The following is a 288358-nucleotide window of genomic DNA, read 5'->3' as shown; positions in this document are numbered from 1 at the left end:
AGTATTCCCTTATGTATATACCACATCTTCTTTTCAATTCACCTGTTGATAGATACTTAGGTTGCTACCATATTTTGACAACTGCAGATAATGTTGCTATGAACATTGAGGTGTGTGTATCTTTTTTAATACAACAAACTAGCAAATATAATGAAAAAGAAACTGACTCACAGAGAACAAACTGGAGTTTGCCAGTGGGGAGAAAGAGGAGAGGAGAGGAAATATAGGGGTAGGGGTCTCAGAAGTACAAACTATTTGGTATAAAATGAACTACAGAGATATATTGTACAACTTGGGGGATATAGCCAATACTTTATAATAACTGTAAATGGAATTTATAACTTTTAAAGATTGTTCATCAGTAATCAAATCAGTCAATCCTAACTGAAATCAATCCTGAATATTCATTGGAAAGACTGATGCTGAAACTGAAGCTCCAATACTTTGGCCACCTGATGTGAAAAGCTGACTTATTAGAAAAGACCCTGATGCTGGGAAAGATTGAAGACAGGAGGAGAAGGGAATGACAGAAGATGAGATGGTTGGATGGCATCACTGACTCAGTGGACATGAGTTTGAGCTAACTTGGAGAAGATGGTGAAGGACAGGGAAGCCTGGTACGCTGAAGTCCGTGGAATCAGAAAGAGTCGGCCACAACTGACTGACTGAACAAGAACAAATATGTATAACTGTTTTACTTTGGGACTGATTTACTCTGAAAGTATCACAACATTATAAATCAACTATACTCCACTAAAAATTTTCTAAAAAATAAAAAAATTAAAATTGTGAATCACTATATTGTATACCTTTAACTTAAATAATATTGTATAGCAATTCCAACTTCAATAAAAGTGCAAAAAAACCCATAGTATTTATTACTGTTGTTCTCTGTGACGTCTTCAGCTATAACATATTCACATCAAGTTTGCATGTCACAGACGTCACCCAATCACGGGTGCAGGAGAAGCTTGTCCACCATGCATAACCTGGACGCCTTGAGCTGGCGAGCATCAGGCAGGAACATCAGTGTTCTTTGCCACCCACATTTTTCCCACCAGAACTTTTAATAAATACAAAATACATTGACTTGCATTTCATCTGCCTTCATTTTTCTTCATTTGCATGTTTCAACCAGAAGCAGGCAGCAGGAAAATTGAAATGTTTGGGCCATTTAGAGACTGGATAATCAGTTCTTAAATGTGCAACCTACTTGCTTTTCACAGAATTTTTAAGTGGTGATGGAGCCGGTGTTTCCGAGGGAAAATAATATAAAGAAATTAGAAGTGTAATATATTGATCTATTATAGTCAAAGAATTCTGAACCAGCCAATCGGAACCTAGCGCACTTTGGCAAATTCCAAGGGACAAAGGCAAACAGCTTTCATGTGGACTTTCAATAGGGTTTTGCAATCTACAATTTATTGCTGTGCTCTGGCTTTTAATACTTTTTTTTTTATTAACGTCCCATTTTTCTCCTGGTACAGGAGCTTCACTCATCATTCTTAATGTTTCTGCATTACTTGGAACTGTCAGAAGTCATTTCCTTGTGGTTAGAGGCACAAATAGCTTCAGCCTTCCTCAGGGGGTGGCCAGGTCCTACCTCAGCCCTCTCTTGGGGAAACGGCCGAGTGAAGAACCACGGGGGAGATGGCGAGAGGCTGAGCGCCCAGCAGCAGCTAAGAATGGCAGCGTCTGGGGAAGAAATGAGCTCAAAGCCATCCAAGTGGTAGCTATCACCGAGATGTTTGCAGCCTGGGCCCTGGCTGACTGTTTCTGGTTAAATGACTCCGCTGCCTTCAGATGCTGCTGCTTTGGAAATATTGAGCAGAATATTCAAGCAATTTATTTTTATTCACGTTTACCCAACAAATGTATTTATTGAGCACCCACTCTCGGCTGGAGACTTTTATGTTCACGACTTCCTATGATTTCTCCTGGAGACTGTAAGGAAACGGGCAGGGTGGGAACTGGCACGTGGAGAGACGGGGTGAGGAGCAGGGGCCGACGGGATGAGAGCGGCTGCTGCTGCTGCTAAGTCGCTTCAGTCGTATCCAACTCTGTGCGACCCCATGGACTGCAGCCTACCAGGCCCCTCCGTCCATGGGATTTTCCAGGCAAGAGTACTGGAGTGGGGTGCCATTGCCTTCTCGGATGAGAGTGGATGATTCCTGTAAAGTCAGCGTGAGCGCGGGCAGCGCCTTGAACCGGCAGTCACAGAGCGCATGCGTGGGTGGGGGGCGTATCCTTCTGTGTTACCTTGAGGTCAAGGCTGATTTTCGGTGGATGAGGTCACAGCTCTGTCAGCTGTCCAGAAGACACAGCTCACACAGGCTCTAGAGGAGCCTCAGGCCCGCATTATCTGAGCCAAATCATTCCTGTCTCATCCTCTCCAGAAGGATCCCAGGCACCCCCCTCATTCCTATTCTCCAAACCTATGAAACCACCTAAGCCAGCTGGTCCAAATTTAAACCCCAAAACTTCAAGCAAGGGATGGAGGGGAGCAGCGGCCTACGGTCAAGCGGGCCCAGCGCCTGGCAGCGTCAGCGGCTCCGAGGAGCTTGTTCGAGAGAAGGTCAGCGCCCACCGCGGGGCTTCTGCATCAGAATCTGCATTCTAACGAACTCCCCAGTGAGTCCTGTGCAGTCAAGGATTCAGAACCTTGACCTGGGGCACCTCTGTGAGTGGGGAGGGCTTCCCCACTGGCTCAGCAGGAAAGAATCTGGCTGCCACGCAGGAGATGCGGCTTCAGTCTCTGGGTCGGGCAGATCCCCTGGAGGAGGAAATGGCAACCACTCCAGTATTCTTGCCTGGAGAATCCCCATGGACAGAGGAGCCTGGCGGGCTACAGTCCACGGGGCCACAAAGAATCAGACACGACTGAAGCGATTGCACAGGCACGCGTGTGGGTGGGGAACAGAGTGCCCATCTTCCCCCCAGCTCCACCCTACCCCGCCCCAGGCTTCTCCGCACACCTCCCCAAGCACTCTTCCCTAATACTGACTGCCTTAGGCAGGGAGGGATGTTGTGGGATCGCTCCAAGGACGAGGTGGGTGAAGAAGGCCCTTCTCCAGGAAAGGTGTTTGGCCCACGGTAAAGCCCAGGTGGGAAGGTCGGTTTCTTGGCATTCTGGCAGCTGAGAGAGCTGGGGTACAGGGATCTCTTGCCCTAGAAATATCCCTCCTAAGAGGAATTCCTGACCTACCTCATGGACACCCTTTGTCCCACGCAGGAGGCAGCCAGTCTTAAGTCATCGAGGCCCGGCTGCCCACTGGGGTCACCTGGGCGCTTTCAAAGTGCGCCATCAAGTCCCACCTGCAAGGGCTCGCTTTCAAATGGCGGGGGACGGGACCCTGGTTATTAACTGAAACCCTGAGTATTCAAAGTGCCCATGTTGTTCTTATGGGTGGCTAGGGCTGAAACCCACTGCGGAAGGCAAACTTAGAAAGTTAAATATAGAAACCGAAGTTAGGAATGCAGGGGCTTTCCTGGGGGTCCAGTAGCTGAGACTCCACGCTCCCCACGCAGGGGCCTGGGTTCGATGCTTGGTCAGGGAGCCAATCCCACACACAACAGTGAAGGTCCCGAGTGCCACCACTGAGACCCAGCGCAGCCAAGTAAATAAATACTTAAAAAGCAAAGTTAGAAACTCAAAACCCTTGGCCTGCTCTAACTGCTTCCCACCACTGCGGCCCTCTTCCTCCTCCCCCCCTAACTCCCCATTTGGCCAAAGCTGGAGACAAAGAAGGAGGCTCCAAACGTGACGGAGGCTCCCAGAGTTCAGGTCCTGCGGGCAGATATCCTGTCACACCTGCCGTGGCCGGAGAGCTGGGTGCAAGTGGCAGGCCTTTGTGATGGGAAAACCAACCGGCCCTGGAGGGAGCCAGGTCTGGCTCACCCAGCCCCTGGCCCAGGGCGCCCCACTCGGAGAGAGCCAGGGAGAACTCCGGCAGCTGTGTGGCACCCCACGCCCATGGTTCTTTTTAATCTTCGGCTATTTGTTTTTCAAATTTCCTCTTAAACCCCTTAATCTCCCTTCTACATCTTAGCTGTCAAGAGTCTCCTCTGGGATTCTCATTTTGCAAGTTACCATCCCCTGCCTGAATGATACAAATTTGTTATTTTGACTTTTTTTTTTAATTTAACCGATTTTACACTGAAATTTTGAACTAGCTAAGACCATCCCCATGGAAAAGAAATGCAAAAAAGCAAAATGGCTGTCTGGGGAGGCTTTATAAATAACTGTGAAAAGAAGAGACATGAAAAGCAAAGGAGAAAAGGAAAGATATAAGCATCTGAATGCAGAGTTCCAAAGAATAACAAGGAGAGATAAGAAAGCCTTCCTCAGTGATCAATGCAAAGAAATAGAGGAAAACAACAGAATGGGAAAGACTAGAGATCTCTTCAAGAAAATTAGAGATACCAAGGGAACATTTCATGCAAAGATGGGCTCGATAAAGGACAGAAATGGTATGGACCTAACAGAAGCAGAAGATATTAAGAAGAGGTGACAAGAATACACAGAAGAACTGTACAAAAAAGAGCTTCACAACCAAGATAATCATGATGGTGTGATCACTCACCCATAGCCAGACATCCTGGAATGTGAAGTCAAGTGGGCCTTAGAAAGCATCACTGCAAACAAAACTAGTGGAGGTGATGGAATTCCAGTTGAGCTACTTCAAATCCTGAAAGATGATGCTGTGAAAGTGCTGCACTCGATATGCCAGCAAATTTGGAAAACTCAGCAGTGGCCACAGGACTGGAAAAGGTCAGTTTTCATTCCAATCCCAAAGAAAGGCAATGCCAAAGAATGCTCGAACTACGGCACAATTGCACTCATCTCACATGCTAGTAAAGTCATGCTCAAAATTCTCCAAGCCAGGCTTCAGCAATATGTGAACCATGAACTTCCAGATGTTCAAGCTGGGTTTAGAAAAGGCAGAGGAACCAGAGATCAAATTGCCAACATCCGCTGGATCATGGAAAAAGCAAGAGAGTTCCAGAAAAACATCTACTTCTGCTTTCTTGACTATGCCAAAGCCTTTGACTGTGTGGATCACAATCAACTGTGGAAAATTCTGAAAGAGATGGGAATACCAGACCACCTGACCTGCCTCTTGAGAAACCTATATGCAGGTCAGGAAGCAACAGTTAGAACTGGACATGGAACAACAGACTGGTTCCAAATAGGAAAAGGAGTACGTCAAGGCTCCTGCTTATTTAACTTTTATGCAGAGTCCATCATGAGAAACGCTGGGCTGAAAGAAGCACAAGCTGGAATCAAGATTGCCGGGAGAAATATCAATAACCTCAGATATGCAGATGACACCCCTTTATGGCAGAAAGTGAAGAGGAACTCAAAAGCCTCTGATGAAAGTGAAAGAGGAGAGTGAAAAAGTTGGCTTAAAGCTCAACATTCAGAAAACGAAGATCATGGCATCTGGTCCCATCACTTCGTGGGAAATAGATGGGGAAACAGTGGAAACAGTGTCAGATTTTATTTTTTTGGGCTCCAAAATCACTGCAGATGGTGATTGCAGCCATGAAATTAAAAGATGCTTACTCCTTGAAAGGAAAGTTATGACCAACCTAGATAGCATATTGAAAAGCAGAGACATTACTTTGTCAACAAAGGTCTGACTAGTCAAGGCTATGGTTTTTCCAGTGGTCATGTATGGATGGGAGAGTTGGACTGTGAAGAAAGCTGATCGCGGAAGAACTGATGCTTTTGAACTGTGATGTTGTGGAAGGCTCTTGAGAGTCCCTTGCACTGCAAGGAGACCCAACCAGTCCATCCTAAGGGAGATCAGTCCTGGGCGTTCTTTGGAAGGACTGATGCTAAAGCTGAAACTCCAATACTTTGGCTACTTCATGCAAAGAGTTGACTCATTGGAAAAGACTCTGATGCTGGGAGGGATTGGGGGCAGGAGGAGAAGGGGACGACAGAGGATGAGATGGCTGGATGGCATCACTGACTGGATGGACGTGAGTCTGAGTGAACTCCGGGAGTTGGTGATGGACAGGGATGCCTGGCGAGCTGTGATTCATGGGGTCGCAAAGAGTCAGACACAACTGAGCGACTGAACTGAACTGAACTGAATCCATCAGAAACCACTTACCTGGACACTCATGGGTGTGTGCGTGGTAATAGGGTGGGTGGCTGGCGTCCTGAATACGTCTGTTTTCCAGTGGGCTGTGGGAAGAGGCTGTGGGCATGCCCAGCAGTGCCAGGCCCTGAGTCAGCCCAGACTGAATCCTGCCGTGTAACCAAGGCAGATGTGGGAACCCAAGCAGCTGATTCTTCGACCTCAGCTATCAGGGCATCTGGAATGACCCCAGTTGTAAGGCCTTGAGCTTTTCTACAAATTCACCTATCTACAAAGTGTAAATACTCCTGAGAAAAGAGATGGTAAGCCCCTGAGAGTTACTGGTTTTGCATATTTGCCTACAAGCTATGTCCTCAAGGCAGGAGACCCCAGAAAGACCACCTGGGCCCCAGGAAACCTGGGAGACCCTCCACGTAAGAGCACTGAGGAGTGGCAGAGAGAGGGTGCCCAGAGCGTTTTCTTTTTGTTTTGTTTTGTTCGCTCGTTTCGCATTCTGTAAAATGCAGAACTTCCTAGACAGGACCAAGATCGATTGTTGCTAGAGGCAGGGGAAGTGATGGATAAATAGGGAGAGGATTTTTAGAGCAGTAAAACTATTCTGTATGATACTACCATGGTCAATACACATGTCATTATACATTTATCAAAACTCATATGTACAACGCCAAGAGTGAACCCTGCTGTAAACTGTGGACTTCGGGCGATAACTTTGTGTAATGTAGAGTCATAAACTGTGACAAGTATACAGCTATGTGGGCTTCCCTGGTGGCTCAGATGGTAAAGAACCTGCCTGCAATTCAGGAGATCTGGGTTTGATCCCTGGATTGGAAAGATCCCCTGGATGGCAACCCACTCCAACATTCCTTCCTGGAGAATCCCCATGGACAGAGGAACCTGGTGGGCTGCAGTCCATGGGGTCACAAAGAGTCGGACACGACTGAGTGACTAAGCAAACCTTACAACATACGACTCTGCAAGAGATGTGGGTGGCGCAGGGGTCAAGAATCCACCTGCCAATGCAGGAGACGTGGGTTTGATCCCTGGTTTGGAAAGATCCCCTGGAGAAGGAAATGGCAAAACACTCCAGTATTCTTGCCAGAGTAATTCCACGGGCAGAGGAGCCTGTTGTGCTATCGTCCATGGGGTCGAGTCGGACAGAACTCAGTGACTAAACAGCAACAAAATGCTGCTATGCTTCAGGGAGGCGGGGGCTTTGATAATAGGGGAGGTTGTGTGTTTGTGAGGGCAGGGAGAAATGTCTAGCACTCTCTGCTCGATTTCACTGTGAACCTAAAACCAGCTTCAGTTTGGTGTGGGAAATGGAGGGGAGAGGGGGCACATAGATAGGGTGCATTTCTAGTTTGTTTGCCCCCCACCCCTGGCCATGCAATGAGTAAATGACTTCATGAAGATGAAATGGAAGATGTGAACATCGAGCATCCTAATCACATTTCCGCCCGACTAATCCATGCGTGTGTTTCTCAGTGGTCCTCCACTCTGGCCACAGGAGCTTTCAACAGCACAGCTGCCTGGGCTTGCTGCCGTTTATTTAGGGATTCTTCTACCTGACTTACTTAAAATGGTCAGACTTCCTCCACTTCGCAAGGCATCTTCATCTGCCCAGCCTTGCTTGCTGGAGACAGTGGCAGGTCCAAAATTTTTAAAGAGTTTAGAGCCCACAGTCTGGTTGTTGGGGTGTGTGTGTCTGCATAGAAGTGACACATTCATTGTCAAAGGGGAAAAGGCAAGACCTGTGGGTTGGGAAATCAGAGGTTCTACCATTTTATCTTTTTAAAAACTTGAAGCTTACCTCCATAGTAGAAAATTTCATTTTTCATGGAAACCTAAATCAAACTTAAAACATAGTATTGTAAACACCATTTAGCTTCTGTCTAAGTGTCCCCGTGTATCACTGGGACATGGGCTGTCTGTCCCTCCACTGGGTGGCGTCTTGAAATCCTTCCACTGTTATTATACTCAGTCTTCTTCCCTCTTGGGGCTTAACTGGTGGTTCAGTTGGTAAAGAATCTGGCTGCAATGCAGGAGACCCAGGTTTGATCCCTGGATCGGAAAGATACCCTGGAGAAGGAAATGACAACCCACTCCACTGTTCTTGCCCAGAGAATTCCATGGACAGAGGAGCCTGGAGGGCTACAGTCCATGGGGAGGTGGGACAGTTGGACATGACTGAGCAACTAACACACACTCCCCTCTTAGTAGGTATGACTTGCTTGGCCAGTATCCACCAGACACCTTCACCTTGAGGCTTCCAAGCTGCCATGAAGTGTAAAAGCAGTTGCCCAACCACTTGAGAAATGTGTGTCCCCGAAACACATGGAAGCTCCCAGCAAGGGGTTCTACCCGGCGAACCCACTGCCGTGTTGCAGGGCTGGTTTGTCTCTCCAGGTACAGGCCTGGCTCTCATTGTAGACACTGGGGCTGCAGCTGAGGCCATCCAGAATGAACCCCCATCACTTCTATTCGATCAAGACCAATAACCTCTAAGGGGCTTCCTAGGTGGCGCTAGTGGTCAAGAATCCGCCTGCCAGTGCAGGAGACGCAAGAGACACAGATTTGATCCCTGGGTCAGGAAGATGCCCTGGAGAAGAAAATGACAACCGACTCCAGTATTCTTGCCTGGAGAATCCCATGGACAGAGGAGCCTGGTGGGCTACATTCCATGGGGCTGCCAAGAGTCAGACACGACTGAGCGACTGAACACACACAACACAATAGCCTCAAAAAGGCCAAACAAGACCAGGCTTTCTAATGAGCCACAGCAGTGTTTTTAGCACTGGCTGAGCCACATTCGAGTCTTGGATGTCTTTGAGAAGTTTATTTCAGAGTATCACCATGTTCAAAGGACTGCCAAAAATCTTGGCCACATTAAGGAGCTTTTTATTTTTAAAAACATTTATTTGGCTGCCCCGAGTCTTACTTGCAGCATGTGGGATCTAATTCCCTGAGCAGGGACCGAACCCTGGCCCCCTGCACTGGGAGCGTGTGGTCTTAGCCACTGGACCACCAGGGAAGTCCCTGAAGAGCTTCTTATAGTTTGTATTAACCAGCTATAGAACTTCTGGAAGATGCTAAAATAATAAAGTTTTGACCTAACATTTTAAAATTCTTTTAGTTCGGCGTGGGGGCGGGGGGATCTATTTTTCTTCAAAAACAGTTTATTAAAGGGCACAAGAGAAAATTTTCCTTAGGAAGTATCCTGTAAATTTTTTTTCTATCACTTTGCTGATTTCAACAGGAAGAGCCCATTACTGTCGCAATAACCTACTTTAGCAAAGATAAAGGACTAAAGTGCAGGCTGCCCCCGCCCCCGACAGACCACTCCTGCTGGTCGTCACCGACTCGGAGCTCAGTCACGGCACGGGAGCACAGAGGGAAGCACAGGTGACCGTGGGTGACGATTACAGAGTGCAAACGGATACTCGGGCAGCATCAGGCTGAGGACTCATCTGCCGATTTCTGGGCACACGCAGGGTGCTGAGGGCTGTTCGCATCCTCCGCTGGAGGCTGAGGGAGGGTGCGCGCAAGCCCCCGGTGCTTAAGTGACCCGGTGGGGGTGGGGGTTAATGCCGTCGTGCCCGACTCTTGCAACCGCATGGACTGCCGCCTGCCAGGCTCCTCTGTCCATGCAATGTCCAGGCAAGAATACTGAAGCGGGTTGCCATTTCCATCTCCATAAGTGACCTGTAGGGATTCCAAATCCTTAGATCCGAACTGGACAAACCTGAAAGAATGAGGCAGATTTGTAAGTTCTGACCGAGTAGGATGTCAACATCGTATCATTCGGCAAAAAGGGAACATTTTGGCAAAACTGAAGGGTACCTGGAAACCCCACTGGCACCCTCGTCCTTTCCAGTCCCCTGACGCTTTGCAGTGTGGTCCAGGCACCAGCAACACCCGTGTCCCCTGGGAGCGCTGTCTCAGTGCCCCTTCCCCCAGACCTCCCGAGTCAGAGTCCTTGTCTACCGGGGCCAGGGCTCTGCACTTGCAGGACAGCTCTTCCCCAAGACGTCCGTGCCTCAGTGCCTCGCCTTTCTTTAAAGTCTGCTCACCGTGCCCCCCTCGGAGGTCTCCCCAACCATGTGGAAATCACCATCTACCCATACCCCTGCTTCACCTTCCCACAGAAGCTGGCCCTCCCGAAGTTGGTTTATCACCTGATCCTCCCACTGGACTGTAACCTTCTTCCAGGCCGGCTCTGAGCAGCCCCAGGACCTAAGGCAGCGGCCGGGATATTGGTTCTGATCAATATTTTAACGAAGGACTATTGTATACACAGGACTAAAGTATAACCCTGGGAAATGGAAAAGGGAGGCTGAAGGGAAGAGGGACACGGCCCTTCTACCCGTCTGTGCCTTCTGCAGTTTATCAGGGGAGTACACATTGTTGCAAACTCTTATTAAATAATTTATCCAACTATCTCAAGATACACCAAACCACAAGAACAAAGCAGATTACATCTTTCCTTCCAAAAAGATTTTATAGGCTTTATTCATTTATCAGACTATACTTCTATAAATAAGAAATTATTTCCTCTTAAGGGCCTGTTTGTTTTCCCCAGAAAAAGTAAGTGAAGAATTTTATTTTTAAAAATTTTTTTAAAAATGATTAATTTTTATTGCAGTATAATTGCTTTACAATGTTGTGTTAGCTTCTAGTGTAAACAAAATGAATCAGCTATACACACACATGCATCCCCTCCCTTTTGGGTTTCTCTCCTATTAGGACACTACAGTAAAGGAGAATTGTCTTTTTAAAACCCAGATGTGACCACTGTACCGTGTTTGGACTATGCTCTGTCCTCCCAGCCGGCCAGGCCCAGAGATGGCCTGCCCGGTTCCTGAAGCGCTGCAGACCCTCAAGCTCGGTTCAGCCCGATTATCGTGAGTGGCAGAGAGGTTGAACACATGCGAATCAGAGTCCACAAAAGAAAGCAATTTTTACTGATGAATCATTTATTCAAACACGACAAGACATCTCCACACCGTTTCCTTTTATATAGAAAGTGGAACATTTCAAATATATTAACTTTTCTCTTCAACAAAATTTCTTTCAGTCTGGTCCCAGGAACTGCCTTTCACTTCAGGATTCACGTTTCAGTAACACATATGCACCCATTACAGCCAAAAGAGCATACTGTAGGGAAAACACAGAGGAAAATGTGTGAACACACGTCTACAAATGAACCTGGTCTGTGAGTGTGTTCAGATCCAGTCTGGTCAGTGCTGGGCCAGGCAGAGCCAAAGGACGGCCTTCTCCCCGCGCTTGGTCTCCAAGTGAGCTGCCAGCAACACACGGCAATGCACACCCGTAACACACTGGCGGCCCAAGGACCACATGCCCAGCAAACACAGCTAACGTGCTGCTCATTCCTGCATGGGCTTCCTACTGTGTTTCAAGAGATCAAAAAAACCAAATATGGATACTATTCTTGTTGAAGTTGGGAAACAAGCATTACTAGGCTTATTGTACTACTTTTTTCCTACGTTTAAAGATGTGCATAATAAAAAGCAAAAAATATATAGCTGCCATTTTGGAAAACACTATATAAACATAAAAGGTAGAAGTAGCTGCTTTCAATGATTTAAAATTTACAATTTAAATGATTATTGTAGTTAACAGCACATACTCTGCAGAAGAATTAGCCAGCAAAACATTTTAAACAGACCACATCTCTACAGTTGCACATGTAAAAGCGCCAATTTTTTTTTTTTAATACAGACATACAAATAAATTCCTACCTTAAATTTTGGATAGTCGTTCATTATTATGGTGACCATACCGACATATGGTAAAAACCTAAATTGTGGGATAAACAGCCAGAAATGTAAACAGTGTTTGTAATACGATAGTAATACTTAAAGACACTATGAATTAGCATTAGGGCAAAGCCTTCCTCGGGAACACCACTGACTGGGGCCATAAAAGCAACATGCACCGCTGTCTCAAAAGGCTTTATTAGTAAAAAGCAGCAGAGCTAACAGCCAGGACGATTTTTTAAGAAGGCAAGTCAGCAGAAGGAGATGCTACGTGTCTTGTCTTGCTGCATTCGCTGTAGCAGCATGAAAACAGGTGAGCCCCTTGTACAACAGAATCGGCAACTTTCACAAAGCGAGTTCTTGATTTTTCTTAGTAGAGAAGTGGGTAAACTCCGGGAGTTGGTGATGGACAGGGAGGCCTGGTGTGCTGCAGTCCATTGGATCGCAAAGAGTCGGACACGACTGAGCAACTGAACTGAACTGAAGATTCATACAACCTATATGTAAACTGCTGTGAGAGAGACCTTTGACAGCACAAGAATAAGTGGTTTGTAACTGAAGGAATCCTCATCATTTTCATTGTTTGTGCTTATTTGCTCAGTCGTGTCTGACTCTGCGACCCCATGGACTGTAGCCCGCCAGGCTCCTCTGTCCTTGGGGATTCTCCAGGCCAGAATACTGGAGTGGGTGGCCTTTCCCTTCTCCAGGGGATCTTCCCAACCCAGGGATCGGACCCAGCTCTCCCGCACTGCAGGTGGATTCTTTACCACCTGAGCCACCAGGGAAGCCCCATCATTTTCACTGCACAGCACTTTTCAGATGCAACAAACAAGCTGGTTGGCCAGTGAATGCAAATGTGGACTGCATCATTTATACCCAGACATGATTATGATCCGAGAGACAATAAGCCAGCAGAAACCAGCCAATGAATGACATCGCTGACAAAATCCAGAGAAGGCCATGGCACCCCACTCCAGTACTCTTGCCTGGAGAATCCCAGGGATGGGGGAACCTGGTGGGCTGCCATCTATGGGGTCGCACAGAGTCGGACACGACTGAAGTGACTTAGCAGCAGCTGACAAAATCAATGTCAATACAGAATCAGTTTGACCCAAGACTCCATCATGTCACTGATGATAAACAAGGTAACACCTCCTGGTACCCTCCAGTCTGCTTAATGCAAAAGCTCCAACCTCTCACTTCTACAGTCTCTCACCAGAGTGTCTAAAAACACAGGGCTGGCCAGCCACAGGCCCCCCTCACATTCCTGCAGATGTTCAGGTGGAAACGCGATACAGTGAAAGTGATTAGAACGTGAGCAGAGGGGGAGAAGGGGCTGGAGGAGGCCTCCAACCATATGCTGATGAGTGAAGCTGCATCTTAGAAAAAGGTCACCCGTGTTCTCCAGCCTTACACAGCCGGCGGGGTTTCGATGGAAGGGGATATTTCTAGCAAGGGTTAATCAGAAAAAGGGCCACTGAGAGAGGGGAAGAATCACCTTTTTGGGTATTTAATAAGAGGAGAGGCTCTGCTGTGTCAATCAGAAGCAGAACTCATGGCTAGAACAATGACGCAAAGATGGGTATGAAAAAAAAATATGATCACAGAACTTTTCTTAGTAGTGAAAAATCAGGGGAACAATCTAAATATCCATCAGAAGAGGACTAGTGAGACAAGTTAAAATTCTCAGAGGAGCAGCATGCAGCTGTGTAGTGAGACAAGTTACAATTCTCAGAGGGACAGCATGCAGCTGTTTAAAAGGACACAGGGGTAGATTTGGCACAGAAAGTGATTTCCAACTTCCTGCTGGGTGAAAAAATAAAACTCCTTACGTAAAATTATATATTATGTATGCACACACACATCTATATAGGTACAAGCAACATCTAGAACATTCGCCACAGTGTTAAACAGTAGTTATTTCTGAAAGGATTACTTCTAATTATTTAAAATGTATAAGTAACTAATCTCCAGGTGAGGATTTATTTCCAAAATAGAATTGAATCCATGATATAGATAGAATACTGGCATTCAGCTGTAGATTTCAGGTCCTTGGGCAGTTCTGAGCTTCGCTTACTCCTCACAAGATAAAGTAGAACTGCTTATAACTCTCCTGACATATCATCTTTGGAATGAACAATTCCATTAACCTCTACATTTGACTTCTTTGTTTCTAGATATTTTTCTGGTTTCTGCATATTCTATGGAACTTAAAAGAAAAGTTAATCCTCACTCACCCTCGGGCTCGCCCTACCACGTCCTTCTTTTCGAGCCAGTTCTGGCCTTCTTTGTACAAGCCTCTATCATCAACTTCATTATTATCTCCTTTAGTCAGAAATTTGATGTCTCCATTGTCTCTGGAAAGCAAAACAAGGTCCTTTCAAAGATTATTTTCAGTGCAGCATCATCAGAACAATGTCAGTTTGGCCTACCCTTTACAGGCAAGGGTGGGCATGGAGAAAAGCAGTCAAACATGACTTGGTCTTTTTCGCCTTAAGATGTCTGCTGGCAGACAACCATTCAACTCAAGCACAGATCTAATGACAATTTTGTAGACTTAAATTCAAAAACAATGAAGCTCCCCTGTTGACCAAAACGCATGGCATAGCACAGGGTGCCAGGAAGGCCATGATTAGCTCCGGAGTCTATTTCCATCTATTCTTTGTCCTCAGGGACCAACAGGTTAACATGGATTATATTCCTCTTGACTCTAGATGTGAATTGAGTACTAGATTACACAGATCTGAACATAAGGTAATTCAAACACAAGTGTTCTCTTAGCTCTTCTCATACTTTTTTTTTCCTTACCAAACGTGGGATGTGTGAACACCTTATTTCCCTCACCACTGAGCCAAGTGGCATACAATCCAGTTTGCAAACAAACAGGAATTATGAACGGCATAAAACTGCTGTGTTAGAGACAGGTGGGAATTGTTTTAAACATTGTAAACTGGGGCTTACATAGCCCTGACACTAGAAACACAATATTACAGCCTTATAGAACTATTAAAAGGATCTATTTTTCAATAAGACAAATGACAACATGTGTTAAATAATTTGATAAAATACTAAAAGCCTACAAAGATTTGAAACCATGCCAAAGGGAGCTAGCTGATTTGCAGCCATGGTTATACAAGAAATTAAGAGGGAAAAAAATCTGGGCTGTTGCTCACAATTCATGTAAATTACAGAAAAATATCATTATTTTTCAGTTTTGAGCAACTTCTCATCTTTGGATATTGTTTTAAAATCAGGTGCAAGTTCTGTCACAATCATGACAGAGCCTATTTCTCCACCCGTAAGTTATCAAGTACTACGAACAAGGTACTGCCAGTTGTAGTCCCAGTGTATTAACATAAACTGAAACGGGGTCATGCTAACGTTTACAGTCGAATGAAGTGGGTATTTTAAGTATCAAATATCTCTGGGGAACACCTGGAAATACTGAATGGAATGAGAATCTCTTATCAGAAACAGACTCACACACACACACACACACACACACACACACACACACAAACAATAACGGAGCAATGCTCCATTGTTTAAAATATACTAATACACATACCTAATTTTAATTCTACAATGCATGCAAGTAAAAGGCTGCACTAAGATGCATAAAGGTAAATGAATAACCAAATAAAATGTAACATTTCCACTAATCACTTGACTGTACTCTCTCAGGGAAAAAATACATTTGAGCTAGAAACAATTGCTTCTGGTCCCCAAGAAGTGTCCTATTAAGTCATCACTGACGTTTAAGGGAAAGGCAAAGCTGTTTTGAGAGGAGGGGTGGAATTAATGCAGGATATGCAGTAATCAAATCATGGGATGGGCTGGGGAAAGGAATTTTTATTCATCCAAGGCTAATATTACTGCTGAGAATGCCAGTTAGTCCATAGTGACAAAGAGAAACAGGTAGCTTTCTGCATTTCAGGAGATAATTCTCTCATCAAAATGATCCTCGGTGACCATGAGATTTGATTTTCTTTTGAGATTCCTTCAAATAAGTAATATTACGCAAGAATACATTCCACCTTACCTTGTACAGCAAGTTCGTCAAGTGCTTTAGTAAATATCAGTTCGTTTCATTCTCACACTCGCCCTGGGGGTTACTGTGGGTGAAACACTGACATTCACATCTCACCACCTGAGTTAAGTCGCAGGTCCAAAGTCACCCCAATCACTAAATGGCAAAACTAGGAATGTAATCCAGTGTTTTTGCTACTTTCTAATCAACCACTAAAGCTGTCCACAGTCTTGTCTACAGAATAAAATCAAAGAGAAGTAAAGGCTCTTTACTTTTCGTGAACTTTGATTACTCTGTGAACTATTGGGATGTCGCGTCCTTCGACTTTGAAAACAACGATTTCTCCAGCTCTAATCGGGTCTTCCCGGAAATTCGTTAGGAACAGAAGGTCGCCCCTGTGAAAGGCTGGCTCCATGCTGCCGCTGGAAAGAAACACAAAGTCACGTCAGAAGTGCCCTGGGCTCACCAGCCAAACGTTTCAAATCACAAAGGATATTAACAAACATACTACTTATGTCAACTTTTACCAACCGTCAAGCAGATCTATGAGCAATGAAACAAGCTCCAGAGATTCCCATCTGACTGCTCAAGGTGACAGCGGTGAGAAAGGGGACGATTTCTTCTCGGATTTGAGCATGAAAAGGGCACTAGTGGCCCCTCGATGATTTGTTTAGGTGGAAAAGAACCAAGAGTAAGCTGGACCCCTTGAAGTAAAAATCCATTTTTAGCCTTATAAGGACTATTTTTCATTCAGAACTAGAGATTCTGAAAGCTGGTTAATACTCTAGGGTCATTCTTGCATTCTGTCGTGTGTATGTAATTTAGTGGAAGCTGAAATCATCGAAACAGAGCTCATTTCACATGTGCTTCTGCTTTGTTTTAATGCATGAGAAAATAAATAAGACCTAAATACAGGGGTCTGACAGCCAATGATGAGTTAGTTTGCCGAGGGCAGGAAGGGCGAGAAAGAACCAGCCTAATGAAGAGATGGGGAGCTTTACAGGAAGACGTGGGTTCACAACAGGAGCCATTCCAGATGCTGGTCCTCCCGTCCCACCAGGGCTGCTGACCTCCCACTTGTCAGCACCCGAGGCAGGTGGCCAGGGGCAGGCAGCCGAGCCTGGCCTGCAGCTACTAAGAGGTGTATGTTACTGTCTTGCCATGAGGCCTGTGGGACCTTAGTTCCCCGGTCGGGGACTGAACCTGCGCCCTTGGCAATGAAAGCTTGCAGTCCTAACCACTGAACCGCCAGGGAATTGCCAAGAGGTTTATTTTTAAGTGAAACCATTGCCACTAAGTCTGGTAATAGATTCAGCAATCAAAAATAGAAAATGTGAATTAAAAAGGTACAAACAGCTAGAAATAGAAAAGACTAAGAGGAAACGAAAAAGAAGATATCTAAGTAAAAACAATTTTTTTCTTCCCCCAACATAGACCACTGAATGGACATGAGTTTGAGCAAGCTCCAGAAGTTGGTGCGGGGGAGGCCTGGAGTGCTGCGGTCCATGGGGTCGCAGAGAGTCAGACACGACTGAGAGACTGAACTGATGGCCTGACTGACAACAAAGAAAGTTATTTGTCCCCCCAACACAGAAATTCATCTCGTCATCTTCTGAAAATACAACATAATTGCTTCAGGGTTTCATTTTCTTTTAAAGAATGACAGTTAAAATGTTAGGATAATTTCTTAATCTACTGCTTCATCTTTACTTCATCAAAATTCCTGAAGACACGCAGCAGGAAGAGAACCATCTCAGTCTGTGATAACAAGGACCTCGTTGTTTTGTTTGTTTAAAAAACAACTCCCTGAACAAGTCTGAGAGGTAGGAAGTGTGCACTGCAGTTTGGCATAGAGTCATTATCGTGCCCCATTAGGACCGCAGTTCTTTGAAATGTTTAATTTACATTTAAACAACTAATAACTACTTACACTTGCTTTCCTTAAGGACCCAGGGAGTTCCCCAAGGTCACACATCCCTTGTGATGTCAACAGCTTATGCTGACCAACCAAACTGCTTTAGAATTATAAAGGTTGCTTTAAAAGAAGAAAAAGTCCCCACATGCTGCAATTTCACAATAATCTCTGCATGCATGTCTGTGGATTGAAGAAGAGCCAGAACACCTCGGACAGAGTTCTGGCTCTGCAGAAATAACTGTGAGATGGAAGCAACGTGGCCTCACTAGACCTCAGCTACCTTACTTGTTGAATGACAGGGCCCATCTGAATTTGAGGGGTTTAATTTCTTCTTTTTTTCCCCAAAAGCCTTAAAATCCTTCTTTCAAATGAAATCTTACCAGGTAAAGTGTAATCACATAAGATGCATAGAAGTGGAGCTCTCACGACTGAAGCAAGGCTAAGGGGGCCCAACAGCTTGGTTCCCTTCTCTCTCCCAACTCATCCACCTGGCCCTTCGGCACTCCTGGAGCACGGTGTGAACACCAGTGAGTTAGAGCCCCCCTCAGCTCTGTGTGTGAGTTATGCCATCCTCAGGCTCCTAAGTTTATGAAATGCTGTATCTCTAGAAGTGGATCCCTTGGCCAGTCACAGAAGGGTGGCCCAGTGAAGCCAGGGCCGGGACTGTCCCCATCACGTGGCTGCAGGGCCCAGAGGAGGGACAGGAAGCCAGGGGCCCTGCTGCTTCTCCGGCCCTGGTTGGCTCTGACCTTGCCCACAGCACTGCCACAGCCTGCCTCTCCCCTAGAGAGCAAAGGGGCTCCATGCCCACCTCAGGGAGAGTCAACTATCTCAGGCATATTAGCATCTTCAGGCACTTGAAAGTGAAGCTGATAGTCGCTCAGTCACGTCTGACTCTTCGCAAGTCCACGGGCTGTAGTCCGCCAGGCTCCTCTGTCCATGGAATTCTCCAGGATTTGAGTGGGTTTGCCATTCCCCTCTCCTAGGGGTCTTCCCGACCCAGAGATCCAACTTGGGTCTCCGCATTGCAGGCAGGTTCTTTACCCTCTGAGCCACCAGGGAAGCACAAAACATTAAAAGATGGAAGTAAGCCATATTACTCCGGAGCATGAGGTCAACATGATGAAATGCCTCAATGTCTATTGATAAAGAAGAGTTTTCAACAAAATCCAGAAAAAAAAAAAAAGAAACCTGAAATTTTCAAAACAAGTATCAATAAAGAACACTCTAAAGCTTATCCAACTAAGACACTGAGTTTGGGTTGTCCATGCTGCTCCTGGGTCGCCAACAGCAGCTGGACGGCCGGCGGGACCCACCTCAGCACCACCACGATGGGGCTCTCGCTGCCGGTGAGGACAATCAGGCCTTTCCAGATCATGAGCGCAGAGGACACAATCATGGCGAAGTTTAAGACCTGGTAGTAGAGCTGGAAGAAAACAGGGCAAACCAGAAGTGAGGACCACGGCAGAACACCCACTCGCCCTAAGTCGGAGAGGTGCTTGTTTAAAACAAAACAAAAAAAGCTTTAGGACTTTTTTTTTTTTTTTTTTGCCTAAAGTGACTTTAGGAATTGAAACGCATTCACACAAACTACAAGATCAGGTAGAATTTCAATTTTTGACCATGGAAAGTGAAAGTGTGTACTTTGAGGTGACTGTGAAGGTTACAAAAGTGGGGACAAAAGGTGAATTAAAATAACTAAGATATTTTGATGTAGTCAGTGAAAACAGGAAAACAAAATTAAAGTTACATACCATTTTTTAAAACTCTTTGGCAAAAGTGTCAATAGCACATCATGAAACTAAATTCCCAGGTGAACAAAAAAGGAACCTGGAGTGCTGAATGGATATTAAGTGTTGGGCTACAAGATATTAAACCATTGCTTCTAAAGTAAAATCAACTTTCTGAGTCACATCAGTCTAAAGCAGAAGTTATTCACTGGAGTTCACATTCAAAAACTTGGCCACCTGCTCCACTTGACTTACCGGATTTAATAAACAACCATTGTTTCATTATGAATTGCCGCTCTGATTAGGAAAGGCCCAAGTCATGGTTTTCTACAGAGATCTCCAATTTTATACAGGTTTTCAAACTATTGAGCTCCACTCTAATAAAACAAATTATACAATCTTGCCACTTACCTAATAAAGACTATGTACCAAGAATGTATTTTCCAGTATGACTGTCTATGCTTGAAAAATTCATTGAGGGGAAGTAAAACCAATTCCTCAAAAAAAAAAAAAATTTCCTTTGAGCAAGACATCTATTTGCTAAAGATAGTCAATTATATAGAAGTCTAACAAACTAATTAATCTAATCAAGTTAGCTTCAAAACCACAGATCACCTAACAACCTACCTTTAAGTGATCTACTATCTAAGCCTAGAATTGAAATCCTGGCGTCTAGAAACAAGTCATTTTGATGGAACTACTGACAAGCTGATTGGAAATACACGCCCCACATTACACTGGCGCCTTTTCTTGTTCATCTTTGCCTACCAACTCTGTATGCTTGGCACTTAATCCCCCCAGCAGAGTTTAGAAGCAAGCCCAGCCCACACTCAGTCTTTGGCAAGCAAAGATGAAATAACCAACGTCTCAGCGTTTTAAACAAACATTTCAGACCAGATATTGTGACTGGCGGGGCAGCAGAAATGCCAATGGCTGTTTTTCTTCCTCTCTTCCTCACTGCAGAAACAGAGAGTCCTTGTTTTTGCATGTGGCTCTTTCCTTAATTAACAGTAAGCAAGGGCAGCAGAAAAAGGAGGTCGCGCCTCCAAGTCTGGTGGAGCGAGCATGCCTGAAAGGGTGTCATAGGATGCTATTTTGGAGGGAAAAAGAAAAAAGACAAAACTTAAAAAAAAAAAAAAAGTACAAGGAGGCATCAGATTTGAGCTTTTGAATCTTAATTAGAACACAAGCAAAATGTAGGCAATTGCAGACTAATGGGGCTTATCTCTGAGAGTGGGAACACACAGAACTTTTCAAAGGCAAACCGACTTAGGGTTTGACACACTCCTCAGAAGACCTTCACTGACAGTCTGCAGTTGATAATTGGTACCAGTTTTAGAGACATTTAAAAGGCCTACCCAATTAAATTTAGATTTTTAATTAAGTCTCTGCTTGGGGTTGGGGGTTGGGGGGGAGGTGAGCTGGCTTCCCTGGTGGCTCAGGGGTAAAGAATCCACCTGCCAGTGCAGGAGATGCAGGTTCGATCCCTGGGTCGGGAAGATTCCCTGGAGAAGAAACTGGCAACCCACTGCAGTATTCTTGCTGGGGCAGTTCCATGGAACCTGGCAGGTGGCAGCCCATGGGGTACCAAAGAGTCGGACATGACTGAGCGACTCAACAACAACTGCTTCCTGGAGGATTTTCTTGTAACAGCATCAACGCTCAGGGCATTAGCTGTTGGCTTTTCAAGCTAGTGATAATCTCTTGCAGCAACCCATCTTCATCACAAAAGCTTCCAGGAATTCATCTGACACGCACCCCTACAGACAACCAGGTTTCTCAACCCCGTTCACAGGATGCAAGTCCCCGAACCCCGCAACACTACTGCGCTCGTCTGAAATTCTACTTGGAAGAAAGAGAGAGGGAGACGGAGGCTGGCTAAGAGTAGGGCAAGCAGGAAGTCTTCCTCGGAGGTCCTCTCAGGAGGGGTGAGAGATGAAGCCCAGGTGCCCGAAGACCCCGCAGCGAGCCGTCTCCGAGATTCAAGGCGCTGCCAGAGCAGGGAGTCTGAAGGAGGCTAGGGAGGACCCCTGGAAGCCCTTCCGGAACACGGGTTCGGTCCACAGTGAAGGAGAAGGACCGGCGCGCTCTCCCGCACGAGGCGCCTCATTTGGTCCTGAGTCCCCGGGAAGGGGAGACGCTGTGCTGGGGGTGGGGAGGATCAGGGGACAGCTCCCCTCTCTCAGCTCCCCCCCGAGCCTGCCGCTCCCACCCGCGGGCAGCCTACCTCACGCCCGGCCTCGAGAGCCCCGCAGAGACTCCCGGCCCCGGGCCCACCGGGCGGCCCCTCGGGGTCTCTCGCGGGAGAGCCCGCTCCCCCTGCCCCGCTTCCTCAATCACACCTGACGTCCACAGGTCAGGACTCCCCTTCCCTCCCCTCCCGCCCCCCGCTCCGCTAACCGCGCCACCTTCAGGGCGAGAGCGCGCACTCGGGGTCCCCTTCGCTCCCTCCCGGCCACCCCCCGCTCCGCTAACCGCGCCCTCGGGGCGAGAGCGCGCCGGCCCGCGGCTCTGTGAGGATTCGAACCCCGGGCCTCCGGGACCCCGGCTCCGCGGCGCGACCCCCACGCGTGCCGTTCTCACCTGGCGCTTGTTCATCTTCCTCAGGTCCCCGAAGATGTCCAAGCCGGACGCGGGGAGATGCGCCCCCACAGTGCTGGCGCGCACCATGCTGGGGTCTCCGATGGGGTCGGGGAGACACACCGAGGCAGCCGGCGGGCTCCGGGAGTCGCTGACAGCTGCGGAGCGCCGGCCCGGCCCCGCCCACCGGCCTCGCCGGCCGCCCGAGCGGAGGCGCCCTTGGGCGTCTGGGAGTTGTAGTCCGGCGAGTCTCGGCCGCCTATACAGCCAGAGGAAGCCAGCAGGACGAGAACTATCACTCCCAGAGTCCCGCGCGGCGGGCGCCGCGTCCGGGGTCGACCCGGGGCTCCGCGGGCGGGGGGCGAGCGGGCTCAGAGGCCTCGTCTGCCCCTTGCGAGGGAACCTCGTGGGGAGCTTGCGTGTCGCTCGGGCAGCTCGGGGACGGGACTGCTTAAGAGCAACCGAGTTCCCCAAGACTCTCGTCAGGCGCCAGGCGGACACCTAAAGCCTGGGCATTCACCGAGCCGTGTATCTAGGCCATTGGATGACTGCTACCACAGAAGGCGGGGCTTTTACCCCGCGGCAGGCAGGGAAGGGGTGGGGCCTGGTGGTGGGCGGGGCCTGGGAGAGGCGGGCCTTTTGAAGCTCTTCAGTCCCGCGCTCTGCATGACTTGTTCAGTTGAGTTCAGTAGCTCAGTTGTGTCCGACTCTTTGGGACCCTATGGACTGCAGCACACCAGGCCTCCCTGTCCATCACCAACTCCTGGAGTTTACCCAAATTCATGTCCATCAAGCCGTTGATGCTATCCAACCATTTCATCCTCTGTCATCCCCTTCTCCCACCTTCAATCTTTCCCAGCATCAGGGTCTTTTCAAATGAGTCAGTTCTTTGCATCAGGTGGCCAAAGTATTGGAGCTTCAGCATCCGTCCTTGCAATGAATATTCAGGACTGATTTCCTTTAGGTTGGACTGGTTGGATCTCCTTGCAGTCCAGGGGACTCTCAAGAGTCTTCTCCAACACTACAGTTCAAAAGCGTCAATTCTTTGGCGCTCAGCTTTCTTTGTAGTCCAACTCTCATGGATTAATGTCAACTAAATCAAGTGGTGACCCCAACTGTAGCTGCTATTGCAGATCTTTACCTGAGCAAATCAACAGAGCCCCGGCACTTGGCACGTAGCTGTTGGCCGAAATAAGTCTGTTTTCTGTACCAATTTGTAAGGACCACCAGAAGCAATTTGCTTTTACCTGGAAAAGCCATCAGTATACCCTCACAGTCTTGCCTTGGAATTATGTCAGTTTGGGGGCTTCCCTGATGGCTCACATGGTAAAGAATCTGCCTGCAATGCAGGAGACCTGCATTCAGTCCCTGGGTTGGGAAGATCCCCTGGAGAAGGGCATGGCAACCCACTCCAGTATTCTTGCCTGGAGAATCCCATGGGCAGAAGAGCCTGGGGGGCTACAGTCCACGGGGTCAAGAAGCGTCAGACAGACTGAGTGACTCACCCGTACACACATCCTACAGTCTGCCATAATGTTGTTTCCAGAGATCTTGATTGTTAGGACACTCTGAAAAAATATCACATTGTTAAAATTATACTGGCTGGAGCTGATGAATATGGAGAAGTAAATACTTTTTTTTTTTTTTTGGCTGTACCACACAGCTTATGGGAACACCATTCCCTGACCAGGGATTGAACCTGGGCCCCAGGTCACTGCAGTGAAAGCCCAGAATCTTAACCCCTAGGCCACCAGGGAACTCCCAGGAAGTAGTAAGTAGTTTTGATGCTTCAGTCAGAAATGTACAAACTAGAGGGAGTGAGAAAAAAGCAAAAATTTCACTTTTGCCATCTTAGTTGTGTTTCTGAAAGTTCAGTAGTCTGGATCGTGTGGAGTGATCCCTTTCCAGGTGAAAGACCACTTGTGGCACCTCTAAACAACCACCTTGAATAAAGAGAACAACACTTGAGTACTTTCAGAATTTGGAGGCCACTTTGAGTGTGTTACACCAACCCACCTACTAAGTGACTGTAAGCCTGCCAGTTTTAAAGGGAACCATAACAAGGGAAGATTCCGCAGCCAATCCAGATCCCTACCACTTAGATTGTGTGAGCCAACAGATACAATAATAACGTGGAATAATACAACATCAGAGTGTTGACGGCGAATAAGAATGTTTTTGCAAACTCTAGCAAGCACCAAAACAGCATCACCGGGCAGGCCTTGAGGATTTCAGAGTTAATGTGTACCCTCCTTGGCAGACACCTACTCTCCTTTTTTTTTTTTGCCATGCCATGTGGCATGCATGTTCTCCAACCAGGGCTTGAAGCCATGCCTGCATGGTAAAAGTGCCAAGTCCTAACTGATGGACTGCCAGGGATCTCCCATGGATACCTACTCTCCTTTTGAGAAACAACTTCTGTATTGGTCCTCAGAAAATCCTTAAAGCCCAACTGTGGTACATTAGTCAACCATGCAGCCCAAATTTTCCATCAGGTAACAGGCATTTTAGGACCCATCTGGCTACGAGGACAGGTATGTGCAGGCACAACAGATCCTCGGGTGGAATGGAAACTAACAAGACCAGAGACCTTTTCCCACCTGGAGCTTGGTGTGCGGTCTTCCCCCAGTCTCTTCTCTCATGCTAATTTGTTTCCAGTGTATGCTGCAATGAGTGTGTGTGTGTGTGTGTGTGTGTGTGTGTGTGTCTTGGTAGGTCTATAAGATAAAATGCCAAGAAACTGAATTATTGAGCCAAAGAAGTATGAACCCTTAAACTTTTAAATTCACAGACACTGTTGCCACAGTTCTACCTTTCAAACACAATACTCTGTGCGCTTCAGGTCTGGGTAATTTCAGAGCCTGAATCACCCGCTATTGACCAGTTGCTCCATTTAGAATCACAACTTCTAATACTTAAAAGGGACTGAGAATCCATCTGGGTCAACTTTCAACCCCCAGCAGGCAGCTCCTCTGAAACGCTGGACAACCATCAAGGCTCTAGTGAAGCATTGTGCTCAGGCCCTCAGTTGTGTCCGGCTCTCTGCAACCCCATAGACTGTAGCCCACCAGGCTCCTTTGTCCGTGGAATTCTCCCAGCAAGGATCCTGGAGCAGGTTGCCATTTCCCCCTCTAGTGGATCTTCCCGACCCAGGGACTGAACGCTTGTCTCCTGCCTCTCCTGCACTGCAGGTGGATTCGCTACCACTGAACCACATGGGAAGCCCCTATATACTCTTAAGTTTTCCAAATCCAAGCACATGCCCTGGGTGGTGCAGCCTCTCCTCTGCTCTTGTCTTCCCTCTGAAACCCCTTGCCCCCATCTTGGGACTGCAGGAGCAGACACGGTTCCAGGTGGGAGTTCAACTCTCAGTTTCTAAGTTCAAGTTGCCTCCTACAGACTGATGGTGTTGCAAACCAACATCATCCCTGCTTCACCTGGGCTTCGTGGAGAGAGATAGGACTGATGCTTAAATGAGCACAAACAGGAAGCCTTGGAATCTGCTCAGCCCTGGCAGGAATGCTGGAGGCTGGCGGGATAGGAATGAGTCCCACGGTCTCAGACCTGGGTTAGGGTTAGGGTTAGGGTTAGGGTTAGGGTTAGTGCAGTTAGGTCAGCTGCACCTAGCGCATGTACCAGACATCAGCTTTCTGAGTCGCTCCCTGCCTTCTCTGGCTTCTTCATCTGTGGAAGGATGTGTCTCAGAAGGACTGCACTGTGGTCCAGGGGTGTTATTATCAGAAGGTGGAAGTTTGGGCTTCCTCTCTATCCTCCTCAGTCTCTCTCCCACTCTGATGCCTAAGCATGCTTGTCACAACAAGCCACTTCTCAAACTGCCACGCTCTTCTCTCTGAGCTCACTCTTCTGAATGCCTCCCTGTGCTTTCCAGTTGTTACAATGAGCCGTGAGGAATGTGTGCTGAGAAATGTGTCAGGAATAGTCAGGGGAGGAGGGTGGGGAGGAGGAGAGAGAGAAAGAGAGGAATGAGAAAAGAAGGAGTCAGGTGGGGAGGAAAATGACATTCATTAACCAAAGGTGCTGTTTCAATTTGTGTCCCCTGTCATTTGACTGTTGTGAGAAAGTGCAATTTGGCTTCTAAGTTTAAGTGTGCATGTATGCGTGCTCAGTTGCTTCAGTCGTGTCTGACTCTTTGCAACTCTGTGGACTGTAGCCTGCCAGGCTCCTCTGTCCATGGGACTCTCCAGGCAGGAATACTGGAGTGGGTTGCCATGCCCTCTTCCAGGGGATCTTCCCGACTCAGGGATCAAACCTGTGCCTTCTGCCTCTCCTGCATTGCAGGCAGATTCTTTATCCACTGACCCACTGGGGAAGCCCAAGTTGACCTATATACTCTACTTTTTTAAAAAAGCTGTGAAGCTCAATACGTTCTGCGAGAGTTCGACAGACATGGGAAGCAAGCTGCTGTGATGCTGGGGACCCTGGAACAAGACTCGGGACTTCTGGGCTGCCCTCCTGGCTGTGCCCACACTTAGCAGCGTCACCATGAACCACCCATCTTTCTCCTTGGGACACAGTATCCTCATCTATACAAACATCGTTGTGACCTCTGAGGTCCTGTGGCAAGTATAAGCCTCACAGTCATGGCCACCAGGGAACAAATGCAAAAATCTACTTTCCCATAACTTAGAAAAGTTATACTAAAGCCCCTTCCTGCCTGCTTTGCAGAAACTGAATGTAATGACTTTCGGTTTTAAAACTGGGTCAACTTTTGAGATTTTTGAGAAACTCTCTCGCGCCCCTCCCTTTCCTCTCCAGATGGCAGCTGAGGTTTGGGCGGTGCACCCTGAGTCTCAGGGGCTGCTGTCTGCCTCTGCCTCTCTCTCCTGATCCGTCTCACGCCTGTTCTAGCATCTTTGGGAACGCCGTCTGTCTCATCGCATCCTTAGACGCGGCCTCTTCCACTGCTGAGTCGTCGGTTTCTGTCTTCCCCGCCCCCACTGAAGCGCCCGAGGTCCCGTCACAGCCTCCGGCCTTCAGATGCAGCGTGGATCACCTCAGGCCCCAGACGTTGGGGCTTTGGGTCCACCAGCCCTCTGTCTTTTGGTCTTTCTTGACCAACTTCCCAAGTGCTTCTGACTCCCACGTGGGTTTTGGTGGTGGTGTTACTCAGTGTCTTCTGGCCCTAAAGCCCCACCTCGTCTCTGTGCCATTATCCCTACACCACAGTGGCCTAGGGACTCCAGCACGCCCTCAGAGGTCCAGGCAACGCACTTCTGCTATGGAACTCTCCATCTTAGAAGAGCCTGCCTCTCACCTTGCTCCGCCTTCAGGACTCGCCTGGAAGGGACGCGAAGAGGGCCCTTGATAATCCCTCCTGCTTCCCCTCTGCACTTTCCTCCCGTTTCCCTACCGCAGGACTCTGAAGAGGAGGCAAGGAAAGAAATTACTCCTGCACAACTTTTTGGTTTCATATCTAAATGGTAACTTTGATCTTAGGAGTCAAGAATTCAGCACCTGAATCTCACATTTTGAAATGACCTCTAATCCCTCAAAGTGGAAACTCAATCTTGACCATCTATGATGCAACAAGTAACCTTGGAGAACAAAGGAGGAGATGAAAAAGCAGGACATGGAGAGGAGAGCAAAGCTACTCACAGTACCTAGGACAGTTCTGTGACTTGACTTTCTAAGGATGATGTATCGGTTTAAATTTAAGGATTTGTTGTTCTTAAAGAAACTCGTTAAAATGCATATATTTAGTGAATACTTACCACTTGAGTTGTTCTGGAACTTGGGAATTCAACAGTGCCTGAAGCAGATATGGTTCTTGCTTGCATGGCATTTTTGCCTAGTGGAGAGAGAGAACGAGCAAGTAAAAAAAATGAAGAATTAAGATAATTTAGATTTTAATTTTTAAAACGTATTTTACTAAAGCATGGTTGATTTACAATGTTGTGTTAATTTCTGCTATACAGAGAAGTAATTCAGTCATACTTTCATATTCTTTTCCATTATGTTTATAACAGGATATTGAATATAGCTCCCTGTGCTATAGCGTAGGAGCTTGTTAGGATAATTTTAGACTTTTATAATGTCATGGGTGATGAGGAGCCAGCCGTGCCATCTAAATCTTGGGAACGTTTGGAATCTGAGTTCATGGCGACCCTCCGGGGCAAGAGAGCCCTGGGGTCTTCAGAGCTCGCAGCAGGACCTGGGAGACGGGACCGGGCACTGTCCACATGGCCCCCACATGGCGGGAGAAACTGCTGTCACGCATGAGCCCTCAGGCTGGGGACATGCAGGGCCGGGGATGGACCAGGTAGGAGAGCAGAGCAGAGCCAGGCCTGGCCGGCTGGCCACCCACAGGGGCAGCCTGTGTTCCGGTGGGACCCTGACTGCAGCTCCAGGGCCTGGTGCAGCTGCCACGGACAGCGGCCACCCCCATGACCATCCACCCCAGGCCAGGGGTGGACCCCGACAGAGCTCCCGCAGTGAGTTTCTGCCTGCACTTTCGGCTTTGGGCGTCCTTCCCTCAATGCCTGCAGTGGCGTGCAGCCATGTCTCTTCCACGAGCCAGTAGAGACCTTGTGTTTCTAGAAAGAGGGAAGGAGAGCCTGGGGTGATGCACAGGGCAGACAGAGATGAGGGACGGAGTGGGAGCCCTGACCCCGTTTGAGTTCCATCTTCCAGAAGTTCCAGGCATGGCTCGTTTCTGTCCTGGGTTCCCTGAGACCCGTGATATCTTTATAATAAAGTCCCCTTTAGGGTTCTTTTTGGTTTCAACTGGATAAAACTTCCTAGGCGGTGACTCTGTGGTTCAAAAAAAAGCAAAAACCTGCCTGCCAATGCCAGAGACTCTGGTTCAATCCCTGAATCAGGAAGATTCCCCTGGAGAAGGAAATGGCAACCCACTCCAGTATTCTTGCCTGGGAAATCCCATAGACAGGGGAGCCTGGTGGGCTGCAGTCCATGGGGTCCCAAGGAGTTAGACACGACTGAGTGCACAGGGAAAGGATAAAACTAGGTTTCCGTCACTGGTTTAATCAATTGTAAAGTCTTAATCAATAGAGAACTTGTCAAACTGTACAGGTGGACTTGGACGGAAGACCATGCTGGAAAGGAGGGGCTGGCTTCGATAGGGAACTGCCAGGGTCCAGCCCCGGTGGATCCAGGGAGTTCGAAGGGGAGACGGCTTCGGAGATCAGGATACGATAGCTTTAATTAAATATTAATTAGAGATATAAAGAGTAATAGAATGAGGATAGCTCAGTAGGAAAATTCAGTGGAGAAAAGAGGCTGAATAACTTGGTTTACATGGAAAGCTAATAAAATTCCAAGGCAAGGAATTTACATCACCTACGTAGGCCGCAGGCGTCCTCCCATTCTCCCGAAGGAGAGGAGACACTAAGGCCTCCCCAGTCAGATCTTAGAAGCCCAGGCATAATTAGTAGGCTTGACGAGCCTCCACATTCCAGATGGGGATTCAGCCAGAAGGTGAGAGAAAGAACGACATGGGGAGATCAGTCTTTCGAGGAACTGATCCCATTTTTTATTTGTCCAGGGTCTGTTTTTATACACTGAGATGTTATACAAAAGTCACGCGGGGTCAGCAGTCCTGACTTTTATTAAAGTCAGGTGCTTCATACAAATGTATACAGAGGTCTTAGGGGTGTTACATCATCTTCTGGCCAGGGGGCCTGCTGACAATTTATGACCCTCTCCTTGTGACAGCGGTCAGTCAACCAGAACACTTATTTCTCCAGGGGTGATTATTCTTAAAACAGACGCCACCTTCCGAAGGTACCAGATAAAGTTACATTCCTATAGGGTGGGGGTGTAGTGGGTTTTAATTAAGGAAAGATTTTGCTTAGCCTAAGGTCTAACGTGATTAATATCAAAGGTTAATACTTATTTCTTCTATATATTCATTAATGTGTATAAGGGCAGGGGATGTGGAGATTTAGCAGTAAACATTGGCTCAACAAATGAAAAACCCTTCACCAATACAATTTCTAATCAGCCCACTATACTTAAACTAGTAGTTTTCTAACTTCTCTAAAGAACCTGTTTTTAGAGGGTTTAAAGCATCTCGTGCTTCTCACGGTTGGGAGGCTGTGAGCAATCACATGTGGCTGGACAGGCCTGTCAGGCAGGCCAGAGAACCTTTAGAGGAGTTTGTAGGTTTGGAACACTCCTGTCACGCCCAGGAATTATTATTAACTGGAGCTCTAGGTTAACTCCTTCTCCGAAAGAGGTGGTGGGGGACAGCCCCCCGTAAAGTCAGAGGTGTAGGTGAGAGCACAAAGTAGTAAAGCAGGCAGGCTCTGGTTATGGGGGTAGATGCTCGAGGATTTCCAGGGGGACTCCTGAGGCTTGATCCCGCCTTTGCGTATGCCGAGCCTCCTTCCTCATGACCTTTGCCACGGGCAGAGCACCTCATGCTGGCCCCCAGCAGGGAACATTCTTCCTTTCCTGTCTACAGACCCCTCCTCCCCCAGGGTCTCTCTGCAGCCCCCCTAAGGAGAAGCAGCGCAGTCTGCTGCCTGAGGATACGCTCATGAGCCTGTCTGCACACAAGCTGCCACACTGGTCAGGGAACAGATGGTACGTGGGGAGTTACTTAATTTCATTAGCGATTTTGCACTTGCCAAAATATGTTTTTGCCAGGAGTGCCCACATCACAGTTGCTTATTTGTTAAAACTGAATGAGATCCCAGGGAGCTCTGGAGCGGGTTGCAGCCACCCGGCAGATGGTCCCCCAGTCCCTGCAGCAGGAAGGAAACACAGGGGCCCCACAAAGCCGGGGCTCCCTGCCCACCCCACCCCGCGCAGGGTCAGCCACCCCGCAGGCTCAGTAAGCCTCCCCAACACCCCACTCCCAGACCCCATGCTGCCCCCTTGCACCCCTCCCGGCAGGGGAAGGCAGAAGCACACTTTTATTTGCTTTTATTCAGTTCTCTGATGATCCTGTCTTTCCTTCTTCACGACACTTTCAATGGTACTTTGGCCACCACTCTCTCCCCTTAAACATGTGGCAGAAACTAATACTCATTCCATGAGGTTTGAGTTAACTTCTAAGGGCTCTTCTTTGAAGCAATTTCACTTCTTCAGGAAACTTTGTTGTATATAATAATGGGTTTAAATTTGCCAAAAGGAACCTCTCAGTGATGCGGAAAATGCATTTGAGGCAGAACTCCGTCTCCATCGTCAGCTTCACTCACCAGGAGGAGCTGCATCCTGAGTTCAGGGCGGGGTCCTCCAGCCAGGGCCCAGCACAGGCAGGCAGCCGTTTTATTGCCGATGTGGTTCTTTATCCATGAACGGATTCAGCCACACTGAAGTTCCAAGTGTCACTCTGGGGAGGTGGAGCCCCGTTCCAAGGTCACAGGTGTAAAGCCTTGTATCAAGGCCGCAGATACGGAGTCCTGTACCACGGTCATCTCTGGAACCGACTGAGCTCCGTAGCAACTGTTGCTATGAGCCTCCCCGACTTAACCCTGCCAGCTTCCTGACTCCATATTAGGTGCAGTACCCACCCTATAGCACCCTAACCAATCACCTAATGCCACCCTTCCCACAGGAGTTTTCTCTGTCTTGAGGCTATGTAAATTGGCTACAAGCCCATGAAGGGGGTGGGCTCTCCTCGTGCCTGCCTGCTGTTCTAACAGCGTCTCCCACTCTAATAAACTCGATTCTGCTCTCATCCTGCCTTGTGTTGGAAATTCTTTTCCAGCCCGCACACTGACCGCCACAGGGCAGACCTTGGTGTGGGTATGAGGACCCTGCCTCCTGAGGCTCCTCCTTCCTTCCTTGGTGTCCGCCCCCATTTGCGAGCTAGAATTCAGCCTCTGGGCTGCCCTGTGGCTGCCCAAACTCTCCTCCTCCCTGCCCCAGCCCCACTCCCATCCACTGGGGCCCTGGGTAAACTATCAGCATGGATGATGGAAACCCGCAGAGGTGCTTTCCTCCAACAGGAAGGCCCAGTTGGCAAAAATATATTTCTTGTATCTTCTCTCAGTGAGCATCTCAGTGCTTAAAAAGTCAATTGGATGGACTTCCATTTTGATCAAGATGACAGACTAGAGATTCAGAGACCTCTTTCCACACAGCGTGCTGAACTTTTTTTTTTTTTTAGATTTAATGCACAGTTGAACTGTCAGGAAAGTAAAGGAATCCCTCAGAGAGCAGAAATGATAATAAAGCTTGAACTCAGAGGACCAACAACACTATTGCTGATACATTTTGATCCCTGGTGGCCGAGGGCTTGGATGTTAAGGGATCACGTGCACTGAAGATAGGAATATCTAAGTATATGTTCCAAAATGTTTAAAAAATACAGTCTCATTCAAATACATAGTAAGTGCATGTCAAAGTTTTCTGTAACTCGTTAATGACAGAACCAGCCGACTGACAAAGCCACTTTAAGAGAAGATACAAGAAATTTGGGTAAGTAAATGGATAGATAGGTAATAGAAAGAATGTTGGGTTGTGATTGCTAATTTGTATATATTTTAAACATTTAATTATTTATGGCCACGTGGGGTGCCATGCCGGACCTCCGCTTTGCTGGGTCATGAGCAATTTTTCGCTGCAGGCAGGCCTCTCTCTGCTTGTGGCACAAGGGCTTAGCTGCCTGTAGGATCTTAGCCCTCTGACCAGGGATCGAACCCGGGTCCCCTGCGTTCATTGGAAGGCAGATTCTTAACCATTGGACCACCAGGAAAGTTCCTAAATTATATTTTTTTTAATGTCTTAATATTCTATAGGACACAAAAAACTCATAACTTTTGGATTTATGTCCTTTACCAATAAAAATCATTTGCATCTCATCAGCAATTATTTTCTACAGACTACCATCTAACTTTCCTCTTTTCATTTTTAAAATCGGAGTATAGGTGTTTTACAATGTTGAATCAGCTGTGAGTGCACATATAATCCCTCCCTCTTGAGCCTCCCAACATCTAACTTTACAGATAGAAGGTTCTGGGCCCTGATCAATGGAAAATAGTAACAGGGACAAAGTTGCATCCTCCTATCCAGAGCACCAGACAATCTTTGGGAAGCTTGTAAGACACTTCCCCAAAATGACAAGAAATTAGGCCTTTCACTGTTGGGCTTGTGAAAAGAGATTGATTCTCAAATATGACATTCCTCTGCTAAGTTGCTTCAGTCCTTTCTGACTCTTTGCAATGCCATGGGCTGTAAGCCACCAGGCTCGTCTGTCCATGGGATTTTCCAGGTAAGAATTTTGGACAAGGTTGCCATTTCCTCCTCCAAGGGGATCTTCCTGACCCAGGGATTGAACCCCTGTCTCTTAACGTCTTGTGCATTGGCAGGCAGATTCTTCACACTAGCGCCACCTGGGAAGCATCTTAGGTTGTGCGTCCTCCCTTTGACAGGGATGGTGCAGAAGTCATTAGAAAACTCTTTCCTTCTCTTCTAACACAGTAACCTGGCCTGAGACTCTCCCTGCATCTTCTGACTGTCTTAGGGCGTCTTCCTCTGAGGATTAAAGATAATCTGCCCTTGGAACAGGCTTCCCAGGTGGCACCAGTGGTAAAGAACCTGCCTGCCAACACAGGAGACATCAGAGAGGCAGGTTTGATCCCTGGGTCAGGAAGATCCCCTGGAGGAGGGCATGGCAACCCACTCCAGTACTCTCGCCTGGAGAATCCCCATGGACAGAGGAGCCTGGTGGGCTATAGTCCATAGGGTCACACAGAGTCAGACACAACTGAAGCAACTTACTGCACACTCGGAATAAGCATCTCTACACACACATGCTCCCAGTATTTGGTGAGCAGACCTTCCTCAGCTCCTCCAATCAGTTGAACTGACTTTCAATTTGCAAAACAATGTATTTCCCATCTTTGTTTGCGTTGCTGGTTAGAGGCCTTTGTACTAATACAAGATTCCGGTTATTCAGCTGGCGGAGAAAGCAACAATATTCTAAGGTTGTTTGTCTCCATGAAGTCAGCTGAAGTGCTATTAGCCTGAAGTGTGTTCCTGAATTGAAGCATGGCGGTTAAGAAAGACCAGCCTCTGCAAACAGCAAACAAGGTCCAGGTGGTGAAAATCAGGGACGAAGCTGTGTTGCGATCACCTGTTTGTCTGGAGACCAGGTGGCTGTGTCTGGGGAGCCCTTTACCCTCCCCTAAGCCTGCTGCACTTGGCGCCGATCACCGAGCTTGGCAGCAGCTGGTTTTCACCCTGCCTCTTCTCATCCCCTGTGCCAGGAATGCAGAAGGTGCAGAAAACAGAGTCTCGGGGGTCAGTTCGCCCACTGCCACCTCCGCGTTCCCAGCGGGTCTTCTGTTGAAGAACAGGATTGTTTAACATGTTCCAGACTCAATCTTTCCCGCCCAGCCGGCTGCCTTGGCCTCACAGTCTGCAGCAGGGACACCAGAGTCTGGCGTGGATTTGCTGCCCTTGCTCTGTTCCAGGACAGGTGTATTCATTCTAGGGCTGGTGTGCCAAGGGCTTCCCAGGGGGTTCTAGGGGTAGGGAACCCGCCTGCCAACACAGGAGATTGAAGAGCTGAGGGTTCCATCCCTGGGTCGGGAAGCTCCCCTGGAGGAGGGCATGGCAACCCACTCCAGTACTCTTGCCTGGAGAATCCCACGGACAGAGGAGCCTGGTGGGCTACGGTCCATAGGGCTGGAAAGAGTTGGACATGACTGAAGCGATTTAGCATGCAGTGAGGACCAAAGTGAGTCAGGACCTGTGAGAGCCTTGGGAGAAAGAAGCTGAGGCAGATCAGTCTTCAGGTGCTTGCTGAATGGTCTGGAATGAGGCGCTTGTTTGTACCAGAGGTCAGCAGGCTGACCAGAAGCCTTTTCTTTGGCTGTTCTGCATCTTAGTTGCAACACAAGGCATCTTTGATCTTCGTTGAGAACTCTCAATTGCGACATCAGGGGTCTCGTTCCCTTAGGAACGAGATAATACCACCTTAGGCCTTCCGAATCCACCCAACTTCAGCAGCTGTCCCTCCTCATTTTATCCAGATTCAACACATGTGCTTTCTCACTTGCATCCACACCAGCCCCAGCTGGCTCCTGTCTCGGAGTTTTCTCAGGCTGAGGATTTTGCCGGGTTTTTTTAGCACAGGTTTTTAGCACTGACTCTTGACATTTCCTTCCTAACCAAGGACCTTCCACACCCAAGCTTGACTCTTTCCTTCAACCACTCTATACGTCTGACCCTAGCAAGGGTGCCAGTCCCTGGTTTGATACCCCTGTTCAGTCTACAGATTCTAGAAAGACTCTTTAATGAGCAATGGGATGCTAGAAATCAGACTAACACCCAGGAATCCATGAGAAAGAAGGGGGTTGAGGCAAGCAAGGCAGAAAGTTAAGACAGAGCCTGAAAAGAACAGGGACTTTGGGGAGGAAGGCAGGACGGTCAGGGGCTGAAAGACAAGAGGAATCCTGGCCAAGCAGGGGGCCCTGGGAGAGGCAGGTCAGGAACCCAGGGACAAGCCTGGCCACTGTCCCAGCACCATATCGGGGGCGCTGCTGTGGAACAGACAAAAGACCCCGGAAGTGAAAAACAAGAAGGCCATGACCCTAAGGCAAACATTTAGCCCATCAGAAGAACTTCTCAAGAACTCTTCTTGTGGACTTCCCTCATGGCCCAGTGGTTAAGAATCCAACTTGCCATGCAGGGGCTGTGGGTTTGATTCCCGGTCAGGGAACCAAGATACCACATGCCTTGGAACATCTAAGCCTGCGAGCTGTAACTAGAGAGAAAGTCCTTGAGCCACACCAAAGATCCCCATGCTGCAGCTAAGACCCAACACAGCGAAAAAGAAGAAGAACCCTTTCTCAAGGAAGGGCCAAAGCTATGGAGAGGGGAGGTGGGTAAAGGCACCTGCCTGGGCATGGAGAAAGGGCAGAGTCTGGGATGAAGGAAGCGCGTGGACACCAGTCTCCACTTGGTCCCCTCCCCGCCTTAGCCCTCAGCCAGGCCATGCAGGGGTGTTGGGAGCAGTCCCGTGTGCCCGAGTGAGCCACCGGCCTTATTCCAAATCAGGCCCCAGTCCCGGTGAGGGGGTGTCCCTGGGGCCAAGGGGCAGGAATTAGGGGGAATGCGGCTTTCTAATGGGCCACAGCCTCCATCTGCATATGACCAGCTTTGTTCTCAGGGCCTGAAATCTAGCGGGCTAAGGACTGCCTTCTATACTTTGTTTGAATTCAGATTAGGAGCAATGGCCCCAGGAATCAGCTAACCCTTGTTCAAACCCGTCTCTGTCAGTTACCAGCTGTGTAATCTTGAGCAAGTTACTTCCGCTCTCTGAGTCTCAGTCTCTTCATTGGAATTATGGAAATTATAGCAGTGATTCTGGGTTGAGTTTTAAATCAAAGAGTCCATCTGAAAGGGATTAGCACGTCTTCAGGTGGACGGCGGGCCTTCCATCCTTGGACCACCTTGATGGGCTCACCTCCACGCCTGATAAAGATATCACCCTCCTCCGCTCCCCTCTGGAAAGCAGCCCTCATCTTGCGTACCACGCCCACTCTCTCGCTCCCAGCAGCAAGTGAAAGTTCTCTCCCTGTGGCAGTGGATCAACGCAGACCCCATTAGACACTGGTTGTGAGATGCTGGGGAGACTCACTTCTGTGGGTGGGTGAAAGGAGACCGCGTTGCCCCCTCCCCCGATCTCAGGTACCTCAGCAGCTCCCTGCCCGTCCACGGGCCAGAGAATTAAGCAGCTTGTTCTATGTCCTTTTATGGTTTAACAGGACACGGCATAGAACCACTGTAATGCAAGTAAGCTGGCTGACCAAAGAAACACCGGGAATTGCATCCTTTCAGAGCTGGTCTGCCTCTGAATTCAAGAGGAGCAGGTAACTACGAGCAGATGAAATGGGTGTTACTGAATTCATAAACACCAGCCGCCAGGCAGACTCTGCCTGGATTATATGGAGCAAACATGTCTGTCTCTAACTGTTGAGTCAGGAAGTGCTAAGTACTTCTATTGGCACGTGTGTTAAAGAAATAGACATGGTTTCTGGTAAGCTACATTAAAGGATTTTTTTAAATTATTTTATTGAAATATAGTTGATTTACAATGTGCTAATATCTGTTGTACAGCAAAGTGATTCAGTTGTACATATATACATTCTTCTTCATATTCTTTTCCATTATGGTTTATCACTGGATATTGAATATAGTTCCCTGTGGTACCAGGCGGAGAAGGCAATGGCACCCCACTCCAGTACTCTTGCCTGGAAAATCCCATGGATGGAGGAGCCTGGTGGGCTATAGTCCATGGGGTCGCTGAGAGTCGGACACGACTGAGCGACTTCACTTTCACTTTTCACCAGGAGGACCTGCTGTTTATCTATTCCCTATATAACGGTTTGCATCTGCTTCCCTCAAAACTGATGCTTATTGATTTATTTTTGGCTGGGTGTGGTTTTCGTTGCTGTGTGGTCTTTCCTCTTTGGCGAGCGGGGGCTACTCTCTGGTTGTGGTGTGTGGCTTCTCATTGCAGTGCCCTCTCGTTGCAGAGCACAAGATCTAGGGCACGTGGGCTTTACATGCCCCGTGGGCTCACTATTTGTGGCTCCGGGCTCTACGCACAGGCTCAACAGTCATGGGGCACGGGCTTAGTTGCTCTGCAGCATGTGGGATCTTCCCAGATCGGGGATCGAACCTGTGTTTCTGGCATTGACAGGCAGGTTCTTTACCACTGAGCCACCAGGGAAGCCCCTGGAGAAGACTCTTGAGAGTCCCTTGGATTACAAGGAGATCCAACCAGTCCATCCTAAAGGAAATCAACCCTGAATATTCATTAGAAAGATTGATGCTGAAGCTGAAACTCCAATACTTTGTCCACCTGATGCAAAGAACTGACTCATTGGAAAAGACCCTGATGCTGGGAAAGATTGAAGGCAGGAGGAGAAGGGGACGACAGAGGATGAGATGGTTGGATGGCATCACCAACTCAGTGGATATGAGTTTGAGCAAGCTCCAGGAGACAGTGATGGACAGGGAGACCTGGTGCCTGGTGTACTGCGGTTCATGGGGTCTCAGAGAGTCAAACACGACTGAGCGACTGAACACCAACAACCCTCCCAATCCATCCCTTCCCCACCACCTCCTCCTGGTTGGCAGTTACAAGTCTATTAAAGAACTTTTTTAGATAACAACTTTACTTTTCTTATATGCCTGCTATTATTGAGGGGTTTTTCCTCTTTTGTGGAGCCACAGACACTTTCTTTTAAATACCAAAGAGTTTTCCTGCCACATACTGTCAGAGCTAGCGTTCATTTTGCAGCGTCAAGACCAACAACTAAACGTGAATATAGGACACGCAGTGATGAAACTGCTCTGGAAGCAACTTTAAACACATTTAAATTTGTTTAGGGGGGAAATGAATATCTATACAGAAAAAAGTCCTAGAAGTACACACACCAAAATGTTAAAGTCATCTCTCCACCACTTTGGGGAATAGAATTGTGAGTGACTTTATTTTCTTTGGTTTCATCAATCTTTCCAAGTTTTCTAAATTGAGAATGCATGTTCCTTCTTCTTAAGGACTTTGGGAGGAGTTTTAGATTCACAGCAATCTTAAGCCAAGATACATGGATTCCCCATATATTCTCTGCCCCCAACACAAGCATAGCCTCCCCCATTACTAACATCCCCACCTTGATATTAAGTATCTGCTATTATGCGTCTGTTATTATGAATGAAAGAGAACATGGATGTCGGTGGATGAATAGCAGACTTTCTCACAAAGAGGGAAAAGGTGAGCAGAGGGAGGCGGGAATTAGAGAGAAAGACAAGAAGGGGGCAGAAGAGGGAGTTTCGAGTGGAAGTAAAAGAGCCCCCCTTTCCGAGGGGAGCCTGGGGCTGTCCCCCAGTCCCTGCAGCCTCGCAGCTGGCTCTGCCGTTTTTCAGGGTGCAGGGGCCGGGTGGTCTGGGACTGCAGTGGAGAAGGAGGGCCTCTTTCATCGCTCTGTCTGTACCTGCCTACACGCAGGTTCGTCTGGCAGCTTCTGAGTCTGAGCTTCAGCCTCTAAACATGGTCCTCCTCTTGACCCCTCTGATCTGACTGGACCACTCCGAGAGGAACAGTACCGGACAGAGGTGGAGAAGGGTGGGGCGGGGGTCTGGCTGGCTAGGAGAAGTCCAGCGCATTTCCCTCCCTTCAGTTGGGGCTTTAACTTCAAGTTTCCTACACCTGCTGTTTCATCTTCTTGCAGCTTGACTTCAAGTACCAAGAGCGGGGGTGTCGAGGGCGTAGCCCCTGGGGGCAGCAGACTGGCCCAAATCCCAGCTCCGCCACTGACCAGCTATGTGATCTTGGGAAACTCACTCAACTCCTCTGAACTTCAGTTCCCTCCATATACACTGGGGATGTTAACAGCATCCACTTCGAATGTTGCTCAGTACCTATTTGGAAAGATTAGAAGAGGTGGTCCCATCTGGTACATGGTAACTTTACCAATGGGGACACTGAGGCTAACCAGGTGGGTCACTCCACAACCAAGCTCTTCCAGCTTCCCATTCTACTCATCCTCACAGCGGACTTTCTCTGGGGCTCAAACAAGACAGGGAAGTGGCTCTCTGGATGAAATGAAAATTAAGATTACACAACAGCACTGAATGTGTGGATCTGAGAGAGAAATTCGAGGCGCAGACAGCGCTGTTGAACCCGAAAGAGCCAGCAGAGTAATGAGAGGAGAAAAGGAATAGAAATGAACAGGAGGGCACAACGAGTGTCTCAAGTACGCACGCCCTTCAGTTACCCCTTTCCAGAAAGCCAAACTGAGGCCCGAGACAGCCACACGCCGCTCCGGCCGCGAGAGCTCCGGACACCCAGAAGCGGCAATCACACGTCGCCCTGGGAACGCTCTCGTTTCCAGGGGAGCCGCTGATCAGCCGTCCGCTTCAGCTGCAGCCTCCCGGGCTCCGGGCGACATTTTCGGGAAGGACTTCAGAATCGTCCCCTGGGCTCCGCAGCGGCGGTCAGCCAGGCGTAGCCAGCGGACAGAGGAAAGCACACGGCACGCACCAGTGTGTTCTCCTCGCTTTCGCTGTGTTTTAATTCCTCTGGGAACAGGAAATAGATAACCTTTCCATAATCTGAAATCCCAATAAAGAGAAACTCACTTGGAAAAGTACACAGTGTTGGGGAAGGCTTTGGTGTTTAGTAGACTTTAAAGATTTTCATCCGTTCTCCAATTTCTCTATGTGCTTTGAAGGCCGTGAGAGGAGTGATATTAGCTGAACAAAAGGTCACTACCCCAGGAGCTGTTTTTAGCCAAATAAATTTGCCACGCATGCCTGCTAAGTCACTTTAGTTGTGTCCGATTCTTTGCAACCCTTGGACTGTGGCCCTCTGTCCCTGGGATTCTCCAGGCAAGAACACTGGAGTGGGTTGCCATGGCCTGCTTCAGGGGATCTTCCCAGCCTGGGGATCGAACACATGTCTCTTCTGTCTCCTCCGTTGGCAGGCGGGTCCTTTACCACTAGAGCCGCCTGGGAAGCCCAGACGGACACTCAGTTGTCTAATACTCTAGAGCAGATGCAGTTTACCGTTTCTCACACACACCCCGGCCGCAGAGGGGAAGCTCTATGCTTGCTTGACTTTTTTTCTCCTCTCCATTTTTACTCTCTTTTTTTATATCCTCTCTCATTTTCCCTGTCATTTCCTTCCAGCCTCATCTGGCTTTGCAACCACAAACATTCCCACATAAATATCCCTTTGCTAGGTCTTAAACTTAAGCGTGCGTGAGAATTATGCGGAGGGCCTGTGCAAACACTGATTGCTGGGCTCCAGCCCCAGAGTTTCTGACGCAGCTGGTCTGGGATTGAAACTGAGAATTTCCATTTCTAGCACGTTCCTGGGTGCCACTGCTGCGGGGACCAAGCTGGAGAGAAGGACCTGCTCAGACAAGGCTCTGCCTTAGCCAGCACCCCAGATCACGCTGCATTTCTGTCTCCCTGCGGTACCAAGGACAGCTTCATCGTCAAGGTTGCAGGACTCCATTCAAGACCCAAAGAGGCACCAGCGAAGCTTTCAAGAGGGACTGTGGAAGTCAGTCTGAGGGCTGGTCCGTGCCCGAGGGCACCAAGTCTTGAGCGTCTGATCCCAAATGGTCCCAGAGGCACTTGAACCTTTTCTCCCTCCCCTAAGTGGCTGCGGGTCTCATGTTTCCCTGGCTCTGTGATGTCCCTGGGCTGGTCCTCACAGTCAGCTTTGATCAGAGGTCCTAGAGCTCCCAGATGAGCCTGGATCTGAGCGGTTCCCCCAGCCATCCTCGAACCGGGAACACCAGCACCCTCCACGAGGTCTCCATCACCAAGGATGGAGGTCTAGCCTCTTCCCTCGGCTTGAGTGAGGGGGGAAGCAGGGAGGAGGGCACATCCAGGCAGTTTCTGATGCAATTAGTATTAAAAGATGCAAGGACAGTGAGGTCAAACCTGACAGGCAGTGCTCATATCAACGCCCGAAAAAAAGTGAAACATTAGCTTCATTTCAACTTTCTCAGGAAGAAGGCAGTGGAGATCAGTTGTTTACAGTTGAAAAATATAAGCTATATTAGATTAGTAATAATAGATACATCTCCAAAAGGACTAAGTGGAAACCTTAATTTGGTCCTCTGATACTGCTGCTAAGTCGCTTAAGTCGTGTCCGACTCTGTGCGACCCCATAGACGGCAGCCCACCAGGCTCCCCCATCCCTGGGATTCTCCAGGCAAGAACACTGGAGTGGGTTGCCCTTTCCTTCTCCAACATGCATGAAAGTGAAAAGTGAAAGTGAAGTCACTCAGTCGTGTCCGACCCTCAGCGACCCTGCCATTGCCTTCTCTGATGATCTAAATTTCCTAGTAGGCTGGAAACCATGAATACTCTGAGCTTCTAATTCACAGTTCACGTCTTCAGTTTTCCTAGGAAGCTTCTGATGCGTTCCAATACTACTCGGCTATAAAAAGGAATGCATTTGAGTCAGTTCTAATGAGGTGGATGAACCTAGAGCCTATTATACAGACTGAAGTAAGTCAGGAGGAGAAAAACAAATATTGTATATTAACACAGATAAGAAAGACTTCCTCAGCAATCAATGCAAAGAAATAGAGGAAAACAACAGAATAGGAAAGACTAGAGATCTCTTCAAGAAAATTCAAGATACCAAGGGAACATTTCATGCAAAGATGGGCTCGATAAAGGACAGAAATGGTATGGATCTAACAGAAGCAGAAGATATTAAGAAGAGGTGACAAGAAGAATTGTACAAAAAAGGTGAATTGTACAAAAAAGATCTTCACGACCAAGATAATCATTATGGTGTGATCACTCAGCTAGAGCCTGACATCCTGGAATGTGAAGTCAAGTGGGCCTTAGAAAGAATCACTACGAACAAAGCTAATGGAGGTGATGGAATTCCAGTTGAGCTCTTTCAAATCCTGGAAGATGATGCTGTGAAAGTGCTGCACTCAATATGCCAGCAAATTTGGAAAACTTAGCAGTGGCCACAGGACTGGAAAAGGTCAGTTTTCATTCCAATCCCAAAGAAAGGCAATGCCAAAGAATGTTCAAACTACCACACAATTGCACTCATCTCACATGCTAGTAAAGTAATGCTCAAAATTCTCCAAGCCAGGCTTCAGCAGTATGTGAACCATGAACTTCCAGATGTTCAAGCTGGGTTTAGAAAAGGCAGAGGAACCAGAGATCAAATTGCCAACATCCGCTGGATCATGGAAAAAGCAAGAGAGTTCCAGAGAAACATCTACTTCTGCTTTATTGACTATGCCAAAGCCTTTGACTGTGTGGATCACAATCAACTGTGGAAAATTCTGAAAGAGATGGGAATACCAGACCACCTGACCTGCCTCTTGAGAAACCTGTATGCAGGTCAGGAAGCAACAGTTAGAACTGGACATGAAACAGACTGGTTCCAAATAGGAAAAGGAGTACATCAAGGCTGTATATTGTCAGCCTGCTTATTTAACTTGTATGCAGAGTACATCATGAGAAATGCTGGGCTGGAAGAAGCACAAGCTGGAATCAAGATTGCTGGGAGAAATATCAAGAACCTCAGATATGCAGATGACACCACCCCTTATGGCAGAAAGTGAAGAGGAACTCAAAAGCCTCTTGATGAAGGTGAAAGTGGAGAGTGAAAAAGCTGGCTTAAAGCTCAACATTCAGAAAACGAAGATCATGGCATCCAGTCCCATCACTTCATGGGAAATAGATGGGGAAACAGTGGAAACCGTGTCAGACTTTATTTCTTTGGGCTCCAAAACCACTGCAGATGGTGATTGCAGCCATGAAATTAAAAGATGCTTACTCCTTGGAAGGAAAGTTATGACCAACCTAGATAGCATATTAAAAAGCAGAGACATAACTTTGCCAACAAAGGTCCATCTAGTCAAGGCTATGGTTTTTCCAGTGGTCATGTATGGGTGTGAGAGTTGGACTTTGAAGAAAGCTGAGTGCCAAAGAATTGATGCTTTTGAACTGTGGTGTTGGAAAAGACTCTTGAGCCCCTTGGACTCCAAGGAGATCCAACCAGTCCATTCTAAAGGAGATCAGTCCTGGGTGTTCATTGGAAGGACTGATGCTGAAGCTGAAACTCCAGTACTTTGGCCACCTCATGCGAAGAGTTGACTCATTGGAAAAGACTCTGATGCTGGGAGGGTTTGGGGGCAGGAGGAGAAGGGGACGACAGAGGATGAGATGGCTGGATGGCATCACCGACTCGATGGACGTGAGTTTGAGTGAACTCTGGGAGTCGGTGATGGACAGGAAGGCCTGGCGTGCTGCAATTCTTCGGGTTGCAAAGAGTCAGACACGACTGAGCGACTGAACTGAGCTGAACACATATGTATGGGATCTAGAAAGATGGTACTGATGAACCTATTTGCAGGGCAGCCATGGAGACGCAGACATAGGGAACAGACTTGCAGACACAGGGGAAGCAGAGGGTGGGACGGACTGAGAGAGAAGCAATGAAACATATACATCACTTATGTAAACCAGCCCATGGGAGTTTGGTGTATGGGACCCATAGAGCTCAAACCAGTGTCCTTGACATCCTGGAGGAGTGGGATGGGGCAGGAGGTGGGAGGGAGTTTCCAGAAGGAGGGGGACATATATTTACTTATTCTGATTCATGCTCATGTATGGCAGAAACCAAGGCAATATTGTAAAGTAATTATCCCCCAATTAAAAACAAATTGTGCCACAGAAGGTTAAAAATAAAACGCAAGGGGGCCCTGCCCTGGTCTCTCAGGTGCTGCCCTCTTGTGGCCACTTGAATACTTGCAACTAAAACTTGCTCTGAATTCTGCACAACTATTTCTTTAAATCAAAGGAAGCAGACAGAGCCCAGGAATGGACTTTTCCCCCCAAAAGGAGGAAAGATGATGAAAGTCTGCCATGACATGGGTGCACAGGGATGACGCTGTTGCTGTGGTGGTTGTTTCATAATGTTTTATGAACAGAGGAAGTAAGAGAAAGCATCAAAGCAGGTAACAGTGATCTTTCTGGACTTAAGAGAAAATTTGGAAAGAAAGAAAACATGTTTACATATATGAATATATATGTATATTGTGTCATGTATATACATATATATGATTGCATATGTATACTGCTGTATGTATATGATTATATACACATGTCTTACCATGTCCTTCATTTTTGCAAATTATAAATTCCTGCTCAGTAGGTGTTGTGTTAGGCTTTATCACAGAGATCCTCTGTTAAGCAGGATATATGTGTCTCAGACAGTAAAGAATCCCCCTTCTATGTAGGAGACCTGGGTTCAATCTCTGGGTTGGGAAGATCCACTGGAGGAGGGCATGGCAACCCACTCCAGTATTCTTGCCTGGAGAATCCCATGGACAGAGGAGTCTGGTGGGCTACAGTCCATGGGGTTGCTGAGAGTAGGACATGACTGAGTGAGTAAGCATGTTTATGACCAGAGTCATTTATGGCTTTAATTTGTATATTATTTTGGAGCAGTATTTCTCAAAATATGATCTTGGTGCCCACCTGTCCCCCCACAACCTGGAGTCCCTAACAGCCTTCCAGGGGATCCACAAGATCAAAACTTTTTGCATAATAATACTAGGATATTATTTCTTTTTTTATCACCCCATTCCCTCATGAGTATACACTGGAATTTTCCAGAATCTACATTATGTGTGATACTGCAACTGAAAGCAGTAGAAGCAGATGTGTCTTCTGTTAAACTGGAAATGACCGAGATTTGTAAAACTGACACAGTGGCATTCTCATTAATTCTGGTCTTGAAAATATAGGTACCTTTTCATAAAAACATGTTAGCATGTAATAAATTTTTCGTTGTATTTAAATCAATACTATTTGTTTTTCAGTTTCAATCTCTAAAGCAATAATATCAGTAGGTATAACCCTCATCATAAACAAAGGCTCTATGGGTCCAAAATAATTTTGAAGGTGTTAAGAGATCATGAGATCAAAAGTTTAAGGATCACTGATATGGAGGCACCGTGGGACTACAGGGTTATTCTCGAAGCTCAGTGTAGACATGTGTCCTGGGCACTGATTTGATATTCGAGGAGAGATTTGGAAGGCAGAGGTGAGATAAACACAAAAATTCTGCTGGGAGACTTCCCTGGTGGTCGGGGGCTGGGAGTCCGCACTCCCAGCGCAGGCGGCCTGGGTTCAGGCCCTGGTCGGGGAACTGGGTCCCACAGCAAAGACTGAAGATCCCACGTGCCGCCACCAAGACCCAGCATGTCAAATAAATACATATCTTTTTAAAATTCCGCTGCTCCTCTTGTATTTGCCAGAAAATCTCTTGGACCTGCTTGATTCTCCATGTTCCCAGCCATGGCTGTTCACAGGTGCTGCCCTGGGACCAGAGGACTAAGAAGGACAGGATGATCCTGAAACCAGGCAGAGGACCGATACGGTGCGATGGCCCCACGCAGGACGCAGAGGACCGATACGGTGCGATGGCCCCACGCAGGACGCAGAGGACCGATACGGTGCGATGGCCCCACGCAGGACGCAGAGGACCGATATGGTGCGATGGCCCCACGCAGGACAGAGAAATCCTTGCAGTGAGCGGAACTTTGCGTTCCTGAAAGGAGAGATCCTCAGGGACTGGGTTCTTTGGTAATTCCTACGCAGCAACTAACCGTTTGGCTGGATGATTGAACACTCGGAAGGAGCGAGAGCGCCGGAAGAGTTGGGCGGCCTGGGGCAAGGTTACCTGTAAAATCCTCTCGAAGGGAGCTCCAAGTGCAACAATGCTTGTACCCCTGTGACTGTCACCGAAGACCACCACTGTGTACGAGGCCCTTACCAACCAGGTGAGCAAGATGGCTGGTGCTCTGCATGTCAGCCAGTCTCCCCCTCTGCAGCCAACGGGTCACCTTGTTGATGACCTTGCTATGCGCGTGCACTGAGTTTCTGGAGAAAGAAGTGGAAGCAAGGCAGGCCTCTAGCGTTGGCTGCTGTTGCTATGGTAACGGGTACGGTTGGCAGAGGCACCCGTGGGTGGCAGCCTCCTCCTCATCCCTCTCCCTGTGGCGAGCATTCCTCTAACGTCCTGAACTCCTGGTAGCGTTTTTTGGAACATCCTCCCCCTCCATGTCAATATCAGTGTTTCTTCAAGTGTGGTCATCGGAATCTCCTGCTTCTGTTGTGAACAAGCAGGAATCAGGAACCTGACTTTTATCAAAACGTCCAGGTAACGCTTACCTTCACTAAACTTTGTGACAATACAGCCTTGAACATTGGAGAGTATTCGAGGTCTCCCTCAACCATACTCTCACCTCCTGGTTCGATTCTCCAGTCTTAGGACTTCCTCTTCCCTAGTACCTGGCCCCAGGAATAACCTCTTCTGAGGAGCAGAAGCCCTCCAGCAACAAGGTAGAGCTTTACACTTCAGGAGACCCATCTGCCAGGTTAGCACAGCCCCGATGTTCCGGTGGGCAATAATCCCTCCAAGAACACTGTGGGTTGAGCCCTAAGGCACCCTCTTTGCCATCCCGGGAGACAGCATCATGACAGAGGATGAGAGGGTTGCATGGTCTCACCCACTCAATGGACACAAGTCTGAGCAAACTCAGGGAGGTGGTGAAGGACGGGAAGCCTGGCACTCGGCAGTCCATGGGGTTGCAGAGGTTGGGACAGTACTCAGCCACTGGACGACAAGAGCTGATTTACAAGGTCATGTTAGTTTCTGCTGTACAGCAAAGTGATTCAGTTATATATTTATATACATTCTTTTAAAATTATTTTCCTTTATGGTTTATCACAGGATGTTGAATATGGTTCCTTGTGCTACACAGTAGGACCTTGTTGTTTAATCATCGTATATATAAATACAATAGTTTGCATCTGCTAATCCCAAACTCCCAATCCACCCCTCCCCCAGCCCCCTGCTTGGCAGCATCCCATGCCTTCTGCCCACTAAAAAACAACAAAAATGTCTGCAGGCGTTACCAAATCTTTTCCTGGAGAGGCAAAATCACCCCCTCCCCTGCTCTAACCTTACAAATGCAGCTTACAAAGAACTCAAAGGATTCACAGCATGAGGTTAGGAACTTACATGGGAGCTTTTCTCCCCCCATGGAGAAAATGCAAAAGAACGTTGCTATGGATTTTATGAACAAGATGCGAAAAGGGCAACCCAAAAGGGAAGGACTGATATTGTTGTCTGTGTTAAAAAGTAAAGCATTCATATCATAGATGAAGTTTCCACAGCCTGGAGCAGGACACAGAAACCCACACCAGTGTTCTTGCCTGGAGAACCCCACGGACAGAGGAGCCTGGCAGGCTACGGTCCATAGGGTTGCAAAGAGTTGGATGCAACCGAAGCGACGTAGCACGGGAAGATATATTTGCAACACAATCGAAAAGGATTAGTGTTCAGATTACATAAAGGACCCCTTAGAAGCAATAATAAAAAGACACATCCCATAGAAGAATGAGCAGATGACAGGCAATCAGCCCAGAAAAGAGAAACTCTCAATGGCCAAAACACACACTGAGAATACTCACCCCCATTGGTACACGGGATATGCAAAGTGAATTGATGAGATGCTACCATACTCTTGTCCAGGATTTAATAGTAAATGATTAATAACAAGTCAATAGTACCAAGGGGAGGATCTGGAATAATAGTATCTATCCCGTTACCACTAGGAGGTGTATATTTGGAAAATCACTTTAGGAAATTGTGTGTCATTATCAAGAAAGGTTGAATATTAAAGTGAAAGTGTTACTTGCTCAGTCATGTCTGATTCTTTGCAACCCCACAGACTGTAGCCCGCCAGGCTCCTCTGTCCGTGGAGATTCTCCAGGCCAGACTACTAGAGTGGGTTGCCATTCCCTTCTGCAGGGGATCTTCCCAACCCAGAGACTGAACCCGTGTCTCCTGCATTGCAGGCGGATTCTTTGCCCTGTGAGCCACCAGGGAAGCTCAGGTTGAATATACATACATCCTGTAACCCTGCGACGCCTCTCCTGACTATATACTCTGGAGACGGCATGCATTTCCGTGAGGAAGCACGCACAAGGAGTAGGATACAACCATGTGTGCCACAAGGGAACGCTGAAAACAAACCAAATACCTGCCCACCAGCTGGCGAACAGAGAAACGTTCGAGGCGCGGATGCACACGGCAGAGCAGCGTTAGCTAAAAGGAATGAGCTGGCTGGGGGACGACGTCTAAAGTGTGAAGTCCGTCCAAAACCTTTGGACCAACCATCAGCACACAGGTGGATGAAACCGTCTTATACACGTCTTCCCCTCTGTCCGGGCACATTGATACTGGAAAAACTCAGAGCTTGCTTAGCAAAAGAGGAAGGGACACAAATGTTGGGTGGTTTCTCAAAAGTGGGTGCTTCTCAGCCTATATCCGCACAGGGTTGATTTAAATTCCACTTGGGGGTGAGGGATTAAAGTTCTAAAGGCTTCTGGACCCTTCAGATGCCCTGGGGCTTCTCAACTTTGAACTTCACTGGAAGGGGTCTGGTTCAGTCATTTGAGGGGAAGATTCTTAGAAAATTCAACATATCTGAAACCTAGCTGACAAAGCCTGGCTCTCTGTACCAGAAGCCTCCTGAGAAACAGAACACAACCTCACCTAAATGAGAAAGGGTTAATTCTCTCCGTGTGTCAGCTGACATTTATTTACCACCAACTGTGTGGCGGTCACGGTGGTGAGGAGGGACGCACCGGTGAACAAGACAGATGGGGAGAGGAAGCCATGCCACGCAGGGCGCCCCGCACCAGCGCCCCTGGACTCAGGGCATCCACAGGAGACAGACTTCTCTTAGAAAGAGGAAAACCCGCGAGAGATTTCCATGAACGCACGACGAGCGCCCGGCGTCGACGGCTGAGGGAGAAAGCACGGGTGGCCCGAGTGGGGGTGAGGGGGTCAGGGGGCACCGTTCTTGCTCGGAATGGACCCAGCGGCCGGAGCCCTGAGCCCGCCCTGCGCGCACGCTGTGCAGATGAGCCACGGGGAAGGCGGGCTGCTGGGGGCGGAGGCGTGGGCATCAGCAGGCACGGGAGGCCAGGCCCTGGCGAGCTGCCCTCAGGAGCACTGACCACGGTGGGGTCGGGGGCACAGGAGAGCCAGCTCATTAGCAAAGGCAATGCAGAGCCCCAGCTTTCTCCAGATGCTCCTGGACTCCCCTGAAGCTGGCCAGGAGGCACTTGGGGCAGAATTCCTGTAGAGTCATTGGCGGGGACCCTAGATTGCTGACGTGACCTATTTTTTTAAAGATGAATGCTGTTGTGGTGTTACTAAGCATTCCTATTCCTCAGCTACATGGCTTTCTCCTTGGTTGCATACAACTTAGAGATTTATCAACGACACAGCACAGCAGGTGTAAAGAGAAACTGAAATATAACCCACAGGCATTTTCAGGAATAGAAATGTTTTGACTGTGGCATCTTCAGGAATAATGTGGGAGTTGTTTTGTGTTTTTTTTTTAACTTTTTGTATTATATTGGTGCATAGCTTATTAATCAACCCTGAATATTCATTGGAAGGACTGATGGTAAAGCTAAAGCTCCAGTACTTTGGCCACCTGATGCGAAGAGCTGACTCATTGGAAAAGACCCTGACGCTGGGAAAGACCAAAGGCTAAAGCAGAAGGGGGCGGCAGGCAGGTATGTGGGGATGAAACACGGATTCCAGGAACTAGAGGAGACACCTATCAATCGACACTTACTCTATACTGATCCTTCTGCCTCTGTAAATGTGTTTGCTATTACACACACTTCAGACATACACAAAAATAGTATAATGAGGTCCCACATACCTGTCACCAGCTTCAAAAACTGTTACTAAATGGCCAATCTTGTTTCATCTTTCCACTTCCTCGTGATATTATTTTGAGATAAATACTACCTTTATATCATTTTGTCCATAAATATTTCAGTTCGCTCCAACAGATAAGAACTCTAAAAATGCATAACCTCTATACCATTATCAGATTAAAAAATAATAAGTCCTTGTTATCATCAAATACCCAGACAGGGCTCGAGTTTCCAATGGTCTCATAAACGTTATGTGCTTTCCTACAATTTATTTTGTTGTTGTTGTTCAGTCGCCCTCCCAAGGACATAAAGGACAGAATCCGAATAATGTCCACGCATTCCATAAATCGTAAAATTCCAGGGAATTGTGGGTTGGAACAATAGCCAGAACAGAATTGGACTTCTTTATCCCTACTTTATGTTGCGTGAAATTGCGATTGTAGGGGGAGTAATTTTTTCTTATTAAAAAAAAAAAAATTCGAAGTCTCTGTTGGTAATTGGAAAGCTGTTTCCAAGGGCGCCTGGTTTTTGGCCTCATAAAGAAGCACTTGGCAATCAGACTGCCAAACAGTCGTCCCCACTGGGGTCTGCGGGGGGACGGCCGTGTTCCTTCCGTCTTTACGGCTGCCGCCCGCAGGATCTCCCGCGAGGCCCAATTAAGTCAGGGCGTAGGGGCCGAGCCGGCCACCAGGGGGCACCCGAGGAACCCAGTGACCTTCGCAGACAGCCAGGAAGCCACCTTGGGGCCTGTTTCAGGCCAGACCGAACACACCGGGGTGGGTCAGGCTCCTCTCTCGGGTCAGATCCTGCCAGCAGAGCAGACCTCCGGAGCCGGGGCTGGGAGGGCCTCCTGGGGACAAACAAGGCCAGCCGTCGGTTGTCACAGGACGCCGGTTTGCAGCCCGCCCCACGCCGCGGTGCTCTTCCTTGCAGACCTGCTTGAAGGACAGATAAGGGCATGCTGTGCCAAGAAGCTCCTGGTCACCCCGTGGGTGTTAATGAATCCTTCAATTGTTAAGTACACAGAAGGCGCTGTTACAAGTAATGTTAGACACATGTAAGTAGGGATGAAAGTGAAAAAAGTGTCAGTCCCTCGGTCTGTCCAACTCTTTGCCGCCCTGTGGACTGCACCCCGCTAGGCTCCTCTGTCCATGGGCTTTGTGGCAGCTCGTGACTCTCAGTTACAGGAGCCCTAGCCGACAGACACCGTCCCCCAACACAGCGTCTAACATAGAAGGAGGAGACCCCGTATGTGGCTTCTATCCCCACCCCCTCGGTTCAGAACGACAGGCATCATCCCATTGTCCTGGAGGCGGGACGTCTGGAATCAAGGTGTGGGCAGGGCCCTGCTCCCTCTGAGGCGCCAGGGAGAGGCCTTCCCACCTCGCCCAGTCTCTGCGTTGCCGGCAGCCCCTGGTGTTCCTGGGCTTGCCGACAGCCATCGCCCCCTTGTATCTTCAATCGTCTGTCTCTGTGACCAGACTTCCCCTTTGCGTAAGGACTCCAGTCACACTGGGTGAGGGCCAGCCACTCCCCGACCCCCGTGATCCCAGTTTTTACAATGATGCATTTAAGGTGCCTGTGTGCCTGCTAAGTTGCTTCAGTCGTGTCCAGTTCTTTGCAAACCTATGGACTGTAGCCCGGCAGGCTCCACTGTAAAGGGGATTCTCCAGGCATGAATACTAGGGTGGGTTGCCATGCCCTCCTCCAGGGGATCTTCCCGACGTAGGGATCAAACCCGTGTCTCGTGCATTGGCAGGTGGATTAACACTGGAGCCACCTGGGAAGTGCCACCTGGGAAGCCTCATACTTAAGGTAGTTAATTTTATTTTATTATTATTATTTTAAAATTTTTGGCCGTACCCTGCAGCATGTGGGACTGTTGTTCCCAACCAGGGCTGGAACCCGCACCCCCTGCATTGGAAGGTGGGGTCTTACCCACTGGACCACCGGGGAAGTCCCCCTCATGATCTCACTTTAACTCGATTACCAGATCTGTAAATAAGGTCACTTGCTAAGGCACGGGGGTATTGGGACTTCCTTTATCTTTTCCAGGGGCCACAATTCAACTCATAGCATATGCCCTCTTATAAAATGAATCATGCTTGAAACGCCTATAATGACAAACCCATGAATTGTGTACACAGTGGATCATTACCATCCAGAATAAACTTACAAGTCTATGAAGGCATCATAGTAACACAAAAACAATTACGATGTGCAAAGGACAAACTGTGATTTTACCAAGAAAAGCAAGCATTTTAACCTAAAGGTATATTCAATTCACTACATTAGATGCTTTTTAACGATCAGTGATAAAGAAAATACATGTAGACCCAAGAAACCCAAAAAAAAATCTAGATTTTTTTTTTTTTTTTGCTAAAAAGTTGCATTGGGGCCAGTTATCATGCTATAAATACTAAACAGATTATCACAGAACACTTTTATATAATAAACACAGAGAATGTGTCTACCTTAGATATTCACAAAATCTGATTCACACCCTGTTTAAGAAATATAAGCGTTTGTGACGTAAAGGGAGTCACCCTTGGCTTTGCTCGTCGCCTCCCACAAAGGGTCATCCAGTCTCCAGGGTTGCTCTGGAAGCTCTTGGCCCTGCGGGCACTGCTCTCAGCAGGCACCACTTCATGTCCTGACACGGCTTCTCAATGCACAGCGTCAGGACCAGCCCAGCGATGAAGGTCAGCAAGCAGTGTCCCGAGAAGAGATAGAACTAGAGAGAGAGAGGGACGGAGTGGACACGGTCTTACTACGAGATTCCGGTTGTGTTTGGACCCTAAAGGGCCCCATCCTGGCTGTATGAAATAGATCTGTAAGACAAACAGCCGCAAACATTAAAAATAAAGAGAAGGAAAGAACGATACTACCCTGTACTGAAGTCCCACCTCCAATAAAACAAAGGACAATAGGCTTTTGAGAAATAAACAGAGCAGAAGCTTCTAGTGAAGCCAATAGTCTGCACTGTTCCAGGAGAGCACAAAGGGTGACGCAGCGTCCAGCTGGGGGCGGGGCAGCCTCGCCACGCTGACGTCCAGCTGGGGGCGGGGCAGCTCACCATGTTGATGTCTGTGTAGTGAATCAGCGTCTCCTGAAGCCCGTTGTAGAGGATGATGAGGGTGGGATGTACCAGGTAGCAAGCGTAGCTGATGCTGGCCAGGTGAGTCCAGACGCCGCAGGAGAGCAGCCGGTTCACCAGACCTGGAGGGACAGGCACCGATCCCGGAGCGGTGAGCCCCTCCTGCGCCTGGGAATGCAGGGGTCACTGCAGCTCCCTCTGGGTCCCGCCCCTGAGTCTGTGAACCTTCTTCTAAGAAGGTCTTTATTCATTATATATTTTCTGGGTTTTTTTTTGGCTGTGCCATGCAGCCTATAGGATCTTAGTTCCTTGACGATGTATCAAACTCTCACCGCCTGCATTGGAAGGCCTGAGTCTTAACCCTCAGACCACCAAGGAAGTCCATATTCTTTTTAAGTGTGTGCTAATGGCACCCCACTCCAGTATTCTTGCCTGGAAAATCCCATGGATGGAGGAGCCTGGTAGGCTACAGTCCATGGGGTCACTAAGAGTTGGGCACGACTGAGCAACTTCACTTTTACTTTTCGCTTTCATGCATTGGAGAAGGAAATGGCAACCCACTCCAGTGTTCTTGCCTGGAGAATCCCAGGGACAGAGGAGCCTAGTGGGCTGCCGTCTATGGGGTCACACAGAGTCAGACACGACTGAAGTGACTTAGCAGTAACAATAAGCTGCCTCATTCGTGTCTGACTCTTTGCGACCCCATGGACTGTAGCCCACCAGGCTCCTCTGTCCATGGAATTCTCCAGGCAAGAACACTGGAGTGGGTTGCCACTTCCTTCTCCAGGGGATCTTCCCGACCCAGAGATTGAACTCTTGCATCTCCTGCATGGGCAGGGAGTTTCTTTACCACTATGGCCACCTGGAAAATGTACTAAAACAGATAAGCCAAAGCCAAAAACAAAACAAACTTCAACTCCCCATTGTAGACATATAATAAGAGATGCTCAATATTGAGTGTACAGCCAGTTTATTTCCTTAGTGTGGTTTCAACCTCTGAGCACGAAACATTCCATGTATAGAACAAGGTGCAAAGTCCCTTGGCTGGCCTGGGTTCTGATTCAAGGCACACACACACGCTGCTGGACCTTAGGACAAGGGCGGTAACACCGTGTGGCCCCAGAGCCTTCACCTTCTGCAACCTGGTGTATCTTCTACAACTGGACCATCCCATATGATAGCTATGACCCCTTGTGGCTACTGAATTTAAAGGAATTAAAATCAAAACAGAAATTCCCTCGCTGAATAAGACCAATGGCTCTCTGCTGTGGGGTAAATGGTGATGTTCTCCCCAAAGCTGTGTCCACCTGGAACCTCAGAATTGGGAATAAGGGTCTTTGCAGATGTCATTGGGCTTCCTTGGGGGTTCAGACGGTAAAGAATCTGCCTGCAATGCAGGAGACCTGGGTTTGATCCCTGGGTTGGGAAGATGCCCTGGAGAAGGAAATGATGTAATTAAGGTAAGGAATGAGAGGTGAGGTCATCTTAGATCAGGGTGGGCCCTGCATCCAAAATGTGCTTGAAACAGACAGAAAAGGAGACAGACACAGAGGAGAGACGTGGGGAGATGACCATGTGAAGATGGGGACAGCGACGTGCCAAGGCTGTTGAGGACCCAGGAGAAGATGGGACGGGTTCCCCTCAGAGCTCCCGGAAGGACCTTGCCCACGCCTTGCTCTTGAATTTCTAGCCTCCAGAACTGAGTGCTCAAGCTCAGTCGCTCAGTCGTGTCTGACTCTGTGACCCTATGGACTGTAGCCCGCCAGGCTCCTCTGTCCATGGGATTCTCCAGACAAGAATACTGGAGTGGGTTGCTTTGCCCTCCTCCAGGGGATCTTCCCGACCCAGGATAGAACCCGAGTCTCCTGTGTCTCATGTATCGCAGGCAGATTTTTTTTACTTACTGAGCCATCTCCAAAACCAGAAAATCAATTTCTGTTGTTTCAAGCCACACACACACACACACACAACAGAGAAAAGAAAACATCTAGACTAATCTGTTAAAATCACAAACCAGATCATGTCACGTGGCATTTAGAATAAAATCCAAGTTCTTCCCGAGGCCCTGATGGTCCGGCATGACCCAAGCCCTGCCTGCATCTCTGTCTTCACTCCTGTCTCTCTCCTGCCTGGATCCTTGACCCCTGACTCACTGGTCTTCTTACTGTTCTCCTCACCCACTCAGCATGTTCCAGACTGGAGAACTCTGCCTTAGGATTCCATCTGCCTGGAGTGCTTTGGTGCCACGTATTTGCAAACGCACCCCCTAATCCAGTTACCCTCCCACCCCTGATTTTGTTTTTTTAATTTTTGGTCTTGATGCAAGGCTTGCAGGATCTTAGTTCCCTGACCAGGGATTAAACCCGTATCCTTGGCAATGAAAGAATGGAGTTCTAACCACTGGGCGGCCAGGGAACTCCCCTGGCTTGTGTTTACTCACCATTTTTATCTGCATCTGAAATAAATTACGAGTATATTTACTTCATGTGGCTCTGGGTTCATTTCCTATGGCTGCTGTAACAACCTACATAAACATGGTGGCTTAAAACAACAGAAATTTGTTCTCCCATCATTCTGGGGACCAGAGACCCAAAATCAACATCACTGGCCAAGATCAGGGCGTTGATAGGATCACATTCCCTTGGAGGCTCTGCAGGAGAATCCATGCCTCATCTCTTCCAGCTTTGGTGCCTGGACATTCCGTGGCTTCTGGTCACAGCACTCCGATCAACACCAGCATTTTCAAGTCTCTCTCTGCCAGATCTTCATGTCACCAGCTCCTCTGTGTGTGTGTGAAACCTCCCTCTGCTCCCTCTATAGGGAAACGTGTGATTGCTTTCAGGACCCACCCAAATAATCGAAAATAATCTCCCCTTCTCAAGATCCTTGACCACAGCTGCAAGTTGCCAAGGAATTCGGACCTAATGATGGAGACCATTATTCAGGCTGCTCGAGTCTCCTGGTCTCTTGCTTCCCCTACCCCACAGCAATCTCCTACAGAGAGGGCTTTTTCTTATTTATTGTGATATCCTCAGCATCTAGAGCAGTGCATGGCATAAAGCGAGCTTTCAATTAAGTATTTTATGCAATCAAGTGAATAAATAGAAATCATAGTCAAAAGGTGCATTTGCCCCCACGTGAATCCCAAATGATGAACCAAGTTATTCCTGTGAAACAAAATAGTTGTAGAATTAAGCCAGTAAAAAAAAAAAATCCATGCCAAGATATGAAAGTAACGTCAGTGCCTATCAACAGATAAATGGAGGGAATTCCCTGGCGGTCCCAGTGGTTAGGACTCTGTGCCAAAGGTGTAGGTTTGATCCCTGGGCAGGGAACTAAGATCTCAGAAGCAAACAAACAAAAATAGATGAATGGATAAGAAGATGTAGCTTATATATATACAACAAAACACTTGTTATTTAGTCGCTAAGTCGTTCCCAACTCTTAGCGACCCCTTGCACTGTAGCCCGCCAGGCTCCTCCGTCCATGGGGTGACCCGGGCAAGAACACTGGAGTGAATTTCCTTCTCCCAGGGATTTTCCTGACCCAGGGACTGAACCTGCGTCTCTTACGTCCTCTGCATTGGCAGGTGGATTCTTCTTTACCAGCAAGCCACCTGAGAAATCTAGCCAATTATTCTTGACCCACAGGGCTGTCACATTAGACAGGAATCCTGGATGTTTTCCAGCACATTAGAGCTGGCCTGGGCCAGGCCAGGGGGAGTAGCTGTTTATGTTCTGAAACTCTGCCAACAATTCATTGTCGACAGGTCATTGTCATCAATAGAGGTCATGCGATCCAAACCCGTAAATGCAAATACATCAGTCAGAACACAGCCTGATTCCCCTGTAACATCGTTCTCCATAGAAGGGAAAGCTTTTAACACTGAAATATTAAAGGACAGATGTCTCGGCATTCTGCATGCATGAAAGTGCAGGAACAATTTGAACAAACACCTTGAGTGGGGAGAGGGCCTGGCATGCAGAAATGAAGAGGGGGCTTCAGGCTGTGTGCTGGGGCCCAGACTCGCTTTCCAGCTGTGTGACCTTCACAGCCGGCTTCATCTCCAGGCTCCATTTTCCTCACTGAGAAACAGGGCTGTTTATAGCCCTACCTGTAGCCATGTGGCCAGTGCCGCCCGGGGCCACGGGTGAACTTCTCTGCAAAACCTGACACAAGCTTGCATTCAGTGAGCAGGACTCATGTTCACTTCATCAGGTTGTTCCAACCACATTGGAGGCTAACGGGTTTGGGTTCATGGGCCAAATTTTAAACTCATCCTGATTACTTCCCAGGGGGCCCAAATGTGTGGTGTCTCCACATGGCTCTAATTCCATCATCTCAGGGTGTCCAGGCAGCTGGGGAGCTCAGAGCCTGAGCTGGGAGATCCCTGCCAGCCTTTCTTGGTCATTTGCTGACACCTCAAGCACCTTGTGGGCTTCCCTGGTGGCTCAGACAGTGAAGAATCTGCCTGCAATGCCAGAGACCCAGGTTTGATCCCAGGGTCGGGAAAATCCCCTGGAGAAGGGAGCAGAAACCCACTCCAGTCTTCTGGCCTAGAGAATTCCAGGGACAGAGGAGCCTGGCGGGCCGCAGTCCATGGGGTCGAAGAGTCGGACACGGCTGAGCAGCTAACAGTAGCTCACTGGCAAGTACCTTGTGCCCAACAGAGAGGAAAGGAGGAAAAAGTCAGGTGACCTGAACAGACATTTCTAATCTAGAGAAGATCCTTTCTTTCCATTTAAGCTCTCTTTCTGTTCCACTCTGAAAGGCTGGCTCAACAGAAAGAGTGTCCCCGTTATCAAAGGGCTGAGGGGGTGTTGGTAACTCTTTAGTTCACATGATCAGAGGAGGAGATGAGGGTAGGGGTGGCCAGTACTCTCGTCCCAGCACTGGGATTTTCTTCCTCATGACATTACCTTACCTGCTCACTTTCAATTTCTTTCTTTTTTTTTTTTTTAAACAAAGCATTTTCTTTTTTAAAAAAATGTATGTATTTGATTTTCTGCACTAAGTCTTACTTGGAGCACTCAGGATCTTTCGGCTGTGGCATATGAGCTCATAGTTTTAGCACATGGGATCTAGTTCCCCCACCAGGGGTCGAATCCCCGCACTGTGAGTGTGGAATCTTAGCCACAGGACCACCAGGAAGTCCCTGTTTTAGTTTCTAAACTAGCTTCATTGGAGAGGCTGTCGATTTTTCTTTTAGAACCTGCATGTAATATATAAACCGGTATAAACATCTTAAACAGAATATACGGGTAAGTAAGTAAGTGTTAGTCGCTCAGTCATGTCTGACTCTTTGCAACCCCACGGACTACAGCCCACCAGCCTCCTCCTGGGATTTGAGGGATGGAAAATCGTCCATGAGGTTTTCCAGACAAGGATACTGGAACGAGTTGCCACCTCCCTCTCCAGAATATACGGGTGGGTTTCCCCAAATATGTAGACAAAGGGCGTTTTTGAGTCCCTGTCAGTCACTCATCGGTCAGCACTCGTCTGTGTACACATGTTCTCACACCGTCGCCCTTAACAGACCAGCGTGTGAGCCCCGCGCAAGCACCACGCTGCATCCTACCTCCGTAGCCTTCCTGGCACGCGAACAGGACCCAGCCCACGGCCGCTGCCCACAGGGTCCGGTGGAGGCCTTGGTAGACGGCCGCAGCGCCGGACGAGGTGGCGGAGACGTCATCCACCGTGTAGGCCAGGGCGACCACTAGCAGGAGGGTCGACAGGGCGCACCCCCAGCCCAGCAGAGCCTGCCCCTGGGGGAGAGGAGAGGCACGGCTCACAGCCCACCCTGGCCCCGCTGCGTGTCATGCCTGCTACCCTGATATTCTGTGTCATCAGTCACTTTCAGGCTCTATTGGTAAACCTCGATCAGGGCCCAGACTGGACTGGAACAGAAAGTTCAGCTCAGTGGCTACGAAGGGTTAGGGTGGGGGCGGGGTGGGGGCCAGTGGGGTGTGTGACCACATACACGAGGGTGACCTTTGTGGTGGCAGGGAGCTCTGCACCTTGACGGTGGTGGTTGTGGTTACATAAACCCACAGACATGATAAACTGGTGGATGTGCGGCTGATGGATTGTATCAGCGTCAGTGTCTCAGTTGGGATCGTACTGGCAGAGAAACAAGGGTCGAGGATTCACAAGGTCTCTACTACTTTTGCAACTTATAGTGAATTTTGAATCATTTTTACAGTTAAAAAGAAAAGGTAATGCTCTAGTCGCGCCCCCCACCACTCTGAACCTCCCACTCTGTTCCTCAACTAAATAGGGCTCCTCGATTGGTTCTGCCCCCATAAATGTGAGAGCCCCCCACACACAGCCCATACCTGGGCCACACCCGTCCCTGCGGACACAGCATGGCGGAAGGAATGGGAGAATGGAGACGTTTCCAGTTCACAGAATAGCCCTGTGAGTTAAATTCTATCAGTATTACTGGGCTCAGTTCAAGACCTTAGATTTCTCCTTACCTGACCTTTTCAGGGGTTTAAGACTCTTGAGAGTCCCTTGGACAGAAAGGAGATCCAACCAGTCCATCCTAAAGGAAATCAGTCCTGACTATTCATTGGAAGGACTGATGCTGAAGCTGAAACTCCAATACTTTGGCCACCTGATGCGAAGAACTGACTCATTGGAAAAGACCCTGATGCTGGGAAAGGTTGAAGGCGGGAGGAGAAGGAGATGTCAGAGGATGAGATAGTTGGATGGCATCACCGAGTGGATGGATATGAGTTTGAGTGAGCTCTGGGAGTTGGTGATGGACAGGGAGGCCTCGTGTGCTGCCGTCCATGGGGTCGCAGAGAGTTGGACCTGACTGAGAGACTGAACTGAACTGAACTGATCTTTTTAGACCCAGACCTGTCTTCCAAGGGTCTCTCTTGCTTCTCTGTTCCAGTTCTCTAGGTGCTATGGGGACATCTACATCGACCTGAGCCAGCTTCTTACTTTACTGTCTTGTCTCTAAAGAGAAGCTCTCCCTCGGGTCTCAGGCTCCTGCCCTTGGTTCTGGCGACAGGGAACGAAGTAACTTCCTCGAGAGCTCTCCGCGAGCCTTTTCTTTGAGCCTAGGGTCCCTTCCGCTCTTAGAATGCATGCTGCCTGATCTCACCCCTACTACATGGAACACGCCTCAGCAGCCTCGGGCAGGGACTCTGTGTTCTTTTCTGGCTTACAGTTTGCCCTTGGCCTACTCATTCTTCTAAGCCATTCCTCCAGCTGAGCCTGACTTGTGTTCCAACGCTATACTCCCTGGTCCTGACCTGGTCCTTGCAGCGTCTCCCAAATGCCCCGTCTCATCGTAGGGTTTCCCTTCTGTCCACACCCATTTCCTCCTTGGGCGTTATGAACCTGGACTACACTAAAGCACCTCGTGTGTGTGTGTGTGTGTGCACACACACGCATGTGTGTCGGATCTTCATTCTTGCACGAGGGCTTTCTCTGGTTGCGTTGAGCAGCAGCTGCTCCTGTGTGTGGGCTTCTCCTTGCGGGGACTTCTCCTGTGGAGCCATGCTCAAGGCACACCGGCTTCGGTAGTCTTGGTGCCCAGGCTTAGTTTCGCTGAGACATGTGGAATCTTCCCGCACCAGGGATCGAACCCATGTCCCCTGCATTGCAAGGTGGATTCTTAACCACCGGACCACAGAGAAGTCCCAAAGCACCTCTGAATGGCCTTCTGTTAGAATGTACAACCTGATCGTGCATTTTCAAGGGAGCATCATAACTCCAGCCTATAGGAAAAGTCACGTAGCCCCTGTGGATCCATTGCTTCCCATGACGCCCTAGCTCCTGTTCCTGCTATGAGCAACACACGGCTTTCCAAGGCCCAGGGCCTCATCTCTTAGATGAGGCATCCACAAGACCTCGACAAACCAAAGGAGGGCCTAGCAGAGGGGATCTGGGGTCAGCACAGCCCCCAAATAGTGCAAGGGAATTCTTGACCCTTCTTTCACTGAGAAGCAAATAATCCTCCATTCATTTATTGAGTGATTGCAGAACCAGATGCTAGAAATTCAGAGGTGTGTAGGAACATGTTCTGCCCTCAAGGTCTTGTGGATCAACAAAAGTCATACCAATAGGTTTTTCATGAGGCAATGCCAAAGAATGCTCAAACTACCACACAATTGCACTCATCTCACACGCTAGTAAAGTAATGCTCAAAATTCTCCAAGCCAGGCTTCATCAATACATGAACCATGAACTTCCAGATGTTCAAGCTAGGTTTAGAAAAGGCAGAGGAACCAGAGATCAAATTGCGAACATCCGTTGGATCATCAAAAAAGCAAGAGAGTTCCAGAAAAACATCTACTTCTGCTTTATTGACTATGCCAAAGCCTTTGACTGTGTGGATCACCACAAACTGTGGAAAATTCTGAAAGAGATGGGAATACCAGACCACCTGACCTGCCTCTTGAGAAACCTATATGCAGGTCAGGAAGCAACAGTTAGAACAGGACATGGAACAACAGACTGGTTCCAAATAGGAAAAGGAGTACGCCAAGGCTGTATATTGTCACCCTGCTTATTTAACTTCTATGCAGAGTACATCATGAGAAATGCTGAGCTGGATGAAGCACAAGCTGGAATCAAGATTGCTGGGAGAAATATGAAGAACTTCAGATCTGCAGATGACACCACCCTTATGCAGAAAGTGAAGAAGAACTAAAAAGCCTCTTGATGAAAGTGAAAGAGGAGAGTGAAGAAGTTGGCTTAAAGCTCAACATTCAGAAAACTAAGATCATGGCATCCAGTCCCATCACTTCATGGCAAATAGATAGGGAAACAGTGGAAACAGTGTCAGACTTTCTTTTTGGGGGCTCCAAAGTCACTGCAGATGGTGATTGCAGCCATGAAATTACTTACTTACTCCTTGGAAGAAAAGTTATGACCAACCTAGATAGCATATTAAAAAGCAGAGACATCACTTTGCCAACAAAGGTCCATCTAGTCAGAGCTATGGTTTTTCCAGTAGTCATGTATGAATGTGAGAGTTGGATTATAAAGAAAGTTGAATGCCGAAGAATTGATGCTTTTGAACTGTGGTGTTGGAGAAGACTCTTGAGAGTCCCTTGGACTGTAAGGAGATCCAACCAGTTCATCCTAAAGGAAATCAGTTCTGAATATTCATTGGAAGGACTGATGTTGAAGCTGAAACTCCAATACTTTGGCCACCTGATATGAAGAACTGACGCATGTGAAAAGACCCTGATGCTGGGAAAGGTTGAAGGCAGGAGGAGAAGGGGACGACAGAGGATGAGATGGTTGGATGGCATCACTGACTCGATGGACATGAGTTTGGGTAAACTCTGGGAGTTGGTGATGGACAGGGAGGCCTGGCGTGCTGCGGTCCATGGGGTTCCAAAGGTCAGACACGACTGAGTGGCTGAACTGAACTGAGGCTAAGGTAGTACTTTAGATAGATTGCCCTGAGGGTGGATTTGAGATCAGACTGAGGCAAGAAAACTAGTGAAGTCCAGCCAAGAGATGAGACGGGCTTGAACAAGGTGAGAGGCAAAGGCCACGAGAGGACAGTAGGAGAAACAGCCCCGGGGGTGGGTGACCGGACGGGGAGGGCGGGCGACAGGCAGGAGGCATCCAAGAGGAACCCAGGTTTCTGGCTTGACCTCTGACCTTGGATGGTGAACCAGAATGATTACCCACAGGGAAGTAAACCCATCTGGAAGGTAAAGCGACAGCTTTCTAAATACCGCACGACCTGATTCCCAGACGGAACCATCAAATCTGACCAAGAATCTTATTTCTAGAAGCCAAAGAGCTTTTGCTATTAAAGAAAATCCAAGCCTACGTCACCATGACCTTCCAGAAGAGGGGCTTGCCATTGCCACCTCACCGGGTGTGTTTTCCCACGTCAGAGGTTTCTCTGGGCCTGTACCAAGGCTCCAAGGGGTGGGACCCGGCTGGGTGCTGAATCTGGAGCTTTCTAAGGGGAGCTCAGTGAGGAAAGCGGAGAATCAGGGAAGAAGACAAGGTTCTTCTTATTCTCTGGCATCAAGAGCCGTTCCTACAGTGCGGCATGGGGAAGCCACGTACCTTGGTTCTGAGAACGTTTGCCTGGTGGTTTGGGTGCAGGAAAATGCTCAGTAAGAGGCCCACGAGGAATGGCCCGTATCGACAGTAGGGCTTCGTGTAGTACTCCAGGAAGTACAGTCTGGCTGCCTCTTCACTGAAAAACACAAGGACATGAGGCCAAAGGCTACATTTGATCTGGACATGGATAAAGGAATCTCTCAGACGTTCACTGGGGCAATCAGCAAAGCCAAAGACACCGGGAGCACAGGAGTTCACTTCTTCAGTGATGGTCCGCAGACAGTACCCTCACGATCCTGCCTTGGGCCACGGCTGGTTTCTGAAATTCCAAACTCCCTTGGGCCCCTCCAACCTGGGACCCAAGGAAATGTGATGACAGCTTTCTTTTAAAATAGCTGTTTCCAGTGGCTGGCGTGTCAGGATAGCTCTAAAAACGTGGTTCCCAGAAATGAACCTCTTCGCGGAAGCTCTCACAAAATTGGGTGGCTTGGACCCTAGCCCTGGAGATTCGCATTCAGTTGGCCCAGGGCGGTGCTTGCTGGAAGCATCGGTGAGATGCCAATGCCCGCCCCCACCCCACCGCCCCCAACCCACAGGTGACTCTCATTTGTGTCTGGGGTTGAGAACCACAGGCAAAGCAGGAGCCAGCCTCCTCCTCGGCCACCCAGCTGTGCACACAGAAGCTGATGCCGTGATCGGAAGGGCATGGCGCCTCTCTGGTCTAAACGCCTGGGGTGTGCTCAGTCACTCATCCACTCATCTGTTCCACTCGCAATGTATTTTGGGCACTTTTTTTTTTTTCTTTTTGGCCATGCTGTGTGGCATGTGGGATCTGAGTTCCCCGACCAGGGATCGAACCCTTGTCCCCTGCAATGGAAGCATGGAGTCCCAACCACTGGACTTCCAGGGAAGTCAGTCCCTTGAGCACTTCTGTGCCATGCACGGTTCTGGGCTAGTTCACCCTGGGAGGTCAGTGAAGGCTGCTCTGAGAAGGTGACATACGTACAGACACCTGTAGGGAGTGAAGGAGCTCGCATTGCCCAGATCTGGATTCTAGAAGAACAGCGTTTTCGTGTGAGGGAACAGCAAGGTCGCGGGCCCTGAGGAGGGAGCCTGTTGGGTGTGTGGAGGGAAGGAGGCTGCTGAGACCTGTCCAGAGTCAGCGGGTGGGGGAGAGACAGATGACGCCAGGCAGGGATTCTGCCCTGAGAACAATGGAAGGATTGAGCGGATGACTGCCAGCATCCAGTTTCCATCTGCATCCGCCTGACTGCTGCACGGAGAACAGATGAGCAGGAAATCACACCGGTTTTTCCTGCAGAAGACTCAGCTGGTACCGAGAAAGAACTGCTACACATACCCCGTTGGAAAGGCAAACTCGCGCAGTGGGTAAGGTCCTAGGTTCAGCTCACACCTATGCCACTCACTAGGCATGTGACCTTGAAGGGGCAACCCCAACTTCGTTAAATTTCTGTCTCTCCATCCCACAATAGAGCTTCCAAGCAGCAGTTTGCCACTGGAGGAGAAACGCCATACAGCCACGTGGGGGCACCCCTTTCCTCCCAGAAGCATTTCAGTGGGCAAGAGTGAGCTCCCTGTGTTCAGAGCAGATCCCCAGCACCAGCTGAAAGAGTCAGAGGTTTGGAAACAAACACGCAATGAACTTTCCTATCCAGGCCGAACAGTTCCCGCCCATATTTCCGCAGGAGCCGACGTGCACAGGGCTAAGAACCTGGCATCTGTTCAGCAGCCCTGCCTGGGAGGTCCTGGCCATCCTGAGGGGAGGCGAGGGACAGAGCCAGTGGGCTGGGAAGTGCGGCGGTTACCTGGCTTCTGACGGAGCTACCACGGGAAGGTTGTAAGCCAGTGTGAGCAGAGCAGAGGCGGTGCAAGATGCCAGGAGCAGCGTGGCCCCGAGCATGATGAGGGCAGGCTGACTTCTGCAAAGAAGAGAGCACGTTCATGTTCCTTCTCACTCTGGGGCTACCGAAGGCTGGCAGACTTGGCAACCAGAGGTGCTTCCTGCCAGCCTGCCTTTGAGAGAGGCTGGCATGGGGCCAAGTGTGTCCAGAGCTGGAGTTAAAAAGCTTGAGTTAGACTTCAGTCTTGAGCACTTATTAGCAGCCCAACCCTGGGCAGTGAAATCCTTGCCTTAGAATAGCTTCATCTTCCTGCTGAAATTTACTGTGATGAGACTGTGCTTGGGAAAGTCCCTTGCCACCCATGAAGCACTAAAGGGACTGAAGAGGAGGGACTTCCCTGGGGGTCCACTGGTTAAGACTCCGTGCTTCCACTGCAGCGGGCACAGGTTCCATCCCTGGTCGGGGAACTAAGATCCCACATGCCGCTAGGTGTGACAAAAAGAAAACTAAAAAGTAATAATAATAATAAAAATTAAGAAGTGGTGATTAAAAAAAAAAAAAAAAAAAAAGAAGTGGTGATTGATTCAGGAGCGAGATGATTGGCATGCACAGGTGAGACACAGCAGAGGGGGACAGAGTAACAGGGGGACCCGGGGATCCTTCCCCCATCCCAAATGCAAATCTGACCAGTGTCAGGGTTCAGGTGGTTCGTGTGGAGGCAAGAATGAGGGCAGGGGTGGAACAGGGGAATAAGGAAGGCCAATGCAAGGCACTATCATGGTGGTCAATGCTCAGTTCTTCCAGAACGTTCTGTGGAGCCTTCTGAAATGCACCTCAAAACTGTCCTAAGGGGGTGAAAGAAAGAAGCATTTTCCTACCATCTTCTAGCCCCCTTGGGTCAAAGGTGGCCCCACAAAAATTAATTCCTCCAAAATTTGGGACTCTGTATGTAGGCCGAGAGGGTTCGGTTCTGAGGCAGGAAATGAGGTGTAGGGACAGAGGCTCAGAGTGAGACAGTATCTGATTGCATCTACTGGAAATCAGGAGGGTTAGGACCAGGAGGGTCTGCAGTGGAAGAAATGCTCAACACGGATGCCAGACCAACTGGGCACAGCCCTGCCTTTGGCGGTCCTAGTCCAGTGCTGAAGTTGCCATGGTTCTTCGTGAGGAAGAGAGGAGATGCCATTGGCTTCACACCATAGTGATTTAGGGAGTAAATCATCATTTAGAGTGCCAGTTCTAGTTCAGTTTGTGCTCAGGAGTGGAAGAGGCATCTTAGCTCGGTGGTGCAGTAATTGACTAGTAATGCCTGCCATGCATGGCTGTGGGCAGTGCAGGAATGGTAACCATGCTATATATTTACCATGTCTTATTTTTTTTTGCTGAACCATGGCTCGGTGGTAAAGAACCCGTCTGTCAATGCAGGAGATGTGAGTTTGATCTCTGAGAGGGAAGATCCCCTGGAGAAGGAAATGGCAACCCACACCACTACTCTTGCCTGGGAAATCCCATGGACAGAGGAGCCTGGTGGGGCTACAGTCTATGGGGTCACCAAAGGACACGACTTTGTGACTAAACCACCACCACCACCCCCAGGAAGCATGCAGGATCTCAGTTCCCTGACCGGGGATCGAACCCACACTGCCTGGCCACCAGGAAGTCCCAATTCATCATGCCTTTTGCAGACCCTCCAGTTCCATCCTCCTTGAATTACTAGAATTCTACACGAGTGTGTTCTCCGAGGGGAAAAAGCCTTACCTTTTATATCTCCTTCCATTTAGAGGCTAAACGAAGTAGCACAGTCACAGGCTTGGGCGCCGCCGGTTTCCAGGTGAGGAACTGAGACCCTCCTCCCATGACGGCCCCTCAGAAAGATGCTGACCCTGGGCCAGGCTGTCTCAGTCACAGGGACACTCAAGCAGGTTCCCAGCAGGCCTAGAGGGCAGAGGTGCTGAGAACTCATCGTCCTCGGTGGGTGGGTGGCTGGCAAACCATCCGGTCAGGCCATCCAATAAAAACCCACATGCACTCGAGTAAATATTGTCTCACTCCCTGGGGAACTGGAGCCCAAGCCGTGCTGCCTCTACTCAGGAGTCAGACACATCTCCGCTGGCCATCACAGCTGCAAAGACTACTAAACGCTTCTACTAAACGCTTCCTAGGACAGACTGCTGTGGGCTGGATCGTGTCCCCCAGCCCTGCCAATTCTAACCTCCACGACCTCAGAGTGTGGCTCCGTTTGGAGATGGAGTCATTAGAGATAATTAAGGTGAAATGAGGTCAGTCATTGGGGTGCATCTTAATCCAGTGGGACTCATGTCTTTATATGAAGAAGAGATTAGGACACAGAGAGCCCAGAGGGAAGACCACGTGAGGAGGCATGGCTGTCTATAAGCCAAGGAGAGAGGCCTTGGAAGAAACCAGCGCTTCCTTCACTAAACACCCTAAATGCCAGCAGTCAGGGCATCCTGCTGCCAGGGCGCCTCGGAGGGAGCCGGTAGAGGCTTGCCCGTCCTCCTTGGCCAAGGCCCCAGGGCTGGCCGAGCCGCCCACCTGCCCTCCAGGTGCCTGCAGCGGCCCTTCACAGAGGGCAGGTGCTGGTTCCCGCGGGCACGATCCCACTGTCTGTTCCAGCCCGAGGTGAAGTGCGTCGTCTCCATCTCACAGGTGTGAAAAATGACGAGAGTCCAGCGACTTACGCTGAGTCCCCAGCTTTGAACCCACATCTTCTGACTCAAACTCTATACCAGCAATCCACCTCTGTGCCTAGCGGAAGGGTGGGACATATTTTTTAAAGTAGTCAGCCAAAATCTCTTACATTTGCAGTTAGAAAACTTAATGTGCTTCAGATATGCATGTAAAAAAAATAGATCTGCCTTTTAAAAAAGTTTTCCATTCTTAGATTAAATTAAAATGAGGATGCATTTTCCTTGCCTAAGATGCTTGACTGTTTGCATAGCACTGGAGTGGGCAACATCACAGGTCAGCCTGTGATTTACATGTCCCCTTGCAAAGAGCATTAACAGGTAACCACAAAACAGAGATGCTGCTGCTGCTGCTGCTAAGTCTCTTCAGTCGTGTCCAACTCTGTGCTGTCCCATAGACAGCAGCCCACCAGGCCCCGCCATTCCTGGGATTCTCCAGGCAAGAACACTGGAGTGGGTTGCCATTTCCTCCTCCAATGCATGAAAGTGAAAAGTGAAAGTGAAGTCGCTCAGTCATGTCTGACTCTTAACAGAGCTAGTCAACACATATTTGGAATTTAGCTCCATGCCCAGTAATCAAAGACTTACAAATTAGATGTGAAAAATGAATGTGTTCTTATATATCTTAAAATAATAATTTTTAAAAAGCAAGATATAGATCTTGTTAATAGTCCATATTGGCAATAGTATAATTAGATGACCAGAGGACTGAATATTGCTACAACCTTTAAGGCAAGCCTTCTGTCATTATACTTCAAGATCTCCAAAGACACTCATGCCCTTTGACTTTGAAACTCTTAAGAACCTGCATTCTAGAAATATCAGAGTTGGAGACAAATGATAACTACAAAGATGTTTCTGAGACTGTTATTGATAAAAGCACAAAATTGGAAATAATCTATTTAACACTAGAGGAAGGTATAGGTAAACTATAGTTCATTCACAAATATGAAATACTATACAGACATTGAAAGTCTGTTTACTTAAGGGACTTCCCTGGTGATCCAGGGGTTAAGAATCCACCTGCCAATGCAGGGGCATGGGTTTGATCCTTGGTCCGAGAAGATCCCACATGCCTCGGGACAGCTAAGTCTGCCAGCCAGCTGCTTGGCCTGTGTGGGCAGCTACTGATGTTTGTGCCTAGAGCCCTTGCTCTGAGACAAGAGAAGTCACCAAAATGAGAAGCCTGAGCTCTGCAACTAGAGAAAGCCCAGGAAGCAACAAACACCCAGAACAGCCAAAAATAAACAAAAATAATTTTTTTTTAAAGTACATTCACTTGAAAAATAAAATAATATAGGAAAATGATTACATCATTAAACTATTAGAACAAATGTCTAACGTATATATGCAGAATTCTTTCATGTATAAAAAACTGTGCACAATAAAAGAAGCGAAGAATAAACATAAAAATACTGACAGTGAAATCACTCTCCTTAAGTGAGGAAACAGGCCTAAGGTGATTGTTTTTTTTTCCCTTTCTTTAGCATAATGTTTTCCAGTGTTTCTTAAATAGAACATGTATTTGAGCAAAAAAGAATAAAAAATCTTTTAAAATAGGCGTGGATAATCCACAACTTTTAAGGTTTCCTGTGAATTATTGAGGCCTTAGAGCTTTTCCAAAACTAACAAAATTAAGGTGATAAACACCCAAGGTGGAGAAGCAGGCACACTGGGGGCGCTGTAAATTATCTCACTCTTTCTGAAGAGTCATTTCACGATGCGTAACAAGCACTGCAAAATCATTCTTAGCCTTTGACCTAATAATTCCACCAGGAAACAGGTCCCCAAGGAAATAAATACAGAAGAGGAGAAAGGGGCGTGTTCAAAGGCATGTGCTGAGGAGCCATTTGTAATCATGAAACACTGGAAACAATCTAAGCGCCCACCACAGAAGACGGCATATAGATCCTAAACCTGACAAGCAGCAGGCCACACCCTCACGAGGAAATGTTTATGAGAACACTGAAGTGAAAAAAAAAAACAAAACACAAAGACTAGAGGAGAACGTGAAGAAGTAAACAGTGGTGGAGTCAGGGTCTACACGCTTCTGAAAAGTGAGTTTCTCAATTCTAAATTGTAAGAGCTGCTTTGCCCAGAACTGGGGGCTCTCTAAGAGTTTTAAGAAAGGTGAGGAGAAACACTTGTTTCAGTTAGACTCACTTTCCGTGGATGAAGACGATCACGGGGGTGGTGAGATGGAATTGAAAGTCATTGGCAAGATACCACGTCCAGCCGTTGCACTGGAAAGAGACAGCAAAGGTCACTCCTCTCCTCCACTTAGCCAGTGGCTCACCTCCCGGGACCAGAAGGAGGAACTCAGGGGCTGGTAAGGCGATTTCCACAGGAAGAGAAAGGACTTGAGTTAAAGATATTTCACATACCTCATCTCAACTCTGGAGAAGGAAATGGCAACCCACTCCAGTATTCTTGCCTAGAGAATCCTGTGGACAGAGGAGCCTGGTGGGCTGCTGTCCATAGGGTCGCACAGAGTCAGACACGACTGAAGCGACTTAGCATGCATGCATGCATTGGAGAAGGAAATGGCAACCGACTCCAGTATTCTTGCCTGGAGAATCCCAGGGACAGAGGAGTCCACTGGGCTGCTGTCTATGGGGTTGCACAGAGCTGGACATGACTGAAGCAACTTAGCAGCAGCAGCAGCATCTCAACTCACCCTCCTAACAATCCCAGGGGAGTAGGTATTATTATTGCCATTTTACACCCTGGAAATTCAGACACGCTTTCTCTCTTGTTTAAGACAACAATCACAGCTAATCTCCCAGGGCAGCGGTGGGGACTGAATTCCACCACTGTGTCATGGGTGTGAGGAGTAATTACCCTCACAGCGCGGTTGGGGTCGGAGGGCCCCTGTTGTTGTCTCTTCCTTGCCCTCCCCCAAACTCCAGGTGGAGAGAATGTGTTCATTTATTTTATTCTATTTTTGATTTGATAGACCGTGCTCATTGAGAACGGAGGTCTGGCTGCAGGCGCGCATTTGCGGGAAACTCCGGAGTTTCCACGCGTGACTGACGTGAGAGCAGCTGGCCAGAGCGACCTTGTCCCGGGCTGTCTGTGCCTGTGGGGCGCGAGGTGGCCCCTGTGTCTCTAATTAAGGGTGAGACGACTTCTGGGGGCAAGTCTCCCCAGGGCTTCAGAGATGAGAGGTGCCTCGGTCTCCCCTCCCACCCCATCACTCCTGAGGAGACCAGGCTAATCAGAAGTGACAGCTTCACTCATCCCACTTGTGACCCCAGCAGTCTGCCCCCAGGAAGGTGGCCGGGCCTCTGCTCCAGGGCCCCCTGTCACGGAGGGTGATGGAGGGGTCCGCCTGAAGGCAGTTAAGACAGTGACGGAAGCCCTGTTGGAGCTGCCGGGCCCTTGTGAACCAAAGGCAGCCGTCTGGTTGGTCAGCGGTCATGCAGTCACACTTTCGTGATTCTCCTTTCAGCAGTGCTTTCTGCTGCTGCTGCTAAGTTGCTTCAGTCGTGTCCAACTCTGTGCAACCCCATAGACGGCAGCCCACCAGGCTCTGCCGTCCCTGGGATTCTCCAGGCAAGAATACTGGAGTCGGTTGTCATTTCCTTCTCCAACAGATGCGTGCATGCTAAGCTGCTTCAGTTGTGTCCGACTCTGTGCGACCCTATGGACAGCAGCCCACCAGGCTCCTCTGTCCACGGGATTCTCTAGGCAAGAATGCTGGAGTGGGTTGCCATTTCCTTCTCCGCAGTGCTTTCGAGGCAGGTGCAAAATCATTGACGCGGTTTAATTACAACTAGTTCACTTCCATTTGCTCCAAGCTTATCAGGAGGAAGCTAGGGCTTCGAGGAAACATGACCCATATACACAGACGTTGTGAGATCTGGCTGGACATGGGGCAGAATTCATTACGGGGAGGGTGTGGTGACTCCTTTCGTCCCAATCTCGGTTCTCTGGGTGGAGGTGAAGAAGGAGTCCTTCCTGCTGGGGTGGCGTGGCCCCAGACTGCACAGTGATGGGGCGGGGGCAGCTGCGTCCAGGACAGGCAGCGCGCTGGCCCGCCCCCGGGCCCCCGCCCCACTCCGTCTCTGCTTTCCCAGCGCCCACCCCGCCAGGGCTGGTGCAGCAACCTCCACCTCACACCCGAGGCGAGCCTCCCTCCCACAGCCCACCTTCCTACAGCATCGCCAGAAGAAAGGGGATCAGACTCGGGCTGGCCCCGGAACGCGCGCCGGATCGCGCCCCTCCGCCCCTTCGCGGAAGACTTGAACGCACCGCATCCTGGACCGACAGGAAGTTATTTATCAACAGCAAGTTCGTCCACCAGGCACGCCGGCAGTTCTCCAGGTGAAGCTTGGGCACCTCCCAGACGGGCCCCCAGGGCGCAAGGGAGAACAATCCAACCAGCAAGCACACGGAGTACAGGTGAAGAGGCTGCAACCTGGTGGGAGAGAGCCGGGAGCGAATGATTCTCCATGGGGGTTCCATTCGGTCCCCTGGGGTGGGGGTCACATAGTGATGGCGGATAAGACGCTCAAAAATAGACTGTCCTGGGGGAGGGACCACCTCCTCACTCACCCCTCAAACCTTCCATTCATTCGTGGGTTCAAAGCGGCATAGGTGCTACTGATGCAAAAATACTGTTCTTCATGGAGCAAGTCATATGTGTAAGCCACTCTGCTAGGAACTTTCTACACCTGTCCAGTAACTATGATGTCAGTTTTACTGATGAGCAAATTAGAGCTCAGAGAAGTTTGAGTCCCTTACCCAAGATGGTCCAACCATATGTCAGTACTGAGGTCTGTCGCTGTTACCTGTTCCTTTCAGAGGCCTCCCTAGATGAAAATAGCTTTCCATACCCGCTCTTATCCTCCCTTCCTGCCTCACTTCATTTCCTCCTTCCTTCCCTCACACACCACCTCCTTCCAAGCAGGATCTGCGGCAGCTGCAAGCTGATGAAGGGGGCACTTGGTGTCTAGACTGGGGCTGTTCAATAGAATGTAATAATTCCAGCCACATCAGCTGTTCCGTTAGCACATTCCAGCGGCTGCATTTTAAAAAGTCAACAGTACAATTAGTTTTAATAATATACTTCATTTGGTCAATACATTCAAAATATTGTCATTTCAACAGATAGCCAATATGAAAAACTATTGAGCTATTTTGCACTCTTTTCTTTCGGAAGCCTGTATATTGGATATTTGCAGCCTGTCTCACTTGTCTGCCCGTCTCTGGGGCGGGGGCATGGCTTATGGACAACACTGAAGGCACATGCAATGCGGGTGTGGCTTCTGGGTGGCCCCCAGCAGAGCCCTCTTTTTTTTTAAAGAATATATTTGAAAATCCAGGGCAGTACAAGGGCAGAGAGCCTATGGCCCAGAAGCATCTCTAAACATCTAGGAAGGGGCTTCAGGGCCTGGGGTGGGGGATGACGGATGGGGGAGGGCAGGGCGGCTAGAGGAGCAGCCCCAGCAGAGGTGTGGGTCAGCACCCCGCCTCTGGTCTGCATCCCACAGAGATGACCTCCTTCCTAGAGAGCATCAGGAGGGCAGGAGGGTGGTGGGTATCTGGGAGCAGGCCTGAGGTTGCTGATCAGAGTCTGAGGGCACGGGCACCAACTCTGCCGGGATGCAGCTTCCTGGACCAGCTCAGGCTTCAGCCGCAGAGCCCTGGCCAGGTCCTGGGTCCTGCCCAGTCAGCCGTCTGACCGCGCTGCTGTGCGTATGTGGGACCGTACTGCTGTGCGGATGTGGGACCGTGCTGCTGTGCGGATGCTCCCTCGAGCTTGGGCTCGCACCCCTGCCCTGGCCTCCCCCCACCATCTGTCGCCTCCATCTCCCCGGGAGAACCAGTCAGCCCCGGCTCCCCTCTGAACCAGAGTCCGGGTCAGACACCCTCTGGAGGGACTTGGGTAGAGGTGGCATTCCGCCTCAGGCAGGCTCATGGCCGGGCCGGCGGGGGGAGCGGAGGCTACTGGGGGGCCACGCCTGAGGGGCTACAGGGGAAAGAACACAGAAACGTGAGTTCTAGTTTTGTCTAAATTTTTCACACTGAGAAAATCAGGTCACTCCTCCCTTTCCTCTCCTGCGGAAAAGGGGGCTGACAGTTCCTTAGCTTCCTCTAAGGAGAAGGAGGACTCCTGCCTCCTCAGATTTTCTGAGAATCAAGAGATCACTAAGAAAACTTGAGTCGGAGAATGGAGTTATGGTTGCCGGGGGGAAGGGAGAGTCAGGGAGTTTGAGAAGGACAGGTACACAAGGCTATATTTAAAATGGATAACCAGGACTTCTCTGGTGGCCCAGAGGTAAGGAATCCACCTTGCAGTGCAGGGGATGTGGGCTCGATCCCTGGTCCAGGAAGAGTCCACGTGCCTCAGGACAACTAAGCCCGCAGACCTCACTGTGGGATTAAGACTCGATGCAGCCAAATAAATAAATACATATAAAAAAAAATATCTTAAAGTGGATCACCAACAAGGACACCCTGCAGAGCACAGGGAACTCCGCTCACTGTTATGTGGCAGCCTGGATGGGGGGAGTCGGAGAGAGTGGACACATGGACATGCATGGCCGAGTCCCAGCACTGTTAATCAGCCATACCCCAGTACAAAATAAAAGGTTAAAAAAAACAACTGTTTGAAACGTGGGGCGTGTCATATAAATATACATGCCCTTCAAGTGTTTGTCCAAACTTGAAGATTCAAAGTCAAAGTGGGTTTGCAAAGATTAAAACCTGTGACACTAGCCAGTGCCATGGGGGTGTGAGAAGCGGCCTTCTCATACCTGGCCGGGTGGGAAGGTCAATTGGAAAACATCCATCAGTACATTCGAGGCACCAAACCATCGATTCCACTCGTAGGAATTTACCCTGCAAACATGCCCAGACAGTTGCACAAAGACATACAGACTTCGTGTCACTGTCGAATAAGACTGCAAAAAACTTGGAAATCACCTTCATGCCCATTCATGGAGAGCAGTTAAATACATGAAGATGGTCCACCGACATGGCGCCATCCCGGCAACCTTAAAATCAGTGAGCTGAGTCCTTCCATGCAGTTAGAGAAAGATGCCAAATCATTAAGTTTAAAAAGCTATGTGCAAAATAATGCAGTATTAAGTATAGTTCTATTCGTGGGTGGGGAAAAGAATATATAAATACATGGAAAGTCCCTGCAAGAATTAATTCATAAGAAGCTGTTACCAAAGCTGTCCTGTGGGAGATGAGACTGGAAGGGGTGCCTTTATGTTTAGTATATAACCTTCTGCTACAGTTAGACATTATTATCAATAATTTTTTTAACTTAAACCAATGGGTGGGGGCTTCCCAGGTGGTGCAGAGGTAAAGAATCCACTTGCCAATGCAGGAGATGCAGGAGACTCGGGTTCAATCTCTGGGTTGGGAAGATCCCCTGGAGGAGGAAATGGCAACCCATTCCAGTATTCTTGCCTGGAAGTCGATGGACAGAGGAGCTTGGTGGGCTACAGTCCATGGGGTTGCAAAGAGCTGGACATGACAGAGTGCACACATCCACAAGCTAATTTTTTAGAAAAAGTATCATTTCTTTTTTTTAATATGTATTTATTTATTTGGCTGAGTTGGATCTTCATTGTGACACGCAGGGTCTAGAGAGAGTGGACTCAGTAGCCCCAAGGCTTGTAGGGTCTTAGTTCCTCGACCAAGGGTCGAACCCGGGCCCCCTGCATTTGAAAGGCGGATTCTTAACCACTGGACCAACAGGGAAGTCCTACTAGTAAGCTAATTTTTAACTAGTGGCTCCTTCTTGGAACAATCCCACAGTTTTAGGGGTCTGGAGCCTCTTCCCTCCTTGTTTCCTGTGAGATACCTGTAAGGTTTCACCCCTAGAAGCTGGGCTTTCACATTTTCTGAAACTTGCAGAAGCCCCCACTTGGTCTGCCTCTCCTGCCCTCGCCCCCATACCACAACGAAGTTCTGTCCCAGCTTGGACTCATTTGCTGTCTTCCTGGCTCCCAGCTGGCACTCTCCCAGAGCTCCCCATCTCAAGAATGTCCTCCCCATCCTCCACGTCACTTGAGCTGGAAAGTCTGCCTGTCCGTGGTTGGCACCCTCTCCATATCCTCACTGCCCATGGCCAGGGCACATCCCACAACACATCACCTCTGGGACCCTCGCCAGCATCTTGCCCCATGAAGCATCACCACTGCACCCTCCTCCACTCTGGGCTCTCGGCCCCAACGACTGCTTTATCTGCCCAGGAAAACACGTCTGAGTCTTCACCCCCCCAGCTCTGGGGCTGTTCTTCTGAAGGGTTTCCCAGGCAGCACCCACCAGGCCACTGGATCCCACACCCCAACCCCTAACAACCCGCCTGAGCACTTATCACTGAGAACGCTGGGCCTGAATGCCAGGCCCTCTCCTCCAGAAGAACACAGGGCAAGACTGGCTGCTTCACCCAGTGCTCGTCCCCAAAAGATATTGCGAGAAAAAGTATTCTGTCAAGCCTTCAGGGTGAGGACTAGATTTAATGGAGCTTGGAAGAAAGCACAAAGGCGATAAAGTTCTATTTCTTAGCTTAGACTCATTCTTAAACTATTAACCAGAGAAGTTAAAAAGCAAAAATAACAACAGTAATGATGATAGCTTATATTTACTGAGGGCATACTGCCTGCCACGTTGTTCTAAGTTCTTTGCCTGCGTTATCTGTTTTGATTCTCTCAAGAGTCCAGCGAAGTGAGAGCCATGATTCTGCTCATTTTTAAGATGAATAAACTCAAGCACAGAAACACTGAGACGCTTACTCAAGGTCACACAGCTGTAAATGACTGAATCAGAAGGCACGCCCGGGCAGACTGGAGTCAGATCTTACGCAGTCCGTTTGACGGGCCCAGAAGATTGTTTCAACACTCCCCTTGCTATTTTGTGATGATGCAGTGTAACAACAGGGCCCTAAGTAACGGGAACTGGGCTCCAGCTTCCCACGAACCATGATTTTAAAAGTGTATACATTTTTAAATGGTGGGTTACATAGGTAGACGTTTCTTTTTCTCCCTACACGTCTACTGTCTCATTGCATCACTGCCACTCTGCTATCCCACTGGCTCCATATTCTGTCCCAGTATCGTATTCCATTCTGATCCAACCAACCAGGCATTCGTAAAGACTACTACCATCCTTTCTGCCTTCTTATCAGAACAACCATCATCCCAAGCTTCCACCAGCCCCTTTCCTGATTGTATCTTAGTCTTTGTTTATTATTACCATTAATCCTTATTACAGGCTCCAATTACTACTAATTTACAGGAGCCATACAAATTCTGTTGAACATAGATTTCATGGGACTCTGACTGTATATTCATTGAAACCTGCTGTCCATTAGCTTTAGAAATGAGGTTTTTGTTGGTTTAATACAGTTCAAGTTTTATTAGGAAAAATACCATGAGTACTGATATCTTCCACTACCAAAGCCATTAAACCAGAAAGAGCAACCACATTTAAATATGGTTTAAATGAAAGAAAACTATTTTTCTTTCAGTTTATTTTTTCTTTGAAAATTCTTTCAAAGGAGGGTTAAAGACTAAACATAATAAATGATTACGCAGCAATAAAGAATTGAAAGATTATATGAATAACCTACCTTATAAGGCGACTGAAAAAGTATCTGAGTATGACGCTGGGGGTTATTCCTTTGTCTGAATTCTGACGCATCTTTAAAAATGATCTTGCACTTAACCAGCCACTGAGAGGAAGAGAAGAGTAGATCACAGGAATGACTGATCAGTGATGCAGTTCACGAGTTGATCAATTTGGTTGTTTCTATCAGGACAGACTAAGTGACGCTGCAGTAACAAAACATCTTTAAGACTAAAAACAGTCATAGCTTTCTCCTTGCTCGTGGTACGAGTCCACGGCCAGGCACCTTGAGCTCAGCATCTTCCTCACTACGGGAGCCAGGCCGACGGAGCAGCCTGTGATGAGAACTCTTAGGATTTACTCTCTTAAGCACTTTCTTACCTAACAAACATCAGCGTTATATTTATCATGTGGTACATTCCCTTCCTAGTACATACTGGTTTTATAACTGGAAGTTTGTACCTTTTGAGTTTCCCATGCTTTTGACGCTTATTCTGTTTTGTTTTGTTTTGTTTCTTTTCTTTCTTTTTTTTTCAGGTATGCATGCAATCTGAGTTCCCAGGCCAGGGATTGAACCCAGGCTCTCAGCAGTGAAAGTGCAGAGTCCTAACCACTGAACCACCAGGGAATTTCTGCCTTTTAACATTTATAGCGATAAGCCTCTAGGTTTCCTTTAGGATGGACTGTTGATCTCCATGCAGTCCAAGGAACTCTCAGGAGTCTTCTCCAACACCAAGAAAATCAACCCTGAATGTTTTTGGAAGGATTGATGCTGAAGCTGAAGCTGCAATACTTTGGTGAAGAGCCCACTCATTGGAAAAGACCCTGATCCTGGGAAAGATTGAAGACAAAAGGAGAAGGGGACGACAGAGGATGAGATGATTGGATGGCATCACCGACTCAATGGACATGAATTTGAGCAAGCTCTGGGAGATGGTGAAGGACAGGGAAGCCTGGTGTGCTGCAGTCCATGGGATCGCAAAGAGCTGGACATGACTTAGTAACAACATGTGCATGATAGTTGCTCAGTCATGCCTGACTCTTTGCAACCCCATGGACTGTAGCCCACCAGGCTCCTCTGTCCATGGAATTCTCCAGGCAAGAATACTGGAGTGGGCTGCCATTTCCTTCTCCAGGGGATCTTCCTGACCCAGGGATCCTGTATTGCAGGAGAGTCTTTACCATCTGAGCCACCAGGGAAGCCTACTATTAAGAGACACTTCTAAGTATAAAGACAGGTCAACTTAAAAAGTATCAGCAGATACATGTTTTATCTTATAATCTATAGATAATACATTAGAATATGTAATGAACCATACACCTTTTCCAAAGGAATACCTAAGACAGATTGCAGCCATGAAATTAAAAGACGCTTCCTCCTTGGAAGGAAAGTTATGACCAACCTAGATAACATATTCAAAAGCAGAGACTTTACTTTGCCAACAAAGGTCCGTCTAGCCAAGGCTATGGTTTTTCCAGTAGTCAGGTATGGATGTGAGAATTGGACTGTGAAGAAAGCTGAGTGCCGAAGAATTGATGCTTTTGAACTGTGGTATTAGAGAAGACTCTTGAGAGTCCCTTGGACTTCAAGGAGATCCAACCAGTCCATCCTAAAGGAGATCAGTCCTGGGTGTTCATTGGAAGGACTGATGCTGAAACTCCAATACTTTGGCCACCTCATGTGAAGAGGTGACTCATTGGAAAAGACTCTGATGCTGGGAGGGATTGAGGGCAGGAGGAGAAGGGATGACAGAGGATGAGATGGCTGGATGGTATCACCGAATTGATGGACATGAGTTTGGGTAAACTCTGGGAGTTGGTGATGGACAGGGAGGCCTGGCGTGCTGCGATTCATGGGGTCGCAAAGAGTCGGACACAACTGAGCGTCTGAACTGAACTGAACTGAACCCAAGACAGAAGTAGCAGTAAAGTTATAAATGACAGTCATCAATCAGATGAAAGCTTTCTCTCTCAAAGAGATGGGGACTGGGCAAGTGGTCAGGAAGGAAATACAATGTGCTTTTAATTTTGCATGAAAAATAATGTTCAGTTCCACGTTGCTGAACATAGCTATGTTTTTGCCAAATAAATCCTCTACTTCAAATTACTGTCCAAAAGCTTTATTAAAACTCTGCTTCTGGTCTTTGTTTTGGAATCTGTTACTTTTGCTGCCGCCTCCTGACCGTTGTCCTCTGAAGCTCCTACTTCTTTCCCGCTGTCCCCTGACACCTCGGTTGCCCTCACGCCGTCCTGAGGCCTCGATTGTCTTCCCGCTGTCCTTGGAAGTTGGGATGTCCTTCCCGTGGACCTTCTCGCTCTGGTTGCTCCGTGGCCACAGAAGGCGGCCCACGCCGCTCATCACGCCTCTCTTCTGTGCTGCTGCCACTGACGCAGTAGGGATGTCAAAGCAAACACCCAGCCTTCCTTCGAGAAAGACCAGTCCCTTCACTTTGGCATCGATATCCTCACCCAGCTGCTCTTTAGGTTCTTTCCAAGCATAGCTAATGTTTGGCATTTCAATGGAGCACCGCAAGATCACAAAGCCTGCTTCCGAACTGATCGAGGAGCGCTGGTCTACCGACGTGGCACCGGAAATGTAACAACATATAACAACCTACAACTTAGTAGCAGCAATAGCCCATGACCCTTGTCGGTGTTTCTCTAAAGAACAAGTGTGTTTCCTATTGCAAAAGAAGGCTGTGTGTGTGTGTGTGTGTGTGTGTGTGTGTGTATGTTGGGCGGGACTTGGAAGGGATCAGTGGATCAGTGAGGGTTAGAGACTGTCTTTACTCTCTGCCAGCAAGAGTTTCTTTTGAAATGCAGCAAGCTGGATTCACTATAATAGGGACAAAATTTATAGAGACAAGTGAAAGAGAGCACTGAGTTGAGGAAGTAGCATGGCCAATTCTGGTTCCGGCTGCCTCTTAGTTTCCAGAAAGAATGAATCAGGGTCTTCCTCTGTGTGTGGGCAAGCACCGTCTCAAGTTCACAAAGACAGGAAAAGAGAAAGGCTGGCAGGAAAACAGGCTCCGAGCAAGACAAGAGGTTCCAAGAGGCTAAGAAGACCCAGGAAACCCAAACAGACTGGGAAAGAATAAAATCCCGCAGGAGAGATATATGGGATCAGCCCAATCTGAGAGATAGAAGAAGGATTCCAAAACCGTCACCAGTGACAGAAGTCTTAGGTCCTACTATGTAATATATTGCTTCCCAGGTGGCTCAGTGGTCAAGAATCTGCGTGCTGATGTGGGAGCCACAGGCAGATTCAATCCCTGGGTCAGGAAGAGCCCCTGGAGAAGGCAACAGCAACCAGCTCCAGTGTTCTTGCCTGGAGAATTCCACGGACAGAGGAGCCTGGCAGGCTACAGTCCATGGGGTCTCAAGAGTCAGAGATGAGTGAGCAACTGAGCACACACTCACACATGTTAAATATATTAGTGACACAGTTGTTAAGACATGGTTTTGGCATAAAGCAGACATTATATTTCAGTTCTGATTGTACTGAAATGTACTCTAGCTGAGGAGGGGTTGGGGGGCTTAGATTATTTTATCTCCAACATCAAGTTTCTCAGCTATAAAAACGGGCCTGATAGAGGTTGATCATCAGAACTGTATGGGATCAAAGTGTTTCTTAGCGCAGCGGCAGTGACATGTTTTCACTATTAGTAATATTTCCGATGTTGGAAAGAAAATGAACAGACCACGTGCACTTCCTAAAGTAATAAAATGAAAATTGGAAGGGAAGAGAAAACGACACCAGTCACTGAGACAGGCCAGGAGAAACAGAAGCAAATAGGAGTAAAGAAAAAAGAAACACATGTCTTGGTCTCTTGATCGTGACAGGACCTGCTGGGTCTCACTTGCCGTCCTCACCCTGCAAGCTGGGGCTGGCACAGGGGTCCTCAGATGGGAGCCGAGGGCAGCATCGCCTGGAGGGCTTGTTACAGTCAGAGCGCCTGGTCAGTGGGCCTGAGTGGGGCCCGGGAATCTGCATTTCTCCCAAGCTTCTGGGCGATGCTGAGACTATGTTCTGAGAAGCACTGGGGAAGGCCCAGCGCTCCCCGGGCCCCAGACCGAGCCCAGAGTCAGGAATGCTGTCTTCACCGTAAGGGAAAGTGTCAGTCGCTCCGTCACCTCTGACTCTTTGCGGCCCCATGGACCATAGCCCGCCAGGCTCCTCTGTCCATGGGATTCTCCAGGCAAGAGACTGGAGTGTGTAACCATTCCCTTCTCCAGGGGGAATATGCCCAGCCCAGAGATGGAACCCGGGTCTCCTGCACTGCAGGCGGATTCTTTACCGTCTGAGCCACCAGGGAAGTTTTCGGGGCCATCTGGAATCTCAGGAGCGTTGGCCTGTGTTGTGGGCCTCTCGGGACTAACCCAATGGCTCTGGGCTGTCTCTTGATTCCCACTGATGGCCCGGGATGACCAGCGGCCTTTCTTGCCCTTCATGCTTCCCTCCTGGTGGCAGGTCTCCAGCTTGAGTTTGCTTTGGTTCCAGCCGTCCTGATCTGTCCTTGCCAGCTCCCCTCCCGGGCTTGGAGCCCTGCCGACCAGCCCCAGCCAGCATATGGCATCTTTTGTTGCCGTGTTCTTACTAGCTTCCTTGCAGGAAACAGAGCTCTTATCTTTGAACTGCTATCCCCTGGGTGGACCTCCCCGCCCTGCAGAGGCTCCCACCCTGTACTTGGATTTTGACTGCCTGGTTAGACCCTGCTAAGCTCTCTCAGAACGTCTGGTGCCCAGTAGCCCGGATATCATAGTCTTGTTCGCTGCAGATGGTGGACTCTATCCCTCGCCTGTCTGGGCTGCTCTCTATCGGATAGAGCATGGTTGGACAGATGAACGTGCGTGCATGCTCAGTCACTAAGTCCTGTGCGACTCTTTTGCAACCCTATGGACTGTAGCCCACCAGGTTCCTCTGTCTGTGGGATTTCCCAGACAAGAATACTGGAGTGGGTTGCCATTTCCTCCTCCAGGGGATCTTCCCAACCTAGGGACCAAACCCACGTCTCCTTCATCTCTTGTATCGGCTGGTGGATTCTTTACCTGCCGAGCCATCAGGAAGCCCCGGGATGGATGAATGCTTAGCACTTAATGATGCCATCTACCATCACCATCTCCCTCTGAAGGAAGGGATACATAACTCCAAACAGGCAGAGACAGTCCAGCACAGAGGCTGGAGCTCGGACTCTGGGACCAGACTGCCTGGGTTTAGACGACGGGCCCACCAGGACCACGCCCTTCACGCTCAGCTCCCTTATCTTTAAAGTGGCGATTTCGGTGGTCTGCCATACAAGGGACAATATTCAGCCATAAAAAGAAACGAAGTACTGATAAGTGCTTCAACATAGATGAACTTCATAAACGTCATGCTAGCTGAGAGAAGCCGGGCACAAAAGCACGCTGTGTGAGTCACTTGTATGAGGTATCTAGAGCAGGTAAATCCACACTGGAGAAAGCAGGTTTCTAAGAACTGGAGGTAGGAGGGGCTGGGGAAAACTGCTTAATGGGTGTGAGGTTTCCCTGAGGGTGATGAAAACGTTTTGGAACCAGATAGAAGGGGTAGTTGTGCCACAAAGTGAATGCACTAAATGCCACTGAATCATTCACTGCTGCTGCTAAGTCACTTCAGTTGTGTCCGACTCTGCGACCCCATAGACGCAGCCCATCGGGCTCCCCCGTCCCTGGGGTTCTCCAGACAAGAACACTGGAGCGGGTTGCCATTTCCTTCTCCAATGCATGACAGTGAAAAGTGAAAGTGAAGTTGCTCAGTCGTGTCCAACCCTCAGCGACCCCATGGACTGCAGCCCTCCAGGCTCCTCCGTCCATGGGATTTTCCAGGCAAGAGTACTGGAGTGGGGTGCCACTGCCTTCTCCGAATCATTCACTGGGAGTGGTTAATTTTATGTGATGCAAATTTCACCCCAACCCCCAAAGAACAGAACCAAAAAACTGAGGATTTTAACAGTTGTCCCTACTATATAGGAACACCATGAGGATTGCATGATATAATGCTGCAAAGGACTTTACGCAGAGCCTGACATTGATCAAACATCTAAGAAAATTTGCCTCTTATTAGTTAATTTAAATAAATACCGCTTTATATAACCTCACACCATTTTCTTATTTTTTCCCACATTTCGCTGTGGTGAGAACTGGCAACTTGATCATGGATTTGCACCATACCAGGAGCCAGAATTTGAGAAGCGCTGAAATAAACAAGTTTGATCAATAAAATCACCTTTTATAAAAGGTCTTTTTAGAGAGCCATCCAGAATCATTTAAAGAGAGGAACTGGCGGCCTCGATATCGTCCAGGGACGCCCAGAGGCAGAGGCCAGGGAGTCAGCGTGAACCCTTCAGTGTTTCAATAGGCACATCCACACTTCCCCAAACAAAGAGCCACGAGCACAACTCCAGCCACGAGAGCACCACATTACCTGATCAGGAAAAACGTGTCCACTCCAAGATAGAAGGGGCCACTCCGAGAATAAAGGTACAGTGGGTTTCTAAGCACCCTGGCCTTCCATGCAAGCACATTATCTGTAAAAACGTAGGACACGGTGTCTTTTTATTGAACGGAAGAAAATCTTGTGATTTATCTTTTCAAAAAAAAACACCTTTAGCTTTCAGCTGCATTGAGAGGGTTTTGTGCATCCGTGCGATTCACTTAAGAGGAGAACGTGGAACGGAAATAAGAGAGGGTGGCTCGGTAGCCGCCTGCAGCCTGGGCTCTCGCCTGGGGCCCTCTGCAGGGCCCGCGGCCCCCGTGGCGCTACAGCAGCATCGCCTGCTCAGACCCCTCGGGGGTCCGCAAACTGCCCTGGGCTGGCCCCTGCCCTCAGTTCTGACATGTGTGTTTAGGTCCCACTTGCAGAGCTCCACTCTGTCGACGGGAGGTCTTCTGGAGTGCACCAACAGAAAGAAGATCCACAAACACTTATTTTATACTGGTGCACAATGTTTATCTATATTCGCCTATTTTTCCAGGAGAGGGGAAAAAGAAGTTTCTGGATTCATTAATCATGACAAGAGGGAACCCAGCTCTTCGGAAGGTAAAAATAAAATACTCAGCTATCCCTATTCACCAGGTAATCACGTGTCTGGTTTACACCTAAGGGAAGGTAAAGCAACCACTGGACACTGGCCCAGAACACTCATTTATGGAGGCCACAGCCACGTCTCGAGAAGAAAAGGAAGGCCACTTGAGAAGGCTGCAGGCTCCCCTCCTAGGGCCTGATGTGACGCCCTACATGAAAGCCCCTCCCTTCCTTGACTACTCCAGAGATCCCTCAGTCTTCCGCACCCAGAGACAGCCATGCAGTCATCTGACTGGTGTGCCCGGACACGATCCAGAGGAGGCTCAACACTCGGAGCCCGTTCAAGGCAGGGCACGTGCTTCCCGGCGTCTTTGTGGTCCAGAGGGCTGGCACATTCTTCTGCCAGGAAAAGCATTTCAGAGCACGGTCCATGGCTCCTAGAAAACCTGGGCAGGAGCAAAGGCATTACTGCCCACCCTGAAAGCCAGACCAGGCCACACGCTGCCCCCCAAACAAGAGGCAAAACCTGCAAGCCAGTGATCCTGGCCGCCCCCCAGACGCTGCCTCCCTTTGACCGTGGAAAGCTCAGCCCAGTTCTCCTTGTCCCCTCTTGATCTATCTGTGGCTCTCTGGACTTGGTCTCCCTCCTCTAGGAACCTTGACTTTCCCTAACAAGCTTTGATATGAGATTGGTGTCCATGCCGTCTCATAACAGAATAGGCTTCCCGTCTCAGGCCCCAGGAATGCCAAGGCCTGCCCGCCTGCATCGTGTTTCACAGAGGATTAGGCGAAGGGAAACTTAGACGTCATTGAGAAGTCACACACTCCCTAAAGCCAGCGTGGGGCTTGAAATGGCATCCCTGGCTTGCCCAAGAATGAATCTCTTACAACAACATCCCTAAGAACGCAGAGCGGCAGGGGCAGCAGCAGCAAAGGGTGCTGGCCTTAGAGTTAGTCGGACACTCCTGGCTCTGAATCTGCCATGTTAGCTCTGGGACCTCTGTCAAGTGAATTAACTTCTCTGTGCCCAAATTTCCACAACTGCAGAATGGGAATCAAGGTCGATCTTAGACTCGTGGGCTGATCACGGGAATCCAATGAGACAGAGGCACAGCTGCTAACACTCACCAGTTTAAACTCCATTAAGGAACGGTGAATGCCTTCTACTTAATTTATTCCCTTTCGTTTAAAACAAATTTAATTTGGCTCATCCCAAGAGCCCATGAAGTGTCTGGAAATGTGAAACAGGAGCCTCCGAAACTCAAGCTGGCTTCGGGAGATTCATTGTTTTCTCCAGGACGTCGCTGGGTGCCTCACACGTGAGCACAAGAATTCCTCGCAGAACTGAAACTCATTCACAATCAAGATCGGGCTTATAAACAAGCTCTGGAAATTTAAATCAATTTCTTAAATGGAAGAATGTAATTAGCATTGTGAGGTTCCACGGGTAAGGAGGAGTTTTTCCGCTGGGGTCGCTCTCAGAGGTGCCTGCCTGGACGGGAAGCTCACCCTCCCGCTTAGAGGGATTTTTGCTCAGCAGGAGCGGGCGTGGGTCTAGTCCTCTGGGTTCCCCAGCTCTAAAGGGGAGTCATGAGAGCTGGGCTTTGCCCAGCTCTGCCAGTTCCTTTACCTCTCTGAACCTGTTTCCTCACTTTTTTTTCTAATCAGAATTTTTTTAATTTTATACTTTCTGGCTGGCTGGGTCTGCGTTGCATCGCGGGCTTTTCTCTAGTTGCAGTGGGTGGGGCTCCTCTCCGCTGTGCTGCTCCGGCTTCTCAGGGCAGGAGCTTCTCTTGTTGCCGAGGGAGGGCTTTGGGGCTCCCGGCTTCAGCAGGTGCGGCTCATGAGCTCCGGAGTCTTGGCCCCTGGAGTCTAGAGCACAGGCCCAGTATAACTGCGGCACACGGGCCCGCTTGCTAGTCGGCAAGTGGGATCTTCCCGGACCAGGGATTGAAACTGTGTCTCACATCGGCAGGCAGATTCTTTACCACTGAGCCATCAGGGAAGCCCTTTCTTCACTTTCAAACCGAGCACACTTTTTGGCAGGGCTGTTGTGAGGTTTCAAGAGCAATATTTGTCAAATATCTGGCCCCAGGCCTAATTTGGCAAGCAAGCACAGAATACATTTGGCTATCATTATTTTTTTTCCCATCTAAATTCCACTTGCAAGTGAACTTATCTAACAGTAGCTACCAGACTGAAAATAACTGGTCCAGAGAGAAGGCAGCCTCTGAGCCCCGTTTCACTCATTTGTAAATGAAAAGTATCTTAAACCACAGGAGCAGAGGGAGGATCGGGTTGGGATCCCTGGACCAGTAGCTTCAGCATCACCTGGGAAACCAGTCAGAAAGGCGCAGTCCAGACGGCTGCGCCCGGGGATCCGGCTGTGCCAAGCCCTCCGGGTGATTCTGCTGCTCACTGGGTGTGACAGCGCTTTGAATTTCCGGATCTTCCCAGTGATTATTACTATGAGCCACTCTCAGTAACTGAGAGCCCAGTGTTACTACAAGCCAACTACCAGGACTTCCCTGGCAGCTCAGACAGTAAAGAAAATCCGCCTATATAATGCAGGAGACCTAGGTTCGATTCTTGGGTTGGGAAAATCTCCTGGAGAAGGAAATGGCTACCCGCTCCAGTATTCTTGCCTGGAGAAGTCCATGGACAGAGGAGCCTGACGGGCTACAGTCCATGGGGTCCCAAAGAGTCAGACATGACTGAGCAACTAACTCTTTCTTTCTACTTTTAGTAACAGACCGTAGAAGAAGAGCCCCCGGGCTGAAGTCCATAGCCATTAACTTCAAGAAGATGTCCTCAAATATTTGTTCCTATCCTTCTCATCTAAATAGTGAAGAACAGGGACTTCCCTGGCAGTCCAGTGGCTAAGGCTCGGCACTCCCAATGTGGGGGCCTGTGTTCAATCCCTGGTCAGGGAACTAGATCCCACACACCCAAGAGTCTGCATCCCACACCTGAAATATTCCACTGCTGCAAGGAAGGTCAAAGACACAGTGTGTTATGCTGATTTAACTTCCTAGAGAGTGTAAAAGTGGAGAAAAAAAAAATGTTGAACCTAAGGGTCTCTCCATCTCGATTATTTCCAAACATTCAGGAATGTGACATTTCACTCTGATGATCAGTCAGTCAGTTCAGTCGCTCAGTCATGTCTGACTCTTTGCGACCCCATGAATCTCAGCACACCAGGCCTCCCTGTCCATCACCAACTCCCAGAGTTTACCCAAACTCACGCCCATTGAGTCAGTGATGCCATCCAGCCATCTCATCCTCTGTCGTCCCCTTCTCCTCTTGCCCCCAATCCCTCCCAGCATCAGAGTCTTTTCCAATGAGTCAACTCTTCGCATGAGGTGGCCAAAGTATTGGAGTTTCAGCTTTAGCATCATTCCTTCCAAAGAACACCCAGGGCTGATCTCCTTTAGAATGGACTGGTTGGATCTCCTTGCAGTCCAAGGGACTCTCAAGAGTCTTCTCCAACACCACAGTTCAAAAGCATCAATTCTTCGGTGCTCAGCCTTCTTCACAGTCCAACTCTCACATCCATACATGACCACTGGAAAAACCATAGCCTTGACTAGACGGACCTTGGTAGGCAATATAATGTCTCTGCTTTTGAATATGCTATCTAGGTTGGTCATAACTTTCCTTCCAAGGAGTAAGCGTCTTTTAATTTCATGGCTGCAGTCACCATCTGCAGTGATTTTGGAGTCCCCAAAAAGAAAGTCTGACACTGTTTCCACTGTTTCCCCATCTATTTCCCATGAAGTGATGGGACCAGATGCCATGATCTTCATTTTCTGAATGTTGAGCTTTAAGCCAACTTTTTCACTCTCCTCTTTCACTTTCATCAAGAGGCTTTTGAGTTCTTCTTCACTTTCTGCCATAAGGGTGGTGTCATCTGCATATCCAAGGTTATTGATATTTCTCCTGGCAATCTTGATTCCAACTTGTGCTTCTTCCAGCCCAGCGTTTCTCATGATGGACTCTGCATAGAAGTTAAATAAGCAGGCTGACAGTATACAGCCTTGACGTACTCCTTTTCCTATTTGGAACCAGTCTGTTGTTCCATGTCCAGTTCTAACTGTTGCTTCCTGACCTGCGTACATTTCTCAAGAGGCAGGTCAGGTGGTCTGGTATTCCCATCTCTTTCAGAATTTTCCACAGTTTATTTTGATCCACACAGTCAAAGGCTTTGGCATAGTCAATAAAGCAGAAATAGATGTTTTTCTGGAACTCTCCTGCTTTTTCCATGATCCAGCAGATGTTGGCAATTTGATCTCTGGTTCCTCTGCCTTTTCTAAAACCAGCTTGAACGTCTGGAAGTTCACGGTTCATGTATTGCTGAAGCCTGGCTTGGAGAATTTTGAGCATTACTTTACTAGCGTGTGAGATGAGTGCAATTGTGCAGTAGTTTGAGCATTCTTTGGCATTGCCTTTCTTTGGGATTGGAATGAAAACTGACCTTAAATATAAAAAAAAATTGCTCCAGCCACAGAACACAGAAATGTCCCATTCTGAGACCACAGGTAAAGGTAGCGGCTGAGAAAGCCAAGGTAACCTTAGCGTCCCCATCAGAGAGGGTCTTACTTTGGGTGAAGAACCTAAAGCTTCAAAGCTGATTCCTGGCACCACACCTGGTGTGTCTGCCTATGGGCTGGCCTTAAAATGCAGGCTTTGTGGGTTAGCCCTTTTTTAAAATAATTTTATCCGTCTATGTATTCACTCTTGGCTGCGCCGGGTCTTCATTGCTGTGTGGGTCTTCTCCAGTTGCGGCGAGTGGTGGAGGGGAGGGTGGCTACTTTCCAGCTGTGGCGCAAGGGCTTTTCGTTGCGTCGGCTCCTCTTGATGCAGAGCACAGGCTCCACGGTGCTTGGGCTCAGTAGTTGCAGCCCCAGACTCGAGAGCACAGGCTGAGCAGTTCTTGTGCACGGGCTTAGTTGCTCCAAGGCATGCGTGCTCTACCTGGATGAGGGTTCGAACCCACGCCTCCGACGTTGGCAGGTGGATTCTTTACTACTGAACTACCAGGGAAGCCCCTGTGGGGCAGCCTCTCAAGCGATGACAAGCAACGATGAGTTCTGATGACTGACTGTAGACTTGCCCTCAAGCTCACACCCTGCACGTAGCAGGCCCCTGGGGCCCAGCTGACCTCCGTGAGGTCACTGCAGCAAGAGGTCTTGGCCAGTTAAAGCCCCGACCCTTCTCTCCTGCTTCTGGTCTCACTGAGAGAACAAGGGAAAGAACAGTGAGTTAGGAGGAGGGGAGGAAGCCCCTACCCTTCCCTCCTGCTTCTGGTCTCATTGAGAGAACAAGGGAAAGAACAGTGAGTTAGGAGGAGGGGAGGACACATTATCCCACTGAATTCCTTCAACAAACCCCATTTTATGTCCCCATTTTACACATGTGGAGACTGAGGCTCCTAGAAGTCGAACAACCTGACCAAGGGCAGAGTCAGAAACCAAAGCGGGTTTGAGACGAGACTGCTAAGCATGTGTCTTCCGGCCACCTCCACCCTGGAATCTTCTACACTGGCAGCCGGGGAGCAGGGAGAGTTCTTGCGTCGTGTCAGGTGAGAAATAACAGAGGGATCTGAGGCTGAGAAAGATGAAGGCAGGAGGAGAAGGAGACGACAGAGGATGAGATGCTTGGATGGCATCAGCGACTCCATAGACTTGAGTTTGAGCATGCTCCGGGAGTTGGTGATGGACAGGGAGGCCTGGCGTGCTGCAGTCCATGGGGTCACAAAGAGTCAGACACGACTGAGCAACTGAACTGAACTGAGGCTCAAGGCGAGGCCATCAAAACTGTCCTCAACATGTGATGGGGTCATAAGAGAAACAAGAGAGTAAGCAGATTCATTTTCTGAGGCCTCAGAGGACAAACCAGGGCCCAGAAATGGAAAGAACAGGGCAGCAGGGCTTAATGCCATGCAGAAGGCTGGCAATGAACATTTCCGAGGCCTCCCAATTTGGGGAGGAAGTCATACAGCGACTGCTAGGTCTTCTCAACACTTATATCACCCTCATACAAACATGCTTTTTCCCGTTTTTCTCATTGTTGGGGTATTTTTGCTGGTGCTGCTGCTGTGTTTGTTTTAGCCTGAGGATCCGAGCGGGATCTGATGAAGCCATCACTAAGCTTCCACATGGGCCGTGTTCCTTGTGCCTACTTGACCACGTGTTCCTACTCTTCTGGTCTGGTCACTGCGATGTTGTTTTGTTTTTTTCCCCTCTCATTGGCGTGAAGGAAGGACAATTATGTGGACCTAAGGGGCTCTGCCAAAAATTATTCCACATCTTCTACTTGGGAAAGCGTTAGCTGCTCTCAGTCATGTCTGACTCTTTGTGACCCCATGGACTGTAGTCCTCCAGGCTCCTCTATCCTTGGAATTCTCCAGGCAGGAATACTGGAGAGGGTCGCTTTTCCCTTCTCCAGGGGAATCTTCCCAACCCAGGGATCAAACCCAGGTCTCCCGCATTGTAGGCAGATTCTTTACCAGCTGAGCCACCAGGGAAGCCCAAGAATACTAGAGTGGGTAGCCTATTCCTTCTCCAGTGGATCTTCCCGACCCAGGAGTTGAACCAGGGTCTCCCAGGGTCTCCCGCATTGCAGGTAGATTCTTTACCAACTGAGCTATCAGGGAAACCCAAAAGTAGTGTTGTTTCCACTCTACTTGTGAGGCTATTCTTATTTCAAAATGTGTGTGTGTGTGTGTATTTGCCCTGCCATATGGGCAGGTGGACAGGAAGGTAAACTCTTGATTTTTAACTAGAGCACAACCCACTGTGATTTGTGCCCACCCAGCCTCTCGCTGCTCTGCACTGGGCGGTCTGTTCTGCTCCAGGCCCCTCAGGTTGCACACTCACGGCCCTGGTGCCAGCTTGTATGTAAACCGCTTCCATCGGTGCTGCCAGGAAGGTCCTGTGAGTCACCTGTGTAGATGTGACACTGAAAATGGACGCTGTACTCACGGGAAGGTCCCCTGGAGAAGGACTACAGCGAAACCCAATTGCTGTTCTGATCTAGACTTTCCGTCGCCCAAAGACACCTGGGTAACTGTACCCAAGAAAGAAAGTGGCATCTCCAGTGACCTCGCCTGCGAAACACGGATAGGAGACAAACACCGAATGGTGGAGAGCAGAGACCCACCCTCCCAGCCAGCTTTTGGACGCTGCCGGGCATTACCAGACCCCGGTCCTGCAGGAACTGTTTCCTAACAGCGCCGTCATCTAAGTCACCTCTCGTGAGTTTGTTAACACGCCTACTTTTTCCTCCGCTCGGGGTTCCTGACGGTGAGACGGGCGCACAGCCCGCCGGCTGGTCTCTGCTTCCTGGCCTGCTCCCCACCGGCACTCTCAGAGGCAGGCTCCCGTAGGCGGCCGGAGGCTCCTCGGGTTCCGGTGACACCTGGCGGTCTGACCCCCACCCGGTGGCAGCCACGTAGATGGTTCCCACCAGAGGGAGGGCGAGTCCCAGGAAGCTGAGGACCCTGCAGGGAGATGACACAGGTGTGACCGCGCCTGGAGCACGCCGGCACCGCGGTGAGATGCAAAGAAAGCAGCGCAGGAGAAAACCCGCTCCCACCGCTCCTAAACGTGGGCAAGCGGCGGCACTTCTAAGGGTTAGGAGTGGCTTCCTAAGAAAAAATAATGAAAGACGTTACAAAGTCAAAGATGAACGGATTTCACTAAACTCCTTATGATAACTGTAAATTTTAAAAAACAAAACACCATAACAAACAAAAAGCAACCAAGACACTGAGGAAGATATTTGCAGCTGATACGACTAAGGAGTCATATCCTTCCTCCATAGAATGAACTTTAAAAATCAGTAAGAATCCAGCTCACACAGACATAGAAAGGGGATGAAGAGAATGAATAGCAGCGAACCTGAGAGAGGAAAGCCCTTATCACCAACTTTTTAGTGTCAATTAGGTCCATTTACTGGAGCAGCAGAAGGAGGTTTGCAGGAAAGCTCTTTATCAGGAGACCTGAGCGCTGGGCCTGCAAGTCCGCTGCCCTTAGTATGTCCTAAGGAACCATGTCGGGTGCAACTAAGACTTCACAGGCAAGTCTGCGGAGGTGTCTGGGTGAGAAGCAATGCCTCAAATAAAAGAAATTCAGGGGCTTCTCTGGTGGCTCAGTGGTAATGAACCTACCTGCCAATGGAGGAGACACGGCTTCAATCCCTGATCCGGGAGAATCCCACCTGCCGGGGAGCAGCCAAACCCGTGCACCTCAGTACCGAGCCTGTGCTCTCAAGTCCGGGAGCCGCAACTACCGGCCCGAGCACCCCAGAGCGTGTGTCGCACCAAGATGGGTCACGGCCACAGGAAGCCTGAGCTCTGCAACCAGAGAGTAGCCCACACTTGCTGAAACCAGAGGAAAGCCCTCGCAGGAACAAAGCCACAGCACAGCCAAATATATACATATACACATATACAAGAAATTCATCTTCACGGTCACGTGATAGAAACAGGAGTAACTTGGGGCAGGACACTTCTCTCAGTGATTCCCCAAAGCCCATCACACTTGGGTGTGGCCGGCTTCCTCGGGAACACATTCGAATTTTCTTGTTAAGGTAACAGAGAGCACTGGACAGACGTCACTCAATGAACGACAATGAAACGGCCAAGTGCAGCTGGTGAGCGGCGGTTGATGAAACAGCCCAGCACACACATCGCAGCCCGGGACTGGGTGGTCTATACTCACAGACACAGCACCACAAACGTGTCCAGGGGGAACAGTCCAGTGGCACACCTGGCCACACCCCCGCCAGCCGAGGAGGAAGAGTTCACTGCAAAGAGAGCGAGAGAAGGAGCCCAGAACGAAGCCTTTCTGAATCTTAAAATATCTACCAAGAGAAAGGAGAAAAAAAAATAAGATTGCGTTAGTAATACTTTACTTTGCAATAAAAACATGACACTTTTCCAAGAGCTTTCATATTTATCATTTCAAAATCAAATCTTGACATTACAAAGGGCATCTGGCTTTAATATATCTGATTTACAGGTGGGGAAATTAGAGCTCAAAGATGCTGAAACTCAAGAGACCTAGGTACCATAAGCCCAGATGGAGGTGGACTGTGGGTCCTCTGTATGCTCTGCCTGCCCAGGCTCTGCATCTTTTCCCAGCTCCTGGCACAGGGAAAGACAGTCCATGGAAACCCCATTGCTGCCTCAAATCTTGCTGTGAGCAGGTCCCCACAAGAGATAAAACTGCAACACGAGATGTAAAAATAGGGTGCTACGAGCTAGGGAAAGGTGCTGTCTGAGTCTGAAGATAAGAGGCACCAGCCAAGGACACAGCTAATCGATCACCGATGGCTCAGAGGTAAAGAATCTACCTGCGGTGCAGGAGACTCGGGGTTGATCCCTGGCTCGGGAAGATCCCCTGGAGAAGGGAATGGCAACCCACTGCAGTCTTCTTGCCTGGAGAATCCCGGGGACAGAGGAGCCTGGTGGGCTGCAGTCCATGGGGTCACAGAGAGTTGGACACCGAGTGACTGTGCATGAGCATGAATTAGTCGCCACGAGAAATAGTTTGTAAAAATGTTACTGGTGACACTGGGGAACAGAGGCCTCAAATGTCAGCGTGCCTCCGAATTACCTGGAGGGCCCAGTAAATAGACTGCTCCTTGCCTCCCCTCACTGCCTAAGAATTTACATTTCTAACGTTCCCAGGAGCTCCTGCTGCTAATTGGAATGCATACTTTCAGAATCCCGGTTGGGAAGACCCCCTGGAGGAGGAGGACATGGCAACCCACTCCAGTATTCTTACCTGAAAAATCCCATGGACAGGGGAGCCTGGTAGGCTAATGCCCATGGGTCGCAAAGAGTCGGATATGACTGAGTGACTAAGCACAGCAGTTTGAGAACACCAGACAGGGGACTTGCAAAATCTCAGCAAAGGATGGGGGACACAGTGTGGTCTAATAAAAGAACAACACTAAGAACTTCTCTGGTGGTTCAACGGTTAAGCATCTGCCTTGCCGTGCAGGGCATGCAGGTTCAATCCCTGGTCAGGGAACTAAGATCCCACGTGATGCAGAGTGACTAAGCCCCCATGCCACAAAGAGAGATCTCACATGATGCACCGAACATCCTGCATGCTGCAACTAAGACCCAAGGCAGCCAACCAAATAAAAACATTTTTAAATAAACATAATAAAATAGCAACACTGTTATAAACAAGGAAAAAACCACTGCCATTAAGTGCCCACTCGCTCTGAGACACGACTTGGTCATCGTTTTTAATCTGTCAACATCCCTAGAAGGAGTCGTTGTTCACCTTCTTTTATAGACAAGGAAGATTCTCCATAAATAACTTCATGAGCCTGAGCGCAGTGGTTAAGAACACAGGGTCTCCAGTGTGGGAGTCCACATCCGCCCCTGACCATGACCTTGGGTGAGTTAGCTGAATCTGTGTCTCAGTTTCCCTCTTGGTGAAATGGAGGTAATAGTACCAACTTCTCACAGTTGTTGTGAAGATTAAATGTAGCCCCAATTCTAAAGCACTTAGAGAGTGCCCGCCATTGAGTCAGAGCTTGGTAAATGCTGGTCGTCTTTATGACGATTGCCGCTGAGTGGCAGGGCCAGAACTCACCCCAAGTCTGTGGGAACTTGAAGGATGTGGTCTTTTCACCCCCTCAGACTACCCCAGCTCGCCACACTACCAGACTTGCGTTCAGAAGTGTGGGGTTCCCGCCACCTTGCTGTGTGACTCTGGGCGAGTCCCTTCACCTCTCTGGCTCTCACTCTCTCACGTGTGTAACGAGGAAGTGTGGGTCGAACAGAATGTACTCTTGTGCGCCTTCCACCTCCTGGATCCACTGTTTCCATGAGAGTGACCAGAGGGTTTCTGAAATGTCCAAACAGGCCACTTACAGGTTAATAATGTGTGAGTCCTTGTGAGTCTTCCCGTCACCTGTTAGAGGTGGAGACGGGAAGCAAGAGCTGCCCGTGGGTGCTCAGCACCGGCCAAGCACTGGGGGCTCAGTCAGAGGTCCCCAAGGGCCAGGGCAGCGGATTCCTCATTGTCAGAGTCCAGGTGCTCCCAAGCTACGTCCTGGTGGTACTTCAATTTCCCCAATAAATCCTGACACTTAAAAGAGTGTACTGACCTGCCGATGCAGCTATTCCCCCTCGGAAGTTCTACTCTAATTTCAGTATTTATCTTTGGCTGTGCTGGGTCTTCGTTGCTGCTCTGGCTTTGCCTCCTGCATCTAAATCATGGAGAAGGTGCAAAAGACGTCACCTCCACGGCGCCAGGGGAACCCCTAACCACAGGGTCAGCAGTCTGTCTGTGGATGAAATCTGACACATTGGGCAGCAGAGTCCAGACTCTGAAGGACATGGGAGACCTAGGTCCTCACTGCTGAGCGGTCAGACCTACAAGATGATAACCTCTTCGTCCACAAGGTGACCACTGTCCCCCCCAGCCCCAAACACATTCCAGGCCTGGCTACTACTGACGATGATGCTCCTAGATCAGCTCTGCACGTCACCACACCACTCCGTAGTTCGGCGGGGAGTTTTTGATCTCTAAAAAGCTCTGTGTGTGTGTCAGTCACTCAGTCATGTCCGACTCTTTGGGACCTCATGGACTATAGCCCACCAGGCTCCTCTCTCCATGGGATTCTCCAGGCCAGAATACTGGAGTGGGTTGCCATTCCCTTCTCCAGAGGATCTTCCTGACCCAGGGATTGAACCCAAGTCTTCTGCATTGCGGGCAGATCCTTTACCGTCTGGGCCACCAGGGAAGACTTAAATAGCTCTGGCCCAACCCCAAAACCCAAAGAGTGTTGGAAGTGTGCGTGTGTGTGCGTGCATGTGCATGCTGGGGGAGATCTCAGCAAGGCCTGAGCTTGGTCACACTGGAGGTGTCTTCAGCTCAGGCCACCAGACTCCAGCCCACCCCTTCTATGTGGGGCCTGAGTTATGAGTACACAGGGGCTTCTGCAGGACCCCAGCCCCCCGGCTTCAGCCCCACCCCTTTTCCTCTCCCATGCTCTGTTCCTGGCCCACCAACTGCCTTACGGGCAGATTAGCAAGCTAAATGGGGAACCAGGTATCAGGTAGTGTTCTGGATTAAATTGCGTCCACTCCAGAAAGGTTCAAACCCTAATACCTCTCCCTCTCCCCCAGGAACTGTTGAGTTTGGTAACACTGTGAACATGACCTTATTCGGAAACAGAGTCTTTGCAGAGGAAATCAACTTAAGATGAGATCACACTAGGTTGGGCTTCCCAGGTGGTGCTAGTGGTAAAGAACCCACCTGCCAATGCAGGAGACAGACACAGGTTCGATCCCTGGGTCAGAAAGATCCCCTGGAGGAGAGCAACCCACTCCAGGATTCTTACCTGAAGAATCCCATGGGTAGAGGAGCCTGGCAAGCTACAGTCCATGGGGTTCGAAAAGAGTTGGACACGACTGAAGCGACTTAGCATGCATGCATGCATACTAGGTTAGAGTAAGTTCTAAATCCAGTGTCTCTGGTGTGTTTATACAAAGAAGGAAACTCAGACACAGAGAGGTACAGGGAACAATACTACATAATGACGGAGGCAGGGATGTAGGTGACGCCTCGTAAGCCTCCCAGTTGGTGGTACTTTGCTACCTATGCCCTTGGAAATGAAACACAGTAAGTGCTGCCGAAATACACAGAAGTGAACAGTTAGGGAACTAGCCTAAATCTAGGTTTGTGATGATCACACCTAGATTTTATCTACACTTTCTGGTGCTCCACATTTTCATTCTCAGGAACTCACATGAAGTCTGTTGGTTAAAACTTTATAACATCTTGAGAATTCCTTGGACAGCAAGGAGGTCAAACCAGTTAATCCTAAAGGAAATCAACCCTGAATATTCATTAGAAGGACTGATGCTGAAGCTGAAGCTCCAATACTTTGACCACCTGATTCGAAGAACAGACTCATTGCAAAAGACAATGAGGCTGGGAAAGATTGAGGGCAGGAGAAAGGGGCAACAGAAGAAGAGATGGTTGGATGGCATCACTGACTCAATAGACATGAGTTTGGGCAAACTCCGGGACACAGTGAAGGACAGAGAGCCTGGCGTGCTGCGGTTGCAAAGAGCTGGACATGACTTAGTGACTAAAAATGAACAGATGGCAGCCACACTATGCAGATTTTTGCCTAAAAACGATACATTCTGATCTGCCCAGGATATTTTTCGCTTTCTCTGTTGCGCTACAGACTCATTTCATCTTGGTTTGTCTGCCAGGATCTTCCCTTGGGTTGCCTCCCTGCCCTCCTGCTCTAGATGAATAAAGAGCCAGCCACTGCTGAGCTGCTTTCCTCCACGTCTGTAGCGGAAATATTGGCAACTCCATCAAAAAGCTTTAAGGAATAGCTGGTAAATCCTTTCCAGATGGGGACCTTTTCCCCTGGGCCCAGGTGCCCCCATTTCTACCTGCTGCCTCTGCACAGAAGCCGGATAAACAGCCTGGCAGAGAGTTCCACTAACACCTTCACCAAGTCAGCAGTGCTCACCCTAAACAGGGCCCTTCTTTCTCCAGTTCTTCAAAGAGAATCATCAAGACATCTTCGTACTGATAACAATTTCTAACCTTCCATTCTATTCTTATATCATCTCTGGCTAAAAAGCTTAACATTAGGCAGAAAAACTACACTAATCGATGAATTTCTGAATAATAATGACCATTAACTCATTAGAGAATATTCACTAGATATGCTAATAACAATCTTGAAAATCTATCTTGGCCTCTAGGATATTTACGGCTTATCCAACAAGAATTGAAATTTAAGTTTGATATATAACAACCAGTTTTCTTTAAAAAAAAAAAAAAGTAAATAATGCTTTAAAATCTCTTTTTGCAGATAACATAACCTTATACATAACAAATCTTAAGGAATACACTAGAAAAACCCTAGAAATAATAAATGAATTCAGCAAGGTTATGGACATGGGACCAAAATACAAAAATCACTTGTATTTCTATACACTAGCAGGGATCAAATCAAAAACAAACCTAAGAAAATGATCCCAGCAGATGCAAACTGTTACCTACAGAATGGATAAGCAACAAGGTCCTACTGAATAGCACAAGCAACCATACAGTGATCATGGATTTCTTTTTAACTCCACCTGAAATATTTGGTTTAGATAGAGAGGTAACATACCTGAAGTTGTTGGGATAATCACAAATTCAGAGGACAGTTTAAAATTATCAAAAGCTGACTGCAATATCAACACTTAAAAGAGGGCCTTTAGGAACTTCCTGGTGGCACAGTGGATAAGAACCCACCTGCCAATGCAGGGGACTCAGGTTCAGGCCCTGGTCTGGGAAGATTCCACATGCCTTGGAGCAGCTAAGCCCGTGTGTGGTAGCTACTCAGCCCGAGCATCACAACTACGGAAGCCCGCGAGTCTAGAGCCTGAGCTCCGCAAGAGAAGCCGCTGCGCTGCGAAAAGGGGTGGCCCCTGCTCGCCACAGCTAGAGAAAGCCCGTGCAAAGTAACGGAGACTCAGAGCAACCGAAAATACAGATGAACTCATTATTTTTAAAAAGAGGGTTTGCGGGACTTCCCCGGGCTCCAGTGGCTAAGACTCCGAGCTCCCAGTGCAGGGGGCTCGGGTCCAATCCCTGGTCAGGGAGCCGGATCCCACGTGCTGCAGCTGAGCGCTCAAATGGTGCAGCATCGATGCTCCTGCGCGCCTCCACTAAGAACCGGCACAGCCGAATAAACAATTTTCTAAAAGAGGCTTTTAATAATGTGTGTGACATTGTAATACGATAAGAGAGATATATTCAGTCTTCATCCCCTGTTCCTGCTACGGAGCTCCTAAAGCCCGTGGAACTTCCTGAGGGGTGGGCAGAAAGAGCATCTGTTGTTATTTATTATCAGCCCCTTTCAACCACACTTGAGTTCAGGCTACTACAGTGGCTGGCGGGAGAGGAGCCGGCTGTCAGAAACCAACCATGCGCCAGGCTTGGGGTTCCAGCCCCGTCCCCATCCTCCAGGGAGGAAAGAGGGGGGCTGGGGGCTGAGTCGTCGCCAATGGCCAGTGATGGAATCGATCATGCCTACGTGATGGACCCTCCGCACAAACTCTAAACAAAGGGGGTCAGAGAGCTTCCAGGCTGCTGAACTCCCCGAGGGCCTGGGAGGGTGGGCACCCTGAGAGGGTGCATACTGTCTACGCCCCTTCCCCTGTGCCTTGCCCTCTGCGTCTCTCCCATTCGGCTCTTCCTGGGTTTTGTCCGTTATAACAGCGGTCCCCAACCTTTCTGTCACCAGAAACTGGTTTCCTGAAGGACAACTTTTCCTTGGCGTAGGAGGGGGGGGACAGGTTCAGGTGGGGAGTGGTGGGACAAAGCAGGCAAGGCTTCACTCCCTCGCTCTCTGCTCCCCTCCTGCTGTGTGGCCTGGTTCCTAATGGGGAACAGGGTCCTGCACTTTATAATAAGTCAGTAATAATAAGTCATGTGTTCCCCCGAGTTCTGTGAGCTGTTAGAGCAAATGATCGAATGTGGGGAGGGTTTGATTGGGGGAACGAATCAGAGGAACCACCCCAGAGAGGAAGTGTGCATGCTAAGCTGCTTCGGTCGTGTCTAACTCTTTGTGACCCTAAGGACCGTAGCCCACCAGACTTCTCTGTCCATTGGATTCTCCAGGCAAGAGCACTGGAGAGGGTTGCCATGCCCTCCTCCAGGGGATCTTCCCCACCCAGGGATCGAACCTGCGTCTCTCATGTCTTCTGCATTGCAAGTGGGCTTTTTCCTACTAGCATCACCTGGGAAGCCCTGGAGAGGATGTGGGGAACAAATCGGAGCCCTGGGATCCCCTGATTTGAAGGCAAGTTGTGCAGAAGTAATGGGGGACCTTGGGACCCACTCCTTACAACTGGCATCTGAAGCGGGTGGCTGCCTTGCAGAACTGAGCCCTTAATCTGTGGGGTCAGCACCACCTTCAGATACTCAGCGTCACACCGCATAGTGTGACGAGGAAGCCCACACATTTGGTGGTGGTGTAGAGAAAGAGTGTTCTCCTTTTAAAGTGTCACATTAGTTCTTATTCAGATAACCAGCTTAAGTACAAAAGACACTAGTGGAAAAAAAATAAATTGTAGGTTTTAAAGCTCTTCCTTTGAAAATTTTGAAAGAGTTCAAGGAAGCCAAGCCGGTTTCCACGTGGACTAAAATGTTTTCATTCTGGTGGCTAAGGGCAGAGAGTCAGGGCCAGATTCAACGCCAGGATCCACCCCTCTCTGCACAGAGGAAGAGACTGGAGCCGAGGCAGATTAAGTGATTTGCCCAGGATCACACACAGCTGGGAGGTGACAACCAGGACCAAATGCCGGCCTCTTAACGCTAATCCATCACAACACATTGGCTTCTCACAGTCCCAGTTCAGAATGGCCTGCCGGCCTTGGCACCTGACCTACTTCTGCAGGTGGGCCACAGCAAAGAGCACACACAATATGGAAACCAGACATCACCCAGTGCCTTTCTGCAGACCTAGCCTGGCAGCTGAGGGTGAGGGAAGAGTAGGCTTAAAATGTTATTATTAATACATAAAGATTCAGCTCCTACCTTCTCTTTAATGTCTTTCTCCTTCTTATCCACTCCCTTCCTATCCTCCACCAGCACTCCCAAGGTCCCTAAACTCCATTAGTCTCGGTTTATTGAATTTATCAGGATGAAAGCTTGGTTCAATCCCAAGAGAATGGCCAGGCAGCTCCAAGAGGCTGGGGGTCTTCAGATCTGACGCGTGTCCCTGGCACTTACCCGTCTGAGACATGGCTGTCACGTCCTCTTCACTGCAGGAGTCGGGCACACACACCCCCACGCTGTAGTCAGCTCCATCTTGCCTCTAAGGGTCAATGCAGCCGATTATTAAAAAAGCAGCCCCCAGTGTGGGATAGTCTGCCCCAGTGCCGCTCTCTCCTGTATTACAGGTCATTGAGTTAATTCATACAATTTCCGACAAAGTTGCCAGCTTGCCATTTCTTCGCAGCAGGACATCATGTATCAAGTAAAGATTGTGTTAATACATCAAGCCAATAATTAGAATGCTGGTACCAATAAAGCAAAGATCAAATTATAAATAAAAATTGCTGGGATGCTTCTAAGCATGCAACTTACAGGATTGTATAGGTCTGACCTTTTGTTCTGATATCAAAGCCATTAATCTGCTTTGAAAATAGGGTATGACTTTTGTACTCCCTGATTAAACCCTCAAACCATCATGGTCAAATCCTCAGCGCGACCAGTAGAGCTGGGTGCTAGGTACTCTGCGTGTCTCCAAAGGTTAACCGTTGTGAGACCATTTTACAGCATTAACATCAGAGAGCTTGGATTTCGTGTCATTATTTTATATTGTTGTCATTAGCCAAACAGTAATGCATTTTCTTTCAGTGTTGTATGCATGCATGAAGTATATCTTTGTATTTAATAAGAGGTTGTGCTGTTCCTAGTTTTTTCTCCCCCCAGAAGTCAAAGAATTAACGTGCTTTGAAGACGGTTGGCCCTGTGACCCTACTCGGTGATGCATTCATAAAGGGCTTGGGCATTTGCTGGGACAGCTTCAGACTCCTGTCTTGGAGCTCCGTTTCTGGGAAAGGACTATGGGTAATGGGGAGTCCACTTCCCTTTGGTATTCCAAACACTGCCGGTGAGTAAGGAGTTAACGCTCGGGAACACTAGCTGAGACTCGACCTTGGGTTCCCCACAAAGATTGTCCAGGGGTCTTGTCCCTGCAGTGTGGTGGGAGGAGCATATGAAGCCCTGTTTGGCCTGCGGACAACTATCTCCTATATCACCACACTCAGGACACGCAAGAAAGGTTCTGTCAACTGTTTAAAATTTAAACTTTTTGCAGAACACCTTAATAGCTTTTTTTTTTTTTTTGAATAAAGATAAGCAATCAGTCCATAGGGTCGGAAAGAGTCGGACACGGACTGAGCAAACACACACACACACAACGCACACACACAGGCAGGTACCAGGTTTCCATCACGAGCTCGGGTCCGCGCATCCCTGAAGGGCGCACGCGCAGACGGCCGCTCACCTGCGCCACGTGAAGCTTGCAGTAGCGGCCCCGGAAGCGCCCGGCGGGGGCGCGGGTGGAGAGACACTCGCTGTAAGAGCCCAGCCTGTCCACGTTTCCGTCAAGAACGTTGCTGCCCATCTTCCCGACCGAGTCATACACTGCGTTTCAAACAAAAGAAGTGGGCAACGTTAGCGTCCTTGCTTCAAATGAATTCATCAGCACTCAGCTCCCCCTTCCCAACCTCTAAAACTTAAAGGAACCGAGAAAGAAGAGAGTATTTGGGTAACACTCTCGAGCCTGCGTTCTTCGTCAGTAGCCCCTCTCTTCACGGCAGAGAACCACGATGTATGTTGTCGTGCACGATTTGTTGCTAAAAAAAGATGAAGACTCTGCATTCACGCTCTGGGGAGTAAGAAAGATGTAACTAAAATTGGTGGCTTTCCTCTCTCCTCTATACACCCAGGAGAAAATACTCTTAAAAATTTTTTTTATATACAATTTCGTAGGACCTTATTTTGGAGAGAGGTTTTTGTTTGTTTGTTTGTTCGTTCCGTTTTTAATCTTGGGAGCGAAAAGGTGCAGTAATCAAGTCCCACAGTTCATGGCTGTCTTAGCCCTGGTCCTATAAAATTCTTACTTGGTTTGTTTGTGCTCGTATATTTCCTTTCCCCCTTCATTTTAAATAATTCATTTTCTTTCCTCTTTCTTCAACTTTCCCTTTCTCTTTTCCCTCCCCCAATTCCTCCAACCCTTATGTTTGATATGCACCATCTCATTTGTAGTGTTCTTGTCTTCCATAAGTCTATTTGTCATTTATGTAAAAGGCTTTCTGCTTCAGATCTCCTGTTTCCACAGTTTGGTACTATTTATGGTGTTACTGCAGTGATTTTGGAGCCCCAAAAAATAAAGTCTGACACTGTTTCCACTGTTTCCCCATCTATTTCCCATGAAGTGATGGGACCAGATGCCAAAATTAAAAGACGCTTACTCCTTGGAAGGAAAGTTAAGACCAAACTAGATAGCGTATTCAAAAGCAGAGACATTACTTTGCCAACAAAGGTCCGTCTAGTCAAGGCTATGGTTTTTCCAGTGGTCATGTATGGATGGGAGAGTTGGACTGTAAAGAAAGCTGAGCACTGAAGAATTGATGTTTTTGAACTGTGGTGTTGGAGAAGACTCTTGAGAGTCCCTTGGACTGCAAGGAGAAGCAACCAGTCCATTCTAAAGGAGATCAGTCCTGGGTGTTCTTTGGAAGGATTGATGCTAAAGCTGAAACTCCAATACTTTGGCCACCTCATGTGAAGAGTTGACTCATTGGAAAAGACTCTGATGCTGGGAGGGATTGGGGGCAGGAGGAGAAGGGGACGACAGAGGATGAGATGGCTGGATGGCATCACTGACTCGATGGACGTGAGTTTAAGTGAACTCCAGGAGTTGGTGATGGACAGGGAGGCCTGGCGTGCTGCAGTCTATGGGGTTACAAAGAGTCGGATACGACTGAGGGACTGAACTGAACTGAACTGGACTGATGGTGTTACTGTGTCCAGAGCTTCTAACTACTGTATAATAATTCATCACCATTTTACACTTTGCTGTTCTCTGAGTGGTGGACACATAGACGGTCTGTAACCCACAAAAACACGGGGACAAATTCCTCAACTTACATGAGGCTTTAGTTCAGATTTACACCCTGTGGGCGCTTCCCAGGTGACCCTAGTAATAAAGGACCCACTTGCCAATGCAGGAGACCAGGAGACAGAAGAGATTCGTGTTCCCTCCCTGAGTCAGAAAGATCCCCTGGAGAAGGGAATGGCAACCCACTGTAGTATTCTTGCCTGGAGAATCCCCATGCACAGAGGAGCCTGGTGGGCTACGGTCCATAGGGTCACAATGAGTCGGACACAAGGTACACAATACTATGTAAATCCCACCAGATTGTTCCAGAGTGACTGCCCCAGACTATATCCTCAGGAACGCTGATTCTTCTCTGCATGGTCCAGCTTTCCCATTTGTGGTGGTTGATAGATATAAAATGATACCCAGTTACTTAGATTTTTGTTTCTCTTATTAAAAATAAGTCAGGATATTTTTGTTCAAAATACCTAAGCCATGTCAGTTTTCTCTTCTGTAAAGTTTATATCCTTTGCCCATTTCTTAATGAATTTTCTTTTTTGATTTGCAAGAGCTCCTGATTATTGTGTATATTGGTCCTTGTCTACCTGAGTCATCAAAAATACCCTCAGTTATCTGGGAGTTGTTTTTTTTTTTTTTTATCTATAATGTCCTTTATTTGATAGAAATCCATTCTTTTGAGACTATAATTTTTGTTCTATTCTTGATCAGCCTTTGTTCTAGCCAATACTGATGACATAATTTGCAGGACTAATACAAAATGAAAATACAGGGCCTCTTGTTTAAAAATTAATTAAGCATTTCAAGATGGTGACAGAAAATCACATTAAAGAAAGCATGGGGCCCCTTTAAATGCAGGGCCCTGTGTGACTGCAAAGGTCCCATGTCTGTGAAGCCAGTCCTGGCTCTAACACCAGAGCTGTATGGTTTCTATTATTTCGGATTTGAAGTATATTGAGTGTTAAGCCTTTAGCCATCTTTGCAAAGTTGAGCCAGTTAATGTTTGCGAACCGCTAGCCATTCATACAAATTTCAGAAAATTCATGCTCAGAAAAATTCAGGAAATTTTTAGAAATTGCAAAAAATTTCAGAAAAAAAATTATTGAGCTCTTCAAAATATCCAACTAGAATACTGATTGAAATTGCTTCAAACTTACAGGTTATTTGGGGGAAACAGACATCATTTTTGTATCAAGCCATCACTGGATGTCACACAAGTTACTGAAATCATCTTCTGTGTCCTTATTTATTATTTTATATTTTTCCATGATAATCTTAAAACAGATTACAGGGACTTTCCCTGGTGGTCCAGTGGTTAAGACTCCATGCTTTCACTGCAGGGCCACGGGTTCAATCCCTGGTAGAGGAACTGAGATCCCACAGGCCGAGCTGCACGGCCAAAAAAAAAACAGTTTACATAAACATTCCTAGATAGTGTATCGTTTGCTATTTTCCTTGGTGTTTTAATTTCAATAGTTTCCAACTGATTGTTGCTTGTGTGGAAAATTGCTATCAATTTTTGTAATTTGTTCTGGAACCTGGAGATTTTGTTGAACTTTCTCAATAGTTCTATGGCCTTATTTCTTTCTCTCTAATCATTGGACCACTTTCTCCGCCCCCCCCCCTTTTTTAGTTTTGGAATCAAAGTTATAGTCAAATTTATAAAGTGAGTTGGGCAGCTTTCGCACTTTTCATTTTCTGGAACAACGGTAACTTCCCAGGTGGCGCTAGTGGTAAAGAACCCGCCTGCCAATGCAGGAGACGTAAAAGACGTGGGTTCAGTCCCTGGGTCGGGAAGATCCCCTGGAGGAGGGCACGGCACCCCACTCCAGTATTCTTGCCTGGAGAATCCCAGGAACAGAGAAGGCTGGCTGTCTACAGCCCATAGGGTCACAAAGAGTCAGACACTGCAGAATCCACTTAACGCACAACACACATAATTATAACTGGTTGCTAAGGGTTATGACGCTGGTGATGGTGGAGGGAGGGGGTTGCGTATGTCTACAAAGTGGTTACAAGAGGTAGGTTTGTGGTGATGAATCCCTGAGTCTTGATTGTGGTATGAGTTACACAGATCTACACGTGTGCTTAAATGATACAGAACTATACACACGCATTGCACCAATGTCAGTTTCTGAGGCACAGGGAGCTCAGGTCACTCGCCCAGGGCCACATCGTTGTTAAGTGACAGGACAGTGAGAAATCTGAAGCACAGAGGTGATAAGTACTATACACTACAATACAAATCTACTTCTGTTTCATTGCTAGCAAGAATCAGAGCTGAGTATTCAAACTAGCAAATAAGAATCAGAGCTGTGTGTTCAAATTCATTTTAATCTTAACCTCTAACTTTTTGCCCTCTAAAATACACAAAAAGACCCTGTTTTGGTTGTCAGTTCTTATCTGTAGCTAAAGATACTGATCTTCCTTAGAATGAGTGGGGAGAAAACCCAAATACAGCTGCCAAATCACACAGCAGTTCTGCCTCTGTTTCGACTAATAACTGGGCTCCTGAGATTTAATGCAGAATCAGGTTGAAGCAATTGCATTTAGCTTACGTGAGTGCTCTTTAAGAAAGTAGTTTGTTATTTTGAAGACTTCCCGGCCATAACTGGGAAGATGGTCCCTGCTGAGCTGCCGAAGGTAACCTGACCTTCGCTGTGAACCCTGTCCTCTTCTGTTCTGCTGCGCTGGCCGCTTGGGCTTAACAGTGGGTGTCTGATATCACTGGCCTCTATTTTATGGTTCTGGGTTATTGCCAGAATGAGTATAACTGACTCTTCCCTTTTCCCTCCCGTGGGAGTGACTCTCCTCAGCTCTGACCACGCTCAAAACCTTAGAGCTGGTATCCACGGTCACTTACAGCCAGTGATCATCTTTTAAGCTAAACAGCCTGAATCACAAGATTGACCAAGTCCCTCCCCTCCTTACAACACCTCCAAGGCACCATGAACAAAAGTTAAAAGGTAACTGTCAAGGGAGAGGATGTATCTACTGTATTAATAACTTGGATAAAGAATTGTATTCAGAAAAAAAAAAATTGTATTCCAGACCTCCATGGTGGTCCAGTGGGCGAAAAAACCGCCTGTCAATGCAGGGGACACAGGTTCAACCCCTGGTTCGAGAAGTCTGCACATGGCATGGAGCAGCTAGGCCCGTGTGCCAGTACCGAGCCCATACGCCTTAGAGCCGTGCTCCCCACAACAGAAGCCCTCGCACCGCAGCTAGAGAAAGCCAGCTCGTGGCAGCAGAGGCCGCCCGGCTCAGCCAACAACAAACAAATCAATACAAATTATAGTTTTAGAAAAGAATTGTATTCAGATCATAAAAAGAACCTTAGAAGTCAGAAATGTTTTAAAAGTCAAAGTAACTGATTGAAAACCTGCTAAGGATATGAACGGGCAACTTTCAGAGAAGGAAATCGAAGTAAAATGATTATGAGAATCACATATTATTTAACAAATAGAATGTATAAACAATAAAATATGAACAGAAATTTTAAAATCAGTATTTTAAAAATTTCTTCACAGGTATTCCATAATCTCGAGCAGGAGTTGGTAAACTGGGCCTGCCTGTTTTTATACGTGATTTTCTTGCAATACAGCCATCTCATCTGTTTTCGTATTACCAACGCTGCTTCGTTAATGCAGACAAAACTGAATAGTTGCAACGGAGACTGTAAGGCCCACAGAGCCGAAAATATTTACCGTCTGTTTCTTTAGAGAAAAACCTGGCAGATCTCTTATCTAGAGCCAGGATTCTCAATCCTGGGCAGACATTAGAATCACCTGGAGCAACTTTTTAAAATATGCTAAGGCCCAGGCTTCCTCCTCACAGAGTGACTTAATTGGCCAGGGGAGAGGCGAGGGCATTAATTGTTTTTTCAAAAGTTTCCAGGATATAATTTTTTTTGCATCTTATTTGACATTGTTCCATTTAGTTAATAGCTTCCCCCCCCTTTTTTCTGTTTTTTTTTTTTAATTATCAAAGATTGTAATTGTACAGTATTGAGAAGTGTAGGACAAAATACAATTAGTGGAGGGCAATTGTATCTGCAAATTTTGTTGTATTAACCTGGTCATTGTTGGGAAATAAAAGTCATAACAGACCTTAAAAAAAAACAAAAACCTCCCAGGAGATGCTCTGTGCAGTCAGGCTTGATTGCAATGCTCTTTCAGATCATTTCCAGACTTGAGCTCAGTTTAAAAGGCCTTTCATGACCAGACCTGCTTCTCCAGGCTCATCGTCCCACACCCACGCCCGTTTCCTCTGCTCCATTATACAGGAGGCACCAGGCCCGCACTTGCCTGTCTTTCTGCCTGGAATGTCCCTCCTTCCTGTCTGCCCCTCGAACGCTGAATCACCCTGGGAGTCTGGGGCGGGGGATGGTCCGCTCCAGGAAGCCGCCCAGACTCCTGCCTAGTCCATCACGCTAGAAGGCCTGTCACCGCTGGCCGTCTCCCCTGTGACGGAGGGGCTGTGCCTTCATCCAAGCACGTTTCAGACCAAAAGGTCAATAAACATTCACTGAATTAATTGCCTTAAATTTTGAAAAACGTAAGTTCGAATGCCCCAAATCCAGCTCCACAAATGTAAGTTATTCTCTGTGTCAAGAACAAAACTGGATGTACTTATTAGAAACGCATGTGCGTGCTCAGTCATGTCGAACTCTTTGTAACCCCATGGACTGTAGCCCACCAGGCTCCTCTGTCCATGGGGTTTTCCAAGCAAGAACACTGGAGTGGGTTGCCATTTCCTTCTCTAGGGATCTTCCCGACCCAGCGATCAAATCTCTGTCTCCTGTGTCTCCTGCATTGCAGGCGGATTCCTTACCGCTTGAGCCATCTGGGAAGACCCTTATTAGAAATAGACTGCATAATTTCCAAATTCCCTTCTTCATCACTAAGTATCCCAAACCTGGTAGCCTAAAGTTTAAGGATCTGGAGCTGTAAGAGCCTGTCTTGACCCTTGGATGAGTCCCTGAAGGACAAACAGAGAGAGATACCTAATTCTTCATTTGAGAAGATTAAACTCTAGTTTTCTTTCCAATTGGTGTTTTGTTTCGTAAATGGATTGGATTTATGGTTTTCTAGCTGAGGTTATTTTGCATGCTGTGGACATTTCCAATTGGATTTACTTCCTTTCTGATTATGAATTCGAATGGACAGGTTGTCCTTTTCCTGCCTTACCCTTGATTAGTTTCTGTCAAGATCCTGAGATGCCAGCCAGGGGCCCCCATCCCGATCTAAATACACTGTGATTTTCACGGGAGGGAGGGATACAATAAACTAAAGATTAATTCCACCTGCTACTTCAAATCACACACCGGTTGTTCCAAGTTTTCATTTCCAAAAGATTAAAAACAATTCTGCTGAGCTAACTGGCAGACACGTTTTCTCTCTTGGTGATGATATGTGGATATTAAAATGCAGAATTGATCAATTTGTGGCTTTAAATGGAGGAAAGAAAGACCTTGGTCAGTGATCTTAAATTTTAAAATATGAATGCACCTATCTATATCAGGAAGGTGAAGGCAGCAGAAGCTTCTAGAATGCTCAGCCACAAACAAATCCTGAAAGCATAAGTCATCTTCAGCATCTACTGCTGCTGCTACTGCTAAGTCGTTTCAGTCATGTCTGACTCCGTGCGACCCCATAGACGGCAGCCCACCAGGCTCCCCCATCCCTGGGATTCTCCAGGCAAGAACACTGGAGTGGGTTGCCATTTCCTTCTCCAATGCATGAAAGTGAAAAGTGAAAGTGAAGTCGCTCAGTCGTGTCTGACTCTGTGTGACCCCATGGACTGCAGCCTACCAGGCTCCTCCGTCCACGGGATTTTCCAGGCAAGAGTACTGGAGTGGGGTGCCATTGCCTTCTCCGTCAGCATCTACAGAAAATATTTATTAAGCACCTACCAGATGGCTGTGTTACACCAGAGATTTTTTAAAACTAGAATTGAATAGTCCTTGCTCCGCGGCTGATGCACATAAATGCTAAGCATCAGTTGTCAGGGATCTCCTTTCGGATAAAAGATAAGAATGTGCTATTGATCTGATATCCAAGTTCCTGAATCAGGCTCTTTGCAAACGTCTCCTGGCAGTCCACCTTGCATCTGGCCAACTATTAAACTTGGACTTCAACAACGAGAATAGTATGTATATTAGTTTCCTGTGACTGCTGTTACAAATTATCACAAACTTGGTGGCTTAAAACCACAGAAATTTGGACTTCCCTGGTGGTCTAGTGGTTAAGAATCTGCCTGGTGCAATGCAGGAGACCTGGGTTTGATCCTTGGTTTGGGAAGATCCCCTGGAGAAGGGAATGGCTACCCACTCCAGGATTCTTGCCGGGAGAATGCCATGGGCAGAGGAGCCTGGTGGGCTATAGTCTGTGCCGTCGCGAAGAGTCAGACACGACTAAGCCACCAACACTTTTCACAATGTTAGTAGAGGGTGCTGGTTTGATCCCTGGTTGGGGAATTAAGCTCCCACATTCTCAGGAGCAACTAAGCCCACACATGACAACTGCTGAGCCCCAGGGCCACAACTAGAGAGTCCTGCCCTGTAATGAAACATCTTGCATGATGCAACAAAGATCCTGTGTCCCCAGCTAAGACCCAATACAGCCAAACAAATGATAAATAAGCGAATATTTTTTAAAAGACACAGAAATTTATTCTCTCACAGTTTTGGAGGCCAGAGGTCCAAAATCAGTATCACTGAGCCAAAATCAATGCGTCAGTACGGCTGTGCTCCTTCTGGACGCCTCAGGGGAGAATCCATCATCCTTTGCCTCTTCCAGCCTCTTGTGGCTGCCAGCGTCCCTTGGCTTGCGGTCATGTCACTCTGATCTGTCTCCGTGGTTGCATCTTCTCCTCTGTGTCAAACCTCCCTCCTCCTCTTCCCTCCCTCTTCTAAGGATCCTTGTGATTGCATTTAGGGTCCACCTGGGTTAGCCAGGGTAACCTTCTCATCTCAGAATCTTTAATATAAACATATCTGCAGATCCCTTGGACAGAAAGGAGATCCAACCAGTCCATCCTAAAGGAAATCAACCCTGAATATTCATTGGAAGGACTGATGCTGAAGTTGAAGCTCCAATACTTTGACCACCTGATGCAAAGAACTGACTCATTGGGAAAAGACCCTGATGCTGGGAAAGATCAAAGGCAGGAGGAGAAGGGGACGACAGAGGATGGGATGGTGTGATGGCATCACCGACTTGATGGACATGAGTTTGAGCAAGCTCCAGGAGATGGTGAAGGACAGGGAAGCCTGGTGTGCTGCAGTCCATGGGGCCACAAAGAGTCAGACACGACTGAGCCACTGAGCAACAACTTGTTTCCATATAAGGTAATATTCACAGGTCCCAGGGGTTAGAATGAGAGGTCTTTGGGGATCTAGGTTTCAGCCTACAACAACATGGATATTTGAAATCCAGTTAACCCAGAAATTTCAGTGAAGCCCACGCTGTCGCCCTTTCTGTATTATGAGCTTTTCTTGGTTTCAGCATCTTTTCTGACCCTGGCTTCAGCACCAGTGGACGGGGTGGCCTTGAATAAAATGCCCTCCAGACTGACAGCCAGATGGGAAAAGAGGCAATGTTCTGAGAATTCAAATCAAGTAGATGGTCAGTCTCCCACTGAGGCTGGGGCCTGGACTGGCTAGCCAAGTGAGTGTCACCTGTGGCCCGCCCCCTATACCAAGCCTCGGTTTTCAGAAGAGAGGATGAGACAGGAAATAATCACTCCAAGGGATAAATGATGAAGCCAAAGGGAGTGGGTGATCAGTCAGAATAGCAAGTTCAGCAACACAACCGTTAGAGTGGGCTGAGGGCCGAGGGCGGGGGAGAAGGGACTTGAAGGGTTAAGAGAGTTTTATAGCAAAAGTAGCTGCTTGGGGAAGATTTCAAGGATATGAGGAGGTTGGAGAAAACAGGAAATGAAAAACCCTGCCGGCTACCCAGGAACCAGAAACCTCCCTCCATCCGTCTCCTTGTTACCTGAGGAGCAAAGTGCGGGAAAATGCAGACTTTATGTGAAACCACCGGGGCCTCAATATGCTGAGCAGTTTTAATTCCGTATAAATCGACTCCCCATGAAAGGCCTCCCCTGCAGAGAGGGCCGCAAATGGGTCTGCTTGGACTCGATGGAGTGGCCGTGGGTGGGCCTGGGACATTGCAAGGAAAATGAGTTCCAAGACCTACCTGAGACCGCTTGCTTTGCTTTTTTATTTTCATCTCAGATAATAAACACATGGTTTTTTATTCTGGAGGGTGGTTGGTTTTGAGAGGCCATAACTCTCTGTATTTGTTTCCTGCAGCTGTGTTAACAAACACCACTAACTGGGTGGCCTGACACAACAGAAGTTTTTTGTCCCATGGTTCTGGAGAATAGAAATCCGAAATCAAGGGGTCAGGAGGGTTGGTTCCGTCTAGAGGCTCCGGAGGAGAATCTGCCGGCAGTCCTTGGAGATCCTTGGCTTTTAAACACACCCATTCCTTCTCTGCCCTGGTCGCTAGGCAGCATTTCTCCTGGGTGTCTGTCTGTATGTTTCCCTTTATTTTATTTTGTGGCCACACCACATGGCGCGTGGGATCTTAGTTCCCCAACCGGGGTCAAACCCGTGCTCCCTGCAACGGAAGCATGGAACCCTAAGCCCTGGACCACCAGGGAATTCCCGTATTTCCCTCTCATAAGGACACGAGTCATTGGATTTGGACCATCCCTAATGTGAAGAGCCGACTCATTGGGAAAGATCCTGATGCTGGGAAAGATTGAGGGCAGGAGGAGAAGGGGGTGACAGAGGGTGAGATGGTTGGGTGGCATCGCCGACTCCATGGACATGAGTTTGAGAAAACTCTGGGAGACGGTGAAGGACAGGGAGGCCTGGCGTGCTGCAGTCCACGGGGTTGCAAAGAGTTGGACACGACTGAGCGACTGAATAACAGTCTGGCACTGACCTAGAGCCAGACATCCTGGAATGTGAAGTCAAGTGGGCCTTAGAAAGCATCACTATGAACAAAGCTAGTGGAGGTGATAGAATTCCAGTTGAGCTATTTCAAATCCTGAAAGATGATGCTGTGAAAGTGCTGCACTCAATACGCCAGCAAATTTGGAAGACTCAGCAGTGGCCACAGGCCTGGAAAAGGTCAGTTTTCATTCCAATCCCAAAGCAAGGCAATGCCAAAGAATGCTCAAACTACCGCACAATTGCACTCATCTCACACGCTAGTAAAGTCATGCTCAAAATTCTCCAAGCCAGGCTTCAGCAATACGTGAACTGTGAACTTCCAGATGTTCAAGCTGGTTTTAGAAAAGGCAGAGGAACCAGAGATCAAATTGTCAACATCCACTGGATCATGGAAAAAGCAAGAGAGTTCCAGAAAAACATCTATTTCTGCTTTATTGACTATGCCAAAGCCTTTGTGTGGATCACAATAAACTATGGAAAATTCTGAAAGAGATGGGAATACCAGACCACCTGACCTGCCTCTTGAGAAACCTGTATGCAGGTCAGGAAGCAACAGTTAGAACTGGACATGGAACAACAGACTGGTTCCAAATTGGAAAAGGAGGACGCCAAGGCTGTATATTGTCACCCTGCTTATTTAACTTCTATGCACAGTACATCATGAGAAACACTGGACTGGAAGAAACACAAGCTGGAATCAAGATTGCCGGGAGAAATATCAATAACCTCAGATATGCAGATGACACCACCCTTATGGCAGAAAGTGAAGAGGAACTAAAAAGCCTCTTGATGAAAGTGAAAGAGGAGAGTGAAAAAGTTGGCTTAAAGCTCAACATTCAGAAAACGAAGATCATGGCATCTGGTTCCATCACTTCATGGGAAATAGATGGGGAAACAGTGGAAACAGTGTCAGACTTTATTTTTTTGGGCTCCAGAATCACTGCAGATGGTGACTGCAGCCATGAAATTAAAAGACACTTACTCCTTGGAAGGAAAGTTATGACCAACCTAGATAGCATATTCAAAAGCAGAGACATTACTTTGCCAACAAAGGTCGGTCTAGTCAAGGCTATGGTTTTTCCTGTGGTCTTGTATGGATGTGAGAGTTGGACTGTGAAGAAGGCTGAGCGCAGAAGAATTGATGCTTTTGAACTGTGGTGTTGGAGAAGACTCTTGAGAGTCCCTTGGACTGCAAGGAGATCCAACCAGTCCATTCTGAAGGAGATCAGCCCTGGGATTTCTTTGGAAGGAATGATGCTAAAGCTGAAACTCCAGTACTTTGGCCACCTCATGCGAAGAGTTGACTCATTGGAAAAGACTCTGATGCTGGGAGGGATTGGGGGCAGGAGGAAAAGGGGATGACAGAGGATGAGATGTCTGGATGACATCACCGACTCGTTGGACGTGAGTCTGAATGAACTCTGGGAGTGGTGATGGACAGTGAGGCCTGGCATGCTGCAATTCATGGGGTGGCAAAGAGTCGGACACGACTGAGCGACTGAACTGATAGCCCCACCATAACTTGATCACATCTATAAAGATCCTATTTCCAAACAGGATCATGGACCACAGTGCGAGGACTTGGGGTTTCAACATATCTTTTTGGAGGACACCGTTCAACCTGTAACACTCTCCAAGTGGGGATTCTAATCCAAGCCAAGGGTACCACCAAGTAGCTTGTGAGCCGTGGTGGAGGAAGCTGTGGGCCTGGAGAGAAGCAGCAGCCACGTGCTCAGGGAAAGTACAACAAGATTACGGAGGGATGGGACCCCAGGAGGGTAGAAACTGGAGAACACTGTGAGCCATGGAGAGACCTGCAGGAATAACTGATCAGGTGCCTGGTAGGACGGAAGACACATAACACGGCTTCAGAGTCTTCTTTCAATGGTGTTTCTATTGTGTGTTCTGGTCATCTGCTCATTATCTGCTCTTTAAATTATGTATTAAAACATTTATACCAAGTGCCAACATAGAAGAGCATAAACCCTTCTTAGTTTCCAGGTGAAAAGAGGAAAGATGGAAGAAGCTAAGATATTCAGACGGGAGACGTGAAATCATTATTCTAGAACATACATAATAAAGCCAAAGGCAGGAAGTCCCCAGATTAGAATGAAAGGGTATATGGATATATAGATATACCTCTATCTCCATATGTATTTAATAAGGACCACATATTCACTAAGGGCTTCCTAGGTGGTTCGGTGGTAAAGAATCTGCCTGCCAATGCAGGAGAAGCAGTGTTTGATCCCTGCATCAGGAAGACCCCCTGGGGAAGAAATGGCACCCCACTCCAGTGTTCTTGCCTGGAGATCCCATGGACGGAGGAGCCTGGCAGGATACAGTCTACGCAGTCACAAAAGAGCCAGACACGGCTTAGCGACTAAGCAGATTCACTAAACGAATTCACCATTTTGTATTAAAATCTAATATTAGAAACACAGCAAGGAAAACAAGTAGGTGTGGGGGTGGAGAACCAAAGCGGGGATAGAACAAAAGGGAAGGAAAAACAGGAAGAAATGTGGTCCCGGGGCTGAGACCCTGAGCTCCCACAGACCCACCTTTGATCCGTGCTCAGGGAACGAGACCCCACAGGCCACAGCTCAGATTTGGCACAGCCAAATAAATATTAAAAACAAAATAAGCTATGTCTCATTAAAAATGTAAATATCATTTTTAAAATAATAATACTCCTTGTTATAAATTCCATACATAGCCAATTGATGTTCACAGAATGCTTTCATTAATTTTTGCCAAATTCTTGTTTTCTGTCGCCAACCTATGATTTTGCCTATGACACCGATGAGTGTCATCCCCACATAAACGGCGGGTGTATTTTTGTCCATCCTCATGAGTAATGCGGATGTGAAGCCAGGAAGATATGCCAGAACTTCACCCATTCGTCCAGGATGTGAGCCATGTTTTTGCTGAATGACAATTGTGGGTGCTATTTATAATGCGAAGGCTATAGACATAACACACAGTTTAAGTTTTCATTTATAACATTTTCTCCATCAACTTCTGAAGTCTAGACCGTCAACAACACAAGTCCTGACCCGCAGGGATTGCTGACTCGTGCGGTGAATAAGCCCGCGGCTGACTGCAAGCCCCTAGCCTGCCGTCCCCGAGCCGGAGCTCGGAGGTTGATGGCCAGCAGCCCAGCAGTGCATCTCCACCGACAGGCCCGTCTGGGAGACAGACGATGGGGACTTCCCTGAGGGTCCAGTGGCTAAGACTCCCCACTCCCAGTGCGCGAGGCCTGGGTTTGACCCCTGGTCAGGGAACTAAACCCCACAAGCCGCAACTAAAGGTCCCACGTGCCACAGTGAATAACTGAAGATCCCGCGTGATGCAGCTGAGACCTGGCGCAGCCAAATAAACAACATAAATTAAAAATTAAAAAAATTTAAAGAGTACAGATGATGGCCAGATGCAATACAATCATTAGGAAGTGATGACTTTTGAGTATTCATTCCTTTTGTTCTTAACATACTCTGCTGCTGCTAAGTTGCTTCAGTTGCATCCGACTCTATGCGACCCCATAGACGGCAGCCCACCAGGCTCCTCCATCCCGGGGATTCTCCAGGCAAGAACACTGGAGTGGGTTGCCATTCCCTTCTCCCTAACATATTCTACCCAATTGTTAATTTATGTGATTTAACCCTTAAAAGTCCCTGTGTTGGACATTCAGCTTAAACACTCGACCCCAGCTAGAGCAGACAGCTGAGCGGAGAAATTAGAACATTTTTAAGCTGCTGCAGATCCTCACACTCTGAGAAGCACAAGCTCTCCACTTCATGGGTGGGAAAACTCATTTAGCAAAGTGACACGGCTTGGCTAGGGCCAAGCACATGGCTGATTCTCGGCCTAAACAGGATGAGCGCCCAGGTGCCAGGCCTGCCCGCCCAGCAGTGTCTGTGGAGCCATGCCTTGTTCTTAAAATGGGGTTCTGTTTACAAGGGAGGGACAGTGAGGAAAGGAGCAGGTGGGAAGGTGCAGGCAGAAAGAGAGAGAAGACAGATCCCCGTAAGGAAGGACAATCCTTGAGTTAGAAAGAGGCGAGTGTTAAGAAGGAAGATAGTTGACACCTCTGCGGTCAAGGAGAAAGAAAATGGAGAAAGAAATGACCAGTCAGCAGAGAAGCTGCCAGAGATCTTTGCGGCTGCAATTTTCATGTAAGTGATTGAATATAGATTGCTGTGGATTGTGGAGTATAAAAGCAAAACAAGAGGTTCCCTGGTGTTCCAGTGGTTAAGAGTATCCACCCTGCAATGCAAGAGATACCGGTTCAGTCTCTGGCCTGGGAGGATCCCACGTTGCCTCGGATCAGCTAACCCTGGGAGCTGCAGATACTAAGGCAACTCTCTAAAGCCCACTGGCCACAGCTAATGAGCCTGCCACCGAAACTGCTGCAGCCCGTGGCTTGGGCCTGCGCCCCATGACAGAAGGAGCCCCACGGCGAGAGGCAACCAGAGAAAGCCCGAGTGCAGCAACAAAAACCCAGGGCGGCCAGAAATAGACAAAGAAATAAAACAAAAAATCAGAAGCAGAGGGGCCAGAACGCTGGCCTGAGAATGCTGGCAGGGTGGGGGATAGAATCAGACAGGGGCCCAGAGGGTGGCAAAAGAAAAGCCTTTAAACAGCGATGGCTGGAGTCTGTTCCCTTTAATGGAGAAGGATGGAGGGAAGGATGCACGGAAACCTCATCTTAGAGTCGTCCTCCTGGACTCGTCCTCCCATAAGCTCCACCCTCTCCAATCCAGCCTCCTCCGCCAGACCAAGGGTCTGTCTCAGGCTCTAACACCAAGCTCTCTCCTGCTCCACAGCAGCAAAGATGCCAATTCCCTTCTGCAAAAACAAACACGTCTGCCTGAATTTCAAGCACCCTCTCCCTCCACCTAATTCTGCAGACCCCACCCATCATCAGAGGTTCTGCTGGTGTCATCTCTGTGCTTTGGATTGGGGATGGAGTTTTAAAACATTACTATGCAACAGTTAATATCTTAAAAAGGCACAAAGAAAAAAAAAACAAGAAACACCTGTGTTGCAGTCGCTCAGCTTAAAAACCACAACTTGACCCTGATGGATCCCCAATGACATCCCTACCCTCACCATCCCCACTGCAGGGCCACCTCTAACCGAATGTGGAGGTTATCGTTCTCATGCATTTCTTTCCTTTTGTACCAGGTACGTATGTCCCCGAAAGCAACAGAGCACCTTAACTTGCATTTTTGAAACTTTACCTACTGTATATATATATATATATATATATATATATTCTTCCACGACTTTTTTTCCTTGATGTTATTTTTGCATATTCCCTTCCTATTGATACATGTGTTTCTGCTTCATTCTTTTTTTTTTTTTTTTTTTTTGCTGATGACTATTTTTGGTCTTGTTTCTCTGGTTGCTGTTTATTTGGGGCAGTAATTGAAAATGCAGGCTTGGGAATCAGATGACCTGGTTCCAAATCCTACCTGCATCACTTATTTTGGCAAGACGCTTTGCATCTTTGTGGCTCACTTATAAAACAGAGGTGAAAATAATGCCCTCCCTATGGGTGGGGAAGGGCGTTAGGACTAAACGAGGACAACTCTTGCACTGGGCCGGGAGCAGCACTCGCCATGTAAACATACTCTCTAAATACTGACTTTCATTATTTTTCCATCCACATGACTGTCAGGAAAACCACGCTGAGAACAAAGGTCAGAACCACGTTCTGTGCTCGAAATCTCAGACACCACGTCAAAGCAACGATGCCAAGGGCGTTGGGGATGCGTTAGAATGAAAATCAGTCACACCGCCAGATAGTAGTATTCATCTACCAACTGATGGTCCTCTGCCCCGTTTATACACATCAGTCAGCTCTTTCTTGGACCGTTCGACTTTGGGACACTTCTATAACTAAAAAATAAATAAATAAATAAGGTTTCAATGTTCATGTGCCTACAGATGGAACATCATAGGTGCATGACTAGAGTGACGTACGAGACAAATAAAGCACTAACAAGGCTGTGACTAACGAGGACAATACCTCCCACCATCACGCCACCAGGACTCATCGCACCCTGCTGGATTTCTTGGCCAGCTTATCTGGCCTGGGTTTGTCAGAATGTTCCCTGTCAATATCACCAAGTATTACAGAAAAACATAATCAATTCCAAAATAAAACTTGAAGATGATTATTGAATCCATTGGATTCATATTACCCTATCATTTCATTAACTACAACAACATATAATTTGAAGTAATTGCTTCAAGTCATGTGCTCTTTTGAATTACTCAATATTAGATCAAAACTTTTGTTTATCTTTAATATGTATATTGTGTTCCTAATTGGATTTCCCAATACAAAGTAAATTATTCATGTGCTAAATGGAAATGAAAATTGCTGTAAGAATGTTTCTGGCTTTGGAAAAAGTGAGTTTTTACATTTTTCCTCCTTAGCGGCTTACATCAGCATCAAGAAGGAATCATTCTCCTGGAGAGGTTATCCCACTGAAGATGAATTTGATTTCTTGCCACTTTCTGGCAGGAATGTATATGTCCCTTTAGCTGTGAAAATAATTCTGGAAAACTAACAAAAAATAAAATTACTGCAGCCTGCTGTCCATCCATATCGCATGCAAAGAGGGCTGGCTACAATCAAACTTATTATATACAATCCGAGCCAATAAGCTCACCAAAATACTCAGAATTTACCATCAAACATATAATGGGCAGACCTGTTTCCTAAATAGTGAAGCAATTCTTTTTCAAATGCAGACTAAATGTCTAGAGAAAGAAATAAACCAAGCTTTCTCATACAGTGGTGAAATATTATCAACTTCAAAAATAGTAAACAGCATCATGCAATTTACAAATAATCTTCATCTCATTGAGAAACTGGTCCTCATGAGATTCCTTCTGGCTGGAATTAATACCACTCTCTCTAGTGCCTTCTGCAGTTAAAATTCCTTCTTCCTTCTTGATTCCTGGTGCAAATTGTAAATTGAGCATCTCTTCTCTTTCCTATTTGGTCCTGGGTTTTTAATTCTCAAGAGCTTTTCTAGAACATCCCAAGTCCAAACCTGTCTGCCCCGTGTTCAGCTACCCAACGGGCCAGGAAAAACCTACTTACTTCTTAGAGCATATTCTTTGGGCTCCACTGAATTCAGATCAGAAAGGAATTCTTCAACGTCCTGCATGCACTTGAGAGAAACATTTCTTGCAGGAAAAACAAAAGGCAATTGAAATTGAAAAGAAAGGAGACAAAGCAGCAAAGTCAGGGCCATCTTCGGTGAAGACCTTCGCCTGGCAGGGCAAAATTTCCCTCCTAGACAAAACCTTGCATTTATAAAACACCAGACCACAACGTGTTGGGGGGAAATGTGACATTCTCGCACCTTAACGTGCAGAGACAAGCTGTGTCTCCTCCGCCACCTGCAAAGTGGCCGCGTTGAACAAACCATGGAAACCGATTTGTGTACGACTTGTTATTGTTGAGTAAAATCGCCCTGTGGATGTGGGGGCCGCTGACCACCTGGCTTCCTTTAGTTATGCAGATTAACATTTCCAGTTAATAGGGACCAGCCTAGACTTTCTCGCGTTAGATGCCTTGTGTACATCTCTGGGTTTAACAAATAAGCAAATGGAGGAAGTGAGGTGGCAGGGTTGGGTTTTTATCCAAGAATGAGTGTGAATCCAATCTACAGAACGTTCAGGAAATGCTAAGCAAAGAAGGGCTTCTGCGTCATCATCTGGGCATTTTCTGCATCTGTTAATATGTTTGCCGGATTTGAAAGCCACAAGTGGGAGTGATGAACCTCCCCACGGAAACACTGGGTATTGTGGTAGGACAAATAAACACCCACTTCATCCCAGGGGGCTTAGGATGCACGTCCGACGAAGCAAACGATGCTGGAAAAAGACCAGGGTGACTGTGTTCATCTACCTTAAAAAAGTATGAAATGTGTGGATCCGGATTTCTCATGGTATAGATACTTTCTTTCTAGGAAGTCTGTCCTTAAATAATAACCTCTCTAAGTGAAAGTCAGTCAGTCGTGTCCAGCTCTTGGTGACCCCCTGGACTGTAGCCTGCCAGGCTCCTCTGTCCATGGGATCCTCCAGGCAAGAATATTGGAGTGGGTAGGAATTCCTTTCTCCAGGGGATCTTCCCAACCCAGTGATCGAACCTGCGTCTCAAGTCTCCTGCATTGTCAGACAGGCTCTTTACCACTTAGCGCCACCTGGGAAGCCCGTCTGACCTATAGTAGACCCTTAATAAACAGTGGCTATTGTGATTTATTATTATTCTGTTATGGTTATTATATAAATAAAAAAGATTCAGGCGCAGAAGCAGTTAAAGTGATACAGGGTGAAGAGTTCTTGAAAAAAATAGATCATTAGCTACAAGTTACAAAAGGACAGTTCTGAAACAGTGAAGAGTTTTCTAGTCAAAACTACCCAAAGATGAACTGGGCTCTTTCCAATGGTAGAGTGGTCTCTGCCCTTCAGTTAAGTTTAGTTCAGTTCAGTCGCTCAGTCGTGTCCGACTCCTTGCAACCCCGTGAATCGCAGCACACCAGGCCTCCCTGTCCATCACCAACTTCCGGAGTTCACTCAGACTCATGTCCATGGAGTCGGTGATATCATCCAGCCATCTCATCCTCTGTCGTCCCCTTCTCCTCCTGCCTCCAATCCCTCCCAGCCTCAGAGTCTTTTCCAATGAGTCTCTGCCCTTGGTAGTATCCAAAGATTGACTGAGCAGTAGATGAGAGTGTTATCGATGAGATTCAGTCATCAAATAGTCTTTTTAAAAATCACCTTTAAGGTCTTCTCTGACCTTGAAACCCTCTGAGTCTACCTTCAAAATTCTTTTCTGCTGTGAATACATCGACTGTTACTATGCACCCGGGAGACTGTTCTGAAATTGAAGTAGAAGCTGAAATGTCAGTGCAAAACATGAAGGAGAACACCCAATCTGGAACTACAAGGAGGAAGCAACAACTTGGACTGAAAAATGGACCTAATTTGGCACCAGAAACCAGAGTTGAAGCTGTTCCCTTTCCCCATCTGTAAATGCATAAAAGCATACAATCAGCCCACCTTGGCTGTTTCCTCGTATTACATCAGCGCTCTTGAGTGATAAACATTCCTGCTAAAGGTCTCAATTCCATGTGTGTCTCCTGTGCTTATCACTTTCAATGTTAAAAAATAAATAAATAAAAGGCAAAGAACGGGAGGGTTGAAAATACTGGAGGTTTAGGTAATTTGGATATTTAAGAATGATTAAGCAGAAAAATCTCTCAAGCCTGGATTTATTTCCACATCAGTTGTTGACATTGTATAGTCCTTGAAAATATGAAATTACCTTTTAGAATTCAGTGTGAAGTGTTCCATCTTTTGTCAATAGAGGGGAAAATCTAATGAGCAAAATACATATCCACATTTTAATCAGCAATAAAAACCACCTAAATGATCTTTTAAAATTCCACATACATAAAAAAAGAGAGAGAGAATCTCACTTTTCAAGACCTTTATAATGTTTTTCCCAACTCTTAAGAAATAAAATTTTGAGTAATCAAGCTTCAAGGAGACTCAGCTGTTCTTTGAAGACGCTTTAAGCACCTGTTTTCCACATGGCACCGTGCTGGGCGTAAAACCAGGACATGAAAATAAAGAGCTTCCTGAAAGCGCCTCTGCCATAAACCAGGACATGAAAATAAAGAGCTTCCTGACAGCGCCTCTGCCGTCTCCCGAGGCGGCGGCCGCCACTGGCTGCTGCTGTTGTTAATGTTGCCGCCATTGGACTCAAGAAGCTGGCTCAATGGACGTGCGTCTGGGTGGACTCCGGGAGTTGGTGATGGACAGGGAGGCCCGGCGTGCTGTGGTTCATGGGGTCGCAAAGAGTCGGACACGACTGAGCGACTGAACTGAGCTGAATACTGGAGTGGACAGCCATTCCCTTCTCCAGGGGATCTTCCTGACTTGGGGATTGAACCTGTGTCTCCTACATCCTCCGGGAAGGCCACATCAACTATACTTCTGTAGGATATTAAAATGAAATAACTGACATTGTCGTCTTGCTGGGATAGTGTCTTATTAAGAGGGTAGGAAAAACTTAAGCTTCAACATGTCCCACCATGAGTGGACCCTTGGGGCCGAGATTATCGGTGGCTCCTGGAAGGCAGACTGGTTCCCAGCTGGGCAGAGATGCCGAGCAATGTCCACGTTCTTTTCTCCCGGATCTCGGTTCTCCCCCTTTCTGCCCAACGAGCGCAGTGCTGTGTGGTTCTCCGTCTGCGATCAGCACGGCCATCGCCCCCGTGCGATGCCACAGTGCGCGCATTGAAGCTGTCCCTAGTTTGTTGTATCACTGACTCCAGAGTCAACGCAAGAGCACCATTTGGACCAAGGGCTGGTCATCCCATGCCTGAGGTTAGGCTGCTGGGGGTCAGGGAGGATGACCTTCTGGTTTTGGGAGTAAGAGGCAAGATCCATCTCTCAGAGATTCCCAGATTCCCAGAAAGGAATCAGACACTGAACTGATGGAATCAAGATAAATGTCTATTACCCCTGCTTAGAGATCTAACTTCTACCCTTTCCAGATGGAGCCGTTTCCTCTGACACAGGCAACTCTGCTTTCTCCTGACTCACGTCAACTTCACACCATCCTCTCCAACTGGGGGCTCTATGCCTTCCTTGTTCTTAAAAAAAAAAAAAAAAAAAATAGATATTTCTTCTCCAGAAATAACCAGTCCAATTAAACTTGACTTGAGGATCAGACAATTGCTCTTGTGCTAAATACTCCCTTTCTGGAACCTAGTTGGAAGTGTGATAGGGTAGACTTTAATTTTAGAGTTCCCCTAGGTAAAAATATCATCTTGCAAAGGATTGTGTTTAGAAACAAACTTGCCATGGTAGTGTAATTTACAATTATAACTAAGGAAAGCCCAAGGATAGCAGCTTACAATCAAATAGAAAAGCACATTAAATAATCAGTTCCTTTAAATACTGTGAAACAGAAATAGCGTTGCTTTAGGAGTCAAAACTAACCTCATAAGTTTAATTTGGAAACATGTTTTCTGGGAAAAGCTCTTCTGTTTCCTTAAGTAAAAATAACCACTAGGGCAAGGGTATAATTCCAGGGCAAACCTGGAGAGGAAATTGGTACAAAAAGGTAGATGTGGAATCCAAAGCCCCGGTTCCAGCTGCCAGCTGCCCTGTAGGGGGTAAAACGTGCGTGGAGCAGAGCACGCGCTTCTGATCTGTGCTCCTAATCTTGTCTCCCGCCCCAGCGCCCATCTGCCAAGTGTCTTCTGCGTCCAGCTCCGTGCCCAGCACACTGACGTTGCAGAATATGACTGGTCTTCTTCTTTTCTGGCTTTTATTTGCTTTTTATCAGCGGCAGGAGCAGGCCGGAAATGGTTGAGTGTGACGCGGAAGCTTCTCTGTAATTTCTTTCCCTCCACTCTTGCTTGGCTACTATGGCTCTAGCTCTCTGTGACCCTCGACATCCTTTGTTCCAACCCAGCATATAGTGCCTTCCTTAATTACGATAAAATCAAAGCTTTTCTAGTGTGGCATTTGTGTTCTGCTAGGACCCTAATTCATACAGGACCCGAATGCTGGACACCCCCAGGTCTCCCTTTCTAACAAAGGCAGCAAACGTAAATGAACAGACTTCCAGCACAACACAGGCCAAGGTGATGGAACTTTTATCACCCAGCGTGTTGAGTCTTTACAAAATGTTCACCGAAAGCTACAGGGACTGTAGGGAGGGGAAATGGATGTCAAAAGAGAATGCTCTCTGTAACAGCAAGACTGACAGTAGCCAAGTCTCAAACTCGACCTTACACACAGACCATGTGGATCGAGGCCAGGCTGTTCAGAATCAGTGCTTTGGGAGTCAACTAGTCCAGAAGCTTCTAGCACCAGGAAGAGAGGCTCTTTGCAGAGAAATAAGCTCATGTTTCATATCCCAAAGGTTTAAGATTAACTCTGTAGGAGTGTGAGGTTCCCCACTGCAAAAAGAAACTCAAACAAGAAAGTTTCAAGAATCCATTTAAGGACTTCCTTGGTGGTATAGTGGATAAGAATCCACCTGCCAATGCGGGGGACATGGGTTTTATCCCTGGTCCAGGAAGATTCCGCACGCTGCTGACAAAGCCCTTGTGCCACAACTACTGAGCCCTCGCTCTAGAGCTACTGAGCCCTCGCTCTAGAGCTACTGAGCCCTCGCTCTAGAGCTACTGAGCCCTCGCTCTAGAGCTACTGAGCCCTCGCTCTAGAGCTACTGAGCCCTCGCTCTAGAGCTACTGAGTCCTCGCTCTAGAGCCCGAGCCAAAATGACTGAGCGCAGGTGCTGAGCGCAGCTGCAACAACTGAGCCCACACGCCTAGAGCCTGGGCTCCGCCACAAGAGAAGCTCCCACGATGAGAAGTCCATGCGCTGCAACCAAGAAAGTAGGTAAGTTTAAAAAAGAAAGTAACTCTATAATGCTTCTTAAAAAAAAATCCATTAAAGCAAAGACTGAACAGTGCAGGAGCAGAAGCCAAGTTTTTAAGCTAACTAACTCCAGGTTCCTTATTTGGAAGATGTACGTTTAAAAGGAAGAGCTACAATCTGGTATCCTTACAGCATCTCATTGGCTGTGTGTGTGTGTGTGTAACTAAATGGCATAAATAACGCCCGCATTTGGTACACCCCTCTTTCTTTTCAGACCCATTCTTTGGGATAAATGGTTTCTTTAAGGCATATTTTATGAAGTTTTTAAACGCATTTTTCACCTTCCAAGAAGGCATTAAAAAAAGTGCTCATGGCATGATGGTTATGAAATATATTAACTTTTTCAGCCAAACTTTTCAATAGGAAATTTCCATTGGTCAAAGGTCCTGGGGTGGAACTCACCAGGTCACTGAGCCTGAAGAGAGGTGCCCATCAGCACTTCGGGGGAGACCAGTTGTTCTTTGGAGGCTGTGCTGCAGTAGACTCAGGAATTTGAAGAAAATGTGGCAGGAAGCAGTTTCTATGCCATGGACACTAGCCTACATCATCCTTTGCTTCATTTTATGTTTTACCACCTTGCTGGCACTCTTCTTTATGCATTACTGTTACTCAATTATTGATAAACATCACTCAATCACACACATTCACTCAAACAAAAACTAACCTTGAATGGGTATCTAATGTTCAAGTTCACCTTCCCTATAAACAGCTCTTCATTTTTATTTCTACATTTCTATTTCAGTAGTCCACACCTTGAAATAAATCTGTTTTCTGTTCATTAAAAAATCACTTAGGTTTGAACTTTCACATGTCTCTTCTCTGTATCCTGCAGCACGGGATTTATTTTCATCCTTCTGAAATGCTACCTTAAGCCTCCTGCCTGTACCCCGAGCTGAGTCAAGTCCACGTGGCCCACTGTGTTAGCACCGTAGCTACATCGATTTAAACTCTATTCCCAGGATGCTCATTTGGGCTGTGCCAGTATTTCCAGCTTTCTGCCTTCTGGGCACGAGGTGCGACCGCATTTCTCTGCCTCCCTGTTGTTAGTGAGCCGGGACTGTGTGACTGGCTTTGGTCAGTGAGTTGTGGAGATGGGCATCTGTCACTTCTGGGCCCGAGCATCCAACCACACTTGCCACAACACCCGGCAGCTTTTGTTCAAAGTGGAGCCTTGGAGCAACATCTGGGCAAGAAATGTCTTGCTGTAAGTCATTAAGATGAAAGGTTATAACCACAGCACAGCCCAACTTAATACTGCTCGATACACTCTCCCGCAATCCATCCTACACACTGCCACCAGCTCATCTGGTTATCACTCCCCTGTCCAAATAATTCATCTTGATCAGAGTACAAACCCCCTGGATTGTCATTCAAAGTTTTTTACAACTTGGACCCAGCCTGCTCTTGCCAGCCCCACCGCCTTTCCCCACCAACAGAGGAAGTGGGATTCCTAAAAATTCATGGAATGTGCCCCAGTTACAACTAATAAAAAATGGGCAAAATCCATAAGCCCCAATGTGGATTTTTTGCTCAGCATCCACCATGTTAATCCATATACTCATGTCTTTCGTTAATAGCTAGAAATTTTCCACTGGATACGGAAATGGCAACCCACTCCAGTATTCTTGCCTGGAGAATTCCATGGACAGAGGAGCCTGGCGGGCTATAGTCCATGGGGTCAAAGGAGTTGGGAACAACTTAGCAAGTAAACAAGAATTTTCTGTACTGGCTCTCCCCAATTCTATTTCCCCTTTCTGGAACTATTAAACTCATTGTAGTCAATCATGTCATCTCCGACTATCTGTGACCCCAGGGACTGTAGCCCACCAGGTTCCTCTGTTCATGGGATTTCCCAGTCAAGAATACTGGACTGAGTTGCCATTTCCTTCTCCAGGAGATCTTCTCAACCCAGGGATGGAACCCATGTCTCCTGCACTGGCAGGGAGATTCTTTACTGCTGAGCCACCAGGGAAGCCCATCAAACTTGCTTCTGTTATCTTTCCAGACTCCTAGCCTCTTTCACATATTTCATCTCCTTATCTCTGTGCTGCGTTCTAGGGGGTTTCTTCACAATCCATCTTCCAGCTCATCAGTTCCCTCTCCAGTCGAACCATCCAGGGCTACAGCACTGAGTGCTGTTTTTTTAAAAATAATAATTTACCTTTGGCTGTCTTCGTTGCGGCACGGGCTTTTCTCTAGTTGCAGTGTGTGGGTTTCTCACTGCAGTGGCTTCTCTTGGTGCAGAGCATGGGCTCTAGGGCACCCGGGCTCCAGCGGTCATGGCACAAAGGCTCAGAAGTTGGCTCGTGGGCTCCAGAGCACAGGCTCAGCAGATGTGGCGCACGGGCTCGGGTGCTCCACAGCATGTGGGGTCTTCCCGGACCAGGGATCGAACCCGAGTCTCCTACACTGGCAGGTGTTCTTTACCACAGAGCCACCAGGGAAGACCCTGGGTACTGCTTCTTCATTGTGGGACCTCTCAACATTTAGAAAAAACTTTCTTCAGTGCTCAACTAGGCATTCAGTAGATGCCAATTTCATATTACCAAGCATGTTTGGGTATTTGAGTAGATAAGACTCCCAGGTTACCCAAAGCCATACTGCCACAAACAAAAATTCTAGTATCGTGTTTTGCAAATACTTTTTATTTGTTGAATAAAGGAGTATCTGTCGATATGTACATAAACACAGAGCGCGAGCACTAGATTTAGAGCAGGAATATCTGGGTTTTAATATGCAAAGCCGCTTACCAGCTACGAGGGCTCAGGCCAAGAACTTCAATCTGAGCTCAGCTTCCTCGACTGTAAAACTAGGCTATTAGGACCCGTGCAGCCCACCACACAGGTTTATTGCAAGGTTCAAATGCAGGAACAAATGAAAAGTGCTATGAATACAACTTAAGAGCAATACAAGTATAAATATAACAACAGCAATGAATTTCAAGTTGAGGAATACTGAACCACACCCTTGGGTATACCCACGTATTGATGGGAGTCGCTACAAAAGGGACAAAGATAGCTGATTGCCAATGAGAACGAACACGCTGCCCTTATTAGCGGCAAGAACGCTGCAACAGGCCACAGCCCATCCCTGCCGTGAATCACTCCCTAACTCCACGAAGACGTCAGAGACCCACCATCAAGAACGCTCTCACGAAAGCACGAGGGCCAAACGTCCCAGGTTTATTTACATACATGAAACGTGTTTAATACAGTGAGGGTGGGTGCGGTTAGTGCGTGACGCCTGACAGCAGCAAAACCTCTCGAGGGACCGAACACGGACTACAGTATATCATGCAAGTATATCTATATATACACAAAATAACTTTTCTTTAAAAAAAAAAAAAAGTACAAAACATGTTTAGGGATAAATACAAGATATAAAATGCAAAAGAAAACACGAAAACACAGAACCAAAAAAATATAACTCTCCCAGAGAACTATAAACATTTGGAAGGGACAGAGGAGTACCTTGGCTGCGTTAAGAAAGCTGAACTACCCAATAGTAAAGGTACTTATTGAAATGGCTGAACTCAACCCACGTGGCTCAGTGCTGAAGGGGGTGGCCGAGGCCACACGCCGGCTGCTGCGTCGGGAAGGTGGACATTGTGCATCCCAAGTCTAAGTACCGGGACCTTTGGCAGTAGCACCCAGAACAGGAAACGCCAACTCTTTAGACAGCAAAGGGTTAAGTCAACTGTGATTTTTTTTTTTCCTTTTCCTGTCAAGAGCCAGAGGAATACTTGATATTTTTAGTTGTGTCGTCGTTAATAGTTAATAAATTACATGACAAAAACGTTGACTATATAAATCTCCTGGTCTGACGACGTGTTTGTAACGTTTACAGAAGTCCAGCCCTTGCTTCGCTTTAGCTCCTTGTGCTCTCTCAGAAGCCAGCCTTGCAAATCGGCCCAGGAAACTACCCGCTTGCTTTTCCCCTTTAGGAGGGAGAGCTCTCCTCCCCACTCTGAGATGGAATCCATCCGCCTCTTTGCTTCCTGGATGTCTGGGCCCTGCTGCCCCCCTCGCTGGGAGGGAAGCGCCCTGCAAGGCGGCTTCCGGAACACCGGGCTGGGAGGAGAGGCCGCGCGCAGGGCGGCGGCCCCAGCGGAGCAGGCACGTTGAGGATAGAGTGCTAAGACACTTAAAGTCCCTAGTGTTTGTGAGACCTACAGTCCCCTACGATTTATGTAGTGAATTCTAAAAATTAAAAACACTAAAAAAGGCCCTGTCGGAGCCTGTAATTAGTTAACCCATTCAAAACCGTGACGTACAAAATGGTTTATTGGAATTCAGGAACTGCCCCTGTTGCTAAGAACTCTGTTTTTAAAGAAACCGTACAAACAAGAAAAACTCTAACCCAAAACAAAAACAAAAAAATATATATATATATAAAAAAAAGACAACCCAAGAACAAAACAAACAAAAATCTTCAAAACATTGTCCACTAAATACTGATACAAACATGTAACAAAGAGTATAAAAAGTTATTCGTTTAAATATATACAAACTCTTTTCAACTCAAATACTGTTTTTAATACTTATGGAGGAAGGGGAGGGAGGCGGCGGGAGGAGGCAGAGAAGGGGAGGAGGGAGATATATTGCAACAGCCTGGACAGTACTGTTAACTCTGTGATACCGCCAACTTTGCCTAACAAAAACGTCTCTTTGCTTCCAATGTGGACCGGTGTGCGGGGTGGGGGGTGCTTCGCGGCTCGCGGGGGCGCGGAGGGTGGGGCGGCTATTTCTCCGCCGAGCTCACTCTTTTGGATTTGATGAAGGCCATGCCGTGGGTCCGCATGTGAGCGTTTAAGGCAGCTTCCGTCTCGAACGTCTTTGCGCACACTTTGCACGTTCGGTCCAACACGGGGCCGTCGGCCGGCGCGTCCTCGGGCCCCGGCTGGTTCTCCGGCTGGTTCTCCTCGCCCGCCCCGTTCTGCTTGGCCGCCGGCTGCGGCTCCTTCAGTTTGTGGACGATGAAGAGGTGCCGCGACAGCGACACGTGCGACGTGTAGCACAGGCCGCACTCGCGGCACTGGTGGGAGGAGCCGTCCGACTTGTGCTGCGGGATGTGCTCGTGGAACTGCAGCAGGTTCTCCGTGGTGAAGCCGCACACGGCGCACTTGTGCACCTTGAACACGTTGATCTTCAGCTTCTTCAGGGGCTGCGTGATGGCCCCTCGGGGAGGGCGGAACTCTAACACGGGCTCCTCCATCTTCCGCTTGGGACTGGGAGCCTGGGAGAGGAAGACAGAACCGGTGATGCGCTGACAACCGCTCGTGGGCTCCGGGAGCTGGGGTGTGGGCTCTTACGGCCCTGTGGGCCCCGCCCCGCCCAAGGGTCACCCTTTCCCTCTGCCCCGCCAAAGCGAGCTCCGCGCCAGGCTGACCCGGCGTCCTGCAGGGGCTCAGCAGAACAGGGCCCTGCCCTCGAGGGACGCAGCAACAAACAGCGATGAGGGAGCCCGCCGAGCGTCACAGGGATAGCCTGAGCTGGGAGGTCACACCAGGAAAGGGGTCCCGCTGGGAGCCGGCCAGGGTAGCTGGGGGACGGGAGGGAGGCAATGCGGCTGCAGCTGGGGACGGGGGAGGGCGGGGATGCGGCCAGGGAGAGGCGGGGGCAGGCGGGCTGAGCATCTCGTGGCAATGTCCAGACCTGCTCCCTTCCTGAGGGTCAGATGCTGGGCCACCTGCGCCTCACTGGAGTCAGTGAGGGCCCTTTCCTGCCCACTCAGCCTCCTCAGACTCCTCCTCCGGCCCCTCAAATCCCTCCCCTCCAGCTCTCTAAAATCCCAAGCCAATGGACACCTTCTCCACGGCCATCCGGCCTTTCCACCTTGTGCCCCCTGCATGTGCATCCTTTAATCCCACCCCCACCCCTCACTTGAGCGGAAGGATCACAATTCAATGCAACACTAGTCTGACTTGTATTTTGATTTCAACGACTAACTCCTTGAAAGCACACACAGGCTTTCTTCCCCAGGAACATTCCAGACGCAGCACAGTGCCAAAGACAGCACGGGTCTCTGAAATGTCTGCCGAACCACTGCCGCACTCCGACAGCACCTGGCACCTGCGCTTTACACGCAGGCTAACAGCTGTGCCCGCCTCAAGTTCGCCATCCACTGACAAGAGCGCAAATTCTTGACCTTAACCTTTCATCATGACAAACAGAAGCTAAACGGAACCGATTTTGATCAGGCACCTCTCACAACATCAGCAATGCAAAGGAATCTAGATTAAAATAATTCTCTGGCTAAGACAAGTTCCATGGGTCAACATAAAACTGTAATTTTTATATATAAGTAGACTGATCCCTAACTTCCCTGGTAGCTCAACTGGTAAAGAATACGCCTGCAATGCAGGAGACCCTGGTTCGATTCCTAGGTCGGGAAAATCTGCTGGAGAAGGGATAGGCTACCCACTCCAGTATTCTTGGGCTTCCCTGGTGGCTCAGCTGGTAAAGAATTCGCCTGCAATGCGGGAGACTGGGTTCAGTCCCTGGGTTGCAAAGATCCCCTCAAGAAGGGAAAGGCTACCCACTCCAGTATTCTGGCCTGGAGAATGCCATGAACTATATAGTCTGTGGGGTCACAAAGAGTCAGACACAACTGAATGATTTTCACTTTCACTTTTCACTTTCAGATTGATCCCTAAAGCTGTATCTGGAAGGATATAGAAGAAATTTAATAAAGGTTGTGTGTGAAGTCACTTCGGTCATGTCTGACTCTTTGTGACCCTATGGACAGTAGCCCACAGGCTCCTCTGTCCACGGGATTCTCTAAGCAAGAATGCTGGAGTGGGTTGCCATGCCCTCCTCCAGGGGATCTTCCCGACCCAGGGATCAAATCCACATCTCCTGGGTCTCCTGCATTGGCAGATGGGTTCTTTATCACTAGTGCCCTCAAGTTACCTCACACACACACAAAAAGTTACCTTTAAGAGCAAGATGAAACTCAGGCTGAGTGCAGAGAGAGTGTTCCTATTACTTGACAGCTTTGTGCACAGGCTGAATTTTTTAAATCGTATAACCGTAGAAAAATTTTCATGCAAAAAAAAGGAGACAGCAAGTCAGCACAACATCACTGTAAGGAGAACGCCTGCAATGTCTAACCTTGGTGTCTTCTTTTGTCTCTGTTTCCTCCTCATTGGTGGCTTCCGTCATTTCTTTCAAGTCAGGATCCTTAATGCCGTGCATGAGCTGTATGTGTTTCTCCAGCATCAAGCGTTTCGTGAAGGTGCGCCTGGAGTCTGGACAGTGCCTGTGGGGAAAAGACAAGGAAATAACCTACTTGCTATAAAAGGGCTCAGGGAGGAACGTGCTGACTACCGAAGCCCTCAGTCGGCCCAGAGGGGCCCGGGTGGTCCTGCAGATACCAGTGGTCCAAAGTGCAAGAGCGGTGTTGCTATGAATCATCACTTCCAGTGTGAATTAAAAAAAAAAAAAATTTAAAAGTGCAGCGGCTATTATTAAAATTTTTCTATCATAAATGAACTTACGGTTGCGGGGAAGGGGAGGGTGGAAAGGGACAGTTAGGGCCTGGGGAAGGTCATGTGAACACGGCTATATTTAAAGTGGATAAGCAGCAAGGATGCCCTGTACAGCAGAGGGAACTCTGCACAGCGGTGGATGGCAGCCTGGATGGGAGGGGAGTGTGGGGGAGAACGGAGTCCTGAGTCCCTTTGCTGCTCACCTGAAACTGCCGTAACACCCTTAAGCGGTTATACCCAAATACAAATTGGTTTTGGTGTTTAAAAAAAAAAAAACAGAAGGAAAAGGGTTTTTTTCTATCAGTTTTTGGGTTCTTATAGTACCAGCCCAATTTGGTTCAGACAGGGCATTTATTTTCTGAGTTTGGTTAAGTATGACTTAATTTGTAATTCTAGATGGCTGTGATTTTAACATGGAGAAAGAACACTAAATCTCAAAAGTTTTCTTTCCAGTGACTCAGAGTGTTCCCTCAGAATTTACGTCACGAGATGCTTTAACAGGAAGCAAATCCCTGCCTGACTTCTTCACGCCGGTGCTACCAAGATTCCTGCTCACTCTGCGTGGAACAGACAAGACAGACCTGTCTCCCGTCAACTTTCTCATCGAAGCACAAATGCAATAACATGCATGGTTAGGACCACAGCGCACAAATACTTGTGTTCAGCTGGTCGATTAAAAGGCAGAAAAATGAACAAATATCCAAAATAGGTCAATGATTTCAGTTTTCATTTCAGCTTGTGCAATTCCCCCCTATAAATTACAATTACAGCTTTTCTTTGGGAAGATATGAATTTATCATTTTCTTCAAGGCCATGGTTTTTCCAGTGCTCATGTATGGATGTGACAGTTGGACTGTGAAGAAAGCTGAGCGCCGAAGAATCGATGCTTTTGAACTGTGGTGTTGGAGAAGACTCTTGAGAGTCCCTTGGACTGCAAGGAGATGCAACCAGTCCATTCTGAAGGAGATCAGCCCTGGGATTTCTTTGGAAGGAATGATGCTAAAGCTGAAACTCCAGTACTTTGGCCACCTCATGCGAAGAGTTGACTCATTGGAAAAGACTCTGATGCTGGGAGGGATTGGGGGCAGGAAGAGAAGGGGACGACAGAGGATGAGATGGCTGGATGGCATCACTGACTCGATGGACTGAGTCTGAGTGAACTCTGGGAGTTGGTGATGGACAGGGAGGCCTGGCGTGCTGTGATTCATGGGGTCGCAAAGAGTCGGACACGACTGGGTGACTGAACTGAACTGAAACAGGCTCAAACCGGTAAACAGAAATTCATGACCATGGCTTGCAATTATGGTCACTCTTCAGGCAGATATCATGAATAACCACTGCAGTGAAGGGAGATGGAAAGATCCTCACGGCTTATGTAGAACCAAGTTCACTGTCTTCAGAAAAGCTTCTGAAAATCTTACAAGAAAGAGTGGCTCCCAGCTCTGATGATTTCACGTTAGAGACCCTCTAAGGACAGCACCGGCAGCCAGCACCCATACCAGAGAACAAAGGAAATGAGCTGGGCGACCCGGGCGCCTTCCAGGGACTCCCCGGGGACAGGAGCCAGCCTTAGGGAGGGAGGACTCTGCCATCCACACCCCCTTCCTTCCCGTTCTCTCAGCGCACCGTTCCCTCCTAGAATCACTGGCTCCATCACCGCAGTCTCGGCACACAGACCGGTCTGCTGATGCTGGCAACTCAACTGTGTGTAGGGAACCAAAGAGCATCTCCTTCAGCTGAGTCCCTACCTGCCTGCGAGTCACTGTGCCAAAACTCTCAGTAATGAAACCACAAATCTCTGCTTAACAAGAGCACAGCTGGGACTTCCCCGGGCGGTCCAGGGCTTAGGGATCTGTGCTCTCACTGACGGAGCCCAGGTTCAATCCCTGCTCAGGGAACCAAGACCCTGGCCACAAGCTGCTCCTCACACACACACACACAAAGCACAGGGAACAGGTGAGAACATACAAGGCCCGGGCAACGAACTGCTCTTTTTAATTTTCATCTTGTCAAAGTGCTACACACCAAGCAAGAACAGCCTGCCAGAACAAAATATGATTCAAGAAAGGAAACCCACACACCGGGGGGCGGAGGACGGGGAAATGGGAGGCTGACAGGGAAACGGGGAAGCGGGCGCTTCCCGCCCGACCCTCGCGCGGCGCCGCCCCGTGAGAAGCCAGGACTTACGAGCAGGTGTAAACTTTCCTGATGCCTTTGTGCTTGATCCGGTTGTGGCGGCAGAGACTGTGGGACGAGCTGAAGGACTTGTCGCACTGGCGGCACGGGTGCTTCTTCATTTGCTTTATCAGGAGAAAAGAGGGACAAAGTCACCGGAGAGAGCAAAGCAGAAACGCCGGACGAGCTAAAGACTCTTTCGTTAATGGCTGTGTACCACTATCGTTTAGCGATACAGTAACAAGACTGAAAGACTTTTTCACATTTTTATGGAAGTACAGTTGCTTACAACGTCGTCAGGCTCTGCCACACAGAACAGTGAGTCCACTGCACGGCTCTTAAAGGCGCAACAGAAGGGGCCGCCAGGGCCGGGTTATCATGGGGAATTCGGTTATAGCCGTTTAGAAATATAAGCTAAACTCAGAAAACAAATACCCTGTCTACACTAAATCTCTCATTTCTAGAGAACAGGACATACTTTATCATAAGGCTATGTTTTTTTCCTCAAAAACACTTATGATGGAAAAAAAAACAAAACAAAACATGATTCTGATTCAACACAAACACCCAGATAGCTGAAATGAAGACATGACGTCGATTTTCTTTGCCCAAGAGGTGTTATTTTTAGAAGGCAGATAACCTAGAAAAACACAATTCTTTAGTAGATACCAAATAAAGCCATTATTTCATTTACTATATCCAGAAAGAACCCGTTTCCTTCTCCAATGTGCCATTTAAAATCTCTGGCTAATTTTAAACACTTTTAGCTTTCCTCCCTAATAACTCATTATTCTGTATATAAGGAAAGAGTTTTCCAAGAAAAATTTTTAAATGATATTTGATTATCTCAAGAGCACAAGCGTGATACCACTCTGGGGAGCGTGCCTGAGGGTGTATGTGGAATGAGTCTGTGTGCGTGTGTGCATTTGTGTCCTGGGGGCGGGGGGCACGCTGAACGACCAAGAGAGCGCTATCAAGAGAGATCTCAACATCAAAGTGAAAACTTTCCCACTTCGGCTAAGACATCATTATGTTAATTCAACAGATTCCCATGTGTAACCTTTGAAGTAAAATCAGTAATATCTTTAAAAACAAATTCTTTGGGCATGATATGCACTGCAGTCTGGAATTAACGTTACATCCCAGGGAAATGAAATCAAGAAAGAATGGTCGGCCTCGTGAATGGAACAAAATTTGGCTCAGCCCTCATTAAAACCAAGGATGGAGCAGGAATTAAGTTCTCACGAGAAACTCTGTTACTATCTTTGGCCATCAGAAGAGATAAGCAAGCAGTTGCGACCCATTTGATAAAGAAATGATCCGTGTTTTAAAAAATGTTTTTATGTTAATCACCTGGCAAACATGTCCTCACTCCAGCTGGTGAGGAAATGAATTTGAGGCAGCTGAGAGCCTGGCTCTGGAGGCCCAGGTGGGCCGGCACCTTTGCCCACCGCTCGTGAACCACGGGACAGGGCATTTCCCACCCTCCGAGCGGTTGGGGGGTCACAGTGGTGACATCCTCGGAGAGGGTGCTGGGGTGGGGGGGAGCTGAGGGGCTAGCGCAGTGCCTGGGATGCAGACAGAGCCTCAAAGCGCTATTTTATTAACAAGCTGGTGAGGTTATTAACAAGCAGCTGGTTATTTTATTATCCAAGTTTCATTTGTTAAAAAGCATCTTTTATTATTTAAAAGCAAATTCCCTGGTAGAAGCAGTGCTTAGGACTCCACACTTTGACTGCTGAGGGCCTGAGTGTTCAATACCTGGTTGCGGAAGTAACATCCGTCAAGACTCGAGGCGTAGCCAAAAAAACAGCAAAGCGCTGTGATGGACATGATGGACATGGCCCAGACAAGGGCCAAGGAGGAAGTTCCTTCTCCAAGTTAAAGATGAAAGTTGTACCATGGTGTCCCAGGTGGGCCTAGTGGTAAAGAACCTTCCTGCCAGGGCAGGAGACAAAAGAGACGTGGGTTCAGTCCATGAGTTGGGAAGATCCTCTGGAGAAGGAAATGGCAACCTGCTCCAGTATTCAAGGCCTGGAAAATTCCATGGATGGAGGAGCCTGGCAGGCTACAGTCCACGGGGCCTCAAAGAGTCGGACACGACTGACCACACCCACTTACATACTTTGTGTTGTTTTCCTAAGCACATCCCAGGGTTACATGCATATGTAACATACCTCCCAGAACACAAGAATGATCTCTGGGGGAAAAGAGAGAGACGGAGGGAACAAAGCCAGTAACCAGCTAGCACCTGAGACACCCTGCCCCTTCAACTTCATAAGAATGTTGATCACATTAAATAGACCATCCCCAGTCTCTTGGGGAGAAGGCAATGGCACCCCCCTCCAGTACTCTTGCCTGGAAAATCCCATGGGCAGAGGAGCCTGGTGGGCTGCAGTCCATGGGGTCGTGAAGAGTCGGACATGACTGAGTGACTTCACTTTCACGCATTGGAGAAGGAAATGGCAACCCTCTCCAGTGTTCTTGCCTGGAGAATCCCAGGGACGAAAGACCCTGGAGGGCTGCCGTCTATGGGGTCGCAGTCGGACACGACTGAAGCGACTTAGCAGCAGCAGCAACAGCAGTCTCTTGGACTAGCACATGGACCCAGAGAAGGAAGAAGCAGCTTCCTTTAGAATAAAACCAGGAACAGTCAGTCATGAATAATTCTGTTTCAAAAAGGTGTTTTGTTTTTTTTTTAAATCTAATTTCTGTTGAATTTTTGTACATGTAAGATGGACAATGTTAAGATCACCTGGGAGAGTCAAAACACAAGACATCTTTCCAAAAGCAAGACAGGGGCTTTCCTGGTGGCTCAGTGGCAAAGAATCACCCTGCCAATGCAGGAGACACGGGTTCGGCCCCTGGTCCGGCAAGATCCCACGCACCGCAGAGCAGCTAAGCCCCTGCAGCACAAGGACTGAGCCTGCGCTCCAGAGCCCGGGAGCCCCGAGGACTGAGCCTGGGTTCCAGAGGCGGGAGCCGCACAGACTGAGCCTGCGCTCGAGAGCCCGGGAGCCGCACCGACTGAGCCTGCGCTCGAGAGCCCGGGAGCCGCACGGACTGAGCCTGGGCTCCAGAGGCGGGAGCCGCAAGGACTGAGCCTGCGCTCCAGAGCCCGGGAGCCCCGAGGACTGAGCCTGGGCTCCAGAGGCGGGAGCCGCAAGGACTGAGCCTGCGCTCCAGAGCCCGGGAGCCCCGAGGACTGAGCCTGGGCTCCAGAGGCGGGAGCCGCAAGGACTGAGCCTGCGCTCCAGAGCCCGGGAGCCCCGAGGACTGAGCCTGGGCTCCAGAGGCGGGAGCCGCAAGGACTGAGCCTGCGCTCCAGAGCCCGGGAGCCCCGAGGACTGAGCCTGGGCTCCAGAGGCGGGAGCCGCAAGGACTGAGCCTGCGCTCGAGAGCCCGGGAGCCCCGAGGACTGAGCCTGCGCTCGAGAGCCCGGGAGCCACAAGGACTGAGCCTGGGCTCCAGAGGCGGGAGCCACACGGACTGAGCTTGCGCTCGAGAGCCCGGGAGCCCCGAGGACTGAGCCTGCGCTCCAGAGCCCGGAAGCCACAAAGACTGAGCCTGGGCTCGAGGCGGGAGCTGCACGGATTGAGCCCGCTGCAGCAACTAGTGAGCCCTGGAGCCGGCTCTGCAACCAGAGAGGCCACTGCAGGGAGAAGCCTGAGCGCCAGGGTGAAGGGGAGCCCTGCTCCCCACAACCAGAGAAAGGCCCTTGCAGCACCTAAGAGCCCAGCACAACCAAAACTAAACTAAAAAGTAAAAGCAAGACAGTCACAGCAAATAATCATAAAGAAGGGAGCCAAATGAAGTGATTCTAGGCAGTCAACAGGGCGTAGGCCTCAGACCCATGCAGACTGCATCTCTATTATGGTGGAGATTTTAACATGCTACTTCTTGTTATGGCATATTTATATTAACATAAAATTGAAATTGTAATAGAGAAGTATCAGTAAAGAAAGTCTCAGTAGATGATAAAATAAATGAAGAACAGCTCAGCTGAATCAGTAATTACTATTTTCCAAAAAAGAGTTGACAATGTATGAGGTATTCTTTTTCAACATCTTCATGGGGGGGGGGGGGGGAAGCCCTGCAGAAATGAACTGTACAATCCAAAAACAATGGGGCAAGGTTTCCTAAATGCCTGGTGACAAGAAAATTACAAGTTTAAACCCCAGTTTCCAGATCAAACCTGCCACGTTTGATCACCTAACAAAACAAATGACTTTTTTCTTTGTTAAATTTTAAATACTAACTTGTTTGAAGGTGCTTTGCCTATTTTCATAATTTGTATCTTCAATATCCTAATAGTTCCTACTGTTACTTTATGACACTGAAAGCAATTTTTGATGAAAAGTGGGGAAAAAATAGCATTAAGAAAAGTATAAATGTCTATCATCATTCTATTTTCAAGACTTTTAAGGTCCTTTACTCCTTCCGGCTGCTATGGCAGCATAAAGCTGGTATTAACAGAACCAGGGCCTTAAGTGGAAACTGTATACTTAAATCAGAAAACAAATTGTGAATTGTAAATTATTTTGTCTTTAAATAGAACTGTTCAAAGAAACAGGTGGCAGCGTCTGAAAATTTTGATAAGACTTGGGTGCACTTGCTAGATTTTCTCCCTCATCTCCAATTGCTGACTCTTATCTTCACGTCCTGTAGGAAAGAAAGCGTCATCACTAATTCCTCTGCTCTGAATGCCCTGGCCTTGGGCTCAGGTCTGAGCTCTGGGATTTTAAATGCCTCTAAAAGCCCTTCTTTCCGGATGGCACTTGGTGGACATTCTGATAACCGGTCCCTTCCCATGACTTGGCTTGAAGGCCTCTTTCGGGTTCGGGGGACAGTGGAAAAGCTGGAGAAAAGGCATAGCCCCACACGCCCACCCAGCCCGAGCTCCCCTTCTCCCAGCTCTTCTGAGCGCCCTTCCTCCCCGAGGCTTCGGACTCATAGCCGCACGCAAAGAGCCCCCCCTGACGACCGTCACACATCCAGACAGAGATCTGAGATGAGTGGGGGCTGGACTCATTCCCAAATCACAGTGACACACACCCTTCACCTCGATCACAGCACTTTTTATGGAAACAGAAAAGCCAAACCGCTTATATAATTTTCAGCCTATCACAACAGCAGTCTCTCAGAATTTAACTCCTAAAACTCTGAACCCTTTCACTTGGGAATCGATTCTGCACATAGTGGTCGGTGCTGCTGTGAGATAACATACGCGGGACACAGGTTCTAGATCACAGAGCTAGGCAGAGTCAGGCGGACACCCACAGGGCTCCAGCCACAGTCAGTAAGGAGCCTGACACGCAAAAACTGCCAGCGACTCGCTCAATGAAGAGCAACGTGCATCGACACACGGTAAGAAACATTTCTTAACACCTGGTTAAGAAACACACAGGTGCTGCAGAAAGTATGGCGCCTCACCTTGAAAAAGGCCTGCACTTTGCTGGTGGAAGTGAGCGCCAGGGAGCTTACCTGAAAACGGAGGGCAGCTGTGATCCCTTCCTGTGGACCTGTGTGACCCCCCAGCGGGAAACGAGGGCGCTGGTGGGGCTGGGAGGTGTGTGCACAAGTGTGTCACGTGTATTCCTGCACGACTCCGTTTCATGGTTTTCTGGAACTAGTGTTTCTCAGGAAGGGAATCACACATGAGCAAACTGAGGAGTCACCTTATGCTTCAATTGCTCCCTGATGTATTATCAACTGCACTGGAACAAATCTGCGTTTTCAACGCAGACTTCATATTCAATAGCAGAAAGGATTTGTATATACAAAGATTATTCACTGCAGCACTGTGTCTAATGCGAAAAGATGGAAAAGAAAAATCTGGGTCCATCCAAGGAGGACTGGTTAAATAAATGATATGCACTTAATGATACTCATCATAAAGCTGTAGAAAGAAGGGAGGATCTCAAACCGCTGATATGAGAAGAACTGTAACATAAATGACGTGGAGACAGAACCAGGACACAAAATTGCATTAATAAGCTGTGTTCTGTGAAAGAAAGCTGCGTTCTAGAAAGACAACACAGATGTACAGAGGCTGACACAGGCGCAGAGCAACGTCAAGGGCCGGCAAGGGTAGGAAAGAGGACTTTAACTGTATTCCTTCATATCATTTGGATTTTTGAACCATGTGAATATAACTCTTAAATTTTTTTTGTTGTTGCCTCAAAATTTTACATCATATTCACTGAGCTATTAATTTTAAAAATGTAAAACTCCCTTTTTAATGAGTTTTGAGAAATGGATACAGTTAAAGACAGAACAGTTTAGGGGCTTCTCTGGCAGTGGTTAAGACTCGCCCTTCCAATGCAGCGGCACAGCTTCGACTTCTGGTCAGGAAACCAGGATCTCACGTGGTGTATAGTGCAGCAGCAGCAGCAAAAAAATATATATACACATACACACACACACACACACACAGAACATTTCCATCACCCCCCCAATTCCCACATGCCCCTTTAGATCAACCCCTCCTTCCCACACCCAGCTCTTGAAAACCCTGATCTGTCTTCCATCCGACGGTTTTACTTTTTCCGTTTGTCATGTAAATGGACCACGCAGTCTAACGTGTGTGCCTCTCACCCGGCATCACACGAGCGCATCACCCAAGTGTATTCCCTGCTTCTCGCTGTGGAGGAGTACTCCACTGCACGAATAGATCTCTGTTTGTTTATTCATTTATCAGGCGAAGGATTTCTGGGTTGTTTCCAGTTTGGGGAAATTTCTGAAGTATACAGTATAAATACTTAAAACTATAAACAGTCATGGACAGGAAATACGATCTGATTTCCCTTGGGTAAATACCGAGGAGTGGGATTACTGGGTCATATGGTAAATTACATAAGAAACTGCCAGTGTTTTCCAGATGGCTGCACTCTTTGTTTTTCCCAGCGATGGATGCGAGCTCTAATGGCTCAGCAGCCTCCCAGCATTTGATAATGCCATTTTACTTGACCACAGCCATTACAAAGGGCGGCTGGTGGCGTTTCATCGTCGTTGAATTTGCATTCCTCTAATGACGAATGGTATTAAGGTAAAAAATTTTCAGTTAAAAGATTAAAACACCTTTTTATATGGTGTGCCTTTGTCTCAAAAAAAACAAAAGTTTTTGGGTTTTTAATTTTTATTTCAGGAGGAATCATACTATCCTGTAAGCTCCTTGAAAACAGAAGCTGTGGGTCATCCATCTTTATATCCCTGGCATTCAGCTTATGAAAACACTCGGTAAATATTCACTGTGTAAATGAATTAAAAAAAAAATACACAATTTTCTACTGGAAAAATATGAGCATGTTCTACAAAGCGATCACAGAATAACAAGTGTAGGATAAAACGCTGGATAGAGAGCAAGCACTGGTTGTTTCCAGAAGGTGGGTGAGACACAGGCATGTCTGAATCTTGGTAAGAGCCTAGGAAAGACCCGGGGACGGAGGCGGGGAGGCGGGGAGGGGCTCACAGGGAAGGAGGAGCCTGTAGAAGGGGCGCCCCGGGATCAGGTGCTAAACAGGTGTGCTGTGCACACAGCAGGGGCGGGGGGTGAGGAGGGGACAGGAAACTGCGGGAACTCCTGCCCGGAAGCTGCCTCCAGATGCCACCGCCTTCACCTTCTTTCCCTTACTGTGACAGACTACAAAAATACCAAAGACCTACTGCAAAATAAAAGAGAGTAAGATTGCTTCTAATCTCACCAGCTGAGGTGTGTTGTGCGTGTGTGTGTGGTCAGTCATGTCTGACTCTTTGTGACTCCCTGGACAGTTGCCCGCCAGGCTCCTCTGTCCATGGGATTCTCCAGGCAACGATACTGGAATGGGTTGCCATTTCCTTCTCCAGGGGATCTTTCTGACCCAGGGATCGAACCCACATCTCTTAAGTCTCCTGCACTGGCAGGCAGGTTCTTTACCCACTGAGCCACCTGGGAAGCCGCAGCAACTGAAGTACCCATTATCAATTTCTAGCTGTATATCCTGCCCATGTCTTTTCTGGATACATGTATTCATGTGTATTTATAAGAATGAGTCTATACTATACATATTGACTTGTAACCTGATCTCCTCAATTGTAAGCAAACACAGCTACACAAACTTTGCTGATCCCACAGTATTCTACTGTATGTGTGGGCCATAATTCATTGAACTATCCTCTGTTAATGATTTAGCTTGTTTCCACTTTTCAACTTTTACAGATACAATTTTCTGCCGTCAACCAATTACTCCTTTGGATAGAGTTCAGAAAAAAACAAGACTGTCTAGTTTAGAAGTTGTAAAAACGTTCCGGCTCTTTGACCCTTCTGGCCTGACTGTCCTCAGAAAGGACATCACGGATCTGCATCAATGTCCCTTCATCAGGAGAGCTCAACGTCAGGACATGTGCGTCAACTCCGCCAAGGGGTGGGCAAACACACTACGGCATTTTTGCTTCTCCTGAGAGCCCACTGAGGCTGGGCACCTAGGCACACGCTCCTGAGCCTCCCTGCTTCCCTGGGGAGCTGCCCCATCACGTCCTTTCCGCCTTTCTACAGAGTGGGGGGCGGCGGGGCACACGGGCGCAGACTCCAGGGTCTCGGGCACCACTCCGTGGGCTCTGGGCCGGCCACTGGGGTGACGGAGGGGCACCAATGGGTGTGAACGGGGGACCAACATGACCAGCGGAGTTCAGACGGGTCGGGTGTGGAGGCAGCAAGCCAGGCAGAGGCTTTGGGGGAGAGATGACGTGCCCTGGGCTTGGGAAGACAGGGGATGCCGAGTGGCTAGATTCGGCAGGTACACCTCCAGGGTAGATCTGAGGATGGGCGGAATGCAGGAGGCAGAGGAAATAAAGAGAGGGATCAAGCACCACCCCAAGCTCTGTGGCCTGGGCACCTGCTCGGGGCAGAGCTACCAGCTCCCCGCTGGGGAAAACGGGGAAGAGCAGGCTCAGGGAAGGAGAGGAAGCAAAATGGTTCAGTCACACTCTGGGTACATTAAGTGTGAGAAGCCTGCTGGACATCCAAGCGGAGAGGCTCAAGAGGTGGTTAGAGGCACGTGTGGAAAGCAGGGAAGGAGTCGGGCCAGAGATTTAAACAGACCTGTGAGTCAGGAGGACACGGACGTCGCCTGAAGTCTTGGGCCTGGATGAGAACTGTCTGAGTCAAAGCACCCAGCCCGTTGACAAGACGAGGGAGACTGGGGAGAGCGGCGGATGAAGCCGATGCAAACCAAGAGAGGGCGGCGCTCCCGGGGCCTAGAGGAGCAAGCGCTCTAACGGGACCATGCGGATGAGAGCTTCGCCAGGTCAGCGAGGACACCGGCCGGGAAGGCCAGGCCAGGCCCCGGGCTCGGCGATGCGGCAGTGCTGGAGAGCGTGGCAGGGGGGTCTCTGCTGATGGGGCCCTCCCCAGCGAGTCTAGCGGCTAAGGGTCCGGCTGCCAGTGCAGGGGGCATGGGTTCAACCCCTGGTCAGGGAACTAAGATCCTACAGGCTGCCTGGTGCCTCCAAAAAAAAGAGTGGCTCTGGCGGAGCAGTGGGTTTAAAGTCTATATGGGAGAAGGAACCAGTCAGAAAGATACGAAATGATTCCAGGCAGATTTATTGCAAAGGAAGGCAGAGAGTAGGGAAATGGAGGGGGGTTGTGGTGAGGAAAGCTGCTTTGTTAGGATAAGGGTACCAGGGCAGGCTTTACGATGCTGAGAAAAACGCAGGCGAAAATGGACAAGCACGACCAGTCACCCCTCAAGGGGTGAGTCTGGATGCAGCACTCAGACAGGCTGTCCTTACAGGGGCTGGGGACCCACAGGGTCACCCTTTGTGATGGGAGATGGCAGAGTACCCCACATCAGATACAACAGGGCCTTTTCACTACACCATCTCCTTGCTGCTGCTGCTGCTGCTGCTGCTAAGTCACTTCAGTCGTGTCTGATTCTGTGTGACCCCATGGACGGCAGCCTACCAGGCTCCCCCATCCCTGGGATTCTCCAGGCAAGAACACTGGAGTGGGTTGCCATTTACTGTAAGGCAAAACCCCAGCTTCTGGGCTTTTGAGACGCTCCATGATCTAACCCTCAATCTGTCATTCTGACTTCATCTCCTGGGACTTCATCAACCTTCTGTTCAGAGTCTCTCAAACCCACGCCTTCCGGACCAGGACCCCTTCCGCCCTGCCCCCGGGCACCCAGCGGACCCGCCTCCTCCAGACGGCCCAGCTCTCAGCTCCCTGGATGGCCTCCCTATCTCTCCATCCAGCTGCCTCTTCTCTCACCCACGGCACCCCAGCTACAAGTGAACCGCCAGAAACGCACATCTCAACGTGCCCCTCCTCTCCCCACGCCCACCTGGCATTTCCTGTAGCTTCTGGGGATGAAGCTGGCCCACCTGCCTACCCCCCACCCCAGCCTCCTGCCACTCCCTTCCCAGGATGTCACGGTCCAGAACTACTTCTGGCAGCCCCTTAGCTGTGCCAGCCGTGTATTACCACATCCGTTCTCTGCCTGCTCCTCTGTACACAGGGCAAATTCCTCGGGCGCATGCTCCAAACACCTCTTTGGATAGCTGAGAGAAATACCTCTCTGGATAGCTGAGATAGTATTTCTTTTTTTTTTTTTTTTTTGAGATAGTATTTCTTATCTTCAGCCTTCCCTGGCCATCTCCCAACTCCTGCTGATTCCCTACCAAACAGTGATGCTCAAATCTGCTTCCTTGTACCTTAGATTTAAGTCTAATTCTTCTCTTGCACGTATCACACCCAATTTTAACTTTTAATTTCACTCTACCCTCCTCTGACTTCTTGTAAGGCTGGACTGCATTTTATTGCTCACTTTAATCAGAGCCTCAACGGGTACCGAGTGGAAACCTGAACAGAAAGCATCTTTCCCTTTAGCATTTAATTATATCCCACCTTGTGATGCTCCGAAGACTCTTGTTTCACACGCAAGTCAAACTAGTTTTAGCTTCAAAAATATTTATCCTTTCTTTTTCTACCCAAATGTAAGCATCTGCTGGGCAAGGTTTATGTTTCACACTGTGTCTGTGCTCCCTCATAGCAAATGCTATGCAATTCGATAAATATTTATAGAATAAAAGAAAGATACGGATGGAAGAACAAACACAGCATAAAGCTAAACATTCCCAAACTGGGAATGAATGAACGGCCTCTTCTAAACAGTTTCAGAATTGCACATAATTCCTGTAATATGCAAGTATGGAGACGAACCGAAGACTTTTAAAAAATAAATAGTGTAGGCTAATAACCTGAGCAGGTTGAAAATCTACAGTCTAATATGCCTCTTTTATAAAATAGATTAGCTCTGCTACAGGATTAAAATGTCCTAAGGTTACACATGGGCTTTCCAGCTGGTGCTAGTGGTAAAGAACCTGCCTGACAACGCAGGAGATGCAGGAGGCAAGGGTTCGATTCAATCCCTGGGTCGGGAAGATTTCCCTGGAGAAGGAAATGGCAATCCGCTCCAGTATTTCTTGCCTGGAAAATCCCATGGACAGAGGAGCCTGGCGGGCTACAGTCCTTGGGGTCACAGTCGGACATGACACACGCGCACACACACACACACAAATTCCATATAAATTATAACTCAGTAAGTTGATTATTAAAAAAGAAATTCACTAAAGAAATGTGTCACATCACTAGCATATTATTAAATAAAAGGTATAATTTGCATTGTAAGGTTCTTGGAACTTTTCACCAGGATAAAGTAACCCTTCTTTGTTTAATCCACCAATCTATGAGTAGATAAAACGTAAAGAAGTAAACCTGCTCACCCACACCAGCCACGCTCTTTGAGAGAACAGTCCTGTACGCATACGAGTAGCCTACCTCCGTAACGTGGAATACTATGGGTCGTAAATAGGTATTTAGATGAACATAGCATAGGAAACTCAAATTTCATACATGTGTGAAAGCATTAAGAAAAATAATTTTTGAGTACTAAACCATCCAAATTTCTACAAATTCAAATTGAATGGTTTGGTGGAAATATACACAGTATAAATTTAGACCAGAGGCTTGCAAACCTTTTCCATAAACAGCCAGATTATAAATATTTTAGGTTTTGCAGACCATAAGGTCTGTTGCTACTCAATTCTGCCTCGTGGCTGAAAAGCAGCCACCGACGATGGCACACAAATGAATGGGGTGGCTGTTTCAATAAATTATTTACAAAAGCAGGTGGCTGGCCTGTGAAATCAGTTTGCTACGCCCGATTCAGACCCCTGTCTTGCGTTCTACAGAAAACAGAGCAAGTCTCAATCATTCAGAACCAGATCTATTTAAGAGAGACAAGTAATCAATCCAGGCTTAAAGAAAGTCAAGATTATAAAGTGAGGAGAACAGTTTCTGTTCATATAAAGTGCTCAGAACACGTCCTGCGGGCCACCAGGATCTAGATCACTGAAGCAACAGCTCTGAAATGAAGCGAGTTTACAGGCAGGCGCTTCGGCTTGCTGCTATGCCTGTTTAAAACAACACACAAACTAAGTCTCCAATCTGGCTGTAAGGCAAGCCAGTTTGCTGATGACACGGTACGATTTAAAAAGTAAGACAGGGAGCTGTGATAAACATAGAACAATGAAAGGCCAAATGCAGCGCAGATGGGAAAGAAGCGTGTCCCACCATGGCGTCTGTGCTCAGAATCACAGCAGATATGAGGGCATACATTTGGAAAAACATAAGTGCTGCAAGAAGAACTGCTGTCCTAACAGAGCTGCGAGAATCACGGTGGTGAAACTCAGAGACGCCTGCCGGGCCGCCGTGGGCTGACCCTGCGCACGCGCCTTCCTGGGGCGTCTGCGTCCACCCCGCTGACCAGCGGTGACGGCTCAGGGCTGTGGGGGTTACAGATCCTGGCACGCCCGGGGCCTCCACCCTCCTGCGTCAACTCCACCAGAGGCCCTGCCCCGTAACTCCTCATCCATCACGTGTCTCTCTCCTTCAGGTTTTCACAAAGAGAAAACCAGAACTGACAGGCGCCATGGGCTGGGTGCTGCTATATTTTGCTAAGACATTCAGGGATCAAAGATCACAGCAGAGCAGAATAATTCTGCGCTGCCCATTTCTTCCAGGCCTGGTTTGGTTTCCCGCCCATCCTTCTATTTTTAAGGGTTTGTCCTCTGTCTTCTGAGCCTCCCTAACTCTTGAAATGTATGCCCCCGGATGGGGGACACAGTTATTTCTCTATTACTTTTGCTCTCAGAGAATCCAGTCTTTAAGGAGGGGACCACGGGGAAGGAAACACACACGGAGTGTTTCTCTTTTAAAATGTGTTTCTGGCTGTTGTGTCTTTGCCCTGGTGCCCGGGCTTTATCCAGCTGTGGTGAGCAGGGGCTACTCTTCCCTGCGGTGTGTGGGCTTCTCACTGCGGCCGTTTCTCTTGCTGCAGAGCACAGGCCCCGGGGCGCTCAGCCTTCAGCAGCTGCAGTGAGAGGGTGCGGTTGTTGTGTTTCCCGGGCTCTCGAGCATGGGCTCAGTACTTGTGCTCCATGGACTCAGTTGCTCCACGGCACGTGGGAATCTTCCTGGGTCAGGGATCGAACCCGTGTCCCCTGCCCTGGGAGGCAGGTTCTTATCCATTGTACCACTGGGAAAGTCCCTAATGTAATTTTTAAAACAGCCTTTCTACCCTTTTAAATTCAAAAGCAATCTAAATAGAAAAGAGGTCATTGTGAAAAATTTTTTTCCCCTCTGACAATCACTGTTTCATGAAAGAAACAAATACTACTATAGAATAAAAAATTAAAATAATTAAAACATACCCCCTGAAGGCCTAAGTACAATCTTTCTAAATAAGTATTTATTTCCACAAATCAAAAGAGAAAATAAACTAGCTATTCCTTTTAAAGATGATCACTGTTTTCATCAGATGATCTGTCAGAACTTTGAAAGTAATTTCAGAAAGTAAACAAGCCCAGATATCAAAACCATGGACGTTAAAGCCGATGATGGTGGCTTTCTTCTTAATCCCAGTCCTACGTCTTGTATTAATTTCTGCAGCCCTCTTAATAAACGACATTAAAGAGGCAAGTGGGCAGGTGTTCTCAACTCCCAAACCGGAAGGTACGAGAGCACACGCGAGCTGCGGTGCGACCCGCACGGGGTGGGAACAAACCCTCAGCTGCTGTGGGCCGTGCTGGGTGTGGCTGGGTGGCGGTGGTCCCAGGTGTGTGGCGACTCTGGTGTGTGTGGACGTGAACAAGTGACTTCATGGATTCCCACCTTCTTCCGCCAACAAACCCTTTCAACTCCACCGGCAGTGCGTGGGCAGCCCCGGGCGGACACGGATGTGGTCCAGGACCTCCCTCCGCTCCAGCCCTGCCCCGGGGCTTCAGCTCACCTCCTGCCCCACAACGGGAACGTGTTCTCACAACGTGGGGGACTGCTTCAAAGCCACATCCGACCTTGAGGCGGAGGGAAGGGCTACTGGTCCTTAGGCAGCCTTGTGGGTCTGAAGTCTTCCCAGCTATAAACTAAACCCCCCGGGAACCTGTGACCTCTGAGCCACATTCCAGAGCCATCTATTTTTGATTCTTGCCAAGACAACCGAAGCCAGGATGGCCTTGTTATTTCCTTTGACGCCCCCACTTTGGGATGTAAAATTATTTTCTGGTTGTTTTGGGCTTCAATATAGTATCAGCTTACAGAAGGAGTGCTAAATTCTTAAAACTTAAAAATCTGGTCTGCCAGCTGGACTTAGAAACACATTTTCCTAAGGAGGTAACAAATGGATGTTGCATTCCTGGAGAAGCACATATAAGCCTTCTAACATTGTACAGCAACACTGAACCAATATTCTGAAGCCTCAACACCACTTTCTGCTCTAGTTCAATGAAGAAAACTAATTCCACAGCCGTGTCACTTTGCTGACCAAGGTCCGTCTAGTCAATGCTACGGTTTTTCCAGTAGTCATGTACAGATGTGAGAGCTGGACCATAAAGAAGACTGAGCACTGAAGAATTGATGCTTTTGAACTGTGGTGTTGGAGAAGACTCTTGAGAGTCCCTTGGGCTGCAAGGAGATCAAACCAGTCAACCCTAAAGGAAATCAACCCTGAGTATTCATTGGAAGGACTGATGGTGAAGCTGAAGCTCCAATACTTTGGCCACCTGATGCAAAGAGCTGACTCATTGGAAAAGACTGTGATGCTGGGAAAGATTGAAGGCAGGAGGAGAAGGGTCGACAGAGGATGAGATGGTTGGATGGCATCACCAACTCGATGGATGTGAATTTGAGCAATCTCCAGAAAGCCTGGTGTCCTGCAAGGGGTCGCAAGGAGCTGGACACAAAAACAAACAAAACTCCTGGAGCAAATGTGGGCATTTTAGGTCATGAAAGCAACTCCTGTCCACCCTCAGTCCACTGGCCCATTGGGCCTGTACCTCCAACTGCCTCCAGGGGGCTCCAGGGGCAGGGAGGGAGCCCAGGGGCACAGGAAGGGGCTGAGGTTTGAGAAAACACAGGGTGTGCGGGCGGGGGCAGGGGGCACCGGTCTGGGAGGGGGCAGGGGGCACCAGTCTGGGTCCCGGGCAGTGGAGGCCGAGAGAGGAGGAGAACCGCTCCTGGGTGACAGCGAGGGAAGGCAGTCCCTGGCTGTTGGTGGTGGTTTTAGTAAGAAACGTTCTGAAGCCAGCATGTCCCAGGACCCTCATCCAGAACAGACGGAAACGTATTTCTCCTTCCTGGTTGCAGGACCAGCCTGGCATCCAGGGAGCCTCCACAACCCCTGAACTCCGAGCAATAAACAGGAGGTGCCCAGGGAAGAAGCGTCATCCCCGGTCTCCGAGATCATAGCGCCCTGCTGGGTCCCTGCAGGGGTGGGGGGCAGCCGCGCTGCCGCACGCCCTGGGACAGAGGACCAGCCAGCTGCGCTCCAAGTGCGAGGATTCTCAGTGCTGACCGGCGCTTTAAGTGACCTTCTAACACCTGTTCAGTGAGCCCCTTCTGGCCAGACGGCTTGCGCCTGCCAGGTGAAAAGGCACAACGGCAGGCGCCATCCACGCTTACCGAAGCAGCCAGAGGAACCCGCCACAGGCCGGGCCTGGCTACAGCGCGGGCCGGGGCAGCCTGGCTCCCCGGGGCCCTGACCCACTCCTCGGGGCAACTGGGGCTCTGCTTCCACCCGCCAGGATCGCCCTGCTGCTGACGAAGACAGAGAATAAGGAGGACGCCCTGTTGCGATCGAGGCGGTCACAGGTGAGCAGACGAACACAGAGGGGCCCTGCGGGGACAGCTGCTGGCAGGAGTAGCTGAATTCACCGGGGAGTGAACCCGGGTATGAGGCGAACACAGGATTTCCAGGCAAAGGGAACTGCAAGCGGCAAAGCCAAGGAAGAGGCGTGGTGTGCGGGAAGGGCCGGAAGCAGCTGAGGTTTTTTTGCTGGAACCACAGGAAAGGGCCTGGTAGGGCACGTGTGGGAAGGCCCCGGGTGAGATGGCCAAGGGCTCAGGACCCCACCACGAACACACCCATGAAGGCTGGGTCCACTCGGGACAGACAGACGGCAGTCCCAACAGATGCTCTGGCAGTTTTGTGGAGACCTACCACACACCTGTCACCTAACTGCTGGGTCTGATCTGAATTCTGATTGGAGGTCGACTGGTTCTATCGCAGACCCTCTACTGGGACCACTGGCCGCCCCGGCTCTGGCTCCACCAGCCCCTAAAATCCTACAAGACTTTCACAGACACATCTGCTAACCTGAGAACTGGGACTGAACACATCTGCCTACTACTTTGTGTTATTAGATTATTGAACGTCCTTAAAACTGGGCTTCCCTAGTGGCTCAGACAGTACAGACTCCGCCCGCAACGCAGGAGATCCAGGTTCAATCCCTGGGTCAGGAAAATCTCCTGAAGCGGGGCACAGCAACCCATTCCAGTATTCTTGCCTGGAGAATCTCATGTACGGAGGAGCCTGGCGGGCTTCAGTCCATGAGGTCACACAGAGTTGGACATGACTAAAGCGACTTAGCACGCACAAACGCGCATCCCTAAATTTGAGGATTTTACACTTAATATTCAGTGGAATGTACACTGATATGCCTTGTCTGATTTCAGTGATTTCATAGTGGCCACGTCTTTCCCTTTAGACCATATAACTGGGCATGTATAAAAATAAATTTAAAGCCCTTCAACTTTGTTTGAAGAAACCTCTGGTGAGTTTCCAGAAAAATGTCTCCTAAAATAGCTGCAATGGACATCTGAGCAGACATAAATATTTTACATCTAAGAGCAAATTTTCTGAAACATCTGAAAAAAAAAAAAAGAAAAAAATCCCTTCCGGCTATAAACAAAATTGGGAATAATATTTTACAATCTTATTTAAGTCACATTTTCAAAAAAACTTAATCTTTCTTGAAGGTTTTATTTTTCTTCATTTCCTGTCGCTCATGAAACAGTGAACTTCGAAAGTGGGAACTGGTCGCCCGGCTGGTCCTTTTACCTTCTTTGAAAGGAGTCGGTCAGTTCAGTTGCTCAGTCGTGTCTGACTCTGTGACCCCATGGACTGCAGCATGCCAGGCTTCCCTCCATCTCCAACTCCCCAAGCTTGCTCAAACTCATGCCCATTAAGCCCGGGATGCCATCATCTCGCCCTCTGCTGTCCCCATCTCTTCCCGCCCTCAATCTTTCCCAGCATCAGGGTCTCATTCCAGTGACTCAGCCCTGCCCCCACCACGGCAGTCATTCCAGGGAGTCCTGAGTCCCAGCTAAGGAAGCTGAGACTGTTACACTCGGCGTTCTCCCCAAACCACAGGCACACGCTTGTTTAATGATGGTATAACCAACTTTAGCCAAGGCCAAGCGCCTCAATTAAACTGACAGCGGAGGAAAGTCACATATTAGCTGTTCCATGTTAACACTGAAAGAGCCAATGAGACGAGAATTGAGCACTTTTATCAAGCTTCTCTGCTCTGCAAAGAGTGGCTGCTTATCAGCATTGTATTGAGGAGGCAGGACTGGAGTCCTACCTCTGCCACTTACAAGCTGTAGAGCCTGGGGTAATAAAATCAGCCTGCCCTATGGTTCCTTTCCTCGTCTGTAAAATAGCATTAGTAACAACGCCCTTCTCGGGCCTGATTCGAGGATAAGTGCCCTGTTTACTAAAATGGTGCACACCGTGCAGGCAGCGAGCCCTCGCCCGTCATCCCATCAGCCCACCTTCCAACTCAGCACACGTCACCACACCACCAGCAACGACGTGTAGTTTAATATGCTTTGAACCAAAACGTTTGACACTTTTATATTAAAAGTTTTTCACTGAATCACAAAGAAGACTTATACAATCATATATAGTAAACTATACTAATAAACTATGAAATATAAAATATAGTAAAATTATAAATGTATAATTTCAATTATAAATAAAATATTCAAATACTATAAAATCCATTCTAAAATTTTAAACATATTAAGATTATAACAAAAGACTAAATATGTTAATAAAAATATCAACTTCAGTGGCCAAAATTACAGATGTGTACGTGTGTGTGTCGAGTTGAGTCTGACTCTTTGTAACCCGATGGACTGCAGCAAACCAGGCTCCTCTGTCCATGGGATTCTCCAGGCAAGAACGCTGGAGTGGGTCGCCATGCCCTCCTCCAGGGGATCTTCCTGACCTAGGGACTGACCTGCATCTCCTGCACTGCAGGCAGATTCTTGACCGCTGAGCCATCAGGGAAGCCCAAAATTAGAGGTAAGTCTCCTAAAAGCAGCAATGCTGTATGTTTCTTACACAAAGCGTTAATACACAAACTCTAACTTACGTGACCTTCAACTCCTGGTTCACAATTAAGTGCTCCTGGTCACAGAATATGCAATTCACTTAAATACATTTCTCCTGATACCCTGAGCAACCACAAATAAGTTCTAGGCCAAAAAACAGGAGAAACTGATTTTTTTTTTGCCTCCCGTTAGGATGGTATAGTTTTGGCAGAGAGTTAATGTCACCGGAGCTGAAAGATGAGTTTCAGGATAAAAATCTATTCCTCTTCTTACAGTCAGATTAATTAAATAAAAGGCCTTTTCGTATCCCTAAGTAATGCGAGCCTAATGGCAACAGGAATACCTCTGCTGCTGTTGCTGCTGCTAAGTTGCTTCAGTCATGTCTGAATCTGTGCGACCCCATAGACGGCAGCCCACCAGGCTCCTCTGTCCCTGGGATTTTCCAGGCAAGAGTACTGGAGTGGGGTGCCATTGCCTTCTCCAAGGAATACCTCTAAGTAAGGCTAAAAGAACGAAAGTGGAACTGCATGACAACCAACTCCAAAAGTTAACTGCAAACAGTCTTTTCATATTCTTAACTAGTGGTCAATAAATACCACAATGAAACAGGAAGACAAACAAAAAGCTGAGGTAACACTTCATAATCCTAAAAATGTTTCAGAAAGATTAGAGGAAAAAACTATGCCCTAACACATATTTCAGAAGCGTAACTAGGATCCAGGTTGGATGGGTGCTTTTAAAAAACACATACACACAAACGCACAGGAAACGCACCATGATTTAACAAGGCACATGACCGCACACTCTCGGCAAGAGCCCCGCTCAGCTTCCAGACACCCCCATCCTTCCACGCGCCCTCTTCCTTTCCCACCACTTTCCCTAGTGCCTCAGAGATTAAAATGTCTGCCTGCAATGCGGGAGACCCGGTTTCAATCCCTGGGTCGGGAAGATCCCCTGGAGGAGGAAATGGCAACCCACTCCAGTATTCTTGCCTGAAGAATCCCATGGACAGAGGAACCTGGTGGGCTACAGTCCACGGGGGTCACAAAGAGTCAGACACAACTGAGCGACTTCACTTTCACTTTTTTTCTTTCTCTCCACCTACATCTCAGAGTATGCCGGAAGCGTATTTCACAACAGGAAAGATAAGATGCTATACCAAGTATTCCAGGGAACCTGCCACTGAGGCCAAAAAAGGAGGCGCTAAGATCTGAGAGGCTTTTCCTAACGGACTGACCAACTCGCTGGAAACAAAAACATTAAGACATCCCGGGGCCTCCCCAGTGGCGCGGTGGGCAGGAACCCGCCTGCCAATGAAGGGGACATGGGCTCAATCCCTGGTCTGGCAAGGGTCCACGTGCTGCAGAGCAGCCAAGCCCGTGAGCCACAGCTCCTGGAGCCTCTGTGGGCCGGGTCTGCCCCCAGCGTCGCGGCCAGGAAAGCTGGCCTGGGGACACGTGTGTGCTGATTTTCGCTCTCCAGGTGATTCCAACGTGTGGCCCGTCTGCCAGAGGCTAGGCGCCACTGGCGGTCACAAGGACTCTGCAAGTTCTGTTTCAATCTACAAACTGGATCAATGGAAGAGGACATGCTTTTTGCCGGTGGACGGCTGGTGTGAGAAATGCGTTTTAGACCGTGACCCCATATGCACGCCTGCCTCCTGGGAGCCATGGCACCACTGCACTGATCACTACGGGTGCTGTCACTTGGTCCCGGACTGAATCCGAAGGGCATCCTTCCCATCCCCGTGTGGGTGGTCACCGGGCGTCTGCCAGAATCTGCCTGCCCATGACAAGTAGGTATGTATTTCACCCGCAGGGCCCCAGAGTCCCTGTAACTTAATGGTTCGCCTATGGAGGATACAGGTATCAAAAAACAGCTATTAAAGCTCGCTCGGACTCCAACTTCTCTTTCCCTCCTGAGACTGTTTCCAGACCCTCCCCCTTCAGGTTGCCTTCCTGAGTGAAGGTGCATCACTCCCCGCCTCCAGTCAGGGCCACGAGAACCTGGTGGCACCACTTCTGATGCCGCAGAGACGGCACTGGGTGGTTAACAGAAGCTGTGCCCCCTCCCCACCCGGGCACAGTGACGACCACGCTGCCCGTGCGTCTGGCCTCGTGACTTGTTCTGGCCAGCGGTGTGTGTTGCTCGTCACATCCAGAGTATAAGGGCGTGTGATTCTTCAGTTTCTTTTTTCCCCTCCCCTACTGCAGTGGCACCTATGCTGAGATGACAGGGATGAAAGAAACTGTCTTGATCACTGAGTCACCGAGGGACAGATGCCCCGGAGAACTGTTCACACTGGTTAACAAACTGCACGGGCAAGAAATAAACCTTTACTTTTGTATGAATCAATGGGCTCCAGGGACTTTTACTGCTATCTAGGGTACACCATTGGTTCTCAAAGTGTAGATTTATGAGAAATGCAAACTTTATCAGACCCCATCCCAGACCTACTGCATCAGAAACTGTGGGGGTCTTGGAGCCCAGAACTGAGTGCTTATTAAAATCCCCGTCTCCCAGGGGGATTCAGAGGCACAGTCAAGGTTTGAGAACCAGTAGCTGGATTTCAATGCCGCATCAAAGGCATTTAACGTTGTCTCTGCAGCCGCAGAGGACGGGTGGGCTTAAGACAGGCAGACAAAGCTGGAATGTTTTTCATGCAAGATAACTGAACCCTATCTGCCCCACATCACATCCATGTGCTTGATATTTTTTAAAACCTAGATGAAAAGTCCGTGTTTACTCATTCAGCTTTATCTTGTAAACTCCCTCCCAGCTTCTTTCCCTACAGTCAAAAGTCACTGGTAGAAATGCTGGGTAAAATCTGATCTGAAATGGCAGATTTCTCTCCAGAGAGAAATGGAATCCTGAGTCAACTATAAATTCAACGTCCCATCTCGACCCTTCTGCGCGATCCTACAAAGAACAGTCCTGGGATGGAGGCGGAGAGAGTTTCCATCTGTGCTGTTACCTAGCCACCTACTACCAAGTACCCTGTAAACAAAAGAAAATTAAGATTTACCTAGGGCCACCCACTGTTAGGAGTCACCACGTTCTCATTCCTGGTGCTCAGAACCAAGCTATTCAACGACGTTCTCTGAAATGGTCGGGCTCAGAAAGGCCAGAGAAAGGAGTCACCCTCGAGTGTGCCAGCCCCCGAAACCCCATGCTCCTAATTCCTAGACACAGAACTGGACCATCTACACCCCCAGAGAACCCAGCGAGCCCCAGGAATTCTCACAAGGTCCACTGTGATGGCATCTAAGTTCCACAGGTCAGCGAATGCAACTCTGCCTTAGGATCCAAGTGAAAGCTCAGCAATGGTCCCTTGATGGGTTGGGGCACCTGGCAGCAAACGACAGAACGGCTACAACGATCACAGATCACTGAGCAGGTCTCAGATGCGAACAAGCACAGACAACTTTTACTTTTTCATTTACCATCAGGTTCCTGAAATTCTAGATTTATGAGATCTGTGAGAATGACTTCAGATACTATCTCACTGAGGGGATACTAATTTGAGGTCCCCAGGACACTCCTAGAGCAAACAAGAAAGGATGTCCAGTGGTACATGAGCCCCAAAACTGTATATAAAACTGCGTATTTGTCCATTTATCTGGGAGAAGGCTCACCCCTTGAATGCGACTGCTGGATGAATAATACTGACAACAAGCTCATCTTTCTGATTTTTTTAATTTGAGAATAGTTTAAGCTCCTTGTTGAACAGGCTTAAAGCTCCTGTAAGTTATACAAGAAGGTGAAACACTTGACAAGTGGCTGGATTTCAGGGGGACTGGAATGCAGGGAAGAAACCACAGCTGTAGACAGAAATTTGGAAGTTACACACACACACCAACATACATACATACATACATATATATACATGTGTATACACATATATACACACACATATATACATGTATATATACATACATACACACAGTATATATATATATACGTCGTATATATACGTATATATACGACGTATATATGTATACGAGAAGTGAAGCTGTGAGGGTAACTGAAACTTCCCAGAGAGAGAGTTAAATGTTTCCAGGACAGAAATGTTTCTCCTGCTTGCCAGAACACCGAGGCGAGCGTATCGTTGCACGCTTAGGGTAGACAGAGCTTTCCAGGAAGAACCGCCGATCTGGAAAGATACCGGCATGGCTCAGGGAGGTTAAGACAGAGGGGTGACCACCTGCTCGAGCAGAAGCCGCGGTGAGGCGGGTCTGGGGGGGCCCAGCTGAGAGCAGGGGTGGACAGCGGGCACCTGCAGGGCTCTCTGAAGGCAGGAGGGAGACTGGGGTGCGGGAGACTTGAAGCTGGGGGGCGGGAGTGGGTGGGGGGGAGACTGGGAACATTCACAAGGACGCCTGCAGGTGGAGTGTGGACAAAAAGCGGGGTCCCCGCATCTTCAAAGCGAACCCTGAAACCCTGCGAAGCCAAACATCCCCTCCGCGAGGGGCGGTAGTCCTGCAGCAAAGGCTCCCATGGTGCCTTCTCATCCCATCAGCTCCCTCCGAGCCTTCTCATCCCATCAGCTCCCTCCGAGCCTTCTCTTCATCTTACATTCTAGACCATGGTGCCTTCTCATCCCATCAGCTCCCTCCGAGCCTTCGCTTCATCACATTCTAGACACAGTGACTGTCACATGTGCAAGAGTATTGAGAACAAAAAAATTCTAAAATGTTCCAAGTTGTTTACAGAAATCTCCAATGTGTAAGAAATGAAGGGTTTGGACTACCGGATAATTGTTACAGTCTGCTCTTCTTTTAACGTTTATTAAACCCAGCTCAGGTGCCAAGAAGACTTTTCTTAGAATCACCACATCAGGCTCTGAAAGAGCTACTGTTCATGCATTTATATAATTCCTGTATCAAGTACTGCTCTGTAAAAACTACCCAGTATTTACCAGGAATATTCTAAGATGCTTTGGCCCATTAGGGGCATCTAAGGTTGAGACAAATAAGCCACGTGATACTAAAGCCATTTATATTTTGTAAGTAACCAGTTTTTATATGAGGAGATTCTGAATCAAGTGTAGTCAAACCAAAGAAAACAAAACACATCTTCCTGCCATTTGTGATCGCTGTGATCAGTGCTCAAGGGCATACGTATGTGAGCGTGAATTCAGGCTCACGTGTGAATGGCAAGAAGGGCAAGCGCGACGGCTTCAGGAGCACCTCAAACAGCACAAACGAGATTACAAGGCAATGCTTTTACCTGACTTGTAAATGCTATACAAACAAACTTTTCAAGGATCTGCTGCTGCTAAGTCACTTCAGTCGTGTCCAACTCTGTACGACCCCAGAGACGGAAGCCCACCAGGCTCCCCCGTCCCTGGGATTCTCCAGGCAAGAACACTGGAGTGGGTTGCCATCTCCTTCTCCAACGCATGAAAGTGAAAAGTGAAAGGGAAGTCTCTCAGTCGTGTCCGACTCTTAGCGACCCCATGGACTGCAGCCTACCAGGCTCCTCCGTCCATGGGATTTTCCAGGCAAGAGTGCTGGAGTGGGGTGCCATTGCCTTCTCCTTCAAGGATCTGGTATATACTAATTACAGTCCCTATGCACTTTTTACACAGGCTCCCCAAGAATAACTATGTGTTTCTTTTTAATATAACTATGGCTTTATTGGCTTAAATTAAAGCAAAAGATGGTTGCTTTAAAAGTATAGAGTATCTGAACTGAAAGTGGGATGAGCTGGCATTAGGTGCCTCAGGATATGAAACAAAAACACAGCACCCATGATGTATTCCCGTCTAAAAATTCACCCTGAATCGAATCCAACTCCTAGGAACTACAGGACAAAAAGAAACAAATTAAACAATGTCAAAAGGAAGCAACTACCGGAATCCAGAAACGTGGGAGTACAATCTACAAGACACATAACCCAACGTTTCCAACAAGTCAACTTTCAACACTACAATCCAGCAGAAGGAAGGCTGAGAAACTAGCACAGATTTAAGTGACACGGTGACCGGATGCAAGCAGACGCTCGAGACCCTAACTGCAACAAACCGACTTTGAGACAACCAGACAAGAATCACCTCGGCTGCTTTTATGAAGTCTAGTAATGCGCATTTAAAAAATCCTTATCAGTTAGAGATGCGAATGTAACTATTTTAAAAAGAAACAAAATACACACACTGAGATTTTTTGGAGATTTTGAGTTATAGGAGCTTCTCCTAGACAATTTAAAGATGAGGTCTCTCTTCTACCACCGTATTCAGGAGAGAATCACAAAAGTCATACAAATGTTACTGATCATTTTCAAAACACCCACGTTCTTTCTCTCCTCCTTTTTCCTTTATCTGCTGTAGAGTTCACCAGGAAATTCCAACGCTTCTGTCAGTTTGGTTCATCGTGATTCTCAGTTTCCGTGGCTATAAACACAACGGCAGTAGATAACTCCCCGCTGGCCTTGGGGTCATCAGCAAAAATCACAGGAGATCAGAAGGACTTGGAAAGCCCATTTTATAGACTAAGAAACTGAGGCACAGAGACCATTGAGTGATTTTCGGGGTTACTCCCCTCATTCCCAGCAGAACCAAGCAAGCACCCGTGGCTTGGAACGTCTTCCTTCCACCGACAGGGAGGCTTTCAGGGGCCACTTACCTTCCCGTGCTCCTTCCTCACGTGGGAAATGTAAACATCTCTCTGCGTGAACAGCCGGCCACACTCCCAGCACGTCCACCCGGGACTGGCCACTTTCTTGGGTTCCAGCGACTTTTTCACAGGTGACGGGGATTTCTTTTCCAACTTCTCTTTCCCGTTCAGGGATCGGGTGTCCTCTTTGTTCTGGTTTGTGGAGTTTTGGGTTGTAGGCTTGATGCTCAAAGGCAAGTTTATACCCAAGTTGGGAGGCCCTTCGATACTTTTTAACGTTCCATGCATAGACTAGGTTATAAAAAGAGAAAAAAGATCTTTCACAAGCCACACCACTAAAAGAGAGCACAAAGACCATCTTACTACATTACAGACGTTTCAATACGATCTCATATTCACTCAGAGATAGTTCTTAATATAGCAAGAAGAAAACCAAAATACATACTTGAAGAGAAATAAAGGAGCATTTACCTTTTACAGCTGCTGTTAACTAATTAATGCGTTTCTAGTTTCAAATAATTATTTAAGGCTCGTTTGCTTGTGCCATTTTAAAATTCGAAAAGAAAGACTTCGGTACTGAGGCAAAATCGTCCCTGGCACGGTGTCGTCCGCCAGCGTACCAGAGTGAGTCCTCTCCACCCGAGACCACTTCTGAGGCAGAGCGTTTTCCTTCCACGCCTACCCGGAAACGTTTAAACAGGCAGCGATACTGGTAGGAGCTCAAGCCCCTTTGCTGGCCAACCAGAACAAACACCCGAGGCCGGTGTGTTAACAGCAAATCTTTCCCCCACCGAAGGCCTTTCACATTCGTGAAACACTTCCTAACAGTGGGTTTCTGCTGGGGAGAGTTTTGGTAATTCTAATCTTGCTCCCATCCCAATCCATCCCTTTTTACCGACAGTATGCAGCACCTAGACTTGTGAACGATCCACAGCAGCTGCTCAAAAAGCCTGTCCAAACTGCTCGTTTAAGATTATTAACACAAGGGCCTCAACAGCCTCAATATAAACTCTCAGGATTTCAAATTCCTCTGGGGTAAAACTAGTACGATGTGATCCTGAAGACCAGCTCACTTAGGCTTTTGTTTTGAGCTCTAGAAGCCCAGAGTCCACAAAAATAAAGGCGGCAAACGAGTCTGTGCCTCAGTGTACAGTTTATCTTTGGATGGGGTTTCTCTTCTCATCAGCAGCCTCTGAGCTCTCGAATCTTCAGGAGGACAAGCCCACCTAGTGCACTGGGTCCCAGAGACTCGCACCCCACAGACCTCAGTGCCCCAGTCCTCGGCGTCAGCAGAGGCACCTGTGTTTAAATGGCCCTTTGCAAAACAGAAGCCAAGTTTTTATATTTTTAACCATTTAAAACCCAGAGAAAACCACCCCCGAATCTTCTGATAAAACTTATGAAATAACTTTCTAGGCAAATACATTTCCACTAACTAAAAAGCTGAAGTGAGAGTAAAGTAACAAAGTATTTATTCTAAAGGAGCTTTATTTTGCTTATAGAAACACCAAAAAAGTGGCAGAGTTCTGCTGTGACCACACAGCAACAGAATGTGTGCAAAAATGAGAATTTCTGATTTGCTTGTTTTTACATTTTAAGTAAAAAATAAGATTATTTATTAAATACGAATGTCTTTTTTTAAATAAAGGAAATACAACTTAATTCTCCTGAAATGATGATTCCTTAGCTCCTGTACCAATAAATAACCTGAATGCCTGTAACTTCGAAGTTTACTTTAAAGGCAGACGCCGGCATGGAGCACAAGGGTCCCACAAAGTGAATAAATCCATTGTGGCAGAACAAAGAGATGATACAAACTGGATTAAACTGGTCCAATGGAAATCTACCTCTAAATAAATATGTCTGTAGAAAAACACTGATTCTGGTCTCCTTTCTCTTAATTCCTTCCACATGAAAACCTGACCAGCAGACATCAGACAATGTAAGTAAATTCACAAGCTCAGATACATAAACGTACAAACAGGGCACCCCTGAAACTTGTTCTGACCCGTCCCTGAATACACAGAGGCAGGACAGTGCTCCAGAATGTATAGAACATACTTGAAATAAGAACGTGACTGAGCATCCCACTGTTTCTGTGCCATGGAGTCTCGTAAAGGTTGAAATGACTAAAAACCATTCTTTCCCCCTGGTGGGCACAGGTTTAATCCCGCTTCTTCAGTCTCTTATTTCCTGGAACCCTGTATTCCTCCAGATTTGCTATTAACACAGGAAGACCCTAACCATGGCACTTGCAGACATAACGATGAATACCAGAAAGCAGATAAAAGCCTCTTAAGAAGCACCTTTTCTTTCTCTTCTTTGCACCCCACCCAGCCCTCCTATCGAACATTTAAAATATTTGAATCTAATTCCCAAGTCCCTGTGTTTTTATTTAAGCAGTCTATAGTTTTTCCTGATCATTCGTTAAATATTTATTGTCAAGGTGATTTTTTAATTTTAGGAAAAACCTTTAAAACCTCTTAAGAGGATCTTACTGTACTTAAAGTGAGAATGACGAAACCTGTCTCCCACGCATTTTATCCTCCCTAGTAGCACCACGCCGTCACTGCCTGCACCGGGCCTCTGGCGAGTGGCTTCTCGGAGGCTTTGAGTCTGCTTTAACAGGCAGTTACGCTCCATGAGCTCATATACATTCAACACAGGAACTTTCAAGGATTAACAGTGCCATCATTTAACTGATCCGAGGTCAGAATAATTTAGAGATTTGATGTGCTCTTTCAAATGACCTTTTCTGTATAATACATTTAAGAGAAAAACGAAGAGGCTGAGTTCATGGTAATACTGGGTCTGTTGTTTCTCTTTTTAAAAAGGACGTCACTTTAGTCTCTGAGAGCTGATGGATATTATCTCCTAATGACACAGGAATAAAATTGCTTAACCTTCTCCCAGTGGACAGCTAAAAGGCTGGTACTAAGCTGTCCTTAGTGAGCTTAAAAGGCTATCGAGAGATTCAGGTGCCCCTTTGGGGAGAGAGTGGGTCGTCCAGACTGGACACTTTTTCACTTCACAGACTGAGCACCCATCAGGCACCAGATACTGCGCCGTATCCTGGACACTGTCAGTTTACATGGAAACTTGATTTAAAAAAAAAGACATGAGATTCAGGGGCGTTAATTATAATGCGAACAGAACTGCTCAAGTAATTTCAAGGGGAAAATCTTTATTTTTCCAAACATATCAATATTTATATGAATTAACATAACTCATCAGAGTCCCTATTTCTGAATCCTACCTAACACTAAGTTCTCAAAAAGTAAACTTCACAGCCATCATTTTCATAGAAGAAGGAAAATAAAAAAGTCTAAGACTGTATTATTCTTCGTACAGTCAGGGCATGCATTTGTTACTTGGCTCTGATTTTTTTGTGATATGCAGGCCAGGACTCGGGAATAAAAAGCATCTCTCAGTCAAGAGAGCTCGAAGGCTGCACGCCGTCAACTGCTCACTAGCAACGACCAGTGTCCACCCCTTCCCTCAACAGCACCGCTCGTGCTGTCCCGTAGTCTAAGGCTCAGCCCTGACTTACGACCGACGTTTGCATCTACAGCTCCCTGAAAGGACAGAGGAGAGGCACGCACCTTGATATGGTCCATCATGAGCTGCTTCTGTGCATATAAAAGAGAACAGTCTGGACACTTGAAGACAGACACCTTCTGGTTTTCGATGTGTTGGTCAAAGTGGCGATACAGCAGGGTTTGCAGGGTAAAAACGGTGTCGCACATGGAACACTTATATATTATTCTAAAACAGAAGAAAGAGGTGCAGGGAAATGTCAGTCAGCCCTGATCACTCAGGCCAAAGGAACCGCCACTTCACATCCAAGAATTCAGGAGGCGAACGCACACAAACACGGTGAAGAGAACAGAACGGTTTAGCTTTGAGACAAATCTTCCAGAGCAACATTTCGGTACAGACACACTCAGGCACATCTTCACTTGTGAGCTACTTTAACAAGAGCAAAAGCATCCTTTCGCTTTTTTTTGGAAACAGTTTTGAAGATCAGATGAGGCGATGGTGGTACCCTAACCTGAAAGAGAAATTGACTGATGAACTAAGCAGGCCTGCACATCTCGGGATGCCTGAACACGCCGTTACTTGCAGGTTTTCTTTCAGAGTTAGTAGCAATTTTACATTTGAATCTCACTATTTCTTTGCCTTTCCTTAACAGTGAAATCCCTGCACCAGGAAACAATTATACATGAAATACAGACCCATAAAAGAAAATCCACAAATCAAACGTTGCTTCAATACTTGAATACCTACTGTCTCTACATGGTTTAAAATAATCACTGTCCGCTACAAACCATTTCCCTACCTAGTACGTGACTGCTAAGCAGCCTCCTTATGTGAATTCAGCGGTTCTGAAACTTCTGGACAGTCCCTTCACCCATCGACACTTTCCGCTGGATCCTGAGCGGGGCGGGGGGTGGGGGGTGTCTGGGAGAATGCAAGGACCCAGACTCCTCACTCCCAGCCTTCACCTCCGGGGGTTCGCTGGGACACTCAGGGGGTCCCCATCTTCCAACACGGCTGTCCTGGCCCTGAGAGGAGACCCTGGGGGCGCCAGTGTCTCCTCTGAAGAGTCAGGAGCACCTGCACAGAAAACTCCAAAGAGCAGTGAGGGGAACGGCAGAGAGAGCCTGGCCCAAGTCAGCAGTCCAACGAGAAAGAACACCTGAGGCCTCCTCGCCATTTCTGCAGGATGGCGGAAAGGGGGGACGCCCTCCCCGGGAACCACCTGTCTGTCCTCACAGGGTCTTTGTATTTCTCTGCCCCAAACCTACAGATTTTCCCCCTCTTTTTCCACATGAGTTTTATAAATGTAATGAGCATGAGCAGCATATGATTTTAGAAGATCCTGACATGTCAGTTACCCTGGCATAGAGCACAAGCACCCCTGACTGGGAGAAGGGGGTATTTTTTTAATATCAGGCGTGGTTTATAGGATTTTATCATTCGGCTCAAAGGTGGTACATTAACATCTACCAGAGATGAGCATTTCCCCACTGTCTGAAATAGCTAACAGCTGGAAAGAACCCAAACATCCAGTATAAGTAAATAAGAGCAATAATGTATGAATTTTTAAAAATTATGATGCAGACATATACCAATGACATGGAATGATCTTCATGCAAATTTTAAAGAAAACAGGTAAGAAGACAGAATGAAGGATGGGCTCACATTTTGAAAAAGAAGCACAGAAAAGAAACAGCATGTAACTGTCATCCTCTCAGCTGGGTGCTAATACCCCTATTTATTTACTTATTTAACCTATTCCTCTAACTGTTTTGCCTGCTTATACTTCCTGATCTTTCTTAAATTAGCACCTAGCAATAAGAAAAAAAAAAGAATAGTCTCAAGAAAAGAACTAGGATTGCATTAGAAAACTAGGATTGCATTCTTAGAAAAGAACAAAGATTTACTAGCTAGGTTAAAAAATTTTCTCAGGACTCTTCCTGCAGTCTCAGAAGTAACTGCTTCACAAAAAACGGCATGGCTTGTGTTTACTTCTGCTACATTCCTTCCCAGTTTTGTTTTGCTTGGTTGCCTTCTACTGAACTGCAAAGAAAGTAGAAAACAGGACATAATCTATTCACCTCGGACATAATCTATTCTTCTGAGAAACAGGTTGCTGGAATGCACCTCACAAACCACTATCAAATATCCAGGGGAAACAGTGACCGCACAGGGCAGGCATCTGGGTACCGCCAAGCGGACCAGAGGATGGAGGCGAGCATCCCCAGAGGGACAGGCGTGCAGGGAGCATCCCTGAAGGTGCAAGGAGATCCCTGCCAGAGGACGCACCCTGAGTCCAGCTGTGAGAGTGCGGGACAGGGCGGGAAGGAGAGTCATCTTCAGGACATGGGCCAGGGCCTTCCCCGGCTGTCCAGGGGTTCAGACTCCCCACTTCCAGTGCAGGGGGCTCGGGTTCAATCCCTGGTCGGGGAACTAAGACCCCACAAGCCACACTGCGTGGCCAAAAAGTAGGGAAAAAAGAAAAAAAAAACAACATGAGGCTGAAATCCCCTGCAGGATGTGAGCAGCAAAGACTGAGCACTGCTCCAGATGGAAGCGCAATGGACGACTGGATGCGCAATACGCTCCTAGACGAGATTCTTACCAGGAAGAGAAAAAAGGAAAAAAAATAGTATCTCACAGTTGGAGAAATTTTCATGGGATCTATCAACTGGATGGCAAAATATAAACCCATGCTGGGAGACTGCTGCTGCTGCTAAGTTACTTCAGTCGTGTCTGACTCTGTGCGACCCCGTCAGCTCAGCCAGGCTAAGCCAGGCTCCCCCGTCCCTGGGATTCTCCAGGCAAGAACACAAGAGTGGGTTGCCATTTTCTTCTCCAATGCATGAAAGTGAAAAGTGAAAGAGAAGTCGCTCAGTTGTGTCAGACTCTTCTTGACCCCATGGACTACAGCCCAACAGGCTCCTCCTTCCCTGGGAGTTTCCAGGCAAGAGTACTGGAGTGGGGTGCCATTGCCTTCATGCTGGGAGACTAGATGGTAGTAATAATGCACATGAGTGTTCTTCTTGGGAGGAGAGGCAGAACACACCCAAACATTTCTGCCCTGAGGCCCCATTATTCCTAAGTGGGAGGAAAAGAGGGAAAGATACAGAGAGAAAAGATGAAAGGATGAACCAGGTGTTGGGAATGCTAACAGCTGGAGCACGTGGGTGGAGGGGACACACGAGTTCTCCGCAGTGCTCTTCCAACTCTTCTGTCAGAGATGATCACAAAATTAAAAAAACAGGTGCTAATATCAGAAAAGCCCAAATAAGAGTGCCACGAACCTCACAGGCACAGAGCTGGACCGTGAGCACCGAAGACTGGCCCAGGACAAAGCAGGGAGGAACCACGGGAGGACCTGCAGGCGGGGAGCCGCGAGGGCACTCAGGACGGGGTGACCGGTCGGCACAGAGGCAGCGTTCACATGGACAGGGCCCCGGGGCACGCGACTGGCCGGGGAGGGGCTCTGAAAGCTGAACCTGCAAGTGTGACTTAACCCCAAATGTGAGCCTGAGTGAACATCAGGAGAACAGGACTGGAACAGCGCAGGGGGGCAAGGGGCTGAAAAGGAACTGCAGGGGAGCGGAGAGGAAAGTAGCAGTGGGAAAGAAAGAAAGAGTAAGTCTAAATACCCACCCTCGAGTCAGGACAGAGCACAACACCTGAATGTAAAAAACCACGTGAATGATAGAGGATTCTAAGCTCAAAACCGCAGCCAAGTGCCTCCACGGCCACTAGGGCTCCAGCCAGCTACAAAGCACGACACGTGCCCACGCCTGTCCTGGGGGGTCTGCACCACGGCCCCTCACAGATGGCTCAGAGACCAGAGAATCTGCGTGCTGCCTCGTAAATCCCAGGTCGGCTCTTCAAATTTGTCTTCATCTGAAGCAAAGCCCTCCACCGTGCCGTGATGGCAGTGTGCGTGGCTTTCTGTCCTGGCAACCTGTTTCCAAGCTCTGTCTCTTACCCAGTTCTTCACTCTGAAGTCCTCGTTTCTCGACTTGCATGCAGTTAGAAGCAGCAAAGAGAAGGACAGTGCGGCCCAAAATACTGCTGGTTATTCAGCCGTCAAGGAAGATATTAAAAAAAAGTCACTCAATGTACCGCTGTAAAATTTTAGCAGCGGACATTCACAATGATCTCAAGATTACCCAGGAAAGATGAAAGGGTGTTCAAAGTTCCCTTGACAAGGCAGGGAAAAGTGCCTGACTACACACGGGAAAACAAGAAATGAAGCATTGGGATGGTTCCTGCACATAATGGGCACTACACAAATGTTTGAAATAAAAATCCTATGTCACACCTTTCAAGCTGAGGTGCAGGTCTTCACAGGTTCATTCTCAGACTTGCATATATTCTCTAAAGAAAATGTGGGGTGGGGATTTTTATATTGATCTTTAAAAATTAACATAAACTATTTGCATAATGTTGGATCATCTGCATAAAACCACCTGTTAACCAAACACCACTGTGAGGTTTCACAAGTGAGGTTCTACTCACGCAATGTGGGGCTAAGTTAAGAGTGTCTCAGCGCTCAGGAACACACCTGCCAAGGCAGGAGACCTGGGTTCACTCCCTGGTCAGGAAGATCCCCTTGAGGAGGAAATGGCAACCCGCTCCAGTGTTCCTGCCTGGAGAATCCCATGGACAGAGGAGCCTGGCGGGCTACAGTCCATGGGGTCACACAGAGTTGGACATGACTTCGTGACTAAACGATGGCAACACATTGAACAGAACAGGGATCTAACGTTGAAAGAAAGCTTCCTGGTCAAACGTGGGCCAACCAGCTTCTGGCGCGGCACAGAGAGGCAGGCTTGACGGGAGTCTGTTTGGGGAAAGGGGTGCCCTCAGCCCCAGAGGGCGGGTGACGGACCACAGGACCAGGGGGCCCCAGGAGCCGCAGGGCTGCCGGGGTTTAGGCCCAAGTCACTGCTGCAAACTGAGCCCACTGTCTGCGAGTTCGGCCGTTTTTTGCTTGTAAATTTGTTCTGTAGTTTAAAACTCAGTCGTTAATGCCTATATTTGGGCGTGGACTTGTTAAAGGCTATAGTAGTAGAAAAAAATTTTTTTCTAAGAAAATATTGGAATAACTTTTTCCCTATACATTACTCAAATTTGAGGAGTATTGTTTTAGCTTACTTTAATGATGTGCTGTGCTGCATTCCCAGGTAGCAACTACTGTTCCAGGTTTCATACCCATTCCAGTGAATGAAGTTTTATTTGTTTGAATAAAAAAACCAAGTCAAAAACTGTATTTATGGAGTGGGGGATGGAGGGAGACTATGCTAGTGCCCAAAAGCCTCATGACCATGACCATGACCACGACCACGGCCTCATGACCCACTGAAGGCTGTTTAACTAAAAATCACTAATGTCTGTCTTCACAGCCAAGACGTCAAGTTGTAGGTGGATCCCCTAATTTGTAATGTGCTTCATTTTTAAGACCTACAAAGATCACAGCTGAAGGTCCCACTAGAATAAAACTCCATTTTCTCATAGCTTTTTAGCGAACAGGGTCATTCTATCATGTTGAGCCACCAACACTTCCCCCAGACTAAATGCTTCATGAAAAACCAAACATATACAATATGGCATGTACACGTATCTCCCCCAACACTTCCTTGATTATAGGTTCAGAAAAAAACACAGCAAGAGGTTTGAGGCAGCAGCTCTAGCCACACATAATTATCAAATTATGCACGGCCACGAGCCACACAGGAAGACACTGCCGTCAGCCTGGCCATCGGACCCGGGGCCGGGTGAGCAAGGAAGCGGAGGAGCGGAGGCTGTGGGCCCCCACGCGCCAGGCAGAGGGGCCCCGTGCAGGCATTCTAAATGCTTCACTCTGCTTCACCTCCAGCAAAATCTGGGACAGGCGTGTGACCCTCACTTTGCCAGGGTTGGGGTGGGGCCAAGGTCACCTCTCTGGTGGGTGGTGACTGGATTCTGACCCCAGGGCCCCCACTCTCTCCTCTCTGCCAGGCTGCCGCTACGGCAGGCCACCAGCTATAACTAATCCACTGTGGGATTTAAGACTCCATGAGGAAAACCCTGACACAAGTAAGATGGAAATTAAGGCAAAAAATGAAATTTACTTTTACTAATCCAAGACTTATACTGGCTATGAAGTTCAGGAACCAGGGTCTTCAGTTGACTTCATCTTCTGAATGGTACTGCGAAAAGTGTATCAGATGAAAAAAGAAACTATGAAAATTGAAAAGTTGACAGTTTTTTTTTTTAGTCTTCTGAGAACCTAGGAAAAATCATCTTAAAAGAACAAAGTCGGTTAATGTTCATTTAGCAAAAACTGATGACAAGAGCATAGACAGTGACATTTTTGGAGAAAGACCTCACCCTGGACAGTACTGAAGGCTTCAGGAAGTTATACACTGTCTTTCACGAGCATCACAGTTTGCACAGTGGCGAAATCCTTCATGGCTTGAAATTTTACCCCACTGAACTACCACCTCCTCTAAATTCCTGAGAAAGGAGTGGAGAAGAGCTGAAAGGCAGCGCGACTTACTTTGGTTCTCCTATCTTGATGCCAGGATGCTGCGTGTAGGCATGAGAGTGTGTACTTGGGGCAGACTTAAACGCCATTGGACAGATAGGACACTTGTAGAAGACTTCACAGTGAGAACCTTGAATGTGAGACTTCAGTGCGGCCACATCTGAGTACACGACATTGCAGTGCACACATCTGTTAGAAAACAAACACACGGGCGTCAGCACGAGACCGTCAGACCTGTGTGACGTGACTGTGCAAAACTCGCTCACGTGGACATACTGAAAATGGCCCTTCTAGGTTTTTTGTATTTTTTTTTTTTAACATGTGGGGTTTCTTCCATTTACAACAGATCAAATTATCTTCATATAGTTGAGAAGGAAGATTAGGAAAAAGAAAAATGAAACTCCAAGAGACTACTTTTTTGAGCATCTTTTATAAAGTGCCTAGGCATGAACATCCCGACTCCAGACTGCGGTGGGTCTGATGGAGCGTGAGGCCATGTCAAGGCCAGGAGCACGGCAAGACCCTACGGCTTCCGGCTTTGAGAGGATGACCACAGCTAGATTCTGAGGGTCTCACCCATCCCCAAGACCCGCTGGAAGAATTCTTCTGATACTACATGCCAGTGACAGAGGGACCCAGAGGGACAAATGAGGACCGGCTCAAAGCCGCGGCAGCGTCCTGTCCACCCCGAGGCGGCAAACGTACCTGGGGCTACTGCAGAGAAGGCCAAGCACCTCGTGCATTGGTCTCCTGGAAATTCCATTTAAGCATACGACATCTGTTTGAGAATGACGTGAATGATAAACTGCTAAAGGACAAACCTCCCCCAATAAATGGCCTCTTGAGCTCACCTCTTCTTGAATTAATAATAATTTGATGGTTAGCCCACTCCTCACTCAAATCTAGTTCTACAGAAACAAACTTCACAAGTATGGAGACACTTCCCCCAGCTGCATCTTTCTCATGGAGGGACTCCCAGTACCACTGAGAGTCCACCCATTTATCGCTTAGGCGTCCTTGTCGGCCCACCCCTCAAGATTATTCGAGGGTGGTCTCTCTGCTGACCCACAAGGACAGGCCTTTCAACACCTGGCAGCTGTGTCCTGGCCGTGAACATGAGAGGCTGACCTGGAGAGGGGCTGCAGACGGGGCTGAACCTAAGGTGCTTCTGTCTTAGAAGCTCCCTCCCAATTCAGGAGCGGCTGCCAAAGTCACACTGAGCAGCACAATCTGAATTACGCGTGTTCCATCAAGTGTGCCGTGTTAAGTAAGCTTTGTAAGCCTTTTATAAAAATGGTAATTAATGCCTTAGCATTTCAAGTAACTGAAGGCATCCTGTTCAGCAGTATATATAATAAATAAATATGTATATAATATATATTATATATATAAAGCAGTAAATAACAATAGGAGAACAAGGAAACCTCCTCTGTCTGATCTACCTGAACTACTATTTCAGGCAAAAAAGCCACCCAACCACCCTGAAACGATCCTGAGTTAATATGAACTTGGGTTGCCTGGAACAGGTTCCGATCCACTCTGGGCCAGTCTCTCACTTGTTAAATGAGAAGAGCCGGACTAGATAAATTAGTCCTTCCCAACTCTAGAAGCCTGTGACTCCTATGAAAGAAGATCATCTAAAACGAAAATAGCTGGGTTGCTAACTATTAAACTGAAGCACATGGTACATCACCAATCATAAACAAAACATTTTTCCCGGCAAGAGTACAGGTGATAGGTGAAGGGCAAAACACCCAGGACGGGCTAATCCTCCGAAGTCTCCTGGAGTCAGAGGAAGACTTAACCCCTAAGAAATCCAACAAGAGGTTAGAGAATCAACAGCTGACAAAGGAAGTGGCTGAGGCTTGGCCCGAAGAGCTTCATGGAAGCAAGGGAAAGCCTGCCTTAATATGAGGAGAAAGTAGAAAAATTTAGAAGAACTTAAGAGACAGTTGTAAAATATCTGCCTGCAAGTGGAAAGAAAGATTCATGGGCAACAGGGGCCTATGAGGAATGTAAATAAGGTTGAAAAATAGAAGGAGAATTGGAAGGGTTCCTACAGCATTCCAATGCTACTAAACATCTAGCCTACTAATAAATATTTAACATAGCTGAAGCCCTTTGTGTTCTGGATACCAATCAAGTTTCTCTTCATTTTTTAAATTATAAACGTAATAAAATGCTTACAGTATACAATCCTCTAATTCCCTCTTCCAGATGCAGATTCAGTGGATTGAGAAGAGGGAAAATTCAGAGAAATACTATATTTGACTTTTACCAAATCAACTAGAAGCTAGAGGTGACCCCTGTAATATCTGGGAGATAGCAATATGATCAGGAAGAGAGCCCATGGAAGACACAAACTCAGGCTGGAAGCTGCGCTGGAGACTTCCTCTGGCTAAAAATAATTTAAAAAAAAGAAAAAATGGGGAAACTAAAAAGCCAAAAAGGAGAAGAAGAAATCATACAAGGTCAAGGGGCTGCTAAATCCCAGCCAAATAGTAGACCGAGCCGTTACTTGAAACAAGAGGAAAACAACTAAAGTCAGATTTTGTTCTCTCACCTAAAGAGGTGTAAACATGAACGAAATTTCAGAACACGCACACATAGGTCAGGAAGCAACAGTTAGAACTGGACACGGAACAACAAACTGGTTCCAAATAGGAAAAGGACGCCGCCAAGGCTGTATATTGTCACCCTGCTTATTTAACTTCTATGCACAGTACATCATAAGAAATGCTGGACTGGAAGAAACACAAGCTGGAATCAAGATTGCCAGGAGAAATATCAATAACCTCAGATATGCAGATGACACCACCCTTACGGCAGAAAGTGAAGAGGAACTCAAAAGCCTCTTGATGAAAGTGAAAGTGGAGAGTGAAAAAGTTGGCTTAAAGCTCAACATTCAGAAAACGAAGATCATGGCATCTAGTCCCATCACTTCATGGGAAATAGATGGGGAAACAGTGTCAGACTTTATTTTTCTGGGCTCCAAAATCACTGCAGATGGTGATTGCAGCCATGAAATTAAAAGACACTTATTCCTTGGAAGGAAAGTTATGACCAACCTAGATAGCATATTCAAAAGCAGAGACATTACTTTGCCAACAAAGATCCGTCTAGTCAAGGCTATGGTTTTTCCTGTGGTCATGTATGGATGTGAGAATTGGACCGTGAAGAAAGCTGAGCGCCGAAGAATTGATGTTTTTGAAACGTGGTGTTGGAGAAGACTCTTGAGAGTCCCTTGGACTGCAAGGAGATCCAACCAGTCCATTCTGAAGGAGATCAGCCCTGGGTGTTCTTTGGAGGGAATGATGCTAAAGCTGAAACTCCAGTACTTTGGCCACCTCATGCGAAGAGTTGACTCATTGGAAAAGACTCTGATGCTGGGAGGGATTGGGGGCAGGAGGAGAAGGGGACGACAGAGGATGAGATGTCTGGATGGCATCACTGACTCGATGGACGTGAGTCTGAGTGAACTCCGGGAGTTGGTGATGGACAGGGAGGCCTGGCGTGCTGCGATTCATGGGGTCACGAAGAGTCGGACACAACTGAGTGACTGAAGTGAACTGAACTGAACCCTTAAGTGCGAGAAAAAAAAAACATACTAAATAGAAATTTTAGTAAAAATTCAAAGCGCCAAATTTAGGCAATGCTGTGAACGAGGGGGAAAAAAAAAGAAAAGGGATGGGCTTTTCCAACTGTGTTAATTACTGTGAGCCTGCCAGCAGAGCTTTTGTTTTAATTTAGGAAAGATACCAGGAATAGCTAGAATTATAGGAGTCTTACTTCTTTTATTCATTCCAATTTAAGTTTACTTTCATTATATTGGAAAAATCAACTCTAAATGTCTGAGGAAATTGGCATCCATCGAAGGAACTGCACTCGTACAGAGCGCAGAACTGCCTTCTATATTAAACAAAGAATCCAGTAATAAGAGTTTCCAAATACGGGATAAGAACCAAAGTGTCACTGTGTGGGAATTCTGCGGCATCAATGTGGAACGTCACTCTTAAGCACTGAGTATGCTTCTGGATCACCCTCTCTTACTTTGGAACATACCCATGGAGACGGAGGTAAATAAGCATCACAGCAGTTTAGACAGGGCACCGAGGCACAGGGAACGCGTGCATTACCACATAATGAGCAGCAGAACGGGCACAAAAAAACTCTGGTTTTTAAATTTCCAAACCAAAGGCTGTCTATTAGGTGGTTCTCAATCCATGAAACGCCTGCACATCACAGGTTTGGAGGCATGAGATAAAACGTGAAACCAGTCTCGTTATTAGAGAAATGGACAGAACCACCAAGAAACGAGTGACACCATAAGCTAAACTTAACTGAAATAAAACTGGTAAATCAATACCAACTGGCCTTCATTTTGATAAAACATCAGAACTGTTACAACTTTTTTAAAAAATTGTGTATTAACAGTCTAACATTAACGATACCCGGTAACCAAAGTCTCAAAATAAGCCCACAATACAGGAACACCTCTATTAACAGAGACACTGTGCACCAGTGACATGTTTTCTTGGTGGACCTCCATTTAATCAAAATGTAGAAGGTTCAGGAATATATTTTAGAAGGTCACAACGCGGAGAGTCACGTTCAAACGCATCATCACACATTATTAGGCTAACGTTTGGATTTGTCGGATGTTGTAAAAGACATCTGAAAATTTTAGGGGGCAGTGAGAGGATCACAGTGAAGATGAGCAGAGACACGGGAGAAGCCCAGGCCCAAGGAAAAGAGAAGGAGGAATAAAGGAAGGTGATCTGGGTGGAGGGCTCCTCCACAGTGAGCGATGGTAGGAAAGGACGTGTTTATACGACCCAGCCTTCAACACGACAAGAGAAACGTGAGGGACCATCTCACCCTTTTGTTTTGATGAGAGAAGTACTCAGAGGTGCAGAAATGCACTATGTTCTTACAGGGGTTAAAATGTAGGCAGCATGTCAACAAAAGTCTGCTAGAAAGGGGGCAGAAAGTACAAAGGCTCCTAACACTCGATCAAAGCCAAGCTTTGCCACATGCCCGCTTTTGCTTGGCAGGAGGGGCCCCCTCTACCCCGGGCTTGGCGTGGACCAGCGTCAACCCCACATGAAAGGATTCAAACAGAGACACCCCCCTTACGAATGAGCGAGGTTCCCAGAGGATCTGTTGATCAAGGTTTCGGACCACTCAGAACCCTGCACGAGCTTCACGCGCCCGGAATGAAGGCCATACTGACCGGAAACCCACTCTCCGCGTGTAGTGCAGGCAGTTCTTGGTGACGTGGGTCTGGAAGTGCACGGACCGGCAGATGGCGCCGCACTCGGGGCAGGTGTAGGGAGACTTGTGCTGATGGATCCGCTGGTGGGAGGCGTGGCTGCACTGGTTGGGGAGCAGCATCTGGCAGACAGTGCAAGTCTTCTAGACAAACCAGAGGGGAGACACGATTGGTCCTGCGAAGTACTTTCTAACACGCAGAGAAGCTTGCAGACCTCAAAGTAAGCGTACGCCGGTCATTGCAAACACTGCAACACTTAATTATAAGCCCGCAGAAAAGGCAAACTTAAAAAAGGTAAATGGCCAAGATAAAATACCTTACTCCGTAAAACACAAACAGTATGTTCGTAAAGTCAGGCTCATCCCCAGAGTGTGATGTAAAGAGAAGGTTAGCTGCTGGTACAGTTCCAATTTTGTTATTTTACACATTTTTTTAGTGCAAAGAAGAGGTATTCTTATAAAGTAAGTTAGCAAATCTAATGAGTAATTAAAAGTACAAGTTTATGGGCATCTATCTTGACAGTAGTCAGAGTTCCCAGAACTCAGTAACTTTCTTCAAAATAATAAAAAGTAATTAGTGGCTAACCCGGTTTTCTTTTTGGCCCACTTCAGTTATCAGTATTTGAGATGTGAAATACAGGAACAAAAGAATGGCCACAACAATCGATTCTTCTTTTCTGCACATGATCTGGTCTTTAAATGGATGAACTGGCCATTATACGATTTACGATTAAAACCAACAAATCACGTTCAGATACATAAATTCAGATTTTAAATAGAAACTTCCAGAGCTTAAAATCTAATCACATATAAACTAAAACTGAGGCCGAAATCCTCTTTGGGAAGGCCTCTACACCATTAACTAACAAGGAAAAACTAAAACACATTACATGTTACATCCCTTTAGATATAAGCACTAAACACAGCAGGCTTTTAAAACACAAAAAAACTTACAGTAAATATAAATGGAGGACTTAGTATCATTCCAAAGTTAAAAGGTGTTTGAATACTATTTGGACATTGATGCAACAGGTATCTACTATCTTCCAAAATGTATAATTTTTATTAAAGTCAGTTAAAGAAAAGCCTCAAACATACTGTAGTTAAAAGTGAACCAATCTTTTATACTGACAACAGAATTAAGACATTTTCAAAACACACTTTATTCTTTTAGCTTCTGAATCAAGCAAATTAAGGTTCCAGCTTCTAAGGAAAACTAAGGAAAATCAGAAACTCACTTGAAAATTCTTTCTTGGTTCTCTCCTGAAAGGACTAAAGTACAAATTTGATCCCATAAAATGTTTATTGCAGTCACAAAATAAGAACATTACAGGCAGCTTTGATGAGGTTAAGCATCACTTTAAAGTAGCATTCCTTTTCTAATAATACATATTCCAAAGATTAAAACAAGCCACAGCCAATGAAAACCAATCCACAGATGCATTAAGTATCAAATCCTGGTGACCTCTTCTTTATCACAGGTAATCCACTGTTTCTTTGAACTAAAGGTTTCTATTCACTTCACCACACGGTTACTCATCCCAGGCAGTGAACGGTAATGTCTGCATTTCAACAGGCATCTCAGAATGTCTTGCACTTACTAGGAATAAAACCCGTGTTTTCTACACTCAAGTCAAAGCATTTTCTTTTTATCCTATGCATTGGGCCCATTCCACTGTGAGCCAAGTGGTGAACTGGATCCTTTAAATAGATGGACTTAGATACATCATTTCATTTAATTCTCATAAAAATCTATGAAGTCGATGGCATTATCTCCACTTTACAGGTGAGGAAAGCAGGTGTGGCGGAGTTAAGAAACCTGCCAGGGGCCACAGCTCTCAGGTGGAGGAACCAGGATTTGAACTGGGCTCTGACCCATTCCAAGGCTGACAGCGGGGCGGGGGGACAGCCGTGGTCACGATTACAGGCAAGCCCCCAGCCCACTCCACGCCGTGTCTTCCATCCGTGGTGACGCAGTTTTATTATAGGGAAAAGACAGCAACAAAAATAAGAGAAAATCTAAAAAAGAGAGCACCTGTTTCCTTAAAGCCGAAACGAATTTTAACGTATCTCCCATCAAGATGTTACCAGGTACCCTTCATAGTACTCATAAAATTCACAACGAGTTACTTAAACATGCTCCCCCGTCAGATGCTTGTATGTGGTCATAATATGTGTAACTATACAAATAGTCATGGACGCACTGGTGGATGAAAGAGCTTTTGTACTAAGTAAGGCGAACTAAAGTATCAACATTATTCGAGAAGAGGCTTTAAGAATTAAAGTGCTCTTTATGACAGAAATCTCTGACTGCAGAGACTAGGGAAAATGTTTGAGAGTGGCGAGGTCACCTACACAGCCACATTTCCATAGCGACCTGTCTCACACGTCGGTCCTTGGGAGGGAGGAAGTGTTCCCTTCACACTGCACTGTGGCCCCGGAGGCTCCGCGAGAGCAGGTGGTGGTCTCTGCCCCCGCCGACCACTGACCAACCACAGGAACCTGCCCTCGGCCCTTTCCACTGACTAAGGCTCCTCGCCAACTCCAGGCAGACAAGCGAGACCAGGAGCGGTGGACCGCACGCCCGAATCACAACGCTTCCCCATTCTCCGATCACTGCAGTGAAGGAATCCGGCTGCCGGGGAGCCCTCGGCCGGAGCGTGCACGCACAGATGCGTCTGCGTTCGCGCACACGCTCCGAGCGGACTCCCACGCTTCTCTGCTTACCGGCTCCCACTCCACCGTGTGCAGAACCAAGCAGCCGTCGGGGCTGCAGACGTTCTCTCCCGGACACGTGGGTGAGAGCCACAGTTTTCAACTCACATGACCGCATCTGCCCAACCGTTCCCCTCCGATTTTTAAAAAATTAATTTCTTTCTTTAGGTTTGGCTATGCTGGGTCGTTGCTGCTTGCTGCGCGGGCGTTGCTCTCGCTGCAGGGTGCGGGTGTCTCCCTGTGGTGGCCTCTCTTGTTGCTGCTCCCGGGCTCCAAGCTCAGGCTCAATCGACGCAGCGCACGGGCGCAGATGCTCCGCGGCAGGTGGGAACCTCCCGGATCGGACATCGAAGCCCGGCTCCTGCACTGGCGGGCGGATTCTTGCCCACTGAGTTGCCAGGGAAGCTCCTCCCTCCAGTTTCATCCAGTGCCCTTGTTTTAGGCAACAGGTCCCCTCTGCCTCCTGAAACGGTGGTGCTGGATCTCACAGCACAGAGGAAGCAGAGCCAATGCCACTTGCTTCTCTGGGCAGCTGGGGACTCTTGGCAATGATACTGTCTCTGGACTGGGTGATGCGTGCGGGCATCGGGCCAGGCCAGGATCTCTTTGTGGTCTCGGATGATCTGACTGTCCTTGTTTCATTGGTTTAAACCAAAGAAAACAAAAACGTCTCTCAAAACTCTCTCTTCTATACAAGTTGAGAACACTTACGAGGGGATAAAACAGGTTGGTGTGACAATGTTGGCCTCTGGAACAGAAAACAGCTAAAAAAATGCACTTACACAGCTTCAGGTGTCTTCTGACAGTTTTACTGATGTCATCTGAAACACGGAAAACATTTGCAATATTCAGGTAATAGGAGGCTAATTTTCAGTCTGGGGCAGATTTGTTTGCTCAGAGAACTGCTACCTTTAGAAAGAAAAATGCTACTTTTCAGTAGTCAGGTTGCAGGAGAAAGCGGAAATTAAAAGCTGAAAGGTAATCGCAATCATATGTGACGACTACCCATACTGCACCCTCTGTGCCCAATCCTGGCCCAGAAACCAATGGCTGGGGGGGGCGGGGGCACAAAGGGGCCCTGCGAGGGCGCAGACAGCCTTGGGGCTTGGCGTCCTCTTCGCATCACAAGGAATTATTTGAGCAGATTGTTAAAAATACTTAAAATCTTTGAGTAAAAGTATACTGAGCACAAAGCCAGCAAAACTATGATTTCTCTGCGTTTCAATTCGTATTTTAGGGGGAAAAAGGTAGCCTGGGAAATCTACAAGAGGAAGATGAGGAAGGCTAAGGAAATGTGAGTAAGCAGCAGCTACTTATGCTTCCACTTCAGAGAGACCAAAACCGTGTGAGCGCGTGAGACACAGGCCAGAACAGTGCCACCTGAACAGTCAGCCCAGACGCTAAGCACGCTGCTTCTGCCTCATTCACAGCAGTTTCGCAATCTTCCATCTACAATATAATTACCAAACAATAATAATCATAAGTAACACCAGTCTGCTTTCCCGCTCTCCCTCTCACCCGATCTCACGATGGGAGAACAAACAAAGCATTTCATTTCCGACCCCACTGAGATGGAAGGAACACGGAGCATCAGAGTAGAAACAACGGCATACACCATTGTGCACAATGCTAGCTGCTGGGGGTGCTTTTGTCCTCAAATCATTCTGCATTAAAAAGGCCTAATAAGAGCTGACAGTGAAATGAGCCAATTTTCAGAGACCAGTGTGGTCAACTTACATAATCTACTCAGATGACAATCACTCAAGAAGACAGATAAATTAACAGTTGATGACCTTTAAATATAAACTGGGTCAGGACTAGCCTGACCAAAATTAAAATTAAACATTTAGGAGAGCAAGACCCAAAACCAAGCTAATAATGATACTTTGGGTGGCTGAGGGAACTGAGGTGGACTCCGTGGTTTCCTGAAAAAGCCACCTGAGCAGACACGGCTCCAAACGAACTGGTGGGGGCTGCTGGAGCTCATTCAACATTCCTGGTACGTTGTGCTCATGACACCCATAACCTCCCTGAACCTAAACTGAATCAGCAAGCCCGAAAATAAGGGCCACTGCAGGTAAGTCACCTTAATCTGCATCCTTGAAGCTATCATGGATACATGGCAGGTAAGATCTAATTTTGCCTCTGTCCAGTCAAGTCCAACTCTTTGCAACCCCATGGACCATAGCCCACCAGCCTCCTGTCCATGGGATTTCCCAGGCAGGAATACTGGAGTGGGTTGCCATTTCTTCCTCCAGGGGATCTTCCCGACCCAGGGGTTGAACCATCAGCTCCTGCGGCTCCTGCATTGGCAGGTGGATACTTTTTACTATTGAGCCACTTGGGAAGCCCCAGTATGGACATGAAAGCGTTAGTCACTCAGTCGCATCCAACTCTCTGAGATGCCATGGACTATAGCTCGGCAGGCTCCTCTGTCCATGGGATTCTCCAAGCAAAAGTACTGGAGTGAGTTGCCATTCCCTTCTCCAGGGGATCTTCCAGACCCAGGGACTGAACCAGGGTCTCCTGCAATGCGGATTCTTTACCACTGAGCCACCAGGGAGGCCCTCAGTGTGGATATAAACCCCAGAGTTTATTCTCATAAGACTCCTATGGTGCCTGCGACTGTAAAGCTCTGTGCTTCTGTGTCAGCGTGAGAAACCAGAAAGGACAAGTAGCAATACAGAAACCCTGCCTTGAGTCCTGAGCTGGCCGCTAACTGGGCGTACGTTCCCTCAACTGTAAAACAAAAGGGAAAGGGCACGACACCCTCTGACTGTGGCTGATGCAGAGTCTGCAGGAAGAAAACCCATCTCACCAATTCAGAGGCCATAATATGTACTTCTGACCTGTACTGGGCTAAATTTAATTGTGGTTTCACCAAAAGGAGAAGCAATGACATTCCAAGACACTTCATTTTCAATGACTGAAACTACAGCTGTGGCCTCTTAACTACTTCACGGAGCAGAGGGAAGCTTCTCCGGCCTCTTTGTCACTCCTTTCCTTCTCCTGTCCTGAGGCAGGTTATATCCCTGGGTCAGGAAGACCCCTGAGCAGGAAATGGCAACCCACTCCAGTATTCTTGCCTGGAGAATCCCATGGACAGAGGAGCCTGGCAGGCTACAGTCCATGGGGTCGCAGAGTTGGACACAATGGAGCAACCAGGCACACACCCAGGGCAGATTCGCCAGTGTTAAAAGTGTCCGGCACCCCCATTCTACTGCACCACGGAGTTCAGGGTGACTGGGAAGGGGATGGTCCACCCAGACTCTCCATCTCACACCCCGGCCTGGGGGCTCGCCCTCCTCAGAAGGGCCAACAGGTGCAGGCAGGGCCTGACGTGCCCTGGGGTCATGGCTGGGATCCAGGCTGGGGGCAGCGGGACGCAGGGTGAAGAGGGCCTGGAGCTCAGCCACGGACGCCCACCCAGCTCTCGGCAGGGCCTGCAGGGGCTTCGTGGAGCACAAGGCAGGTTAGCAGAGAAGCAGCGCTCAGGGCCATCACTGCCGTGGAGACGCCGTCCACACAGCACGCGCGAGGAGGAGCGACTGGCAAGGCAGGTTCGGCGAACGCCACCAAGCCTTCCTTTACCCGACACACGGGCGAAGCCTCCAGGGCCGGAGCATGTAACATGCAGGGTGAGAGGGGGCGTCACACGGACAGCCCCAGCCCATGTCAACAGAAAGAGAGATCCTTGACCGGGTTCCGACGAGCACCCACAAACACGCCTGAATGACATCTGACAAAACACAAAAAAGGCAACTCAGTGGGAGACAGCCCTTCAGACAAATGTGTGCTAAGTTGCTTCACTTCAGTTCAGTCGCTCAGTCGTGTCCAACTCTTTGCGACCCCATGAACCGCAGCACACCAGGCATACCTCTCCATCACCAACTCCCGGAGTATGCCCAAACTCATGTCCATCGAATCGGTGATGCCATCCAACCATCTCATCTTCTGTCATCTCCTTCTCCTCCCGCCTTCAATCTTTCCCAATATCAGGGTCTTTTCAAATGAGTCAGCTCTTCCCATCAGATGGCCACAGTATTGGAGTTTCAGCTTCAACATCAGTCGTTCCAATGCACACCCAGGACTGATCTCCTTTAGGATGGACTGGTTGGGTCTCCTCTGTGCCACCCTATGCACGCAGCCCACCAGGCACCTGCCTCCAGTATTCTTGCCTGGAGAATCCCATGGACAGGGGAGCCGGACGGGCTACATACAGTCCACGGAGTTGCAGGAGTCGGACACAACTTGGTGACTAACCTCTGTCCGTGCTCTCCAGGCAGGCATACTGGAGTGGGCTGCCAGGCCCTCCTCCAGGGGGTCTTCCTGACCCGGGGGTGGAGCCGTCTCTTCAGTCTCCTGCATCGGCAGGCGGCTTCTTTATCACTAGCACCACTGTACCGGAGAAAAAGGACACGCACGGGGGAAAAGAAATCTCAACCTAAGTCTCCCAAATTATACAAAAAGTAACCCAAACTGGATCACAGACTTAAGCATAAATCATAAAAACATCTTTAGAAAAAAAACATAAAAGAAGGTTTTCAGGATCTAGAGCAAAGAGCTCTTAGACGTGACGCCAAAAGCACAAGCCATAAAAGAGAAAACTGATAAATGGGACTTCATCAAAATTAAAAACATTTACTCTGTCAAAGACCTAATAAGATGAAGAATGAAGTCACACACTGGGGGAAAAGACAGGCAACCACATACCGGCAAAGGACCAGCGTCTAAAATATATCAAGAACTCTTAACACGCAACAGTAAAAACAAACAAAAAAACTAATCAGAAAATGGACAAAAGACAGGAAGAGACATTTCACCAAAAAGGATCTGCAGATGGCAAATAAATGTAAAAAGATGCTCAACATTATTCGCTATGGAGAAAACACAAAACCACAGGACATCACTACACACGTGTCGGGATGGTGAAAATGATGCCGCCACCAAATGCTGGTGAGGGGTAGAGAAAAGAGGTCATTCACACTCTGCTCTTGAGGTTTAAAACTGTACAGCCACTGTGGAAAAGAATTTCTTAAGAACATACATATGCAACCACCACACAGCCCAGCACACAAAGGAGTTTCATCCCTGAGAGATGATAGCTTATGTTCAGACAAAAGCCCGCAGACAAATGTTTGCAGCAGCTTTATTCATAACAGCCCCAAAATGGGAACAATGCAGACGTCTTCGGTGACTGGATGGGGTGAGCACCTGGTGGCAGGAATATATGATAGAGTAACACCCAGCAATAAAAAGGGATATCTCCAACCGCTTGGATGAATCTCCAGGGAATTATGCTGAGTGAAAAAAGCCAATCTCAAAGGCTACATATGGTAGGGCTCTGTTTTTATAACATTCCCGAAATGACAAAATTATAGAAATGGAGAAGAAATCAGTGGTTCCTAAGGGTTAAGAATGAGGTAGGCGTGGGAGAACTGGCATGGGAGGAACTGGCTGTGGCTCTAAAAAGCCAGTATGGAGACTTCCCTAGCTGTCCAGGGCTTAAGAATCTGCCTTCCAATGCAGGAACACCCGTTCGATCCCTGGGCAGGGAACTAAGATCCCAAAGGCCTCAGTGCAACAAAAGCCAGGTGCCAGACTACTGAGCCCAAGCACTCTAGAGCCCGTGCTCCGCAACAAGAGGAGCCCACGCGCTGCCACAAACGCCCAGCGCGGCCAAACAAAAAAAAAACAGAGATCACGATAAATTAAAAGGCAGCAGGAATGATCCTCATGGTCACGGCAAGGTTCTACGTGTTGACAGCACAAGAGTCCACAGCCTGGACAGGACACTGTTGAAGAGTTACTCTGCACGATGCAGCCACTGAGGAGAACTGGGTAAAGGGCACACAGGATCCCTCTGTGCTGCTTCTTACCTGAATCTGCAATTATCTCAAAATGAAAAGCTTAATTTAAAAACAAAATGAATGGAGAAGACTGAAGCCACGAGCACAGGGCACGTTCAGCAGTTTCAGCTAAGCTGTTTAAAGTACCGTGGCAAGAAGGTGGGTAGGAGAAAGCAAGAACAGGAGGCAGGCAGGAAAGGAACAGTCCCGCCACCAGGGACCCCGCACCCCTCTCTCCAGGTGTGCTGAACGCACGCGCAGAAAGGAGAGAGCCAGGGCCCTGAGGCCACGCCCTTTGACCTCCTGAATCCAGGGGAAACAGGGTCAGTGTAGGACTCAGTTGTATGACTCAGCGGAAGTCTACTGTATGACTCAGCGGTCCCCGATCTTTTTGGCACGAGGGACCAGTTTCGTGGAAGACAAGTGTTTCACCGGCCAGGGTCGGGGGGATGGTTTCAGGATGATTCGAGTGTTTCACGTTTATTGTGCGCTTTCTTCATATTGTTCTTACATCAGCCCCACTTCAGATCATCAGGCATTAGATCCCAGAGGCTGGGGAGCCCTGGGACACACGTGACTCTCTGAGGCTGCTGTGCAGACCTAGGGAGGCGGCCTGGGCAGGATCCTGCACCGGTCCGGCCCACAGGGAGGGACGCAGCCTCCTCTGCCCCTGTTCACCCATGAGTTACCGAGAAACAGAGAGGCCAATGGAGAGACAGGAGGGAGTGTGGACAGAGGCACTCGCAAAGACTGGACTTGAGCTTCGCCTTTGGATCTTCTTGCAAAATTCATAAGTTGAGCAGAGTGTTGTGAGTGCCCTTCTCCCAGGGGCCAACAGTTTATCCAGGTGGACTTTTGCCCTCACTCAAATTTAAGTTCACCAACTGTAAACCATGGCCAGTGGTCGTGGAAACAGCAAACTGGAGAAGATGAAACAGGAACTTTTCTCCTTCCTCCCTTGTCCTTGGGGTCTTCAGCCCTGCCTGCCACTGCTGGGGCTCCCACCGAGCTGAGGCCAGTTTAGAAGGAGCCGTGGGGCTGCCTCAGGCTTCGGGGGACCTAGGGGGGACAAGGAGGAGCGGGGGGCACTGATGGAACTCACAAAGGGGAGCCGCTCCCCTAGGCTAGCGAGGATGCTTAAGCGACCAGGCTGCCCCTGGGTGTGCAGACACCGGGCCGTGGTGGAGGGGCTGTTGTGGGGAGGGCAGGAGCTCGGGGCGAGGTGCGCCCGCAGGTGGCCCTCAACAGGAGGCTGTGCTCGGTGTGGGGGTGTGGAGGGGACTCTGGCTCAGCAGAGTCCAAGGAAGGAGCCAGGATGGGGTGGCCTGGCCCAGGAGCAGAGGCAGGTCCTGCCCTGAGCCCGCTTGGGGCCCGGGGGTGGCTGGGCACCTTGCCACACCCCGCCGCGCCGCCCCCCTCCCCCCGCCATGCGCACACAGCCTGCCGAGGGACCCCACCCGCCACCTCCCCGAGGGTCGGCTTCCCCTGACCCCGGGCTGACTCCTGAGCTTACGTGGTTACACAGAGACTAAAAACAGCGGAAAACAGGGAAGGAAAATCCCGACCTTCCGCCGGCGGCCTCCTCCCGCCTCGGAAGGGGAGCGGACCACCCTGAGCCAGCCCCGCCGGCTGACAGTGCCCGGCGCCGGAGCCAGGACGTACTCCACCATCCACAACACGCGGAACCGAGGAAACGGCTCTTTTTTTTAAACTGCATCCTCTAAGATGCAGAGAGAAGACTGCCTCTTTGATGAAATGGTAACCAGAAAAGAGGGACCCAGACGGGACCTAGGCCCTGTCTCCAGGACGCACTGGGAGTCCTGTCCCCCATTGCTCCTTCCTGAACCAGCGTCACTCTGACGGAGTGCATCACTGTCAGAGACAAGCAAACACACAGCGTCCAGTGTCCTCGCTGCGAGAATGTTCTCGAATCTCTTTATCATCTCCATTTCCACTCAACTGAACGTCCAGAGGGAAAAAAAATCATTGAGGCATGCTTCATCTTTTGTTCCCCAAACTCAAATCCTATTAATACAAAGAACTTAGCTCAGTCGTTGACCTCAGGGAACTGATCGTGGTTGACAGGACCAGAAGTCTGAACCACAGCATGAACCTCGTCAATGAGATAGTGGAGACAAATAGAGGAAAAGGTCAGTTTTCCACCAGGGCTTCAAAAACAAGAGTTTATCAGCTCAAACTGGGGTTCCTCCCAAATTTATAAGTTTCCGGTTTGGACAACAAATCTTGTGCTTGCTCTCTCTAGCTTGAGTGAGTTTCATACAACAGGCCCGGTGACTTCCAGATGACCGCTGTCAAATATTTATAGTGAAACACACTTAACGACCGCCCAGAAGCTGCCTCGTGGACAGAGCAAAACAACAGAGGTCAAATCGCTAGCCAATGTCCAGTGGGAAATGCATCTCACCAACACCAACCTACACCTCACCACAAAAACACAAAGCAAAAATGCCACAAACAAACGTAGAGGTATTCTATTTAAACAGAGATGCGTTTTCCATTTGTAGCTTGAATTCACTGCGCTGGAGAATGTTACTGAACATACTAGACCAACAATAAGCAGAAATGCCTTAGAAGTGGGTACCGACCGGGTGTATTTAACTATAGAAGACAGTAATTACAAATGACGACAGGAATTTTTTAAATCCCCGGATGGTCGCTAATAAAGGAGTCAGTGGGGATCAACCTGACTTCAACACTTAATACAACGCCACGACACTATCACTGGTCAGAGCTCAGACTCCCGACGTAAATGCCAGTGACCCAACAATTAAGACCCCCTCTACCTGCCCTGAATCTTAGATGCCTTAGCTCAACTAGTACACAGTCTCTATCTGTCTAAAAGAATCCTCTTCCCCCCAAACTGACTTCTACGTAAGATTTACATTTAAACACTGCTCCATGAAAACAATCCTCTCTCACGTGTGTGTGTGTACACGTACACACGTACACTCACACCCAGCCCCCCATCTAGCTGAGCTTCCACCCCTGAAATCAGCGGCATCGGATAGAGAGCTCAAGGCTACTACAGATTCATCACCGAAACACCGAAATGTAAATGATACTCTACTTGTCCGCTCGTATCTGCAGCCTGCTGGAAATGGGTGGCCAGCGACGTCTCGTCCTGGAAGACTTCGTTACACTCCAAACACTTGAGGCTGTGCCTGCAGAGCTTGGAGGGGTCTTCATCCAGGGGCATGGCGGGGGTGATGGGCGTGCTGGAAGGGGCCGATATGACCGTCCCGGTGATGCCAGGCTGGATTTTGGTGACCGTGTGCACGCTGGCTCCTGCGGAGCTCGGGAGGCTGGACGACGAGGGGGGGGTATTGCTTGATGGGGAGACGATCATCTGGTCCGCCGGCACTGGTTTCAGGATCAGGTGTGAGCACTGCATCACCACGCCCTTCTCCTTGTGCCCGCGGGCGTGCGACAGCAAGCTGCACTTGTTGTAGAACACCAGGTTCTTGGTGCAGTGGTTGCAGGTCACTTCGATGCGCACGCTGCGCCTGTCGTAGTGCTGGCTCAGGCTCTTCTCCAGCGCGAAGGAGTCCCCGCACTCCAAGCACTTGTAGCCGCGGGTCGGCAAGGTGATGCCCGCGTTGGCAGGGGGGCTGAGGTTGGGGACGTAAACTGGGACGGGGTTGACGCTGCTCAGCACCTTGTTGAAAGCCTCCACCACGGAGCTCTGCAGGGAGGACACCACCTGCACCCGCGAGACCTTCTTGGGCGGCTGCGAGGCCGCAGCACTGATTATCGCCTGCTTGATCTGCTGCTGAGGCTTGGTGAGCACGTGGCGGAGCTCGGAGGCGGCCTGGGCGCCCTGAGGCAGGAGGTTAAGGTTGGCGAGGTGCACGGTCTTTGGCACGAGTTTGGCACTGGCCAGGCTGGAGGCCGGCACCACCACGGTCTGCTGCTGGATGGCGCTGGCGGCTTTGATGATGGCGCTGCTGGCACTCTGCACGGAGGCGGCAGAGATGACCGTGGCCTTGACCGTCGTGTTGTTGGCCAGCTTCAGGTTGATGACTTGCGAGCCGGCTGTCTTCACGGCCGACACTGGGAGGAAGGCGGTGGCCACAGGCTTGATGGTGACCTGCTTGGGGGTCAGCTCGGTGGGCGCCACGGCGTTGGCGACCACCGCGGACTGCAGGGGTGCCCGGGGCGGGGAGGCGAGCACGGCGGCCGGGGTGGGGGACGACAGGAGCGAGGTCACCGAGGCCACCACAGGCCCCGCCTGCTCCGAGGGCTTCCTGCCCGCCTCGAGGTCCACCTCGGGCAGCACGCGAGTCACGGTCCTCTTGATCTCCCCGGAAGACGTCTTGATGGTCTTGATGCGGACTTTGGGGATTGCTGGTGTCGACCCCGCGGGGGATGCTGGCGACCCCTTGCTACTATTTTCGCTGGAAACGCTCCGGGGACTGTCTGGCTGCTTAAGGGACGCTTTCTTCGTCCCGTCGATGAGGCTCTGGGGTTCGGGAGACTTCTCGGTGGCTCGAGGGCTGTCGTTGACGTCCTTTGGTAATGGAGAGGACTCCCGGGAGTTGGTCGCCAGCTCTTTAGAGGAGTCAGACGCGGCCTTTTTCGCACTGAGTGCCGCGATCGCGGCGATGCAGGATGAGAGCTTGGAGGACGGCTTGGTCCGCGACGGCACCGGGCCACCGAGGCCAGCGTCGTTCTTCTCGGAGCCCAGCTTCCCCTCGTGGACCCTGTTCTCCAGCACCTTTTCAGAGCTCTCCTTCAGCTTGTCCTCCATCTTTCTGACTTTAAAAGGTTCGTAAACACCCAGATTTAGAGAATTTGTCTCCGTCTCCCTCTTGACGACTTTGCTTTTCTCCAAGCCACCAGGGGCCGGGACGCCAGCCTTGCTCACGCTGTCTCCCCCGAGCGCCTTCAGCTTGTCGTAGTCCTGCTGGGGGCCCGAGCCCGCCAGCACGTTCGCTCTGAAGCCCGCGCGCGGGTCCTCCTTGTCCGGGGGGTCGTCCACCTCTATCTTCTCGTCGTCATCAAACTCCTCCGCGCTGGAGATGGGGCTGAACTGGCTGAAGGCCGAGTCCTTTAAGGTCGCCTCTGAGGTCGGCACGTCTCCCTTCAGGGCCTTCGACCCTTCCTTGCCGTACGTGTCGAGAGAGGAGGCCGTCAGGAAGCCGTTGTGCAGGCCGCTGCCGGGGGGGTTGTGGCCATCCTTCTCGGCGCCGTCCGAGGAGTCGATGCTGCGGACGTTCTTCACGATGACACTGACGCCCACGTCCGAGGAGGACGGCGCGTGCGAGTCGTCGTCCGCCTGGGCACCCTGCTTGATGTGGCTCTCCTGGTCGTCGTGCGCAGACTCGATGGCTGCCTTGGGGTCGACCATGTCGGGGATGTCAAACGCTGCCAGCAGGTCGTCAAAGTCGGGGGTCTTCATATCCCCCATGGTCATGAATTGGATCAGATGTTCTGTGAAACGAACAGAAAAACAATTCCGTCAGCAACGCCCCACTCAGACAAACATCCCTGTGGGATTCACACCCAGGCGGGGATGACCACCAGTGAAGCGGCAAGTCGCCACGTGCCCTTATTATAAAGTCGGGACGCTGAGCTAAAGTGGACAAACAGCCCGAGAACAGGGATAAACTGATCATTACAACTTTGAAGCAATTCCTCCAAAATGCTGTGCAGCACAGCCCGTGTGGAGCCTCTCTAACAAGCAGATCAGAACTATTAAACCACAGAGAACAGGTTCTGGGCTAACCACCAGAAAATACTGTTCATCGCTGGATTCGTCTCCTTGTCTTCACAAAAAGCTGCTTTCAAGTGTATTTTGACCTTGACAGCATTTCATTCTACAGGCAAAATTATCCCTAATATAGTCACTGTCAGATCTGGGGTATCACATTAAAAGAAATACAGGCCAAAAAACCCAATTACAGATTTCAATTCGTCCACAGAAGTGAGCATCCCAAGCCAGCATAGGCCTTCTGCTGCTGCTGCTAAGTCGCTTCAGTCGTGTCCGACTCTGTGCGACCCCACAGACGACAGCCCACCAGGCTCCCCCGTCCCCGGGATTCTCCAGGCAAGAACACTGGAGTGGGTTGCCATTTCCTTCTCCAATGCATGAAAGTCAAAAGTGAAAGTGAAGTCGCTTAGTCATGTCCGACTCTTAGAGACCCCATGGACTGCAGCCTACCAGGCCCCTCCATCCATGGGATTTTCCAGGCAAGAGTACTGGAGTGGGGTGCCATTACCTTCTCCGGCATAGGCCTTCTACTGCTAATCAAGTTCCATCTGAGATTTTTAAAAATCCCCAAGGAGCTCATTCTATCAGTTTTTATTTAATCCTAATTCTCCCCATGATGGTAGGGGAAAAAGAATAATACTCTCCCACCGGAAAAGTATAGCGTCCCTTCCACCTTACTCCCTAGTCCGGCGGTTTTACTGGTTAAGGGAACACACATCTGTCTCCTAATCACCACTCAGTCAACACAGTCATGCAAGTGACCATGGCAGCTGAGAAAGGTCCTCCAAGGAATCAATTCCCAGCAGGGGGCAACACGGACCCAAGAGCGGGACAGAGCCCAGGGGAGGGAGGCCCTCTCTTCCGCAGCCAGGCTAGGTCAGGGTGGACAACAGGCTGTAAAGAAGTGCTTCCATTAATCCCAGAGCCCTGGATGATGCGGCTTCAGGGAAGGTGCAGGGTTTCAGCCGTAACTACAAGAGGCGCGAGTGTGCTCGGTCGTGCCCAACTCTACAACCCCATGGACTGGGGCCCGCCAGGCTCCTCTGTCCGTCGGACTTCCCAGGCAAGAATACTGGGGTGGGTTGCCATGCCCTCCTCCAGGGGGATCTTCCTGACCCAGGGATCGAACCCAAATCTCTTATATCTCGTGTATTAGCAGGCGAGTTCTTTACCACTAGCGCCACCCGGGAAGCCCCCGACTAGAGAGGAAGGATATTTAAATACACATACTGCTTGGGGTCTTGACAAGGAGACCTTAAACTATCGGGGGGGCTGCTCTTCCTCCTCTCTGAACCCCTGGAGCACCCCATCTTCTGAAGCTCTATTTTCTGGACTACACCGTGTGGGTACTGGTCTCTTCCTACCTACTGGCCTGCCAGCTGCCTCGAGACGGGCAACGTCTCACTCGCCTTTGCACCATAAACGCCAGAGAACCAAGCGGACACACAGCTCAGAACACAGGAGGTACAACAGGAGCAAGCCTCGACCCCAGCACTGCGGCCCTCGGGCAGTGAGGGCGCCTCCCTGAGGTGGCTCCTTCAGTCGGGGCGACGGGGCGGAGGTCAGCCGCCAGGAAGGCAAGGCAAGGTAGGAAGCAGGGCGGAGAACGAGAAACTGGAGAGAAAGAGCAGAGGGAGAAAGAAACGGGCAAGAGGAGGAGGAGAAAGCGGGCTCAAGAGACATCCAGCGTCAGAGGAGGCGAGGGCCAGGGCTGGCTCCAGGCAACTGTTTTAAGATTTTTCTGATGTGGACCATTTTTCAAGGTTTTACTAACTTCATTACAATATTATCTCTGTTTTACTTTTTGGCCAGGAGGCATGTGGGATCTTAGCACCTCGACCAGGGATCGAACCTGTATCCCCTGCACTAGAAGGCTAAGACTTAACCACTGGACCACCAGAGAAGACCTCCGGGCAACTTTCAACATAGAATCTGCCTCAGCCATTTCTAGACACCTAGACTCTCCTGGTGGAGAAGGAAAGGGCACGCCACTCCAGTGTTCTTGCCTGGAGAATCCCATGGACGGAGGAGCCTGGTGGGCTGCCGTCTATGGGGTCGCACAGAGTCAGACACGACTGAAGCGACTTAGCAGCAGCAGCAGACTCTCCTGGGGCTTCCTAGGTGGAGCTAGTGGTAAAGAATCCGCCTGCCGATGCAGGAGATGCAAGAGACCCAGGTTTGATCTGGGGGATCAGGAAGATCCCCTGGAGGAGGGCATGGCAACGCAGTCCAGCGTTCATGCCTGGAGAATCCCATGGACAGAGGGGCCTGGTGGGCTACCATCCATAGGGTCGCAAAGAGTCAGACATGACTGAAGCAACTTAGCACAGCAAAACACCGAGAGAGGAGCCCATGAAAGAGAACAGATGAAAGATGTTAAAGAAAAAGAAAAAGAATGGCTATTTCCCTGTCAATATTTATTATGTCATTCCTCTTTTATATTTGCTTTATATCAGTGAGACCCTGTCTTACATTTTTTACTGAAGTATTTAATGATTTTTTTCTTGTATAATCTATTAAAAAAAAATCATGCATTCCTAATAAAAAATAACTATACAAGGATCACAGCAGAATCTTTACTCAGGCAACAATACACATACCCGTGAAAATTCACATTAACCATAAATCCATCATCAGGCGCTAAGACATCCTCAGCAATATTCACTCACTCTGGGACCCATCCTAACACTTCACAGAGAATTTCGCTGGAAAAACTACTGCTGAAGATGAAATAAGCACCTAGGGTTCAACAGGAGCCGAAGAATAAACCTCTTTCCGCTCACTTAGGTCTCAGAAGCCACACATACTTCTCTTTAGATGGTCTTGCTCAGCCCAGAGAGAACACTCTTGAGCCTCTTCTCTCGAAGATGGACAGATGGGTGCCTGCAGAACCAGACAGGGAACAATGAACCCCACCCGCCGCCCCCCCGCACCGATCAGAGTACAACATTCCAGGCAGATGATGACATGAAAACATCTACAAGTCAGCTCTAATGAGGACGTCTGATATTATGATTTTCTTTCTCAAATGAACTTGAACTGCAAAATATGGGGAGTGAAAACCCCATTTGTCAGACAATAAATCCACGTCAGAGTCCACCCACTTAGGAATAATCCCTGAATGTCACCACTTGTACTTTTAAGCATTATTTTGCCTTTACAAATTTAACAATCACAATGAGACCACCATTAGCGAAGCATCCCCATGGTCTGTCTTCACCAGCCATGACGATCCGCACATCGGTTTCGAGAGAATTCAAGACACAGACTCATGGACCACCCCCAAGTCCCGACTGGAGCTGAAAGAGCTAAAAGGGGGCTTTTCCATGCCACCGTTTATCCAGGGCTGGGACCCAGGCTCTGGAAGGCCCCGGTGGTGGCTCGGCTCCACCCAAGGCCTTCCAACCTTCCTTTACGGCTACACGGGATTCCTGTCATTTGCCTTCTCTTTATGGCTTTGGTGAGTAAAATCGTCATCAGGTTTCACACTGTTCACCCCAGAAGGCAGTCAGTTCAGGAACAAAAAAAAGAAAAGAATAAATACTACTCAGTGGGTGGCCCAGAACACACAAGCACAAGAAATGAAAAAAAAGGTCACCACGTGAAACAAGACGTGCCAGGTGGCCGGCAGGTCGCGTGGGCAGCGCGGCTCGCAGGCAGGCAGCGGGCACCTGGAAGAGTGACACACGCCTCCGCTGGCCCCTCCTGTTCACACGGCCGGCGGCCCCGGAGCACGCACACATGGGGGCCACACACAGCAGCTGCACCAGCAGCAAGCCTCGCCGTTGGGCAGGATGTCGCCCGCCGCACGGCCAGCTATCTTTCCTATCTGCACCACTAAAGGAGTGAGACATTACAAAAGCAGAGACATTACTTTGCCAACAAAGGTCCGTCCAGTCAAAGCTATGGTTTTTCCAGTGCTCATGTATGGATGGGAGAGCTGGACTGTGAAGAAAGCTGAGCACTGAAGAATTGATGCTTTTGAATTGTGTTGTTGGAAAAGACTCTTGAGAGTCCCTTGGACTGCAAGAAGATCCAACCAGTCCATTCTAAAGGAGATCAAATATTCATTGGAAGGACTGATGTTGAAGCTGAAACTCCCAATACTCTGGCCACCTGATGCGAAGAACTGACTCATTTGAAAAGACCCTGATGCTGGGACAGATTGAAGGCAGGAGGAGAAGGGGGTGACAGGATGAGATGGTTGGATGGCATCACCGACTCGATGGACATGAGTTTGAGTAAACTCTGGGAGTTGGTGATGGACAGGGAGGCCTGGCGTGCTGCAGTCCATGGGGTCTCGAAGAGTCTACACAACTGAGCAACTGAACTGAACTGACTGAAAAGAGTGAAGACCTGGAAAACCCCAGAGAGGAACCTTCATGTCTGCAAATACCCTAAGGGGTCCAGGAGACATTCCCAAAGCAGGAACAACTAACTTTCTCTGTGGATGTCTAGCCACACCTGCCCTCCTCCCCATTCTTCTGATCACCTGAGGTGTACATACGTTCTTTCTAAGAAAGAAGATGAACCTTGGGGGATGGAACTCTTTGGAGATGAAGTACTGGGACAGTGGAGAGCTAAGAGTGAATTAGCAGCGGTTTAAAACCATAGGAGTCAGCTCTCCTGGGTCCTTGGAAAGAATCCAGGCTGTCAGGTGAAAATGCGGGGCAGACGCTAGAAGCGCATCGTCCCGTCTGAGCCCTGAGCCCTTGGCGGCGGGGAGCTCAGCTCTCTCGGGTTGTATCATCAGTGTCACGAACGCCGCTCTCTGTAACGTCACACGTCTCTTCTGGTTCATAGAAATGTTTTTCATGCCCACAATCACGCTGTCCTCTTACCCTCACCCGTCCCACATTCTGGAAGGCAAGAGCCAATTTTCCATGGGTGCGGGGGTGGGGGGCGCGAAGAAGGCTTAAACTCCGTCTCATTTCTCAGTTCTATGAAGTACAAAGAGACATGTTTATGTTTGAAAGTTTCCTTCCTGCAATTCCTAAGTACTGTTTTAAAAATAGATTCTTTTGCTTAAAAAAGTTGCAAAAATTAATCTCGGTCATCTTTTTTAAAAGATAAAAAGATCTCATTTGCTCTTCCCAACCCCTCAACAGCTTGACTTTCAAACAGAATTAAGTTGTTATTGCAACAAAAGTCTTTCATTTCATTTATACCCTGTGAAATACAGCTTCCTTCAAAGGCACTAACTGTCGTTTAATTTAGAACTAAACCCCACATAAATAACATAGAATTCACTAACTGCATTTGTGCTTAATGGAGAATGTCCTTTCACCTTGAAAATGTCTGGTGGAAAGATGCTGGGCCTGTTTCTAAAGAAGGAAAATGAAAGAGCTCAAGTCTGTCACGTGGTCACTCTATTTCCTCCTATGACACAGACAACACTCTTCCTTTCCTACCAAAGTCGCTTAAAATTATAGTAAGCTATTTTATCTGTGTTGGTGAAAAGTCAAAAGTTTATCAAATCAAAAGAAAAACTTAAAGAAAAACCTGTTCACCCCTTACTCATACCTCTTATGCTTTGCAATAAAAAAATGCATGGAGCCATTTGCCAGTTTCCAACTAGAGGGTGATGGCTTAGAAGGCTCAGGCGTCATGTAACCACTGAACCCAACTTCAAACAATCCCCAGATACATACACCTGCAAAATGAACATGCAGAAGTCAACCTGGTGGACAGCAGGTCGGCTTCCCCGTGTAAATGAAGAAACTAAGCTTCTTTCGTGAAAATCAATAAAATGCTAAGTCATAATAATCCTAAAGAAAACCAAGTCCGCAGACCGCCTCAACCATATTCCACAAACTTTTCAAAGAACAGCTATAGTAATACAAGACTGCTATCCTTTGGGGGAACTCTGCTTGTCACTATTTCCTGGCATTTCTCTGGCCATAGAAGTGCTTTTCAAAGAAATAATTCAACAGATTAATGGATCTGACTCTCTCGTTTCTAACCTTCTGATCTTTCCTTCAAATATACGAAGTTCTTATAATGCACATTATACCATGTGTGACGTCTCATTTGTTCTTCGGGGAACATGATCTAGGCAGGTTTCCTGTGTTTTCAAAGAAATAAGCAGGGGTTGGTTTCTCCTGACCTTCTGCCTCCCAAGCCCTCCCTGCCTTCCCCCTCACACAAGCACTCACCCTGGGCTCCTCCTCCATCCCCAGCCCTTTTCCATCTTTGGCATTTTCAAGGCCAAAGTTATCATGATAATTCTTCAACCACAAATGAGGAAAAAAAAAAAATCACATTTCTTGTCCCCCAAGTGACCATTTTCCTTGTATCTCACTTCAATCTGAACTGCTTATCAGGGGGAAAGTATTTTCTCATTGCAACTCCACCCCAAACATTAAGCAGGTTCAGTTTCACAAATCTGCCTCGTGTTTTTTCACTTGCTTTCCCTAAACCAGCTGGAAACAGATGCAGTCTGTGGAGCTGAAAATAAACAACAACAAAAAAACACCCAATCAGCTACACCTCTGCCTCAGTGCTTCTCTCGAGGAAAGGTTGAGGGGCGGACAAGGAGACGGGACTGCAAAACCTGGCAGACACTCCTCTCTCTCTCTCTCTCTCTCACACACACACACACACACACACACACGGACGCACGCAGGCACACAGGCTTCACACACACACACACAGGCTTCACACACAGGCTTCACACACACACATGGGCTTTGCACACACACACACACGTGCATGCACACGGGCTTCGCGCGCGCACACACACACACACACAGCAGCTTCCCAGGTGACGCGCACGCACGCGCGCACACACACACACCCCCCAGGTGGCACTCGTGGTAAAGCACCTGCCTACCAATGCAAGAGACAACAGATGCAGGTTCGATCCCTGGGCAGGAAGATCCCCTGGAGGAGGGCATGGCAACCCACTCTAGAATTCTTGGCTGGAGAATCCCATGGACAGAGGAGCCTGGTGGGCTATAGTCCATGGGGTCACAAAGAGTCGGACACGACTGAAGTGACTTAAAGACACACACACACACAAATGGCTACGTGTGCATAGCTTAGAGGGGGAAAAAATAAGCAACAATAAATGGAGCTACTGAATCTTTTAAGTGCATGCCATTTGGAGGCCCCACCCAATCACCAGAAAGTCCCAGAGAAGAGCTCCCTTTATCTCCATCACTCCACCCTCGTCAGGCCCTGGGTGGTCTGAACAGTTAGTCAGGGCACCACGCAGCTCTAAGGCTTCTCTCCAGCCACTGGGAGGAAGTGCGACCCCAGACCACTGAGCACCCAGCCCCTCACCTTCCAGTGGGGGCGGTCCACCCTCAACCCGGCACGCCACCACTGAGACCAGGAGAACTTCACTTTCTAAACAGCCTCCACCAGGGTAGCTCCCCACGTGTCAAAAGTTCACACACAAGGTGAAAAGAACAGGATATACGTTTTAATTCTGTATGAGCTAATAGGAAACTACCTAAGGAGCTGCAGTTACCCAAAAGAGGCATCTTCTTGTTTCACTGAACCCTGAAGCCATCCATATTGCTGTCTGGTCTCTAAGTTGTGTCCGACACTTCTGGGACCCTGTGGACTGCAGGTTGCCAGCCGCCTCTGTCCACGGGATGTCCCAGGCAAGAACACAGGCATGCGTAGCTATTTCCTTCCCCAGGGGATCTTCCTGAACCAGGGATGGAACCTGCCTCTCCTGCATTGGCAGGCGACTTCTTTACCGCTGGGCCACATGGGAAGCCCAAACGGTATCAATACTGACATATGGATACTCTGGCCAAGGCAGCTTTTTCTTCTTCACTTAACACTGTACCTAATATTCCTGATTTGAAAAACAGCCGATGTGAAAGTTCAAACTGCTTCTGGAAACACGAACAGAGGCACTTGATCGTGCCGCGACTCCGGGAAAGACAAGAGTAAGCCCAGCCCACCCTGGCCCTTCGCCCCCCAGGCTCCGCCCACGAGGCCCTTCCCTGCCCTCCTCCCGGCACCTGCCTCCCCAGCCCCTCAGGAACAGAAGGGAACGGTCCCCACCAACCTCAGCCTTTGCCAGAAGCTCCTCTCGCCAACTCCTGGCCTACTTCTGGCATCGCTCCCCTCAACGCCAAGCACTCACGGGTCAAATGGGGGCTGTGCAGAAAGAAGCCGCTCTTCGTCTGCACTTGGTTCTGCAGCTGCCAGGGGACCTCGGGGGAGGCCCGCGCCTGCTCCGGGGAGGCCCGCGCCTGCTCCGGGGAGGCCCGCACTCACTTCGGGGAGGACCACGCCGGCTCCGGGGAGGCCCGCGCTCACTTAGGGGAGGCCCGCGCCCACTCCCGGGAGGCCCGCGCTCACTTCAGGGAGGACAGCGCCCACTCCCGGGAGGCCCGCGCTCACTTCAGGGAGGACCACACTTGCTCCCATGAGGACCGCGCCCGCTCCGGGGAGGACCGCGCCCGCTCCGGGGAGGACCACCCTCGCTCCCGGGAGGACCTCGCTCCCGGGAGGCCTGCGCTCGCTCCGGGGAGGACTGCACCCGCCCGGGGGGAGGACGTCCCTCGCTCCCGCGAGGCCCGTGCCCGCTCCCGCGAGGACCACGCTTACTTCAGGGAGGACTACACCCACTCCTGGGAGGCCCGCGCCCACTTCAGGGAGGCCCTCACTCGCTTCAGGGAGGACCACGCCCGCTCCAGGGAGGACTACGCTCACCCCTGGGAGGACTGCGCTCATCCCTGGGAGGACCGCGCTCGCTCCGGGGAAGACTATGCTCGCTCCGGGTAGGAATGCGCATGCCCAGGGGAAGAACACGCCAGCTCCTGGGAGGCCCGAGCTCGCTCGGGGGAAGATCGCACTTGCTCAAGGGAGGACTATGCTCGCTCCAGGGAGGACTGTCGCAGACCCCTGCTCCTCTCCTCCCAGAGCGCTCCGCGGTGTCACTCCATAGCCCTCTCGCTCCTTCATCGTTAACTCCCACCCAGCCAGGGGACACAGGCCGCTTCTAACCTTCCCCTGCGGCCTACTCCATGCCTCCTTCTGTCCTCCACCGTCAGCTTCCCAGACAACAGGCAGGACCCCTCCCCAGGGCCGCCTGCCTTCAGGTGCTGCCCTCTCCTGCACCACTGGCCTTTCCAAGCCAGTCCCCACCACCAGCTTGCTGCCCAGCTCCAGGACTTTTGACCACGTCTGTTACCCCTGCTGTTGTTAACTGCTGCTATTGAATACTGGAGTGGGTTGCCATTTCCTTCTCCTGGGGATCTTCCCAGGCCAGGGGTGGAACCCGTATCTCCTGCATTGGCAGGCGGATTCTTTACCACTGAGACAACAGGGAAGCCCTCTATTACTTCTACCTACCAGCTGGTGGCTCAGATGGTAAAGAATCCGCCTGCAATGCGGGAGACCCGGGTTCCATCCCCGGTGTGGGCAGATTCCCTGGAGAAGGGAAGGGTGACCCACTCCAGTATTCCTACCTGCAGAATCCCGTGGACGGAGGAGCCTGCCAGGCAACAGTCATGGGGTTGCAAAGTCAGACACAACTGAGCGACTAACACAACACCAGCTGAATAAACGTCCCCCAACCTCGATCTGGCAACCCAACCCTCGTGCCCTGTCCATGGGCACGCTGCCTTCACAGCCAAGCTCTCCATTGTTGAGAAGGTCCAATTCCACCCAGCTCCTTCCCCAACCCTTTCCACTCACCTGAAACCACTATTAAAAATCCAGGCTGTGGGAGGAGACCCAAGAGGAGACGGAACGGCTCTGTATCTCAACTGTGGGGGTGGACACATGCATCTACACCTTTGTCAAACCCAGAGAATTTTACCATGTGTAAATAAAAATTAAAGGTACCAAGAATGATGAGAGGCCCAAAATAAAGAGACCAAGTGTAACACAGAACTAACCATGTTACAGGTGGTTTATGGGCTGCACTTCATATGCTGTGGAACACAGACACCAGCTCTGAGGGACCTTGTTAGGCTTTTTACACACACGCAACACTGAAATACACTAACTCTGATACATGTATGACTAACTCACTTTGCTGTACAGCAAAAAACACAACACCGTAACACAACTATCCTCCCTAACACAACACCATAACACAACTATCCTCCAAGAAAATTTTTTTTTAAAAGAGCTGGATTTTTCTATGGTGAACAGATTTCTTTCTACAGGGCAGCCTCTATTTTGCTAGTAAATACTGTAACTCTCCAAAAAGAGGGATGTTATAGCTCCCAAATTCTGATCTAACCACAGGTCATTTTTTCCAATCCGTGAACAGAAACGCCTGAATGATTTCCCAAATGGCTCCACCAATTCTGTAGCTGCCATCACGCATTAGAGTTACATTAGCCCCCCTACCCCTTCCAGCTTTATAAATATTTACGAGCCAATGTCTAGTCGACAAAAAAGATGACTTTTAATACAACGTCTACGTTATTAGAAAGTTCTTTTCCTCATACGGCTTGCTTACTGGCTGTGAAAGAAGTATTTGTTCTGTGAGTGATGAATGCATGCACCGGAGCGGGATGACAAATTTCCTCTTTACTTCTCTCTGCAGCTCCAGGAGATCTACTTACTGACCCACATCCTTGTCATGTCGCTAATAAGCAAGAGCGTACAAAACTCACCCACACTGTTCCCTAAAATGAACCGGTTTCTGGGGATGGAAACCCTCGTGAAGAGAATGAGCTGGAGCGTCTCAGCACCGACATTCCCTGTGCTCTCTCGTCCTTGGGTTGGACGGTCTTCCACCTAATGGTAGAGATGGCAGCATAGCCCGGGCCCAGGGCTGTGGGGAGAGCCGACTGCTATTTGGGTGTCTAGAGGGAACCTTGTCACGACCATACTTGGTTGCTGTTACTGTGTTGCTCGGTCGTGTCCGACTCTTTGCGACCCCATGGATTGCATACAGCAGGCTTCTCTGTCCTTCACCATCTCCTGGAGTTTACTCAAACGCATGTTCATTGAGTCAGTGATGCCATCCAACCATCTCATCCTCTGCCACCCCCTTCTCCTTCTGCCTTCAATCTTACATCAGACAAAAAGCGTAACATTCAAACACAGGGGACGGGCTCGGAGATTTGCAACAAAGGTTCCTCCTCTTTTCATCCCACGACTGGCCCAGAGACCTGCAGGCACAGTCAGAAGACCTGTGCGGCTGAGGGTTACTTGTCACAGAGCACCTGGTCTGAGCAGGAGAAGAAGGGGGCAAAGTGGGCAGCCCTCTCAGCAGGGGGACTGGTACCGCAGGGTTCGTGGTTAGAAATCAGGGCTTGCTGCGTTCAGCACAGAACCCACGGGTGGAGGTGTGAGCCGCAGCTGGGTTTGGAATTACGAGGCCAAGGCACCAATGGCCCGCCGCTCAGAGCCAGGGAGGGGGACAAAGAGATGCCCAGAGCATCAGGCGGGTGCCGCCCTCCCCTCAGCCTGCCCAAGTCCTGCAGCCCCGAACCTCAGCCACACTCTGGACCGGTGCTCCCCAGGGGCGAAGCTCCCCCCGTACCTCAGCCACACTCTGGACTAGCGCTCCCCGAGGGCGAAGCTCTCCCCGAGCAGCAGCAAGCCTGGCAGTCACACCCGAAACGACCCACAGCTCTGTGCCCTGCAGAAGGCGGGCACGGGGCTGGGGTGACACCTGCCTTCTCCAGACCCTCAGGACCCCTGAAAGGAAGGCACCCCACAGGAGACCCAAGGATTTTATCAAGCTACGTTTTGAGTCTCAAGTCAGTAGAGCAAAATAAAACAGTGACAAACAATTCATGTGGTGTGGGGAACAGAAGACAATGACCGTCTCCAGCTGCTCTGAGACAGGAGTGAAGAGGAGTCTTCGTTTCGGGGTATGGTCCCTGCACGCTTCAAAGAAAGACATGGGCTCAGATAGGTTCTCCGACAGGGTTTCCCACAAAGGACAAATATGGAGAAGAAATCATATCCAGAAGATATGAATTTTATATTGTTCTATTTGCCTACAGTTTAATTGATCTCTTTCACTAAGTATCTGCTACCCCTGGCATTCTCCACCCTCTAAGCTACACCTTAAATTGGGAATGATAAATGCAAACCTCAAGCTCCTGGGTCCATTTTATTTCATCTGCTTATTTTGCTTTGATAAAACCAAATGCTCAAATTTTAACTTTAATAGGTTTTTAACTATCTCCCTAAGGTTCATGAATCTGTAAAATCCTTTTAAACACTGTAATAAAAGACACAAATCACAGATCAACTGTATCACCAACCAAATTCAGTCCAAATTTGTAGCCAGATTCCTATGCAGTGTTGATACTAGAAAAGAAAACACACTGAAAAAATAAATATATAAGAGCAGCTTGATTGCTCATCCAAAGAGCAATTTCCTCCTGATGCAGTCTAAAAATCTGACAGCTATAAAAACCAGGTCTGGGCAAGGGTATGAAAGGTTTGATAAAAAAGAAGACATGTGGCCTGTGAAGTGAACCCAGCCCTGGGGCGGACGCCTGGGGAAGACCAAAGTGAGTGCGAGCAGCCCCGAGACCAGGGTTCCTGATGCTGGGCTCCACTGGAAGGGACCAGCACTCCTGGGAGAAAGGCTGATCCCAGCGCTGGGCAGGAAACACGCAAGATGAGCCTGGAGCGTTCTGCAGTGCCAGAAAATAAGGAAGTGCTCCCAAACGAGACAGAAAGAAAGCAAAGAAACTGCACTGAGAGGGAACAGAGGTGAACGGAAAGCACTCCCAATGGCCCAAGCTGGTACAATTTGAGCATCAAATGAAGCAATACTGGATTATAACCTGAAATACAAAACAAACTGACCAGTGGCATAAGTGACGTGAATAATTGAATAAATGGAGAAAAGCAGACAGACCTCCTGTGCAGAAGAAATGCAATTAATTTACGTAGATGCCCTCCCCTGACGGAGGTTGAGTAATATCCCAGTCATTTCAACGACGCTCCTCCAAAAAGGACAGTATGCAAAGAGGAGAGAAAAGGAACTCCTCAGTGCAAAAGCCTCACAAACACTCTGGGCCAGGTGACCGAGGTCAGTATCAACAGTGATAAGTCATATGGAAAGCGTGTTCCCTTGCCTCCTGGATGGGAGCAGGGTTTGGGGAGAACAGATCCATGTGTATGTACGGCCGAGTCCCTTGTTCACCCGAAACTACCGCAACACTGCTTGTTAACTGGCTGTGAATGAACGAAGGAAAGCCGCTCAGTCGTGTCCGACTCTTTGCTACCCCATGGACTATACAGTCCCTGGAATTCTCCAGGCCAGAATACTGGCGTGGGTAGCCTTTCCCTCCTCCAGGGGATCTTCCCAACCCAGGGATTGAACCCAGGTCTCCTGCACTGCAGGCAGATTCTTTACCAGCTATACCCCAATACAAAATAGAAAGCTTTTCTGAAAAAAGAAAAGTACTCTTGATGTGACAGAACCCCAGGTTATCTCAGAAACACGTGACCCCAGCCTAACTACAGGAAATGCATCCGACAAATCCCATCTGAGGGACCTTCTAGAAAATACCTAGGCAGCTCCGCTCCAAACTGTCAAGGTCATAAAACACAAGGGAAGTCACTGCAAGAGGCGTCTAAGGAGACAGGATGACTAAATGCAACGTGATCCCCTGGATGGGCTCCTGGGCCAGAGGAAAAAGACACTGGGTAAAAACTGAGGCAATCTAAACAAAGCACGGACGTGAGTTTTTTGGGTTTGTTTTTTTTTTAAGACAGAAATAATGAATAGATAGTGGCAAGAGTGGGGGAGTATTAAAATGCAGAGAGGGGAGCTGAGACAAGAAGATGGTACTTCTATCCTTTTACTTCCAGAAGAACGCCGTCAAATGGCATTACAAACAAGAAATCATTCCTAAAGTGTTTAAATAACAGCTCTGCATATGTGGAGATTAGTTTTCCATTTTATCCTCTTACTGATAAGCTGCCTCAAGGTCGGCCACTGAGTAATCAAGACGGCTTAGTGACTTTTAAACCTAAGTTTATTAGAAACAGAATTTCCACAAGTTTGCATTCTCCATGCTTTCCTTGCACACAAAACCGAGGAGACGATCATTTGCTACCACAGACAGCACCAGGCTGCGGCCAGAGATAATTAGCGATTTATTTACCTGGTTTCTCTTTATGCCCAAGGTGCGCGTCGGAACTACTGAAAGGTTACCGGATAAAACAGCAGCCTATATGGGGAATTCCCTCACAATCCAGTGGTCAAGACTCTGCATTTCCACTGTAGGGGGTGTAGGTTGGATCCCTGGTCAGGGAACTAAGATCCCACGTGTCCAGTGGTACAGCCAAAAAAAAACAAAAAAATCTATAGAAATAAGTTCCTCCTAGCGTTTGGTTGAATAGGGTCACATGGAAAGAAATGAATCGTTTACCCGTTTCGCCATCCTTCAGGTATCTTCTAATAAGGCTGGCCTTTCATTTTTTTCTGCAATAACAATGTAACTGGGTTTTGCCATTCCAAAAGTTAACAGCTAGAATGGGAACTACTGTTTCCCTTTAAATGTTATATGCTGTATAATTTCCTAACCAAATACTAAAATCCATACATAACACCAAGCCAACATAAATAACAAGCCACAGACAGGAAAACAAAGCAAGGTACACATTTCATTTTTTTTTTAATTCTGATAAAACACACTTATCATAAAATTTACCATCTCAAACATACGTGCTTCATCTTTACATGAAATCCTTCTCTCTCACCAAGTCCTGTGCCTTCCCCTCGGCAACGTTACACCCGTCACGATCTCTGTCACTCCCCTCTCTGGGCCACCCCATCTTATACCCAGAAAAACATAACATGCTGCTCTCCAAGCTCTGGTTCAGAACTGCCAGATTAATCTTTCTAAAATGACATTCCCTGGTGGCTCAGTTGGTAAAGAATCTGCCTGCAATGCAGGTGATCCCTTCCTGACCCGGGGATCAAACCCCCGACTCTCCCACAGAATCATATGCATCGCTTTCCTCTATTAAAAATCCTCACGTCACCTTCCTCATGAAGTCCACATTCCTCGGTCTGACACCAAAGAACTCAGCCAGTCAAAGCCCAGCCACTCTCCTCCTGCAGGTCTGCAAGGATTGGGGATACACACAGCTTCCCTCCTAGGGCCATGCTAGTCCTTAACCCAGACCCTCTCTCTTTCACACACACACAGCTTCCCTCCTAGGGCCATGCCATTCCTTAACCCAGAATCTCTCTCTCTCTCTCTCACACACACACACACAACTTCCCTCCTAGGGCCATGCCATTCCTTAACCCAGAATCTCTCTCTCTCTCTCTCACACACACACAACTTCCCTCCTAGGGCCATGCTATTCCTTAACCCAGAATCTCTCTCTCTCTCTCACACACCCCTTTCCTCCTAGGGCCATGCTATTGCTTAACCCAGAATCTCTCTCTCTCTCTCTCACACACACACACCTTTCCTCCTAGGGCTGTGCTATTCCTTAACCCAGAATCTCTCTCTCTCTCACACACACACACCCCTTCATTAGCCAAATATGAAGAACCCATTTCTCAGGTTCTTCTGAAAGAAGAGCCTCCATTTCATCTTTAAAATGAGAACTAATAATAATTGCCAAATCATAAGACTACTGTAGTAAACGATATGTATGAAAAAAGTACCAAACACACAGGCATTAATGTTATTTTCTTCCTTTCTTTCTCTATTTGTTAGAATAAAAAACAAAGTAAGGAGGAAAAAAAGGAAAAATGTAGAAACGTTCTTGAGAGAAGAAAGTGAAGTAGTTTTCAGGTGATGATGGTTTGGAGAAAAAGGAGGAAGAGGGACATTCCTGGGTACCGTTCAGAGCAAAGGCCCTGGCTCCTTACTATATCTTATTTCATTTCAAAATGTTGGCCGCTTTCCTGGCATACACGTGCCTTTGAGTCCTGCTCTAGGGATCAGCCATTGGTGGGTCACCTGGAGTTCATACACTGCAAGAAATGCAGTTTCCTCTTAAAGGGCAGCAAACTTTCAGCTCACCAAGTAAAACACCTCAGTATATCTCTGACTCTCCTAGGACTCCTCTTAATTTTGAAGCTCTGGCCTCCCAGTCAAGGATAACCACGGACCAGCTGCGATCTCCAGGGGCTCAGCAGTAAGGAATTCATTTGCAATGCAAGAGACCAGGGTTCGATCCCTGGGTCAGGAAGATCCCCTGGAGAAGGGTAAGGCAACCCACCCCAGTATCCTTGCCTGGAGAATCCCATGGACAGAGGAGCCTGGCGGGCTGCAGTCCGTGGGGTCACAGAGTCGGGCATGGCCGCGTGCCTGAACAACAACAAGCTGCAACCTCACCCCTCCCGCCTGACCCTGGCCCAGCCACAGCTCTGGAGCGTATTCACGCGCCCACTGACAGTTCGCAAGGCCCCGGCTCAGCAGGCCCCAGAGGGCTGAGGACGAACCCGGCAGACGAGAGCCACGCGGGGAGGCCGGCACCATCCCCCGCGCCAGGAGCCCCCGTCCTTGAGGAGGGTCTGAGTCCTAAACCCACACCCACCAGTCAGGACCCTGCAGAAACTAGGGAGAAGCAGGGAGAGAGACCGGGCTTGGAGAAAGGCCAAAGCAAGAGTGAGCTGCGCGTCCCCCACGCGGCAGGCAGCCACCTCGTAGGCATCTCGTGCTCTGGAGAGCGGAGTTCCCTTTCTTTGGGCAAAGACGGAGGGAGGTGCAGAGCCTTCGGAAGGCATCTCGGAGTCCAGGAGAAAGGGGGACGGGCTCCCCGGCAGCAGCTCCACTGTCAACCCCAAAGGCGCGCCCGTGACCACTTAGAGAGGTCGGCGGGCCAGTCTCCACCCCAGCGGCTCAGAGTCCACGAGCCCGCTTTCCACACCGCCCAAGAGCAAGTGCGGACTGACCAGTGAATGCAGGAGAGCGAGCGCTGCTCGGAGACTGACAGGGACACCCATTTCCACAAGCTCAGCGCCTCTACCGGCACCCGGGCGCCTGGACTCGGAGGCCGCCCTTCCAGCTCCACGTCAACGACCCCACACAGCTGCTCTTCAGACACGTGAGGGCCCCCGAAGCCAAGAGAACACGGAGGCCGCTCATCTGGGCTCGGCAACGGCGCCTTCCGAGAGACCCGAGGTTTGGGTCAAGAGAGGGGATTAAAAAAAAAAAAAGGCGGGGGAAAAGACAGAAAATACGAAGGAAATTCCCACGTCTGTTAAAGGGCACTTCAGTCAATCCTCAGGACGCAGAAGTAGAGAAACAGCAGCATGTTTTTGTATTTTAATGTTTTATACACGGCAAGAACTTCCCGAGGAAGAATGTTGACTGAATTCATGGGTTTCTTTCCCTTTGCCTCCTGAAACCCTACAAAGATGACATTAAAAGTATTTTTTAAAAGATAAAAATAGCAAATGTATGAAGACAAAAACTAGATTTCTGGCGGCTTAGGGCTGGGGAATTGCGAGAACTAGGGACTGACAGATAAAAGGCGCTTTTTTTCCTACTCCATTTTATTTTGCGCAGTTAACTTACAATCTTGTGCTGGTTAACGATTGTAACAGTTGTGTTACTAGTATAAGTCATGTTAGTTAATAGTGTAACAACAGTTGTTCATTTACAATGTCGTGTTACTTCCTGCTATCCAGAAAGTGATTCAGTCTACATATATACGTATATTCTTTTTCATTACAGGCTATTATAAGATACTGGATATAGTTCTCTGTTCTATGCAGTAGGACCTTGCTGTTCATTTCTTCTTATACAGCACTTTGCATCTGCTAATCCCAAATGCTTACTTTATTCCTTCCCCTTGCCTCGGCCTCTGATGACCACAAGCTTGTTTTCCATGTCTGTGAGTCTGTTTCTGTTCTGTAAATAAGTTCATCTGCAGCGTACTTTAGATTCTACATGTGAGGGGTAGCAGAGGGTATTTGTCTTTCTCTGTCTGACTTAGTTTCACTTAGTATGATAATCTCCAGGTCCATCCATGTTGCTGCAAATGGCATTATTTCATTTTTTATGGATGAGTAATATGTCAAAAGCAGAGACATTACTTTGCCAACAAAGGTCCGTCTAGTCAAGGCTATGATTTTTCCAGGGTCATGTATAGATGTGAAAGTTGGACTGTGAAGAAAGCTGAGCGCCAAAGAATTGATGCTTTTGAACTGTGGTGTTGGAGAAGACTCTTGAGAGTCCCTTGGACTGCAAAGAGATCCAACCAGTCCATTCTAAAGGAGGATCAGTCCTGGGTGTTCTTTGGAAGGACTGATGCTGAAGCTGAAACTCCAATACTTTGGCCACCTAGTGTGAAGAGTTGACTCATTGGAAAAGACTCTGATGCTGGGAGGGATTGAGGGCAGGAGGAGAAGGGGACGACAGAAGATGAGATAGCTGGATGGCATCATTGACTCGATGGACATGAGTTTGGGTGGACTCCGGGAGTTGGTGATGGACAGGGAGGCCTGGCGTGCTGCAATTCATGGGGTCGCAAAGAGTCGGACACAAATGAGCGACTGAACTGAATATGCTTTTGAACTGTGGTGTTGGAGAAGACTCTTGAGAGTCCCTTGGACTGCAAGGAGATCCAACCAGTCCATTCTGAAGGAGATCCGTCCTGGGTATTCACTGGAAGGACTGATGTTGAAGCTGAAACTCCAATACTTTGGCCACCTGATGCGAAGAGCTGAATCATTTGAAAAGACCCTGATGCTTGGAAAGATTGAGGCCAGGAGGAGAAGGGGACGACAGAGAATGAGATGGTTGGATGGCATTACCAACTTGATGGACACGGGTTTGGGTGGCCTCCAGGAGTTGGTGATGGACAGGGAGGCCTGGCATGCTGCGGTTCATGGGGTTGCAAAGAGTCAGACACGCCTGAGCGACTGAGCTGAATAGTCATCCTCATCTATTCACCTGTCAGTGGACATTTGGGTTGCTTCCGTGTCCTCACTATCATAAATAATGCCGCTAGGAACACTGGGCTGGGTATGTTTTTGAATTAGTTTTCTGCAGATACATGCCCAGGAGCGGGACTGCTGGGGACCTGGTAAACCCATCTTTAGTTTTTTAAGGAACCACCATGCTGTCTTCCACAGCAGTGGCACCAATTTACATTCCCACCAACAGACAGGGCTTCCTTTTCAGGTGATGGAAAGGTCCCACAACTGACCATGGAGATGGTTACACAGGTCTTGTGAAAAGACCAAAAACCCCTGAACTGTATGCTGCTAATGGGTGAACTGTAGAGCATGTGAACTGTATCTCAATCAAGTTGTTACCACAGACATGTGTTAGACACCCACAGGACAGGGCCACGAGAACGGAGTGGAGGTCAGCGTAAGACACAAGTGCGGTCCGAGAGAAGGGAGAGGGCAGTGGTCAGGCAGCTACACTCCAAGGCCTTGCAGGATGGGGCCGTGGAGAAGGTGGCCAGTCAGCCCCAGGGGACGTCAAAGCTCAGGCATGGAAGGAAGGCGGAGGCTGAAAACAACCAGGGGCTCAAGTCCACACGCAGTGCCCTTGCTGAAGCCCAGACGCTCTGCCAGCTGGGGCAGCAGGGGAGGACAGGAGGAGCACTCTCCGGGTTAACCAGAACCATGGGGACTCAAGATTCAGCATCTCCGCTGTGGTGAGGGCTTCCCTGGCGGTTTGGACGGTAAAGAATCCGCCTGCAATGCAGGAGTCCTGGGTTCCATCCCTGGGTTGGGAAGATTCCCCTGGAGGAGGGCATGACAACCCTCTCCAGTCTTCTTGCCTGGAGAATCCCATGGACAGGGGAGCCTGGTGGGCTATAGTCCATGGGGTCCCAAAGAGTTGGATATGACTTGTGAGACCCGTCCGTGGAGTCAGCTCCAGAACTGACCACAGAGAAGCCGAGGATGAGGACAGGTCTGTGTGGGCACAGCCTCCAATCAGCTGGCCACACGCCTCGTCCTTAACCATCAGCAGACCTGTGGAAGAGCCTCCCACCCGAGAAAGACCACGGTAAACAAACAGAAGAGCAAGATGAGGACAGAAAGGCCCCAGAGGGTGGAAGAACACACCTATGGGCACAGACACCATCCCGAGGAGAAAAACCGGAAGTCACGGAGACACAGCCCCAAGGACAGGAAGAAATGTTTGAAAGAAGAGACGCAGCCCCCAAAGAACAAGAAGAAATGTTTGAAAGAAGAAGTATTATAACGGAAATAAAAGATAAAACAGGTTAAAAAAAAAGTCTGAGAAATCAGAAAGCAGAACTAGAAAAGAGATCTGGACAACAGGAGAAAAAAGGCACTAAAATTCAAAGTTCACTCCACTTGCTCCAACATCTCATAAGAGTGTTTCAGAAAGAGAAAACACAGAGACACTATTATCAAAGAGAAAATACAGGAATGACTCCCAAGACTGAAGGAGCCAAATCTCAGACTGAAAGGGTCCTCACAGAGCTGCCAGATAAATCTCAATTTCAAATAAATGATGACTACTCTTCTCCTAGAAGTCTCTTCCATTGTTTATCGGGGCTATTTTTTTTTCTTTTGCTAAATCGGGCAAGCCTCTGCCGTGACAGCACCTCCTAGGAAAAAAATGCCTGCACCCCCAGCCATGACAGAAGGCTCGAAATTTAAGATCAACCACAGCGTGGGAGTCCCTGGGCCCCAGGCGGTAGTGGGCGCTTTGGCCCCTGGATCCCCACACCCACCGGTGGGGCGCCGGGCACCCCGCCTCTGGACCAGAGGAGGCAGACACTGCCCAGCACCCCAAGCTTTACACGACGCATGTATCTGAACGTAGGGAGCTGCCTTTTTTTTTTTCCTTTTCAGTCTCATAGGAAAGTTTTGTTTCTGTGGTGGTTTGTTTTTTAACTTTTTGCAAACTAGCTGAAAGGAGTGGGAATTACAGTAGGGAGACAGATGGGACGGGTGTGGGGCGGGTGTTGGGTGGGTGAGCCCGTCCCTGCCCCCGGGGGGCAATGCCCCTGCCACCCCCCACGCCCCCCACCCCAGCACAGAAGGTGCAGGTTTGGAGCTTACAACTGCCTGGAAAGGCTTAAGTAAAAAAAATAAAGCTCCCAACAACGACCCCGTTAGGGGAGTCCACCCACAAGCCGGCTGGTCCCCGGGAGGAGGCCCGGCCACAGCTGGTGAGCGGCCCGGGACCAGCATCCAGGCGGGCGGCCCTCGCCCTCCTGCCGTCACTCGGCTCAGGGGGCCAGTCCAAGCGTGAGGATGTCTCCAGACCCCCGGTCTTGAGGGGGAGACCGGAGGAAAGGGCTTCCAGGCCCTGGGTGAAACAGGGGCCAGGCCTGAGCTGCGGCCTGACTTAAAACCTTTTAAATATTTAGGCATATGGTATATACCTTTTAAATATTTAAATATCTCTCCTGAATATTTCATTACGCCTTTTAAATATTTAGCCGTCTGGGCTCCATTTGCAGTCTCTGCCTCAGGCCCTGCAACATTAAGGGCAGGCCTGCGGGGCATTATTATTATTATTATTATTACTATTCCTGTTTCATGTATGGGACAGAGAAAGCTTAAGTACGCTGCTCAAGGACAAGACAGCGAGAGAAGGGTCGAGGGCGGACGACAACCCTGACCTTCTGCCTCCACGGCCCAGGCTCACAATCCCTACCAGAACAGCCAGCCAGAAGGTAATTTCTAAAATGAAGAACTCCAAATTTAGCAGCGTTTAAGTGTATTATTCGGCAATGAGACAGTTAACAACAGAAGAACACATCAAAGAGTTGAAATTAACTGCCTACAGGGATGAGGACTGAAAAATACCGTTTCTTTTTTTAATCTGTGTGTACATGTATTACTTCCACAAAAAATTTAAATTGTTAAGAATCGTTAACCATCTTAACTTTACATCTCCTTCCTCAATGTAAACAACTCAAAAATCACTCTGCTCCCCAAGGCTCACTCCTCCAAAAACGCATCACACATGCTCCAGGTTTTGCCTAAACGGAAAGGCCAATCTGTCATAATACAAAAATAGTTCATTGACTGTAACCCTTTGGGTGTTACTGCACTCAGTGTGGTCTCAAAATTGTTTACAGTGAAATACAGCAAATCCTATTATTTGTCCCAAAATGTCACAGAGCTGAAAACCCCAAAATAGTCATCTCCTTTTTTTTCTCTGTCATTGTTGGTCACACCACTCGGCATGCGAGACCTTAGTTCCCTGACCAGGGGCCAAACTTGCGCGCTGCATTGAAAGCACGGAGTCTGAACCACTGGAGTGACGGGGAAGTCCCCAAAGTCATTTCTGATTGCAAAATTAGGGGCCATGAATATTCAGAAAGAATTTTTAATGTATTTTTCTCTCCCAACCTCAATTTAGAGGGCTCTTACTCAGTGAGAGCTGAAAATAAAGGGAAGGAAAAAAAAAGGGAGAGAAGAAAAGCTTTTAGCATTCAACTTCTTGTAGATGATCTATATGCTGAAAAAACACCTATTTACAAAATTGCTTAATTCAGAAATGGCTGAAGTGTTCCATCAAACTTAGCAATCTAGGAGCACCAATAATTAAATGTGAGTAACAATTCCCCCTTAGACCAGAACCAGTATCAAAGAGAGATTCCAACCCAGAGAATTTTTTGTGTTTCCGTCCAAGTCCTGGGGTCGGGGTGGGGGAGAGATGACAGAAAGAGAAAAGAAAAAGGCTTACAACCTAAGACTTGACCCCGGAGCAAAACCATAGCCCTTTGAAGAATGCAGTCTGTGTAGCCTTTCATGTCTCCAGCTAACTAGGCTGCCCGTTTAAAGTGGAAGGTCACACAGGCCTGAGCCCTCGCCTCCCAGCTTGCTCTTTCGCTGGTTCACCTTCGTATGCTCTACTCCTCAGCCAACTCTAGCTTCTTCCTGTTCAAAGCCTCCGGAAGACACCTCTGACTGACTGATCCCAGCCTACTCCCATCTGTCCAGTTTATCGGTCTCTTCAACATTTACGCACACTATTGCTGTTTTACTTCAGATGGTTAGATGGCATCACCAACTCAACTGTTCAAACATGAGTTTGAGCAAGCTCTGGGAGATGGTGACGGACAGGGAAGCTCGGCATGCTGCAGCCCACAGGGTCGCAAAGAGTTGGACACAGACTTAGCCACTTAATAACGACGACAAAAAAAACAGATTTAAGGTGGTTTAGAGCAAGAGATTCATATGTAAGACCAACAGCTGTGCAGGGGGGAGGAACATCAAGATGCACATGACCCAGGATGTCCCAGGCATGAGCCACAACTCTGCTTCCCACCCAGACGCCAGGAGTGGCTCCACTGGGTCACCACAGACGCGCCAGGAAAAAAAACACCGCTATCCTTTCTTTCCGCCGATCGAAGGGGCCTAGAATAGGTAGATTCAGAGATAGAAGACAGAACAGAGGTTACCCCCGGCTGGAGAAAGAGGGAAAGGAGGGTTACTGTTTACTTGATTCAGAGTTTTGTGGGGGTGATGCGCTCTTATGTTACATATGGGCTTCCCTGGTGCTTCAGGCGGTAAAGAATATGCCTGCAATGTGGGAGACCCAGGTTCGATCTCTGGGTCGGGAAGATCCCCTGGAGAAGGGAATGGCAACCCACTCCAGTATTCTTGTCTGGGGAATTCAACAGAGGAGCCTGGCGGGCTACAGTCCATTGGGTCACAAAGAGTCAGACACAACTGAGCAACTAACACTCTCACTTCTTTTCATGTTGTGTATATTTCACCACAATCAAAAAAAAAAACACACGCTGCTGCCCTGAACAGGGAGGACAAGTTACAATAAATATTCTAATGTCTGGTTCTGTTTTGCAGCATCTTTGGGGAAACTAGCTGGTATCAGCAAAGCCCTTGTAACCTCTCACAACCAGCAGTCTGAGACGTGCGGAGTCCTGATTTTTAGCATTTATCCATTTCTGTGATATAAATGCTTAAAATTCTCCAAGCCAGGCTTCAGCAATATGTGAACCGTGAACTTCCTGATGTTCAAGCTGGTTTTAGAAAAGGCAGAGGAACCAGAGATCAAATTGCCAACATCCGCTGGATCATCGAAAAAGCAAGAGAGTTCCAGAAAAACATCTATTTCTGCTTTATTGACTATGCCAAAGCCTTTGACTGTGTGGATCACAATAAACTGTGGAAAATTCTTCAAGAGATGGGAATACCAGACCACCTGATCTGCCTCTTGAGAAATTTGTACGCAGGTCAGGAAGCAACAGTTAGAACTGGACATGGAACAACAGACTGGTTCCAAATAGGAAAAGGAGTACGTCAAGGCTGTATATTGTCACCCTGTTTATTTAACTTATATGCAGAGTACAACATGAGAAACGCTGGACTGGAAGACACAAACTGGAATCAAGGTTGCCGGGAGAAATATCAATAACCTCAGATATGCAGATGACACCACCCTTATGGCAGAAAGTGAAGAGGAACTCAAAAGCCTCTTGATGAAGGTGAAAGTGGAGAGTGAAAAAGTGGGCTTAAAGCTCAACATTCAGAAAACGAAGATCATGGCATCCAGTCCCATCACTTCATGGGAAATAGATGGGGAAACAGTGGAAACAGTGTCAGACTTTATTTTTCTGGGTTCCAAAATCACTGCGGATGGTGACTGCAGCCATGAAATTAAAAGACGCTTACTCCTTGGAAGGAAAGTTATGACCAACCTAGATAGCATATTCAAAAGCAGAGACATTACTTTGCCAACAAAGGTCCGTCTAGCCAAGGCTATGGTTTTTCCTGTGGTCATGTATGGATGTGAGAGTTGGACTGTGAAGAAGGCTAAGCGCCGAAGAATTGATGTTTTTGAACTGTGGTGTTGGAGAAGACTCTTGAGAGTCCCTTGGACTGCAAGGAGATGCAACCAGTCCATTCTGAAGGAGATCAGCCCTGGGATTTCTTTGGAAGGAATGATGCTAAAGCTGAAACTCCAGTACTTTGGCCACCTCATGGGAAGAGTTGACTCATTGGAAAAGAGTCTGATGCTGGGAGGGATTGGGGGCAAGAGGAGAAGGGGACAACAGAGGATGAGATGTCTGGATGGCATCACTGACTCGATGGACATGAGTCTGAATGAACTCCGGGAGTTGGTGATGGACAGGGAGGCCTGGCGTGCTGCGGTTCATGGGGTCGCAAAGAGTCAGACACAACTAAGCAACTGATCTGATCTCATCTGATCTGACCATGGTACAATTCCAGGTACTGACATGACGTCCCTGGCTGGGGGGAGGGGGAGGGTGTTGAGAAGAGGCACCCCCGACGAGCTGTTGAGCCAGTCAGAGGCAGCCCCAACATCACTGATGCCCAAAATGTGTTCTCCTTACAGACACTAGGAGGGAAGGAAGAGTCTAGAGTCCAATGGTTAAATGAAGCTTAAAGTGGTTTCTTTACCACAAAACATCCCTGAATCTTCATTCCCACCTCCTTTGAGATCTTTTAACAGAGTGACATGCATTCTCAATCACCAAGAAGGGTTGGTGTGTGACATGTTTACCTGACCCACCTGACCTCCGGACCCTTTTCTCCTTGAAGAACACCTTGGCAGTGCTCCTTGCCTTCTGGGACGAAATTAAAGTGTTAGTCGTTCAGCTGTGTCTGACACTTTGCAACTCCATGGACTGCATGCAGCCTGCCAGGTTCCTCTGCCCATGGAATTCTCCAGGCAAGAATACTGGAGTGGGTTGTCATTCCCTTCTCTAAGGGACCTTCCCCATCCAGGGATGCAACCCAGGAATCCTGCATTGCAGGCGGATTCTTTACCATCTGAGCCACCAGGGAAGCCCCACCTTCTGGGAAATACCAGGTTAAAGAAATGAGTCTATTCGCTTGCAGGCAACAAGCAGAACCCCCCCCACACACAAAGCAGAGATGGCCAGGCATCCAGAAGACACCTACTCTGTGTAGACTCTATGCCAGCGGTGACTGGCACACCCTGTCTGACAATTCAAGAGTGACAAGCCAACCTGGGTCAAAATTTCATGACAATTTACGCAGAAGAGCCCAGTTAGAGCCTCTGCTCATTGGGTCCCGAGCCACAGGGATGTTAGACAAGAAGAAAGTCCGGGTACCATTTATCTTGGCCTTTCTCGTGGGACACTGTCTTCTCCAAGTCCCACAACGCACCTCCTTCTGATTCCAAAACTTCCTCCACCCAAACTTTAATGTACGTTAACGTCTAAAATATTCCAGGTGGGACCACAACAATTAACCTATATAAAACTGCCAAAATATCTAGAAAAATATTGATAGGCTAGTTCTGATCGTGACGTGTCAAGAAGTGCCTGACAACGCAGTAAGTCAAGGGCGGATCCAAAATGCAGGAAAAGGAAAATGAGTAATTAACTCCTTTGGGAAGAGTAAGGAGGTCAACAGTCTCAAAGCCTCACAAATTAATACCCAGCACGAGCCATGGTTTATCAGATTTGATTAATGAGAATATTATTTTCGTTTATCTTATTGTTTAAGCACTTCCTGAACAGAAGGCTTTCCACAATAAAAAAGATCACGTATTTATGCTTCTTTGCAAGAAGCGCCGACAGAGAGAAGACAATGCTGGAGAGAGAGCAAGAAGAGGACGGGGACCCATTACAAGGTACAGGCAAGGCAGCAGAGGGCCCTGACCACCTCCTCCTCCTCCAAGCGGCCTGAATCTGGAGCCAGAGGAAACGGATCTCCTATCATACCACCGTGGCCCATAAACGCAGGACAAGGATGGAGCCACAGCAAATCCCATCAATGTTCTGACGGCTTTCCTGAAGGATGAGGGTGTTTGCAGCCTTTCGTAGCTGACCCACGGTCCCGCGGAGACAGTGCCACGGTTCCGCCCCACACAATCTCTGCCCTCTCTGCCTTCCCTCCACGCAGGAGACGCACAGGCCAAGCCCTTTCAACAGAAACAACCACTTCACAGGTCAGCTGGGTCTGCAAGCAGTTCTGACACATGAAGTCCCATGTGCTTCGGTCCATGTATACAATGTATACGTGTATACATATGTAAAAATGTATGTATGTGTAAAAACGTATGTATGTGTAAAAATGTATACAGCTTCCTAATTACTTGGTTTCTGAAAGCTGTTAGCTTACTCCACAGTGGGAAAAGAAGCACTGATGTCTAAGAGTAATGAGAAATTTCTCATTATTCTTTTTTTTTTCCCTTTGAAGTACAGAATTAGAAACTGCTGATTCAATAGCCGGGAATAACCCATTTGCTCTCAGTTTACTGAGAAGCATTCCTTAAGACTTTCTATGTAATGAACACTACAGAGACGATAGGGCAAGAACCCCATAATTTCATCCAGCAGCAGCAGAACCTTGAGTTCCTCTGCATGACTTCTGCTGCAGAAACAGCATCTGAGGGCTTCCCTGGGGGCTCAGACAGTAAAGAATCCGCCTGCAATGCAGGAGACCTGGGTTCAACCCCTGGGTCAGGAAGATCCCTTGGAGGAGGGCGTGGCAACCCACTCCAGTGTTCTTGCCTGGAGAATCCCATGGACAGAGGAGCCCGGAGGGCTACAGTCCACGGGGTCGCCGAGTCGGACACAACTGACCGACTAACACACACACAAATAGCACCCTACTTCCTGTCTCTTTACCCCCAACTCAGAGACCCTCCAGCCAACACAACCTCTTAGGTTCACAATCTCTATGTGAACATCATTACAGCTCCGTTAGAATCACTCTTAACTCGAATGCTCAGGTAGCATCTTTCAAAGAGCTTTACTCATCCAACAGGCTGCCATTTACTTAAAATGCCTCTCTTTCTTTCCTGGGGTTTTAAAACATTTTTCTTATCAGAGTAGTATATGCTAATACTCATTAAAAAAAAGTATAAGCAAGTGAAAGTAAAAGTCTCCAGGAGACCCACTGGATCACTAATAACATTTGACATACAGACTTCTAAATGCATACATAACCATAAATATATAAATACACATATATAATTTTAACAAAATACGCTTTTTTTTTTTACATTCGACAATGTATCAGACATCTTCCCATGTCTATACATGTTTCCATCATGTCACAGACATACGTCCATGCTAATTCTATGCATACATCTGTTCAGGGGTACCCTGTTAAATATAGACTTTGATCTATTCCAAAAAGATTTTGCCAAAGCAAGAACTGCAAAAGAAACCTTTCTTCAAGAATTCTTGCCAAAATAAGAACACTTCAAAAAATAACCTTTAAGATATACAGTGCTGAGTTTCACCCATTTGCTTTAAAATTCTAAAGATAATATTTTTAACTCATGTGAGAAAGTAAAAGATAAGGGAGATAGAGACATTAAAATAATCTACTCTTAAACCATAATCCTTATGTTCACCATGTCTCAAAGAACAATTTCTGTCATTCCATCCATCAGGAGACTACCCTTGACTTCATGGTAACCTAGGCTTGCCTATGGATAGTTTAGTCATTAAGCTCAGTCATGTTCCACTCTTTGCGACCCCATGGACTGCAGCCCACAAGGCTCCTCTGTCCATGGGATTCTCCAGGCAAGAATACTGGAGTGGGTTGCCATGCCCTTCTCCAGGGGATCTTCCCGATCCAGGGATAAGCACCCATATTTAGGCATGTGCCTGATATTTTAGTAATCTTTTACTTTCACTTTCCTAAAGGATCTTAGCCTGAAGGAAATCTCCAAGAAGTCAACTCCTTTTTCCCAAGACCAGGAAAGTAGGAACTGAGGAGTTCACCAAGCCTCAGGAGAGAGGGCAAGCTGGTACAGGCTGGCACTTAAAATCCTATCATGCCGGCATGAGACAGAAAATGGTATGGTGAACAATAAAAAGGGCTGGTCACAAAGACAGAATGAGGCAGCTGGTCAACTTCCTAAGGTACCTTTAGTCAGACTTGGTATAGACAAATTCATATTTTAAGTAAAAAGTCTTAAAGATGTATGCAAGACATAGACCAAAATCAAACTAGAAGAGAACTTTAAAACCCCACTTATAAAGCAGAATCCCGTTTTATCTGGTGATTTTTAAAATATCCGTTAAGTACAGAGGTTCCAGGTCCCTCTAAAAAGAAAAGGAGCTGTTTACCTATGAGGAGGGAGAGGTCCCAGGAAAAAGGAGGAAAGAGGAGGAGGAGAAAAAAAGGGCTGAACCGAGAAACAGACGCAGAGCAAGGGAACAGGACGTGTGCACGAACACAGGACGGGGGCTGGCAGGAATATTTAGAGTATACTTTAAGTATGAAGGACATGTTAAAGTTCTCAAAAGAGACAAGGAGAGGGAGAGAAGAATTCCTTTATGTTAATTCAGAGTCCTGGAGATTTTAGCAAGCAGATTACCAGGTACAGTTAAAGGTCAAAAAAAAATAAATAACTAGAAGTCATTAAAAAGAGGTAATAACCACTCCTGTGGTGAAAAATCGCAGGGAAGCATGTGGACGCCCGAGGCACAGGGCCGTGCGGATGAGCTCCACTGCGCGACGCTGAGGAGGGCTGGGAGCTGCTCTCCTGCAGCGCCCGCCCCAGGCTGCAGAAAGGCTCTTTCAGGTTAAACGTGCAGGTTTATGAGATGTTGTTCTCAATCACTGCATTTAATAGAAAAAATTAAAAAACAGGTATGAAAATAAAAGCAATATGGAGAAAAGGGAAAAGAAAGACACAGCTTGCTGGATGGAAGGTCCACCCTTACAGGCAACCCTTCTTTCTACAAGACACTGGCCTAGACACAGGGAGCCCGGGAGTTGATCCACCTCCGCCTCCGTTCACAGCTTTCAGCTCTAAGTGCCGTCTAAGTGCTCGGGAAGAAGGAAGCAAACATCAAGGAAAGCAAATACGGTTCACAACAGGCTAAAGACGAAGAGAGGAGGGAAGAGTCTGAATCAGATAACCATCGAAAAAGGAAAAAAACTCAAGATGAAGATATTCTATTTCATATACACAAAATTAGAAAGTAAGTGATATTAAGCCATGACAGGATACATTACAAGTGGTTCTTTCCTTTCAAAGGAGTCAACTGATTCAATATTTGACTTCATTTGCAGTTTGCTAAAATGGCCCAAAAGGCCCTCATTTTCCACATCTTCCTTTATTAATGAGTCCCCAGGAATTTTATCCTGGGTCTGCCTGCAGAAAATTAAATAGCCTATGAAGACGGTGTTTTTATTATTCAAGCGACTATATTCCTTTAAAATGCTCATCACTCAGAGCCTCAGCCCTGAAAACCCTCTGTGGAAGTCAGGGTCCGCCTCTCTCCGTGTTCTGTTTAGCCGGGGACAGGACATCCATAGAAAGGCAACCAGAAGGGCAGAGTAGTTAGGAAATAATTTCTGAAAGCGAAGCGTGAGAAGATCAAAGGAAATGGACAAAAAGGTCGACCACGGAGGGCTCCTTTCCTTTCAAAGCCTCTACTCCCTCAGAGGATGGTCAATTTGCATGTCCTGTCCCTTCTCCCGGGGGGGGACTCCTGGAGAAAGCAGCCTTCACCAGGGCCCTCTGTCACTTCCTCAGGAAGTGGGAGGAACCACCGCTCACCCTGGCTCCGCGTGGTCCTGGGATCTGGGAATGGACAGTCTCCCCACGACCGGCACGTCCCCGGGGCCGAGTCTGCTGCGTGCTCGGGCCTGGGGCCCTGCAGAGCCTCGTGGGCTTGGCTGAGCGCCTGGGGGGAGGGGACAGGGGGGACCAGTCCACGTCCCTCTTTGGCACCAGCTCACCTCCTGGACACACAGCGAGGGAGACTGTGTCGGGGAGGGTGCTGGGACTCCCCGTGACTGAACCTGCCGCAGACTGTACCCAAATTAAGCAACTCCCGTCAATCCACATGACCAATGTTTTCTTTCCCTTGCTTGAGAGTCAAAAATAGAACTGTGCTGACTTGCCGTGAGTGCTAATAAGGTTCTAGAAGGGTGGGAATATCTACTTACTGAATATACAAAGCTTCCAAAAATACCTGCCCCCGTGTTTTTCTTTAGAAAGCAGAATGCAAATTTAAAGGGTAGGGCTGCTTCGGATTAGCATTTCAAAATGATGGCTCTCCGGGGAAAAACCTGAAGGCAGAAGTCAGGGCTAACCAGATACCAAGCGCTGGTTCAGAAGAGCCAGCTCAGGTCTGTCCAGACCACGGTGCGCAGGAGTAAGCCGCCTAACCGGCTGACCAAACCCGCTTATCAGAAGTCGGTCATCTGGTCTTTCTGAGGCCTGGCCTTCATTTCTCCTCCAGGAATGCCTCTGGGCACCAGGTCATCTCCCAGGCTGACCATCTCTACAGCTATCTGGTGCAAAGTAAACAGGTGCTCAGGGCAAGTGCTTGCCTGGACACCCCCAAAATTGAATGAAAGAAAACCTTCTGCTAAGAAGATTACGCACCATGAGATTCTCTCCAACAGCGCTCTCACAAACCAAGAAATTTTTTAAAGTCCAGAGGAAAAACCTGCTCTTTCCTTAGTTACTCCCAAGGAAAAAACGGGCAAGAATCCTAGTTGCTATACCTGGAAGACAAGTCACTGATTTCAAGGCACAGGCACAAGGTTTTAAACCAAAGGAATAAATCTTCCCAAGTGAGAAGCATCTGCATGAAAATGTCTGGGGCAGAGATATTTGTAAATATAGCAAAACACTGGAAAACATGGAAATGTACATCAGCAGGAAAATGATCCCATCAACTGTGGTACCTCTTTTTAATTGCAGTACAAAAATCCCATGGATGGAGGAGCCTGGTGGGCTGCAGTCCATGGGGTTGCGAAGAGTCGGACACGACTGAGCGACTTCACTTTCACTTTCATGAATTGGAGAAGAAAATGGCAACCCACTCCAGTGTTCTTGCCTGGAGAATCCCAGGGGCGAGGGAGCCTGGTGGGCTGCTGTCTATGGGGCTGCACAGAGTCGGACACGACTGAAGTGACTTAGCAGCAGCAGCACACACATAATGTGAAGTCTACCACCTTAGACATTTTGAAATGTACAGTTGAACAGTGTTAAGTAGTGCTTCTCTGGGGGTCCAGTGGTTAAGAATCCGTCTTGCAATGCAGGAGACACTGGTTCAATACCTGGTCTGGGAAGATCCCACGTGTCACAGGGCAACTAAGTCCGCAAGCCACAGTCACTAAGCCCTTCCTGCACTCACCGCAGAGCCCGGACTCTGCAACAAAAGCCAATGAGACCAGAAGCGTGCTCTCCGCAACTAGAGAAAGACCACGCGCAGGAATAAAGACCCAGCGCAGCCATAAATAAATCAAACTTTATTAAAAATAGTGTGAAGTATGTTCACACCGTTGACAGTACGCTCTTTTTAATTGGGGGGGGGGGGGGGAATCGGGTCCTAAAACAATATATAAACTACATTAAAACTAAAAAGAAAAAAATAAGCCTATTGCATTTTACATGATATGTAAAACAAGCATACTGCATTTTATACATTTATACATAAATATGTAAAATTTATAGATAGGGAAAATTCACAGAAAGGCTTAGGATTCACACTAAACATCCTGACACTTGAATCCAGAAAGGGCAGGGGATAGAAGGTAGGGACACAAGGTTTTTCAAAGTTCATCCACCTAAGCACTTTCAAGATCACCTATCTACGGGGAAGTAGATGAAAGTTTAAATTTCCTATGAACTCAAGGGCAGTCAGCATCACCAGCCTTGGCAATTCTGTCAAAGGTCCTTTGGCAAGAGCTCTGTTTCCCACTGGGTGCACCACATTCTTTTAACTACAAGGCCCCTGTGCCAGCAGTTCACTAATATGTCAATGAGTTTATAAAAGTACTGAAAGGGTCTGGGCTAAATCTGTCACCCTTAATAAACTTCAGGAAAACTCATTACAGCCTCTGCTCGGAGTGAGTTATTCAAAGAGCTTCAATGATGAGAAAGCAAGGGGAAAAAAGCCTAAATTTCTTTGCTATTAGTTGGATATAAAATATTCAAGTTTGGTGGATTTCAGTATTTCAAAACTAAGAAATCACGTACATACCCATGTCTAAAATCAAAGGATCCCCGTTTAAGAGAAAAACTCACGAAGGCCTTCGAAGCATTCATTTGGCATTTTATAAATGCCACACTTTTCAGTAACATCTCTATAATTCCAGCTTGAAGCAAAGTATAGATTTTCTACATCAGACGTGATACTTTGACTACAGACAAGAGAACCTCAAAGCATGTTTCGTTTGTCACCTGAATAAACCGTCTAGATTTTTGTACAAAAATCCTACATCCACTACAGAAGTTTGCCCCTGAAATGCTCCCATCAAACCAGCCACTTTGCTTTTTGCTGTTTCGTATTCATTTTAACCAGAAACTTTTTCAAATACTAAACTTAAAACTATTGGCATAGATTTTTGAGAATCACAGCCTCAGAAAACATGAAGGGGAGCGCTGGGAGCTGACAGAACCTCACTCTTTTCAGGGAAGTTACAATCCAGCCACACGTGCTAGAAATCTTTCTTTCAGAATCTTTACAACCCAAGTTTCAGAGCATTGTCCTCGCAACAAGGTTCTGAGTCGGTGGTTCTCAACAGGAGTGATTTTGCTCCTCCTCCATGGCTACAGAAATTTAGCAATGTCCAGAGACATTTCTGGCTGGCACAACCTCAAGTGTGGTGAGGGGTGGCTCCTGGCATTCAGCGGGGTAGGAAGTAAGCGGCCAGAGACGCTAAGCATCCTATACTGCAAGGGACAGCCCCCAACGAACGGCCCGGCCCTTAAGCTCGCTAGTGCTGAGGCTGAAAAGCCCTGCTCTCCGGGAACGGACTTTCCCCTTGTTACCTGTTCTCCCACCAGGACCTAACCCTCCTAAGAACACAATAAAGCGGCTGGGGACCTGCCGGTGGGCCGGTGGCTGACACTGTGCTCGCAGTGCAGGAGGCCTGGGTTGACCCCTGGTCGGGGAACCAGCTCCCACATGCTGCACTGAAGCCTGAAGACCCCGTGTGCCACCGCTAGGGCCTGGCGGAGCCAAACAAACAAACGTAAAAAGACAAACCGTGAGCCTGCTCCCCTTGGGCGTCCCCCAGCCTGGGGAGGGCGGCCCCTCCAGCGCCCCGCCCCTTCCTCCCCCAACCCCTGAGGAAGCCTGTAGACCAAGGGCTGCCACGGGCTGATCACAGCTGGTCCGGAATTCCAAAATGAGCATTGCCTTGTCTCGCTAGACACCAAACTCACCTGAGGCAGTTTTAGATTTCTGAAACGTAGGGCTTTCATCTATAAGACATGACTAAGAGCATCCCCCAGGGTAATCGTTCACAACAAGTCTACTGACTTTTAAAAGTAAACTCACTTAAAAGTTCTCTTCCTGGAGTAGAGAAAAACCAGAGCGCACACACACGAGGAGAATGAAGGGTATCACGCTGTCCAACACTAGGTTACAGTAAAAGGAGAAGAAGCTCTCGGTATTTCTCACGAGGTCCCCCTGCATTTGCACTCATTTCACCAATCAAGAGCTTGGAATAATGGTCACGCAGGAATGCTCCTGTTACACAATTTTCCACCAAATAGGGGAAAGCAGGGATTCTACAGTTTAGGGATTTGGGGAAGTGCTGGATTAAACACATAAACACACATCTTTCTTCTCCCAAGGCTTCTCTGAACTTTTAAGTGCTGATGTGAATTTCTAGGGTGAAACTTAATCATGGGGATCCAATGTCCAAGCTGGAAGCATTGCCCAAGCTTATTGGATGCTGGACGCTTTCAGAGTGAGACGTCTCTGGGGCTTATTTGAAACCAAGTTTAATCAAATCTTGCAGTTTCAAGAGGTCAGTTACATTTCTGGAGCTTTCCTGATGGATCAAACGATAGGTTCGATCCCTGGACTGGCATGATCCCCGGGAGGAGGGCATGGCAACCCACTGCAGTATTCTTGCCTGGAGAATCCCATGCACAGCGAAGCCTGGTGGGCTACAGTCCATGGGGGTTACACAGAGTTAGACACGACTGACCGACTTGGCACGCACACACGTGATTTAATAATGAGCATCCTTTACTTAACTGCCCTCCTGCAGAAAAGCAGCCCAGCAAGGTCTTCTAGGCAGCACAACAGAGGCAGAACAGAAATTTCCCATCCTCAACGACCTGAAACCAAGGCAGAGTGTAACCAAAGAAGGGACAGCTAAATCAAACACCAACAGAGGCCAACGGTACCTACTGCCCAAGATTAGCAGGAAAAGAATTGTTTTTAAAAAAGCTATGAGTCATCTAAATCAAAACCAGCCAAGCCTAATCAGTATTACTACTCAAGTGCTAAACTATGTGTTTCAACTTTCCCCAAATTAATGCTAGACAGCCGAACCAGACTCGCATTTTGCCAAATGGACAGACGTGCATGAGGGACCTGAAACGTTCACACACTCACCTCACACAGACACACACAGACACACACACACACATCTCTACCTAGGCGCACCCTCAGACACACACCCCTCTCTCACACACACACACCCCCCCCACCTATGAGCACCCTCAGACACACACACACTCACCTCAGACACACACACCCCCCTACCTATGAGCACCCTCACACACACAAACACACCTCTCACACACACACACACGCCTACCTATAAGCACCCTCAGACATACACCACACACCTCTCTCTCACACACACACCCTCTATGAGCACCCTCAGACACACACACTCACTCACCTCACACACACAACACTCACCCCTCTCTCACACACACACCGCTACCTAGGAGCACCCTCATACACACACACTCACCTCACACACACACTCACCTCACACACATACACACACACTCTCACCTCACACACACACACCCCTCTCACACACACACCCCCCACCTATGAGCACCCTCACACACACACTCACCTCAGACACACACACACCCCTATGAGCACCCTCAGACACAAACACACCTCTCACACACACACACACCTCTCTCACACACACACACGCCTACCTATGAGCACCCTCAGACACACACCACACACCTCTCTCTCACACACACACCCATGAGCACCCTGACACACATACTCACTCACCTCACACACACAACACACCCCTCTCTCTCTCACAAACACACCCCTACCTAGGAGCACCCTCAGACACATACACACACTCACCTCACATACATACACACACTCTCACCTCACACACACACACCTCTCACACATACACCCCTACCTAGGAGCACCCTTAGACACACACACACACACACACTGGCCTCACACACATACACACACACACACCCCTCTCTCTCACCTCACACACACACACCTCTACCCATGAAGCACTCTAAGACACACACACACTCACCTCACACACACACACTCACCTCACACACACACACCTCTCTCTCATAGACACACACCCCTACCTATGAGTACCCTCAGACACACACATACATGCTCACCTCACACACACACACCTCTCACAGACATACCCTATGAGCACCCTCAGACACACACACACACTCACACTCACCTCACACACACACTCACCTCACACACACACTCACCTCACACACACACTCACCTCACACACACACATCTCTCTCACACACAATCTCTCTCACACACACACACACCCCTACCCATGAGCACCTTCAGACACACACACACTCACACACCTCTCTCACAGACACACCCCTACCTATGAGCACCCTCAGACACACACACACACTCATCTCACACACACACACTCACCTCAGACACACACACCTCACACACACACTCACCTCACACACACACTCACCTCACACACACACACCTCTCTCACACACACACCCCCACCCATAAGCACCCGCGGACACGCAGTGACGCGCCCAGGGGAGCCCCTGACACTAGCCTGGCCAACTCCCCCGGCCCTCTGGCCAGTCTTCACAGCAGGCGCTGTGTGATTATGGAGCAAACACTGATAGCTAAACGTACTGTTTTCGTGACCTTTGAGTAAACAGAAAACACAGATTGAATCTCCACACTCAAGAGCTCCTACACCTTGGCTGCTAAGCTGAAGCGCGTGAGGCCACGGCCATCAGGTCCAGAAGACCCGGGTGTGAACGCAGCCCCGACGCCGGCCGCTCGGCTTCGCACGTCCGCTCCCTCTGGGGGCGAGGAGCGCCCCGGGCCTGGCGCGGGCGAAGGCACCAGCTTGTCAGCGCTGCTGCGAGTCCGAAAGACTCAGAAATCCAAAGTGGCTAGAGACACCCTTTCCCAAAGTGACCGACTCACCCGTCAGCTGTCTTCCTCCCAACTCGGGTTGAGTCACTTCCTGCCTTAAACTGTGTCCCCGCCTGAAGACGCTTCCCCGAGTCCTCGGCATGGACTTCCTTCCCCAGCCAAGCCCTACCTTGGATCTCCTACCTTGGATCTTCTCTCTCTTTCTGTAAAGCTTCATCCCTCTATTTTTTTTCAAAATTTCACGCAAAGTTTATCTTTACTGGAACCTCTACTTCCTCACAATGTTTCTTTGTTTGCATATTTCCTCCTGTCTCTACCTCCAGAAGCCAAGTGAGTATATCAGAAAACAATAGTGTCAAAACCTTTAGGACACAAATTCAGTTCACTTACAGGTAAGCTATTTTCTGACGATAATGAATCACGGCAAAGCTCTTCCAAAGGGCTCTCCCACGAGCACAGAGAGCCTGCACGTCTCCCAGGTCCTGTAGCCCTGTACTTTTTTACTTTCTGAAAAAAATATTTGGCTGCACCCAATGGCAACCCACTCCTGTGTTCTTGCCTGGAGAATCCCAGGGACGGGGAGCCTGGTGGGCTGCTGTCTGTGGGGTCGCACAGAGTCGGACACGACTGAAGCGACTTAGCAGCAAGGAGGTATGTGGGACTCTAGGTCTTCCCTGCCCAGGGACTGGACCCGCGCCCCCTGCATTGGAAAGTGGGTTCTTAACCACTGCACCCCCGGGATGCCCTTCCTGCCCTCTCACACACCCATCGGTCTGTGGGCCACGCTCTGCTGGTTCTGGCCAGACTCCCTGGACGGGGGACCGGTCATCTGTGCGTTGCCGTCTAATGTTCTCTCTGCCCAGCTAGTCTTTGACCCTGACTCTTGGCAGGCTCCAGGAGGACCTCTGACTTACCACCCCACTACATATCCTGAACTCATCCCCAGCTCAGATTAATACCCGTGGTTCCAACCCTTTTCTCCAGCGCAGGCCCCACGGCCACGCCTGCCCTGAATGCCCAGTCTTGTCCCTGCTCCTCTCACAGCAATGTGAAGCCACAGCTGACGCACCAGGACACACACTCTCCCCACCCCAAACAGGGATTCAGCTCAAAACCGGGAGCTGACGGATTTAACCAACAAGTAATAAGCCAGATGCAACGTGCTGGATTCACGTGCCGTAGCACTCTCAGACTCCCAATGTCCAGTAAGATCTAAAACTCAACCAGAGTTTCTGTGCAATGGCAGGCTTTACTGGTATCTCATGTGGCAGTGAAAGTCACTCAGTCATGTCTGACTCTTTGCGACCCCATCGACTATAGAGTCCATGGAATTCTCCAGGCCAGAATACTGGAGTGGGTAACCTTTCCCTTCTCCAAAGGATCTTCCCAACCCAGGGATCAAACCCAGGTCTCCCACAATGCAGGCGGTTTCTTTACCAACTGAGCTATCAAGGATGCCCAGGAATCTCATGTAACAGACACCATTTTATCCTTACAACTAATTTAATCCATTTCCAAATTTTAAAACATGCCAACTACAGTTCTGTGGTCTCTTACAGTTCAAACACGTAATTCACCAAATTCCTTACTGGAACTCAATTTCTCCTTTGGCTCAGGCCTGGGATTGAGCTTCCCCAAGACATCTGGATCCAAGGCCTCCAGAGTGTGTGCCTTCGTGTGCACTAGACAAGCAGGTGGTGTTGATTAGCCATTCTTCATCACCACCCTGTGAGGAGGCTCATTAGGGCTCCCATTCTAAGGGAAAGTCACAAGTCACCCGACTCCCTGTCAGGCATGGAGGCAGAAACGGCGGCCGCTAACAGCTCTGAGTCCTCCCCTCCCATCAGATCCCACGTCTCCGAACCAAACGTGGCAGTTATTCCTGTCTATGGCTGCTACTTAGTCAGTCAGTTGTGTCCAACTCTTTGCGACCCCATGGACTGTAGCCCACCAGGCTCCACCGTCCATGGGATTTCCCAGGCAGGAATGCTGCAGTGGGTTGCCACTTCCTGCTCCAGGGGATCTTCCAGACCCAGGGCTGGAACCTGCACTGGCAGGAGGCTTCTTTAGCACTGAGCCCCCAGGGAAGCCCTGTGGTTACTCTCACATGTTGACTTGCTGACACTGTTTATCACAGTGACTCCAAACAGGTACCCCTGCCATGGATCTCCTGGACAGCATTCTGATAGTAAAGCTCTCTCTGTCTCATCAGTCAAGGGACCAAGGTAGTAAAGCTTCAGTAACACAGCTTATGTGGGAACAAGAATACACTGAGTATCCAGGCAGATCCTGCATACCCAGAAACCAGTGCTCATGCCAGGCTGGGCATCCATGACCCAACAATGAGGGCTGACCCCAAATGCCCTCACTGGCATCACATGCAAAGCGACAGTGAGTTCCCGCAGTCGGGCAAGGCTTGGAGCATCAGATGACTCGGAGCAGAGACAGAGGATCTGAAACCAAGGGCACACTACAGACCCCTGCTACTACTCCATGCAGTCTAAGGACCAGCAGACCACCATCGCCTGGGAGCTGGTCAGAAATACAGGATCCCAGGCCCATACCAGCCCTAGTGAACCATTATCTGCATTTTAACAAGATCCCCGGCGTGATCTGTATGCCACTAGTCCTACCTGGACGATAAGGGCACCCAGGAGGGAGCACAGGACCGCAGCAGCGGGTGGGGAAAGGCAGGGAAGAGACGCAGAGCGAGCCGGACCCTGCTCCAAGTCCGGGTCCATCTCTTACTCAGCGCTGCCCTCCTCCGTCTGTAAGGCTCACCGGGGATGTTAATTATACCTTTCCAGGGACAGTCAGTATAAAGCCTCCAGCACACAGCAAACTTGCAGTGGATTTCCTTTCCGTTCCCCATCAGACACCAGTGTGGCAAGGTTGTCTAAATCCTGCAATCTGGAGATGGATTAGGATATCTGGGAGAGAAAGGGAGCCCAAACCAGGGAAGAATGAACTTCTCTGACAAGGAGACCCTATCGTAGTTCTCACCCTATCTTCTCGACCGAAAGAAGGGCTCAACATCAGTGAACACGAGCACTGCGGGGCGCCAGGGAAGTCTCACTGTTAAACCTGGTCGTCCGTCCAACAATCCAGACCAGCACTATCAGACAGAAACAGAATGAAAACCACATATATAGTGGCAAGTTTCCCTTTTTTTTTTTTTGCACTTTTTTTATTTACTTGCCACTCGGCATGCGGGATCCTAGCTCCCCCATGAGGGATCAAGCCCACACCCCCTGCAGTGGAAACTCCTAATCTTAAACCACTGGACTGCCAGGGAAGTCCCTCTGTCTTTAAAAGAAAAGGGCTGGGGGGCGGGGGGAATAGTGTGAAATAAGTTTTAGTAATACGTTTTATTCAACCAAAATATTCTTTCAACATAAAGTCTATATTAAAAAGCTATTAATGAGACATTTTACATTTCTCTTTGCTATCTAAGTCTTCGAAACCCTGTGTTTATTTTATGCTTACAGCCCATCTCAATTAGGACTGGTGGTGGTTTAGTCCCTAAGTTGTGTCCGACTCTTGCAACCCCATGGACTGTAGCCCGCCAGGCTCCTCTGTCCATGGGATTTTCCAGGCAAGAAGAGTGGAGTGGGTTGCCATTTTCTTCTCCAGAGGATCTTCCTGACCCAGGGATTGAACCCTGGTCTCCTCCATGGCAGGCAGATTCTTTACCAACTTAGTGACCAGGGAAGCCCCCAAAACAGGACTGGCCACACAGCAAGCGCTCAGAAGCCGTATGTGGTGGGGGCCAGCCAACGGGACAGGGCCATTCTAGACAGCGAGGTCCCGGGACCCCTGCTCCCCTCCATCTTCCATCCCCTCCAAGGTCCAGTGTGTAAGACATGACTATCTGGTCACTGCCAAGCAAACATGGGCAGCAAAGGGCTGGGGAGACGGACGGAACAGAGGCTTGAGCTATCCGGCCACAGCTTCACGATCAACTTTTGTTTGCTCTGAAACTCTGGTTGATGTAAAGCACACCAATAGGCAGACAACCCAGATGCTAGGCCCTCGCTGACTGGGCTGAATTTACTTGGGAACAAAGACAGTTGAAGTGTTAAGACTTTAACTACAAAATTTGTTCAAGATTTTCCAGCTATAAATGTTAAGCGTGGCCAAGTAAGAAGAACAAGGACTCTTGCCGAGATGTCCCTCGCTTTTCATCAGATAAAGGGCAGCTGCAACTCAAAACCTACAGACCAGGCAGGAAACGCTGTGGCGCCTTCATGGCCCACACCTCAAAACAGAAATCACTACCGACAAAGGAGGTAAAAGACTGAACAGGAGAAACACCACCAAGACGGAAAAGAGATGTCAGGGACGCGGTCCTTCCCCTAAAACAGGCAGCTCGGGAATACAGGACAGCTAAGATTCTAGGGAGGACTCATGGAGCACCAGACACTCTGCTAGGCACTTCATGTGCACTTAATCTTCTAAACAACCCTCAAGAAAAGAATGGTTTCAAATTTTAAGTTAACTTGCTGAGGGGGCTTTCCCAGGTGGCGCTAGGGGTAACAAACCCGCCTGCCAGCGCAGAAGATGTTAAGCAGCACGGGTTCGATCCCTGGGTCAGGAAGATCCCCTGGAGGAGGGCGTGGCAACTCACTCCAGCATTCTGGTCTGGAGAATCCCGTGGACGAGCCTGGCGGGCTACAGTCCATGCAGTTGCCAAGAGCCGGACACGGCTGAAACGATTTAGCAGACACACAGGCATAATCAAGTCTCAAGAGGGAGACCTCAAACTACCTCCCAACTCTTGATGTATCAGCAAAACCGTGAAGGACCAGCTTATCAATGGGTACCTGTGTGAGGGCTTCATTTCAGTAAATAAGGCTTTAAGGTTCACATGATATAAGGACTATAAATAAAAGCTGGCTTCTATATCATCAAAACCCAGACAACTAATTTTGGATTGCAGAAAGAAATACTGATGGCAACAGCCTTGGGCTAGAAGTCTGTAGGGCAGTGGGTTCTGGTTTCAGATGTGCTATTAACTACCTGCTGAACCCCACCTCCACCCCAGTTTGGGCTCACTGTGGAAAATGAAGAGATAACTATAAGTGTTTAATGCATTTCCGGCTATTCAGTTGTTTATTTTTAACACAGAGCTGTGACTTTTCTAACCTGGAAGTCTTTGAAAAACTCTTACTGTTCAGATACCCAGAAAGAATCTGTTCCTCACAGAAGAAAATGACCAAAATCACCGCCCATCACTAGACCGCATGAGCCAGCAGGAATTTGGTTCTCAAAAGGCAAGGCTGCCTTGAGAAGACACTCAAGAACTACACCACCTTGACTTCACCTCTGGGTCTCTATGAATCCTTTAGGATGCTCAGAATCTCTAATTACGGGGTAATACCTGACTGAGAACAGACCTGCATTCGGGGGCCCTCATGACCGTCGACCAGAGGACACCTGGCGGGGAGTCCTCGGGACGGCTAAGAAGGCCACGCTGGTTTTGTCTAAAAACACTACTTATTTCAGCCTCCAGATTTAGATTAAGGAGAATTTGCTCTTCCCCTCAACCTCAAACAGGCCAAACTGAGAACTTCCTGTCCATGGACGAGCATTCAAAGAATTCCTTAAATCGTGCTTATTTGAGAGGACAAAAGATTTTTCTCGACACCACTTTCAATTTACGCTGACTTTCTTATCCTTTTCGAAGAATAAATAAAACAAAAACACCTCCTGTTCCTTCTCCCAATCTGTCCCTCACCCCAGTGCCCAGTAAAGGAAACGCTTGCGTCTTCCCGGCATGCAATTCTAGCACCGTGCGCCTCTGGTGTAGACACAGACTCTTCTCTCTCATCGTGATGACCGAAGTCAGGAAAACCTGGCTAATGGCAAAGGCCCTGAACTGTGCCTCCAACTTCTCCACGACACCTGCTCCCCTTCCCTGTCCCTAACAGGCCTTCCCAACCCTGAGCACCTTCCATGACTTCCCCTGGTCCCCGGATCCTGCTCGTCCCTCGACGAGGCAGAAGAGCCCAGGGATGAGGAGCAGGCTTCCAGTTCCGCCTGCAGCCCGTTTCTGAGCAGGCGGACCTTGGCCAGGATCTCTGCCTGAGTGTCCTGACCTGCACTATGGCAGGGGTGGGGGGCAACAGCGTTCAGCTCGCCTCAACGTCTCAGTCTTAAACCTACGGAAAGGCCACCGTGACAGACAGTGCTGCCTGCAGGTGTTAGGCTGCTGACATCACGGTCTGCCCTCCGACTTTCAGAAGCACACGTCTTTAAGTTCTTCAGCCCCTGCCTCCCCTTCATTGATGCATTTTACTTTTTACTGTACAAATCATTATCTTCTGGCAACCCAAATTGACACCTTCTCATATCTTTCCTCTATCAGCTCTGTTCTGTAGCAACTGCTCCCAATCTAGACCCCCAGCTCACACGACCTGGAAGGCAAAGGACACCCCATGGGCAACATAACCGGAACCTGAACTCATTCTACCAGCAGCTCCACCTCCGCAGTCTTTTCCTGCCTCCTGAATTCAGAATCTCAGAGCCAGAAGTAACCTCTGACAAGTAACTTCAGAGAGCATCCTCCTCGCCTCCCCCACTCTCACACACACACACACACACACACACACACACACACACACACACAGAGGCATCCTCCCCCTCTATCAGGCCCCATATCTAACTGGAGACCAGCGCATGCACACACACACACATATGCACGCACAGGCCCCTGACGCGGTCACCACCTACCACTCCATCGCCATGGCAATGCCTTGGATGGAGCCCTCCTCCCCCTGGATGGTTGCCGTGGTGGGCCCCCACTGGACGCTGAAGAGCCTCCATTCCACACTCACGGGGCTGCCCTGGGTCCTCTATCATAAACAGCCTCTTCTCTGCCCCTCTGCCTCCACAGGGAAGCGCACCCTGGAGCAGACGGTGCAGGACGGCCTTCGGAAGCCCAGCCACTGCCCGCTTCTCGCCCTCTGCCCGCCCGCCTGCCCGCTCCCCCAGGGCCTTTCCACACACAGTCCCTCAGGCTCTCTGCTCGCCCTCCGGGTCGCTGCCTCCCTGACATATTTTTACTGGCTTTTTCGGCTCAGAAGCCATCTCGTCCAGGGCTCCTCCCTCTAAACTTGGCACTTGGTGGCCCATTCGCATTCCTATCATAGCATCCGTGCGCTACTTCCCACTAGCCTTTCCTCTCTGGATGCCTTTGCCCTCGGTCCTCGCAGTGCCGAGCACAACATCCGGGGCTTAGGCAACACACTGCATCTGCTCCATGGATGAAATAACCCCCAAATTAATGCTGATCCCCACGTCGCAGGCTCCCTTCCCTTGTTTTTCATCACTAGGACTTCAGTCCACTTGTTCGTCCTGATCTCGAACGCTATTTTATCCGCTAAAAAAAAAAAATATGCTTCCAAAATCTCCTTACTTCGTGGCTTTGAGATTACTGACACATTTTCACCTCTTTAAAAGACATAAAAGCTGAAAAATAACTTCAAATACTAAAATAACACCAATATTTTGAAACTCAAGAAATCAAATTATAATTAACGATAAGTTCTTGATGCAGCTAAGATTTCGTACCCCTTTCCAAAATTTCAATCCTGTCACTGGCTGGTGTTTTATGGAACCTGAAGACAAATGCAAAAATTAAACTGCCAAATGGTTCTGAAGAGATCAGGAGTAACTGCCGAGGGAGATAAAGGCTGCTTTACCACGTGCAGGTTCTTGTTTCCACTTTTGGCTAATTCCGATTCGTTCTGGGTTATAAAGCCTGTCATCCCGTTAGTGAGTGGTCTATTATCATGAACATCTCTCATGTGTCTTTGGATAGCATTTGCTACAAAAACAGTACTTGGGAAGTCTTAACTGCAGCTGACAACGCTAGATCTTTTTGTGAGCTACAACCAGCTGAATTTACTTTCATCCTAACTTTGAATTCTTACTTACTCACCATGACCCAGCCATCCCACTCCTCAGTCTGTACCAAACAGACATAAAAACTTACATTCAGACAAAAACCCCTATGCAAATTTTTATAGCCACTTTATTCTGGGAACAGGATTACAAAAAAAAAAAAAAAAAAAACAACTGGAAACAACCCTCGTGTCTTTCAACGGAAGAACAGAGAAACAAACCATGGTACATCCATAGAGAGGTCTACACAAGTCGGCAATAAAAGAAGAACCAAGTGTGGATACTCAAAACAATGTGGATGGCCCTTCAAATGCACTTTGTAAGTGAAGGAAGCTATTTGCATGGCATTCTGGAAAAGACCAACATAAGGTCAGAACAAACTGGTGGCTGCCAGGGGGGCGGGAATGGAGAGGAGAGTCTGGCCACAAAGCGACAGCAGGTGGGAAGGTTTCAGGAGATTGAACGAGTCCCTGTAGGTAACGGTGGGGCAGACACGGCGCTACGCACTTGTCAAAGCCCGTAAGACTGCACACTGCGGAGTAAGTTTTACCGTACGTAAAGAAAAGGTTAATCACTTAACCATGACATACTTAAGAGATCATACACCAAACACAGGCATACCTCCTCTGACTGCGCTTGGCTTCACTGCCCTTCACAGATACCAGGCTTTTAAAAATATTGAAGCTTTGTGTATTATCAGATGATGGCTTACATCTTCTGCAGCAATAAAGTATTTTTGATATAGTGTTTCTAGATATAATGCTATTGCACACTTAATAGACTACAGTGTAAACATAACTTTTATATATACCAAGAAACCAAAATAATTCCAGCAACTTGCTTCATTGCCATGGTCTGGAACCTACTGCGGTGGTCTGGAACCCATACCCACAATATCCCTTGGGGTAATGCCTGTGTAATTAACACAAAGGTATGGATTTCCTTGGGCCTCCCCTGGTGGCTAAGTGGAAAAGCACTTGCCTGCCAGCGCAGGAGATGAGGGTTCGATCCCTGGGTCAGGAAGATTCCGGAGCAAGATAATGGCAGCCCACTCCAGTATTCTCGCCTGGGAGGGTCAGTGGGGCCGCAGACTTCCTTCCCCTTTACCAGCTGTGTTTGTTATTATTGTGTTGCTACTGTAGTGCCCTGATGAGGAAGAGATGTTAAGGGAATGGGGGGGACCAACCCCAAATCGTCCCCCAGATCTTCCTGCAGCCCCTGCGCTGGCAATTTCGACTCCAGCTGCGAACAGCTAAATGGAGTCCCACCAAGAATACGGGAAAGGTCACTCAAACGCAACGCCCCCCAGCGGAGCCCAGGAACGCATTTCAAGGGGAGAAACAAGGCGGAAGGCCGGGGGTCTCCCCCGAACAAATCCTCCCGTTCTAACTCATCCCCTGGAAGGTATCCGCAGAAAATTCCATCCACATGTCAGCCCCAGCCTTCCTCCTTCCTTTAAAAAGGAGTCAAGGAGGGAGGGGGGCGGGGGAATCTCCTTGAGAAGAGAGAGAGCAAAAATACAGAACACGAGTTCTCCGAAAGCAGGAGGCTGAGAGTTCTAGAAACCCCGGACCCTACATTCTTCAAGGTGGAAAAAAGTGACTCCAAGAGGCCAACAACAAGAACAAGCCAAGGTTCACCACCCAGTGACACTTTCTTTCCAGTGGACCCACCCCACCCAGCCAGACGCACACATGCCTCCCTGAAGGGACGGGCTGGCCCGGGGCCCTGGGAGACCCCCGCAGGCAACCCCACGGGGTGGGGCGGGCCGGGCCGGGCCCAGGTGTGCGTGGTGACCGGACAGCCGGGCGTGGGGCGGCCCCACCTGGGTGCCTCCCTGCTCCGCGCCTGGCTCCTTCTGGGAAAGGGGACGCTCTGGCTTCTCCACACTCACGTTCCAGAGCCCAGGAAACTCTGGTTCCCCTCCCGGGAGTCCCGGGCCTGTGACTCAGGCTCAGAGCCCGGCCCGATATTGCCACCTGAGACAAACCTCAGGCCGAGATGAGCTCCTGATTGCAACCCTGGAGAACCAGCTCTCCGACCTGCAACGGCCCTCTGCAGCCGGAAAGACAGGCCTTTGTACAAAACACTTGCTATTTTCCAGGAGCCTTTGCAAGGGCCGGGGTGGGGAGTGGGGGGAGTGGAGAGTAACAAAGCTAAAAACCACAGAGAGTAAACCAGAACATTCTGGGACACGCCAGGCCTTACGAAAAGGGCTTTTTAAAACATCCTTTTCAAGGATCCGTCGCAGCAGGGGGTCAGTTGTCAGCGTTAAATAAAAATCACTGACTTTCTAAAGACAGGAGTGAAGGACTCAATTATTTAAAAAACAGCTTATTGTATTAAGCTAATTAAGGGCTATCATATTAGCCATCTGAGTTTTAGCTGGCACCCGAAAAGCAGGAACAGCGTATCATGCAACGTGGACTGGGATCTGCTTTGCAAGCAGATTTCGGCCACATTCAGACACAGAACCTCTGGCAGGCAAAAATGTAGAACTGAAAACCAATTTTCACACAGCGATTTGTAAAGAATTCTGTTCCATCGCATAAGCTATTTACTGGTCTATCAGCCCGAGATTACATTTATCTCTATTGAATCCCCCAGCAAGCACTCTGAGCTACCCATGTGCTGTTGTTTCTCAGCTTCATCACACGCTGGATGCTCTGAAATCATGAGAAAAAAATTCAACAATAAAACCCTCGCATACTTGACACCCTGCACTGCAGAGACTCTGCCCACCAACTGCCAGCACACAACCTCTCCTAAGACCCTCGGCATTTCTGAAAAGACCACTCTGCTGAATGCAAAAAGGAACAAAATACCCTCTACAAAGTAGGGGAGACAGTTGTTTTCCATTGTGCCTTCCATGGGCTCCCTTTGACTGTACTTCGACCAAACCAGAAGCCAGAACTCCTCTATCCGTAGCTGAGATCATCTTGGGTTGGATTCTGGTGCTGCTGGCTTCCTGTCTGGGGAAGTTGCAGTCCTTTTCACAAGGAACCCCAAAGCGAAATGCTTCATGTTCTCCTGTAAGCTCTCACTGCCTTTATTCCTTACTTTGCCACCACTCATTACTGCCTGCTTCTCTCTCCTCCTCAAAAACCTCTTGGTTTTGGAGGATGCATAAAAATACCAGCTGAAATCGAACTGTCATCTTGTAAGGCATTGGACATTGTCTGCCATCCACTGCTGTAAAGCTTTGAGTTAACAAGCATCTTTGCACAGAGGAAGCCATACTACCCAGCCTCCTCCTGGCACCAGGTTAAGTATTCCACATTAAAATGTATGCCACAAATAATCCACTGACAAACTCACCATTCACAGCCCCCCAGATCAATAAAAGCCATTCCACCACTCGACTCGGAGTGAAAAGCCTTTCAGGTTAACACACAGAGCGAGGTAAAGAGAAAGGTGATGAATGAACAAAAGGCAAATCTACCTTCAGACTCCTCAAATCCCTAAAAGGTGGCCAAGTCACCTGGATTTTTGGCAAAGCCCTTCCCTTTTTCTGTAATCATCGGGGAGAAAAAGCTACTCGTGTACTGCTTCAGTCTTATGTAAAACAGTGCATTCTCCACAAGGCCCTGACGCCTACCATTCTCTCCAACTTGCTTCTTTTCAGGCCTGACTCTTCTAAATGACCAGCCACATGCGATTTAATGAAGTCATTCTGATTTCACCCTGATAGCAACACCCTCATAAAAGTCCCTCTAATCCCATTAAACTTGGCTAACGTTATGAGTATTTCTTCTCCACTCTCCACCCAGTATTATCTCCAGGGTCCCAAGCCACTGTCAGTCTGTGTCTGAACGGAGCTTCAAATAAATACTTAAATTCATGCTCAGAATATCGTTTCTCACCTTGTGAACCTTGACCTTTTGGAAAGACTTTGGACCAGTGTTCAGTTACTGTCACACGGTTGCATTCTCTGCAAATATGAAAGGGTTAAAGGCAGCCCCAGTCAACAGGCCTACAAGGAAAAAAAAGACAGCATGTATGCCTTGCAGCGTCACTGAAATGCATTTATGCTCATTTCCTAGAACAATAGTGTTACCTTTTGGCCTTCATGCCAGCCAGGCGTATCCCCAACACCCTTTAGTAGCTTCTAAAACAAAAAGCACAAAACGGAACATTCCTGCAAGAGAAGAAAAGCATGCAAAGTAGCATTCTCCAGCAACAAACAAACTACCATTACAAATCCATTAGTTCGTTTGGGTTTGGTTTTGTTAAAAACGCAGAGCAAGAGAGAGAGAAGAGAACTGCAGAAACCCAGTGTCCCCACCCTACCAAGGCACATTTTTTGTCTTTAGGAAGGGCCATAAATCTCAGCTCCTTGTCCATCCCTTAAGCAAAAGAAAAAGGCAGGAAAAGCCCAAGTCATCTCAAGCTTGCAAACCTGCACATTTCAAAATCCCCCATCTTCTCTACACAGAACCTTCTAGGGCTCCGTTAGTCACGTACCCGTGCTGTGTGCTGTCTAAGTGTGCATTCACATAGTGTGTTGGGACGGTCCCTTCCTGCAAGCTCCTCGGCTTTTGGCTGCCATGAAGGGAGGAAGCTGCTATCCCACTGTAGTAGCTCAGGGACTGCATTGTGTTCAGGAGCTGATCTGCCTCAAACCAGTTTCAGCCGGTTCTGGTCACCCTACATAAAAAAGCTATGGCAACCCTCGCTGAGTTGCCAACAAGTCCCTGAAAATCAGCAGCAGAGGGGGGCATCTCGCTGGGGCTGGCTGCCCCCCTTCGGGTCCTGGGGAGGAGGGGAGGGTCCTCGAGTGTCCCCCCGCCGTCCCCATCACCCCGTGCGAGCGCACAGCCTTGGAGAGGCTCACCTCTCCAGCACCCCAGAGCCCCTCGGACCCACCCCTCGTCTCCGCCCCAAGCCCACCGCGGAGCCCTGCGGCCCGCGCCTTGCTCCTTCCCGCACTTACCTCCCACAACCTGGCTCAGATCTTTGTGTACGTGTTGTGTCAAGTGTGTGCTCCCTGGCTTGGTGGCTGACCACGAGCCCCCCAAGAAAGAGCCATCTACGTGTGTGTCTGCTCCCCCTGCCCGCGCTGGCGGCGGGAGCCGGCCTGGGCCCCCTGGCAGGGTGGTGCTGGCTTGTTGACCAGGCTCCTCTCCGCCTGTCCCCCCCAGCCCCCTCCTCCCGGCCCTCTCCTCGCCCTCCCTGTCACCACCAGCACCAGCACCACCAGCGGGGCCCCCCCAGTCTCCTCCTCCTCCGACCTTCTCTCCTTTCAAGCACCTGGGGGTGGGGGTGGGGGGAGCCCAAATCCCTTCACCTCGGGCCAAAAAAAAAAAACAACAAAAAGCCTAGGGATGTCTGGGTGGGGGGTGCGGGGGGCAGACCCGGAGACCGAGGGGGTACAGAGGCCTTTTAAAAAATGCGCTGCGCACCGCCGGCGCTGGAGCGGGGAGGAGGCGGCGCTCACGTGGCCCCCATCTCGGAACCGGCGGGGCCTAGCCAAACCGGCGGGGCCTCGGGTGCCCCCCTACCCCCCCCCCCCACAAAAGGAGGCCGGCGGGGCGCGAAGGCCGGCGGTCCCCGAGGCCGGCCGTGGACAGGCCGCGGCGATCAGGCCCAGGGACCAGAGCCACACGCGCCGGCCGGCGATCGCCAAGGCCCCGGGCACGAGGGGCCGGCGCCCCAGCCTCGCCCCCCGGGGGGAGCCGCCCGCCCGCCCGCCCGCGCGCGCCCCGCTTCCTCCGCAGCCCTGCGCGCCCCGCGCCCCGGGGCGCACACCCACCCCCGGCCCGGGGTCGGCCCTCGCAGCGGTCAAGCCCGGGCGTCTGGGCCGCAGCTCGGATGACCTTTGTTCCGCGCGGCGCCGCCGGCGGCTGCTGCTGCTGCTGCTGCTTCCATGCCACGGGCGTGTCGTCGCATCCCCGCCGCCGCGGCCGGGCTGTGCGTGAGCGGCGGGGCGGCCTCGCCCGCCGGTGCCGCCGCCGATGCTGCCGGTGCCACCGCCCCGCCGCCGCCGCAGCCGCGGCCTCGCCGTGCGCCCGGCCCGGGCCCCGCGCGCCTCCCCGGGCGCCGCGCTCTAGGCCGCGCGGCGGCGGCGGCGGCGGCGGCGGCGGCGGCGGGGCTGCCACGCCGGGGCCTACGACGGGGGTGCGGGCCCCGGGCGGCGGGGCGGCGGCGGAGGCTCGGCCCGAGCGGAGAGCGAACAAAAGGGAGCGCGGGCGAGGGGGAGGGGGCGGCCGTTGGGGGGGGGCAGGGAGGCTCGGGGAGAAGGAGGCGACACGCGAAGCCCCGCAGCCCGCGGGCGCCCGGCCGGTGCCGGCTCGGCGCAGGGCAGCCGAGCCCCGCCGACCCGCCCGTCTGCGGCCGCCGCTCCTTCGCCCGGGGCCGAAGGCAGGGCCGGTGGTCGTGGTGCTGGAGGTGCGGGGCTGCTGACAGGGCCGCGGCTGCCTCCAACGACATCGCAGCCTCTCGCCCGGCCCTCTCCACGGTCCCAAGCCGCAACTTACTCGAGTGGAAGGAAGCAAGGCCTCGCCAAAGATGGTTGCAAAAAGATCTTGAAGCCAAGGCGCTGGTGTTTTGTGATCCTCGCAATGGTGGCAAAGAAGTCAGAAGAGAGCACGCTATCTTCAGATGCATTACATCTGAAATTCTCCCTGGAGGTGGAAGAAGGGGGCTCTCTCCTAGGTAGTTAGTGGTTTGGAGCCCTTTTCGCCTTAAACTGAGCCACAAAAGGATGGAAGACACCCCCTGGGGTGGGGAGAAAGCCCTGGTGTAAAAGAAACACGTTTTGCTTTTCAGAGAAAAAGCCACTGGGGCCAGATTGAAACATGGCATGTTCGGTTCATGTAGTCCTTTTTTTTTTTTTTTTTTTAAATGGGGGAATGATATTGAGTAAACAAGATGTAATAGCTGGGTCTTTAAATTCAAGAAGGGAGATGTGTACAAATGTAACAAGCACAGAGTGTGCCTACAGCAGGTGGTCACAGCCTCCAGAACGCAAAAAGATACATACATAAACCCCATGAAAAGACCACAGAGGTGTATAATCCTTAACACGCCCAGATGGAGACAATATATTACCACCAGATCAGGTATGCTGTTTATGCAGCCCTGGGTCCTGGTTCCTACATGGTTCACAGACATGCACTGGGTTGAAAGGTTTTTGGGGGGTTTTTTTTAACGTGAGGAAGCCCCAAATCAAGTGCACTGTGCTTACCCGGGAAATAGGACAAAATGGAAGGATCTGAAAACTGCCATCATAACCTCTTAAAAAGGCTCACTCCTGTTTAATCTCATTCTGAAGATACTAGCAGCTGTCCAGGAGCCGCAGACTCACAGCACAGGAAGCTTTTCTGTGCTTTATTTTAAATATTGGTTAATATTTGCAAAGTGTGCTGAAAAGTTTCCTTTGTTTTCTAAACCTCAGTGTGTCTCTCCTCTGCATTAACTTCCATCGGGGAAGCCATTGTTCTCTGTTATGGGGTCATTGTCTGATGTAAATTGGAAGGAGCATTTTTGCTATTGAAGACTTTTCATGTAAATGAACCAAATGATTGTCTCACAGAAGAGTTGTTGGTCTTTAACTGCCAACTGCACCTTGTTTGGAGTTGCACAGAGATTGGGATATATATTTACACGTGTTTAGAAAGACCTATGTAATCTGCAAATTCTGCAAACCACTGGATCACATTTATCAATGTTACAAGACGATGAAATTGAAATTCATCTTATTTTAGCCTGAAAAACACTGCCAGACCCTGTGGGTTGAGTTTCAACTTTACTTGGGCTTGATTTCATTTGAAAGGAGGCCTTTTTTTCTTCTCTCAAAGGTGGGCCTTTATTAATATGCATGTGAAAACATGATGTGCATTGAAATAAATACAAGGCCTTGCTTATGAAACCTTGATACACTACACAAATTACAATGTATGGAATTTCATAACGTCCCTACCTGCTGTAGTAAATCTTAGCTTTCTTAAATTTAGAATCTTTGTGTACTTAAAATACTTTCTTGCCCCTCCCCCAATTCCCTTCTTCCAAGAGTTGAAAGCACAGCATAAAGTGTTTGAATGGTTTGAAGAACTGTACTCCCCAAACTCAAATCTGGATTGCTTATGGTAAAGAGCCTTCGTTTGTAGAACTGCCTCACATGGCTTCATAACATCAAATACTTTTTGAACAGAGCTTTATTACAAAGCCCGGCATTTTGGTCAAGCCTCGGCTGGAGGAAATTTGTTTGAAAGCACAATTCATCATTTGCACAAGCGGCAACAGTTAACATTGCATCTGCTTTTAAAAAACCCTAAACCAACCAAAAGTAAAAGATAATTTCTTGCAAATTATCTTTGTTCTATTTTTACAAAGAGGATTTCAGAGAAATCCCTTCTCCAGGTAGACCATTAGTGAAAAGCAAAGCACTCATTCATCTTAATTCTATGAAATCACTGAATCTCACAACAGAAAAAACAAATTTTAGGGTAAGTTTTAAAACATAAAATAAAAACACTACCCCTCTTCCAAAAAACCAATACAAAAGTTCATTCTATTATTGTGCTATCTTGGACACCACTCTGCTTTGGGCAACAATAGTAGTAAAGAATGAAATAATCTATTATTTGACTGCTGTAGATAAGAAAGAGCAAAACAAAGAAATCATACTATTCTTCTGCCAAATAGAAACTAAAGGAATTCCAAATCCTTTGCGATTTTGTTGGTGCTGTTTTTATTGCAAACTCTTAATGTCTTCGTTTTTCCTCCAATCAGTGAATTGCAAAATCCCAGCTTTTTCTTTTTTTAAAGCCTTTTGTGGTTTGAAGAGGCATTGCAGACACATACAGATAGTCAATCTACATACATCATACTTTCCCTCTGAATTCTATGAAATTGGGAAATTCCTTTGTTGGGCAGAGCACACAAAAGGTGTGTTCCTTGTGGGAGAGAAGAAGGAAAACAAAAAGAAAAGCCTTTTCTTTATCTCACCATCAAAAGGCCTGACAAACCACTCCTTAAACTGACAGTCCCCTGACTTGAGCTGACACATTTTTTTAGCTTAAAACTAAGCTAGGCCTAGATGTTTATAGAGTTTCGTGTGTTAAATCTGTTGGCTTGTTTTCAAAGGAATTATTACACTATTTGACAGTAGGATTATAATTCTAAGATCTGTAGCTGATCCATCTCAAGGGCTGAACAAAATATTGATAGAACCAGAATTTTTTTTTCAAGTTTTCAAAAACATACCCTTGAAAGAAACCATAACCAGATTTAAATTATTATCAACCTGCCAGAAAAAGACTGAGCGGAGGTCTAAGAGAGGATTCCTCTTATTATTTGTTAGTGATTCCTAAACAGATCCCCTTTCCCAAACCTCGTTTGGAAATACCTGCAAAGCCTTCACTAGGAGACCTGAAGTGGGGTGGGGCTGTGTCCTATTAAAAGATAAGCTGAGATGTATTAAAAAATTTTTAAGTTGATTTGAGCAAAAATCTATTCCAAGAGGGCAGTGCCACACCGGAAGTGACGCAGCTCCACCCACAGAGCTAGGAAGAGGTAGAGAGGAGGTGAGGATGCGCAGCGAGGAAATTACTTGATTGGCTCCGGCTTAACGTGTAGTTGGCTGTTTGTGATGGGTCATCCTTATCGGTTTTGATTTCCTAACCTTGAAGTATTTCTGGGCTTCGATTTTGATTTATTTACATAGGTGGCCAGGGCATTGGTGCCACATGTTTAATGGACTCATCACTTAATGAATTTAATGATGCAAAGTTGGGCATTATTTTAGAGGCCCATGACCTCATAATTCCTGGCCCCTAGACGGATTTACTAATCATCTCCTGCTGTCTCTTTAGGCCTAAGAAACCAGCCTTGCCCAAAGAAACAGAGGGATACAGTCGAGGAAAGGATTGTTGTTGTATGAACTCTAGACAATCAAAAGAGCAAGAAATTTTGGGTTTGGGATACCAGCCAAGAGTCATCTTCAGAAACTATGGGCCAACGGACAAGACCTGTTGAGAACCCCATAAGGTTTCCTAACTCTTTGCAACTTTTACATTAAGTCTGGGCTTCTTTGAAAGAAACTGGTGTTTGGGCTTGTTTTCTACTAAGTCGGGAGAGGGGGAGAAAGAGGAGAACTAGAAAGGTATCTGAGCCAAGGAAAAGCAATCAGACTTAATCCTTTTCGGAGGAGAAGCTAAAGTGTGGGTCATTTCCACCCGAGAAGGGATCTCATTGGTTCCTATGCAAATCCTCATCTTTGTATCTTCCAACACCCCCACCAGTTAGCCCAATGCCTTGCACATCCCATACTTGAAATTAACTAGTTACCTGTGAACTAAGGATGGATAATAAACCCACTGCTGCTGCTAAGTCGCTTCAGTCGTGTCCGACTCTGTGCGACCCCGTAGACGGCGGCCCGCCAGGCTCCCCCGTCCCTGGGATTCTCCAGGCAAGAACACCGGAGTGGGTTGCCATTTCCTTCTCCAGTGCATGAAAGTGAAAAGTGAAAGTGAAGTCACTCAGTCGTGTCCAACTCTTAGCAACCCCGTGGACTGCAGCCCACCAGGCTCCTCCGTCCATGAGATTTTCCAGGTGAGAGTACTGGAGTGGGGTGCCATCACCTTCTCCAATAAACCCACAAGTACCTAGAAATAGTACTTGGGCTTCCCTGGTGGCTCAGACGGTAAAGCATCTGCCTGCAGTGCGGGAGACCTGGGTTCGATCCCTGGGTTGGGACGATCCCCTGGAGAAGGAAATGGCAACCCACTCCAGTACTCTTGCCTGGAAAATTCCATGGATTGAGGAGCCTGGTAGGCTACAGTCCATGGGGTCGCAAAGAGTTGGAGCAACTTCACTTTTCACCTAGAAATAAGCACGTCCCAAGCTAAACATAAGATCTTTTGCCACTGTAGTGGATACTGTAGTGCTTTGTCTAAAACCATCTTCAGAGTATAAACCCCCATCCCCTAGCTACTCAGACCATTGACATCTGCCCACTCCCAACAGAGTCCCAGGCCTTGGCTTCCGTCTTGAGCCACGTCCTGTGAACTGTCTCACCCAAGATTACACTCCTCCCCCGGGAGCAGCCAGTGTCTGGCTGATGTAGTGAAAACAAAGGCTTGCCTCAATTTGGGCCATTTCTAAAGGGCCATCCTAGCTCCAGAACGCCGTGTAAAATGGCTCAGGCCTCAGTGTCCATAGCTTTATGGATCAGCTCCTTCTGCCTAATCCAGCCTTCCTCACTCCCTCACAAGTGGATCTCCAGAGATTATCCAGAGTCTGTTTCTAATAATCTCAGCCCCAGACACCAACCAAAACAGATCCATTTCCCCCTTGAGTCCATCATCTAATGGCACTTACTCCCTCATCTACTCCATCCCTATGTGCTGAGTGTTCCACCTGCAAGGAGCTGTTGATTCCAGTCCCTTCTATCCACATCCATTCACCTGGACTCACCCTCCCGCTCCTCCCCTCAGCTCAGAACTGCTCCCTAACTGACCCTTTTGCCTCCAACCTGGCCAACTTCCAATATTCTCCACACTGAGAACTCTAGGAACGAGTCCAACGATGCCATCTTGTCACCCATCTACTCAAACATTTCTGCATCTCTCCATCGTCCTTAGAATAAGATCCAGACTTAGAAGGCTCTCCCTGATTCAACCCACGTGCCGGCCCACATCCCTTGCCCCTCCCTACTCACATTCTAGGATCCAGTCTGGCAGAACTTTTTGTTCTCTGAATGAAACCTGATGGCTCTCACTGTCAGCCCTTCACATGATGTTCCCTCTTTCTGGAAGACTGTCTCCACGAAGGGTCCCTAACCTCCCGGCCGCAGACCAGTACCTCCTGTCAGATCAGCGGCAGCATAAGATTAAAGTGCACAACAGATGTCATGCACTTGGATCATCCCCAAACCATCCCCGCCACCCCAGTCTATGGAAAAATCATCTTCCACGGAACCCGTCCCTGGCGCCAACAAAGGCTGAAGACCACCGCTCACCACCACTCCCAATCCCCTTTGTGTAACTTGCTTCCAAGCATCTTTAGATCTAAATTTATGTCACTCACCTGGAAAAGCCTTCCTCGACCTCTCTCGACACGTACAAACTGAGCATGGGTAGCCCTGGCATGTCCCTAAGTTATCCTTTTCACATGACGCTTGAGTTGCTTTATTTTGTTTTCTTTTTGGCCACACCACGTGGCTTGTGAGATATCAGTTCCCCAACCAGGGACTGAACCTGGGCCCTGGCAGGGAAAGTGCCAAGTCCTAACCACTGGACCGCCAGGGAATTCGTGACACTGGAGTTTCTGGCTCTCACTCCAGAAGACAAGAAAGCTGTGAGGTCAGGGACAATGACACTTTGGGTTACTGAGGTCTCCCCAGTGCCAACATCACATACAGAAAGACATTGAAAAATTAGGTGTTTAGATCATCCAGATTGATTAAACCTCTAGGGTTTTTCTTTCTCAATGACTTTTAGAGAGAAGAGACGATCAAATACTTTACCATTTTTCTTCAACTTTATGAGAAGTGTATTTAACGTTAAAAGACCCAAAGCCACACATCACTGGGGAAACATTGGTTATTTCTAGACTGTGAAGAAAGCTTAGCACCGAAGAATTGATGCTTTTGAACTGTGGTGTTGGAGAAGACTCTTGAGAGTCCCTTGGACTGCAAGGAGATCCAACCAGTCCATTCTGAAGGAGATCAGTCCTGGATGTTCTTTGGAAGGAATGATGCTAAAGCTGAAACTCCAGTACTTTGGCCACCTCATGCGAAGAGTTGACTCATTGGAAAAGACTCTGATGCTGGGAGGGATTGGGGGCAAGAGAAGAAGGGGACGCCAGAGGATGAGATGGCTGGATGGCATCACTGACTCGATGGACAAGAGTTTGGGTGAGCTCCAGGAGTTGGTGATGGCCAGGGAGGCCTGGTGTGCTGCGATTCATGGGGTCGCAAAGAGTCGGACATGACTGAGCGACTGAACTGAACTGAACTGAGAAAGGTAGAAAATACAAATATAAACCAACAAATGTTAAAATAGGAAAATAATAACTAGAAAATATAACTGCAACATAAAATGCATTCATTTGTCAGCAAACAGTTGGAAAATGCTTAAGAAAATATTGCTGTAGATGTCAGCGAACACGTGTTAGAATAAATTACACGGTGTGGGAAGATTGCTCTACCATTGAAAGAGAAGAGCAGCTATTTCTAACATGCCACAGCTGAGGTTATATGCCTGATCCTGTTTCAGTGATGTCATACCTATAAAAGCTGATTTTTTTTTTTTTTTCATGAACCACTAAATAAGAAGTTTAGGGGAGAAGATATCTTCTCAATAATAAAGGAGTTCTTTAATTGAAACACTATGATTTGGGGGGGGGGCCTCTACTGTGTGGCACGCATGGAGTCCTAGTTCCCCGTGTGTGTTTTGTGTGTGTGTGTGTGTGCTCAGTCGTGTCCAAGTTGCGACCCCATGCCTTGTAGCCCGCCAGGCTCCTCTGTCTGTGGGATTCTCCAGGCAAGAATATTGCAGTGGGTTGCCATTTCCTCCTCCAGGGGATCTTCCTGACCCAGCGATCGAACCTGGGTCTCCCACATTGCAGGCAGATTCTTTACTATCTGAGCCAGCAGGGATCAAAGCCATGCTCCCTGCACTGGAAGCATGGAGTCTTAACAGCTGGATCATCAGAGAAGTCCCAGTATATGATTAAAAAAAAAAAAAAAACTATTAATAACAACTAAAGAAGCAGCTAACTCTCCAGGGATGTTTACTTCTAGGATTAAATTACAAAAATTCCTTCACACAAAATTCATCACTGAATCACTCACAGATAAGCAACTGCAGCCAAGAAACTGAAGCCAAAAGTTCAGAGATTGTTACAGGATATCACCATGAGGTTAATTTTATTTTTAAAGGCTGGGGGTTGCATAAGGAGTTTCCTGCAAGAGGGACTCAATAATTTTGAAAGATGAGGCGTGACTACTGAAATCTCTGCCACTCAGTGTTTCGCTGGCTATGTCACAGCAAGAATTTTACACAGATAGGTTATTCACTGTCCTCTTTAAAAGAGTAGTTTTAAGTCTCCTGTGTTTTCTGTGATTAAATGCTGTCCATAACACACTATCTGGCAGATAGAATAAAAATAAACACATGGTCCAGTAGTTAGGACCCAGCACTTTCACTGCCAGAGCTTGGGTTCAATCCCTGGTCAGGAAACTAAGACCCCACAAGCTGCATGACTCAGCTGGAATTAAAAAGAAAAAAGCTTAATCTAGTCCTTAAAGATACTATTAAGCAGGAGTGAGAGAGAGAAATTGGGAGATTGTGACTGACATATAATGTATAGCACAGGGAACTCTGTTCAGTACTCTGTAATGACCTGTATGGGAATAGAGGCTAAAAAAGAGTGTATATACATATAACAGATTCATTTTGCTGTATACCTGAAACTAACAACGTTGTAAATTAACTATATTCCAATAACAATTATTAATTAAAAAAAAGAAAATACATTTGCTGCACTTTAAATGAAAATACTAATAATAGGAAAACAATGGATAATATTTTAACCAAGAAGAAGTGACTGCTTTTAGAAAGAATCTCTTGATACGGAGAGAGCATTTTAGAAACAGATGTTTGGCAATCACTTGTGATTTGGTGCTAAAAATTAGGTATGAGTATTACCTTTAACAGCTATCGGATATCTAATTTATATCATAAAGCAAATTTTCTAAACCATTAAACAGAAAAAACTGGGCTTCCCTGGTGGTCCAGGAGTTTTGAATCTGCCTCTCAATGCAGGGGATACCAGTTCCACCCCTGGTACCAGAGGACTCCCCCATGCCAAGAAGCAGCTGGGCCCGTGCGCCACAACCGCTGAAGTCCACGCACCTAGAGTCTGTGGTCCGCAGCACAAGGAGCCATGGCAACAAGCAGCCCGCGAACCTCAACGAGAGATCAGCCCGCACTTGCCACAACTAGAGAAAAGCCCTTGCACAGCCACCAAGACCCAGTGCAGCCAACAAAAAAAAGGTTGGTGGGTCTTTAGAGAAGTTCCTCTAAGAAACAACGGAGCCATTTTCTGGGGCAGATGAGCTCTGGAAGAATAAAGAAGTGCTGCTTAACACGACAGAACAGCAAAGTCACATGACCGTAGACGCCAAGCTACAGAGTAGGCTCTCAAAGTCCAGGCTGGGGTGGGCAGCAGTCAGTTCTGGTTCTCACTGCTTTTGCCCCTCCAGGGTTTCCCTAATCCAGCCTCATCTTCCATCTCAGCCCTCCTGTCTGAGACTGGAGTACCAGGGGACTGGAGAGGAAAGTGAAGAACAGACACAGAAGTATGACCAAACCTTCCCCTCTGGAACCTACCAAATAATAAAGTATTTGAGTAAATAAGAACAAACTCCATTTAAAAGAAAAAAAAAAAGGTCTGATCCCTTTATCCTTGAGCTTCCCTGATGGCTCAGACGGATAGTAATTTGCCTGAAATGCAGGAGACCTGGGTTTGATCCCTGGGTCAGGAAGATCCCCTGGAGAAGGGCATGGCAACCCACTCCAGGGTTCTTGCCTGGAGAATCCCATAGACAGAGGAGCCTGGTGGGCTACAGTCCACGGGGTCACAAAATCCAAAGAAACTTGACAAAAGCAGGGGAAAGCGTTGCCATCTGTCAAATCAGGACCATCGAGGACTCCTCTATGATCAGGTGGGCACACAGGACCCAGGGTGGATCTGAGAAAAGATCTGTGCTTCCCTTTTCCTTCTCTCAACCTATTTATTTTGTGTTAAAATATGTATATTGTTTCTGCTAGGAAGCTTGTCACAGAGGAAACAACTCCCCTTCTTGATTACTATCCTAGCTAAGAGACGAATGTGTGCATGCTAAGTCGCTTCAGTAGTGGTAACTCTCTGCGACCCCATGGATTGTAACCCTCCAGGCTCCTCAGTCCATGGGATTCTCCAGGCAAGAACACTGGAGTGGGTTGCCATTTCCTCCTCCAGGGGATCTTCCCAACCCAGGGAGCGAACCCAAGTCTCTTATGTCTCCTGCATTGGCACATGGGTTCTTTACCACTGGCGCCCAAGTGGGAAGCCCCAAGATATGAATAAGCACTTAGAATATAATAGCCAAAGCCCTTGAACAAATATAAAGCCAAGGAGGGTTTCCCTTTTGCTTTAGAGCTTTGGCTCTTTAGGTAGCATTCGGTAAACCACTCTTGATCTATTATCCTGGCCACTTTCTGATAAGCAATGCTACAGTCGTGAAGCGTCCCTGCAAGTGGAGAAATAATAGGGGTGTTCACCTCATACCAAACTATTCTGCCTGCAGGATGGGGTTTAAAGCAGCCCTCCCTCTGACAGCACCCGCAGTTGGAGAGCCCAGCAGTGCTCTCTAGCATGGAGCAAGGCAGTACCGTGAGATTCCCCAGGACCTCCCCCGGCCTGGTTGTGGAACTCTGAGGCTGAATTCCATTCTTGGTGCCAAGTGCAACCATTCCACATAATATCCACATACCATCCACATACCGTTCTTTGTCCTTTCCTCCCTCCGCCCCACCTTCCCCAACACCTTAGACTTTAGTAATATGCATATTGTAGAATTAGGGTGTGATATGAAGGCAATGGCACCCCACTCCAATACTCTTGCCTGGAAAATCCCATGGATGGAGGAGCCTAGTAGGCTGCAGTCCATGGGGTCGCTAAGAGTCGGACACGACTGAGTGACTTCACTTCACTTTATGAGGTCTTCTCTGGTGGCTCAGTGGTAAAGAACCCACCTGCCAATGCAGGAGACTTGGGTTTGATCCCCCGGTTGAGAAGATCCCCTGGAGGAGGAAATGGCAACCTGCTCCAGTCTTCTTGCCTGGAGAATCCCATGGACAGAGAAGCCTGGAGGGCTCCAGTCCATGGGGTCGCAAAAAAGAGCCGGACACAACTTAGCAACTAAACAACATGAGTGGCTAATAGAACCGCGGACTGACCCAGAGTCAGCTAACTTCAGTTATCAAGTGCTTGCTGAGGCAGGGCTCAGTGTATGGCGATCCTAGTATTGAACCTCAGGGTCTCTGCGGTGCTGTGTACTCTCTCTTGGATAGCTTTCCACGGATGGTTTACCAGCCTGGCCCCCTCCCTCACTTCACCCATGTCTCTCTGCTCCATGTCACCTTGTCAGAGGGAACTTCCCTTCCCACCCTGACTAAAAGTGTCCCCTCCATCTCTACCTAGCTCTATACTCTCCTAATTATTTGTCCCATAGCACTTATCTCTCCCTGGCATTATACTGAAGGTTGCCAGACAAAACACAGGCCATCTGTGGAACCTACTTATACTTGAAAATTCATTGTTCATCTGAAACTCAAGGTTAACTGGGTGTCTTTATTTTTATTTGCTAAATTTGGCAGCCGTAATTATATTACATCTTTCATTCCTTTCCCTCCCATTTGAATGCGAACTCCATGAAGCAAAGATGTGGCTTGCTGGAATCCCGGCTGGGCTCTAAGTCCGCAGTATCTAGTGCTCTGGAGTCTCATCAGGCAGGGCACACAGTAGGCGCTCATATGTGTTCAGAATGAAAGAATGAAGCACAGAGCAACAGGGCGCCAGACGGAGACTCAGCGCTAACAGGGCAGTGTGCGCCGCATTCCCATCTGGCTTCCACCGTCTCCTTGGAAAATGTCCGATTGTAACGGGGATTCCCAAGATGAAAACGTTTGCTTTCTGGTCTAGACACTGAATTAAGACCACCAGTACATACCAAACTGCCAGACCCCAGTCAAAGGACAGCTTACAAATCCTACTGATACGAATCAGAATTGAGCCATAAAGTTGGCAGTAAAAACAAAATCCTTTCAAAAACAAAACAAAACTGAAACCCCAGTCCATTCCTTGTCTTGCCAAGTATTCCCCTTCTACAATCACCGGATTTCCTTCCCCAACTGCATTCCCTCTGTTACTCCTCCATGACACTCTTGTTCCCATAAGCTAGAAACAAAACTACATCCATCAAATATTGTCCTCAATAGCAAGTCTTTAAAATACTTGGCCGTGTCTAGGGTGATAGCTTGGGCAGCTTCATTTGATGTTCTGACAACTGAGTATTGTTAGTTTTGACTCGGTTACTTAGAGAAGACTTTGTAATTCTCCCCCAATCACTCATGCGTATTTACTTAGCTAAGTAACTCTTGTGACCCGTGGCATTCCACTTATGGGTCTTTTCCAGAGGCAGAAAGCCAGAAAGGGTGGTAGAAACGCAAAAAGCACACCTTTTCCACCCAGCAGAAGAAAATCAGTATTTCTTTCCATGGTTTGAATTTTAAGAGTTTTCACAAAAAGGAAACCAAGTTTTCCTTTTCTTATGCCTGTGCCACATCCCAACCATATGGAGGAAAAAAAAAAAAAATCTACCTTTATACAAATAAATTGCCATGTATTTTTTTTTCTTGTTAGTTCCTTTAAGCTTTACTGTATCTTCATCCTAGAGTGTAATTATGAGTCTGTATATCTCAGGATGCCTTGAAGTAAATGATCAAATACCATCAATACTGTGGTACCATTCAGGAAGAAAGTGAGGTTAACTGGGACAGATTGCTACTGAAAGCCCACCAGGAGAATTTCAAAGATCCAAGAAACAATCTCATTAAAGAAAAAGTCGAAACAGGTGCAAAACCTAAACGGCCAGGCAGCTTGGAGCTCAGGTTTATGGAAAGAGATGCTGTACACTGAGCTGTTTAGCCCTGGATCTCTTGTGAATCTACTGTGTTCTGTCCAACCTAACGTTACCGCTAAAGTTCATAAAACGTACTCCCACCTTCACGGGCGAGCCATATTTTGAACACAGGCTTTATGTTGTCGATAATTGTACTAGAATACAGAGGAGATTTTTGTGTGCTTTGCTTGTATAGGACTTTTACCCTCTACCCTCAAGGACCACAATTCGCCAGTCGGCTATAATTCTTGTGATTCTTGCATCTGTTCTCCGGGTACTTCGATTTTTCCTTGAGCCGACAGGAGTTATTTCTGCCTTTCCTAGGGAACCTACTTCCGGCATCTCCTCCGTTTCTAATCAGCTACTGAAACCAAGTAACCAAGTCTGTAAGAACCGTGACTAAACGAAGAGGAGGAGCGAGGAGGAGCTCCAAGCTCCTGGAGTTTTCATCACCAGGCGGTTTGTAAAACTCCCCCTCCCTCTACATTCCTCTGACCCGCAGCTTCCGGGTGTGTGAGTCAGGATAATAGCCAACACTTCCCCAGCCTTGGCTCCAGGCCAGGCATTGCTCCCTGCGGTATTATCTCATTTAACCCACATTCTCACACACCCCTCTGAGTGGAGCCCTGTGATTATCTCAGTTCACACAGGAGGCTGGGGAACTTGCTCCAGCTCGCAGCCTGAGTGATGCCGTCAGTGTTCAATCCCAGCTAGTCAGGCGCCACGTTCTGTTTGAAACCACACCTCAGAAGGGACTCGAACTCAGTCACACCTCAGATGGAACTCGGAAGTAATCTTCCAACCAAAACTGCACAACTCATTTCACAGCTTAATGAAACTCATACTTTACGGCTGGTGCAGGCGCAGGCGCACTCAGTGTCCGACTCCTTAAGACGGCATGGACTGTAGCCCGCCAGGCTCCTCTGTCCATGGGATTTCCCAGGCAAGAAGACTGGAGTGGCTTGCCATTTCCTCCTCCAGGGGATCTTCCTGACCCAGGGATTAAACCCATGTCTCCTGCATGAGCAGGCTGATGCTTTACCACTGAACCAACTGGGAAGCCCATCATTATGTCCTGGCACAGAAGGAAGTCAGCAAGAGGCAAAGTGATAGGTAAGAAGCAAATTTATTAATACAAGACCCTTATGAACAATACAGGCCAGCAGGCAAAAGGGTTCTGCCCAGAGAACTGTGAGTTAATTTTTAGTATTCAAAGGAAAAGTCAGGAGTGCAGGAAGACCACCTGGTCTTGGTGAGTCCCTGGGATGGGCCACCAAGTGAGGGTCCTTGGCTTTGCACAGGAAAGAATTCAAGATCGAGTGTGGTGAAGGGAAAGCAGCTTTATTGAGAGAGATAGAACAGATAGAATGTTCAGGTCAGGTTCAGTTCAGGTTCAGCTCAGTCCTGTCTGACTCTTTGCAACCCCACGGACTGCAGCACCCCAGTGTTCCCTGTCCATCACCAACTCTCAAACTCATGCCCATCAAGTCAGTGATGCCATCCAACCATCTCATCCTCTGTCATCCCCTTCTCCCACTTTCAACCTTTCCCAGCATCAGGGTCTTTTCCACTGAGTCAGTTCTTCATATCAGGTGGCCAAAGTATTGGAGTTTCAGCTTCAGCATCAGTCCTTCCAATGAATATTCAGGACTGATCTCCTTTAGGATGGACTGGTTGGATCTCCTTGCTGTCCAAGGGACTCTCAAGAGTCTTCTCCAACACCACAAAATGTGGCCTGTCTCAAAAGGCGAGCTCAGCCTGAAATAGGGAGTCGTCAGTTTTTATAGACTGGGTAATTTCATAGCCTAAGGAGTGGGAGGATTATTCCAACTATTTATGGAGGAAAAGGTGGGGATTTCCTAGTTCCTGGCCTTTCATGGTCAGCCTCAGAACCATTATGGTACCTATGAGTGTGTCATTTAGCATATGCTAATGTATTTAAGGAGATCAAACCAGTCAATCCTCAAGGAAATCAACCCTGAACATTCTTTGGAAGGACTGGTGCTGAAGCTCCAGTACTTTGGCCACTTGATGAGGTGAGCAGGCTCACTGGAAAAGACCCTGATGCTAGGAAAATTGAAGACAAAAGGAAAAGGGGGTGACAGAGGATGAGATGGTTAGATGGCATCACCAACTCAATGGACATGAATTTGAGCAAACTCCAGGAGATAGTGAAGGACAGGAAAGCCTGGTGTGCTGCAGTGCATGGGGTTGCAAAGAATCAGACATGACTTATCGACTGAACATCTCCTGCTGCTAAGTTGTTTCAGTTGTGTCCAACTCTGTGCGACCCCATAGACGGCAGCCCACCAGGTTCTGCCATCCCTGGGATTCTCCAGGCAAGAACACTGGAGTGGGTTGCCATTTCCTTCTCCAATGCAGGAAAGCGAAAAGTGAAAGTGAAGTCGCTCAGTCATGTCTGACTGTTCGTGACCCCATGGACTGCAGCCCACCAGGCTCCTCCATCCATGGGATTTTCCAGGCAAGAGTACTGGAGTGGGGTGCCATTGCCTTCTCCGGAAGAACATCTACTGGATGTCAAATTTTCTGCCATCTTGGGCCTAATCAGTTCTAATCAGTTTTTTCTCAAGGGCTGTATCTTTCGTTAAGGGTTTTGCCCTGCCCTTTTCCTTCCTGTCTCATATTGACCACTACTCTTCAGGGAGCCCAAGCTTGAAAACACTGAGTAACCTTTATCAAGATTGTTAACCTGTGTCTCCTAAACGGTCATGGCACCTATGATAAAATCCAACTCCCTTACATGGTCAACTGTGCTGTGCTTAGTCATGTCTGACTTTGTGACCCCATGGACTGCAGCCCGCCAGGCTTCTCTGCCCATGGGATTCTCCAGGCAAGAGTACTGGAGTGGGTTGCCATTTTCTTCTCCAGGGGAATCTTCCCCAACCAGGGATCAAAGCCTGGTCTCTTGCATTGCAGGAAGACTTTTTGCCATTTGAACCACTAGGGAAGTCCCAATAATCAAAGGTAATAGTTAGTCATTCACTCATTCAACACATTTATTGAGTGCCTACTATCCACCATGGGCTGGGTTCGATCCCTGGGTTGGGAAGATATTCTGGAGAAGGGCATGGCAACCCACTCCAGGATTCTTGCCTGGAGAATCCCATGGACAGAGGAGCCTAGCAGGCTACAGTTCATAGGGTGGCAAAGAGTCGGACACGACTGAGCGACTTAGCACAGCAGGCTATGGTATTCAAGATTTTCTCATTTAATCCTTCTTCAAGAATAACGTCACTTATTCTTCTCAACAACCCACTGAACAACCCAGTTTATAGATTAGGAAAATGAGATGTATTTTCTACTGTTTAAAAAAAAAGAAAAAAAAAACCCCAAGGTCCCAGTAGGTATTGGGATGAATGGGGTCAGATCAGGTTTGGAGGTCACCAGACCGGGGTACCCCTGAAAGAACTCGGAAATACGGTTAAAACTACTCCTCTGAGATAAACTAGTTAAACGGTCTAATACAAAAAACCTGAGATAGGCGAAGTCCCTCTAAGAGGCAAAGCTGACCCAGGCCAGACTAGCTATTAGCATATCTAAAGAAAGAATGTGCCCATCATAGGAGGGGGGGTTGGTTCTCTCAGAACCTGGGAGTGCTCAGCCAGGGTCGGAAGGCTGCTTTGACGGCGCGCAGCCCAGAGCCTCCCCGGGCGGGAGGGGCCAGCGGAGGCGGCAGGGGTGGCCCCCCGGGAGGTGAGGCTGCACCCCTGAACCACTCGCTTACCTCCCCCGCCCCGGTTCCCGCCGAGCCCGCTCTCCGCGTGCAGTTCTGCTTCCGCCTGCAGGGAGAGGCTAATAATAGCTCCCAAGTGTGGCTCCGCGTCGCGTTCGGGCCTCGCACGCAGCCTGCCTTCCAGCGGAGAAAGCCGAGCCGGGGGGCCTGCCCCGGGTCAGAATGCAACCATGCCGAAGCCAAGAGCTGAGATCTGGACGCAGGCTCGCTCAGCTCAGGACTCAGCTCCAGAGCTCTTGCGTCTCTCTCGCACTTACCGCCCGCAGGAGCACGCCCGGCCGAGGGAGGGCTCGGTTTCTCTCGGTAGAAAATAACCGAGTTGGCATTCTGGTTGATGCCCCTGCTTTATACGGGGCCGGTTCCATGTGTCTTTCCGAGAGGCGAGCCCATCTCGGTTGGGTGGAACCTTCTCCACGTGGTCGCAGCCCTCCTCCTCGCCCCCAGCTCCTCCCTGCCCATCCGACGACTCGGGAACAAACGCACGCATCCATCCCGCTAAGCCTTTCCTGCCATCTGCCCTCTTGCGAGCTCTTGTTTCCAAACAATCGCTGTCATTTATGGGCATCCTGCTGGGGTCGGAAAGGTAAAAGAAATGGGTGCTTTCCTCAACCCAGTTAACAAAACAAACCGTTTAACATTCCAACGGTTATGTTTTGCTTATGAAAGGAGCCAATCTATTAACCATTATGGCAGGACAATACCAATAAACACCCAGCACCTACCCAGCGAAGGGGCGGCAGAATCACCCTTACAAGCACTTGGGAGTGACACAGGAGGTGATCAGAAGTCTTGGCTCAGCCCTTCTCTACCTTTGTGGGCTTGGAAAAGTCACTCAACCGTCCACAAACTCAGTTTCACAAATCTGCGTGAGATACAGCTACGCTCCTCCCCTCCACTCCGCCCGGCTCAGGCTCAAAGTAGGTTTAGAAAAAAAAAACAGCAAACCATTTTAACCTCTGCTCCGACAGGCACCCGCTGCAGATTTTAGACGTTTTTCCCCCTAGGTCTATATGGACATGACTGCAGGGAGAAGAAAGCAGGACAGTGAAAAAAAATACACGTGCAGAAGCCTTGTGATCTGTATTGTTCATCCCCGTCTCTCTGGCCCCCCTCCCCTCCTCACCCCGCCCCCTCTGCAAACACGCGTCAATGCCTCATTAAAGACTGAAAACCGTCCCATTAGGTCCAAATGCATGGAAACATATTCATGATTATTCAAATGATCCCGTCGTAATACAGTCAGCGCCGCCCTTATAAATATTCATCTGGCAGTGCTAATCATGGTGTAATCTCACCAGAGGGTGTGCCTGCCTAATCCTCTTCCCTCTGCCCTCCCCTCCCCCTCCTTTTGTCTCACATTCTTTTCTCCACTCTTAAACCCCAGAAGGCCTTCCTAGGTCTTCTTCACTCTCTCCTTCAAGGTTAAGATATTTCTAGTTCTGATTTAGAGCTCTTTATTTATCTCTGTCTGGAAGATTATTCTACCAGGTTATCCTCTGGCTATAGAGGATGTCTGACTTGAGTCCCAGCAGCTCTAGTTCTCAGGCATGGGTTGATACTCCCTGTGATGGATAAGAAGAGATTCTGGTCACATTTATGAAAGCACATCCTGGGCGGAGCGGTGGGCCGGGGCTGGAGGACCACTAAGAAGACCTACAGTTGGGTGCAGGATAAAGACAAAGGCAACTACGCCATATAGTAACAGGCGCACAGAAGTACAAGGGGAAAACTACCACCCTTGGGGTGGGGGGCGGGCAGCCAGCACCCGGGGAGCCAGGAGATGAAAGGAGGCAGCTCAGGGCTGAGTGTGGCCTTCGGAGCCTGTGTCCCAGCTCTGTACCTGGAGAGTGCTCCTCATGAACTTTCATCCTCATCCTGGTTATCGGTCTCTTTCCTATCTTGACCATCTGTCACTGATTGCGGCAACCAAGGTCAAAGTCTGGAAATCTGCCCTGAATTCAAGCAAGGCGGAGCATGAGAAGGATGTCTTTAAGACTGAGGAGTGGGTGGAAGTTAATCCTTTCAATGAAGCCCCCAAGGAGCTTGTCACTAGGATTTAGCACAATGGCAGGGAAGAGCGTCCGTTCAAAGAAAGGCAGACCCATACAGAAGCCCACAGGAGGGGTCTCATCACAGCAGCCTTCGGGTAGTACCCAGAATAGGGCCCAGTGTGGACCATTTGTGCATGTGCTGGTAAGGAAATGTCTAAGCTATATATATCCTTTGGCAGAAAAAGACGCCAGAGAAGAGAACTGTTTTTACAGTTAAGGACTCTGGAAATTCTAAAATAGAAATAACAAAATTAAAGGGGTGGGGGAGGACAATAGGTAACACAACCCCTTGGCCCAAAAGTTGTTAAACGTGTAAGTATTCTGTATGATATACTGCTCTGTCGTAGGGCAGGCTCTCTGTTGTCTCTAGTTTTATATGAGAACCATTTTACATTTCAAGCCTTTTAGAGAATAAGGAACACCCACTGTTGCTTATGCTTTGAATAAGAAACATTTTTCTTTTCAAATGAGAAGCAAATTGCTCCTAAGTACCAAAAATGTATGGGATGAAAATGAATTGAAAATAGTCTTCAATACTTTCAGTAATTTCATTTGTCTTCATAAAGGCATGAAAACAAGATAGCTTGTCAGAGAAAGCCTTCTGTTCTGGAAAAGAGAAGCACCAAGATCTCTACCACAGTAGAAAAAGGACGCCTGGTGACAAAAGCCATGGTCAATTTTTCATGGTGGATTTATTATTGGTTTCAGGGAGATAAATAATATTACTTTCCAATCCGAAGAGGTCTCACATCTGAGATTTGCAACATTATTTCTAAAATCAACATCGCTTTCTCTTCCTAGGATTTGCCGTAAAAAAACTGGGAGTCCCCAGTTTGATTTAATGAGATTTACACAAAGGGAGTTGTCAGTAACCACAGAAACAGGACAGGGTTTTCCTAATGACTGTGCTTGAATTGTATTCCCGTCTGAAAAGGGCCTATTTAATGACAGGGTTTTGGGGGCGACGGGGGGAGCAGGGTGAGGGAGAGTGGTGGAGGGGGATGGGCAGTTTGTCATGGGGGCAGACTGAAAAGTCTTTCATCTGTTTAAAAGGATAGCAGGTGGGCTTCACTAACAAGTTCTAACCCCAGGACTTGGCTTAACCCTGGAGAAAATGTTTTTCATTTTCAACTGCATGTGTTTGCTGCCTCTCCACGTCTTTAAGCAATTTTTTTATTGGATTGTAGTTGATTTACGATATTGTGTTAGTTTCAGGTGTACTGCAGAGTGACTCAGTTCCATGCATACATTTTTTTCTCTTTTTTCATTCTTTTCCATTATAGGTTATTAAAGGATATTGAATATACTTCCCTGTGCTATACAGTAAGTTGTCATTGATTATTTTGTGTGTATCTGTTCAGTGTATATTTGTTAATCCCACACTCCTAACTTACCCTTCCCAGACTCTTCACTTCTTTAAATTGCAAGCTCTTCAAATAGAGCTTAGCAGACCTTGGGGAGTGGAGCAAAGTTCAGCTGAGGACAGTTCAGAAGGGTTGAGATACTTCTCTGCCTAGCCCACTTCCCGAAGATCTCAACTGAATTCTGCCAGCAGCCAGGTCAGGTCCAGAATCAGCACTCCTGGGCCATGTGCCCTGCAGGGCTCTGAGGTCTGAGACCAAGTCTCCTGGTTTAACAGAAGAGAGCTGGGGGTTTTGACAGTGTTAGGTCATCCCGGCCCATCTACATTTCTCTCGTTCAGTTTCTCCTCGCAAACCTGAATTCATTCTAGCACTTGGAACTATTCTAGCAAGAATCACCATTTAGTTAATAAATGTGGGGCGTAGGAGTAAATCCCCACAGGTCAGGACCCAGAAGCCCTGTCCACTTGGGAGCCACGCATGGAGTTTCAGGTCAGCTGAGCAACCCTTTGGATCCCTGTCTTCTCGGGATCCACCTCTCCTGAACCATTCTTTTTATTTTTTTTAATCAGGTTTATTGAGGTATAATTTATGTTAATATACAATTCAACTCTCAAAACGTATGGAACAGAATTGCAGTAGATTAGCAAAACTGCAATTTATTTCTCACTCTCATTGCAGCTTGTGCTGGTCAGATGGTTCCCTAAGCACTGACGACAGAATTCTGGCTGTTCCCATCTTGTGGTTTTTGCCATCTTCACAACAACAACAAAGATACCAAATGGCCAATAAACTCATGAAAAAGTGCTCACCACCATGAATCATCAGGGAAATGCAAATTTAAATCACAATAAGACACCATTGCCCTCCAGATGACTAAATCTTAAAAGGCTTACAACCTTAAATACTGGTGAGGATCTGGAGCAACTGGAATGCTCATGCATTATTGAGGAAATGAATCATACACCTAATCTGTGACCCAACAGTTCTGCTCCTAATTATCTCCCCAAGGGAAAGGAAAACATCTATCTGCAAAGATTTTCCCAATAATGTTCATAACAGATTTGTTTATTAACAGTCAAAACCTAGACACAGCACAAACGTATATCCCCAGGAGAATAGGTATCCGGTCACCATCAGAGGGAGGGGCTCTGGTGATGCCTCCCTTTCATCAGAAAAAGAAAAGCTTTCCCAGAAACCTCCCAGCGGATTTCTCCTTACCGGTCACTGCCCTGAACTGCATTAACAAGTCCAGCCCTTCCTACGAAAGAGTTGGGAAAGCGATTAATTACGCGGGTACACCGTCAGGCTTCCTCCGCCCATGATTTGGCTCATTAGCAAAGAGAGGAGGTTGGATACTGAGAGGTACATTAAGGGTGTGTGTCACACGGATCATTGGCTGCGTCACCTGGTGTCAGATGCTACTAGCATCGTCAGGTCCATGTCCATTTGTGTGACTTTCACTTTAGTTGCTTCCTCTGAACTTCTGTATTAGCTGGTCAGTAAAAAGACACCCCGAAACACGCGATTCCAAAACTGCGCAGCTGAAGACCTGACGCAGCTGTTCCGCCGAGTGTGCCATACGCCTCGAAGATCCTCGTGGTATCGAGAGTCACATTGCTGAGAGCAGAATTTAATCAGTCAAGGAATTCAATAATAGCCCAGAAGCAAATGCCTTGGGTTTCTTCTATTTTGAGCTGACCTTTTAGGAAGCCCCGTTAACAATCAGATCTAAGTATGCATTGTTGCCTTTGTCAACAATCGATCTGAAAACTTCAAAGGTACACTCGGTGTGTGTGTCACCTGCTACACACTGATGGGAATGACCTTGGTGGTGAGACACCACAGCTCCCTACAGGTCTGTTAACTCAGCAGCAGCAGGTGCTTTATTAACTTGGGGTCGAACCCACTGTGAGGCTCAACCCCTCTCCTCCAGCAAGGCTGATTTGTGACTGGACAAAATCCTTCTATTTTCAGACCCCAAGTGAAACACATACCTAACGTTAATAGCAAGACAAAGATCGTTATTCAATTTTTAACCATCACCAGTAGGTACTAACAAAAACTTGTTCTTCACATCCTAAGCAAGAAAAATTATTGATACTACTTGATTATTGATATCACTGAATCTCTCTTAGCCTCTGTGACATCACAGAGTCCCAATCTTCTCTGTTGTAAGAGTTTCTATTTCTCCTGTTCCCGTAATCTTACCTTCTCCGAGTTAAAACCTCAAATTCACTTTCCATCTAAGCCACTTACTGGTGACTTTGGGCAACTGACTTCTCTGGACCTCAGGTTCCTTATTGTAGAAGAAAGAAACCAATGACATTCCTATCCTAGTCAGCGTACGCAGACGCCTCTGGCTCTCTGTGACCCCATGGACTGTAGCCCGCCAGGCTTCTCTGTCCATGGAATTCTCCAGGCAAGAGTACTGGAGTGGGTTGCCATTTCCTTCTCCAGGGGATCTTCCCAATCCAGGGATCGAACTCAAGTCTCCTGCACTGAGTCTCCTATATTGTAAGTGGATTCTTTACCACTGAGTCACTGAGGAAGCCCGACATTCACATAGTTCAGTTCAGTTCAGTTGCTCAGTTGTGTCAGACGCTTTTCGACCCCATGAATTGCAGCACACCAGGCCTGCCTGTCATTCACCAACTTCCAGAGTTCACTGAGACTCACGTCCATCGAGTTGGTGATGCTATCCAGCCATCTCATCCTCTGTCGTCCCCTTCTCCTCCTGCCCACAATCCCACCCAGCATCAGAGTCTTTTCCAATGAGTCAACTCTTCACATGACGTGGCCAAAGTACTGGAGTTTCAGCTTTAGCATCATTCCTTCCAAAGAACACCCAGGGCTGATCTCCTTTAGAATGGACTGGTTGGATCTCCTTGCAGTCCAAGGGACTCTCAAGAGTCTTCTCCAACACCACGTTTCAAAAACATCAATTCTTCGGCGCTCAGCTTTCTTCACGGTCCAATTCTCACATCCATACATGACCACTGGAAAAACCATAGCCTTGACTAGACGGACCTTTGTTGGCAAAGTAATGTCTCTGCTTTTGAATATGCTATCTAGGTTGGTCATAACTTTCCTTCCAAGGAGTAAGCATCTTTTAATTTCATGGCTGCAATCACCATCTGCAGTGATTTTGGAGCCCAAAAAAATAAAGTCTGACACTGTTTCCCCTGTTTCCCCATCTATAACCCAGGAAGTGATGGGACCAGATGCCATGATCTTCGTTTTCTGAATGTTGAGCTTTAAGCCAACTTTTTCACTCTCCACTTTCACTTTCATCAAGAGGCTTTTTAGTTCCTCTTCACTTTCTGCCAGAAGGGTGGTGTCATCTGCATATCTGAGGTTATTGATATTTCTCCCGGCAATCTTGATTCCAGCTTGTGCTTCTTCCAGCCCAGCGTTTCTCATGATGTACTCTGCATAGAAGTTAAATAAGCAGGGTGACAATATACAGCCTTGACGAACTCCTTTTCCTATTTGGAACCAGTCTGTTGTTCCATGTCCAGTTCTAGCTGTTGCTTCCTGACCTGCATATAGGTTTCTCAAGAGGCAGGTCAGGTGGTCTGGTATTCCCATCTCTTTCAGAATTTTCCACAGTTTATTGTGATCCACACAGTCAAAGGCTTTGGCATAGTCAATAAAGCAGAAATAGATGTTTTTCTGGAACTCTCTTGCTTTTTCGATGATCCAGCAGATGTTGGCAATTTGATCTCTGGTTCCTCTGCCTTTTCTAAAACCAGCTTGAACATCTGGATGTTCACGGTTCACGTATTGCTGAAGCCTGGCCTGGAGAATTTTGAGCATGACTTTACTAGCATGTGAGATGAGTGCAATTGTGCGGTAGTTTGAGCATTCTTTGGCATTGCCTTTCTTTGGGATTGGAATGAAAACTAACCTTTTCCAGTCCTGTGGCCACTGCTGAGTTTTCCAAATTTGCTGGCATATTGAGTGCAACACTTTCACAGCATCATCTTTCAGGATTTGAAATAGCTCAACTGGAATTCCATCACCTCCACTAGCTTTGTTCATAGTGATGCTTTCTAAGGCCCACCTGACTTCACATTCCAGGATGTCTGGCTCTAGGTCAGTGATCACACCATCGTGATTATCTGGGTCGTGAAGATCTTTTTTGTACAGTTCTTCTGTGTATTCTTGCCACCTCTTCATAATATCTTCTGCTTCTGTTAGGTCCATACCATTTCTGTCCTTTATCGAGCCCATCTTTGCATGAAATGTCCCCTTGGTATCTCTAATTTTCTTGAAGAGATCTCTAGTCTTTCCCATTCTGTTGTTTTCCTCTATTTCTTTGCATTGATTGCTGAAGAAGGCTTTTTTATCTCTTCTTGCTATTCTTTGGAACTCTGCTTTCAGATGCTTATATCTTTCCTTTTCTCCTTCGCTTTTCACTTCTCTTCTTTTCACAGCTATTTGTAAGGCCTCCCCAGACAGCCATTGTGCTTTTTTGCATTTCTTTTCCATGGGGATGGTCTTGATCCCTGTCTCCTGTACAATGTCACAAAACTCCGTCCATAGTTCATCAGGCACTGTATCTATCAGATCTAGTCCCTTAAATCTATTTCTCACTTCCACTGTATAATCAGAAGGGATTTGATTTAGGTCACACCTGAATGGTCTAGTGGTTTTCCCTACTTTCTTCAATTTAAGTCTGAATTTGGCAATAAGGAGGTCATGATCTGAGCCACAGTCAGCTCCCGGTCTTGTTTTTGCCGACTGTATAGAGCTTCTCCATCTTTGGCTGCAAAGAATATAATCAATCTGATTTCGATGTTGACCATCTGGTGATGTCCATGTGTAGAGTCTTCTCTTGTGTTGTTGGAAGAGGGTGTTTGCTATGACCAGTGCGTTCTCTTGGCAAAACTCTATTAGCCTTTGCCCTGCTTCATTCCGTATTCCAAGGCCAAGTTTGCCTGTTACTCCAGGTGTTTCTTGGACATTCACATAGGATGAATGTAAAAAGCCAATGAAAAGAGCAGCATGGTTCAGTCCTGATTCATAGATATTACAACAGACATAATTTAAATCTTTTTTTTTTTAATCAGTGTTTCCATTGTTTTAAAATATAGCATTAATAAGTATTCATATTAGTAAAGGCCAATAGTCAGGAAACAACTGTCTTTGAAAAGATGTTTTTTTTACAGTTTACCCAAGAGGTGGGGGAACGCCACACCAAGGTTGTGGGAACAGGCAGGGAAGATGGGTCAGAACGCAGGGGTGGAGAGTGTGGGCTGGCGCCGTCACAGTGGTTTCTCTGGGAAAGAATAAGCAAGGCAGGGTCAACAGGCGTGAGACTGGCTGGGTTGAATAAGTCAATAGGTTCAGGAGTATTGGGGGTGTCCTTGCTTGTGTGGTACCTGGTACCTGCCCTGAGCTGGTTAGGGCAAGTCCACAGTGAACCAGAGCCAGAGAACCCAAGCAAAGAGGTAGTTGGGGTATAGGCTCTGGGATGGTTGGTTATACTGGGAAAGTACACTCACCAATGAGTTGTTTTAGCTCTAGAAATGGATGGTCAGTCACCAACCCAGACAAAAGTCTGTACCCGTCATATCATAAGTGCCCATCCCCACTGCCCCCACCTCCAGCCCCTGGTAGCTTCTATTTTCTGTCTTTATGAATTTGCCTATTCTAGGCACCTGATATACACGGACTCATAAGATATCCATTGTATTGTCCTCTGGTTTGTGGCATATTTTGTTGGAGGGAGGAAACCCATTCTGAGTCCATGTTGGAAACTGTTTCTTTGACTTGCTTTTATTATTATAATCATACCCAATGGCTTGCCTGGAGGACCCTGCCCCTCTGTCTGACTGTAAACTAAAGGACCTTTGTTCAGCTCGAGGGGAGGTGGCTTGTCCCTCCCTACCTGTGAATGGAAGAGATGAACACCCCCCTTCTGAAGGCTGGCCCTTCCCTCGGAGACGTCTCACCAGACTGAAGACCCTTGCGCTTGACAGCCCCACTGCCTCTCCCTCTCTATTCCCTTTTGATTTTAGTTCCTCATTGCTCTTTCTCTCCGATCTACAAAAGAACCTGGCATTCAGCCCCCAATGAGACGGTTGTTTTGAGGCGCTAGCCTGCCACCTTCTTGGTCTGCTGGCTCCCTGATTAAAGTCTCTTCCTTGCCTCAGCACCTCATCTCTGGGATTCACTGGTCTGTCCTGTAGTGAGCAGAGCGAGCTTGGACTCAGTGACAATCTCACTTAGCATAATTTTTCTAGATTCCTCCATATTGCAGCTTTGATCAGAATGTCATTTATTTTATTTTTTGGCTACATTGCACGGCATGTGGGATCTTCATTTCTGTACCAGGGATCACACCCCATACCCCTTGCATTGGAAGCTTGGATCTTAACCACTGGATAGCCAGGGAAGTCCCTGAATGTCATTTCTTTTAAAGGCAGAATGATATGTATGTATGTATCACATTGTATTCATCCATTCATCTGCTGATGGACAGATGCGTTGTTTCCACCACCTTTTGGCTACCATAAATAATGCTGTTATGACTATGGGTGTACAGTATCAGTTTGAGTTCCTGATTTCAATTGCTTTGGGTATGTACCTAACTGTGGGATTGCTGGGTCACAGGCCAGTTTTATGTTTAACTCTTTGAGGAAATGCCATACTGTCTTCCAGTTTCCTTTTTCTATTTCCTCTAGCAGTGGACAAGGATGCCGCTTCTCCACATCCATATCAACACTTGTTATTTTCTGTTTGGTTTTTTTTTAATAATAGTCATTCTATTACCTGTGAAGTGGTATCTCATTGTAGTTTTGATTTGCATTTCCCTATTGTACACATATATATATATTACTCAAAATAATTCTGTGAGATGCTATCCCCATTTTGAAGGTAAAGAAGCATAAATGTACAGGGGTCATACTGCAAATTCAGGTTGTCTTTGTTTAACTCCAGTGCTACTGTGCCAATTTCCCATGTGCATTATAAGGTAACAGGTACTTTGACTTTCAGTAAACATGAATTAAATGATATTGAATCTAGCAATGTGACTGGGATTCAGAAAAGTAATGCTTTAACTCAGTCTATTAGAATATTTTGGGCTTCCCTGGTAGCTCAGCTGGTAAAGAATCTGCCTGCAATGCAGGAGACCCCGGTTCGATTCCTGGGTCAGAAAGATCTGCTGGAGAAGTGATAGGCTACCCACTCCAGTATTCTTGGGCTTCCCTGGTGGCTCAGACAGTAAAGAAGCTGCCTGCAGTGCGGGAGACCTGGGTTAGATCCTTGAGTTGGGAAGATCCCCTGGAGAAGAGAACGGCTACTCACTTTAGTATTCTGGTCTGGAGAATTCCATGGACAGAGGAGCCTGGCAGGCTACAGTCCATGAAGTCACAAAGAGTCATGACTGAGTGACTTTGACTTTCACTTCACTTTTCATTAGAATATTTTATAACCCGAAGCAGGTTCACTGTGTCATTCTTGCCCCTTCTAAATGTAGGGTATTTGAGCCAAAGGCTGTGCTTACTTTGAGAATAAATAAAACTTGGAAAACTTACTGCCAATTTGCTTTTTAATGAAAGGAAATGGAATCTTGGAACGTCCCAGAAGTCTTCAACAAGACAAAGGATTTTGAAACATCAGTGTTTCCTTCATATTATTGGGTACACAGCTATTAGCCTTATAACTGGATCCTGTGGAAGTTTTTGACAAATAAGGGTGTTTTCTTGGGGTAAACACAACAAGCAGGGCTTTCTCCTAGGCAGAGAAATAATCTCTATTCAAAAAGAATCTCCACTGTGGGTGCCTAAAATTCCACCTCACAAACATTAAGCAAATTATAATGAAAGTCAAGTGCAGACATATTAAAGAAGGGTAAAAAATATCCTTCACCCAGAGATAACCACTGTTTCTTGAAGTATCTCTCATGTAACTTCTACGCAAATCAAGTGTAAGTACAGGAGTGGGCACACACCTACCCATCACACATACTTTTTTTTTTGTATCACTTTATTTTTAATTTAATATTTAATTGGAGGATAACTGCTTTACAATGTTTTGTTGGTTTCTGCTGTACATTTGTAAGTGTATCCCCTCCGTCTTAAGCCCGCTCTCTCCCCCGATCCCGCCCTTCTGGGCCATCACAGAGCACCAAGCTGCGCTCCCAGGCTTCCCACTAGCTGGCTGCTTCACACATGGCAGCGCATCTGTCTACTTGCTCAATTCGTGCTTCCTTCTCCTTCCCCCGCAGCGTCCACAGATCGCCCTCTACACGTGAATGGTTGAAGAAGATGTGGCGCGTATACACATGGAATATTATACACTCTGTGCAACCACATCACACACAGTGCTCTACAATTTGCTTTTCTATTTTAATTCTGTCAGTGACCTCGCTCTGTGCTCTGTCAAGAGTGTGGTGTATCCATAGCAGAAATACAGTAGAGTTTATTTAGCCATTCACAGGTTTATAGAATTTTAGGTTATCTCTAGCTTTTTCAAACAATACATACCCTTAAAGATATGTCTCTTTACTTGTGCTGATATATATCTGTACTTATCATAAATATTTTGTTAAACTTTGCCTCCCAGCGCATTCCTTTTAAATATTCTTTAGACTGGGTGTATCTTCAAATTCTTGTTGCAAGTATTGCTGAGCACTAGGGTACCCTAAGTAGCACCTTACGTAGGCCCTGAGGTCAGTGTCAGGGAGCAATGGCAGGAAATGAGATAGAAAAGGGCATTGTACCACCATGGGGGAAACAATGAAATGCAAAGTAACTATGATGTTATGATTGTGATGAGTGTTAACAGGCTTGACTGAGCCAGAGAGTTGAGGGAAAACTTCTCTGACAAATTATGACTGAGCTGAGACATTCTGTGAGTTCAAGAGGTGAGAAAGCTGGGGGGTTAGGAAAAGCTTTCCAGAAGAGGGAAGAGTTTGTGCAAAGGCACAGTGGCAGGAAGAAACACAGCATATTAATGGAACAGAAAGCAGCGCAGCTGAGTGTTGGAAGGCATTTTCCTTGTGCTTGATAAAGCTAGAGGGTAGATCAGGGCCAAACCCGGTTTGGTCCCTGTAAGGCACCCAAATAAATATGAACCTGAACTCCTTTAATGCTTCCCATGCAAAGAAAACTCAAAACTAGCTTTCCCTTACCTTCTCATCCTACACAGAATTTCTCGAGTTGCCAATGTTAAGATCTGGTGAAAGCTTGCACAGTGAAGGGATGGGAAATTGGGGGAGGAAGAGGAGGCAAAGATGATCTCTAAGTTTTAGATTTGCAGGTTGGAAGGACAGCGGTGCCATCCACTGAGCGGGGAATGCTGAGGAAGCTTCCGCCCAGGGTAAAGATTGTGAATGTGCTGTGGTGCTTACAGAACCCAACACTGGCCCTTCTTCCATCACTGAATGTTTGCTGCTTGGTTAAGCTAATAGCCAGGAGTGGCTATGTAATCTGGAGGGCCCAGAGCAAGATGAAAATGCAGAACCTTGTTCAAAGGGGATTAAGAATGTCAAGATGGCAACTGCAGAGCCTTAAACCAAGCATGGGACCCTCTGAGAGCTGGGGCCCGATGCAGTTAACTGTACAGGTCACACACTCGTGGAGCTAGGGCTCTGGACAGACAACAAGGAAGACGGTAAATTCTGGCTTTCATAAAGCTCATAAGCTGTGGGGGTCAGAGAGATGTAACCGGGTGGTTATAAAAATTATCCTTATCTTTAAGAGCTTTATGCTCAAATATTTGCAGATGGAATGATGTGATATCTGGGCTTTGCTCTAAAGTAATCCTGCAGAAGGGGGACGTTGTTGGAAGGTATAGTAAAAACACAACTGCTATGAGTTAATTGTTGAGACTGATGATGGCTACATGGGGTTCAATATAATATCCTTTGTAGTTTGGTACGTGTTGTATATTTTCCATAATTAAAACAAATTTTAAAGAAAAAACAAGAAGTAACAATACCATGTGAAAAATGCTGTTACAGAAGCTGGAATTTGGAGATTATTTACATACCATATCCGGTTCAGCCTTATTCCAAATCAAAAGTATTTTTGGAATTTATGTATCCCAATTTGGAATTTGTATGTTTATAAACACACTCTCAAAAAAGAGCAGAATGAGTTTTTTCTCCCTCTCTTTTGGAATATAATTAACATGTGTGTGCTGTGCTTAGTCACTCAGTCATGTCTGACTCTTTGCGACCCCGTGGACTGTAGCCCACCAGGCTCCTCTGTCCATGGGATTTTCCAGACAAGAATAACTGGAGTGGGTTGCCATGCCCTCCTTCAGGGGATCTTCCTGATGCAGGGATTGAACCCACGTTTCCTGCAGATCCTGCATTGCAGGTGAATTCTTTACCTAGCGCCACTGGGGAAGCCCCATAATTAATATACACTATCGTGTAAGCTTTGCCTGGAAAATCCCATGGATGGAGGGCTGCAGTCCATAGGGTTGCTGAGGGTCGGACACGACTGGGCGACTTCACTTTCACTTTTCACTTTCATGCATTGGAGAAGGAAATGGCAACCCATTCCAGTGTTCTTGCCTGGAGAATCCCAGGGACGGGGGAGCCTGGTGGGCTGCCGTCTATGGGGTCGCACAGAGTTGGACACGACTGAAGTGACTCAGCAGCAGCAGCAGCAGCATTGTGTAAGCTCAAGGCTGCGCAATGTGATGATCTGATACACGTATATTTGGCAGTGATTACCACAAAATGGTTAGTTAACACTTCCATTACCTCACATAGTTACAGTTTTGCTGTGCTGGTAGTGGTGAGATTTAAGTTTCACTTTCCCAGCCACTTCCAAGTATATGGCACGCACTGTTAGCTATAGTCACCGAGCTGTACTTAGGTCTTCAGAACTCGCCATCTGATCGTTGGAGCTTGGTCCCTTTTGACCAGCCTCTCCCACAGGCTGCCCTCATCCACCCCTCATAACCACAACCCACTCTGTTTCTATGGTTTCAGCTCACAGATGAGTGTGATCTAGATAAATTTTTTAAAGAGACATTTTATATCAGTTACCTCTGCTGTGAAACAACCCCAAAATTCCATGGCTTTAAATAGCAATATTTTGCATCTTCTGAGTCTGAGGGTCACCTGGGGAGGCCAGCTGGTTGTGCCTGGCTCCCTGCCTCAGCTGTCCGGTCAGCAGGGCCTGGACCCCCTGAGATGGCGCCTGGGCTCCGTCTCTCTCTCTTTGGTTTTGGCGGCACCGCATGGCTTGCAGGATCTTAGTTCCCCAACTCCCAGGCTCCATCACTCACAGGGTGGCCTGCAGAGGTCTTGTGGCTGTGTGTAGCCTACATGCTTGGATAATGACATGGACATCCTGAAACACTGCTGTGCTGGGTCATGCCCGACTCTTTGCGACCCTATGGGCTGGGCTCCTCTGTCCACGGGATTGTTCCAGGCAAGAATACTGGAGTGGGTTGCCATTTCCTCCTCCAGGGGATCTCCCTGACCCAGGGATCGAGCTCGAGTCTCCCGTGTCTCCTGCACTGGCAGGCGGGTTCTTTACCACTGAGCCCCCCACCCAGGCCTAAAATGACTCACAGGCCTCACACTCTGCACGTGACCAGCTGTGGGAAGCCACCGTGGCTCAGGCGGGGCTGTCCTGATAGCACTGCCCAGCCATTTTCAGTCCAGAAGATCATTCCAGAAAGACTCATGATGGATACAAGGTAGCAAATTTTCCAACTGTCTGGTTTCCTTGTTTTCTTCGATGCTGATGACTGTGGACTGAACCTTTGCGTTCCTCAAAGCTTCCTCTGCTGAAGCCTAACCCCCAGTGTGAGGGTCTCGGGAGGTGGGGCCTTTGGAAGGTGGTTAGGTTATGAGAGTGGAGCCCTCCTGGGTGGGATTAGCCCCTTAGAAGAAGTGGCTCGGGAGAGATGATCATTCCATCTGCCTTGTAAGGACACAGGAGAAGGTGGCTGTCTGCCAGCCAGGAGGAGGGCTCTCACCAGACAATCTGCTGGGATCTTGATCTTGGGCTTCTAGACTCCAGATCTGTGAGGAGTAGATGTTTGTTGGTTAGGCCACCTGGTCTATGGTGTCTGTTACAACATCTCAGGCTGACTAAGACAATGATTTTTCTTTTTTTCTTAATCAATAGAACATTGTTACTTTTTTATTTATTAATTTATTTTTGGTCGCGCCGTGCAGCCTGCAGTTCCCCGACCAGGGATGGAATCCGCGCCCCCTGCAGTGGAAATGCAGTGTCCTAACCACTGGGCCGCCAGGGAAGTCCCAGTGATCACTTTAATGGACTTTGAAGAACAAGTCTGTTGTCTGGATGCTTCTGTGTTTAGACTCTTGGATAAAAGAAGCCTTACTACAGTCAGTGAGGCCGGTCAGTGAGTGAGGGTCTCTGTGAGGATCAGGTGGGCGGAGAATGAGCCTGGAGGAAGGTCTCTCTCCCCTTCCCCTCATGGTTCTACTGGGGACTGCGTTTCAGTAGGTATCCTGAATGCCTGGCCTGCCTGGATTCCTCCAATAAGTGCTGAGGAGAGAGTCCCTTTCAGCCTGGGGAGGGGCTGGCTAGCTGGGAAATGGGAGACCCAGAACACGGAGCCCACAGCTGAGGCCTCTGCTTCTCTCAGCATGTAGACATTCCGCTCTGAACTAGTTTACCTGAGCAGCCCCCAGACACCCCCAGTTAAGGGCTCAGAACAAGGGCTCTCTAAATCAGCGGTCCGCAACCTTTTCAGCACCAGGGACCAGTTTCGTGAAAGACGAGTTTTCCATGGACGGGGCTGAGAGGGCAGATGGTTTCGGGACGATTCAAGCGCATGACATGCACTGTGCACTTTATTTCTGTTATGGTCACGTCAACGTTACCTCGATCGTCAGGCCTGAGATCCCAGAGGCTGTGGACCGCTGCTGTACATTGAAGAAGTTGGAGTCCAGCCCACAGGCTTCATAGGCACACTGTTCTGTGCAGAGTTAATATCTTTATTTAACGCAGTCTCCTGGAACTCCCTTCTCTCTCTGGCTTTTGCTGGCAGGAATTGCTGTTGGGGACATCTGAGTCCTAGGAAGCCACCCAGCACTGCTGACTGCTTCATGCCAGGAAGAGCTCTCTCTGCAGGGTCCTCACCCACACTGGGCCAGAGAGGAGGGCGTTACAGACACGGCAAAGCCAGGCCCTGGGCCATGGGAGACCACCCAGGAGAGAAGAAGCTTCTAGAAGCTGTTAACCAAAGCAAGGACACCACCAGCTACAGGGGAGCTGTACCCTGGGATGCCAGCTTGCTGCCAAGTCTGGGGGTCCTCCCAGGACTGAGAGTCACACAGAAGTCAGGTTAACTCTTCAGAATCAAAGGCCATCAGAGCAGACAGCTATAAACAGCCTGCCTCCGGGAATCACAGTCCTGGCGGACTACACAGAGCAACCTGGGCTGTGGCGTGGTGAGGCCCTGACTCAATCCCAGCCTGTTTCTTCCTTTGTTTGTGAAATGTGCTTGATCATGTCCATCTTACAGGTTATCCTGAGCAGCCAGTGTGACCGTGTATATGCAAGTACTTTGTAAATAGCACTGCATTACTTGCCATTTATCCACCCCCAAGAAATTGAGGCCATCTAAAGGGCAAGGTCTGTTTCATTCTTTTCTTTTTTATAATTGTGGTTAAAAAAAAAAAAAAAAAACTATAACGCAAACTTTACCATCATAACCATTTTTAAGAGTACACTTGAATTGTGTTAAGTATATTCGTGTTGCTGTGAAGTAGGTCTCCAGGCTTTTTCATTTTGCAAAACTGAAACCCTCTACTCATTAAACAGCAATTACCCTTCCCCTCTTCTTTCCCCAGCCCCTCGTAGCTACCATTCCCCTTTCTGTTTCTATCAATTTGACTCTAGAAACCATCTAAGTGGGATCATACTGGATTTTCAACGAGTTTTGAAGGACCAATATTTAGCAGAGCACCGAGCACTTGCAAAGCCCTCAGTGGGGCTTTTCCTGGCTGCCCAGTGGTTAAGCTTCACCTTCCAGTGCAAGGGGGTGCAGGTTCAATCCTTGGTAGGGGAGCTCAGATCTCACATGCCTTGGGGCCAAAAAGCAAAAACATAAAACAGAAGCAGTGTTGTAACAAATTCAATAAAGATTGTAAACATGGTCCACATTAAAAAAAAAAAATCTTAAGAAAAAAAAACCCTGAATAAATCTCCACTGGAGTGAATGGATGGAAGCTGCAATCCTTGATGAAGGTGAAGGAACATCCTACCCTGTTTGCCTGAGGTGTTCCCCGATTCAGTGCTGAAGAGTCCGCATCCCGGCCACCGTACCCCAGAGAGCTGCTTCTGCCAAAGACAGCTTGATTCAGAGATCCAGGGACAAATGGAATTATGAGGCTTCCTGCCAAGCTCAATTCATTCTTCCCAAGGAAAGATGTTTCCTTGGTACTGGAGTTTATTTTTAGAGCCTTCTGGCCACAAGGGTCAGTCAGTCTTTGCTCAGAATCGAGTTCCCCGCCTCCGTGAGCCTCCTGAGAGACACGAAAGGGGAGTAGCTGAAGCTGACTGGTCTCCAGCTCCGGCTCAGGTCCGTGGGGACCCTCCTAGGGGCAGGGCCAGGCTTCGTGGGGCCCGGAGCTTAAGCTGTTTGCAGACCTTCTCTAAGAAAAAAATAGAGAGCCTTGGGAATGCGTTACTGGGGTCCCGGGCAGGTTGTGGAGGAGTCCAGACAATCAAAGGCACTGAAGCTTGAGCTTCAACAGCTTCATAGTAAACCTTCTCTCTTCTTCCCCATGCTTTTTTTGGTTTTGTTTAGTATTTTAAAAAACTGAGGTCAAATTTACATAAAATTAATATTAAATTTTATTTATTTTTTATTTTTTCTTCTTTATTCATGTGAAAGTGAAAATGTTAGAAGCTCAGTCGTGTCTGACTCTTTAGGACCCCATGGACTGCAGCCCACCAGGTTCCCCTGTCCCTGGGATTCTCCAGGTAAGAGTACTGGAGTGGCTTGCCATTTCCTTCTCCATAATTTTAAAGCATACAATTCAGTGACATTTAGTGCATTTGTGATATTGTGCAACCACCACATTTATCAAGATTTTTCAAGTTTCAGGACATGTTTATCACACCAGAGAAAAACCTTGTACCCATTAAGCGGTTGCTCCCCATCCCCCATGCCCTCTGGCCCCTGAAAACCGCCACTCTGCTCTCTTTCTGTGAGGATTAACCTACCCTGGATGCTACACATAAATGGAATCATGTCACACACAAGCTTTCACGTCAGGCTTCTTTCACTTAGCAGACCTTGAAGTTTCATGCACACCGTAACATGTATCAGCACTTCATTCCTTTTTATGGGCAAATTATATTCCATTGTATGCGTATACCACAATTTGTTTATCCAGTCAACAGTGGAGGGACTGTAGGGTCATTTGGACCTTTAGGCTACTGTGAATAATGCCTCTATGAACCTTCACATGCCAGTATTTCACTGAGTCTCTTTCTTCAATTGTTTTGAGTATTTTTGAGGAGTAGAATTGCTAAGCAGTATGAAAATTCTATGTTTAACTTTTTAAGGAACAGCCACAGTATTTCCCACAATGGCTGCACTATTTTACATTCCCCCCAGAAAAATGTGAGGGCGCAGTGTCTTCATATCCTCATCACCAGCAATTCTATTTTCCATTAAAAAATTACAGCTATTGAAGTGGTATAAAGTAATGTCTTGGGACTTGCCCTGAGGGCCAGTGGGTAAGACTCTGTGCTCCCAACGCAGGGCCCCCGGTTCGATTCCTGGTCAGGGATCTAAACATCCTGCATCCTGCAATGAAGACTAAAGACCTCTTGTGCTGCAACTAAGACCTGGCATGGCCAAATAAATAAATGTGCAAAAAAATAAAATAAAAATAAAGTGATGCCACATTGTGGATTCCCTCATTGTTTTCTTTTTTTACTTTCCATTCACTTTGCCATTTTTCTGACTTTTAAGAACATCTTGGACACAATCATTTTTATGTAAAAACCTTTTTTTTCCTTTTTTCCTGATGAATAATAGTCAATAACAAAGCATTTACTTGGGCCCATGTCTAGTCAGAGCAATGCTATCAGCCACCAAACATCTCAACAATAGGATATGAATTTGGGGAGGTGAAAGGTCTGTCTTCTTGGGGTAAACTAGGAGCTGGGAGTTGCACACTTTGAGGACATGGACGGACCGAACTGGAAATGTTCTGCACTGTAAGCTGACTTGCTTGAGCGTCCATCTTCTGTCTCAACTGAGAGAATTATTTACCCCCTGTTTGCTAAGTTTGCCAAAATACCACTGAATGGGTGGCTTAAACAACAGAAATGAATTTTTTCTCAGTTCTGGAGGCTGGAAGTCTGAGATCAAGATGTTGGTACATTTGGTTTCCCCTGAGGCCAGCATCGCAGATGGTAACAAAACAAAACCAACCTGCAAAGCAGGAGACCCAGGTTCGATCCCTAGGTGGGGAAGATCCCCTGGAGGTGGGCATGGCAACCCGCTCCAGTATTCTTGCCTGGAGAATTCCATGGACAGAGGAGCCTGGTGGGCTACAGTCCTTGGGCAGACATGAACCACTTAGCATGCATGCCTGAGGCCTCGCTCCTTAGTCTGCAGGGGGTCACCTTCCCGCTGAGCCTGCATGGCCTGTCCTCTGTGCAGGCACTCCTGGTATATCCCACTTTTCTAGTAAGGACACCAGTCCCAGCAGGTAGGGGTCCCACCCACATGCCCTCATTTAGGCTTAATTACACATTTGAAGTTCTGTCTCTAAATACATCATATTGAGAGTTAAGGCTTCAACACAGGAATTTATGGGGGACACAATTCAGACCCTCTGAACTTTGTCCTTATCACTGTGGTAAAGAGAATTGAAATATACTTGAAAAGTCTGAAAGAGAAAGTGAAGTCACTCAGTCGCGTCCGACTCTTTGCAACCCCATGGACTGTAGCCTACCAGGCTCCTCCGTCCATGGGATTTTCCAGGCAAGAATACTGGAGTGGGGTGCCATTTCCTGCTCCAGGAGATCTTCCCGACCCAGGGATTGAACCTGGGTCTCCCGCATTGTAGGCAGACACTTTACCATCTGAGCCACCAGGGACATGGCCAAAGTGAAAAGTCTAAAGGAAACTAAAAAGTAAAATCTCCTCTGCCATGCCATTAATTGGATCAGGGAGTCAGACCAGATGATGAGATAGGACAGAAAAAGCCGTGCCCTCAGGGCCAGGAGGGGTCCGCTTTCTGCTCAGAGGTTACCACCAAAGTCCTTTTATTTCACTGGCCCAGGAGTTTATTATGAGAATCAAAAGAGAAAATACATTAGAAGGTGCTTTGAAATTATAAAGCACTAAAAAAAGCAAGCCATTATTATTTCTCCCTTTCTGGTCCATAGGATGCAAACTCAGCTAAGCAGGTCTCAGTTTCATCACTAAATGCCGCCTCCCTCGGTGCTTCACTTACAGCATTTGCTGCTGACTTAGTAATGATTAGGCATAGCTGTCTTTCTGTGACAGAAAATCCCCAATAACAGTTGCTTAACAAGCGAGACCAATTGAAGAAGTAAGCAGTCTGCTTCAGGACATCCTCAGGGACCAGCCCTTACGGTCCAGCATGGTGGCAGAAGCATCCCAAACGCCAGGATGCGGGAAGGGATGACGAAGAAGAAAGGAGGAAGAGACGCGAGCCACACAGCCCGCATCTGCCCGTCCTCAGTGGCCAGAGCTGCATTACACGGCCGCACCTGGCAGCAAGGGAGACCAGCCAACGGAATCTTTACTTTTCTGTGTGTGTATGGGGGTGGTGGTGGCCATGTCCTTTAATATACTTTTTATTACTAGGAGAGATGAAAAAAACAGATATTGCAGAAAACTAGAACTCTCTGCCTTATAATGGACTCCTCCAATCCTCTGGATTTCAGCAGTTGCACACGTCAATCAAAAAGAAGCTGTTAAATGAACCAAGAAATAAAGTAGGAAATATTCTGATGCATGTGGTTTCATACTAAAAACCTGATTTTAATATCTTGCGTCAGGGTCCACAGTTTAGAGGTGAGCTGAAATAGATAGATTCGTGCATATAACTAGGAAAGTAGTACTATGACATAATAGAAAAAAGAGTTTTGGAAGACATCAACTCAGTTCTCCAGGGAACCTCCTAAATCAATTCCTCCCTGAATCAGGAAAGGGCACCAGTGTTTTAAAATCCATGCCTGCAGAACTTTAATTTATGGGGGTAACTGAGTGATGACAGGGAGAGGCCAATGCCATTGAAAGAAGAATTTTATTGTTTACGTTTCCCAAGAGATGATGGCATGCCATGCCATGCAGGGCCACACGGAAAGCACCAGATTTTGGTCAGAATAAGAGGAAAGCTGAAGCCAGTGTCTTGACTGTGTTTTCTACGGAAAAGACACCGCAGGGCAGAGTAAGCAGCTGAGGGATGGCTAGTCTGAAGAATTCCAACGGGCTTCGGCTATAAAGGAGGTTTTTAGTGGGCTGGTACTTGGCCCTGAGATGATTTAGGGCAGGGGAAATATTGACTTGATGCGTGAGAGTTAGATAAAAAGGTCACTGGGGCTATCGACTTGGGATTGTTTGGTTTGCACATGAGAAGTGCTCTCCTAGGTAGGTCGTTGGGCTTCCCAGGTGATAAAGAATCCACCTGCCAATGCAGGAGACACCAGAGACTGGGGTTCATTCCCTGGACTGGGGAGATCCCCTGGAAAAGGAAATGACAACCCACTCCAGTATTCTTGCTGGGAAAATCTCATGGACAGGGGAACCTGGCAGGCTACAGTCCATGGGGTTGAAAAGAGTCGGAAACGACTGAGCAACTGAGCGCACGCAAATGCACAGATGGGTTGTTATTATCTCTAGGACTTAGCTTGCCCTGGGAAGGACAGTCTCTCCCTGAATTTCTAAGGCCTTTCCAAGATGTCAAAACATCATAAGACACAGAAAATTAAAACAGGGTTAACACAGAGCTAGAAGCAAGGAATTTCCATCACCGAGAACAATGCTTTGCCAGGGGCTGCGCTATCTACCACGGTGATTCCCAAGCTCTCTTCTAATTGGGAGACAGCATCGTATGACTTGAAGGAGCTGGCGTTAGACTCAGGCCCGGGTTTAGTTCTGCTTGTAGCCATGTGACTGGGAGGATTTGTAGTACCATCTCTAAAGCTCAACCTCCTTATGGACTGAATGCATAGAGTAAGATCTGCACAGTGTCATAGTGAGAATTAAGGGAGGCAATGTGTGTGAAGTCTTAGCTCAGTTCCTGGTTGATAATAAGTGGCCAGTGTTCATTAGTTGGGTTAAAAGAGAATTGAGGCATGTTACAATTCTTAAGAGTTTTTTTTAGCAAAAAATCTATTCAGATAAGGCAGTGCTGAATTGGAAGTGATCAGGACTGCACCAACAGGAGCTTGGGGAGACTTTTATGGACAAAGTGTTAGTTGCTCAGTCTTGTCCAACTCTTTACAACCCCATGGACTGGAGCCCACCAGGCTCCTCTGTCCTTGGAATCCTTCAGGCAAGAATACTGGAGTGGGTAGCCATTCCCTTCTCCAGAGTATCTTCCTAACTCAGGGATTGAACCCAGATTTCCTGACCACAGGCACATTCTTTACTGTCTGAGCCACCAGGGAAGCGCCATAGAGAAAATGTGGAAGCAAAGCAGAGAAATGATTGATTGGCTACAGCTCAAAGCCACGTTGGCTATTTGCGACTGGTCACCCTTAGGTTTCAGTTTCATAACTTTGAGGCACTGACAGGCTTAGGCTGCCATGGCCTTAAAGCCACATGGGCTTTGGTTTAACTAAGCAGTTGTTATTATTGATACTGTTATTAGCAACAGTTTGTTTACACAATAATTTAGCCGTCCACGAAAAAGAAGTCCTTTATTTACTCAGCACCCACCCTGTGGTAGCCACTGTCCTAGACCCCGGAAGTAGCTAAGTGACCAAACAGGTTCCTGCTGGCCTGGAGCTCATGTTCTAGTGGGGGACAGGCGATGACACGTGGATGAGTAAGATGCAAGCAGGAGAGAGGAGAGTGGTCTTGGGAAAAGCTCTTATTTTCTTGCTGGGTGGCAGGCGCTGTGCTTCCATGCGTCATCCTGTTTAACTCTCAGAACAACCCTGTGAGGCTTGTTTTCACATCCCCATTTGACAAATGAGGAAACAGAGAACTGACGGTGCTGGGGAAGGCAGAAGCGGGTCTCTGACTGTTCGCGGCTATGCTTGCCGCCTGCCTCTTATTGCCCTGCGTGTGTTGTCTCTTTTGCCGTCATTTTAAAATACAGCCTCTAGTCAGATAGGGTAGTAAAATCATATACATAAAGGAATCTTTAAAGCGCAGCTCTTTGTGGTAATTTAGTGTGCTCACTCTCTTAAAGAGTAGTCCTGAAAGTATACTGTATCTACACTGAGCCTCTTCCTGGGAAAGCTACTTCATCAGCTTCTGTGTCCCTGAAGTGAAAAGTCAGCCCACGCTAATGACTGGTTTAATCAGAGGTCTGTTCAGTTTATATTTCTCCTGAGCCGAGGTTCTTTGGCAGAGGACTTGGGAAATCTCATACCTCACGAGATGGGAACTTCTAAGCTAGGAGCTGGCAAATATAAGGAAGCATAATTAACTGTTGAGAGCTTAGGAGAATCCGTCCAGAGACTTGCATAATGCTACAGATATGCACACTCCCACTCCAGCAAAACATTTCCCCATGAAAGGTAGTTATGCATTGGATTGTGTGTCATTTAACAACATGGCAGACAGGGCCAGAGCCCCTGATTCTTCACTGAATTTTACTTTATGGAAAGGAGCATGTCAACGCTGTATATTGTCACCTTGCTTATTTAACTTATATGCAGAGTACATCATGCGAAATGCTGGACTGGATGAAGCATAAGCTGAAATCAAGATTGCCAGGAGATATCAATAACTTCAGATATGCACGTCAATAACCTCAGATATGCAGATGACACCACCCTTATGGCAGAAAGCAAAGAAGAACTAAAGAGCTTCTTGATGAAAGTAAAAGAGGAGAGTGAAAAAGTTGGCTTAAAACTCAACATTCAAAAAACTAAGATCATGACATCTGGTCCCATCGCTTCATGGCAAATAGATGGGGAAACAGTGGAAAAAGTGACAGACTTCATATTTTTGGGCTCCAAAATCACTGCAGATGGTGACTGCAGCCATGAAATTAAACGACGCTTGATCCTTGGAAGAAAAGCTATGACTAACCTAGACAGCATATGAAAAAGCAGAGACATTATTTTGCCAACAAAGGTCCATCTAGTCAAAGCGATGGTTTTTCCAGTAGTCATGTATGGATGTGAGAGTTGGATTATAAAGAAAGCTGAGAGTCAGAGAATTGATGCTTTTGAACTGTGATGTTGGAGAAGACTCTTGAGAGTCCCTTGGACTGCAAGGAGATCCAACCAGTCCATCCTAAAGGAGATCAGTCCTGTGTATTCATTGGAAGGACTGATGTTGAAGCTGAAACTCCAACACTTTGGCCACCTGCTGTGAAGAGCTGACCCATTGGAAAAGACCCTGATGCTGGGAAAGATTGAGGGCAGGAGGAGAAGGGGACGACAGAGGATGAGATGGCTGGATGGCATCACCGACTCAATGGACATGGGTTTGAGTGAACTGTGGGAGTTGGTGATGGACAGGGAGGCCTGGCGTGCTGGCATCCATGGGGTCGCAAAGAGTCAGACACAACTGAGCAACTGAGCTGAACTGAACTGAACCCCCCCTCCTTTTTTCTCTAAGAATCATTACTTTCTTTTCTTTCTTTCCTTTTTTAAATATTGGTTTATTTAGCTGTGTTGGATCTCAGTTGCAGTACAGAGGCTCTTCCTTGCATCATGCAGGCTCCTCCATGAGACTCACGGACTCTCTAATAGCGGCACGCAGGCTTAGTTGCTCAGCGGCGTGAGGCATCTTAGTTCCCCGACCAGGGATTGAACCCACAACCCTTGCATTGCAAGACTGGCTCTTAATCACTGGACCACCAGAGAAGTCCCAGAATCCTTACTTTCTTAAACATCCCCAATTTCTCTTTACTTGCAGGACAACCACTTGGCTGTTTGTTTTTTTTTTCTTTTCCACTCAGGGCCATGAGCGTTTTATCTCGGCACATTAGTGGTGGCATCTCTAATTACAAGTGGGAGCTGCTGAGACTGACTGAGGAGTAGATGCTGGGAGGCTCCTTTACCAGCCACGGATGCACACACCCACTTCAGGCTGCCAGGTTCAAATCTGTGGCTCAATGAAATCGAGGAGAACCATTCTCAGGTGGCTCAGGAAAGAATTGGCCTGTCAATGCGGGAGACACCTGTTCAATCCCTGGGGAGTAGCCCCTGCTCTCCAAAGCTAGAGAAAAGCCCACGAGCATCAACAAAGACCCAGGGCAACCAAAAATGACAAAATAGGTCAAAAAATAATAAAGCCAACCTTACTTTTTAAAAAAGAAAGAGAATGTGACATGAAATAAATATGTAGGTCTTTGGAAAATTAAATCAGTCACAGATGGAACTCAACAAATACTTACTGAGTAAATACCTGCTCTCAAAGAAGTTAAAATCTGATGAAATAAAACAGAATCATAGAACAACACTTTGGCTAAATCAGATCTAAGATTAACTATTATTTGCTTCTCAGCTGTGGTTTGTGTATCATCAGTGGAATCCAATGGTAGTCTAGATGGATTATGGGACTTTTTAGATACATAATAAGCATTTGTATTCTCTGAATACTCTGCTTGAGCCAAGGAGAATTAGTTTCAAGTTCCAGCTCGATTTCTGACTAGTTACGTGATCTTGGATAATTTAGTTAATTTCTCCAAACTCATCTTTCATCATAAAATGGAGTGGTTGACCTCAATTCAGTTCAGTCACTCAGTCATGTCCCATGCTTTGCGACCCCATGGATGCCAGCACACCAGGCCTCCCTGTCCATCACCAGCTCCAAGAATTTACTCAAACTCATGTCCATTGAGTCAGTGATGCTATCCAACCATCTCATCCTCTGTCGTCCCCTTCTCCTCCTGCCCTCAATCTTTCCCAGCATCAGGGTCTTTTCAAATTAGTCAGTACTTTGCATCAGGTGGCCAAGGTATTGGAGCTTCAGCTTCAGCATCAGTCATTGCAATGAATATTCAAGACTGATTTCCTTTAGGATGGACTGGTTGGATCTCCTTGCAGTCCAAGGGACTCTCAAGAGTCTTCTCCAACACAACAGTTCAAAAGCATCAATTCTTCAGTGCTGAACTCTCTTTATAGTCCAACTCTCACATCCATATATGACCACTGGAAAAACCATAGCCTTGACTAGATGGACCTTTGTTGGCAAAGTAATGTCTCCGCTTTTTAATATGCCATCTAGGTTGGTCATAGTTTTTCTTACAAGGAGAAAGTGTCTTTTAATTTCATGGCTGCAGTTACCATCTGCAGTGATTTTGGAGCCCCCCAAAATAAAGTCTGTCACTGTTTCCACTGTTTCCCCATCTATTTGCCATGAAGTGATGGGACCGGATGCCATGATCTTTGTTTTCTGAATGTTGAGTTTTAAGCCAACTTTTTCACTCTCCACTTTCACTTTCATCAAGAGGTTCTTTTGTTCCTCTTCACTTTCTGCCATAAGGGTGGTGTCATCTGCATATCTGAGGTTATTGATATTTCTCCTGGTGATCTTGATTCCAGCTTATGCTTCATCCAGTCCAGCATTTCACATGATGTACTCTGCGTGTAAGTTAAATAAACAGGGTGACAATATACAGCCTGGATGTACTCCTTTCCCAATTTGGAACCAGTCTGTTGTTCCATGCCCAGTTCTAACTGTTGCTTCCTGACCTGCATGCGGTTTTCTCAGGAGGCCGGTCAGGTGGTCTGGGATTCCCGTCTCTTTAAGGATTTTCCACAGTTTGTTTGATCCACAGTCAAAGGCTTTGGCACTGTCAATAAAGCAGATATTTTTCTGGAACTCTCTTGCTTTTTCGATGATCCAGCAGATGTTGGCAATTTGATCTCTGGTTCCTCTGCCTTTTCTAAAACCAGCTTGAACATCAGGAAGTTCACGGTTCACGTATTGCTGAAGCCTGGCTTGGAGAATTTTGAGCATTACTTTACTAGCGTGTGAGATGAGTACAATTGTGCGGTAGTTTGAGCATTCTTTGGCATTGCCTTTCTTTGGGATTGGAATGAAAACGGACCTTTTCCAGTCCTGTGGCCACTGCTGAGTTTTCCAAATTTGCTGGCATATTGAGTGCAACACTTTCACGGCATCATCTTTCAGGATTTGAAAGCTCAACTGGAATTCCATCACCTCCATTAACTTTGTTTGTAGTGATGCTTCCTAAGGCCCACTTGAATTCTCATTCCAGGATGTCTGGGTCTAGGTGAGTGATCTCATCATCGTGATTATCTGGGTCATGAAGATCTTTTTTGTACAGTTCTTCTGTGTATTCTTGCCACCTCTTCTTAATATCTTCTGCTTCTGTTAGGTCCATACCATTTCTGTCCTTTATCGAGCCCATCTTTGCATGAAAAGTTCCCTTGATATCTCTAATTTTCTTGAAGAGATCTCTAGTTTTTCCCATTCTATTGTTTTCCTCGATTTCTTTGCACTGATCACTGAGGAAGGCTTTTTTATCTCTCCTTGCTATTCTTTGAAACTGTGCATTCAAATGGGTATATTTTTCTTTTTCTCCTTTGCTTTTCACTTCTCTTCTTTTCACAGCTATTTGTAAGGCCTCCTCAGACAACCATTGTGCTCTTTTGCATTTCTTTTCTTGGGGATGGTCTTGATCACTGCCTCCTGTACAATGGCTCGAATCTTTGTCCATAGTTCTACAAGCATTCTATCAGATCTAATTCTTTGAATCTATTTCTTACTTCCACTGTATAATCGTAAGGGATTTGACTTAGGTCATACCTGAATGGTCTAGTGGTTTTCCCTACTTTCTTCAATTTAAATCTGAATTTGGCAATAAGGAGTTCATGATCGGAGCCACAGTAAGCTCTGGTGACTGTATCGAGTTTTTCCATCTTTGGCTGCAAAGAATATAATCAATCTGATTTCAGTATTGACCATCTGGTGATGTCCATGTGTAGAGACTTGTGTTGTTGGAAGAGGGTGTTTGCTATGACCAGTGTGTTCTCTTGGCAAAACACTATTAGCCTTTGCCCTGCTTCATTCTGTACTCCAAGGCCAAATTCATTCTGTAATCCAAGTCTATGCCCTGACTAGTAATGCTGAAGAAGCTGAAGTTGAACGGTTCTATGAAGACCTACAAGACCTTCTAGAAATAACACCCAAAAAAGATGTCCTTTTCATTATAGGGGCGTGGAATGCAAAAGTGGTGAATGCAAAAGTGGTGGACCTATTATCAACCGAAATTATCCAAAAACTTTGATATAAAGCAAAAGGATGACTACATGTCTTTTCAAAATCATATGGGAGTGGGACTTCCCTGATGGTCCAGAAGCTAAGATTTCATGCGCCCAATGCAAGAGGCCCCGGGATTCGATTCCTGGTCAGGGAACTAGATCTCATATGTTGCAGCTAAAGAGTTAGAATGGTGCAAGTAAGATCCCACATGCCATCGCAAAGATCCGAGAGCCCATCTGCCACAACTAAGACTCAGCACAGCCAAAGAAATAAATATTTTGAAAAGTCATATTTAGTAGCCCAAGGCCTACCCAAAGATCCTCCTGAGTGAGTGAGTGAGTGAAAGTCACTCAGTCGTGTCCAACTCTTTGTGACCCCATGGACTATACAGCCCATGGAATTCTCCAGGCCAGAATACTGGAGTGGGTAACCTTTCCCTTCTCCAGGGGATCTTCCCAACCTAGGGATCAAACCCAGGTCTCCCGCATTGCAGGTGGATTCTTTACCAGCTGAGCCATAAGGGAAACCCAAGAATACTGGAGTAGGTAGCCTATCCCCTCTCCAGCGGGTCTTCCCGACCCAGGAATCAAACCGAGGTCTCCTGCATTGCAGGCAGATTCTTTCCCAACTGAGCTATCTAGGAAGCCCCCAAAGATCTTCCTAAGGATCTTTAATTCCCTGCTACTGCTGCTGCTGCTAAGTCACTTCAATCGTGTCCGACTCTGTGTGACCCCATGGACTGCAGCCTACCAGGCTCCTCCGTCCATGGGATTTTCCAGGCAAGAGTACTGGAGTGGGTTGCCATTGCCTTCTCCATTAATTCCCTAGGAGATCTATTTTCATTTTTCTTTCTATTTACTCGTGACTAAGACCCATATTCTCTGAATTTACGTGTTACCTCTTAGATTTACAAGATTGGTGAAGATAACTCCAAAGGTAATAGTTTTACTGCCTTATAGGACAGTCTTCTTGCCTGGAGAATCCCAGGGACGGGGGAGCCTGGTGGGCTGCCGTCTATGGGGTCGAAAAGAGTCGGACACGACTGAAGCGACTTAGCAGCAGCAGGATATTAACTAGTTTTGTCTGTAACTTAGAAAATTGATTTTCGGTTACGTTTCCCATCTGACTAAACAGCTGTCCATCCGTTTAATTCTCTGTGAGCCGGTGTCGTCCTCCTGGCAGCCTCGTTAGTTACATAAGTGATTGACGTGTGTTCACTTTATAATCGTCTGAGTCCGGTGTTTTGAGTCTTTTTGAAAATTGTTCTTTGGTAGCCCAAAGTTCTATGCACACGAAAAAAGAAAAGTAATAGTGCCATAGCAATTCACTAGAGAAAGATCTGAAGAGGTTCAGGAAGAAGTTTTGAAAACTCCTTTGAAAATGCTTTTTATAAGAAAGACTTTCAAGAAAAGATCTTGATGGATGTGGATAGTTACAAAATGGAGGGGGGGAGCAGTCTGTGCAGAAGGGCCAAGTAAGTGGGGAAGTCAACTGAAACCAGAAAGCCGCGATCAGAAGAGGGTAATAAATAACATTTTGAAGCTGACCACATGAAAGGCTATGGATAATCTCAGCAGTTCACCCACTGTGAATTATGAAGATGGAAACCAGCCGTTGTTATGCATTTAAAGTGTATTCGTTTTCGTTGGGCGTTTTTTTGTTGGTTTGCTTTTTCAGCTACGAGGAGGTAGAAATACGATGGCCTCAGTTTGCAGTTGTCTGGCTCTGTCTGCACAAGCCTGCCTGGGTGGCCTTTCATGGGGTGAGTTTAGAAAGGAAATGAAGTAGTGCTC

The 288358-nt window shown here is 48.0% G+C and overlaps 3 protein-coding genes, 4 long non-coding RNA genes and 1 other non-coding gene across 20 annotated transcripts; 3 read left to right on the top strand and 5 right to left on the bottom strand.

Annotated features, from left to right (window-relative positions):
- Positions 1 to 11065: 11065 nt before the first annotated feature.
- Positions 11066 to 22382, bottom strand: SEC11C (SEC11 homolog C, signal peptidase complex subunit). 2 transcript variants are annotated; one of them, XM_055559336.1, is made up of 6 exons: positions 22146 to 22381; positions 19149 to 19258; positions 16190 to 16339; positions 14125 to 14244; positions 11870 to 11927; positions 11066 to 11264 (listed from the first exon to the last, which is right to left on the bottom strand). In XM_055559336.1, exons 1-6 carry the CDS (start codon positions 22230 to 22232, stop codon positions 11211 to 11213), a joined length of 579 nt encoding a protein of 192 aa, XP_055415311.1. In that variant the 5' UTR covers positions 22233 to 22381; the 3' UTR covers positions 11066 to 11210. The 2 variants fall into 2 exon arrangements, with proteins under 2 accessions (XP_055415311.1, XP_055415312.1); XM_055559337.1 differs by lacking the exon at positions 11870 to 11927 and having other exon boundaries at positions 22146 to 22382.
- Positions 22383 to 36001: 13619 nt separating this feature from the next.
- On the top strand, positions 36002 to 38257 carry LOC129636071 (uncharacterized). Its single transcript, XR_008706615.1, has 3 exons — positions 36002 to 36725; positions 36845 to 36949; positions 37783 to 38257. It is a non-coding gene; the product is annotated as an uncharacterized LOC129636071 (long non-coding RNA).
- Positions 38258 to 52550: 14293 nt separating this feature from the next.
- On the bottom strand, positions 52551 to 120659 carry LOC129636045 (O-acyltransferase like protein-like). Its single transcript, XM_055559314.1, has 18 exons — positions 120506 to 120659; positions 102808 to 102943; positions 101522 to 101604; positions 93461 to 93602; positions 91899 to 92238; positions 91721 to 91845; positions 90778 to 90848; positions 86451 to 86609; positions 85004 to 85183; positions 84138 to 84240; positions 77700 to 77801; positions 72362 to 72527; positions 70271 to 70350; positions 65367 to 65480; positions 63544 to 63676; positions 59069 to 59255; positions 53470 to 53612; positions 52551 to 53127 (listed from the first exon to the last, which is right to left on the bottom strand). The coding sequence occupies exons 1-18, from the start codon at positions 120657 to 120659 to the stop codon at positions 52972 to 52974; spliced, it is 2574 nt and encodes an 857-aa protein (XP_055415289.1). The 3' UTR covers positions 52551 to 52971.
- On the bottom strand, positions 78251 to 78323 carry TRNAE-UUC (transfer RNA glutamic acid (anticodon UUC)). The gene has a single exon. It is a non-coding gene; the product is annotated as a tRNA-Glu (tRNA).
- LOC129636078 (uncharacterized) lies at positions 107012 to 108975 on the top strand. Its single transcript, XR_008706623.1, has 3 exons — positions 107012 to 107127; positions 107234 to 107383; positions 107469 to 108975. It is a non-coding gene; the product is annotated as an uncharacterized LOC129636078 (long non-coding RNA).
- Positions 120660 to 128502: 7843 nt separating the features above from the next.
- ZNF532 (zinc finger protein 532) lies at positions 128503 to 258792 on the bottom strand. Of its 9 annotated transcripts, none has more exons than XM_055559443.1 (12): positions 241108 to 241212; positions 239820 to 240030; positions 239413 to 239493; positions 239219 to 239328; positions 187845 to 190207; positions 176155 to 176336; positions 170934 to 171110; positions 164470 to 164632; positions 160877 to 161158; positions 135551 to 135663; positions 132987 to 133134; positions 128503 to 131109 (listed from the first exon to the last, which is right to left on the bottom strand). In XM_055559443.1, exons 5-12 carry the CDS (start codon positions 190188 to 190190, stop codon positions 130615 to 130617), a joined length of 3906 nt encoding a protein of 1301 aa, XP_055415418.1. In that variant the 5' UTR covers positions 190191 to 190207; positions 239219 to 239328; positions 239413 to 239493; positions 239820 to 240030; positions 241108 to 241212; the 3' UTR covers positions 128503 to 130614. The 9 variants fall into 9 exon arrangements, with proteins under 9 accessions (XP_055415418.1, XP_055415417.1, XP_055415419.1 ...); XM_055559449.1 differs by lacking the exon at positions 239820 to 240030 and adding an exon at positions 132809 to 132881 and having other exon boundaries at positions 130976 to 131109; positions 241108 to 241246; XM_055559442.1 differs by lacking the exons at positions 239820 to 240030; positions 241108 to 241212 and adding an exon at positions 258505 to 258792.
- Positions 258793 to 259212: 420 nt separating this feature from the next.
- On the bottom strand, positions 259213 to 259795 carry LOC129636167 (uncharacterized). 2 transcript variants are annotated; one of them, XR_008706704.1, is made up of 2 exons: positions 259623 to 259795; positions 259213 to 259435 (listed from the first exon to the last, which is right to left on the bottom strand). It is a non-coding gene; the product is annotated as an uncharacterized LOC129636167 (long non-coding RNA). The 2 variants fall into 2 exon arrangements; XR_008706705.1 differs by having other exon boundaries at positions 259213 to 259344.
- Positions 259796 to 259806: 11 nt separating this feature from the next.
- On the top strand, positions 259807 to 277069 carry LOC129636166 (uncharacterized). Of its 3 annotated transcripts, XR_008706701.1 has the most exons (8): positions 259807 to 259975; positions 261117 to 261156; positions 261876 to 262104; positions 273355 to 273528; positions 274197 to 274599; positions 274674 to 274783; positions 276048 to 276136; positions 276924 to 277069. It is a non-coding gene; the product is annotated as an uncharacterized LOC129636166 (long non-coding RNA). The 3 variants fall into 3 exon arrangements; XR_008706703.1 differs by lacking the exon at positions 273355 to 273528; XR_008706702.1 differs by lacking the exons at positions 261876 to 262104; positions 273355 to 273528.
- The last annotated feature ends 11289 nt before the right edge of the window (positions 277070 to 288358 follow it).

The sequence above is a fragment of the Bubalus kerabau genome, chromosome 21 (genome assembly GCF_029407905.1).
Source record: "Bubalus kerabau isolate K-KA32 ecotype Philippines breed swamp buffalo chromosome 21, PCC_UOA_SB_1v2, whole genome shotgun sequence".
Classification (NCBI taxonomy): Eukaryota; Metazoa; Chordata; class Mammalia; order Artiodactyla; family Bovidae; genus Bubalus; species Bubalus kerabau.
This window is presented reverse-complemented; position numbering and strand designations above follow the sequence as displayed.

Coding starts and splice junctions, on each gene's coding strand:
- LOC129636045 (XM_055559314.1), bottom strand. CDS start 120,659: ATGGCCCTGACTTTGCTGCTTTGTCTCCTTTCTTTTCAATTTCAATTG. Junction 91,846..91,898: donor TCCAAAAGCTGGCTGGGAGG/GTGGGTCTCTGC, acceptor CGTGTTTCGCAG/GCGAGGTCACTGGAGATGCC. Junction 72,528..77,699: donor TTTTTCAGTCGCCTTATAAG/GTAGGTTATTCA, acceptor CTCTCCCACCAG/GTTGCAGCCTCTTCACCTGT.
- ZNF532 (XM_055559442.1), bottom strand. CDS start 190,190: ATGACCATGGGGGATATGAAGACCCCCGACTTTGACGACCTGCTGGCA. Junction 176,337..187,844: donor CTGCAGATACGAGCGGACAA/GTAGAGTATCAT, acceptor TGGTTTGTCTAG/AAGACTTGCACTGTCTGCCA. Junction 161,159..164,469: donor TCATGATGGACCATATCAAG/GTGCGTGCCTCT, acceptor TTTATAACCTAG/TCTATGCATGGAACGTTAAA.
- SEC11C (XM_055559336.1), bottom strand. CDS start 22,232: ATGGTGCGCGCCAGCACTGTGGGGGCGCATCTCCCCGCGTCCGGCTTG. Junction 16,340..19,148: donor CCCATCGTGGTGGTGCTGAG/GTGGGTCCCGCC, acceptor GTTTCTTTCCAG/CGGCAGCATGGAGCCAGCCT. Junction 11,928..14,124: donor GTGGTAGGGCGAGCCCGAGG/GTGAGTGAGGAT, acceptor CCCACAATTTAG/GTTTTTACCATATGTCGGTA.